The sequence below is a fragment of the Ochotona curzoniae genome, unplaced genomic scaffold (genome assembly GCF_017591425.1).
Source record: "Ochotona curzoniae isolate NIBS_2020 unplaced genomic scaffold, NIBS_Ocur_1.0 contig_430, whole genome shotgun sequence".
Classification (NCBI taxonomy): domain Eukaryota; kingdom Metazoa; phylum Chordata; class Mammalia; order Lagomorpha; family Ochotonidae; genus Ochotona; species Ochotona curzoniae.
Genome location: NW_024466219.1, coordinates 805,754 through 1,088,154, shown reverse-complemented (window position 1 = coordinate 1,088,154; position 282,401 = coordinate 805,754). Strand labels below are relative to the sequence as shown.

The following is a 282,401-nucleotide window of genomic DNA, read 5'->3' as shown; positions in this document are numbered from 1 at the left end:
CTCCCCACCTGTGGAGCGCAGGTGTGCAGCCTCCAGGGGCTGGTAGTCAGCGGGTGCTGCGCAGCCTTGGGAGCGCCCCCACGCAAGGGGTCCCCGGGGAGCAACTTCGGTCCCAGGGAGCTGTCCTTGAGCCGCTGGCGCCTGACCACAGCTGAGACAGGACAGCGCACAGGAGGGGATGCAGGCGCTGAAGGCGCCTGCCCAGCAGAGCTTAAATCAGGCGGAAGGGGCTCCTGCACACCTCCATGAGTGGTGGCCAGGTTAGCTTCGGAAGCTCTCGGTGTTTCCACTGAGAAGGCAGCGCCCAGCACAGACAGAGCTGCTAGCTGGCTGGTCAGGCATGAAAGGCCCGGGAAGTCCTTGTCTGGCGCAGGAGGCTCCGCGAATGGCTGTGAAGCCACAGGCCCCAGGTCACTCCCGATGGGGGAGGGGGCACTTGTGGCCCCGGGTGGGTTGGTGGGCTCTGCAGGCTTGGTGTTCTCAGTGGCACAGATGCCGAAGTGGCCTCCTGACTGCCCTTGGCTGAGGGCCAGGCTCCCGGGACCCCACCCCCATTCCTGCCTTCACCGTCAGGAGGTGGGGAAGTCTTGGCCTTGGGAGGAGCAGGCCGCCTGGGACACCTGCGTGGTTTCGCCGTCCGCCATGGTCTCTTCTAGTTCACACGGCACAGAACCGCGTCTGAGTCACTGGGGGTGGCGGTTCCTTATCCACTGGTTCCATAGATAGAAGTTGAGTGCAGATGCTTAATGCAGTGTTCCGCAGTCCCTGGTCTGGCTTAGTCCTGGTGATCATCCCGCCAGAGGTTAACCCTTCAGTGCTCGGGGAAGCCAAGTCAGACTGAGCACAGGTGCCCCAGGAGGCAGGCTCTGGCCAGGTCAGGGCTGAGGAAGTCAGAGCAAGGAAGTGGCTCCGACAAACGGCCTGAGTGGCTGTGAGGCGGTGGGGGAGGGGGCACAAGGAACTCTTGGCAGCAGGTACTGACTTTTAAAGGGGACATAGATATCACCCCAAACTGTGCGGGAGAGAAGTTTCCAGAAAGATGCTAGAGACACCTGACCAGAACTTGAGAGGCAGGGCCGGTGGCTGAGCGTTCCTGTGCTGTCCCCAGGGTCCGCTGACTTGTAGACGGCCCCCGAGTACAGGAGGTGACCACGGGAGGGGCTCTGCCTCCCTCTTGTTTCTCATTCCTGAGATCCATTCAGCGTCCATGATGCCACACTGCTGTCCACTCTGAGAGCCCGGCACTGCCCTGTCGGACCTGACCTCTGGGGAGACCTTTCCAGTGCCACCCTGCTGGGCCTCTCTTCTCCCTCACCTGTCTGCCTCTGCCAGGTGCTCGGGGATGTCTGGTGGGTCAGGGGTCACTGAGGCCCGGCCTGCTGACCGTGGACTTCTGGGCAGTGCTGTGTTGACACCCGCCTGGTAGGCGACATGTGAGGCAGCAGGAGTCGGGGCACTGTGGTCCCAGACTTTTGTGTGGTCCAGTCCAGGTTGTTCAGAGGGCCCACGGGGGAAACTTCTGCTTTAGAGACATCTGCTTGCATTGTAGCACGAAGGAAAACTGGGGCTAGAGATCCTCGTCTGATCGCTCAACCCACCCAGCAGATAGTCTGTCACCAAACTGTGTAAGACACCGGGAGGGCTACGCCTGCACTGCACGCGTAGCGCGAGCTCCGTCTGTGCTGGGCTGAGGGAGCTGTGAGGTGATATGGAGTGTGGCAATGTGTGTGCGACGGTGCTGTGGTGTGTGTGACTGTGTGAGATGGTGTTGTAGCATGTGGCAATGTGTGTGACGTGTGTGATGGTGCTGTGATGTGTGACTGCGTATACTGCTGTGTGTGTGATGTGTGTGATGGTGCTGTGGTGTGTGTGTATACTGCTGTGTGTATACTGACACGTGTGACGTGTGTGATGGTGCTGTGGTGTGTGACTGTGTGTGTGACGTGTGTGATGGTGCTGTGATGTGTGACTGTGTATACTGACACGTGTGACGTGTGTGATGGTGCTATGATGTGTGACTGCGTATACTGCTGTGTGTATACTGACATGTGTGACGTGTGTGATGGTGCTGTGATGTGTGGCAGTGTGTGTGATGGTGCTGTGTGTTACTGTGCTGTGGCATGTAATGGTGTGTGTGACAGTGCCGTGGCGTGTGACCGTGTTGTGTGGGACAGCACCGTGACATAGTACGATGCCGTGGCCTGTGACAGTGTGGTGTCCTGAGGTGCTCTACCTGTGACACCTGTGGCGGGGGCTGGTGTGTGTGGAGTGCCGAGTCCTGTCTGACAGTGCTGCGATGTGTCTCTTTAAGACAGTGGAGCCACAGACAGTGGCCTTAGCCACAGAAGGTCGGCTGGTATCACTCCCTTCCCAAACATGTGATTAGGGAAGCAGGGCCATGTCCATGGTGGTGAAGGTTGGAGCCTGCTCAGAGGAGCCTAGTGGTGCCCCAGAGGCCTTTGGTTGCTCATGTGGCGCCTGCTGCTGTCTGTGAGGGGCACGGGGTGGCACCGGCCATGTCATCCCCGAACTGCTTGGTAAGGGAGGTGCTGAACCCGGGGCCCTCTCTGGTGTCCTGTTAATGGGCCAGGAGGAGCTCTGCCTGGCCCTAGGGCTGCGGACCCCCTGTCTTGCGTGGACGTTGTCTCTGACTGGGTTGGGAACTGACCAGGGCCTGTTGACGAGTGTTTGGCCGTGGGTGCAATTTTGCATGGCACTGTGGATTGTTCCGACGCCGTCACTGGCCGTGGCAATCTGTTACTCGGTCCTGTGGTCCACGCTGTATGTCACTCTATAGGACAGAGGCAGCCAGCTGCTGTGCTCGGTTCCCGTCCATCCTGCCCTCCTGCCCTCCTGGCCCTCCTGGCCCTCCTGCCCCTCCCGCCCCTCCTGCCCTCCTTTTCCTGACAGTGCCAGCCTGCCCCTCCTGCCCTCCTTTTCCTGACAGTGCCAGCCTGCCCCCTGAGCACTCAGGGAGGACGTGTTGGGGAAGAGGGTCCTTCCTCCTCAGTCACAATGACTGAGACCAGGAGCCTCGGGGTGACTGAGCCCTCAAGTTCACGGGAAGTGAGCGGCAGTGCAGCCGAGCTGGGAGGCAGGGCCTGCGAGAGCTGACCAGTGCTTGAGCGTGGATCCACGCCGTGTACACCAGCAGTGACTGCTCCATTAACACCCTCCCTAGGCGCCAGTACCAACACCATAATTAACATTGTGTTAACTATGGCTCCTGAATGTGTTTTAAATCCATGTTTTAAGAGAAGGGAAAATTTGGCAGGCGTTGGATTTAAAGAATGTTTGGAAGGAGCCCTGTGCTGCAACACACGCATGGGCAGCTGGCGTTGCAGCCAGCACAGCTGGCCTGCCTGTCGAAGGCCAGTGGGTTCCGGGCTTAGCCTGCTGGTCGACGGAACGAGAGAGGGTCTGGTAAGCGTTCTTTCCACCGTTCCGGTCACTCACTCGAGGCTCTGGCGCTGTCTAGCGCCCGGACCCTGCCATATCGCAGCAGCTTTCCAAGAAACGGGCGAGCCGGGTGGGCAGCCGCTTGCTGGGGCTTCCACCACCTGGCCACAGGAGCGACTCGGGGGCATCAGCGGTGGTGTTTCCACATGCGTGGTGGCTGCGTTCAGGGTTCAGGGACCACAGAGCGCCAGTTTTTACACTTCTCAGTCAGTGGTCTTGGATGTTTTGTCTCTTAAACTCAACCATCTCTCTGATAATTAGAGAAAACCGTCAGTCATCGCCAAGCCATCCATTGCAAAACAGAGGTGCTGCTCAGAGTCGCTCGTTTCCTACAGGTCGAGACTAGAGTCAGACAGCCGTGGCACAGCAGCTAAGCACGGGTTTGAGTCCTGGCCCTGCCTCTGGCTCCAGCCTCCTGCTGAGGCACTCTTGGGAAGTGGCAGGTGGCGGCCGCAGCCTCAGGCTCCTGTCCCATGGAGTACTGGACTCCTGGCTTTGAGCCAGCACAGGCCCAGCTGCTGCACAGTTAGAGAGCAAACTAGTAGGTAGAAAAATCTGTCTTTCACACAAACAGTGAATAAACATTTTTAAAAGTTGAAGTAGCTAATGCCGCTACTGACTGACACACACCCGGAACGGTCCCTGCTTCATTCTCGATATGTGACAGGGGTGACTCACGTGCGCCCTGTGTAGCTGGTGTCTCAGAGGCTGTCGGTTCAGGCAAATTTCTTCGTGGGCTTTTTGTTTCTTCAGTTGAAAATGCTACCCTCATACCATAAAATGTCCAGCATGGTGGGTGGGAACATGAAATGCAAAGCCCGTTCCACTGCCCTCGCCTGCCCGGAGACGCTCCGGTTAACGGCTGCTTGTGTCTGTCTAGAAGCTACGCATCTGCTCCTATCTCCTGCTTAGCACACGTTCTGTGACACTCAGAAATCTCCACCTGCTGTGCACTTGGTCACTCAGCTGCTCACTTACCCATCCCACCAGCTGGGGCCACAGCAGCAGGAAGGTGGAGGTGGAACCAGCGTCGGTGAGAACCAAGGCACTTGGCTGTGGAACACCAGCCCCACATCCACGAAACACCTGCTGCCATCAGCTAATGATGCAGGAACATGTCTTGAAGTCCACACATAGTTTTAAATAACCCATATGTTCTGGGATCATTCTGAGGTGGCCTCATGTCTGGTATCAGCCATTCTTGTTAGCACACGTATGTGTTGGATTCGTAACACCATAGAGATAGCATCACGCTAAGTATGTTGCGTTCAAGAATCTTTAAAAAGAAAGTTTCTAATATTTTTTGTCTTTAAAAAATTTTTTTAAAAGATCCATCTCTGAATGCCAGGCTCTGTAAGTGCTGCTGGTCATCGACGCTGTGCCCAAGGGGCTCAGCGGAAGACAGCCACGCATGGCACCTGTCCCAAGTCACTGACAGGGGTCAGGCCTTAGCTCTCTGGCCTCTGGAGAATCTGGTCCATTAAAAACAAAACAGAGCGACTCCGACAAGGCAGGTCTCTAAGAGATCAGGCAAAGTGTGCTGCGATCACTTCCACAAGCAAGCTGTGCCTGGTTAGGCAGCCGCTGGCCAGGTCTGCGTCCTCGCACTGCCATGAGCTGCTGTCGCCCGGCTTTGTCTCCACCATGTCCCACTGTGCACCTGTCTGCTCGGGCTGCTCAGGCTGCTCAGGGCACCCCAGGACTCCAGGGCAAACCTCTTTTAGCCCAGTAGCCTGGTGGTGAGAGGCTGTGGACCACACTGGTTGCCAAGGTCGTCTTCCTTCGTAAACGGGGTGGGAAGCAGCCCCTTGCTGATGTGCTCCGTGAGCAGGCGTGTTAGGCCTGAGGGGAGCCTACATTTCGCTGGCAACGCCTGGGTCCTGTCTTGATGGCCCAGGGACTGTGTCCTCCCTCCTGCTCCTTGTGCGAGCCTGTCTCTGAGTCCCACCGTGGGGAGAGACCCCGGGGCATCCCCGTGTGAGTCCATGAGCGGAGCTGAACTGAGCTTTGGGGAGACAGCAGGACTTGCATTCCCAGGGCATCTGTGGAGACTGTGGTGTGGACACTGGGACCTGTGGCATTCCCGACTGCCAGACATCCCTGGCCGGACTAAGAAGCTGCCTTTGAGTTTTCTGGCAGCCAGCCAGCCCTCTAATCCCACCCACGCTGCATATACACGGTGGCGATTATGGCCGAGACCTGCCGGGATGCGGGGCCAGGGGCCAGGGAACCAGGCTCTCTTTTTTAGCAGTGGTTAGCAGAGTGGCAGGCCAAGTGCGCCCCATGCCTGGCCCCATTGCTGGCATAGCCCTCAGCTTGTCAGACTGGGCCTCACTCTGTGCATCTGGCACAGGAAGCTCCACACGCCAGGGCACCAAAATTTTCTAGAAAATTGCATATTTTCTCTCTGCTACCAATTCTGTGAGGCTTCAGATGCCCCAGAAACACAGGTAAAGCCTACTGGGTGCGTTCAGACTCGTAGCTGAGGTGGCCCTGGAGTGGTAGGGCTGGCAGGAGTGGATGGAACGTGCACACTGTCCTGCCCACCCCCGGAAGGCTGCTGGGCCCCCCTTAGGGCTCCACAGACGCGTGGGGCAGGTGTACTTGGGCACGCACAGGCCCGCCTCCTCCCTGATAATCTCGAGCAGCAGGGCTGGACTCCGCATCTGAGACGAGGACAGAACTGACGTGGGCCCCCTGGGCTTGGCGACTGCAGGCTGAGCCAGAAAGGGCAAGGCTCCTGGAATGACTTGTGCCCGCGCCAGCAGTTCTGGCTATGCCCCGTTCAGAGCACAGAGTTGACAAACCCTGGTCCCTGCATTCCAGATGAGCCCCCCATGCGGCCAGGGTTATTTTGCTGAGAGGAGCAGCAGGTGAAGGACGGTAACAATGAGGCTGCAGTGCATTCCTTGAGCCACCGCAGCCCCAGCCAGGGTATTTCATTTATTGGCCTTGATTGTCCTCAGCACGCTCTGTACGGCTTCTTCCTTGGTTTGCAGCAAATGTGAGAAGTCCCCTCGGATGTGTGTCGGGGGTGTGAGGGGGTCTGGGACTGCCTTGGATATGAATGGGGGGTCTGGGACCGCCTTGGATATGAATGGGGGGTCTGGGATCCCCTTGGATGTGAGTGGCTTGCTGCCCACAGTGACCATATGTGAGGGGCCGTCTGGTTTGTCCATGCCTCCAGGACCCTCAGCTCACACACCCCCCTGCCCTGCCTTTTAGATTCCACCTTGTAGGGAGTGGGCAAGGTTTGCTCTCACTGTAGGCTGTCCCCACAGGCATCCTGGTGCTCAGCGATGGCCCAGCTGCCCAGGGGCTGGCGCCATGAGGGCCATCTGGCAGATCAACGGGAGGCAGCATTTTGGGCAGGCGTGGGCGGCCAGTGGAGCAGTGGGTGCAATGGTTCCCGGGTGGCTGCAGTCCCACTTGTTGGCTGGGCCCCAGGTGCACATGCACTGGGCTATACCCAGTCAGCCTGCCAGGCTTGGGGTACCCGGGGACCAGTCCTGTGCCAAAGTTTCTTGTTTCACTCTGGTGCGGGGCCTCTCTCGTCACTGCGGGTGGAATTTCCAAGGCTGCTTTAATGGCCCCGCAGCCTCCCCTCCTCCATTCCTAGATGGGCACAAACAGAGCTGCCTTTGTGTCGCAGCTTCAGAGCTGTCTGTGGGCAGCATGCCAGCTGGGCAGTGGATGGATGGCAGCGATGCCAGCAGGTGACTGGTGTCCTGTTCTCTCAGCCCAGGAGCACTCCGGTGGCACTTGCCAAGTCCTCCTTAACAATGGGCTGAGTCTCATAGCCCCTCCAAGGCCTGTGGACTAAAATGACCCAGAGAGAGCTGGGGACATTTGTCCAAAGAGGAGAAAATGGTGACTGGGACGATTACTGAATGCCTCCCGCCCTGAGACCGGCAAGGATGCCCCATGGCTCCACCTGCCAGTCTCTAAGTCCCAGCGGTGTCCCCAGTAGTCATGTGTTTAACCAGCGGAACTCAGTCTTAAGCTAGTGAAAAGTCGAAAGGTTCCGGCCGCACTGCCCACAGGCTCCGTGGCCGCACTGCCCACAGGCTCCGTGGCCGCACTGCCCACAGGCTCTGTGGAATCTGGCTCCTCAGGTGCTCAAGGGAAAGGCTCGACCTGCGGAGGGGGGCCCTGACGTCCCAGAGGGCCAGCACTAGGTCTGAGCTGAGGTCTCAGCGCAGCGAGGCCCCCAAGCGGGACAGGAGGGATGGGATGGCGGCAGTCAGTCTCCTGTCTTGGGATTAATGGGGGTCTTCCACAGGCTCAGGGGAAACATGAATTTTTTAAACAAGATTTATTTATTTTGACTGCAAAGTCAGATATACAGAGAGCAGGAGAGACAGAGAGGAAGATCTTCTGTCTGATGATTCACTCCCCAAGTGACCACAACATTCAGAGCTGAGCTGAACCAAAGCCAGAAGCCAGGAGCTTCTTCTGGGTATCCCACCCAGGTGCAGGGCCCCAAGGCTTTGGGCCTTCCTCGACTGCTTTCCCGGGCCACAAGCAGGGAGCTGGATGGGAAGTGGGGCTGTCGGGATTAGAACTGGCGCTCAGATGGGATCCTGGTGCATTCAAGGTGAGGACTTTAGCTGCTAGGCCACCGTGCTGGGCCCTAAACATGAATTTTATAAAGTTTTGCATAAGGATCAACTTACTTCCTGATTCCCCTTCCGAGCTTTTTGAAGTGCAGTGAGCTTTGTTTTCCAGCCCCCAGGGTCAGTGCTTGGGATCAGGCTTGTCCCACTGAGCTGCCATGTGACAGAATGCAAAGCAGGTCCCGCTGTTGGCTTGGTCCTGTCTGCTGCTGGGCCCTGGCTGCCCCCTCTGACTGCTCCGACCTTGGTCACCCTCTGCCCCATGGGTCTGCTCTGACCTTGGCCATGCAGTGGACAGCCTCCAGCTGCTGGCCGCCTCCTGCCCAGATCCTGCCCATCGGGAGCTGTGCACTGCAGGCTGCCTTGGTGACATGGGGGCCCAGGCACGGTGGTAACACACACTGTCCTCAGTGTGACTGAGCTTAAGGCCCTGGCAAAACTGTGCACTTGCAGTGCCCAGGACCCTCTCCGCATTCCCTTGAAGCAATCAGCTTGAAGCACCGGCCCAGGGGGCAGGCTGAGGGGCAGCAGGGCCTCTGCTTCCCTCCCAGGGATCTCAGCCCAGGAACACCCCTGGGGCGACGCCCTTCTGCCCTCGTCTCTCCGGTCTGTGTTTCCGGGGTGGCACGTCCCAGGTAGGTCTGGGTGGGCTTGTTGCTGGATGGAGACGCCTGTTCTCCTTCGAGCTTCTCGGGAGACATGAGATTCCTTCCTGATGTTGTTGGCGAGTGCGGCTTTTGTTTCAGTTCTCAGCAGTGCACATGGCTCACCAGTTAGTGGAGTGAACCTGCTCGCGTTGTGCCAGCACAGCCCTCCCCACCGCCCCCCGATTCTCTAGGGCACATTCTTGGCAGGTGGGCCTGCGTTCACTACCGTCCACACAGGATGGCTGCTAGTGGGATCCAGGGACGCTCCCAGGAGGAATTAAAGTGCACTGTGGGAAGTCAGCCCGAGGATTCCAATGCCAAATAGAAGGTAGAAACATGGCCAGATATGTGCTGGCCGCTGGCCGCTGGCCGCGCTGACAGTGCCTGCATGTTGGTGGTTGCCTGCCATTCCCGAGTGGCCACAACAGTTGGAGCTAAACCAAGCCGAAGCCAGGAGCCAGGAGCTTCTTCCAGGTCTCTCATGTTGGTACAGGGTCCCAAGGCCTTGGGCCATCCTTGACTACTTGCCCAAGCCGCAAGCAGGGAGCTGGATGGGAAATGGAACCGCCAGAACAGGAACCAATACCCATATGGGATGCCAGCTGTTTTACCAGCTCCACAAAAGAAGACAGTAGGTGCAGGTGCAGGTGCAGGCTAAGGAGGCTGCTTCTGGTTCAGGGTAAAAAGCCCTGTCTGTGCTGGAGGTGTCCTTCTCACAGAAACCCTTCAGTCCAACCCTGGGGAGGAGTCGCATGAGCAGACCCTGCAGCTGGGAGAGCTCAGAGCTGTCACCTGGCAAAGCTTGGCTGCTCCCCATACCAGGAACAAGATAACCATGAGGATGGCATATCTCACAACTGAGCCCCCGGCACTGCGTCCCCCACATGGAGACTCAATCCTTTAAGCCCTGACACCTGCTCACCTCCCAGGTAGCGCTAAGCTGACTTTCATACGCCGGAGACCCGAGAGCAGTGTAGTTGGCAGAGTTTTAGAAGTGAGAGGCTCATTGGCAGAGCTGCTCAGTTCATGTTCAAATTCAAGCTGCTCCCAGGCCCGACGTCTGGATGAAACGTGTGCCATGTGGCTTGTGGGAGCTTGGTTTGGCACCTGTCTCCGCCCCGGGTTCGGCAGGAGCCGAAGTACTTGAAGCATCTCTTGCTGCTTTCCCAGGTGTATTAGCAGGGCGCTGGAGCAGCTGGCACTGGCACTGGTGCTCATATGGGATGCTGGGGCGGTGGTGGCATCTTCATGCGCTGCGTCACAGTGTCGGTCTGACCAGTTTGAAGTGGATGATGTAGTTAGCATGAGAGCTTGTCCCAGACCAGGCCCAGTGCAGGGATGTAACTGGACACAGTGACAGCTCCCTGGGGCCGCCTGAGCGCAAAGCCCCGCTGCCGAGGGCAGCCATGCCCACGTGCTGCCCAGCACGCCCACCACACCCTGGCTGTCCAGGCCCTGCGGAATGGCAGGGAGCTGCGATGTGAACGTTCTGTGAGCCATTCATGACCAAAAGTGCAACGCGCACTGGCTGGGGACAGATGACACGCCCGTGTGACGTGTGTGCGCCACGTGAGGGAACAGAGTAGACATGCCTGGGGCGGTAACTCGGGGAACGTTTCCTCCGGGTTTGGGTGCGAGCGGCGCGTCTCGGCTTCAAAATCGCATCATCGGTTATTTTTTGAAAATACTCATTTTATACGTCGTACTATAAATCTTTAAACTTTTAAAACATTTTAACTTAAAATTTATTACATTTTAGTACATTCCCACACCAACACCTCTACGTGGGTGTATATTTTGTGCTGGAATGGGGTCACTCAAGGCCTCCACCCAGCTCCTCGGCAGCCAGCCCGCTACAAGGTTAAGGTCAGAGCCAACCTTTTTGTGCTTCCCGCTGGAGCGGAAACCTGGCGTCCTCCTCGGGACACACGGCTTCTCCTTGGGACACACTGGGCTTCTCACAGGACGTTGGGCTTCTTCTCAGGATATACTGGGCTTCTCCTCGGCGGACACTGAATTTCCTCTCGGGGGACAGTGGGCTCCTTGAGGGATGCTGGGTTTTCCTGAGGGGGGCACCTCTGTCCAGTTAGCTCATTTGGCTCTGACACATTCTTTCTTGCTGTGGGGATGGCCTGGTGCCTGCTTGGTTTCCATACCTCACAGGATATGCCTGCTATGGGGACGTTGTGTGCCAGGAAAACAAAGCGTGCCATGCTGTGCCACAGATTCCACACGTTCATGATGGAAATGAGATGCAGGTGAGCTCCTTCCGCCACGCCGGAAACCAGCCCGCCGCCCAGCGTCCTGCAGGCTGAGAGGGACATTGTCCTGCCGGTGCCGTCCGTCTCCAGGCCGCCCGCCTCAGCCCTGGTGGCCGTTGAAACTCTGATGAAGGGGCTCTTTCCTCAGCCTGTGTTAGCAGCACGCCAGCTTTGCAGTGGTTTAAAACACAGACAGTGGCACAAGACCAGCTCTTCCTGCTCCTGCCTCGCACAGAGAATCTTGAGTACAACCGAGTCCTGACAGGAATGCGGAGGCAGGTCTGGGGCTCCCCCTAGCCCGGGGTGGCCAGCACCTGGCAGCGTCTAGACCAGGACACAGACGGGGTGTCTGCACACAGGGCCTCAGCCATGCTGGTGTGGGAGCACAGCCTGTGTGAGCTGCACGGGGACCCCCGCACAGGCCGCCACGAGCCTGGCCAGCCCCTTCCTGCCTGGCGGCAGTGAGCGCTCATTCCAGGACAGTGAACTAGAAAAACTCAGTCTTCGCTGTGGGATGGAGTGGATGAGATGGGCCAAGGCGCAGCCTGGCTGGTCACCGCTCATCTCGCGGAAGGCCATCCGTGGAAGCAGCTCAGAAGACGGGGCACGGAGAGGCTGGCCTGTGGGGTGCCCTGTGGACTGTGAGACCCAGACCTGGGGGAGCAGGTAGCCTGAGAGTTCCACAGGCCCACCTCACCGAGACTGAGTATTGCCACGTGACTAAGCCACAGTCCCAGTTACGGATCCCACATGCTGGCGTCGAGGACAGCTCCAAAAATTGTTTTGCAGGCCAAGTGCTGGGGATGCGTGTGGCGTATGCTCGGGAGCGGGGTGGGGTGGGGTGGGGTGGATGTGCTATTGCCTAGGAGCTGAAGGAATGCGATGGGCCCAGTAGTGCGGGAGCAGACTGACATGCTGGAGAGGGGTGTCAGAGAAGGGCCCAGAAGGACCCAGAGAGTTAGGGGATGGCAGGAAGACTGAACGGATGTGGAGGGGCCAGGTCAGTTTTAAGGAATGCCAGGTAGGGGACATATTTGGATGCATGTGGCCGAGGGTCTTCTAGATTGTTTGTTCCAGGGACTCTCAAGCAGGACAAATGTGAATCTGCAATTTTATATGTGATGGGTGAACGCAGGAGACTGCTCAGACCATGAGGAAGAGATGGGATGGAATGTGAGGAAAAACAGTGAGCTTGATGGATGCACCAAGAGCGCAGGCCAGAGCTGGGCCACGGGCACCTGCTCACCGCTGCTCACCGCTGGGCCACGGGTGCCCTGCTCACCGCTGCTCACTGCTGGGCCACGGGCGCCCTGCTCACCGCTGCTCACTGCTGGGCCACGGGTGCCTGCTCACCGCTGCTCACCGCTGGGCCACGGGCGCCCTGCTCACCACTGCTCATTGCTGGGCCCCGCCCGCCTGGCCCTGCTCACCGCTGCTCACTGCTGGACCACGGGCGCCCTGCTCACCGCTGCTGCCCCCGGCCTGGCCCTGCTCACCGCTGCTGCTCCCCCCCTCCCGCCTGGCCCTGCTCACCGCTGCTGCCCTCCGCCCCCGCCTGGCCCTGCTCACCGCTGCTCACTGCTGGACCACGGGCGCCCTGCTCACCGCTGCTGCCCCCCACCTGGCCCTGCTCACCGCTGCTGCCCTCCGCCCCCGCCTGGCCCTGCTCACTGCTGGGTCCCCTCTCCCCCCGCCTGGCCCTGCTCACTGCTGCTCACTGCTGGGCTCCCCCTCCCCCCCGCCTGGCCCTGCAGAGCACTCCCTGGGAAGTAACCAGAAACCAGAACTCCAAGTGTGCGTTCCAGGAAGTGTGTGCACTTTCATGCTGTTGCAAGGGCCATGATTTGGGACACGTCACAGGTGACTTTGGCAGATGGTTGGCGGATGTGCTCTGATTTGTAAGGGATGGAGGACCCCTGTCAGGGAGGTCCATGTGAGGGCAGGGTGCCAGACCAAGGCCTTTGCACAGCCTCTGCCAGCCCCTCACCAGGCGAAGAACAACACAGGAGTTGGCGTGAGTGAGCACGGCGGCTTGTATCCCAGCACCCTGAATGGGTGTCAAGGTCAGGAGGTCAGGGGAGCATGGGAACCTTGAGCCACACTCAAAGCACTGTCCTTGAGGAGGTGGAGGCTGTGTGTGATGCAGTGAGTGGGATAAGGGCTTAGAAATCGAGCCAGAACCAGGCACCAAGCAACGATCGTGGTTCGCCTGGGTGGCATGGCTGCAGACCTCGGGCTGGTGTGCCCACAGAGCACAACACCGCATCAAGTTTTCATGTCTCAGGTGAGACACACGCTGTGAATCCTGTGGTTATCTTGAAGAGCTGGAGAGGGAAACGCCATCTGGACGAGAAAGAGGAGCCGGAAGAGTAAATAAGGCGCCCCAGTCGCAGGGCGTCCGACATACCCGGAACCTCTGTGAAGTTCAAATGCAGATTGGCCCTAAACACAGGAAGCAAGAGTGGATGATGTCATGTCACGTCCTCAGAACGCCACCTTGGACAGAACTCAACGACTGCATGCAAGTCACACGCATAAGTAACTCTGAGTTTAATAAAACAGAAGCAGAAAAAGCAGCAAGGATTGAATGCTCCTTGGCAGGTGAAACGGAGGGCTCAAGATCTGGGGGAAAAAGAAAGCATGAGCCAAACGGGAGAACGGCAGCGTGACGAGCATGCGTGTGGTCCCTGCACGCACACGAGGCGCACACGAGCCATGGTCAAGTACTCAAGGCACACACACATGCTCACATACATAGGTGTGCACATGCAAGCACACACGGGCACATGCTGCGTCTGGGTGCAGCATGTTTGTGGTGGCCACGGCCCTGGCTGGCCTGGCCAGGCCCCTGGTCCGCCTGAGTCTTCATTCCCGAGTCCCCGCCCCCACCCTCTCCCTTCCTCACCCTGGCTGCTTCAGGCTTCCGTCCCCGCCCCAACGGGTGTGAAACTGACCATCAGGGATTTGGGATGCAAAGCGTGTTTTAACAGACTGATTAGAGTTTTAAATTCTTTGGCCATCTGGAAGATTGTTTTCTACTGCAATGAGGCTGAATGATTTTTAATTAATTATAGGATGTATTCATCTTATGAATGAAGTTACAGTTTCTTGTCACAGAGACTTAGAGATCTGCATATCTTTACAACAATTGTTATCGTATATGTTGCTTTTCTGGGTTTCAAATTCTGATAGATCTGCTCTAGCCATTTATTTCCTCGTCGTCTTTACGATACAGTGAGGAACTGGGGTGTGAAGCGATAACAAGTGGTTCCGCCTCAGAACCCTGGCTGCCAGCACCCCGCCCGCTGCCTAGTTGGGTGGATCACCGCGTCAGTCAATGGAGAGGCTCGCCACTCTGTTGACTGTGCCACTGCCACCCTCCAAGGAAGTCTGTCCATTACATCTGGGAGCTGATTGGCTCCCAGCTGCTGTCCACCCCTTACAGGTTGAAAACCCGTTGTCCCCAGCGCTTGTGCTCAACGTGTCCCGGGTGCGAGAGTCTCAGACTTGGGATCTCCGTGTAGGACTCACTGGCGCAGTCTCCTGCATGCCCAAGGCTGAATTCAGGGCTGGACCAGCACCTGCCGGTGGCTGCCTCCCACCCCCAGGGGCGGGGCACGCCCACTCCCACGCTGTGCTGAGCTAGCAGGGTGTGTGTCAGGGCTGTTTCCCAACACCCTGGAAATCCACATGGCCCAGAGGGCTCCTACATGTCTCCACTGGCAACCATCCCAGGAGGGCGTGGCTTCCTCTTGCTGTTGAGCTTGAGCCTGGCAATGCCACCCCCTCCCCAACACCAGCCTGGGGAGTGGAGATGAGGACCCCACAGCACCTGCTGCCAGCCAGGGCGCGAAGACCATGGTGGGGCTCATGACCGCGGCCTGGCTGGGCTGGGGCGTGCTGAGCGCTCTGCTCCGTGGCCTGGCTGGAGGCTGGACAGTGGCGGGCCCTCCCTTGCCCCGGCAGGAAGGCTGCTGCCTTCGCCTTGTTTGTGGTTAGCGATGCCAAGTCCATTTTCTGTGTGTGTCACTTGGCCTGAAGGACACACCCTGGTGAGGCTGGGAAAGGAGTGACTCACCTGCCCAGTCGCCTTGTCGGCAGCGACATCTGGGCCTTGGCTTCTTGTCTCCTGAGCACCCCTGAGGGGCAGGGAGCACCAGCCCCCACTTCTTCCTGGGCCCCCAAGGCCCTTCCGTAGCTTGAGAGTGAAGCGCAGGGACCCGAGAGGCACCGTCCCCAGCACATGCAGCCAGGCCGAGGACAAGGGCTCCAGAGGTGGTCGCCATCCTTGGCTGTGTTGTTGGTGACAGGTGACCAGCTCAGACACTCCACTTGGGGAAGTCACAGAAGGTTCCTGGGGGCCCGAGGGCCCAGAATCCTGAGTCTGGGGGAAATCAAGCAGGGGTGGAGGTCCTCCTTCCTGAACCCCGTCTCTGCGTCCCCAGCCGGGAAGCTGCAGCCTTCAGAGTTGGGTGAAGCGCAAGTCACTGACGGAGCCGCAGCTCCAGGACAGGTGCCCCATCCCTGGAGCAGGAAGCCGGATGGCGCCCAGGGGCTCTGGGGGGCGGGGGGGGGGGACTCTGTGACACAGCGCACAGCCGGCTCACCCGCGGCTCAATCACAAGCAGCCGGCTCTGTCTTGCAAGGTGTTCCCTCCCGCCTGGATCCCACTGCACGGTTCAAAACAGGACTCACTCTTCCTGACCTAACACGCGGGGTGGGAGATGGGGCCTGGGTCTCCCTGAGGCTGGCCGGCGGGGCCCTGGGAGCGAGCAGAGGGCGGCTGTGTGTGCGCAGGCCCCTCCCGGGAGCTGCAGGGGCACACAGCATTCCTCCCTTGGACAGCAAAGTTTTCCGTAACAGACAAGAGGGAAAAACCCCAAAACAACAACCAGCAGAACAGCCTCCTGCTTGTTTGACACCTGGCTAAGAATAGCCCAGCTTGAAACTGCGCGTGCGGCTGAGGGGCGGACTAGGAAAACAGCACCCCCCCGCCCCCCAAAACCATCCGGGCCCCAGACACCAGCAGCCCCAAAGTGCATAAGTTGGAGGCTGGCCCTGCCCCTGGCTGCCCCTGCCGGCTGGCAGAGTTGTCGCTGGCCCCGAGACAGCAGGTACTGGTCAGCAAGGGACTGAAGGCTTCTCCCAGCAGCTGAGCTGTCCGTCTGGGTAGCCGTGTGGGGCAACAGACCTGGGTTCAGCTGCCCAGAGGCTGCCGGCCCTCCCTCTGCTCCCGGGCCAGCTGTCCGCCGCTGGAGCAGCAGGTGGGGTGGCTCTTTTCAGAAGCCAGGTGCCCCGGGCAGTTTCCCTCCGCGGTGTCCACGTCCTGGGACACCAGTGGGTCCTTCATGAGTCTGTTGCCACGGCTTTGTTCTGTTGTCGATGCAATCCAACATTTGTTCACCAAGTCAGCAGACAGATGCTGTCGAGTGATTCTGTATCAGGCACAGTTTTTTAAACTTTAAAAGATCAGGTTGGTTTTTAGAAAAGATTTATTTGTTTTACTTGAAGATCAGAGTTACACAGAGAGAGAACTTCCAGCCACTGGTTCACTCCCCAAACGGCCGCAATGGCTGGCGTGGTGTGAAGGTGGAAGCAGGCGCTTCTTCCAGGTCTCCCTGTGTGAATGTGTGTGAGTTTGTGCTTATGTGTGTACACACGTGTGCACGCACACTTGCATGTATATATCACACGCACATGTGTTTACACATGTCTACACGTGTGCACACACCCAATATCCGTGTTTACACCTGTCTCAGGTGTATCATGAACACAGTGGTTGTCCATGCACAAGCATATGTGCAGTGTGTGTTTGTGCACACATACATGTGTATGTGTGTGGTGTGTGTGTGTGTGTGTGTGTGTGTGTGTGTGTGCGTGCGCAGGGCACAGCAGGGGAAAGCCTAGATCTGAATGTTCTGGAAGGTGGACGTGACTGCCACTGCACAGACTGGGAAGCAAGGCCAGGCTTCCGTGCCCATCAAGGCTGTGGAGCTGGCGGTGGGAGTGCGTGTGCCAACGCCAGCGCCTCGTTTGGCTGGGCTGTGGGGGCTACACAGGAATGCTGTGACTCGGGGTCCAGGGGGAGCCAAGGGGCGCACCATCGCTGAGCAGCACCTGTGTAAAGAGGGGACTGAACCGAGGCAAACCTCTGCTAGGGGCATGGAGGCCCCTGTTCGCTCCTGACGCCGCCCGGGGACTGTGGGCCTGGTACTTGCAGTCCACACAGGGCGTGCCTGGCGGGACAAGGTCACTTCCACAGCCACCCGGCCCTGGCCTGCAGCTTCCTCTGTGGTCACGGCTGGCCGGCTCTGCCATGACCTCATGTTTTCAGGGTCTGTGTTTTGCTGTCGTGTGGCCCTGCCAGACCTCCGGCGCCAGCTGGCTTTGGGGACCTTCGTCCAGCTTCCCCAGCAGGCCACGCATCACAGTTGTTCCAGCTGCTCCACCCAGCCCCCAGTCGAGGCCTGGTCATCCATCCCTGGCCCTTGCCTCCGTGCAGACCAGGCAGCCACGACTTAGGGTGGGGGGCCCTGCCCAGCGCCTGCACCCAGCGCCAGGGTTCAGGATGTGGTGTAAGCCGACAGAGCTTGCTCGGCTGTGGCCTGGGGCTAACACCCGCTGCGAGGACTCCGTGAGCTCAGGTTTGCGTGAAGTGCGTGCACGCGTGCCTCAGCAGCGGCTCTGGAGCAGCTGGCAGCAGCATAGCCATTCTGGTGGCAGGCCTCGGGGGAGCAAAGCTGTCCACACAGAACCCTGGGTGTGAAGCTTCCAGCAGTATTGGTCACCACAAGCAGAAGCCGGAAACGTCCAGGGGCCCTGACCCATGAATGTCCACGCTGCACAATATGACTCAGACATAGAAGTGCAGGTTCACGTCACCCTTGGAGAGACCATGGCAACATACAAAACGAGACACCCCGCACAGACGGCCACGGCTGCCCCGCATGGTGGAGACGGGGAAGGGAAATGGAGCAGTAATTCCAGGATACAGAGAGGGGCACACGGAACTGCCCCGGGGTTTGTGAGGTGCCAGGGTCTAGCGTCCAGGGGCAGGGAAGCCCAGCATGTGCCCTGGGGCCCAGCGCCCAGGGTTGGATGGAGAGCGTTGTCCTCCCACCTGCTGCCACTGTGCCAGCAGCCTCGTGCTGCCCGCATGAGCTCGGCCCAACAACTTGGAGGGACCTGGGGTGGCATAAATGAGTCAGTCTCGGGATTCCAAGCTGGCTGTGCGAGGCAGAGCTGGGGTCTAAAGTGGAAATGTCAGTGATGTGCGGCCTGCCCCTGCGGTCACTGCTCCAGCACCCTGGAGTGCTCGGTCCTCCGGCCTGCTCCTGCAGTCACTGCTCCAGCACCCTGGAGTGCTCGGTCCTCCGGCCTGCCCCTGCGGTCACTGCTCCAGCACCCTGGAGTGCTCAGTCCTCCGGCCTGCCCCTGCGGTCACTGCTCCAGCACCCTGGAGTGCTCGGTCCTCCGGCCTGCCCCTGCGGTCACTGCTCCAGCACCCTGGAGTGCTCGGTCCTCCGGCCTGCCCCTGCGGTCACTGCTCCAGCACCCTGGAGTGCTCCGTCCTCCGGCCTGCCCCTTCGGTCACTGCTCCAGCACCCTGGAGTGCTCAGTCCTCCGGCCTGCCCCTGTGGTCACTACTCCAGCACCCTGGAGTGCTCGGTCCTCCGGCCTGCCCCTGTGGTCACTGCTCCAGCACCCTGGAGTGCTTGGTCCTCTGGGGACCTTGTACCTTCGATGCAGGTGGCCAGTGTGGGGTGGACCAGTGTGACAGGTGTGGCTGCGGGGGGGAAGGCAGAGGCCAGCAGTGGGTGGCACCACGGTGGGAACATTTTGGACCCCTCGAATGCCAAGGCCGGCTGAGACTGGCTCTGCCTTCACTGCGTGTGTGGCACCCAAGAACACCCCTGGAAAGCAGGCGGAGAAAGTTGACAGAGAGGGGCCGGTATGGCCGTGTGGCGGGGCAGGGTCATGGCCCCCTGAGCAGGCAAGAGGGTGGATACTGAGGTTTCAGGCCTGCCCATGACGGAGGTTGTTGTCCCAGCCTGGCCTGAGGATGCTGAACCCCAGAGCCCACAGAGGAGCTGGGGAGGCCTCTGATGGGCCCTGCTTGAGCAGTCTGGGCCTGAATGGTGCCTGGCTGCCCTGTGGCCCCGGCATCATGGCTGGCTTGAGCCCTAGAGGGGAAATCTCACCTTCTGGGGCGCCCACAGGTCCTAGGGCTCCCCTTGCCCCCTTCCAGGAGGCTCTGGAAGAAGCTTCGGCTGCTGCCTCGGGGCCTGCCCAGCCCTTCTTGCTGGCACAAGCCTGTGGCAAACAGCAGGATGCCGTGCCCTCCATGGCGCTCCTGGCAGCCCCATGTTCCTTTGCTGAAGCTGAGCGTGAGTGTCGTGCGACCTGCCAGGCACGAGACTGCATGTTCCCCAGAGTTCCCGCGTGGGGCCTTGGGGCTAGTGCACCCGACATGCGCGTCCCGGGCCTCACGTCCGCCGTGCTGGCCGGCTCCTGCAGCATTGTCATTCCTGTTAGTGGTCGTTGTTTGGATGCTCGGTGGGTGTTTGCGGTCTGTCCACTAATTTGGGTTGCTGGTCCTTCTTTGTGGATGATACCTATATTGTTCATACCGTTTGCTCCTCAAGGGGTCACCGCAGACGGTGCCCCATGTCCTTGGTCAAACGGGGCAGGTCTGCTAAGCTTAGCCAGCCAGCCATTGCCAGGCTACCTGCCAGGCGGCGTTGCGGGCGCTTGGCTGGGTGGTTATTAGGCCCTGGGGAGCTCTCCAGTGACAGCTGTGACGGTGGTGGTGGCAGTGGAGTGCCTTTTGTCCTCCACCCCCCCGGCCTGTCCCTCCTGTCCTTGCTGGTGAGGCTCAGGTGGGCGTCCGTCCACGTGTCCCATCAGCCTTGGGCCCACTCTGCTCTCCATCCGCGTGCTTTCCAACAGGGATCTTTGAAGTTGAGGGCGTCTCGTTGGAGTGCTCTGTTTGTGTTTATTGTGTTTCCGTTCTAGAATATGGCTTTATAACCAGTCTTGTTGGTTTTCCTTTGTATTCAACTCTGCCCTAGTTGGGTTACATTTTTATCTTTTCAATATGTAAATTATTAGCACTCCCATTGGAGGCCAGGAAGAAGCTCCTGGCTTTAGCTCAAGTCCGCCTTGGCCGGTGCGGCCATTTGGGGAGTGAGCCAGCAGAGGGAAGATCTCTCTCTCTCTGTCTGTCTCTCCTTTATCTGCAACTCTGAAATAAACAAAGCTCTTTTTCTGCAGTTCAATCCTAGCAAGTCCCCTCTGCTTTCCCAGTCTGCCAGCCTCACACTGTTCTGCAGAGGGTGTGACTGCTGGCTCCTCCCGGTCAGCTTCCCGGCTGAGCTGGCCCAGTCCACCCTGGGGCGAACTGGAGGCTTCCTTAGGGGTGAAGGGTTAAGTTCCTGCCGTGCTGCTGGGTCATGGCTGATTCCCTCACCACAGCGGGTGAGGGCTTGTGTCAGCAGGGTGCAGATGCACTGTTCCTGTGGAGCCTGACCAAAAGGAGGCATCGCCAAGCTAGGGGATGGTAGGTGAAGGTCATTGCCATAGTAACAGGTGTGAGCACCTGTGTCGGGAGCCGTGTTCACTGTCTTCCCTGGGGAATTCCGGGCCCCTGACCTTGCCTGCTTTCCTAGGTGGTCTGCGGCCATTCGGGATTGTGTCTGAAGGCTTCCTCCACGTGGGTCACACCACTCTCCGTCCCGCTGGGGCCTTTCCCACAGTGTGTTCTGCCAGACGCTGGCACTTTCGGGATGTTCTATCTCACCCTTAGGAACCCCTCAGCTTCCCACACTATGCCCCCCCTTTTTTTTGGTAAAATTATATTTCTTTGTTGTTGATGAATTAATTTAATTTAAAAGGCAGAGACACACACACAGAGATTTTCCATTCTCTGGGTCACTGCTTGATGGGCATGATGGCTGGGGCAGGCTGAAGCCAGGAGCTTCTCCCGGGTCTGCCGAGTACAGAGCCCCAAGCACTTGGGCCGTCCCCCGCTGCTTTCCCAGGAACATCAACAAGGAGATGGATTGGAAGTGGAACAGTCAGGAATACGATCAACACCTATAGCAGATGTTGGCACGACAGGCCATGGCTTAACGTGCTACACCACAGTGCTAGTTCTGACCGATTTCTTATTTCCTGGGGATTTATTTTGAGCAGTGGTATGAGGTGTGCATCTATCTGCATTTTCTCCCCTAGCTGTCTTGCCAACATCTCACAATGAGAGAGCTTCCGTCTGCATCAGGGGCTCCCTATCTGGGTTGCTAGCCTCCACATTTTCTCCCTGCATTGTCATACAGTTTTAGCTGGGATAGCTTTAATACATGTTTTAATTTCATTCAGAAATAATTTCTGAATTTTACTGAAGACCTTTTAAGCATTTACAGACGTAGTCATGTGAGTTTCCTTTAAGTCTGTTCATTGTGAACCATTAATAGGATGCTTGGGTTCCATCTGTGAGAACTCTAGGGCTCCGGCTGTGTAGTCACTCAGGTACTGGCCTCCAGTCACAGCGAGGCTGCTGCAGCAGGTCAGAGCACGTTTGGGCAGCTGGATTTCCCCTCTACAGGACTGGCCACACAGCCGAGAGCGTGGGTGGGAGTCTCCAGCGGGCCTGTGGCTTGCTTGTTCCTTGCTCTTTCTTCCATGGGTTTTTCATCTGAGTTTTACATCCTTGCTGTCATTTTCTTTTCTGGGAAATCTTTCGTTTCATCTGGAGTCTACACTTGTGTGTTTTTCACTAGGTTGCACAACTGATAAGCAATGTGGGTGCTTGTGAGTCTAACAAATTTTTCAAATCAATCATTATTTCTTTTCAGGCTAGTCCACTTTTAATTTTGACATGTGCATGTTCTCTTGAGTAGGTTAGCCACTACTGAGCCTTCTGATGTTTCTCTAAAAAGCAGCAACTTAGTTTATAATTCAACACTTTTTCTATTTCAAGTCTCGTGATTTTCTACTCTTATTTTTCCTACTTTTCTGAGTTGAAATTTAGCCTCCATTTTCATTCGCTTTAGTTCATCAGTGACTTTTTATTGGATCACTACTGTAATGACACCCCCACGTTGGAAACGAACCTCTGCTATTGCACATTTCATCCCTTTTAGAATCTGTCTTCACTTATTTTTTCGCTCCGTCGTAGTTGTTAAAAAATAACATTCTAAGAAAGCTGCTAGAGATTTTGTTTTGTACTTTGCTATCAATCTTAGCTCTGTTGCCTCATGATCAAAAACTGATTTCAAACTTTTGGAGGCTTTGTCTGTACAGTAATTGTGGTTAACTGTGAGAATGGAGTATGTTCTTGCAGATACACCTTCCTGTCACCTGTTTTCTTTGTTCTTCTGAGGGCTGTGTGGTAACATGTCCTGGGTCCCAGCTGAGGGCTGTATGGTAACATGTCCTGGGTCCCAGGTGAGACGTGTGTTCACGTGTCCTGGGTCCCAGCTGAGGGCTGTGTGGTAACATGTCCTGGGTCCCAGCTGAGGGATGTGTGGTAACATGTCCTGGGTCCCAGCTGAGGGCTGTGTTATCGTGTCCTGGGTCATTTCTAGTGAGAATGTGTCAACCTTTCTTGTTTCACTGCCTGTGGTTACTTTAGTATACTTCATCTACTTCCTGTTAATTATCAACTTAGATCAGGTATCTGCAGCCTCCATCACATATTCTTTTCTTCATACAGTTTTTTTTCTTTTATTTTCAGACAGATGCAAAGATGTGTAGTGTACAGGCTGCAAAACTCAGTGTGTAGCCTTCAATGACAGTGTCTGCACACCCCAGCATCGTGTGAGGGTGTCACCCCAGTGTTGTGTGACGGTGTCACCCCAGCGCCGTGTGACGGTGTCACCCCAGCGTCGTGTGACAGTGTCACCCCAGCGTCGTGTGACAGTGTCACCCCAGCGTCGTGTGATGACGTCCACCCCAGTGCCGTGTGACGGTGTCACCTCAGCACCATGTGACAGTGTCACCCCAGTGCCGTGTGATGGTGTCACCCCAGTGCTGTGTGACGGTGTCACCCCAGTGCCGTGTGACGGTGTCACCCCAGTGTCGTGTGACGGTGTCACCCCAGCGCCGTATGATGGTGTCACCCCAGTGCTGTGTGACGGTGTCACCCCAGTGCCGTGTGACGGTGTCACCCCAGCGCCGTGTGACGGTGTCACCCCAGTGTCGTGTGAGGGCATCCACCCCAGTGCTGTGTGATGGTGTCACCCCAGCGTCGTGTGACGGTGTCACCCTGTTTGCTACTCTTGGAACAAGTTTTGCAGACAAGATTTCAAGCTTTCTGGAAGCACTCGGGTGTACGTGCTGGTGGTGAAGTTGTTTCCTGCAGAGTGGACGCGGACATATTCACACTGTGGAAATGCGACGACTGTTGTCCTGTTTCACACGTGATTAAATCCTCACCCACTCACTGGAAACTGACCTAAAATGAAGCTGTGGCATGACTGAGGGCAACTGTTGTGACGACAGAGGGGCAGTACACATGCTGGGTCACCAGAAGTTAAAGGCAAGAAGCCATTTCCCGGGAGGCTCGGGGTCCTTGGCTTCGTGCGTGTGTGGTGTGTTAGCGTCGAGTGTGCCGTGCACACACCTGGGTGAGCCCCTGGAGCACAGCACTGACAGTGTCTGGACCACAGAGGGTCACGCTCACACAGATGAGGCTGTGGAGGGTTGGCTGGGCGGTTGGCACAGCAGTGAAGGCACAGCTGGGGACGCCCACATGCCGCGTTGCAGTGCCTGAGCTGAGCTCCAGCTGCTCCACTGCACACCCTGGGGGCAGCGGTTGATGGCGCAGGGCTTGGCTCCCGCCGCCAAGTGGGGAGTTGTGATGGCGCGTCAAGATCCTGGGTTTCACCTGGCTCAGCCTCAAGCACTCGGTGTTTAGGGAGCGAACTAATAGATAAAAGATTTCTCTCTCTCTCTTTTTAAAAATTTATTTAGATTCTATTTGAAAGGCATAGAGATAGAAAGATAGGCAGCAAGATATTCCATCTACTGGTTCACTCCCCAGCTGCTCATAACAGCTGGAACCAGACAAATCCAAAGCCAAGGACCCAGAACTCAGTCCTGCTCCCCAGGCCATGGTGGTGGACACAAGGACGTGAACTGCCACCTGCCATGTCCCAGAGTGGATGGGGCTGGGCGGGAACTGGGGTACCAGAAGAGCTAGGACCAAATGCGGCCCTTTCTCTGGTGTGAGGTGCTGGTGTCCCATGCTGCGACTTAGCCACTGTGTCCCATGCTGAGACTTAGCCACTATGTCCCATGCTGCGACTTAGCCACCGCGTCCCATGCTGCGACTTAGCCACCGCGTCCCATGCTGCGACTTAGCCACCGCGTCCCATGCTGCGACTTAGCCACCGCGTCCCATGCTGCGACTTAGCCACCGCGTCCCATGCTGCGACTTAGCCACTGTGTCCCATGCTGCGACTTAGCCACCGCGTCCCATGCTGCGACTTAGCCACCGCGTCCCATGCTGCAACTTAGCCACCGCGTCCCATGCTGAGACTTAGCCACTGCGTCCCATGCTGCGACTTAGCCACTGCGTCCCATGCTGCGACTTAGCCACTGCGTCCCATGCTGCGACTTAGCCACTGCGTCCCATGCCTGCCTCTCTGTGTGATGTTCCAATGAATAACAACTCACAAGAACAGTTTATATAAAACTGAACTAAAAGGTGAATTTATTTAGGTATGAAATATCTAGAACATCTACATACAAGTGGTCTTCAAAAAGTGATACATGATATGAAAATATTATGCATGGATTTCTAATTTTTGTACCAAAATAAATTTACCTCTTAATTTGATTTTCCCTGAGCTTCCGGAAGTTTCTGTGCCGACAGCTTTGCCCTGAGCTGGCGTTCTGCTCCCTGCTGGCCTGGGGTCTGTGGCCTTCCTTTAGGAGCCGTCCCTGACCCACTCCGTCCTCCTCTCCCGCAGGGTGGCCACTGACCACAATGTGGACAACACCACGGAGATCCTCCGGGAGTGGCTGCGCAACGTGCGGGGCTTCTACCACTACATAGAGTGGCGGCCCATGGACGAACCTGAGTGAGTAACCCCCGCTGGCACTGCCGATCCTGCCCACCCAGCCAACCCCCGCTGGCACTGCCGATCCTGCCGACCCCCGCTGGCACTGTCGATCCTGCCGACCCCCGCTGGCTCTGCCGATCCTGCCGACCCAGCCAACCCCCGCTGGCACTGCCGATCCTGCCCACCCAGCCAACCCCCGCTGGCACTGCCGATCCTGCCCACCCCCGCTGGCCCCTGCTGGCTCTGCCGATCCTGCCCTCCCAGCCGACCCCCGCTGGCACTGCCGATCCTGCCCTCCCAGCTGACCCCGGCTGGCACTGCCGATCCTGTTCTCCCAGCTGACCCCGGCTGGCTCTGCCGATCCTGCCGACCCCTGCTGGCACTGCCGATCCTGCCGACCCCCGCTGGCTCTGCCGATCCTGCCCTCCCAGCCGACCCCGGCTGGCACTGCCGATCCTGCCCACCCAGCCAACCCCCGCTGGCACTGCCGATCCTGCCGACCCAGCCAACCCCCGCTGGCACTGACGATCCTGCCGACCCCCGCTGGCTCTGCCGATCCTGCCGACCCCTGCTGGCACTGCCGATCCTGCCCACCCAGCCAACCCCGACTGGCACTGCTTCCTGAGCGTTCTTCCAGCCGGGGCCTCAAACCTGGGGGCAGGCAGTGCATTGCAGGGTCTGTCTGGGATCTCCCCAGGGTCTCCCCAGGATTGGAAGGAGCCACAGAGCCTGCCTTTCCTCCCCTCACAGATTGCAAGCTGCCTCTCCGCTCCAGTCCGCGGCTGTCAGCTCCTCACTCAGGCAGCGCATGCTTATCAATATTATTACTTACCCGTGTCCTGAAAATGGGCCTTTGGTGTTTAGAATGGATGTTTTGTGCAGTTCTTAAGGCGCCCCACAGCACCCACATCCCAGAGTGGAGGGCGTGGGCTTGGGACCTGCCCGTTTCTGGTTCTAGCTTCTCGTTAAGGTTCTCCCTGGGAGGTGGCGTTGCCGCCTTGGGCCCCTGCCGCCCACGTGGCAGAGCACCCGAGCTCCTGCTGACTGTCTTCGGCCCGACCCAGCCCTGGCTGCCGCAGGAGTGTGAGCCTCCCGATGGTCTGTGTCTGCCCATCTCTGAATCTACCTTCCATGTAAGCGAGCGGGCCTGGGGCAGCTCCGGCCTCCGTGTGTCGGCGGGCAGCTCCGGCTTCTCAATCCCGTCAACTGCCCTTGCCTGTCCTGCGCGGGCTGTCAGACCGGAGCACTCACAAAGTTCTCAAGGCACTCGAGAAAAGACAAGCTTATCCGAGGGCAAAAACTGTGAAAGGCGAGCATGCAGCGTGTCTTCAGAACTGTCATGTGTGTCATGAAATGCCATGCTTAGATTTCGGTTTCTTTTTGCATTAAAACAAGCCTGCGTTGGCCTCTCTCGGCCCTTGTGTCAGTCCCCGGCACGGGTGCTGTAACCTCGGCAGTTTCTTGGTGACCCACAGGCTGTCGAGTCTGTCCACATCCCCAAGCAATGCGGTTCCATTCTCTTACATAAAAGCACCCGGTACCTCCAGGACCGAGGTACCTGAGGCTCGCGGTTACACTCCGTGCGTCCCCACCCGTGTTTCCTGCCAACTCCGCCGTGTCCAGAGGTTCCCAGGAAGGCCGACCCCGCGCTGTGGCAGGTGCTTTTCTGCTCAGCCGTCCTCCGCCGCGCCTTCGCCAGCCCAGGGTCCGGCCAGCTCTCCCTGCCGCTTTGTTATTGGTTTACCGCCTCATCTTTGGAAAACAGCAGACTTGACATATGGTCACACATTTTCCTAAACAAAGTGTAAGTTCTGGAGTTTGAGTTTGTGAAAAAGCACCACCTATTTCCCCTTAGTGCTATGATCTTGGCAGACACCACGCTGACACTTGTCAGATGAACAAATGGGACTGTGTATCTTAAATTTCCCACCGTAAATGCCCCCGAGCTACGCCAGTCCCACCTCAGGGAGGCAGCACGGCAGCACGGGCAGCACGAGGCCCCGGAAGTGATGGCTACAGGCGGACCTGCGTTCTAATCAGAAGTGCCAGACCCGGCTCCTGCTCTCAGTCTTCGCCAAACTTTGAATGCGCATGGACATCCGTGTGTGTTCCTCAAATCCACGCGGCTCAAGCGTGACTCAGCAATGAGGCTGGAAATTGTAACAGGTCTGAAGTGAGACTGCAGATCCTTGTACCTGAACTTGGACTAGTTTTTAAGTGTGCACAGAATGACTTTGTGTATGTATTTGCATACTGGAAATGTCCTCTGTAGCCAGATTTTTTAAAAAAGATTTGTTTATATTTATTGCAAGCTCAGATTTACAGAGGAAGAGAGACAGAGAGGAAGATCTTCTGCCTGATGATTCACTCCCCAAGTGAGCTCAATGGCTGGTGCTGAGCCAATCTGAGCCAGGAGCCAGGAGCTTCTTGTGGGTCTCCCACACAGGTGCAGGGTCCTAAGGCTTTGGGCCATCCTCGACTGCTTTCCCAGGACACAGTAGGGGGCTGGATGGGAAGCAGGGTCGCCAGGGTTAGAACTGGTGCCCATATAGGATCCTGGCGTGTTTAAGGTGAGGTTTTAGCCACTAGGCCACCGTGCCGGGCCCTCTAGCCAGATTTTGAGTCCATGTGTTACACGCCAAGGTCAGAGTGAAGGCTGAGACAGGGCGTCACTTGTTGGCAGTGGGTTCAGAAAACCAAGACTTGCACTGGTTTCTCGGGGCGAAGGCTGAGGGAGCTGCTTCAGAACATCCCCTGTTGTGTGCAAGGGACCACCCCCCAGGGCACGGTCACAGCCTCATCGCTCGGCTGCAGCTGCATGAGCTGGCCAGCACAGTGTCCACGCCAGCTGGGAGCTCTCGGGAGGGCTGCGGGGGTGGGCCCTGCTGCTGGCCGGCCCCGTGTGCCTGTGGACGGCGCGGCCAGTGAGCTCATCCCTGTGCCGGCTCTGTGGGAACGCTGACCGAGACGCCGCCCAGCAAAACTAGGATTTTCACTCATGACATTTCCAAATTTGTGAGATGGCAGAATGTATTAAAAAAAGTGTTCAAGACTGGGCCTGGCAAAGTAGCCTAGCGGCTAAAGTTCTCGCCTTACATGCGCCAGGATCCTATATGGGCGCCGGTTTCTGTCCCAGCAGCCCTGTTTCCCACTCAGCTCCCTGCCTGTGGCCTGGGAAAGCAGTCGAGGACGGCCCAAAGCCTTGTGACCCTGCACCTGTGTGGGAGACCTGGAAGAAGTTCCTGGCTCCTGGCTTCGGATCGGCACAGCTGCGGCTTTGTAGTCACATTGGAGAGTGAATCATCGGAGGGAAGATCTTCCTCTCTGTCTCCCCTCCTCTCTGTATAGCAGACTTTCCAATAAAAATAAAAAATAAATCTTTTTAAAAAATGATCAGGACCACGGGTTTTGGGGCTAAGCTTCTTGGATTTGAGTCCCGGTTGCGCTCCTGTCCCTCTGACGTGGCTGCCCCATAGCTCTGCCGTTCTCTGTAATGGACAGGACCTGCTGCCCGGGCCCCGCGGGCCCCTGGGAAGTGTCCCCGTGAAGACCCACGTGTTTGTAAGCAGCAGATTCTGTGTCGTGGCCCCTGGCGGTGCTGAGGGGGCGGCCGGGCGCTCCCCCCGGAGCTGAGGGGAGCTGAGCACGGCGCGCCCGGCCGCACTCAATGCTTACAGCCTTTCCTTGTCACCGTTGTTTTTCCAGGGCCTATCCTGATGAAATTGGACCAAAGCACTGGCCCAGCTCCCGGTTTGCCCATGTCATGAAGCTGCGACAGGCAGCCCTTCGGACCGCGAGGGAAAAATGGTCAGACTACATTCTGGTAAAAACAGATGTTTGATTTCTTGACAGCTGGTACCTAGGATGTGTCCAGATGCAGCACCCTGGGCGCCTGAGCCCATGCAGTGTGGCCACCATGCGTGTTGAGACGCCTGGCGGTCACCTCAGGCCCCCTCCTGACTTGATGGGACAGCTTTTGAGTGGCCCAGGAGGATGGTGGCTGAGTGGCCCCTTCCCTGGAACAGACCTAGGAAATCGTGAGCCTTTTCAGTGCCCAAGGAATGCTCGTGTGGCGCTGGGCGTGGCTCGTGTGGCACTGGGCGTGGCTCTGTGGCGCTGGGCGTGGCTCGTGTGGCACTGGGCGTGGCTCTGTGGCGCTGGGCGTGGCTCGTGTGGCGCTGGGCGTGGCTCGTGTGGCACTGGGCGTGGCTCGTGTGGCGCTGGGCGTGGCTCGTGTGGCGCTGGGTGTGGCTCTGTGGCGCTGGGCGTGGCTCGTGTGGCGCTGGGCGTGGTTCTGTGGCGCTGGGCGTGGCTCGTGTGGTGCTGGGCGTGGTTTGCGTGGCGCTGGGCTCAGTGGGTTCAGAGACCAGCAGGTGCCCATCTGCAAGTTTTGGTTAACGTGCAACCTCCTCACCGTGAGTGCTGCTGTTTATTTTGCAATTCTCTCTACTTCAGAGAGTCTGGAAGTGAAATTACAGAATGTTTATTTTGATGAAGGAAATTGAAATTTGTGTGTAGTTTCTCAATGCCTTTTTTCATGGAACTTCGGGAGATTGCTTGTTTGCATGGATTTTGAACAATTTTTTTTTACAATGAAAGGAACTCATGTTTGGATTCTATTTTCCATATGTTCACCTAATGTGATACCCCTCGCAGCCGTATTGAAACATACACTTTGGTGTGGCAATTCCTCTTTGATGCCCGCATCTGTTACCTGTGTGAGTGAGTCCGCGTGAACATGGTGCGCTGCTTTGCAAGGGCTGCAACCTGGGGTCATCTAGCCGTTGCTGCAGGAAGCCGTGGCCTCGAGCAGCCGTTCCTGGGAGGGCTGGAGGCAGCTGGGCAGGGGAGCTTGGGAGCCATGAGCATCTCGCTGAAACCACCAGCCAGGCTGTGGGTGGGTCCTGGCTGAGTCTGCCCACCATGCCTGTGCCTTAGGCCGAGCCACCGTGTGGCAGGCAGAGCGCATTAGCAGAATCTGACTGGCAAGGGCACCCAGCCACAACGGGCTCCCTGGGGCAGATGGATAATGGTCTCCACGCCCGTGAGCAGGTCCCGTGCCTCCACCTGCCCCTGGGCACTGCCTCCCACCTCACGTCCTCCTCTTGCTTTCCAGTTCATAGATGTTGACAATTTCCTGACTAACCCGCAGACCCTCAGTCTGATGATGGCAGAAAACCGAACCATTGTGGCCCCCATGCTGGAGTCCCGGGGCCTCTACTCCAACTTCTGGTGTGGGATGACACCACAGGCAAGTCTGGGTTCCGGAGCCAAGGCTGTGTGGCTGCTACGCCTTGGCCTCCCGTGGCGAGGTGACCAGGGCCAGCATTCCACAGAGCCAGCGGGGTCACAGCAGCACCCCGCCCCCACGGGCTGCTGTGGAACTCTCTCGAAGGGCTCAGGCCATGGGGCATGTGCTGCAATGCCGCCTCCTTCTCCCCTTCCTGGGATTGTTTGTCATTTTTTCCTCCAAAAGGATAACATAGAAAAACCCATTTTTCTATTACATATTTAAAAGTGAACAGAAGCAAAACAATGTTCCCTCCACTGCTCTGAGAAAACCATCCATAGGCACCTGTTTCCAAAAACCGGATTGCCATCAAGTGCCTACACTGCATGTTAGCCGAGCAGTGTGCAACTTCTGGCTGTCCTGATGACTCCTGGGGAACACAGACCTTCCTCCATGATTTTCTGAGACTTCCTTAGAATCTAAGTGTCTTGATAATCATTGATATCTGTGGCCAGTTCACCCCAAAGCTGGCCAGCCAGTGCCAGGGTGGTCACATAGGAGAGCACTGGGCTCACCCCAAGCGCTGGCAGCTGCCACCCAGGAGGAAGGCTCAGACGGCGAGAAGTCCAGAGTGGGCCAAGCAGCTCCGTGTCCCAGGCTGACAGGGGCGGGGATGATGGTGACACTGCCCTGAGAATGGGCTCCAAGGCCTCGTGCAGCTCTTCCCGGCGGTGCAGGCCGGACCCGTCTGACCAGGAAGCTCAGCCAGAGTGTCCTACCCAGGCAGGGCTGTGGATGTGCGCGCTGGCACCACCGCAGCAGCTGTGGCCACAGAGCAACCCCCGAGGACACACAGCTCGGCAGGTGCTGTGCCGCCAGACACTGGCCCGTGACTCCAGGGAGCCCACCATCACCCACGGTGTTTCTCATAATTTGTGCTCTTCTCTGGAGTGACCTGAGCTCTGGCTGTAGTCCTGGCCGGTGCCCTGGGGTGTGAGACCGGCAGGCTGATGGCTGCTAGAGCCAGGCCTGGGCCGTGTTCCTGAGGCCTCCTGGCTTAGACAGGTCTGAGCTCCTGTGAGTGCCCAGCAGATGTCTGTCGAGTGAATGCCTGAGTCTGGAAGGGACAACAGCTGGCTGATGCCCAGGTTGTTCAAAGCCAGTGGAGTTTTGGAGTTCAGGCCTCAACTATTGTGGTATTTGAGGAATGAGCCCAGAAATGAAGATTTCTGTGTCTTTCAAGTCAAAATTTCAAAACAACATCCAGGAGCAGCTTGTCCTGGCGCTTGCGTGGGTGGCAGTCTCTGCAGGCGAGCCCCAAGGGGCTAGGGTGGACACCTGTGCTGCAGGGGACCCCACGCGCTGGTGACGCACGAGCGAGTCTAGACTGGCCGTTGTGTCAGGTCATTCCTGGGAGCGGAGGCCGGTGCTTCCTCGGTGCAGGGCACAGTTCTGGGCACTCCCAGGATTTACCTCGCCTGCCTTGCAGATAGCCCCAAGGAGTGAACAGGTGTGGGAACTGGCCAGTAAGGAGTCAGCTGAGACCTGATGGTGCTGTGCGTGGCAGCTGCCACAGCCCCAGAACCACTGCCGCACCTGCTCAGGGCTCAGCCTCTGTGGCTACTCAGGCCAGCGCCAGGTGCCCCGCACGCCTTGAGCCCATGCGTGTCCGAATCCGCTTCATCCCAAGGCCTCGGAGAGTGTGGGTCGGGGTGAGTTGGCATCACTGGGGCTTGTGTTCAGCACCCCGCGGAGACCCAACCCCGTGTGCTGCCTCGCAGGGCTTCTACAAGCGGACGCCGGACTACGTGCAGATCCGCGAGTGGAAGCGCACGGGCTGCTTCCCCGTGCCCATGGTGCATTCCACCTTCCTCGTCGACCTGCGCAAGGAGGCGTCCAGCAAGCTGGCCTTCTACCCGCCACACCCCGACTACGCCTGGACCTTCGATGACATCATCGTCTTTGCCTTCTCCAGCAGGCAAGCAGGTACTGCTAGAGGTGCTACGCTGGGACAAAGACGTCAGCAGTTTAATCAAAGAAATCACCCCGTGTTAGGTGGCTTAGGGGCACCAGATTGTCTGCAGTGACCAGGCCAGCACCTTCTGCATGGCTCTCTGTGGACAGCAGAGCGAGGGCAGGCTCCTGCCAGTGAGCGGTTGTGGCGCTCTGGACGGTGGCAGTGCAGAGAGCCCACAGCGGGCAGCGGCTCCCTCCAGCACCACGTGGCTTCTCTTTGCTGTGGGAGTCCCTTTGTTAGCCAGGAAGCCTTGGCTGAGACTTGGACCACGCCGGCCAGGCCTCAGACTGTAGCAATGGACGCGTGCTTGTTCTTGGAAGTTCTAAGCTGCTGTGGCAGCTGCATGGCACCCAGCTCCCAGCCCCTTCCCAGGCTGCCTCTGCACCTAGGCTTCCTACAGCAGTAAGGGGTTCCAGGTGCCTGCCCATAGTACGTTCCAATCATGAGAGAGCAGGGGGCACATGCCCTTCACACGCAGGGGCACCCTGATGTTGACCAGTGTCCACATTCCATATCACAGTCACAGGACAGCACCAGGCTGAGGAGACCCAGAGCACCCAGGCTGAGGAGGCCCAGAGCACCCAGGCTGAGGAGGCCCAGAGCACCCAGGCTGAGGAGGCCCCAAGGCCTTCCCTGTAGGACAGCACCCAGCGTTGAGGCAGAGCAGCCATTGTCGCCAGAGTGAGCCCTGCTGCCCTACTCCAGGGGAGACCGTGGCACCCCAGAAAGGCCTGTGCAGGTCCTGCAAGGACGTCCTGACCCTTAGCTGTTGACACATGGCCCTGGGATCCTCAGTCCGCCGCAGCCGTGAGGGCCTCACCCCGGCGCTCAGCCCCGTCCGAGTTTTCCGTTGTCTACCCTGGCACCCGCCGCTCTTTGCGTTTGGTTTTGTGGTTTTCTGCTCCCGAGCTCCCTGGCTTCGCCTGGCTCCCACCCAGCAGGTTTGGACTCCTCCGTTTTCTCCTGCGCCGTGGTGGGGATGCTGCTGCAGGTCCTTCTGACCTGAGGGTGCCCCTGCCAACAGGTGGGAGCCGTTTCTCAGCCCTCAAGGCCCGCTTACAGGCCCCTCCTCTGCCTTCCGTGTGGTGTGCGGTGCAGGAGCAGTGAGGCATGACCCGCAGGACAGGCTGGCTGGATATCACAGCCCTTTCCGTGGACGGGGTGCCTGGACGAGGGGCAAGGATGCCTGGCTGACATAGCCTTCTCCTTCACTTGCTGAGTTGCTCGTGGCCCTGACAGACGGCCCCGTGGGCAGCCAGCCGAGCCGGAGGCTCCCTCGGTGCCGGCAGGAGTCACGGTGACTGCCAGGCCCGCTGCCGTCAGTAAAGGGCAGGGACAAAGGCTCTGTCCCTGCTGCCCTCCGCTGTCAGCACCCGAGTGGGCTGAGGTCCCAGCTGCACAGGAGGGGCAGTCCCAGGCAGGCACTGCTCGGGAAAACACCAGTGTGTTGGGAAGTCGTGGCTCAGACGCTTGGGCCCGGGACCGGAGCTTGGTGGGCGCACACTTCCGGCACGGTGATCCCTGGTGACTCAGGGCTGCTCTGACTGCTGTGTCCTAGCTCCGGGCGAACAGAGGGACCCGGCCTGAAGACCAGGCCTTAGCTTCTGCAGCGGGCTGCGAAGGGCTTTGGTGAACTCATTCTGGAAGGGGTGTGCATGCGTGTGCGTGTGTGTGTGTGTGTGTTGGCAGGCTCCCCATCCGGGCCTGCCGAGGGGAGAGCAGCCCAGAGCCTTGCATTTCCTTTGTTCGCGGCTGGCTCTGTGCGCCTGGCTGAGCATCTGCTGACCTCGCGGGCTTTTCCTGTTTGCGCTCACATCAAACGGACGCCGTTCCTCCCATCTGCTTATTTCCTGTGGGCAGGCTCCAGTTCCGTTCTGTTCCCAGGACAGATCCTCACTCCCATGTGTTTTAAGTTGTGTGTGTGCTTTGTCCGTAGGGAGAGAAACCCAATTTCCTCTGACCTGAGGAGCGGGCCGCCCGCCCCCCACGGCCCCCATTGGAACTGAGAGCTCCGAGGCTCCCAGGCTCCGGGGCAGTACCTTCCTGGCATACCCAGCAGGCATTCTCTGACTGTGGGCTTTGTCCCCAGGTGTGCAGATGTACCTCTGTAACCGCGAGCACTACGGCTACCTGCCCATCCCGCTCAAGCCCCACCAGACACTGCAGGAAGACGTCGACAACCTTGTCCACGTGCAGATAGAAGCCATGAGTGAGTGACTGCGCTCCCCAGGGGCCGGCCTCCGCCCTTTCCTATGGGACCAGACACGGCAGCACCGGGCCGCAGCAGCTGGGACGAGAGCCATGGTGTGGCCTCACTTGGCTGTGGGGGAGCAGCCTGCTTAGCGGTGGGGTGGAGGTGTTGGGGTCCCCAGGGCTCGGAGCAGAGTTGCCAGGAAGAACGGCAGAAGGTCCCGCACGCAGCTCGGGGCGTGGCCAGGCGCTGCCCTTGGCGGGCAGCCTTGACTCCCCGGGAGTGGTCAGCCCCGAGTGCACTGCATAGAGGAGTCCTCGGGGCACACAGAGGCGACCATGCTGTGTCTGGCCAGGGCACAGCCATCCGAGGAGCGGGCATTTGCCTGGTGGGTCAGATGTCCCCGTCAGAGCACCCGGGTTCAGTTCCTGCCCCAGCTGCCTAGAGACCCTGGAGTTTAATGAAAACCCCAAGTGGCCACAGGGTGGCCCTCATAATCGGGTGCCTGGAGCCCATGTGGGGGTCCTGGATGGAGTTCCTGGGTGCTGGCTTCCTCCCAGCTGCCACAGGCTTCTGGGGAGCAGCACAGCTGGGCGTGTGTTCTCTCTGCTTCTTCAAATCGTTTTTTTTTTTTTTTTTTTCCAAAACAAAGTCATTTGAGAGCAGCCTGGAGATTACTGAGCGGCGCACGGCCCTCTAAGGGGGGGCACCACTGCATTGAGCTCTCATTAAAATGTTGTTAAAATCCCACATTCCAGTTTTATTTTAGAAATTATTTTCCCTCAGATTTTGAGGACATTTTTTTTCAAAGATTTATTTTATTTATTTGAAAGGCAGAGTCAGAGAGAGAGCTATAAACAACCCTTGAACTTCAAGCTTCTGCTGCCATTCTCCAAACAGCTGCAACGGCGGGGACTGGGCCAGGCTGAAGCCAGGAGCCAGGAGCTGCATCCGGGTCTCCCGTGCAGGTGCAGGTGCAAGCACTTGGGTCACCCTCCCCTGCTCTCCCAGGTGGACAGCAAGGAGCTGGCTGGGAAGGGAGCAGCTGGGCGCCAGCTCCTCCCTGGGATGCAGGTGCTGCCGTGACAGCCTGACCTGCGGTGTCATAAGGCCAGCGCCTCTGGATCTCAGAAAGTAGAACGTAGTGGACTAAGAGTGTAAATAAAGCCCCGAGCTTAGCATGGAAACGGGGCCTGAAGGCTGCCCAGGCTTGGCCCAGGGCCGGCTGTGACCCAGGCAGGCCTGGTCAGGAGTTCCCCGAGGGAAGGGAGTGCCGTGGACACTGCGTCTGGAGCCCAGTGGGAGGGTGGCCACTGGCCATGCCACTGGTGCCCTGCTCTGGGAGCTGGCGTTCTGAGCCACACAGGCGACGTGCGGGGGGAGGATACAGTGTGAAGAGCCGAGGGTGAGCATTCCGCGTGGAAGGCAGGACTGAGGACCCATGGACACGCGGGGGTTTGGGGCAGGACTGGCCCAGGTCTGCAGGGCGGTGAAGTCCTGGGCCACGTGGAGTTTGGCTCGCACTCAGTGGAACCTGTGGGATCACTCGGTGACAACTGCGTGCTTCAGAAGGTGGCCCCCGCAGTGGCCACAGCTGCAGCGCGGAGGGCCGAGGGGCACGCGGGCTGAGGCCATGCTTGATAGCAAAGCTCCAGCACCTGCAGGGAGCGGGATGCTGTTCAGGCTCGGGGCGTGCCTCTGGGATTCGGCCGGTATCCCGCTTACTGAGATGGGAAAGGCTTTGTGGAGGGAAGTTTTGGGCGTGAAACTTGAGATGTTTATTTGCCATCTGCTGGGAAGGGCGGGAGACCATGGGGTGGGGAGTCTGAGGCAGACATCTGAGGGCCCGGGCGGCCCTGGGAAGCCAGCAGCATGAGCTCACACAGCTAAGGACAGCGAGGGAGGACGGTCCCTCGGGCCGCAGCCGGCCTGGCAGCGAGGAGGAGCAAGGCGGGAGGAGCATTCGCAAGAGCCAAGGATGAGAACAAAGAGTTGATTCTGTGGTGACCTCAACCAGGGCCACCTCCATGTAGCCACAGGACCCTGGTGGCTAAGTGGGCCAGGAGGGGCCAGTGGCGGGGCAGGAGTGGGGAGTGGCACCTTGACAGGCTGGGGCACGGGCACGGGCTGTGGTGAGGGGCCGTGTACCGGGCGGTCTGTGTGCTTGAAGTTTAAGGTGACTGTTGCAGCGTATTTATATACTGATAGGAGATGGGGGGGAGGCTGCCATCATCGGGGGTGGTGGTGGTGGGGGCACCTGGCACCCAGGACGGCCTGGGAGCCAATGGAGGGGACCAGGGGGATGGGCGCCTGGCACCCAGGACGGCCTGGAGCCAGTGGAGGAGGGACCTGGGGAGGCAGGTGTCCTGCGGGCTGCGCTTCAACTGCAGCCCAGGTATGACACAGGAGTGGGAGGGACAGTAACTGAAGCAGGTCACGCGTGGTGGAAGGGCTGCTTGCTGTGGAAGCTGTGCCCCGTTCAGCAGTGCTGGCCCGTCCGGTGTCCATGTCCTCACGCCCAGGTGTCCCGGCCAGCATGGTTGTTTTCCTGATGGACAGTGGGGCTCGGGTCGGGTGAGGCAGGACCCGTGAAGGGAAGGGAACCCCTTTACCAGCAGTCATCTTCGGGGGAGTGCGAACAGCAGGCATGAGTCAGAGCAGTACACACATGAGAGTGACGCTGGCAGGAAGCAGCCTGTCCACCCCCCAGAGGGCACCAGGGATGGACAGCTCCGTGTTTGAGGAGGATGGCTCTGACAGTGAAGAGGTTAGAACGGGTCGGACCAGCGCAGGCATTGGGCCCAGCGCTGCAGACACAACACCTTTGGCGCCCTGTGCTATGGTGGAGCTGCTCGGGGGCTGTCCGCTGCTCTGGGGACACCAGCTTTAAGGTGGCCTCCGCTGCAGCGGGTCAGGCATGGCCGTGGGCCGTCAACGGGTCGGCTCTGGGGGCCGGGGGGCTTGAGCCCCAAGGCTGGAGCAGCTGCCCCCACCCTGAGGTTTGGCTGTGGGGGAGGGGGCTCCTGCCCCAGGGCCTGTGACTGATGAGTTTCTTGGGTCTTCTAGTTGACCGTCCTCCAATGGAGCCCTCCCAGTTCGTGTCTGTCGCCCCTAGATATCCGGACAAGATGGGGTTTGACGAGGTAAGACGCCTCCGGTCAGGGTGTGAGCAGCGGGGAGGAGCATGCCGGACCCCACCTTGTTTATTCTCTGCGCTGTTTTTCACCCTCGAGGTTGGGCAGCAGGCCGCAGCACCAGGCCTGGGCAGACAGAAGCTGGTTCAAGCCCATGCGGTCCTGCCAGCAGCAGCGTCATGGCAGCTTCGGAGGGGGTAGAGAGGGAAGGCTGCCTGTCCTGGTCACACACACAGCGGGCACGCCGGGGCAGGTGCGGCCTGGTCTCTGCCTCCCCCAGGAACCGTGGCCAGGAGCCTGGAGCAGTGCCAGTGGCAGCAGGGCCTAAGCGAGAACACTCCCCGGGGCTTGGAGTGTCGGGGGGCGTGGATTGTCTCGGGGCGTGGAGTGTGGCATGGAGTGTGGCATGAGTGTCACGGGGTGTGGAGTGTCACGGGCGTGGAGTGTCACGGGGCGTGGAGTGTCACGGGCGTGGAGTGTCACGGGCGTGGAGTGTGGTGTGTTGTAATGTGGCCAGGCCCTCGCCCCATGCTCGGTGCTGCTGCTCCTCCCAGGACAACACCTTTAACGCCCGGCGCACCCAGGCGGTGGGAACCGGGGTTCCTTCTGTGAGGTGAACTGGGACCAGGTTTTGGGAAGAGCCAAGAGTCTTCAGGAAAATTCCGGGAGGAGCTCGTGGCTACTCAGATCCCTGGGTCACCGACCAGCTGCCTCCTCGGGACACGGCCCTCGCTCCCGCCCCTCCGCGTGGGGTCGCGGTGTCCATGGCAGATTTCCTTCTGCCTAAAGTCACAGACCTGGGGGGCCCAGCAAAGCCCACCCTGGCAGGACACGGCAGACTGGCCCCCTTGGCTTGGTGGGAAACGCCAGCTGTAGGCAGTGCGGCTGGCCCGGGGTCTCTGCGGCCCTGAGCCTGGGTGGCCACGCTCGCTGGCTGTCATGTCTGCTTACCCAGCAGGCTGTGCCAGCTGGCTGGGCCGGGCCTGCTGGCTGGGCCAGGCCTGCTGGCCCCGTCACGGCGTAGCACAGCGCTTGCAGATGCAGGCCTGGCTAACACGGATGTGTCTGTGTTTGTGTTCTGGGTTGGCTGGTCTCCCTGATGACCCCAGGTGGCCTGAGGCCACAGCATGGCGGGCAGGCAGGGGCCCGAGGTGAGGCTGGGAGGGAGTGGCCCCACACTGTGGCGCTCAGTCGCACACTCACTGTCTGAGGTAATGGCCAATGATGAGGCCGGGAGTCACCAAGTAATCACCCTTACAGAAACAGTTCTCCAGTTAGGAAATCGGCAGGTGTAGTATGACCACAGGACCCTCAGCACTGCCTGTTGGCCAGTCAGGGCACGGCTGTGAGGGACTGAGCGCCAGCACTGCCTGCGGCCCAGTCAGGGCACGGCTGTGAGGGACTGAGCGCCAGCACTGCCTGCGGCCCAGTCAGGGCACGGCTGTGAGGGACTGAGCACCAGCACTGCCTGTGGCCCAGTCAGGGCACGGCTGTGAGGGACTGAGCGCCAGCACTGCCTGCGGCCCAGTCAGGGCACGGCTGTGAGGGACTGAGCGCCAGCACTGCCTGCGGCCCAGTCAGGGCACAGCTGTGAGGGACTGAGAACCAGCACTGCCTGTTGGCCAGTCAGGGCACGGCTGTGAGGGACTGAGCGCCAGCACTGCCTGTTGGCCAGTCAGGGCACGGCTGTGAGGGACTGAGCGCCAGCACTGCCTGTTGCCCAGTCAGGGCACGGCTGTGAGGGACTGAGCGCCAGCACTGCCTGTTGCCCAGTCAGGGCATGGCTGTGAGGGACTGAGCGCCAGCACTGCCTGTTGGCCAGTCAGGGCACGGCTGTGAGGGACTGAGCGCCAGCACTGCCTGTGGCCCAGAGAACCTTGGCTGCCGCACTCCTGCTCCTGGAAGCTTTCCTCAGGGGTTGGAAATGTCTGGATGTGAGGCTATGACTCCATGAGGCATTTCAGTCTGCGAGCTGCCTCGGGTCCACAGGGGCACTGCTCCCGATTCCGCCCAGGGAGGTGTCACCCCGCGTGTAGCACCACGTGCTCTGAACGCTGGAGGGCACTGGGGGATGGCTCCTGGCTCCAGCCACCGCGCAGAGCACACGGGTGACACCCCTGCCGTGCAACATCCATCACACTGGCGCGGGAGAGGCACCTGTTCTGCCCCTTTTTGCACAAGAGGGAATGGGCTGTTGCCTCTTAGGCCAGGGTCTCTGCTGGACACTCCGGAGTCAGCGCCACCTGCCCCCTCTGGCTACATTGTGTGTCCCCATGCTTGGCTGCCAGCACCCCCCAACCTTGGAGGAGGGGCTCAGTCACAGCGAGTTGTCATGGCCGCAGGTGCAAGGCCTCTGGGGCCCAGCCGGTCTGCAGGTCTAGGAGTCGAGGTGCTCACTGGCAGTTCTTAGTCATGGCCTCACAGCTCGAGCAGCACATCCAGAGGGGCCGGGTGGGGCAAGACAGGCAGAGTGCACCTGCTGTGGTCCCTCACAGCCACACACAGGTGTCCTGTCCAGCATGTCCTGCAGCTAGGGGATGTGCGAACGGTGCCACTGGTCTACCCAAATTTCCTTGTCATGGGGCAGGGCCGTTTGTCCCTACCTCTCTCAGGAGCTAGGAGTGCCCACAGGGAACAGCTACAATGCCACCTCGGTGGCACCCGCAGTGCCTCAGCTCTCAACCTCTGGAAAAAAGCCCCGAGTCGGGACTTGTCACACCCCTCTCGTCCCGGCGTTATGAGCCTCTGGCCAAGTGGAGATGCCAGGACATGACTCGAGTGTGCTGATGAAGTCAGCCACCTGCCCGGCTGTCGCTTCCCCACTCTGCTGTGTGTTTGCGGTTAACTTACCTCTGGCCTCCCACGGAGTAACTCTGGGGACTCCTCAGGCAGGAATGACACGGGGGACACACGATGGGCGTGGGTGGGTCACGAGGTGGCCACATGGTGACAGCCTGGCTCCTCAGGCCTGTGCACACACCTGGCCAGCAGCGTGGGCAGGCCCCTCCTGGCCCTCGGTGGCTCCGGCTGCGACCCAGGGAGTTGCTAAACGCCTCCGACAGCCTGCGGCAGCTTCCGGTAACCACTCGCCCCTCTCCTCCCTGTGCTAGATCTTCATGATAAACCTCAAACGCAGGCAGGACAGGCGGGGCCGCATGCTGCGCACACTGCAGGAGCAGGACATCGCGGTCAAGGTCGTAGAGGCCGTGGACGGGAAGTGAGTGGGGGTCACCCCCAGCCGCTGAGGGCGTGTCTCCATCACTGTCACTCCGGGGCACCCGAAGACTCCTGGGCCATTTAAGGGGGGATGCTTTTTGGAAGATTTTATTTACTTGGAAGTCAGAGAAACAAGGAGAGCTCTTCTACCTGCGGGTTCACTCCAGGGCTGGCTCAGGCAAAGCTAGAACCAAGAACTCCAGCTGGGTCTCTCAAGTGGGTTCAGGGCTCCAAGCACTTGGGGCATCCTCCACTGCCCTTTCAGGCACATTAGCAGGGATGGGAAGTGGAGCCGTTGCGACTAGAACCTGCGTGCATGCAGGCTCCTGGTCACGGTCAGCAGCTTGCCTGTTGCACCATGTCAGCCCCTTAGACCACGTGTTGCAGGTGCAGTGTCCGGCCAGTTTCCTCGGCCGAGCAGATCTGAAGCCCGCTCCACAGCCTCCTCCCATTGGATGCAGTTGCCTGTTTCCGGCTCCTGCCATGTGTGGACGGCAAGGCCAGCACAGGAGGTACCTGTCCTGGTGGCAGGAAGTGCAAGGATGCCAGCCGGGTTCTGTCGGGGAACTACATGTTTTTTGATGGTAGCACAGCTGCTCCTTGTGCACACACACGCCATGGTGTGGAGAGCTGACCTGCCGGTCCCCGCCCATGGCCTCGTGGGCCATCTCTGCTCTGTGTGTCCAGGCTCTGTGTCCAGGTCAGAGGAGGGCCACAGGCACATGGTGTTCTGCCCCTCCCCCTCCCAGTGTCCGATGCTGCTGGGCGCTTGTCCCCGGGGGCAGGTACAGCATTAGTCTGTCGGAGGAGCTGCTGTGGGACCACCACTCAGTGCTGGCTGGGATGCTCACGCGGCCCGTGGAGTGGGCCTGACGCCTGGCCCTGTCCTCCTACACGCCCAGGAGGGCAGGCTCAGTCCCCGCTGCTGGGGCATTTGGGGAGTGAACCAGTGGTTGAAGCTCTGCCTTTCACATAAGTGCAATTTTTAAAAAGAAAGAAGCTGGGAGGCCCAAGAAACAGTTCCCTGTGCGTGGAGGCTCTCAGGACAAACGCACTTCCCTCCCTCGCACTAGGGGGATGCGCCCTGCTCACCCCCACCTCACCCCAATTCCACAGGGCACTCAACACGACCCAGCTGAAGGCCCTCCACATTGAGATGCTGCCCGGGTACCGCGACCCCTACTCGTCCAGGCCCCTGACCAGGGGCGAGATCGGCTGCTTCCTCAGCCACTACTCGGTGTGGAAAGAGGTGAGCATGGCTCGAGGTGAGCATGGCTCGGCAGACAGGGGAGCCCACAGGAGCCTCCCCTTGTGGCTGCTCAGGGAGGGTTGCCCGAGGGCAGCCACACAGGAGTACAGAGGGGTCTGGCACCACCCCAGGCCACTGTCCTTGAGCAGTCTCATCATTGCAGGATGCCCTGTTTGTACGGCACATGTCATTGTCACCATTGAATAACCTCATGCGAGAGTCAAAGGTCACACGGGAAGGGGAACTTTCACTCCAGCAGCCATGTGGTCAGGAGAGGCAGAGCTGGCACTCGGGCCCCCAATCATGGGCAGGACCCCTGGCCTCTGCTGGACTGAAAGATCGTGACCATGGCTATTCCCTCAGGGGTGGCCTGTGTCTGACACACAGCTGAGCACAGCTTGACATGTGGAGCTCTGCCCCAACACGGTCCCGCAGCTGTACCCTGCCCCAGCCAGCAGTGCAGCCTGGCATGCCCTGCCCTCTGCGAGGAGCCATGCCCCAACACCACACGGTCCTGCAGCTGCACCCTGCCCCGACCAGCAGTGCAGCCTGGCATGCCCTGCCCTCTGCGAGGAGCCATGCCCCAACACCACACGGTCCTGCAGCTGCACCCTGCCCCGCCCAGCAGTGCAGCCTGGCATGCCCTACCCTCTGCGAGGAGCCATGCCCCAACACCACACGGTCCTGCAGCTGCACCCTGCCCCGACCAGCAGTGCAGCCTGGCATGCCCTGCCCTCTGCGAGGAGCCTTGTGGTGCGTGGCTATTTTGGCGTGGTGTGCATGCACATGCGTACATCTGTGTGGTATGTATGTGTGTACATCTGTGGTGTGCAGACTTGTGTGTGGCATCGTAGGTAAGGGTGGGGGTACCCAGCATTGCCGTCCAGGGTTGGCTGTGACACTGACCCTGTGTGCTCGCTGCCATGACCTTGTGGAGCTGTGCTCTGGACAGGCCAGTGTTTGCGTTCTAGTGCCGAGCGGCCGTGCATGCCCAGGCACTGCTTGCCCGACGGAGCAGGTTGGTTTGCATGGTCTTCCCTCCGTGTCCACAGGTGATTGACCGAGCACTGGAAAAGGTGTTGGTCATCGAGGATGACGTGCGCTTTGAGCACCAGTTCAAGAGGCGGCTCGTGACGCTCATGGAGGGTGTCGAGCAGGCCCGGCTGGACTGGGAACTCATGTGAGTGCCCAAGCCCCCACGGGCCAGCTCCTGGGACCAGGCCTGGGGTCGGGGGCCATTGGAGCCACTTGGAGCTCAGAGGAACCCAGCAGCGGAGAGCCCCAGAGGCCAGTGCCATGGTTCCATCCCTTGGCATCAGAGCTGGGACTCGCACAAAACCCTGCCCTGGCCACTGTGACTTGCCACTTCCCTGGAGGTCTTCAGGCTTGGCCTGCACGCCTCTGCCTAAAACCAAGAGCCCCGGCTTCCAGCCTGTCCGTGGGGCTGGGCCAGGAGTTTCTCAGGCCAGAGACCCCTGATGCCAGCTGTCCGTGGCGGCATTCCTTTCAGCTACATCGGCAGGAAGAGAATGCAGGTGAAGGAGCCGGAGCGGGCAGTGCCCTCAGTGCGCAACCTGGTGGAGGCTGACTATTCCTACTGGACCTTGGGTTATGCCATCTCCCTGGAGGGGGCCCAGAAGCTGGTGCGGGCCGAGCCGTTTGGCAAGATGCTGCCTGTGGACGAGTTCCTGCCCATCATGTATGACAAGCACCCCGTGTAAGTGTCCCCTGCGGTCACTTCCCGCCCATCACGTATGACAAGCACCCCGTGTAAGTGTCCCCTGCGGTCACTTCCCGCCCATCACGTATGACAAGCACCCCGTGTAAGTGTCCCCTGCGGTCACTTCCCGCCCATCACGTATGACAAGCACCCCGTGTAAGTGTCCCCTGCGGTCACTTCCCGCCCATCACGTATGACAAGCACCCCGTGTAAGTGTCCCCTGCGGTCACTTCCCGCCCATCACGTATGACAAGCAGCCCGAGTAGGGAGCCCCTGGTCAGTCCCTGCCCGTCCCCGTGTGGGTGTCTCATGGACAAGTCCCTACAGGGTGTCCACCGTGTGCTATGGGAGGTGTGTGGCCTTCATGCTTGTTCACTCGTGCCCGCCTCCTGGAGGCACCCGGGGGACCTGGCTGTTGGGGGGCACCCTGCCAGCCCCCCCTCATGTGGGTCTGCCCTTGCAGGGCCGAGTACAAAGCACATTACCAGATCCGAGACTTGAAGGCCTTCTCTGCTGAGCCCCTGCTCATCCACCCCACGCACTACACCGGCCAGCCAGGCTACCTGAGTGACACGGAGACCTCGACCATCTGGGACAATGAGACGGTGGCCACCGACTGGGACAGGGCCCACCCTTGGAAGTCCCGGCAGCAAGGGCACAGCCATGACAGGGCCAAGAACACAGAGGCACAGCTGCCCCCCACCTCCCTGGACACTGCGTCCTCAAGGGACGAGCTCTGAGGGTCCCTGGGGGCCGTGTCTACTGCAGTCAGAGCCCCCTGTGCCAGCTGCACTGCCTCCGCCGTGCCTTCCCGTGTGAGTGTCCCCTCTGCTGGTGGGCCTTGGAGCAGCCACAGCAGCAGGACTGCACTCCCATGGCGTGCTCCGGGGGCTCGTGTAGATGACACGCGCTGTGGGGGAACCACACTGCCCGGGAGACCTCTGCCCATCAGGCAGGCCATGAGCCAGGCGGACGGGTCTGGGTCTGGCTGACGCTCCACCCTGAGCTGCGCCTGGGTGAGACTGCCCACCCAGGGCCTGGTGTGTGTGGGCAGGGGCATGTGGACAGCTGAGGCCAGCCTCCTCAGTTTGCTGTATTTATGAAGACAAATGTAATATATATGGGGAAGGGGCCAGGCTGCCAGGGAGGTGTGGTATGGCCGGCAGCTGGGTTTCCCTCGTACGCTGGATTATTTATTTTACATGACTGAAGGGTGAGGCAGGCAAGTAGACATTGCTGCCGCTGCTGCCAGAGGCCCTGCACAAGGGAGACCCCACTGCTGGGCAGCTGCTGTCCCTGTAAGGAGTGTGGCTAAGTTGGCCAACCACGGTGTGCCCTCAGAGCCTTTCCCTGGAGATGGGTCCCCACCCCCGAACTCAAGGTCACATCAAACCAGGACAACATGGCCATGCTAACTCTGCCATTCGCCGCCTGGGCCGCCTCACAGCAGCCAAGGGGGACAGACGGGCACCTGAGTGTCACAACTTGCATCTGGCTGGAGCGTGCACGTGTGCGGCTCGGGGATGCTCCTGCGGGGGCGGGAGCTGGGCCTGGCTGTGGAGCAGCACAGTTCTGGGCCATTGAACGAGAGTGTTGCCTCCTCCCATCAGCTGGTCTGATGGGCCTAAGAATTCTCCCTCTCAGAGGTGCTGACCTTCCGCCAGCGTCCCGCAGAGGCCTGTCCCTCACCAGCCGGGCCCAGGGGTGGCTCTGGCCCTGTGCCACCTGCAAGTCGCGGGCAGCCCACCTCCCAACCCCTCCGGCATCCTCAGGCCAAGGCTATAAGCTTTGGCGGTGCCCCAAGCCTCCCTTGCCAGCCTGGCCCTACTCTGTGCTCATGAGGCTGCAGTGTGTCGGTGTCGTGGTGGGCAGGCTGCTGGCATGCCGAGCCCACCGTGCCTTGCTGAGCTGTGCAACATGGGAAGTGAACACTGGCCTGAGGGGGCTCTGTGAAGAATTAAAAGAAACTGGCTCGAAGCTGACTGGCAGCCAGGCACGCTGGTTCAGAGGGCTTCGTGTGGCGTGGCAGTGGGAAGCGACCCAGGCCACGAGGCCGCATGCACTTCTCATGCAGGATGCAGACTGTGGTCTCAGGAATGCCAGGCTGCTCGCTCTCCCCGGGAAGTTTCCAGGAATATGTCAGGTCTAAGAAGGTCCGCTGACCTGGGTGGTGCATGGCTTTGCACTTGATGGTGGGACCAGAGTCCTGCAGGGGGAGCCCTGACCCTAACCCCAGGAACCCTCACTGGCTCTCACTGAAGTGATCCGGGCACCGTGGCTCCCCCCCGCGTCCGGGCCAGCAGCTCCAGCTGCGTTTCCCACATAGTGCCACAGACCAGGGGCAGTACCTGCTGCTTTCCAGGCTGCCTATCGGCAGGAAGCTGGTCAGGCAACGCAGAACGCAGGCCCCCAGCACCGAGCCAAATGCCCTCTGCCCCCTGCGTCTTCTGAGACACTCCAACACAGGCGCCATCACAGACAGGAAGTGGACTTGTGGCAGTTCTGTGACGGCGGCCACAAAGAGGCAAAGTCTGAGGGGTCATGGCCAGGTGTGGGGAAGGGGTGGCTGCACACACTGGCCCAGGAGCCGAGGCAGTCTGCGGGTCAGACACATTGGCCTCCCATGTAGGCTGATTCAGTACACACCATCTCCGAGGGCCCAGGCCAGTGGAGAGCGTGGAGGCTGGGCCCAGGCCCTGGTCACTGCCGGAGTGGCTGGTCCAGCCCTGTCGCGCCCACGTGTCTTACCGCCCAGCAGTAAGAGGCAGACGCGAGTGAAGCCTTCTGCAGTAAAGTTTATTGCGCGCACAAAGATGAGGAAGAGGAAGGGGGGGCGGACCCCGGCAGTCTTTCTGCTCTTATGTGCTGACTGGCCCCGCCTCCGCCGATGATAGGTCGGCGTCATGATCACGCAGGGTCCTGGGCGACTGGATTCGTCAGTCCCCAGTGTTCACGTGCCGGCCACGCCGCAGCTCACTGCGCATGCGCTAGGCTACGTGACACGCACGAAGGTGTGGCTTCTCCGGCCGGCGCCATTTTAGGCACAGCATGTGGCCAGTGCATACAGATGCGGCTTGCAACATCTCTCCCCTTCTTACACAATAGAAAAAATAAGCTGGTATGGGCCTGTCTTAGGTTGTAGACTCAAGGCGCACGATCCGTCATAGGGAGGCTGCGTAGCTTGACGTAGTCCCTGTCTTAGACCGATAATTGTCTGGGTCTATCTTACCCGTCATGGGCTACAACCGCGGTGGTTGTAAAGAGCAATGTCTCGACAAGGCAGTTATAAGAGTGACTACCCTCTCGCGTGCAATGGATAAGTCCTGCGAGGTGCAAGGGCTAGTCGGGTGCATCATGCTCGAACTCAGTGCAATGCCATAATGGCCTGAGGTGCAGGAGCCATGATGTCCATGCTCTTAACTAAACCCGTTGAAGCATGCTCAACCATACCATGGGGGAGTCACCATACTGCATGGCTAGTAGGGCTTGATGTATTGCCACACGATCTCGCTGAGCGCGGTGTCTCAGATGACACAGGCAAAAAAGGCATAAGGCACAGCCTGCACACAAGAGCAGAATCAGCACAACCACTCCCACCCATTCCTTAATATGGGAAGTGATGTTCCAAATCCAAGTGGCCAGGGTTTCAGCAACAACAGGATCCACCCGTGTAGAATTAATCTGGACAATGGCAATTCTCAACTCCGACTGTAAAATATCAAATTCTCTCGTCCAATTTCCTAAAAGATAAGAAGAAAGCTGGCAAGAAAGATTAGCAGCCGTTGAAACATTTTGAAAAGGAATGGAAGTAACACATAAACCTTGACACTAAAATTCTCAGGAAATGCTTGAAAACAAAGCGTGTCCTGTAGGGGGAATAAAAAATTACTCACATTCTCCTTAATATCATCATAAGGGAGAAAAGGCAAATCCAAAGAAGAAAAAATCAAGGAAACACTCGGGCTGAGTGGGCGGACCGGTAAGGGTCGTGGAAAAACACTCAAAACTCCTCATCGTGGCTCAGCAATCACGGTCCTCACAAGCGCCATACAGACCATTAGTTGCACCATCAGCTGTGTTTGCACTGGGCGGGGCACCATTGTCCTGTGGGATTGTAGGAGGAGTTTCTGATTGCGGGGTTGCATGAATCTTCCCCAAGTCAGATCCTCGTGCAAGCGCTCCAGCGGTTGCAGGAAACGTCAGAAGGCGGTGATGGACAGGAACGAGTCAATCGAGCTGGAACCCAAACCGGAACTGGGGCGTCCTGTGGAAACACACAAATGGCTCCTCGAGCCTGCCTAATAACTGGGTCTGGGCCCTTCCATTTGGACTCCAGAACATCCTTCCACTTGACCCAAGATTGCTCTTGCGCCGTGTTAAGGGAATGACGATCTGCAGCACTAAGGCCTTGCTCATCCAGCTGTAAAAAATTGATGGTGAAGAGAGCCAGGGCTAGGGTGGCCCGAGGGCTCTGACTGGCGAGGCCAAGCGATTCCCAGGTGGTTTTTTGTTTTTGTAACAATTCCTTAATAGAGCGATGAGCACGTTCGATTATCCCCTGACCTTGTGGATTATAAGGGATGCCAGTCACTAATTTGACACTCATTTTCTGCATTACACGTGCCACAAAATCAGCAAAGGGCTCATCCGGCTCCTGTTTAACCTGTGTGATGCCCAATTTCTCTTGCCCTTTAAGTGAAAGGGCCTTCCATGCCTTTATAGCTGCAGTAGAAATTTGGGTATATACTGGCCATGGATATCTATCCAAAAGCTCCTGCCATAATCCCTTCCAATTTAGATATGATCCCATATTAGGGAGAACAGCCTTCACCACAAATTGCCAATCAGAGGGAGTCATATTCATTCCCCCCATACGTTCTAACAGGGACAAAGTGTAATTGGCATGAAGACCATATTGCTTTACAGACATGGCCAATTCTCGCACTAATGCTGCATCTACCTGTCTGTAAACTCTTTCCCTTTCTTCTTCTAAGACGGGGAACATATTTTGAAGTTCCCGGCGTGTGGCTGGATCGATGAAGGAGGAGCCGGCACCACAACTCATGGGCGGGGCAGATGGCTTCACAGCAGGAGGAGCCATTAGTGTAATGGCTCCAGAGCCCTGAGGCCATGGGCCGAGCGTGGCCGGCGCAGTAGCACCGCCATTCTCTTTCTTCTCCTTTTCTGATCCTCCTCTGATCTCCTGCGGGTGTTTGCGTTCTAAGCGCCTATGCCGCCTATCCCGCTTGTACCCTTCCTCCGCGTCGGACGTCTCCGAACTTGATGAGGAAGATACTGCTTTCAATTTCACCTCTATTTTTTGCTTCAAACCGGTTCTCCTCTCCCGCTCTGTTTCTGAGAGACTATCCTGGGCAGACTGAAGGGCTTTGTCACTCTCTCTGACCGCTCCCTTACGGAGGGCATAAACCCTCTGCAAAAATTTCACCAGAGAGAACCGTGCGCCCATGTCTATAACCAGAAGCGGTGGTTCCTATACCTCCGATCCCTGCCCCGGGGGGCCGTGGCCTGCAGACCCTGCCGGGCGTCTGTGGTTCCCGGGACAACTGACCCCGCTGTCCCCTGCAACTATGCCCCTCAGCTTTGCCTGCTCTCAGGTTTGGCATGGAGACAAGTGAACGAACACCAGCCAGGCTCTCCAGGGCCGAGCCTGTGGGCGCCTGTCTGCAGCCTGTCAGCGGGCGCCACCACGTGACCGTGCCCGCGGATCGGTGTGCAGGCTGACCAGGGCCTCTGCTCAGGGCGGAATACACTGACCTGTCACAGCTCCTTCCTCGCGTCTCCCCTGCTCTCTGCAGCCCGTACGCCAGCCCCTACAGCCGTTTCTCGCCAGTTCTGCTGCCTGGGCACCTGGGGAAGAAGCCAACGCTTCCAGGACAGGGAATGTGGTGCCCTTCCCCTGTGCCCGCTGACTGGGGTGCCCACTGTACCCTCGCTGGGCCAGAAGGCATCACCCTGCCATACAACTGGAACCAAACACTTGGAAATACAGCCTGGAGATGCCTGTATCTCCTTAGAGTGCCCAGAGGGGGGATCCCTCACAGCCTCCGGCCACGGGGCACCCTGGGGAGACAGTGTAAGGAGCCGGGTGCCCGCCAGCCCCATGGCAGATCTGGGTTCAGCTCCAGGCTCCTGGCAGACCTGGGTTCCCGCCAGCCCCATGGCAGACCTGGGTTCAGCTCTAGGCTCTGGCTTTGACCCAGCCCGTGTGGACACGCAGAGGGGCCACTTTTTTGTTTTTTTAAGATTTATTAAGGCCTGGTACTATGGCTCATTCTTCCCTTAGAAATGCTGGGATCCCGTACGGGCGCTGGTTCGTGTCCCAGCTGCTCCACTGTCCATCCAGCTCCCTGCTTGTGGCCTGGGAAGGCAGCAGAGGACGGCCCAAGCCGGGCCCTGGCACCTGCGTGGGAGACCCGGAAGAAGCTCCTGCTTCAGATTGGCTGAGCTTTGGCTGTGAGTAGTGAACCAACAGGTGGAAGATCTTTCTCTCTCCCTCTCTCTGTAGATCTGCCTTTCCAAAAAAAAGAAAAAAAAAATTGAAGAAAATAAATCATAAAAAAAAATCAAAAGATGTATTTTTTTCTTTGTTGGAAAGGCAGATTTACAGAGAGAAGGAAAGACAGAGATAAAGGTATTCTACTCTCGGTTCACTCCCCAAGTGGCTACAATGGCTGGAGCTGAGCTGATCCGAAGCCAGGAGCCTCTTCCAGGTCTCCCACATGGGTGCAGGGTCCCAAGGCTTTGGGCCATCCTCGACTGCTTTCCCAGGCCACAGGCAGGGAGCTGGATGGGAAGTGGGGCCGCTGGGACATGAACTGTTGCCCGCAGGTGCACTGCTCCTCCCTAACCCCCCAAATGTTTTAAAGGAAGCTGTTAACTTACTGAGCTGGATGGGTGCTAAGGCAGGATGGCGGCCCAGCCTGAGCCTTGTGGCAGGTCGAGCACAGGAGCCAGGCCCATCCACTGAGTGTGAGCAGGAGCCCCAGGCCAGGCTCCCAGCAACAATGAGGGGAGGGCCTGCTCTTCCAGAATGCCCCTGACCAGCTGCCTACGACCCTCCTCCCACACACAAACACCTCCGCCCCCAGTGCTGTGTGCGCCCACTCCTGCTACGGGACGCCTGCTGGGCCTGCCTGGGATTCCTCCAAGTCAGGCGGTGGCTTGGGTTTGCTCAGCAGCCTGGGCAAACAGCAGAAACCAGACTCCTGAACGCTACACAGGAGCATGGGGCCAGTGGGAGAGCAGGGGGCCAGGCCAGGATGCAGCTCTCAGCCAGCCTGGGATGACCCCACAGCCCAGCAGGGTGTCACCCTCAGGATCTCCTGAAACCCCAAGCCCATGGCCCTGGGGCTCCTGCAGCGCATGCCCACGGCTGGTTTGTAGTTTACCCATTCAGGTGACGGGCGACACGGTTCGGGCCCCTCCGTACCCTGCCTTCGGCCAGGAAGGGGAGCGCAGGTGTGGGGCTGCTTGACGGACCTGGCTATCACCACCTTGACAGCCATCAGCAACATATGGATTTGCTCTCCATCCTGCGTCAGTCCAGCAACGGGGGCATGGCCGGAGGCCAGGGGAGACCAGGCCACACTGGCCCAAGCCGGCCCAAGCTGGCCCAAGCCGGCCCATGGGCAGATCCTTGCCCCCGTGACCTCCCAGGCCTGCAAGCTGCACAGTCCAGGCCGTGAGGAAAATGAGCTGTGTTACCACCTGTTTCACACACTCTAACCTCATGCCCTTTAATTTTTGGAATAAAAACTGGCTTCTGGGGAATTTTCCTGAAAAAGAACATTCCGAAAGTGCTTCTCCTGTACATCCAAGCCCGGCTCTGGCAGGGGCAGGACCACCCTGCAACAGTGCGGGGGCAGGGTCCTGGGGGTCACACACAGGCCAGGGGCAGCAGCTGGGCTGCCCGGTGGGCTGTCGTGGCCGCCAGGGTCCTGGCAGGGCAGCAGCATGAGGTGTGAACAGGTCCTTTGGGGCAAGGGTCTCCACAGGGGGTCTTAACTGCAGTGCTTGATCAACAAAGTCCCCCTGCCCCCAAAGCCGGGCCTGGTGTCCCCCAGCCCAGCACCCTGCACTCACAGGAGTCCTGAGGGGCCTTCGGCTGGGGCCTTGGTCCGTCCCTGTCATGCAGTGGCCCAGTGCGTGTACACACACAGTTGTTCACCTGGCCCATGTCCACGCGGGCTCCAGAGCGATGCTTGGGGTCCTGGTCTCCTATGACACTCGACGTGGGCCTCATGTGGACATGTCCGCCACGGGCCTCACAGGGTGACCTTGCTGTGTCTGCTGCCCCAGCAGCCCCGTTTGGCTGTCCTGGGCAGCGTGAGGCTGGGCCGGCTGCGCGGTGGCACCTGCTCATCCACGGTGTTCTTCTTGCGCAGCATGAAGTCGAAGTTCACTTGGGTGTTCATGGCGTAGAAGACGTTGGCAGAGTCAGGGATCACGAGCTCTGCAAGCCCAGGAGATGGGGCAGTGAGGGGCACGGGGTGTCGCTCATGCCTGGCTGTGCCCTCCGGGAGGCAGCTAGGCCTGGGCACCGCCCACACCTGGCCCATGACCTCCAGGAGGCAGCTAGGCCTGGGCACCGCCCACACCTGGCCTGTGCCCTCCGGGAGGCAGCCTGCACGGGGCAGCGCCCATGCCCGGCCTTGGCCTGTGCCCTCCAGGAGGCAGCCAGTGTGGGGCAGCGCCCGGCTTCCACCCAGAACCTCCAGGCAACCTAAGCCAGATGACAGCCCAGCCAGGTGCTCACGGGTCCCTTCTCTGCTCTGATAATCAAGCCCTGCCCACACACGTGTGACGACCTGGTCCACCTGCATGGGCTGCACCCCTGCCCACCTCTGTCCTCGGAGATAAGCTGCACGAGCTCGTAGTCCTCGGCCGGCTCCGAGCCCAGGTTGTGCTTCAGCATGGCTCTCTCGATCACCGTGGGTGTCTTATCCTGGCTCGTCAGCTGTGGAGACAGAGTGGCCCGTGAGAAGGCCGCTGGCCTCTCTGCCGCAGCCTGGCCCGGAAGGGCCTCCTCGCTCTGTCTTAAGCAGCCCGGCCAAGGAGCCGGGTGTGGGGCACAGCTGCTGCTTCCCACCCGGCCGACCATGTCGGGCCCAGTCCCCGGTGTCCACTTGCGGCCCAGCTCTCTGTACATCTGGCCCGAGCAGCAGGGAATGGGCCCAGAGCTCAGGCCCTGCTGCCCATGTGGGAACTCAGCTAGGGCCCTGGCCAGCCAGACTGATGTGGCATTTGGGGGTGAGGAAGGATGGTCCCTGAATGCCCAGAACTGCGCAGCCGCACCCTCTGGAGCAGCAGATAGAGTGCTGGCATGCCGCACGTGGATGCCATCGCGGTACAACTGTGCCCGTGCATGCTGGCTCTGTCCTCAGATACACTGACGTGCTACGGGTCTGACTCACAACATCCACGGCAAACCTTCAACCCAGGGCCGTGTTCAAAGCGAGGCTCTGTGCACAGAGACCCCAGGCCAGAGCCCACAGCCTGTCCTGGGACGTGGGCTCCAGCCACCCAGCACGGCCTCACACCATTCCAAGGCAGAGCCACACGACTAGGGCCCAGCAACTCACTTCAGTGGTGGGGCCCCAACCACACCCCCAGGAGTCCTCCAGCACAGCGGAATGAGTGTCTGGTGTGAGGGTAGGACTCAGCAGCTCTAAGAACATGAACACCTGTTGCCTTAATCCAGGGCCGAAAGCCCCGGAGCTCTCACACTAGCTCATTCCTCCAGTGCCCCAGTAACTGTGGCCACGTCGGGTCAGGGCCAGGACCTGCCACTCCATCCAGCACCCATGAAGGGGACCACAACCCAAGAACCTGAGCCAGTTTCTCCCCAACCCATCCCAGGGCCTGCACCAGCAAGAAGCAGGAGTCAGGGGCTGCAGCTGGGGGTGACCCACCCCAAGGTGGGCAACTCAACCAGGGGCCAAGGCCAGCTCCAGGCCGAGTGATCTGTAAGACCATGATAGGGCAGAGTTGATGCACACACACCCACGAGTAACACATCCAGGCCCTGCTGACACACATACACACACCCCAGTAGCACACACAGGCCCTGCTCTAACACACACACACACACACACACACACACACACACACACACACACACACACACACACAATCCAGGCCCTGCTCTCTCTCTCACACACAGACCCTGCTCTCTCTCTATCTCTCATACACACACAGGCCCTGCTGAAACACACACACACACACACACACACACACACACACACACACACACCCCTCCAGGCCCTGCTCTCTCTCTCACACACACATGTATACGCACACACACACCAGTAGCACACACAGGTCCTGCTCTCTCTCTCTCTCCCTCTCTCACACCCCAGGCCCTGCTCTCTCTCTCTCTCTCTCTCTCACACACACACACACACTCCAGGCCCTGCTCTCTCTCTCCCTCTCTCACTCCCCAGACCCAGTTCTCTCTCTCTCTCTCTCTCTCTCTCACACACACTCCCCAGGCCCTGCTCTCTCTCTCCCTCTCTCACACCCCAGGCCCTGCTCTTAACTGCAGTGCTTGATCAACAAAGTCCCCCTGCCCCCAAAGCCGGGCCTGGTGTCCCCCAGCCCAGCACCCTGCACTCACAGGAGTCCTGAGGGGCCTCTCTCACACACAGACAGGGTGTGGCCTACCATGATGCTCTTGTACATGTTGCCATTGCCATCCTCCACGCTGACACGAATGATACAGCTGTCCTCCTGCTGCTGGTTGTAAACAGGTGGCAGCCCCGTGCAGGTCATGGACGTGGCCGAGACGGAGCGCTGGTGGGCTCGAGGGTTGCTGCTGGAGGACGTAGGCGAGGACAGGGGGTTGGCTGAAGGAGAGATCCCTGAGGAGTTGGTGTCCATGAAGTGGACAGAGGAACATGAAGATGACTGGGACAGCTGCAAAAGGGACACGTGCAGGCGCGTCAGAGGGCAGAGGGCAGAGGGCCCCCGGGGCGGGCCGTGCCCAGCCACCCCCGCTACCGCCACAGCCCCATGCACTGTGGAGGCATGCGCCAGGGTGACCAGCAGAGGGCTGCTCTGGAGGTAGGCCGCCCAAGAGCAGCAGGGCCCTGGGACAGCCTTGGGACAGCCCTGGCGGCAGGTGCTCAGGGGCTGGCCTCACGCTCCGGCCTACGTCCTCAGGAGCGCTTGAGACAAGGGACACTGGTGCTGCAGAGTGCTGCAAAGTCTCCCTGTGCCACACAGCTCCAACCCCGGCGGCCAGGAGCTGTGCACTGGTGAGCATCCGCCTCTCCCACATTTGTGAAGGGGTAGTTTGGGGGGACAGGGACGGGAAGCACACCTCCCACGCCCCTACCCCACAGTGCTGCAAGCACGTCAGTTTCATCAGGGGAGCCAAGGCCTCCCCAGACCACCACCCTGATCACGGGAAATGTCCTGCAGGGACTTCCTGTTTCGCTCTCCTTCCCCATGGGATATGGCTCCGGGCTACACGGCTGCTGCCTCAAGGGCTTGGCCTCCAGAGGGCAGCAGCTCAGTGTGATGGCTGCCAGCACGTTGGTAGCACAACAGCCTGTATGGATGGCATCAGCCGAGACGACTCCTCTTCCTTCCTTGGCTAGACTCCACAATTCTGCCAACCTTCATACCCGGGTGTGCAGACTGCCTGGGAAAGGCAGCCCCGGATAAACCATGTGTGTCCCCCACTCTCAGAAACTGAGGCGGGATGGAGGCGGCTGTGTGGAGGCCACCATCGAGGGAAGGATCCCGGCGGGGCAGTATGCGGGGCAGCCCCCAGCACAAGACCCATGCAGTGCTGAGCCCCAGCTCCCCAGCTGGGACAAGCAAGCTCAGTGCTCACGCAGAAAGCAAGGGGCAGTGTGGTGAGGGACGGATGAGAGCTGAGCAGGCGATGGCGCACACAGGGCGGGTGACCCGGGGCCCTGCAGGCCGGGGACATGAAGCTTCACATGGCCCCCACTTCTGCACCATGCTTCCCACTGAGGCTGGGGTCGCCACAGCTCAGAACCATATGGCACACACTGCTCAATCCCCATGCTGCCAGTCCTCTGGCGTTGGCAGCACTCAGCCCAGCATGGACAGTGCCAGGGCAGCATCCCCCGAAGCCACAGCCCAGAGATGAGACGCGAAGGTGTAGCCCTCAGCACACCCCTGGGATGTGCAAGGCCATGTGGACACAAGGCCATGTGGGCAGCCACTTGGGACAGTCGCCAATGCTTCGATGCTGCCCCTCCTGCCATGAGACCACACGAAGGGATACACAGGCCCTGCACAGAGCAGCATGAAGCCACGGGACTGTCTCACCACTCAGCCTCACCAGCCCAGCCACAGTGAGGGGCTGGCAGTGACCACAGAGCCAGGCTGGCCGAGGGAGCACACAGCAAGACACAGCCAATCAGGAGCAGAAGGCTCTGGTCCAGGCAGAGCAAGGGCGGGCAGGACCCAGCTGACCAAGACAGGGCAGGAGCAGGGGTGGGCAGGACCCAGCAGACCAAGGCATGGCAGGGGCAGGACCCAGATGACCAAGACAGGGCAGGGGCAAGAGGAACACCCAGCTTGCCTGATGCTGGGAAGCAGCCATGCTATGTGGAGCCTTCTCTCTCCTCCCTCCTTCCCTTCTGCTCAGACATGGCTGACTGCCCCCACCCACCCCCATGGCCTCTGCCATGGGAGCCTTGTGATGGGCTGCAGGGCCCTTGTACACCTGAGTCCACCTCACAGCACTCTGCTGGCACACTAAGCCAGCCAGCACAGGCTCAGCCCAAGCAGCCAGCTCCCTGACACCCTAGAGACAACAGGGGCTGCCAGAAGCTCTAGTCACGCAGGCAGCTTGCGTGTGGGCAGCTCAGAGGGCTGGTGGGAGAGCGACCCGACCTCAGCTGGTGGGGAGCCTTCAGCAGAACTGAACCTCCAAGGCCACAGGCACAGGCTCCCTGCTGGGTCCCTGCTTCTCCAAGGAGGGCTCCCAGTCTGACCCCCAGACGGCAGTGATGTGCCAGCAGGCACGCCCCTCGGGGCTTGCAGAGGGCAGGCTGTGGCGTGCGTACCTTCTGAGGCTCACCAGGCGTGCCCACGGGAGTGAGGGGGCCCTCCTCAGCCTCTGAGGGGTTCGACTCGCATGAGGACACACTGCTGGAGTCCATGCTCTCTCCGGAGCTGCCGCTGGCTGCCGACTTGAGCTGCTCCTTGGTGGGAGAGCTTCCAGGGGCGACATCCAGCCCCAGAAAGAGCCTGTGGAGGACATGGGACCTGGCTGGCAAGCTGCGACACCCAGAGGACAGAGGGCGGACCCGGGGCTAAGGAGCCTGGCAGCTTAGGATAGATCCTTGTCGGGCCCTGCTCGGGGCCCACCATCGTCACTGCAGGAACACATCTGCTGAGAAAGCCCAACCAAGGAGCCAGCATCTGACCTGGCTGCCCCAGAACGCGTCTGCGGGCCTACCACCTCCGACCACAGCCCTGCTCCTCCCTGGGCACCAGCATGGATGGGACCAGGCCGAGGCAGACAGCCAGGGCCGCCTCAGACACCTGCTCCCAGGCCAGTCTGTCTCCCACCTGTGCACACCAGGGTGGTAGCAACAGGTGGGCCGGCGCTGAGAAGCAGGGAGCCTGCCACCCCCAGGGATGCAGAGCTGGGCTCCTGGCGGTGGTCTAGCCCAGCCTGGATCACTGTGGGCACTGGGACCTGAAGCAGATATGTAAGGTCTCTAGCTCCTCATAGTACAAATACACGGAAATAAATCCCGTGTTCATTATAACACACACACACACACACACACACACACACACGCACGCACACACACTTCTGCTCCCAATACTCTGCCAAAGCCTTGGGGACGGAGCCCTGTTGTGCAAAGTGAGCTGGCAAGATGGCCGGAAACCCCTCCCCCATGCTGACAGCCCCTCAGGCCCTCGCCCCTCCCCCATGCTGACAGCCCCTCAGGCCCACGCCCCTCCCCCATGCTGACAGCCCCCTCAGGCCCACGCCCCTCCCCCATGGTGACAGCCCCCTCAGGCCCACGCCCCTCCCCCATGCTGACAGCCCCCTCAGGCCCACGCCCCTCCCCCATGCTGACAGCCCCTCAGGCCCACGCCCCTCCCCCATGCTGACAGCCCCTTAGGCCCACGTCCTGACCTCACCCCCAGCCTGACACTCACAGACTCAGCCTCTTCACCATGCTCTTCCGTGGCTTGGGCGAGGTGGCGCTGGCCTCGGGGGCTGCTTCAACCTCACAGGAGAGCGCATAGCTGCAGACAGGAGGTGCTCATTGTGAGGAGTGATTTGAAAGTCATCACGGAGACTGATGCCCTGCACCTGCGCCATTTCTTCTTCCTCACAGCTCACGGAATTCGCGCCAATCCAGCCACCCACCAATCAGATGTAACCTGGCATTCCACCTGAGAACCCCACCCCCAATCTCCCAGCCCCTTCCCCAACCCTGCCCACTCACCAGTCATCCCCAGGCATTCACCTGCAGGCACCAATCCCCTGAGGCCTGCCCTCAAACCCCCACAATCCCCGCCCCCCCTTGCACCTTCCAGGCCTACCTGCATAAAAGGCCCCAGGTGTTTCCTTCTGCCCCTTTTTCTCCTCCTGACCTCCACTACCTCCACCTTGTTCCTGCCCCTCTGGAATAAACTTCCTAAGATACTTCGTTGCGTCTGGTGTTTTAAGAACCAGGTTTCGAGAATTAGCTGCGCGTAAAGTATCTTAATATATCTTAATATCGTATGACCTAAAACTAGAACTCTTACATTCTTTTAAATAACTAACACTCATGAGGCCCCAGCTCCACCCTGTGCCTGAAGGCCAACTCAGAAGTCCAAGGGCAGACTAAGCTGGCTCCACCTACTCCTGGTGTGGAGACCCATGCACAGGCCCTCAGGCCACAGGTGCCACCTGACTTGCCCTCAGAGGGGTTATAACGCTGTCCGCTGGCCTCACAGGCTGTGTCCAAACATGTCCTTTGTCCTCCCGTGTCCTCTGTTTTCTCTGTTCTGTGTCCTCCTGTGTCCTCCCCATGTCCTGTGTGTCCTCTCCATGTCCTGTGTGTCCTCCGTGTCCTGTGTGTCCTCCTGTGTCCTGTATGTCCTCTCCATGTCCTGTGTGTCCTCCCATGCCCTCTGTGTCCTCCTGTGTCCTGTGTATCTTCCCATGTTCTCCTGTGTCCTATGCCCTCCTGTGTCCAGTGTGTCCTCTTCATGTCCTCCCCATGTCCTGTGTGACCTGTGTGTCCTTTTCATGTTCTCCTGTGTCTTTTGTCTCCCCTGCCCCTCGACAGACAGATGCTCAGGTCCCTTGGTGCCCCGTGTCTCATCTGTCCTGGAGTCTCCCGGAGCCGCCCAGCCCCAGTGACACTGCATGGCTGTGGTGCTCCACTCTCCTTCCAGCCTCACTGACCACGGGGCAGCCAGTGCAGCTGTCAGCGGAAGGCCTCCTTCAGGAGCTGGGTACAGGAGCACCCCTAATGTTTTCTCGGAGCTCCCAGGTCTGGCAGCTGCTGGTAGGAGGTCCCACCCAGCACCCACTGCTCCTTGGCTCACCCTGTGGGTCCTGGCCACTCACCTCTCCTCCTCTGTGAGCAGCCGCTGCCCCTGGAACCAGCGGATGAAGCTGGGGTCTGGGCTCATGCCGTAGCTGTTGCAGGCAGACTGCAGCAGCTTGATCTGGGCAATCACTTCAAACTCCTGCAGCCACATGGGATAGCAGGTGTGTTGTGAGCACCCAAGCCACCACGGGCTCGTGAGGACAGCCCCTTGGAGGACCGAGGACCAGCCCTGAACCCCCAGCCCCAGGCATACGAACGCCACCTCAGCCGCTTTCATTTCACCCAGCACAGAGAAGCAGCTGTTACGTGACCATCACAAACACTACAGCTCCCAGGCATGCCTGGCCCCAGCGAGTGTGAGGCAGTGAGCTCGAGGGGGGCCTGAGGTCTACATAGCCGGGTCCTGAACCACGGGCTCAGAGCTCGCCACACTGCTCCGTGCATGGCAGGAATGCAGAGTTCAGGTCCCCAGCCCCCGAGGCGGCACCCAGGGGTCCTGGCCCAGCACCCTCCCCAGCCCAGCAGCACCCAGGGGTCCTGGCCCAGCACCCTCCCCAGCCCAGCAGCACCCAGGGGTCCTGGCCCAGCGCCCTCCCCAGCCCAGCAGCCCCCAGGGGTGCTCTCAGTTGGTGACGATGCAATCCACTTCCTGTCCCTGCAGGGTGACAGCATCCACCTGCCTCCCCAGCCCCGTGCAGAGGGGCAGGCTTACATCACCCAGGTGACGGGGAGGGGGCCCTCAGAACATGTGTGTCCCTTGGTTCCACTCCAGGGCCAACTCCTCCAGCCCACCCACTGCAGGTGACTGCTCCTGTCCCAGCCACTGAGATGCCCCTTGGCCCGAGCCCACCCAGGTGGTCCCATGATTGCCACCCCCATCCTGCCCCACCAGCCTGTAAATCTTTGAGGTTCGCACTCAAGGGTGAAAGCGTGTTGGGTCAAGTGCATTGAGCCCAGGCTTTGTGGCAATGTGCATAGCCCCATCCTCTCTCTAGCTAATTCAGAGTGTGCAGTGCAGACAGCCAAGCCTACGCAGGTGGATGGGAGTGACGCTTCCCCCATCCCCTGCCCCGCACAGCAGCCAGGCCATGTCCCGGCTCCCTCCCAAGGCTGCCGGCCTGGGTCTGTGCTACAGGGATTCCATGGCCCCTGACCACCCAGCTGTGGCGAGACACCTGAAATGCACCCTTTCAGGAGTTTCCATGGGTGCAACACATGGGCAATGGCTCCATGGGGAGCGCCCTGTCCTTGGGGGTGGGGGTGTTCCCAGCACTGCCACAGGTGCCCTGGGTAGCTCCTGGCCTCTGAACAGAGGCCGAGTGAGCCCCCTCCCTGGGTGAGTGCACAAGAATGCAAAGGCAGGGCGTAGCAGCACCTTTGCCAAGTCCTCACTCTCCCAACTGACACCCAGGTGGGTAACGAAAGCCAGAAAAGCAGAGCAAGATTCCACTGACCCTTCTCCTCTTCTCGAAGTTGATCAGGCCGCCCTGGAAGAGAGGACCTCCGTCAGAACAAGCGGTCAGCCGTGCTGCCTGGGAACAGCCCCAGACCCCCCGCCCCCTCCCCCGGGCTGCTCCTTTCAGCCATGTCCTTGTGTTCCCACACTGGGCAACAAGTGAGCTGCAGTCAGCTACCCCGGGCCCGGCCTCGCTCTGCGGGCTCACCTCGATGTAGTCCTGCAGGGCTGTGTCCAGCATGGTGAGGTCAGTCAGAAAGGTGCCCAGATAGGGGACAGTCCCCTGCATCATGCCCTGAGGAGGGAAGTGTCACTGCTCACTGCAGGAATGTCAGGATGTGCGAGTCCACAGGCGGCATGGGCCGAGCGCTGAGGACCGGACGGGCCCGTGGCTACAGCCTGCATTCCACAGCCAGAGACCACACGGGGGCGTGAACACCTCACAGAGGGGCTGCTCCTTTGGGCTCAGGCCATGGACTGCCTGCTCTTCCGGAGCACGGCCCTGGAACCAGCTGCACAGTGTGGGGAGGGCAGTGCTGAGCTGCCCCGTGGACTAGTGGCTGGGAGCGTGGAGGGCTGGTCACTTGCAGAGCTGAAGGTCAAGGTCACGTTCACACCACACACACATGCACGCTGCCACAGGGGGAGGACACCACCAGCAGTGACATCACCCTCATGGCCCACGTGAACAGGACGAGGCCACGTCTGCTGGTGCTGACACATGGCCACTGGTGCCAGTACTGGCACGGGCATCCTGGTGGCGGGAATGTAGACTGGGCTCCTGTTCCTCTGCCGGTTTTCTGTGAATCTCAAACTTTCTCAAATCACAAATTCACTGTGTAGAACTGTCCGCAAGGAAGGTGCCGTTTGCTGGGCTCTGCCCTCTGGAGGCTGCGCCATGGCTTTCCTGGCCACACATGGGTGCCCTCCCCACAGTCCCTCCCGTCCTCTGTAGAGGTTACCCTGTTTTGGTAACAGCTACTTTATAGCACAGCCTGTGGCTGTCAGGGGAGTCTTCGCAGTGAGCAGGCACTCTCACGGTCCCACATCACACACGGGGCGACAGGAAGGCATCGCTGAGAGAGAGCCCTCCTGGGAAACGCAGGCTCTGGTAGGCTGCCAGTCCCCTCCAACCCCCGGGGGAAGGAGGCACTACATCCCATATGGGCACAGGAAGCTGACACTAAGACTAGCAGAAGCAGGCTTAGGCACGGCACGGCCTCTCCCCAGGCCCGGGGCACGGAGGTGCAGGAAGACCACGAGGGCAGAGCATGCTGCTGTGCGGCCTTGATCCCACAGCACATGCTCCAGGGGCAGTGTGAGTGGTGGCTCCCACAACGGGCAGCCAGGAGGCACGGGTGCCCAGTGGGCGTCCAGCACTGCTGTGGCCCCGCAGGCCCTGGGTGCAAGGGACCCACCATGTCCTTATGGAGCCGCAGGCGCCGCTGGCTTCGCTTCTGGTTTTCCTTGACGCTGCTGTCCAGGTTGGCAAACTTGGAGGTTCCCTCCTGAAGAAAGAGCAGTGAGAGGACTTGGTGGCCGCTGAAATCTCTGGGGCACAACCTCACCAGGACCCGGACGGCATGGACAGTGCGTCGGGTACTGCATCTCACTGCTCGTGCCCCAGTCAGTAGGGTGGCTGTGGAGGCCTGCACTGGACACGCCTGGGAGCCAGACCCTCCTCAGAGATCAAGCCATCGACCCTGTCCCAAAATGCATGGCCGTGCATGGTTACCTCTCAGACCGAGCACCAGTCTTGCACGTGTGGGTGTAACTGCTAACAGTGGCTCCCTCCCAGGCAGATGCCAGCGCATACTTCTGATGTGGGCACACACGGGAACAGGAACACGCACACGGCACACACAGCCAACCGCAGGCTCTCATGTGGGCACACACAGGAACAGGAACACACACACGGCACACACAGCCAACCTCAGGCTCTCATTAGGAACATAAACAACCATCAAGCCTTGCGATGTGCTCAGCCTGTCTGTAGGATGCTACCAGCCAGCCCAGCTACAGGTTCTGTTCAGACGATTCTAACCGGTATGTTGTGACAGCCAGGACAAGGAAATGACTGTCTCCTGTGGAGACCCGGGACCTGAGCCACACTGAGTCATGGGAGTGACCAGCCTTGGGTAACATAGCAGCCACATGGCAGAAGTGACCGGCCCAGGGTCTGGGCAAGTCCTCTTAGCTGCCCCACCTCCTCTGACATTCATTCCTCTCTAAGTCCCAGCCTGGCCTCCCTGGTCCCCGTCTGCTGGGCACACCTGGTCTCCCTGGTCCCCGTCCGCTGGGCACACCTGGCCTCCCTGGTCCCCGTCCGCTGGGCACATCTGGCCCCCCTGGTCCCCGTCCGCTGGGCACACCTGGCCTCCCTGGTCCCCGTCCGCTGGGCACACCTGGCCTCCCTGGTCCCCGTCCGCTGGGCACACCTGGCCCCCCTGGTCCCCGTCCGCTGGGCACACCTGGCCCCCCTGGTCCCCGTCCGCTGGGCACACCTGGCCCCCCTGGTCCCCGTCCGCTGGGCACATCTGGCCCCCCTGGTCCCCGTCCGCTGGGCACATCTGGCCCCCCGGTCTCTGTCCGCTGGGCACACCTGGCCTCCCTGGTCTCCGTCTGCTGGGCACACCTGGCTTCCCTGGTCCCCGTCCGCTGGGCACACCTGGCCTCCCTGGTCTCCGTCTGCTGGGCACACCTGGCCCCCCTGGTCCCCGTCCGCTGGGCACACCTGGCTTCCCTGGTCTCCGTCCGCTGGGCACACCTGGCCCCCCTGGTCCCCGTCCGCTGGGCACACCTGGCCTTCCTGGTCTCCGTCCGCTGGGCACACCTGGCCCCCCTGGTCCCCGTCCGCTGGGCACACCTGGCCTCCCTGGTCTCCATCTGCTGGGCACACCTGGCCTCCCTGGTCCCCGTCCGCTGGGCACACCTGGCTTCCCTGGTCTCCGTCTGCTGGGCACACCTGGCCTCCCTGGTCCCCGTCTGCTGGGCACACCTGGCCTCCCTGGTCCCCGTCTGCTGGGCACACCTGGCCCCCCTGGTCCCCGTCTGCTGGGCACACCTGGCCTCCCTGGTCCCCGTCTGCTGGGCACACTTGGACTCCCTGGTCCCCGTCTGCTGGGCACACCTGGCCTCCCTGGTCCCCGTCTGCTGGGCACACCTGGCCTCCCTGGTCCCCGTCTGCTGGGCACACCTGGCCTTCCTGGTCCCCGTCTGCTGGGCACATCTGGCTTCCCTGGTCTCCGTCTGCTGGGCACACCTAGCCTCCCTGGTCTCGGCACACCTGATCGGGCATCTGGCCCCAATTACTCACACCTGCTCAGATTTGTGCTCAGTCTTCAGAATGATTCTGCCATGTCCCTGGTGCAGACTCGGGCACTGAGGTGAGGACCATGGCTGCAGGTGGTCCACATCCATGGGTCCAGATGTAGCACACGACAGCAGGGCTCTCCACCCCTCTGCCTCCCCCTGCCATGGAACACACCCAGGTACCCGCTTCTCTCCTGGTCTCTGAGAGCAGCACAGCCATCACGCCAGTGCTGGGCCAGCGGGAAGCCCGCACCTGGCGGAGTCCTCACTGTGCTCCCAGTTCACCCCTCGTGGGTCCCACTCCCACAGCTCCTAGGAAACACCTGTGCTGAGGTAACGAAGGTAGCTCTCCATGTCTCGGCAGGCAGGACTGCTGCTTTAGCCCTACCATCGACCACGGTCCTCAAGGCAGGAGACTTTGCCCTGCCACCCAGGATGCCAACACCCACTCGAGGGCTCCTTGGCTTCACTAGCTCCCTTGGCACGGTTGGTCCCAGGTTGCTGTCTGGTCACTTGTCCTTTCGCGGCCCCTGGCATGTTATATTCTAGAGGCAGCTTCTGTGCTGCATAGCGGCCCAGCTCCTGGCAGATGTGTCAGCCCTGAGGGCAGCTCTGGCCACAGGATGCCTGGACCCAGTAGAGGGCACGCATGGCAGGTGCAGCCTGTCCTTCTGGGAAATGCCCACTGAGGTCAGCACAAGGGGTCTGCTGAGCAGTCAGTGCGTTCGTTGCACACCTGACCTCCAGTGCCACGCCGTGTGCTGTTACAGGGAAGCTCAGGGGTGCAGCGTGGAGCTCCCTGGCCTTGGCACTTTCCCAGCTGCCCTCGGGCCTCAGACGTTGCAGCAGGAACAATGAGAGCTGGAGGCAGCGGCCGTGCCCTTGTGGGCTTGTGCTGGGCACCACCCCCACCTCACCTTCATCAGCAGCTCCCGGCTGGTCAGGTGGTTGTTATGGTCCGAGAAGATGTCCGCCAGCTCCTCAAGCATCAGCACACGGTCCCTGCAGCAGACACGAGGAGGACACTCGGCACACGGTGGGACCTGACCCCCACAGCCCACCGTCCTGGGCACAGGGCCTGCAGAGTGGTTCTAAAGGGCTCAGAGGACATGGGTGCCCATGTGCAGAGGCATTCTGGTTCCCTGTGCTCCTATAAAGGCTGGTTCTGTGGGGAAACAGGCCATGCTGTGAGATGAGGACCACGCCACACGCAGCACCCCATGGAGCTCCACAAGATTTCACACCCACACGGCCCAGCTCCAAGCTGTCAGGGCTAGTGGCCAAGGGCTGCAGCTCACCGCCCATGCTTCCACTCCAAGACTTGGGGTCCTGTCCTGAACATTCCAGCCAGGCTGGGGCAGACCCCAACTGTGCTGTTAGGTCCACAGTGATTGTGGCCAAGCCCTTCTGACCAGGTTCCTACAGAGGTGTGGTGGGAACAGCACGGCCTGGTCCTCAGCCCGCTGCCAAGAGCATGCTTTGGAAGTCGGAGCATCAGCAGCCTGGGCCTCTCCCCATGCCCTGTTGGGGGCTGAGTGAACCAACAATGAAGGGGTAGCATTTTCACTGAGCACTGAGGACAACTGGTCACCTCACCGGGAGACACACCAACATGGGCCCACTGGTTCCTACCAAAGTCAGCAGGTGTCCTCCATCTATCAGACAGACAAAGGACCCAGGGGTCAGAGATGGCTTAGCAGGGGCTGCACGGGGCTGAGCCGAGCTGAAGGACGCCCGGCAGCAGCCAGGAGGTGGGCCTGAGTCACACAGGCACACACAGAACACACGTGGCTTTCTTCCTAAGGGCAGTGTGGACCAAACAGGGCGCACGGGTCCGAGTGCGTCTTTAACCTGTGTTTTGGCCTCAGACTTGTTGGGGAAGAGGGCTGGGGCTAGGCAGGGGACTCTGGCCAGCAGGAGGGGCTGCATTTTACGAGTCCCACCCCTTAGGGCTGAGGGATGCTGAGGCCCGATGGCTTCACCAGGGCCTGTCACGTCTTCCCATGGTGTGGTGCAGGGAGAATCTACCAGCTCACCTCCTGTGCACATGGTCATGACCTTATAAAAAATAATTGCGAGGAGACTGACCACCCAGGACACAGCCCTGGAGCCTGCTACTCCTCTGCTACTGCACACAGTGTCACAAACAAGGAGGCTCTGCATAAGGTCCTCGGGGCAGCCTCATTCACTCCAGATGCTGGACCCATGACCTGGCTCCTCTCGGTCCTGCCCACAGGGACATGGGCGCCCCATCAGCCTGATCTGGGACACACTCTGCCAGCATCCATGTCCCAACCTCTGCTGGAGCGTGCTGCCTGTCTTGTGTGCTGCCCACTGAGCTCTGACAGGCTGCACAACAGCAAGAGAGAAATACTGAGTGAACTCACTCCTGGCCCTAAAGGTTAAACGAAGGGATATGGAGGGGACAGCTGAGGGTGTGGTGGGCACCTGGGATGGGCACTGGGGACCCAGAAGGCGGCCAGCAGGTGCACACCATGCCCTGTGCTTCTGAATGGCTGGAGCTTTGGGATGCAGCAGGGACACCCAGTCAAGGTGCTGGACATATCGCTGTACAGCCACGAGCCGTCACATCTGGGTGGCAGAGTGGTCCAGGCACTCACTTGGGGACTGTAGCCCACGTCTTTTTCAGCCGGTAGATGGAGTTGGATTGCAGAGCCGACACGATGGCCCGCAGGGAGGAGAAGTTCTTGAGGATGCGACATTCCTGTGTGGACAGGGATGGGCCCAGAGGTGCGTTAAGATGGTGGTACACAGACACTTGGCCCTGCTCCTTTCAGAGCAGCCCCCGCTGCCACGGGTCCCGCCCCTCAAGGGGCAGCTCTGCCAACATTCGCTGTTCCAGTCTAACCACACACGTCATGGACTCAGGCACGGCGTGATTCTGCCCGCTCCCGCCTTTAACATGTTCTGTGTGGTTGCTGGCTTCCAGCTGCCCCAGTGAACACAGATGCAGTGCAGTAAAGGCACTATTGATGACACAAAGTACTTTCTTCTGAAAGCATGGAGGCACGGGAAGGGGCTGCACACACACTGACACGGGGAGGAGAGGGACCTACATACCAGATGGATATGGGGAGGGGTCCTGCACAGACACGGACACGGGGAGGGGTCCTGCACAGACACGGACACGGGGAGGGGTCCTGCACAGACACGGACACGGGGAGAGGTCCTGCACACACACGGACACGGGGAGGGGTCCTGCACACACACGGACACGGGGAGAAGTCTTGCATGCTAGATGCACAGGGTAGTAACCACACTATTTCCTCGTGCTGGCTTCACTTGGTGACCCATCTGTCCTGGAGATGACAGTCACGCAGGGATAAACACTGACCACACACTCATATTGGCTTTTCAGCAAATACTATTATTCACATTTATCTGGCTTCAAATGGCCTTGTCCTGCAACCATGAACTTCCCAAACATTGTGGTTTTATCACTGCTTCCAGGTCAAAGAGTTTTACACAATTCAAGCTTTAGAACAAACAGAAAGAAGAGCAAGCATTTCAAATGTGCTTTTCTGGGAGGAAGAAACATCCCTTCTACAATAACAGCCCCAAAACTCCAGGCACCATAAATCAGAGGACCCACAGTAAGACTCCTCCAACCCCAACGAAATGTACAGAAGACATGGTGGTCCTGGCTGGACACATAGGTAAGTCAGGCCTCCTGCACACACCTGCTGGGTGACACACGGGGACAGGACCCTGACCCCAGGCCAGGCCTCCTGCACACACCTGCTGGGTGACACACGGGGACAGGACCCTGACCCCAGGCCAGGCCTCCTGCACACACCTGCTGGGTGACACACGGGGACAGGACCCTGACCCCAGGCCAGGCCTCCTGCACACACCTGCTGGGTGACACACGGGGACAGGACCCTGACCCCAGGCCAGGCCTCCTGCACACACCTGCTGGGTGACACACGGGGACAGGACCCTGACCCCAGGCCAGGCCTCCTGCACACACCTGCTGGGTGACACACGGGGACAGGACCCTGACCCCAGGCCAGGCCTCCTGCACACACCTGCTGGGTGACACACGGGGACAGGACCCTGACCCCAGGCCAGGCCTCCTGCACACACCTGCTGGGTGACACACGGGGACAGGACCCTGACCCCAGGCCAGGCCTCCTGCACACACCTGCTGGGTGACACACGGGGACAGGACCCTGACCCCAGGCCAGGCCTCCTGCACACACCTGCTGGGTGACACACGGGGACAGGACCCTGACCACAGGCCAGGCCTCCTGCACACACCTGCTGGGTGACACACGGGGACAGGACCCTGACCCCAGGCCAGGCCTCCTGCACACACCTGCTGGGTGACACACGGGGACAGGACCCTGACCCCAGGCCAGGCCTCCTGCACACACCTGCTGGGTGACACACGGGGACAGGACCCTGACCCCAGGCCAGGCCGCTGGCGCTCATACACCTGTTCAGTAATACAGACAGGCAGAGGGGCAGATGGCTACAGTAGCCATACATATGAGAGATCTCTCCAAGCTCACCATCCAAGATGCAGCTGCTGGAAGATGCTGAGGGCAAGCCCTCAGACAGGAGTGAATGCTGACTCACAAAGTGTCACCATGCTCAAAAGCCTCGGAGTACTGCGCTTACTTAAACAGATCAAAAGAAAAAGCTACATATGCACATTTCCAAGTCCCATGTATGAGATGCAGATTCCCCAAGTACAGCCTGGAGCCAGGAACTCGCCACAGATGCATGATAGGCCCTGCTGTGACAGGTGCCTCGTGACCAGGGTGGGCAACATGTGGCCAGAGAGCACTTGTCCAAAGACAGGTTCCAGGGAAGTGGTGCAGAGTGAGCAGGAAGCTAGGCCAGCCCAAAACACCAGGGCCTACCAGTCAGAGCATCTGGAAGGCTGATGTTTTATGTATTCATGATGTTTTAAGAATCTCCTCCAGAGACAGACTGTGACAAAGCCCAGAAAGTGTGAGGTCGACTCTTCTCTCTGACATGGCACACTCAGCACCATCAGGCTCCACCCAGAGTGCGCTGTGCCCCGTGCCAGTTACAAGGATCAGCATCCCGACGGCTCAGCCTGCTCTTCCTGTCTCCACTCAGTGTGCGGCAAAGTCACTGTCAGAGCCTCGCTGTGTCCCAACACACAGCCTCAGCACTGGACACTGTGCCGGAGGCGCTGCTGGACACTGTGCCGGAGGGGCCTCAGCACTGGACACTGTGCCAGAGGGGCTGCTGGACACTGTGCCGGAGGGGCTGCTGGACACTGTGCCAGAGGGGCTGCTGGACACTGTGCCGGAGGGGCCTCAGCACTGGACACTGTGCCGGAGGGGCTGCTGGACACTGTGCCGGAGGGGCCTCAGCGCTGGACACTGTGCCGGAGGGGCTGCTGGACACTGTGCCGGAGGGGCATCAGCACTGGACACTGTGCCGGAGGGGCTGCTGGACACTGTGCCGGAGGGGCATCAGCACTGGACACTGTGCCGGAGGGGCCTCAACACTGGACACTGTGCCGGAGGGGCTGCTGGACACTGTGCCAGAGGGGCTGCTGGACACTGTGCCAGAGGGGCCTCAGCGCTGGACACTGTGCCGGAGGGGCCTCAGCACTGGACACTGTGCCGGAGGGGCTGCTGGACACTGTGCCGGAGGGGCCTCAGCGCTGGACACTGTGCCGGAGGGGCCTCAGCGCTGGACACTGTGCTGGAGGGGCCTCAGCGCTGGACACTGTGCTGGAGGGGCCTCAGTGCTGGAGGGGCCTCAGCGCTGGACACTGTGCCGGAGGGGCCGGTGGAGGGCAGGGAAAATGTGGCAACTCTGTGTCCCTCTCACTGGAGAGACACCCACTCCTCACTCGAGCAGAGCTCTGTGGGGCGCAGGCCTTGCTCTGCCTGGCCCCTCGCCCTGGGACCAAGCTGCCTGCCACAGGAGACCACGTGGATTCTCTACACAGCGAGCTGCACTTCCTCCGTAGGCATGAGAGAGTGACCGGCTTTGGGCACTGCCTGCTCGCGGAACAGAAATGTGTTCAAACCAGCAGGAACTCATGCCACCATCATTCCCCAAAGCTTGCTGGCACAATTCTGCCTACAGAAACACTCTGTCATCTGCAAACACCCAAACTCCTATTTTGCAAAGCTCCCCTCCCTCCCGCTTCCTTTCCCCTCCTTCTACCCAGCCCCAAACAGGACCTGCAGCAGCGAGGGACTCACATGAGCGACCCCGATCCACTTGTCGATGGCCTTGGCCCTCTGCTGGCTCTTGAGCTCCCTGCCACCCAGCACGGTGCTGACCACACACCTGGTGAGGGCGTTGAACTGACAGATGGTGGCTCGGATCGTGGGTGCCAAGTGCTTGTTGCCCTTCCTGTCCCGGCGTGACCAGACGCAGCCCAGGCAGTGGTGGGGCACAACCTTCTTGAACAGTTGCTGGGGAAGGGAGGACAAAGTATGAGCAAGGCACAGACCGCTGGCCCACAGGCCCACCTCTGGGGTCAGGGCTGTGTGAGGGACCCATGGCCCACCTCCGGGGTCACACAGCCCACCTTTGGGGTCACAGTTGTGTGAGGGATCCCCAGCCCACCTCCCGGGCTCAAGGCTGTGTGAGAGACCTACAGCCCACCTCCGGGGTCACACAGCCCACCTCCGGGGTCATGGTTGTGTGAGGGATCCCCAGCCCACGACTGGGTTCATGGCCATGTGAGGGACCCACAGCTTATGCCCGGGCTGCTGGGTGGCCACTGCAACTGATCAATGCAGTGACTGCCATCTTGTTAGTCTGTTTGAGAACACAGACAATTCAACCAAACTTCAGGTACACTCCATATTACCAGTCCAAGAAACCCAGTGGTGTCCCCGTCGTTGCCAGGGCAGACGGGAGTGCAGCTCACGCCTTACTGCGGGCTGCAGTCTCTGAGACAAGCAAAGTGAGCGGCACGTGCCAGGAAAGGCAGCCGAGCACCACACGGTGGGAGGGAGAGGGACTGAGCCAGGGTTTCCACAAGGAGTAACCAGCCATGGCTTACATATTTCTTTCAGGCTATCAACTACAGAATCTGAAAGAAAGTGCTGAAAAAACTGCTTCTCACGGTGCCATGGCGGTCACCACCCTGTGACCCTTCTCACGCAGCTCCTGCAGAGGGCAGCCTGCCACTGATAGGCCAGCTTCTCACAGGCCAGGCCGCGAGGAGCTAGAATCACAGAGCCAAGGCCCACGGACCTGCCTGTCACCAGGATGTCCCAGCTGGCATGGGGCCATGAACTGTGACTGTCAACCAAGTGAGTACAGCTGACGACACATCCAGCCAGCACAGGACGCCATGTTCAGCCAGCTGTCGGTGTGTTCATATTCTCTAACTCAGGAGTTGACCACCACATTCTCCTGAAATATTTCTGAGCCTCTGTGGACAGCAACGCCAATGTGGCAGGCCTGGTTAGGCTCCACGGGACCACAGGGCTCCATGCCCACTGTCTTGGGCACCTTCACCCACAGCAGCATGGTGCTCAGCCTGAAGCTCTTAGATGGCCACATCCATGGGTTCCATGATCCACACGCTCACTGGAGACCAGAGGTCACATACCGCATCCATGTAGGTCAGCTGCTCGGCCACCAGGTCCTCCGGAAAGCGCATGAATTCTGCTGGCCCTCCAGCCTCAAGCCCCCCATCTTGCTCCAGGCTGAAAGGCGGGGTGGAGGGAGGCCCATCTGCTCACACAGAAAAGAAGAATCGCATTTGTACCACAGTGGACTACCCTCCAGGGCACACTGGACATCTTCACTAGACTGGAAAAACACAGAGTGGAACAGTCATGGACGATCAGAGCTGTGGACCCACCCACAGGTGCTCAGGGAAGCATGTACACGCAGCGCCTCCAATGTGCTCAGATCCCAGGGTGAGCTCAGATCCCAGTGTGATTAGGTCCCAATGTGAGCTCAGATACCAGGGTGAGCTCAGATCCCAATGTGAGCTCAGATCCCAGGGTGATTAGATCCCAGTGTGAGCTCAGATCCCAGGGTGAGCTCAGATCCCAGTGTGATTAGGTCCCAATGTGAGCTCAGATACCAGGGTGAGCTCAGATCCCAGGGTGATTAGATCCCAGTGTGAGCTCAGATACCAGGGTGAGCTCAGATCCCAGTGTGATTAGATCCCAATGTGAGCTCAGATCCCGATGTGAGCTCAGATCCCAGGGTGATTAGATCCCAGCGTGAGCTCATATCCCAGGGTGACCAGATCCCGGTGTGAGTTCAGATCAAGTGTGAGATCAGATCCCAGGGTGATCAGATCCCGGTGTGAGCTCAGATCCTGGTATGAGCCCAGATCCCAGGGTAATCAGATCCCGGTGTGAGCTCAGATCCTGGTATGAGCCCAGATCCCAGGATAATCAGATCCCGGTGTGAGCTCAGATCCCAGGGTGATCAGATCCCGGTGTGAGCTCAGATCAAGTGTGAGCTCAGATCAAGTGTGAGATCAGATCCGCGTGAACTCAGAACGCAGTGTGACCAGATCCCAGAGCGTGTCCTAGTATGCTTGGCAGAGGTGGAAACTCCCTTCCACAGATGCTCACAGCTTTCCTAGGCTGCCTCTCTCTTTCTAGAGTAAGAGAGTCCAGGAGCACCTTGGGCCAAGGCAGGGCGGCCAGGGCTGTCTTCAGGTGGCAGGAATGTGACTAGGGATCGACCCTTGAGCCTGCAGTGAAGAGCCTCCCGCAGCTGTGGGTCCCCTGGAGCTCAGACACACACTGAGGGATGCTGGCCCCGGGGCTCAGAGCTCGCTATGGTGCAGCTTCCATCATGTTCCTGCCATGCCCTGGTCCTCTTTCATTCTGGGAAGAGTCTGGGATCCCAAAGGTAAGCCTTTGGGTGGGTATCCTGTACCCCTTGCCAGGTACATGAACCATCTTGGGATATTCCAACACAAAGGATGAGAGGCCAACCCACACCAGCCAGAGTGTGGGAGCCTCAGCTGGACCTCACACATGCAGTCAACAAACGCCAGGAGTGGCCAGTGTGTGCAGAGTGCCCACCCCCGCTGCTTCAGCAGAGATGAGGGGTTACTGTTTCCCGGACACTGGCAGACTCTTGGGGCCCATCCCAGCGAGGACTCAGGAGCTTTGGTCCGGCTCAGGAGCCTCCCTCCAGGCCACAGCCCTGCAGAGGAGGGAGAGCCAGGCAGGCCCAGGAGAGGCTGCTGTGGAAGGGAGCAAGGGACTTGGTCACCAGGCACGCCCATGACGCCGGGGAGGCAGGCAGCCAAGAGGAAGCACTTGCAGCCCCTGTGTGGGCTGGTTAGGTGCCTAGGAACCCTTTCCTCTGCTGGGGAGATCCAGGACCAGGGCAGGGAAACGGGTAGGCTGCCCTGGCAACGGCTCTGCCCCCAGCCAGGGGAAATAACATGTGCTGAAGGAGGGCCTCATGGCACTCCGAGCCCCCGCGACTGCAGGGCAGCCCCTCCTGTGTCCCTGCAGATACTCATCCCTCACATTGAAGCAAACGGCCCAGAAACTTCTTCTGTTAAGGTGAGAGATGCCAAATGACGGTCGTTTGGCTGTGGGAAAAGAAACCCCTTTCCATGTCTTGGGGAGGTCAGGAGCAGAAGTGGACAAACTCCGACCAGCAGGGACAAGGTGTGGGGGTGGTACCTGGGCAGCCCATCCCACACAGCCTGCGCCATGGGGGAGCAGCTGGGTGGCAGTCAGGTGCAGGACCAGCATTGTGGGCAGCAGCTTCTGCAGCACCCTGGGCTCCCCGGTGCCCAGTGCCTCTGCACAGCTCCAAGTGCCAGGCTTCGCCTCTCGCACAGCGACCAGTACTCACTGTCAGCCTCCACTTCCTGCTTCTGAAACTGTTCCAGAAGACTGTGCGCTCTCCGCTCTGGGTCCGAGCCCGGCATGGTCTGCCGGAGATAGGACAGCAGCCTGTGCAGGCAGGGGAAGTGAGGGGGCTCCCAGAAGTCCTCGGCACACTGGTCAAGCCAGGCCCTCAGGATGGACGCGATGGCACTGTGGGGACAGAGGCAGTGTCACTGCACCAGCGGGGGGGGGGGACGCAGGGCCAGGACCCTGGAAAGCACTTGTAAAGCACCTGGGGCAGTGGGTGGCAGGACACAACAGCACACCAGGGGCAGAGACGGGTGAGCGTGGGCGAGCGCTGGCAGCCACCTTGAAGTGACCCACACACCACAGCTCTGCACGCTCAGACCGGAGGCTGCAGATGGACTGCATGGCCTAGGAGCCCAGTGACCCCTCAGGGAACACATCCCAGGACGTCACCAGTCTCAGTCTTAATGCCAAACAACTGCAGGAGGCCGGCGTGAGCTCCCTAGCCTCCTGTCTATTCAGGGCCAGGAGAGACCAAGGCATGAGGCTGGGGTGGCCTGGCAGACCTGCATTCCGGGGCCACCAGGGTGGGGGCGGCCTGGCAGACCTGCGTCCTGCAGCCACTAGGCTAGGGTCCCTCCCCAGGGAACAGACTGGAGCATGAGAGGCCTATCTGCTTCCAGAGTGACCACTGTGTGCCTCAGGAGCCAAGAGGACTTCAGTGGGGAAGACATCAGGCACCTGCAGAGCAGCCCCGGGCAGGCACTGTCCCTGCGAGCAGCCGGTCACATCACCCGCTCTTTAAGTTAGAGACCTCACTGACCAAAATGTGTCAGCCAAAAAACCACTTCTCAGCAAGCGCTAGAAGCGTCACTGGCTTCCTGCTGAGCTCTGGCCGCCCTGCCCAGTGGCTAGGGGCACAACCGGCCAGCCTCCTTCATCACTTGCCCTTGGAACTCAGCAGAAGGAAGCCAGTGGTGCCGCCCGCTGTCACTGTGGTCACCTAAGGGAAAGGACATCAAGTCCACTGCATTGGTAATAGCCCCCCACTCTCCAAGTCTTAGTACGAACTAAGCATCATCTTCCCAAAACAACCCACCGCCTTCCAGAAGCCAGGACAACTGGGGTGGGAGGTCTGTGGACTTGGACCTAGTACTTGTTCTGTCTCCTTTCGGCAGGAACACCATTTTAAAATCACAAAAATTTCCTATTTGTTGCAGAGAAGTACATCCTAACAAATGCAGGGACTATGAAGGCAAGCATGGGCTTCCCCTACATTCAGCTCCTGTCTGGCCTTTCGTTAGCTGCTGGTGTCCGTGCAGTAGGTGTTAATGACACAAAGGTGTGAAGAGAACAGCTCCCCTGCTTGGCAGGGCCCGGGGGAGCTTCCAGCTGTTTGGCAGGGCCCGGCGGATTTCTCTCTGACCACCTTGACGCAGTCTCACCCCCTGTTTGCATGGACACTCAACCACCCCACTAAGGATTCTGCAATCTATTAGGCATAGTTTGCCCCTGTGAGATGGCTTTACAACCAGCATGAGCTTAAAAGTTAATGTTACTGATAATGTCTCGGTGAGTGGGCCTTTAACCGTGCACAGGAGTACAATTAAGTCCATGCTGTTTCCAGACACCTTATTGTGTGCCTAACCATTGCTCTGAAATCTGGCCCAAACAGTTAGCATGCTTTCTGGGAAATGGCCTGATAAGAGTTTCACAAACTAATGGAAGTGATGGGAGTATGGGTTGAAATTGCTATGACAAAAAATATAGCTACTGGGACCCTAAAAGCTATCCTGTTACTGGGACCCTAAAGGTTATCCTGTTATAATTACTGTGACCCCAAAAGGCCATCCTGCTATGGCAAAAATATAGTTACTGTGACCCTAAAGGCTATCCTGCTATGGCAAAAATATAGTTACTGTGACCTTAAAGGTTAGCCTGTCGTTGCAACTCTCAACTCTTTAGAACATAGTAAATGTAGTTGCTTTAGTTGCCCTCATAATTTTTAACTAGAGGAAATAGGGTGACTTTACTAACATCATGTATACTTTTGATTATTGTTTGATCATTTATGAGGTTGTAGAGCCTGCAGTTGTAGAGGGATTTAATGTTTGAAACTTTTGTCTTAGATTTTTATGTTTTTTCTCTTTTGATGTATTTCTCTCATTAAGTGATGGATAAGTTATAGAATAAGAATTGTAGTAGGAATGCATTACTGAATAAGATGTGTCGTCTACTGAGAAAATGTTGGCTGCAACATCAGAATGGATAATGTCCTGTCTTAAGGTGAAACTATCTGTAGAGTTATCTTTGGAAACATTTACTTGCCCATTGTAGAGTGGAAACCTAAATGGAGTAAACATGGCTCATTGCTAATTGTAGTTCTTTCCTTCGTCGTAACTCTTGCTTAGTTAACAAACTGTGTGGGCCTGCAGACCTAATGACCTTTGGTGCCAATACCCCAATCCCCATAAACCAAGGTCTCAGACCTTTTCCCATGCGTAATTCAAGGTAGGGGTCTGGTTGTCACAGACAGCGCCAAGGATGGGACCCAGACTTGAGGGAAGTAAGTAGGGGCTGGCAAGCCGAGATAAGCAAAGAATGTGGGGTCCACCCTCACTCACCTCTCAAGCTGTTGTAAATTGTGCCCCCCTTGAAGCTACGTCAAAATGCCCTTAAAAAAGACTGTGTACTGCTTCTGTAAAAATAAAGTGGACAGCTTTCTCGAGTAGTCCACAATGATGTTGGAATTGTAGTGGTCCGTCTGCTATTTCTTCTTTCTACGCCTACTTCATGCACCCTTCTCGAGCTCCGAACTCAGCTGGAGCTGGACTCCGGCAGATAGCAGCCTGGAGCACCTCCTTCCAGATGCTTCCACCACTAGGCATACATGTTGAAGTGATGTGCACATCTACAGCACGGCCGGTTCAAATGCTTAGTTACTCCCTGGTAACTCCTGGGAGGCAGGCGTGCAGCCGCTTTCAGCTGCTCACAGCCCCATGTGGTCACGGAGTGCGTCTCTCTGTGTGTGCATGGGGGTAGGACAGGCTGAGGGCCGGCAATGCACAAAGGGACAGGCTCCCAAGAGAGACCTGCATCATGCCAGGGCTGTGTGTGTTCACTGAACAGCAGGGTCCCTGTGCACACACTCACTGTGTGTGTTCACTGCACAGCAGTGTCCCTGTGTGCACACTCACTGTGTTTACTGCACAGCAGTGTCCCTGTGCGCACACTCACTGTGTGTGTTCACTGCACAGCAGTGTCCCTGTGTGCACACTCACTGTGTGTGTTTAGTGCATAGCAGTGTCCCTGTGTGCAAACTCACTGTGTGTTTACTGCACAGCAGTGTCCCTGTGTGCACACTCACTATGAGTGTGTTTACTGCACAGCAGTGTCCCTGTGTGCACACTCACTATGAGTGTGTTTACTGCACAGCAGTGTCCCTGTGTGCACACTCACTGTGTGTGTTCACTGCACAGCAGTGTCCCTGTGCGCACACTCACTGTGTGTGTTTACTGCACAGCAGTGTCCCTGTGCGCACACTCACTGTGTGTGTTTACTGCACAGCAGTGTCCCTGTGCGCACACTCACTGTGTGTGTTTACTGCACAGCAGTGTCCCTGTGTGCACACTCACTGTGTGTGTGTTTACTGCACAGCAGTGTCCCTGTGCGCACACTCACTGTGTGTGTGTTTACTGCACAGCAGTGTCCCTGTGCGCACACTCACTGTGTGTGTGTTTACTGCACAGCAGTGTCCCTGTGTGCACACTCACTGTGTGTGTTCACTGCACAGCAGTGTCCCTGTGCGCACACTCTGTGTGTGTTTACTGCACAGCAGTGTCCCTGTGCGCACACTGTGTGTGTGTTTACTGCACAGCAGTGTCCCTGTGCGCACACTCACTGTGTGTGTTTACTGCACAGCAGTGTCCCTGTGCGCACACTCACTGTGTGTGTTTACTGCACAGCAGTGTCCCTGTGTGCACACTCACTATGAGTGTGTTTACTGCACAGCAGTGTCCCTGTGCGCACACTCACTGTGTGTGTTTACTGCACAGCAGTGTCCCTGTGCGCACACTCACTGTGTGTGTGTTTACTGCACAGCAGTGTCCCTGTGTGCACACTCACTATGAGTGTGTTTACTGCACAGCAGTGTCCCTGTGTGCACACTCACTGTGTGTTTACTGCACAGCAGTGTCCCTGTGTGCACACTCACTTGTGTGCACAGCAGTGTCCCTGTGTGCACACTCACTATGAGTGTGTTTACTGCACAGCAGTGTCCCTGTGTGCACACTCACTGTGTGTGTTCACTGCACAGCAGTGTCCCTGTGTGCACACTCACTGTGTGTGTTTACTGCACAGCAGTGTCCCTGTGCGCACACTCACTGTGTGTGTTTACTGCACAGCAGTGTCCCTGTGCGCACACTCACTGTGTGTGTTTACTGCACAGCAGTGTCCCTGTGCGCACACTCACTGTGTGTGTTTACTGCACAGCAGTGTCCCTGTGCGCACACTCACTGTGTGTGTGTTTACTGCACAGCAGTGTCCCTGTGCGCACACTCACTGTGTGTGTGTTTACTGCACAGCAGTGTCCCTGTGTGCACACTCACTGTGTGTTTACTGCACAGCAGTGTCCCTGTGCGCACACTGTGTGTGTTTACTGCACAGCAGTGTCCCTGTGCGCACACTCACTGTGTGTGTGTTTACTGCACAGCAGTGTCCCTGTGTGCACACTGTTTACTGCACAGCAGTGTCCCTGTGCGCACACTCACTGTGTGTGTTCACTGCACAGCAGTGTCCCTGTGTGCACACTCACTGTGTGTTTACTGCACAGCAGTGTCCCTGTGTGCACACTCACTGTGTGTGTGTTTACTGCACAGCAGTGTCCCTGTGTGCACACTCACTGTGTGTGTGTTTACTGCACAGCAGTGTCCCTGTGTGCACACTCACTGTGTGTTTACTGCACAGCAGTGTCCCTGTGTGCACACTCACTATGAGTGTGTTTACTGCACAGCAGTGTCCCTGTGTGCACACTCACTGTGTGTTTACTGCACAGCAGTGTCCCTGTGTGCACACTCACTGTGTGTTTACTGCACAGCAGTGTCCCTGTGCGCACACTCACTGTGTGTGTTTTTACTGCACAGCAGTGTCCCTGTGTGCACACTCACTGTGTGTGTGTTTACTGCACAGCAGTGTCCCTGTGCGCACACTCACTGTGTGTGTTCACTGCACAGCAGTGTCCCTGTGCGCACACTCACTGTGTGTGTTTACTGCACAGCAGTGTCCCTGTGCGCACACTCACTGTGTGTGTTTACTGCACAGCAGTGTCCCTGTGTGCACACTCACTGTGTGTGTTTACTGCACAGCAGTGTCCCTGTGCGCACACTCACTGTGTGTTTACTGCACAGCAGTGTCCCTGTGTGCACACTCACTGTGTGTGTTTACTGCACAGCAGTGTCCCTGTGTGCACACTCACTGTGTGTGTGTTTACTGCACAGCAGTGTCCCTGTGTGCACACTCACTGTGTGTTCACTGCACAGCAGTGTCCCTGTGCGCACACTCACTGTGTGTGTTTACTGCACAGCAGTGTCCCTGTGTGCACACTGACTGTGTGTGTTTACTGCACAGCAGTGTCCCTGTGTGCACACTCACTGTGTGTGTTCACTGCATAGCAGTGTCCCTGTGCGCACACTCACTGTGTGTGTTCACTGCACAGCAGTGTCCCTGTGTGCACACTCACTGTGTGTGTGTTTACTGCACAGCAGTGTCCCTGTGTGCACACTCACTGTGTGTGTTTACTGCACAGCAGTGTCCCTGTGCGCACACTCACTGTGTGTGTTTACTGCACAGCAGTGTCCCTGTGTGCACACTCACTGTGTGTGTTTACTGCACAGCAGTGTCCCTGTGTGCACACTCACTGTGTGTTTACTGCACAGCAGTGTCCCTGTGCGCACACTCACTGTGTGTGTGTTTACTGCACAGCAGTGTCCCTGTGCGCACACTCACTGTGTGTGTTTACTGCACAGCAGTGTCCCTGTGCGCACACTCACTGTGTGTGTGTTTACTGCACAGCAGTGTCCCTGTGCGCACACTCACTGTGTGTGTGTTTACTGCACAGCAGTGTCCCTGTGCGCACTCACTGTGTGTGCGTTTACTGCACAGCAGTGTCCCTGTGTGCACACTCACTGTGTGTGTTTACTGCACAGCAGTGTCCCTGTGCGCACTCACTGTGTGTGCGTTTACTGCACAGCAGTGTCCCTGTGTGCACACTCACTGTGTGTGTTTACTGCACAGCAGTGTCCCTTGCGCACACTCACTGTGTGTGTGTTTATGTATACATTCAGAGCCCAAGTGTATTCACTGAGTTGTGGACAGAGCTAACCTCCCACGTGCCCGTCCAGAGTCCCATATGTGTGCTAAGTTGTGTCTGGATGTTCCATTTCCCATCGAGGATTCTAATTTCTGGGAAAGCAGCGGAGGATGAGCTAAGGCCTTAGGATCCTACACTCACTTTGGAGAGCCCCAGTGGTCCTCTGGCTTTGGTTCAGCTCAGCTCCTGCCATCACAAACATTTGTGGAATAAAGCAACAGATGGAAGATCTTTTTCTTTCTCCTTCTCTAAATCTGCCATTCCAAGTAAATAATTTTTTTAAAAGAAGTGTCATTATATACGTAGTCACTATGCTCAGTATGAATTCATTACACGCACATATCGCCGTGTGTGCGTGTCTCTGTATGGATGTGGTCCGTGTACACATTTACTCATTTACACACGTACTTGTAACACACGTGCATTTATTGCACATACAGCTGTATTCACTCCACGACACTGGGCACATTCCGGTTCCTCCCATGCACAAGTGAAAGAATCATTCAGAGTCATTATGCAAACCAGTCTGCCCCAGGCAGGGTCTATGTGTCTTGTTCCACCAAAGGGCATTGTTTCACATGGACCCGCAGGAAGGATGGAATGAGTGTGGGCCGAGTTGCTCTCTTGTCAACGCACACTCGTCCCATTTCACAAACACTGGCCAGGTTAGGAACCCCAGAATCGGCACACACCACACCCCAAGCCTCAGTGTGCACCTGACACTGCAAGCGGATTCCTGCTTGCAGGCGGGCCCCTTCCCACTGCACGGGGCAGGCTCTGGGACCAGCGGCCTGCAGACAGGAGACGCTGCGACAGCCAGCACTTCCATTGTGCTAGGTTCCTTCATGTGCAACTGCATGTTCTCCTCGTGGATTCTTCAAACGGCTACAAGGTGTTCACGCAGGCGACTCATCCTTGGTACTTGGTGAAAGGGTCACTGCGGCTCCAATGAGGCATGTGTTAGCCTGAACTAAACCTGCCAGGACCCCTGCGTCTGCCTCCACACAGGCCTGCAGGTGCCGGGCAAGCGCCCTGGACAGGCTGATCACTTCCTAGACCCTGGGCAGTCCCTCTTCCATTAGTACCAGAGAGAGGTCACAGCTTGGAGAGCAGAGAGGGCACCTGCAGCTCTCAGCTCCGCGCGGAGGCCTCGTTCACCTCAGTGAGCCGCTGGGACCCGCGACCAATGGCAGCAGCAAACTGGAGCCTTTCCTCCCATTTCAGCAAAACGAGTATGGTCTCCCCAGCGGGGAGAAGCAGCCAAGGCGGCCGGCCTCGATAAAGCACCTCTTTGCCCATGGGGTTCTGCACACCAACATGGGCTGGTTGCCCTCGACACCCCTGAACCCGTGGGCTCTGCAGAAGGGACCAGGTGGGAGCCCCGTGGCTCCAGGCCAGGGCTGGCCTCTGCTGGGCTGCCTCAGCCTTGGACTCAGTCAACATCCAAACCATCATCCCTGCTCTTGTCACAAGCCCTACACATTCCAAAATAAAGTAAATTCTCACACGAGAATCTCACTGTCGGGTTGGTTGGTGGGGGTGCTGCGGACCTGTAGGGCCAGAACGGGGAGCAGAGTTCAGAAACAGGGTCAGGAGGAATGGTGCTGTGTGCTGAGAAACAGGACGAGGAGGAGCTAGGCAATGGCGAGAGCCAGACGGGCAGGGCAGCAGGGGCAACGAAGGCAGCACGCAGGCACAGAGCCTGCTCTGGGCAAGGGCCACGTCCCCGGGGACCTCAGGCCTGGGCTCTCAGGCCAGGATCTTTGACATGCCCTAACCCGTTCAGTTGCACTCACCCCTGCCCCCGTGTGTGCCCCTGCTGTGCACGGAGCCTGAATGGAATTCAGAACCATGAGCTTGCTTCCTCTGGCACCACATGACACCACAGCTGGCCCTGCTCTCCGCATGGCTCACTTCCACCTGTGTGACATGGCCCAGTGCCCACCCACAGTTCCAAGAACCTCTGGTCTTGTGCCTCACATACAAAGAGCTCCATCCAGAGGCTCTCAGGTAACACTCATGACTTTCAAAACCCCCATAAGCTGAGGAATCTCAGGCTAAGGGGCTCAGAACCCATGGGGCCCTGCCCACGTGCAGGCCAGGCAGCCCCCACAGCAGCCTGCACCCAACAGGACCCGTCTGATCACTCTGTCCTGTCCCTGAGCCAGACATCAAATCCCAAACACTGCAGGCCCAGCCCAACTTCATCCCCACACCTCACACCCATGCCGTCCTGACCCCCAATGCCCTCCCCACACCTCACACCCATGCCATTCTGCACCCCCAATGCCCTCCCCACCCCACACCCATGCCATCCTGCATCCCTAATGCCTTCCCCACACCTCACATCCATGCCATCCTGCACCCCAATGCCCTCCCCACCCCTCACATCCATGCCATCCTGCACCCCAATGCCCTCCCCACACCTCACACCCATGCCATGCTGCACCCCTAATGCCCTCCCCACCCCATACCCATGCCATGCTGCAACCCCTAATGCCCTCCCCACACCTCACACCCATGCCATCCTGCAACCCCAATGCCCTCCCCACACCTCACACCCATGCCATCCTGAACCCCTAATGCCCTCCCCACCCCACCCCACACCCATGCCATGCTGCACCCTCAATGCCCTCCCCACACCTCACACCCATGCCATCCTGCACCCCCAATGCCCTCCCCACACCTCACACCCATGCCATCCTGCAACCCCCAATGCCCTCCCCACACCTCACACCCATGCCATGCTGAACCCCTAATGCCCTCCCCCACTCACACCATGCCTGCTGCACCCCAATGCCCCCCACACCTCACACCCATGCCATGCTGCACCCCCAATGCCCTCCCCACCCCACACCCATGCCATCCTGCACCCCCAATGCCCTCCCCACACCTCACACCCATGCCATCCTGAACCCCCAATGCCCTCCCCACACCTCACACCCATGCCATCCTGCACCCCTAATGCCCTCCCCACACCTCACACCCATGCCATCCTGCAACCCCTAATGCCCTTCCCACACCTCACACCCATGCCATGCTGAACCCCCAATGCCCTTCCCAGACCTCACACCCATGCCATGCTGCACCCCCAATGCCCTCCTCACCCCACATCCATGCCATGCTGCACCCCCAATGCCCTCCCCATACCTCACACCCATGCCATCCTGCAACCCCAATGCCCTCCCCACACCTCACCCATGCCATCCTGCAACCCCTAATGCCCTTCCCACACCTCACACCCATGCCATGCTGAACCCCCAATGCCCTTCCCAGACCTCACACCCATGCCATGCTGAACCCCCAATGCCCTCCTCACACCTCACACCCATGCCATCCTGAACCCCCAATGCCCTTCCCAGACCTCCAACATTTTCCCCTGGTCACACACAAACACTGTGGCAGCATGTCTCAGAGGACACAGCTCCACAAGGCCTGACTCGGCTTAAGAATCCCTGATCCAGCAGTGAGGAGGCCTTCAGCTTCTGGCCCAACACCAGGACTGCGGGCAGGCCATGGCCCAGCAATGGAGACAATGCCAGTGATTTTGATGTGCCTGGGAAAGCAATAGGGGATGGCCCTTTGGTCCTGCGCCCACTGCGAGGGAGGCACAGGGTGCACTGTAGCCCACCCTGAAGGCAAGGGTGCAACCAACAAGAAGTGAGCCTCACCTGGGCTGCCAGCACACTTGCCCCTTCCTTCAGGAAAAGCTCTGACAGCCAGACAGCCTGTGCCAGCACTACCCAGGGCCTCTCTCCTGACCCACCTCCAAAGTGTGTTTGCCAAAAGGCTTGACATCAGGAAATGCTGACACAGAGGCTCAGGCAGCAGGAGCACAGCTTGCCACATGCTGTTCCCAGGGACAAGCTGCCCATGCCTGTCCCTAGCTGGATCCTTCTCCAACCTGACAACCTGGAAGCACCCAGGCTCCATCCCTGAACTTTGTTTTCCATCTGTGCTCAGATTCCAAGCTGAACAACAGTCCACAGCATCAAGTTCTGAGAGCCGTGCACACCCTCTCTGATGCCAGGGGCTGAGAGACACACACACACAACCTTCCCAGACTCTCCTCCCACAGCCCAGGCCTGAGCACAGAGCAGACACACTGTGTGCACACACCCTGCTGGGCCCTCCTTTGACCCACAGTCCAGGCCTGAGCACAGAGCAGACATACTATGTGCCCCTGCCAGGCTCTCCCCACAGCTCCTTAGACTCCTTGCCCCTAAGACACCCAGCTTCCCTTTTTTCTCCCCTTACCTAAAGGCCAGCAGCCCCATCGATGCCCTTAGCACCTCCCTGGATGGGAGCTTGGGGCAGGCTGCCCGCAAGCCTTCCCCACTCTAAATCCTCGCCTGTACCATTCTGCCATGTGATTAAGCCACTCAGAGTCAAGCTCCATGTTTCACCGTGTCCTCTGAGTGCTGCGCAGGCCCCACCTCCTGGCAGGCCGTGCAGCACCTGCCGCTCCTCCTCTGCCCCTCCTTTGCTTCCTTTGCCTCCACACAGTCTGTGCCTGCAACTTCCCTGCCTGGGGCCGCAGCACTGGGCCACAGCACTGGCCCGCAGCTCCAGATGAGCCCAGACTCTGAAGACCCCAGCCCTGGGACTCCTCTCCACCAGTCCTCCCCAGCCCCCATGGCCTGCAGAGCACACAGCTCCTGTGGCTGGGTTGTCTGTGTCACGTCCAGGGCTGTGCCTGCCTGCGTCAGGGATCAAACCCAAAGGCATGGGGCCAACACTGTTCCCGTCATGCTCTTTGGGACAGCACCTCGATGGACACGCGAGGCACACTCACTTCCTGATGATGGCCTTGGACTCCGGGGACGGACATCCATCCTCCTCCCAGCGGGGGTCTGTCAGGTCTCCATACCTGCATGGACCAAACACAGCAAGAGGCTGGTCAGCATGATAGGAAGCAGCTGCGCCCTGCAGGCACGTTTAACCCATCAGCATGGGGCACTGAGGTGCCTGGTGGGTGGACCCACGCATTCCTGTGGAGGAGTGGGCTGACATGGACACCTCTCAAAACTGCCCCCGCCCCCGTAGAGCTTCCAGCACTTACCCACTACCCAGAGAGCCAGATCCATGGCACACCAACCTCATGTGCCCACCCTGCTGGCGGGCATATCCTGCCAAAGGTGGGGGCAACTCTGGGTAAGAGAAGCACAGAGAGGAGGGCACTGAGGGCCCCCCCCCCAGACCCAGTGAGAGGGAGAGGGCAGCTGTTAGTGGGGCTTGCTTTTTTTTTTTGAAAAGAAACAAGTGCTTATATTTAATTTTTTTCTTGTTAAAAATTCAAAAGTGACCGAAGACTCCTGGCCAAGCCACCAGATGCTGCAGTTCATGCACCTGCAGGCAGGCCTGGCCATGGCCCAGGTCCCTAGGTCCAGTGTGCACCTGCAGGCAGGCCTGGCCATGGCCCAGCTCCCCAGATCCAGCTGTGCACCTGCAGGCAGGCCTGGCCATGGCCCAGCTCCCCAGGTCCAACTGTGCACAGGTCCAGCTGTGCACTGGCATTTACCCTCAGTTCTGCAGGAGCAGTGTCTCTGTGAACCCATAGCACCACAGCAGCCCTGTCCTGAGCTACCCGCACAGCCCTGCCCCAAGCTGCCCACACAGTCCTGTCCTGACCTGCCCATGTAGCACTGCACCAACTGCCCTCACAGCCCCGTCTCTAAGCAAAGGTTCTGGGACGCATCACGCTGGGAGGCCCAAGAGAGCCACTTCTGCTGCCAAGGCTTACCTGACAGCACCTGTCCCTGATGCAAAGGCAAGTCACGAGCAGAAAGCTCTGGGAGGTCTGCTCCGTGACAACGCCTACACACCACAGACTTTCCTGAAGAAAACCCCTTCGCTCCTAGCCCAGTCACAGTGGTCTTGCAGGAGAGCCAGGCTGACCATGCCGGCACTGCCAGCAGAGGGCAGGGCGCAGGAGAGCCAGGCTGACAGTGCCAGTACTGCCAGCAGAGGGCAGGGAGCAGGAGAGCCAGGCTGACGGTGCTGGCACTGCCAGCAGAGGGCACGGAGGAGATGGCACCCTTGGCTGTGCTGCTGCAGGAGTGCTCAGCCCTCGTTGCAGCATCCTCCATTGCCCTGGCCAGCCCATGGTCAGTGTCCCCATGTCCCTGTCCCCAGCACCCCCTACTACTTGTCTGCCTGTCACACGGCACTTCACGCACTATGACAGCACTGGCCCATGGACGATGACAGCAGGCGGGGCAGGAGCGTGGACAGGCCCCAGGCACACTGGCCCATGCATGGCAAGCCAGTGCCAGCCTATAGCTCCCGGTGCACTGCACGGGGAGAGCCTGGCGTGTCTCCCACACCCCCAGGCTGCCTCTGTGTGTACCAGGCTGCGTGCAGCTGGACTGCATACACACCAGTGCTCCCACACATTCAGAAGAGGATGATGGGGGGAAAAGTCACATTTTTCAGGCTAAGATCACAGATTAAAAAAACAAGATTAAATTAAAAAACAGCTAAGCCCTCTCCTTTCAAATTACATTATTTTAAACATGTATTTGAAAGGCAGAGACAGGGAAGGTCCCCTGGCTGTTGGTTTGATTCCTGGTAACCCTCAGCCACTTAAGACAGGAGCTCCCTCCTGCTGTCCCCTGGGCAGCCCTAGGGGCCGGGTCATGAAAGGAGGGCCCAGGTCATGAGGGGCCAGCCTCTGAGGGTGGCCCTGGGGTACTGGATGGTCACAGCCAGCATGGCCAGGAGCCAGGAGCTCCCTCCTGCTGTCCCGGGCAGCCCTCAGAGATGGGCCATGAAAGGAGACCTCCTGAGGGCAACCCTGGGGACCTGAAAGGCTCTCAGCCCCATCCCCACCGAGCTGCTGGGGCTGTGGCCACAAAGCTGCTCCACACCCTTCCCTCGCTCTGATTGGATGGACCCCTACAACAGCGCTGGTCACTCACAGGGGATGGTCCTGAGCAGGGTGCTGAGGCCGAACCCTCACGGCCCTATGAGGTCGTCTGTCCAGCCAGGCCCTGGGAGCTCTCCTGTGGAAATGTCACCCTGGACACAAGAGGGAAACGGCAATGACCTGTCTCGTGTGGCCTGGGGACCCAGCCCATCCCTCTAACAGCAGTGCCCAGTCAGATGCCACCGTATTATGTCACCACAAACTCGGTGTTTTAAATGCACTGTTTACCATCTCAGATCAGTGAGCTCAGAGGCACGGCTCTGACCTGGCCCCGAGGGCTGAAGTGCAGGCACGGGCAAGGCCATGAGTGGCTCTGGCCAGAGGCTGCCTAGGCACCCTTCTGAGGCCCCCTGCCTGCTCCCAGTACCAGCAGCGCAGCGTCACGCTGAGCCCACTCCCACCCCTTCTCCCTACCTCCGACCCTGTGCAGCCACCATCATTCCCATTTCAGGACCTGGATAATCATAGACTCTAACAGGCTGCCAACACCTGTTGGTGGCAGGCTTCTCGATGTCCTTGTGCCACTGCCCACAAATGTACAGTGTCCATGAGATGCCCTCCTCTCCCAGCAGCCATGCCAGGAGCCTTGGCATGCCAGGAGCCTTGGCACATCTGTGTCTTTGGCAGAGTGCAGACTCCCCTGGCTTGTTCCCAGCTGGCCTCGTGGGAACAGAGGGCAGCTGATGAAAACTAAAGGAATAAAGTGCAGCATTATTTTGCTGTTGTAAATATTTAAAAAAAAAATTTCAGTGAGAGGGAGAAGTTGAAACAGAGTCAGACAGAGCCCTCCATCGCTGGCTGTCCTTTCCCGCGCCCATTGGAACCAGGCAGAGTCCTCCATCGCTGGCTGTCCTTTCCCTCCATCGCTGGCTGTCCTTTCCCGCGCCCACTGGAGCCAGGCAGAGTCCTCCATCGCTGGCTGTCCTTTCCCTCCATCGCTGGCTGTCCTTTCCCTCCATCGCTGGCTGTCCTTTCCCCCCATCGCTGGCTGTCCTTTCCTGTGCCCATCGGAGCCAGGCAGAGTCCTCCACCGCTGGCTGTCCTTTCCCTCCATCGCTGGCTGTCCTTTCCTGTGCCCATCGGAGCCAGGCAGAGTCCTCCATCGCTGGCTGTCCTTTCCCTCCATCGCTGGCTGTCCTTTCCTGTGCCCATCGGAGCCAGGCAGAGTCCTCCATCGCTGGCTGTCCTTTCCCTCCATCGCTGGCTGTCCTTTCCCATGCCCATCGGAGCCAGGCAGAGTCCTCCATCACTGGCTGTCCTTTCCCTCCATCGCTGGCTATCCTTTCCTGTGCCCATCGGAGCCAGGCAGAGTCCTCCACCGCTGGCTGTCCTTTCCCGCGCCCTCAGCAGCTGCGCCTGGGCCAGGCTGAAGCCAGGAGCTCAGAACTCCAGCGCTGGGCTACGGTTGCTGCCTTCCACAGTGCACATTGGCAGGCATCAGGAACTGAAGTAGGCACTGTGTCCCACACAGCATGCTAACCACTTGGCATTATTTTGCTATGTAAGTGATGGAAATTTAACATTAATAAGTAACTCAGAACAAACAAAGCACAGACATTGCAATGGGACTGCAGGCTTTACGGGGACCCATCTAGAGCTGACTCTCGGCCCCATTTTCAACTCCACCCTCTTGCTCATGGGCACCTGGGGGACAGCAATGCGCTTCAGCTGCCTGACATCCTCCTGGCCCGGCCCCAGCTGTTACAGGCCTGGGAGAGTAAGTCAGCAAATATAAAATGTAGATCTCTGCCACTCTTTCACAAAACCAACAAACATGTACAAAATTAAGCCATTAAGCAAAGGCTGACTGCACAGAAGCCCTAAGCTAAACTTGCTCCGAAGTGTGCAGCGTGGAGGGCAGGGCTCGGGGACTCTGTCTCCAGCAGGCAATCCAGGGCCTGTGGGTCACTCAGAGCAGGAGACATGGTCAGCTACAACAGTGCTGGAGAGGAGTTCCTGATGTTTGCAACTGCTTCCTTGTGCTGCCTCCAAATAACAGATAGCAAAACGGGTCCCTGTAAATATGAAGCACAAGAAAGGAAATCCCTGCAAGTCTTCAGCTGCCACTCAAAGGCAGGAGTGATTAAATAAGAGAACAACTGAAACAGAACCAACTCAACAACCCCCAAGTTCCTCCCGCAGGCTGATGCTTGATCAAGTGTAGCAACTGAAAACACAGCTCTTTGTACCTGGTTGGTTTGCTTGTTTGTTTTTCTTGGAAAGGCAGATTTACAAATAGAGAAGGCAAGGCAGCGAGAAAGATCTTTCATCTGCTGGTTCACTCCCCAAGTGGCCACAATGGCCAGAGTTGAGCCAATTTGAAGCCAGCAGCCAGGAGCTGTTTCTAGGTCTCCCACATGGATGCAGGGGACCAAGGCTTTGGGCTAACCTCTACTGCTTTCCCAAGGCCACCAGCAGGGAACTGGATGGGAAGTGGAGCAAGCAAGACACAAACCCACACCTATATGGGATCCCAGCATATGCACAGTAAGGATTTAGCCAGCAGGTTATCTGTGTTGTCCACAGGATGTCAAAACCAGATCCATGGTTTTTTTTCTTCAGTACCCTCATCTTTATTGGGGGAGGGGGAGGGAGGCTGGGTCACCCATTCCCACCCTGGCTTCTCCCAGCTAAGCTCTGTCCCTCCCGCCCCCTTTCCCGGGAAGGGGACCCTCATGGAGGAGGTGAGTGGGCAGGGGGGTGGAGGGAGAGGAGGGCGTGGCGGGGAGGGGTGACTGGCCTTGTGTTGCATGCAGTACCAGGGTGGGAGGTTGGTGAGGGCCAGGTGGTCACCCGTGGGCAAGAAGCGGGCAATGTGTGGCTCCCACGGGCCTGGTCCCCACCTGCCCCCTCTGTGACTTAAGCAGGTGTCACCTCTTTGGGCTGCAAGGGGAAGAGGAGGAGGAGGAGGCTGGAACTGGGTGTATGGTGTGTGTGTGTGTGTGTGTGAGGGGGCAGGGACAGGAGCAAAGCCGGGGGACGGCACACAGGCAGGAAGGACCCCGAGTGGACGCTGGGGCCGGACGCACTGCCTGGGCTATCTCTGCACCCCAGCCTTGGCCACCTGCTAATCCGACTTCTCCCCATCATCGTCCACTTGGAAGCCAGCCACTTGGTGAACAAAAACTCATGAAAAACTGTGGGTTCCAAGCATTTCACTCTACATGCATAGATGAGGAAAAACCCACTCCTTTATCATTTTTAATGATGTTTACATAGTTGATCAGGGTGGGAAGGAACAAGGATTAGGGGGAAGTGGGTGAGGTCATTATTTCCAAATTTTCTACTTCCTCCTCCTGTTTCTAGGAGAAGGGAGGAGATAAGGGGGAGAGCCATGCCCAACCTCCCAACCATCACAGTACCCAGGCATGGGGAATGAACCACTCGATATCACCCTGATGTCCTGATGTGGCAATACTCCGAGGGCTCTGCCCAGGTGGTTTCAATAGTTCTGAGTGCTCTCATTCTCCCTGAACCAAGGATGAGAAATCCTCCCAATGTCCATTGGCTGACAGTCAACCTTAGAGTCTCCACTTGCCCCGACTGTTGCTGTCACCGCTTGGTTGCGGTTGTTGTCTAATTTGTTCTGCCCTCCTTCCTCTGCTGTGGTACCTGATGTCCTCTGCAGGCCCCAGTGGGCTGCCACATCCTCCATGGGCATCTGGGCCTGCTCTCTGTTGCTCTGTCTTTTCCACTGAGGCGGTCCAGTTCTGACACACACTCTGTGGTCAGACCACCAATCCTGGACATGAGCCCTCATCTCCCTGCACGCCCCAACCTGTGCCCCAGACTCCCTTCAAGCACACACACCAAGCCCTCACAAAGGTGCTGCCAGGCAGCCAGTGGACTTCACCCACTGGCAAATCAGATTATCCATCCCAGGCCCCACCAGACCCCACACCCTGGGGGCTCATGAACCCAACACCAACTGTGCAGGCCTAAGGCTCCGGACCAGCTAACCCCGGCCCTGCTGAACCCCACTTCCCGGCCCCCTGTCCCAGGGGTTCATGGACCTGGCACCCCCCCAACTCCCCCCCCACACACATATCTTCCGAAAACAAAACAAAACAAAACCAACAGGCGATAAGCTAGGTGACCATGCTGGCACACTGGTTAACACAGATTTAGCAGTAACCAGGTCCAGGATGCCCAGCAGCTCTTAGCTGCTTTTCTGCCAGCAGTATAACACATGCCTAGGTTCACTGCAAGCTAGGCCACTGCCCACAGACGGGGAAAACCCACTCTTAATAACCAACTTGCACTGGAATTATCAACTCTCTTAGGATTAAAATATGCCAATATCTAAAAAAGTTTTAACACTGTCACAAGCTATTATTAAATAACTTATAAAACCAATGGAGAAAATGCCAAACATAAAACAAGCAAAATCTGACTTCTTTAACAAACAGCTGATCAACGATCTGCTAAAAACAGCCCCAAACACAAGGCAGGAAATGGAGAAGGCACATCCGCCAGGAGCCTCACTCGGAAAAGCACAGCTCTGGAAGCTTCTGCGTACAGAGCCGGCCAAGGCGGCCTGCGGTGCGGTGACCTGCCTGGGACAAGCAGATGGGAGCGTGGTGGCACAGCCCCAGGGGCAATCCAACGCCATCAGTCAGTCGGGCGGGCCCAGCAGCCGGGATCCTCGGCGGCAGTTGCTTTCCCAGGGTGTGACAGGAGCGGGATTCAAAGGAGAGCCACCCTGATAAGGGATGCCAACCTGGCAAACCGTAGCTTAACACATTGCCCACAACAGTGGCCTCTTCGGAGTCTTTCCATTCCGGCATATATCTTTTTGACTTATTAGTCAATCCACTATGAAACTGTCCTATAGAATTCTCAAAAAAAGCACTCAGAAGATAAATAATCAAAAATATTCCTTGTAACACTTTCTTTATAAAGCTAAAAACCGGAGCGAGCTTCAGCGCCTGTTCATAGGGCCACCCATCTGATAAGCAGGGGTGCTTCAGGAAGCTCCTACAAAACTGAAATTGAAGAGTTAGTTTATTTCAGTGCAAAAAAATTTTAATCACCATGTGCTCAAATTCAAAGAGCCATTAAAAAGATTGTGGTGATCCATCTCTATATTATGACTTTGACATAATAACTGCCTATATCTCTCTAGCTTTCAGTATTTCCAGCTTTTTAAATAAGCTTTTACATATGTTAATTTACTTCAGCATAAAAACAAATGAAGGAAGACTGCGTGGCTGAGCAGGCTGGTCCTGTGCATCTCCCTGTTATGGAGGGACATCCACAAGGCCAACATGTAGGGGTGGTCCACATTGTTGGGTATGCTGCTAGGACACAGGACCTGCACCTGGTCATGACGTCTATGTCATCAACTAACACCCTTGGGTCCCTCTCGCTGTGTATACACCCTGTGGGTCCCTGTCACTGTGTATACACCCTGTGGGTCCCTCTCGCTGTGTATACACCCTTGGGTCCCTGTCACTGTGTATACACCCTTGGGTCCCTCTCGCTGTGTATACACCCTGTGGGTCCCTCTCACTGTGTATACACCCTGTGGGTCCCTGTCACTGTGTATACACCCTTGGGTCCCTCTCGCTGTGTATACACCCTTGGGTCCCTCTCACTGTGTATACACCCTTGGGTCCCTTTCACTGTGTATACACCCTTGGGTCCCTCTCACTGTGTATACACCCTTGGGTCCCTCTCGCTGTGTATACACCCTTGGGTCCCTCTCGCTGTGTATACACCCTTGGGTCCCTCTCGCTGTGTATTTACCCTTGGGTCCCTCTCACTGTGTATACACCCTGTGGGTCCCTGTCACTGTGTATACACCCTTGGGTCCCTCTCACTGTGTATACACCCTTGGGTCCCTCTCACTGTGTATACACCCTGTGGGTCCCTGTCACTGTGTATACACCCTTGGGTCCCTGTCACTGTGTATACACCCTTGGGTCCCTCTCACTGTGTATACACCCTTGGGTCCCTCTCGCTGTGTATTTACCCTTGGGTCCCTCTCACTGTGTATACACCCTTGGGTCCCTCTCACTGTGTATACACCCTTGGGTCCCTCTCGCTGTGTATACACCCTTGGGTCCCTCTCGCTGTGTATACACCCTGTGGGTCCCTCTCACTGTGTATACACCCTTGGGTCCCTCTCACTGTGTATACACCCTTGGGTCCCTTTCACTGTGTATACACCCTTGGGTCCCTCTCACTGTGTATACACCCTTGGGTCCCTCTCACTGTGTATACACCCTGTGGGTCCCTCTCACTGTGTATACACCCTTGGGTCCCTCTCGCTGTGTATTTACCCTTGGGTCCCTCTCACTGTGTATACACCCTTGGGTCCCTCTCGCTGTGTATACACCCTTGGGTCCCTCTCGCTGTGTATTTACCCTTGGGTCCCTCTCACTGTGTATACACCCTTGGGTCCCTCTCACTGTGTATACACCCTTGGGTCCCTCTCACTGTGTATACACCCTGTGGGTCCCTCTCACTGTGTATACACCCTGTGGGTCCCTGTCACTGTGTATACACCCTTGGGTCCCTCTCGCTGTGTATACACCCTTGGGTCCCTCTCGCTGTGTATACACCCTGTGGGTCCCTGTCACTGTGTATACACCCTTGGGTCCCTCTCACTGTGTATACACCCTTGGGTCCCTCTCACTGTGTATACACCCTGTGGGTCCCTGTCACTGTGTATACACCCTTGGGTCCCTCTCACTGTGTATACACCCTTGGGTCCCTCTCACTGTGTATACACCCTGTGGGTCCCTCTCACTGTGTATACACCCTGTGGGTCCCTGTCACTGTGTATACACCCTTGGGTCCCTCTCACTGTGTATACACCCTTGGGTTCCTCTCACTGTGTATACACCCTTGGGTCCCTCTCGCTGTGTATACACCCTGTGGGTCCCTGTCACTGTGTATACACCCTTGGGTCCCTCTCGCTGTGTATACACCCTTGGGTCCCTCTCGCTGTGTATATACCCTTGGGTCCCTCTCGCTGTGTATACACCCTTGGGTCCCTCTCACTGTGTATACACCCTTGGGTCCCTCTCACTGTGTATACACCCTTGGGTCCCTCTCGCTGTGTATACACCCTTGGGTCCCTCTCACTGTGTATACACCCTTGGGTCCCTCTCACTGTGTATTTACCCTTGGGTCCCTCTCACTGTGTATACACCCTTGGGTCCCTCTCACTGTGTATACACCCTTGGGTCCCTCTCACTGTGTATTTACCCTTGGGTCCCTCTCACTGTGTATACACCCTTGGGTCCCTCTCGCTGTGTATACACCCTTGGGTCCCTCTCACTGTGTATACACCCTGTGGGTCCCTGTCACTGTGTATACACCCTTGGGTCCCTCTCACTGTGTATACACCCTGTGGGTCCCTGTCACTGTGTATACACCCTTGGGTCCCTCTCACTGTGTATACACCCTTGGGTCCCTCTCACTGTGTATACACCCTGTGGGTCCCTCTCACTGTGTATACACCCTGTGGGTCCCTGTCACTGTGTATACACCCTTGGGTCCCTCTCACTGTGTATACACCCTTGGGTCCCTCTCGCTGTGTATTTACCCTTGGGTCCCTCTCACTATGCATACACCCTGTGGGTCCCTCTCACTGTGTATACACCCTTGGGTCCCTCTCGCTGTGTATTTACCCTTGGGTCCCTCTCGCTGTGTATACACCCTTGGGTCCCTCTCGCTGTGTATACACCCTGTGGGTCCCTCTCACTATGCATACACCCTGTGGGTCCCTGTCACTGTGCATACACCCTGTGGGTCTCAGTTCTGGCCAGTGCTGGTTACCATGGTAAGCAGTGGAGGGCGGAGCTAGCTTTGAGCCCAGTTCCAGACTGCTATCCCGAATGGATGGCAGAATCCTGGTGGGCACCAAGGCAGTGACGTCACCACTGCACCAAAGGGCCGAAGCAACCCTACTGCAGCTTCTGCGTTGGGGGAGTTTAAAGCCCCCTTGCATGGCTCTTCCTGGCTTTTCCTTCCTTCGTGGCTCGGGCTGCCTTTTTACTGCACTGGGAAGCGAAGTCGGTGACTGTGGTCCCCTGGATAAAGGCCATTCTGTATATTTGTATATGATGTATTCCTTCCCGGGTGGTCGGCGGCTCTAACGGCCAGCACTGACCAGAGACCAAACCAAGGAGCCGCCTTGGGCCTGTGACTGCCACAACTGAGAGTCAAGACATGCCTTTCAAGTTCGCGTCCCTCAGCCATAGTGACGAAAGCCACAATCGAGCACAGGTGCACATGAGAGATGATAACCTCCATGGCAAGTGTGTGTGTCCACATACACGTATTTACACATGCTCAGAAAAAACGTGAAAACAGAAAAGAATGGCTCACAGAGTGACTCCTAAGGAAGAACGGGACTGGAGGCTTGTGACAAAAGCTTATACTTTGCCACTTTTATAGTTTTCTGAATTATTTGAACTTCTGAATTTGTATCTGGATTACCTTTATTTTTTAATTTTTTCTAATTCACTTGAGAGATGACCACAGTTCCTAGGTTCACTCCTCAGATGGCCACAATGGCTCCCAAAGTCAGGAGCCATGAACGCAGGCAGGTCTGCATGGTGACAGAAGCCCTCAAGCCCTCGCCACCACCTCCCATGAAGCCCAGGACTGGGAAGATGGAGTCAGGAAGCCGAGCCAGGGCATCTGAGATGGCACACAAGGTCCTTCACTTCTAGCCAAAACACCTGCTCCTAGGGAATTCCAGTTTTCAAGCTGTTATGGAGTGTTGGCCTAAATAACTGGCCACCTGTAAATGTCCGTCTCCCACATTTTTAAAATTTAGTCTAACTTAGGGAAAATGAAGTAATACAAAGAAAACTTTCACATTTTTCATATACTCTTCAATTAGTATGAGAACTGGTAACATGAAAACTATTTTTTTTTGTATTTGAATGTTTTTAAAATCCAGGGAACAAAAGTCAACATTCAACAAGCCCACGACAGCATTTGCTGGAAGGGGAGGGCGCGGGTGGAAAGTCTAGACCCCGCACAGCTGTCTGAGCCCAGCCCCTCCCTTCCAACATCAAGTCGAGTCTCCTGGACGTGCGCTGCTCCAGCCACACGTGCAGGACGCGTCACCAGGCAGTGCGTGTCCTTCACCAGAACACGCATCCAATCCCCAGGACAGGACTCCGAGTATGCTAACGACCCACCAAAACTCCTTCAGCTACAAAAACATGTGAAAAGCCAGGGTGGCGAGCGGTCCCTAACAGCCCGCATGGTCCGAGTGGGCTGGTCCTCCACGGGCTCCCTCCCCGCGCCCCTCGGGCAGCACGGCACTCACCGCTCCAGCAGCAGGTCCAGCACTTCCTTGGCAGAGGCAAAGCCTCTGTACGTTGACAGGAAGATGCTGATGTAGGTGAAGTCATTGTTTCCAAATGCCGTCAGCAGGTTCTCCACCAGCTTCTCCAACGTGCCGGCCTTGATGCTCCTGACCTTGCAGGTCTCATACTGACTGACCGTGTGTCCCGGCGGCAGCTGGTCCCCTTCGACCTGAGCGAGAAATGACCTTGCATTAGCAAGGACTGGACTGTGTGCTACTGGGGTCTGTGGAAATGCAGCCCGCAGACCCAGGTAACACGGCACACTTCATGCTTAGGTTCCATGAACAGTGCCCAGCGGTGCAGAAACACGACTGGCCTACTGCCGGTGAACTGAGCAGTCTGCCAGGGTCTGTCCCACTCTCCTCGGAGTGGTATGGTCCTCCCTTGGTATGGTCCTGCTCCTTCTGGGCCAGGTGGGGCCTTCTGGAATAAAGGCCTGAGGCCCCCTCTTGGACAGCAGGTGAGGGTCATGTTTGGGGGACAGTGTGGGAAAAGAACGTGTGGTTTCTACTGCCTGCTTTGAGGGAGCAGTGGAACAGGGAAGCAGGGCAGCACCAGGCAACGGAGATCTAGGCTCAGAGTCTCTCCTCTCCCGTTCAAAGCACACAGCACGCCAACGCCCGGCACAAGGGCGTGCCCACACAAGCGCTGGCAGCACGGGCAGTAGGGGAAAGCAGAGCGGCCAGAGAGCCCCGTGACACAGGCAAGGCTCGGGGTCTGGGCAGAGGCAGTGGGCATCTGAGGCTGCAGACAGAGCTGCCGGCCAAGGAGCCGAGATGCGAGTCCCCCAGCCCGAGTGGAGGACAGACCAGCGGGGACGGCCTGGCTGTTGGGAGGCACCAGGGACCGAGAAGATCACGAGTGGGAAGGACACAATTCAGAGACAATCAGAAACAACTCTTAGTGAGTAGCTGGATCCAGAAGGATGGAGCATCGGATGCAGGCCTTAGAAAGCAATGCTGCCATCCCTATGAGAGGAAGCCGAGGACAGAAGTGGAAGCTCCAAGGCGGAAGCAGAGGTGTCGCTGGGAATGCACCCCAGTGGCGATATACAGAAATTACATCTATTAACAGTCGCTCCTCCAGCCAAAGCAGATTAAGCAGGATGGCAGGTTGGGGATGACCCTGCACGAACACCCGGCCAGCCTGAGAGAGGCCCACAGATGGCCAGGTGAGACACCGAGCCGGAGGCCTTGATTGGCAGATGTGTGACCACGCGAGTACGCAGACTCGACACGGCTCCAACAAGGGGACACAACATGCATGGACCTGGGGGCCACCCCTCCTGGGACACACTCAGCAGTATCACACGGGCAGAGTGATGCAGCCATGGAGATTAGCACCTACAGCTCACGGCACTGGGAAGAGCCCATTCGTCACACCCACTGCCAGGAGCTCCTCTCCGACTCAGGCCGTGTGAGGTCAGGGTCAGGGCCAGCATCTCTTCGGCTTTCTGCATCTATTCCCACGACCACACCTGTGTTATCACTATGACCTCTGACCTTACACAATGTGGAAAACCATGGTGCCAGTGGGGGGAACACAAGAGGGAGAGGCAGAGGACCATGGCATGTGACCCAGGGTGCTCTGACAGTCCCACGAGGGTCCCCAGAGCTGGCCTTGTGTGGGGCCACATGCCAGGTTGTCTGATGAGCACCCCAGCCCAGGAAAATGCCAGCATTCTGTCACATCAAAGCCCCAGCCCCGTGGGGCGTGCCCAGCAGGGTTTCCGAGTTGCCCACAGTGTCTAGGAGCTACCAGAGGAGACAGGAAGCTGTGTCAGGCTGCAGAGCCGAGCCAGGGCAGGGCTCCGGGGACCTGGCTCAGCGCTGGCACACGGCAGCCTCTGTGCCCACTGTTGACCATCTCATCGGCCTAAAAGGACTCCAGAGCTTCTGGGAGACAAAATAAAAAATGAAGTGGGTTTGGGGAAGTTTGCTGATCCACTTCTAAATAACAGTTTCATTTTCACTCAGTATTTCTCAGGCAGAGGTTCAGTGCTAACAGAAAAGGTGCTGTGAATTCATCCAGGCTCCATTTCCACATCTGAGGCCAATTTATGAGGGACCTACAGTGGACACGGGCTCTGTCAGAGGAACAACGTGCCATCTGAAGAAGCTGAATGATCCAGATCTACCCAAAGGAGAAGAGTGTCAACCAAAACAGTCCAACCCAGTGACATCACAGTCCAACCCAGTGACATCACAGCCCAACCCAGTGACATCACAGTCCAATCCAGTGACATCACAGCCCATCCCAGTGACAACACAGCCCAACCCAGTGACATCACAATCCAACCCAGTGACATCAAGTCCAACCCAGTGACATCACAGCCCATTCCAGTGACAACACAGCCCATTCCAGTGACAACACAGCCCAACCCAGTGACATCACAATCCAACCCAGTAACATCAAGTCCAACTCAGTGACATCACAGCCCAGCCCAGTGATATCACAGTCCAACTCAGTGACATCACAGTCCAACCCAGTGACATCACAGCCCAACCCAGTGACATCACAGTCCAACCCAGTGACATCACAGCCCAACCCAGTGACAACACAGCCCAACCCAGTGACATCACAGTCCAAACCAGTGACATCACAGCTGCAAACAGTATCCAGACCAAGCTTCCAAAAGTCCCCAATTCCTCCTTTTTCTGTCACTTAGAACTTCATGCTCTGAGGTCACAGACAAGCAGGTGGCTTCCCTGGCTTGTGGGCAGCAGTCAGCTGGGAGGTGGACTGCATGCAACCCCTGCTCCCCTACTCTGTGCAAGGGAAAGGACCTCCAGGCAGTCTACCCCAGGTGCCAGGAACCCTGCACACAGTCAGTAGCTTTCTTTGTCTGGGGGACTCCAGGTGCAGCTGTGTGCCAGCCTGGCAGCGCCCAGAGTTGGCTAGTGTTTCCAAACCTGAAACAGAGGCACTGGTTCCCTCCTGACTGCCCAGCACAAGGCGGGCTCTCTCTGACTTTCCCCCACAACCCGCCTCACAGGGTTAGTTCCACTTCAAGCAAACATTCCATCTCTGCTGTTAGCATCATCAAAGATGAGACAGCAGGAAAGTCAAGGTCCTACTTTAAATGCCAATAAACTCTTACTCCCCTGGATTACAGAATTTGAATGGTGATATCAGCCACTTTGATCCACTTCCCTCCAACAGTAAACCTTTCAAGTCTGTGGGCTTGGGGCCAATGCCCTGGCATAGCAGGCTAATCCTTCACCCTGTGGTGCCAGTGTCCCATACTGCACTGGTTCGTATCCCAGATGCTTCACTTCCGACCCAGCTCCCTGCTAATGCACCTTGGGAAAGCAGCAGAAGACGGCCCAAGTCCTTGGGACACTGAGCCCACATGGGAGACCAAGAAGAAGCTCCTGGCTCCCAGCTTTGGATCAGCTCAGCTCCACTGGCTGTGGCCACTTGGGGAGTGAGCCAGCAGATGGAAGACCTGTCTCTCCTGTCTGCAAAAACTGCCTTTCGAATAAAAATAAAGAAATCTTTAAAATAAAATCTGTGGACTTGTACATTCATGTGTAAACAGAAGCCTCATGGCATGCCCGGTGCCATGCAGCATCGTCCCTGACAAAGCCACACTCCGAGGGCACAGGCCACCCCAGGCAGCAGCCAGCAGAGCAACAGGTGTCCTTGCAGCTCCCAGGTGTCCAAAGGCAGGGCGAGCGAGGAGCAACGGGCACATCTGTGCACACCTCGGGCAGACGTGCCGAGGCAGTGGCTCTCCTCCCGGACTGAATGACTTCTAACAGAGCCAGCCTTGTGCTCTCAAGAAAGGGGAGGAAAACAAGGGTCAGAGCGCTCTGAGGAAGCACCGGGAAATCAGTGCCTGGGTATCGATTCAGCACTGCAGAAGCAGACCTTTTAAGAAGCTATCAGGACGCCGCACAGCTAGGCAAGGGTCACACGGCTGGGAGAAGAGCAGCCAGCAGCTGGTGGGCATGCTGGGCCTGGTTAATGCCAAAGCTGTGTTAACTATGCCAGTGTGCCAGCAGAGCTGCCTAGTCTGTTTTTTAAGATATGTGGGGACAGCCACCTGGTCCCCAGGCAGGAGTGTGATGAGAATGGGGCAGGGGCTGCAGACTGCCCAGGGAAGGGGCTTGGGGACATACTGGAGTGGGAGTGGCTGAGAGCTGTTTGACAGGGGAGGAATGACTTCTGGGTCTCTCGCAGACCAGGCCACTGCACTTGCAGATAGGCGAGGGAGCTGAGACAGAGTGGTTTAGAGGGGGTAAATGGGAGGGCATGTCTAGGTCAGGCCAAGGCACCCACCCATGTGGGAAACCTGGGCTGGGTAAACAACATCACCTGCTGTCATTTACAAAAGTTGGGGCTTGGGGGAATAGCTGGTTGAGCTTGGCTGCATTAACCAACCATGAGTGTTGGAGCAGGCATTGTGACTGTGTCAGGCTGGGCCACAGCATCCAACAGAATACGAGAGAACTGGATATGGGGACGATTCTGTGGGGGACTTTAGTACTGCAACACCTGCTGGTTTGCAAGGAGAGTTGGGGTGGGGACACGCTGAGCTAGGCTGGACCACAGAACTCCCCTGACATTGTGGGAGCCAGGGCTGGGAGTAGGCTGGGCTGGACCAGGCTGCAGGACCCGCCAACACACGCAAAGGCCAGGACTAAGGGGAGACCGCACCAAGCTGGCTGTGGCACCTGTCAGATAGGAGTAGACTTAGGGGAACTCGCTGGCTAGGCCAAAAGCTTCCGCTGGGAGGCACAACAGTCAGAATGGTTACATACCACAAGCTGGCCATTGCCAGGACTGGGTGTGAGTCATGTCAGGCTGGGCCGCAGTACCCTATGACAGGAGTGAGATCTGGGCTGGGAGTGGGCCTGGTAGAGGAACTGTGGGCACTCCCTCGCTGGGCGGCAGCTCTCATTGGTAAGCACGAGAGTCAGGGCTGAGGGCAGGCCAGACTGACGCAGCAGCACCGTTTGGCATACGTGTGGGCTAGGGTGGACTGCAGCATCCACCAGTCCATGTGAGATGCGGCTGGAGGTGGAACTGCCCAGGCAGCTGCACACACTGGAGAGAGCGGATCTGACACTGCACTCACTGGCTTGTGCACACGGGAATCAAGTCTGAGGTGATCCCAGGTGAAGTTTGTTGGGGGACTCCCCAGTTATAGACCGTCAGACTCAAATCACAGGGAAAAACCAGGGCCGATCACAGGACGTGTGGTCTTGAAGCACGTGGGAGTGAGCCTCCTCGGCTGCTGATGTCTGTGCCGTGGACGGCGTGTCTGGATGCACATCGTGTGTCCTGCCAGAGGAAGGAAGGCAGAGCAGGGTGGACGGCTCTCCTGGCCGAGTCTCCTGTCCAGCTTTGCCGCATGTTCCTGGGCCTGTGCATGCACGAAGATGGACTTGCTCAGCCAACAGCCCTCGGAAAGATTTTCTAACCCTGGTGCAGCAAAGCAGACAGCATCTCACAACTATTGACACCAGCCCAGGGAGCCCTCGGGACACTGCTCCCCACCCCGGGGTCTCTAAGCATCATCAAAGGCCCCACCCGCCCCGGTGCTGCTGCAGTGTGGCAGCAAGGAACAGCCCCCACTTCTCTGTGGGCACAAGTGAAAAAAATGAAAACACGTGGTCCACTCACCTTCCTCCACGCCTTGACCCTCCCTACCCTATCGGAGACCCCCACGGGCATGCATCTCGCTCACCTCTGCAAACAATATTAAAAATAAATTTTTTTAAAATTTAAAAAAGAATTACAGGAAAAAGGAAAAAAACAGGTTTTACAAAGTCTATCAGACTTGTTCTCATAATAAATTTGAATCAAAATAAAAAATACAAACCATTCCATTTGCGACAGACACGAATCTCCCACCTACTTGTTCCCCAGGAGCTCCATCCGGGCTCCCAGCAGAGGGGCCACTGTCTGCCGGCTCCCAGAGGCACACCACAGGAGGCCGGCCAGAAGCGGAGCCAGCTCGGACCCAGCTCTCCAGCACATTCTGTCCCCAAAGCCTATCCCTGTTGAGTTTTTATTTTCACCTTAAATTTCATGTTCCCACAGTGTTTGTCAAGCACACTTTCTGGTTCAGTTCTTACAACACCCTCCCTCGTGGTGACTGCCCCCAAATGACACGCAACCCTAACCCGTTCGGGCAGGCCAGGGTATAGTCGCACCCTGGCTTCCTGCCATGCAGGCTGCCATGTGGGTACTCCACTGCCTACCCGTGCCTGTCCGCACCTGGCTGTCCAGGGTGCTGCTGAGGGAGTAACAAACTCACACAGTGGCCGGAAGCTGTCTCAAAGGTGCTAAGCGAGTTTGCACTGTGCAAACACAAGAAAACATTGCTGGGAAAATGGAAGCCCCTACCCTTTCACCTCCTTGTTCCTCTCAACCCCTTTTACCAAAACCTGCACCTCAACAGGGCAAACGCTCCGGTGTTACCCCGTCCCCTCCCGGACACCAGCTGCAGCAACCCGATAAAAATAACCTTCGGGATGAAGAGCCTCTTGGGAGGGAAACTACCTCTCACTGTCAGCTTCTCACAGGAGTAAATCCAGCCTGGGAAGACCCATGACTTGCCCAGGGCTGCAGGAAGCCCTGAGGACTCACGGGGTCCCAAGCAGGCGCTTGGCCCCCTGTCCCCAGGGAGCCTCTGGTTCCTGCCTCTCAGGGTTCCACCAGCTCAACTCCAGCCCAGAGACAGTGTCCTCTTCCTAGAGAGTGAGTGAGTGCTAGGGGACACAGCCAAACTGACAGGCAGGTCCAGAAGCCATGACCCTCAAAAGGCTGGGGGCGGAGAGCCCAGAGCCACCCCTCCCAATTGGACAAGCAGCCACTAAAAGCCAAAGGTCTGCAAAAAGGAGCAGGCATCGCCCAGGCCGAGTCCTGCTTGCAGGGAGCTGGGGCCCTGACGTCACACGGTGAGAGCCCAGCCCTGGTCAGTGAATCGCAGACACAAGCCTCTCCTGCCTCTCCAACAGCCCTCCCGAGCCCGTGGAGGCGCGGGTGCCTACTAGCTACACTTCTTAGTCCTGCCCCTCCAGGCCATGTCACAGCCCGAAGCAGCTTTCTAAAGGTTTGCTTGCAGAACATGGTCCAGGAGCTGCCACGGGGGTCTGGCCTGGCGACCTCCCCAGGGAAAGCAGCGAGCAAGGCCGCCAACACACGGAGGCACTCCTTGCCCCTGCTCGCGGCTCCGTTTCCACCTTCACAGCTCGCATCAGTAACAAGCACCTCGTGGCACTGACAGATGCACCTTGTGACATCAGTACGCCCCCATGTGACTCCTGCTGGATGCTCTGCTCCTCAATCTAGCGGCCTAGGGGGCCTCACGCTTGCTGCACTTCTCGCAGCTCTGCATGCCACATCAAGTTGAGTCCACGCGGCGTGGTCTGCATACAGACTGAAGAGCGTGTGCTTGTGAGACCCCGGGTTAGCAAGCAGCTGCAAAACTGCATGAAAGATAAGGCAGAATTTATTGCAGGCCTTTTTAACTTCCCCTCTTTCCCAGGCCTGTTTCTAAACCTTGAACAAAAAGAACATTGTCTAAGGTCTCTTAACTTGAAAGTTACTACTGAAACAAACTAGCAGCACCTAGTTTTATGACATTACATTCTAGAATGCCACATCAGGGTCGTGTCTATATCCCAACAGGAGCCATTCAGCTCGCAAGGGAGACCCAGAGCACACTTCTCCAGCACCAACCTCACCTTCATCTACTCCTCGCCACATTCACTCCACGCCAGCATGCGAGCAGCAGGTGAGAGAGGACAGACGGCTCCTGAAGGACATGCTTGGGGCGTGAGCACTGCAGGACAGCAAGCAGCTGTAGCAGCAGGCGTGTGCACCGTGCCAGGAACAGAGCCCTGATGCGCGCTCTAACTCCAGGGGAAACCACGGAAGACGCTAGGCCTCAGCATGCACCGTGATCAAACACAAGTAGGAGTGTGACATCCTTAGGACCAACTCCAGGAACACAAGGACTCAGAAACCTACTGGCGAAGGCGAGAGATGAAAGGAACACAGTTTCCCAAGCACAGACCGGCTCACTTGCACGGCTGGCCAGGGTACACACCCTCAGCAAAGCCTCCTAGACCAAAGCCGCAGGATGGCTGAGTTCCCGTGGGGTTCCAGGTTTTAACAGTGCCGCAGGACCCTGCACGGACACAACGTGCCCTGTGCCAAGCGGCTCTGGCCGCTGTCCCTGCCCCTCTGTGGCCCCCTTTCCCTCCCTCTGCTCTTTCCAGCTCCATCCGGAGGACATGCACACTGAAGGAGCAGCGACTCTCAGCAGTGGATCCGGGAGTGAAGCCCTCAGTCAGTGCTGCTCCATGTGTCTCGCAAACTACAGCTTCAGGGTGCCAGGTGTCCATGTTGACACCTGCCTCCTAAAGGCAGACTCATCTAACCCAAGCATGGTCAGCACGCTGCCTATGGCTGACAGGTGGACAGGCAGGCCCAGAGCCCTCCTGCGCTGTCCTACATGTGCAGGCCCGCAGTGCGAGTCAGCCCCTCCCTGCACACATGGCCAGCACGGATGCTGTGACTCAGTTCCCAAGTGCTGGCCAGTCGTCCCTCCATGTGCTGCTGAGTGGGAAAAGCCCTCAGTAACAGAGCTGCTCCATGTCACCCCAACCACACGAAGGCAAATGTTCAGGTCCCATATCACCAGGCCCCAGGCTGTGGGACCACAGGAACCAGGGCCAAATGTGTCTAAGTCCAAGAGATATAGTGGTCACGTTGCCAATAGCAACTGTGCACTTTCAAAAACGCATTCTCCCAGGAGAAACTGCAGCATCTCCCCTTGCAGGAATGTGACTTAACTTCCTAGCTGAGCTTAGTCACTGGCTGCTTATCTGAGGCAGATGGACCAACAGGCCTGGACAGCAGCAGGGCTCTGGCGTCCACTGCAAGTCGCCACCACGTTCTGTACGGGAGGCACAGGGGCATGGACTGCAGAACGCTACGCCACGCTGCCCTTCTGAACAGAGAGAGAAGGGGACTGTGTGCGTGTGTGGTGGCGACTTCCCCTGGGTCACCTGCACAACCTCTAAGACATTTCCAAGGAACTGGGTTCATGGCTGCTGTGCTCAACATAAACAGCAAGGGGAGGAGTGTGGAAAAGTGATTCTCTGAGGACAGGCGGCAGCATGGCCAGGACACCGGACAGAGGGCCGGGCTGGTCCACGGAGCCAAGGGGCGCGCTCTATGGCTCTCCCTCACTTAGCTGGGAGAGCCCCAGCATGTCTCAACCCTCCCATGGGACCACCGGCACCCAGCTGCCGTCAAGCAGCACTTCCTGTGACACCCACACCCAGATGGGCAGCAGTCAGCGAGGAAGCGAGGCCACAGATTTCTAGGTTGGCACTTCCCCATTGGGAAGCCGTCATGCTCACTGCAGCACCAGCATCCAACCCATAACCTGGCCCAACGACCCTGAGACTGCGGAAGGATAACGTGAGGCTTGACATGCTTCCTTCCAGGGGATCGGGGCGTGGGTGGGTGGTGAACGCAGTCAGGGTAGAATCTAACTCAGCCCTCCCACAGGGCCCCCTGAGGGGTTCAGAGGGCCAGAGCTGTCCAGCTGAAGCAGCACATGGAGTTTGTGTCCACGGAGACGCTCCTCAAGCAGTAACAGCTTTTCTGCCTTTAAAAGCAGACCACTGTGGGCCAACTTTCACCCACGACTCAGCACGCTCTGGAATGCCAGCCCCAGACAGAAGCGCTCATTCCAGGGACTGCGTGACGGCACAGCAAGCTAATCCTCCACCTGTGGCTCCAGCATCCCATACGTTGCCAGACCAGGCTGCTCTGCCTGATCCAGCTCCCTGCTAAGAGTCAAGGAAGGCAGTGGAAGACCGCCTAGGTGCTCGGAACCCTGCACCCACGTGGAGACCTGGAGGAAGCTCCTGGCTTTGGATCGGCCCAATTCCGGCCACTGTGGCCATCTGGGGAGCAAATCAGCAAGATGGAAGAGCTTGCTCTCCTTTCTCTATGTAATTCTAATTTTTAAGTAAAATAAATAAACCTTTAAAAAGTAGTGCTCATTCCAAAAGCAAGCAGTCTCCCAGACCATGACCCCTCAGCGCCCAGAGGGAGGGTCCCAGGACCCCACAGACACTGAAGCCCCCACAGAACCATGTTGTGTTGCTTGTAACGCACGTGCAGCCTCTCCTGTGTGTGAGATCACTTGGAATTACAACGCCGAGTGGAAGAAACGCCCAATTGTTCTACACTGCACCACTGAGGGAGGGACAAGGACGCCGCCACACCAACGCCGCCTTGCTCTGCGATACTTCTGACTGCAAGTACATACGGGTGTGGAGGGCACCCCACTTCCCATGCCCATGGATGAACCATCTCAGACGCACTTACTAAGCTTGTTTATCCTGTCTTCGCCACGCTCTGGGCGAGACTCTGGGAACACAGCAAAGGAACAGCCAAACCCCTGCACTCCCGTGGGAGTCAGGGTCTACGCAGGGAAGAGGAAATCTCCACAGACAAATGGGGGACCAAACAAATGCACCAGGGAGTCCCAGGGCAAGGTGTGGACATGAGGATGAGGGCTTCAGGAAGGAGACACTCAGACCACCCACCCCCCCTGTGACTGCAGGTGCTGTCATGCTGCTGGGGCAGCCTGTGGAAGTCCAACTCCCGCCCAGGCTGCTGTGTCAGCAGCAACTCCACAGGCACCTGAGAGCCAGGGGTTAGGGCACCAGCCGGCATTCCTGTTAGCTAGCTGGCTGCCCAGCAGCCCTTTCTGTGACTGCTCGAGTGCTTCTATCTGCTCTGGGAAGCTGAGCTGACCAACAGTGACAGCTGTGACTCTTTTTCCCAAGTCCATAAAACAGAAAACAGCTTGAAACTGCCGCCCGGCACCATATGCCTATGTCCGTGCCCGCTGCCCACCTCTGCAGTATAGAAGAGTCCACAATGCCCACGTGCCCATGTCTGTGCCTGCCACCCAGCTCTACTGCCCGACAGAGTTCACAATGCCCCACGTGCCTGTGTCCGTGCCTGTTGCCCACCTCTGCCACCCGACAGAGTCCACAATGCCCCACGTGCCCATGTCCGTGCCTGCTGCCCACCTCTGCCTCGCCCGACATTCCAGTGGGCAGTGCCTGGGCTGACAGCTCTCCACCTTCTTACCCCTCCATGGGACGTTCCCCAAGGGGCCCTCAATGCTCTCCTATTTCCATCCTTTCTGTATCATCCGTTCATTTCCTTGGAAGCATAACCCATCAATGACACCACCTACATCTCTGCTACCCCAGACCCCACTCCAGCACCACCATCTCCTGCAGCACCCGCGCTCCGGCTGACAGCACACGCGTGTGAACACCACCGAGCAGGGCCACCCCTCCTGCAGCACCCGCGCTCCGGCTGACAGCACCACTGCCCTTTGCCCTTTGCCCCAGGCACAGAGGGACACAGCCCTCACTGTACATGTGCCACCAACAGCTACTGAGCACAGCTTCTCAGCTCTGTGATGGGAGAAAGACAAACACAGGCCTGGGTAGCTAACATCACCTGTGAGAAAGGCCCTGGCAGGGTTTAGGGACAGGAATGCTGTCCTATAGAGGCGTCAGGCATGTAGCATTAATGTCAGGAAAGCAATGTTCCCAAACAGGAAACGGGGGACAAACAGTTCAATTAGGAAGCGAAAAATGTATAGAAAGGAATTAAGGTGGTTGAATAGATTTCCAGAATTTCTTATTTTTTATATATTTACTTGAAAGGTACAGCTACAGAGAAGGACAGAGAAAGCAGAGAGATCTTCCATTTGCTGGTTCTCTCCCCAAACAGCTGTAACAGCCAAGGGAGACAAAGCTGGGAGCCAGCAGCCTGGGTCTCCCGTACAGGTGCAGGGGCCCAAGGCTTGGGGCCACCCTTCACTGTCCCCCCACATGCATTAGCAGGGAGGCAGCCAGAGGCGAGGCAGCCAGAACCAGAACCAGAACCCACAAGGGATGCCAGTGTTCCTGCAACCAGCTTAGACTACAACACCAGGGTACTCGCCCCAGATTTCTCAAATGTTAAAAGAACGGCTTTCCCATAATTGAGGGGCAGCACAGAGCTGGAAGCAGACAAGTTAGTAGTCACAGTGTTAAGATCAAGGAAACAGACTTTGGTTATGTCTTCTGGGAGCAAGGACAATATGGAGTGGCTGATGGGGCATGGGGGTCTGGGAGAAAGCAGGGCCAGGCCTCCCCACCAAGCAAAGCCACTGCAGCTAGACAGGTGATGCACGGCTTCACTCTTCAGGACCAAAAAAATAACCTGCAAGGCACACCGAGCACCAGCAGAGGGGGCTGAACACGGATGAACCGGGACACAGGCTGACTCCCACCAGGGGCGGGGTAACTGCCCAGCTAGGGTTGGAAGCCCTGGTCACCAGAAGCCTGCCTGGAATCACTGAGAAACAGGCCTCCTCTGAGCCTGTGCCTCCAACACAGCACAGACACGCAGCAACCTCCCCTCAGCCTCCTGGGCGGCGTGGTCCCGAGCTGTGGCCGAGCAGTGCTGGTTCGCTCGCAGTCAGCCCTGCTGGCCAAGGATCACAGATCATGCACGCACCAGGGCAGGCCTCCAGCAGCCGAGCCCAGAGCTGCACCTTGGTCCACGCAGAGAAAGCCCAGCTCAGCACCGACATGGCCAATCACAGACAATCCCCTTCAGCTGAACAGAAAGCTATGGCTGACACACACCTGAGTCAGAAGTTTAGATTATTTAAAAAACTGGACAAATAGCTAAGATTACAAAATTTAACTTAGAAAAAGTAGATATTTTTCTTTAATAAAATGTATTAATTTTTATTGGGAAAACATTTATAGAGAAAAAGAAATATCGAGAGGAAGATCTTCTGTCCACTGGTTCCCTCCCCAAGTGGCCGCACCAGCCAGAGCTGAGCTGATCTGGAGCCAGGAACTTCTTCCAGGTCTCCCACATGGGTACAGGGTCCAAGGCTTTGGGCTGTCCTTGACTGCTTTCCCAGGCCACAGGGATGGAGCTGGAAGGGAAGTGGAGCAACCAGGACACGAACCGGCACCCCTGTGGGCTCCTGGCGTGTGCAAGGTGAGGATGCAGCCACTGAGCCATCGTGCTGGGCCCTAGATAATGTTCATATTTAGATTTTTTTGTAAACCAACTCTTCAAGTTTAATAACATCGAAAACAATTTGTATCCTTTAAAAAGGACCATGTGGTCTTCCTGAATTTCAGTCTTGAAAGTAATTCTATGTGTAGACAGACCTGTGCGTAACTGCCGTGACCTGACCATTTTAACTGGCAAAAGTGACACCTTCCACAGTGGGGCCGTGGCCTTGACAGGAAGCACCTTCGCCACCTCAAGAGCAACAGAGAACTCACAGGATGGCTGCGACGGCACTGCTGGGAGGGCTCTGAGCAGGGCAGATGTGGGGAAGGAAAGTGCCCAGGCCTCACCCACAGTGGGGACAAGACCCTCGCACGGGGCCAGCCAGCTCCAATGTGGGGTGTACAGAGCGAGACAGCCCCCCACAGCAGCAGGCATGGTGCACACGGCTCCCAGCTCCATCTCACAGCAGCACAGGGTCACAGGGCCTCCATCCTTAAGGAGCAATGCCCCCTCACCCTCAGAAGTCCTGGGAGATCCCAACAGGACCAGACAGAGTCCCCGAGAGCAGAGGCCAGAGGCCGTGGGCCCCTGCGCCAGCACGCAGGCCCCTCTTGCTCATAGGGAACGTTCCAGTTCAGTGATTCCTGGCTGGCTGTTCTGCTTTGAGATGAACGCCATGCCAGTCGCAGGCAGACGGGTGGCGGCTCCGTGGCAGCTGTTTTTAAAACACCAAGCATGTCTAAGATGCAATTTGAGAGAATCTGGCTCCAGGAGCAAAGGCTGGGACACAGTCACTCCCTGCCTGCCAGATTTTTTTTTCTCATTAAGAAAGGAAAAATTGGTCAACCCAAAGGAATTTTTACAAATGTCAGAATAAATGCAAGGTCATGGGACCCCATCAAGTTCATTTTTGTCACTTTTCCCCTTCTCTCTGTGGCTCTAAGTGTCCTCTAACCCTGGCCAACAGTGAGGCTGAGCTGACCACGCCTCTGTCTTGCGCCAGCTAGGCAGGGAGAGGGCTGCTGTGGGGCTGCAGGGCTGTGGGCTGCAGGACTGCGGGGCTGCGGGGCTGTGGGGCTATGGAGCTATGGGGCAGGACCATGGGAGCTGCGGGGCTGTGGAGGGGCAGGGCTGTGGGGCTGCTGTGCTGTGGGGCTGTGGGGCTGTGGGGCTGTGGAGGGGCAGGGCTGTGGGGCTGTGGGGCTGTGGGGCTGCGGGGCTGTGGGGCTGTGGGGCTGCGGGGCTGTGGGGCAGGGCTGCAGGGGTGTGGAGCTGCGGGGCTGTGGGCCAGGGCTGTGGGGCTGCAGGGCTGTGGGGCTGCAGTGCTTTGGGGCAGCAGGGCTGTGGGGCTGCAGGGCTGTGGGGCTGCAGGGCTATGGGGCTGTGGGGCTGTAGGCAAGAGGCAGCCCCCACCTGCCTGCAGCATAACCAGGGAAAGGGGAGGTTCATGGAGCTCTCTCCACCCTGCTCCAGGCAGCCCAGGGTACTGCAGGCTCAGGAGGCAGGTAGGCCCCAGAAGGGACCACTGCAGCTAGCTATTGGAGCCTGCAGCCTTGGGTGAGCAGCAGTGACCGCACTCCCTGCCAGTGGGATGTGGTCAGCTGAGCAATTCTAGATCCAGAGTCTCCACTCTGGGCGGAGCAGACATGGCATCACAGCAGCCTGCAGGCGAAGCTGCTTGCCACTCGTGAGCTCACTCCCCCAATCTGATTCAAGGAAGGCCTGCGAGCAGCACCGCACACAAGCAACAGAAATGGATGGCAGCCACAGGCGGTGGGGAGCAGCAGCCCACAGTGCAGCGAGTGCGCCCCCTAGGCACATCCTCAGCACTGCAGGCCCTCAAGATGCTGTGTTCAACTGCATGCCATCACTGGGCCAGCATGGCTTGCACACACACGCAGCCCCTCAGCCTGCACAGGCCAAGGCTCCCACACTGCCTGGCAGCCGCCATCTGAAAGGCACAGGCCAGAGGGCACAGGGCAGTGCCTCTCGACCCCTCCCAGCTGCTTCCCTCTGCTGAGCCACAGGCTCTCCCTCCAGGGAGGACTGAAGGCTGCCCACCAAGACCCCCAGGGCTCAGAGCCCAGGGCACACTCTTATCTGGGGCAGCCAAAACTAGCACACAAACAAGTTCAACTACAAAGTAACTGCGAGAGAACTGGTTCTGAAAGCACTTCTTGTTGATGACAAACCTGCCCAGACAGCATGACTGCAACTATGTTACTGTGTCCAGCCACGCTCAGGACGCTCAGGACGGACTGAGGCAGGACAGGAGGGTTCCCACGGGACTGAGGCAGGACAAGAGGGTTCCCACGCACACCGACACCATGGTAAGACAAAGCCCTCTTTCTTTTGTGAACAAAGGGCAGGGACGGGGTGAAAGATGCATGCCCATGTGGCCCTCAGCCCCTCTGACACACGGGCCACTTGAACCTAGATGGAGGATGGGGTGGGCAGCAGAGCGGGTCAGCAAACCCCTTCCCACCGGGACTGCTGAGAGCACGCCCCGGAAGAGGCGGGTTGGCCAAGGGTGTGCAGACCTCAGAGGACCAGGGCGCACACGCAGTCACCTGGCCTAAGTACCTTGGGCCAACGAGTCCAGGCAGCAGGATGGAGCCGCGCCAGCGCACAGGGTAGGAGGCCTAGAGTGGGCCCTGCAATCATGGTAGACACGGCCAGGTCTCCTCCCTGGAAGAGATGTGTTGACTGGCAGAGCCAGCTCAGACTGGGCTCAGACTGCTTCCAAGGCGGAAACAGACTGTGGGCCTCGGATGCTAAGTCAGGATCAACCCTAAACACCGATTTGAAGCGCAGCATGAGTCTCAGGGGAACTAAGCCCTATGGCATCCCCTCTAAAAGCAACAGAGGGCTGACTCACGAGGTCAGAAGGTGAGGCACGAGCTTCCTGCTGCGTCACTGACACACGTGCCAAGCCCTCCGTGTCTCCTCCTGACTACAAAATAAGGGAACCACGTGAGCTCTAACTCAGCATCAAAGCCACATAGTGCAGAGCACAGGTCACCCTGACCAGGGGGACGGCAAGCCCCTCGGCTGTGGGCTGGGCTCTAAGTTCGTCCAGAGGCCAGTTGGAGCAGAGGAGGGCAAAGCGGCATCTGAGCACTGGCGGGAAGTCAACTAGCAAACCAGGGGTCACGATGACATCCTGGTGATGGGGACGGCGTGTGCAGGTCACTGTGCTGGCCACCGTGCTGAGGATTCCACCCTCAGAAGAGGACCACCAAGGAGCTGCGGGTCCTGGGTCCTGGGTCACAGGGAGGGGTGACCCAGGGAGAGCACTCAGTGCCAGGGCTGCAGTCAGGCCTCTGGACATGGCAGGGCAATGCCCCACCCCACACCTCATCCATGTCCCTCATCCCCAAGGCCCACCTCACACCTCTAACAGATCCGGGGGAATGATGCTCTACATCTTGGTGGATGAAGATGCCGAATCACGTCCATGCCGAATCAAGGCCTTGAGGCAGCTCATGGCCGCCTGCAGCAGCTGCCTCTGAGCTGACGGGGGGTGATCACGGTTTCTGGCTTTGCCGGGAGACAAGTGCCCCCATTTGAGCCCTCTGGCACCCTGGAGTGGGCAGACAGAGGGCAGTCCATGTGTGGTGGCTACACTGACTCTGCCAGCACGTGGCACTGGGGATGGAGTACTCAGTCGTCACTCATACTGTACAGGTCCAGCCCAGGGCCACGAGCACTGCGGGGCCCCCATGCACCCAGGATGTCCTGAGACAGCGAGAACTCAAAACAGGTGGGCCAGAAGAGAGGGTTCCCACGAGTGAGAGGGAGCTCAGACCCTGCTGACTATTTCCAATGCAAAGGAATGCCAGAGGGAAGAGGAACCAAAAAAAAAGGAACTCGCAGAAGAGAAATACAAAGCAGAAAGAAAGCAGCTGTGCCACACCCACGGAGCGGGACGGGCACAGACGCTGCAGGCCGTGCTCCCAGTGGGAGGGCAGAGTTTGAAGGCAGAGCTCACATCCTAGCAGGGCCAGCGCGGGCCTGAGGTTCAGGTCATGAGTTCAGGGCCCACGTCGCAGCCTGGCTTCCAACCAAGAACTGACAGCCCAGCACTTCTCTCCACAGCAAAGCAAAGGCACCACACAAAGAATGAAGGAGATGATTCAAAGAATGAATGATGGTTTTTATGCAAGACCCTCCCTGGGATTCAGGAAGTGACAGCAGGGGCACCATGGGACCGCTTCCTGCTCTCCACAGAAACATCACTGGGTAAGCAGCTATCGGGAAGCAAAGCAAAAAGGCAAGATTGTTCTGAGGCTGAGCAAGAGCAGCAGAACCTGTGCCCAGTGTGTGCCCAGCATGTGTCCATCATGTGCGCAGTGTGTACCCAACACATGCCCAGTGCATGCCCTGTGTGTGCGCAATGGGAGGAGATGGACAGGTCAGGCCTCAGGCTCAGAGACGGGAACCACAGACGGGTTTACATACACAAAGGCCCTCTGCACACAGAGACTCGGGGTTCTCACAGATGCCACCAGCAGAAAAACGCAGGGACCCCCACTTCACATCTCAGGAGCAGGTCAGCGCAGTCCTGGTCTGGGGCTCAGGTATCACATAAAGAAGCAGCAAACATCCTGCTGAGACATTTACCTTCCTCTTATCTCCCACAGTGTAAGTCAGACTTGACACTGATGGCGCAACTACAGTCTGTCAGCGTATGAAGCAACGCTCCACTCAGACCAGCGTAATGCTTAGCATGCAACTTGAAACAAACTGTGTCCCTCCCTCCCACTTTTCCACCAGAAACAGCAAATGTGTAAGATGGAATATGATCTCCTGCTAAGTGCTAGAGCCGGGGACACTGCCCCCACCCACGGCAGAGCCGGGGACACTGCCCCCACCCACGGCAGAGCTGGGGACACTGCCCCCATGCATGGCAGAGCTGGGGACACCGCCCCCATGCACGGCAGAGCCGGGGACACTGCCCCCACCCACGGCAGAGCCGGGGACACTGCCCCCACGCACGGCAGAGCCGGGGACACTGCCCCCACCCACGGCAGAGCCGGGGACACTGCCCCCACCCACGGCAGAGCCGGGGACACTGCCCCATGCACGGCAGAGCCGGGGACACTGCCCCCACCCACGGCAGAGCCGGGGACACTGCCCCCACCCACGGCAGAGCCGGGGACACCGCCCCCATGCACGGCAGAGCCGGGGACACTGCCCCCACGCACGGCAGAGCCGGGGACACTGCCCCCATGCACGGCAGAGCCGGGGACACTGCCCCCACCCATGGCAGAGCCGTGCCCTCTCAGAGCAGGTAAGGTGGCTGGCAGGAGCATGCAGTACAAGCTGCTGATTCTCTTAGGTGGAAAGTATGGGCTGCATATGCCCAAGCATCAGGGTGCAGTGGGGTACAGCTCAAGCCAGGACCTCACCCAGCAGCTCAAGTGCTCACGCTAACCACACCAGCCAGGCCTGACACATCCCGGTCAAGGGCAGGGCCTAGGCACAGTGCCCAGCAGGGCGGCAGAGATGAGCTCCGTGGTGGAGACTCTGGAGGTGCATCTTTTGCTGCCCCTCTGCCCAGGGGCTCCTGCTGGAAACACCCAGCTCCCATGGAGGCTGCAGTGGACAAGATCCAGTGGCTCTGGGCCTGGGTGGCTTCACGGAGCCGCTTGTGAAACACAAAAGCTCACATTATGGACCGAGAACATAGCTGTGCCCAGAGCGCCCCACACCTGCCACATACTCCAGGCCTGATAAATCCAATTCCGTCCTTCAGAGAAAACCAACCAATTCTAGCCTCACAGGCAGCAGCGACCAAAATCACAGCCATGTGTGGCTGGCACCCAACTATGGGCAGCGGCCAGCAAGAGGGCTGCGGAGGCCTTGCTGCCCTGCACAGTGCTGGGCTGGATGCCTTCTGCTCACAGGCAGCCAGAAATGAGCAGCCCAATAGAGCTGGGGACCTGAGAAGCCACAGGTACCTCCCGCCCCGGCCAGGACCCTGCAAGCCTGGCTCTTCTGCATGGTTGAGCAAGTGCAGGAGGCACACAGCACTGTACACGTCCCCGAAGCCGGAGGCTCCTACTAGGACACCCCCTCACCCACACCTGCCTGTCCAGCCTCTTGCCTCGGTTCCCAGTGTCCACCATGTCCACCCAGGACAAAGAACCTGACCAGGGACCCAAACTACCGCCTCCCCACAGCTCCAGTCCAACCCTAGAACAGCACAGCAGTGGGCATCTCAGACATGGGACTGGCTGGGCCCCCAAGCATCAGGGCCACACTTGCAGGCCACTCCACTCTCCTTCCCTGCTCCACAGGCACCAGCGCTTACTCTGCAAAATGAACGGTGGGAACGTCAGTGTTCAACTTCGTGTCTTTTGCCCGTTTTTACATGAAACCTGTCACTGTAAGGTAAGGCCTGCCAGGGCGTCATCTGGCTTTTCTTCTTCCTAAAGTTAGAACCTGCAGAGTTTTTCTTCCTTTTGGATTTCACAAAGAATGAAATCTATCCAGAACATCCATTTGCTCAGTGGAGGAAGTGAGTGCCCCCGTCCACGCCACGTGTGCTTGCTGGAAGACACACACTTCACACCCAACCAGGGGAGACGGCCATACCACACGTGCAGCAGGCTGGCATCCTGGCTGCTCTACTTCCCACCCAGCTCCCTGCTGAGGCACCTGGGAGGCAGCAGGAGAGACCCTGCGGCTTGGTTCATGCATGTGGAAGACCTGGGAGAAGCGCTTGACGTTGGCCTCGGCTGTGCTCAGCCTTTGGGAATGAGTGTGTAAATGGCAGCGTGTGCCCTCTAACTCTCGAGGCCTGCTGCACGCTGCAGACGCGGCCCCGGCAGAACTCTCAGCAGCGAAAGGGTCCAACAGAACTGCACCGCAGAGAACTGCAGCTACCGAGGGGCAGCCACTGCATTAGTGCATTAATTAGCTTAGAATCATGCTCCTAACACTGACGTGAAAATATACCTTGGCTTACTACAGATGCTTCCTAACTTTTGGGATGTACATCTAAAATCTGAATTAAACATTCCAACATAAATGCATACTACAACCCACGGTGCCTCCAGGGCCCAGCTCCTGGCAGCTGCAGCCTCGGGGCTTTTTAACTCGTGCAGTGCCGGTCCGCCCCCACGGGCAGTCAGGCAGGCACGCGGTGCCTCTCGGATCTCCAAGGTGCTGGAAGTGTTTCTGTCTGCCCCGCTCGGAGCTGCTGCGTCTCAGCGCACGGAGAGCCCTGTGAGCATTACCCGATTGTCACACCCACAGCCACACCCACCGCTCGACAAGCAGGTAGTCTCATGCCAACTTCACTCTAAATGAGACACAACTTCCTATTCACCAAGACAAGGGTAGTCTCTCAAAGAGGAAGGGATTTTGACCATTTCAGCAAAGCTCTACTAAGGTTGTGCCGTCAGGATGGCCACGTGTGCGTGTCCACAGTCTAGTGGGAGACACAAATCAGCAATCCCAACACTGTGGTAAGTGTGTACAGGGAGTCTCCAAGGGCGCGTGAACATGGTCAGAGGCTCTGCCCCCAGAGCTGGACAGCAGCGGTGCTTCTCTCAGTGAGGGCAGCCACGCCGCTGAGATGCCAGGTGGGGTCAGCCCCCGTGGTGCAGCCAGGGAGTGGCTGGCGGTCAACTTCTCAGACCAGTCAGGTCTTAGCGTCGCACTCGCCTAATTCCAGACCAGCTTCTCAAACAGATGTGCAGTTTCTTTAACTTCTAAACATCTGTTGTCTTCCACCCATCTCATTCTCCTCCCCGTCTCCCGCCCACGCAGCCGCTGCAGCGTCACCAGGAGCCAACCTGGCCGACAGTGTGATAACCCCGGAGGTGCAGGAGGGGGGCATGGCGGCCCCTGCACCAGGGCACACAGAGATGTCACCTGACTGCCTGCTCACCGTCCACTCCCTGCAGCCTCGCAGCGCTGACCCAGCCCGGCAACCTGGGACATGGACGCCCTCTCCTCCACTTATCTTATCTGAGCGCCAACACATTCCTTCTGCCGAGTCAGTGGATTCCGGAGCCAGCGGGCTCTGTGCAGGACAGTCTTCCTCTCTGACCCCTGAATTTGGCCCTAGAGTGCAGGCATGGGGTCCCACCCAACGCAACGTGTCCAGCTTCAGGGCACAGCCCCACGGCTGGCCAGCTTTGCTCACTGCTCCCAAACCCACTAGACACATCCTAGGAGCTGGGGACGAGGTAGCAGAAAGCATCTCACCGCCTGCCAAGACTAAGACTTCATGACTCTACACAACCAGGGTCCTTCTTCTTGAAAAACTACAATGAGGAAAAATTACTAAGCCTAAGATTAAAGAAAAAAGCCTGGTGCAGTAACCTAGTGGCTAAAGTCCTCACCTTGCATACCCTGGCATCCCATTACGATGCTGGTTTGTGTCCCAGCTGCTCTGCTTCCCATCCAGCTCCCTGCCTATAGCCTGGGAAAGCAGTCGAGGACGGCCCAAAGCCTTGGGACTCTGCACCTGCGTGGGAGACCCGGCAGAGCTCGTGGCTCTGGATCGGCTCAGATCTGGTTGTTGTGGTCATTTGGGGAGTGAAGCAGTGGATGGAACATCTTTCTCCCCAGTCTCTTCCCTGGAAATCTGCCTTTCCAATAAAAATAACTACATCTTTTTAAAAACAGATTAAAGAAAAAGGGTCAGAATTTCAGTAACAGAGACTGGCACTGTGGACGAGAGTGAGGCATCACTCACAATGCCAGCCTAGGGATCAGAGCAGCTGCTCCAGCTCTGACCCCCTGTCTGAGCACGCGCCTGGGGAAGCAACAGGAGATGGCCCACCTGCTTCAGCCCGGGGACCCACGCGGGAGACCCCGGTGGAGCTCCAGGCTCCTGGCTTTGGGGGTCATTTAAAGGAATCAGTCAGCAGAGAGAAAATGGCTCTCTCTCATTCTCTCCTCCCAACCCTGTCACTCAAACGACTAAATCATTTTTAAAAATTTTAATAATACTTGGTTTTCCCCAGTTATCAGTAACACCACAGTGCCAGTGGGCAAGACTGGTACTGCTTGTGTAAAGAGGCCAGCCCTGGGAGTTAGCTGGTAGAGTGTGTATACACACACACAAGTACATATAAAGATTGATTGATTGATTGATTGATTGATCGGACAGAAAGCAGAGCAGCCGGGACACAACTGGTACCCAGGGCATGCAAGGTGGGGACTTTAGCCACTAGGCTATCGCACCAGGCCCATTGGCATATTTTATAACCAAAGACACTGGCTTCATTTCAAAGATCAACTCAATATAAAATTGAAGGAATGAACAAAAATACCACCCAAGTGCTCTGGACTGCGTGACATTTCTGCACTTCCTCACTGGAAGCACTAGCAGGAAGAGGCAGCCACGGGACCCCCTGTGGGCATCCACTCCCCTACACGAGGGCTACGCCACGTGCCCGTGTGTGCCCTGGCCAGCAGCTTCATCTCTCTGGACAAAGACTTCCTCGGTGGAAAACAACGAACGGACATCTTCCTGCCATGCTCCTCTCGCCTCACCCCAGGACTGCTGTGGCAGAGCACTGTGGCGAGGGCACTGCAGCCCAGGAAGCTCAACGCAGAGGCCAGCAGGTCCCCAAACACAAAGGTCTACTGTCACCAGCGCTCAGGGGACACCAGTGAAGACAGGAGGAGCCATGGAGGCGAGCAGGGCCCCGAGGGCCAGGGGGCACTCACGCAGCACGCTCCGCCCATCAGAGAAGCCCTATCCTGGCAGCCTCGTCCTGGCACTGGAGAGCTACTGCGAGCAAACAGTGCTGAGAACTCGGGAACAGTCAGGCAGGAAGTGGCATGCCAGGCACAGAACTGTGACCCCCCCAAAGGCACAGGGGCCTGCAGAGCTAACCACTTCATCTCCCCAGGACCTACTCTCACTGCTGCGTCTCACTGACAAGCACGATCCTCTGGAAGGCAAGTGGCTCAGAACTCAGCACTCACCCTGCCCTAGGGAGCAGCCAAACCACATCCACACCGCGTCCCGACAAAACTCAAAGCGATGACTCGTCGGAACGCTACTTCTGCCTCCCTGCTTCCCCGGCAGGCCTGCGGCAATGGCCACGCAGATCAGGAGCCTGTCAGAGCCAGCACGCCCCTGCCCACCCCACAGCCATGGCCCGCCCTGCGGACCGCAGAGAGAAGCCAACAGGAAGCAGTGGAATGCTTCTGTCAGCAGACCCCTGACCCAGGACGGAACTCCCCGAGGCACACGTCGCCTCGGGCCGGGGCAGCTCTGTTTCCTGTCCACGCTCCTCCTCTGGACACTGACGCACACACTATATTTTCTGATCTTCCACAGCAGGGCCCATGGGGTGTGCGAGCATCACGCCCACTGGTCTCGGGACCGGGAGCACACTACCCCAACAGCTTTCCAAACCCCTCCCTGCCCTGACTGTGGTCTCTGGGCCAAGAACCCTGTCTCTCTGCTGCCCAGGCGGCGAGCCCGCTGCACAACTGCCTCCTGCTCTCTTGACTTGGGATGTGTTTAGGGTCCACCACACAATGGAAACTGACGAGATTTTCACATCTGCCCAGTGCTCAGAGTGCTGCAGGAGGAGGGGTGCTGGGCAGGGTGGCATGTGCTGCCACCAGGCACTGTTCCCAGCTAGGGCCTGCCACTCCCCCCATGTCCATTTTCCACACACCTTAGGCTGCTCCAGGAGGTTCTCAATGATTGACAGACCGAGGAAAGACACTCTGGAAAATATTTAACACAGAGACAGACCCCAGGGGCTCAGCAGACACTCCGGGAGACAAGAGGGAGAACGGAAAAGCCAAATGCCTGTGCCCAACACTGCAAACAGCCTGGAGCCCCAGCCCACAGTACTCACCCAGCCCACAGTACTCACCCTGCCCGCAGTACTCACCCAGCCTGCAGTACTCACCCAGCCCGCAGTACTCACCCTGCCCGCAGTACTCACCCGGCCCGCAGTACTCACCCAGCCTGCAGTACTCACCCAGCCTGCAGTACTCACCCAGCCCGCAGTACTCACCCAGCCCGCAGTACTCACCCAGCCCGCAGTACTCACCCCCAGCCACCGAGCCCCCTTATTGGCAGCCTGCTGAATCTGAACTCTCTTTAGGGTGACGTGGTAAACAGCTCCTTCTTCTACTTCTTCACCCCAGTCCTGGATGGAGCTCTGCCAGAAACAGGAAAAACAGAAAGAGTATTTTCCCTCTGGTAACTGCAGCCGGTCGACAGCTAAGTGCTAAAGCTCCCTCCCCGGGAGCCCCTGGTCCTGTGGGAAGACCTGCAGGTCCGCCTGCCCTACACTCAGTCCGAAGTCATACGGGTGTACTGCAAGGTCTGTTCTTCCCGGAGCAGCCACAGCTCCGTCCTGATTCACTTCCCCCCCTTAGTGGAGGAACACCAACTGATCTGCAGGAAAGTTTGTGCTTTTCCAAGTGCCTCCGCCAAGTGAGCCGGATCTTCCCGGGGACACAAACAGGCATTTCCCCGCCAGTCCTCCCTCTCCGGGCGGGGGCGGCGGGGGTGGGTGCATGGATGTTGAGTTCTCCCTTCTACAAGAGACCCCTGCGTGGCCCTAGTCCCGGGCCGCAGCTCCCTCGCTCCCACCCCAGGCCCGCGGACACCCAGGGGGCAACAGAGCCCAGGAAAGTTGGCTCCCATCCCAATCCAGCGCCCTGGGCTGCGGAGCCCAAGGACAGCAGGGGCAAGCCCTAATTACCATTTTATCCAGCCACGGCAGTCGCATTCTCAGGGATCACTCGGGGGCAAGCGTGCGGCATGATGTGCCCCGCGCTGCGGCCGCCGCGCGTGTGCCCCAGCGCCGCCCCGGTCCGGTCCCGCCCGCCGTGCGCTGCGGTCCGGCTGCGCACACATGCGCTGCCCGCGGCGGGCCGCCACAAAGGGCGCAGACTCCTCCCCGCCAGCTCCGTGATGTCAGCTCCCCTGCTAAGCCCCACGGAACAAGCACGCTGGAACGCCGGCGCTGGCGCCGGACAGGACCATGGTCTGAGGAAGAGCCCTCCCCAGGGCGCCTGAAGGGGCACACACGGGTGCCTCGCCCCCTTCGCTTCTCTGTGATCGCTGGTGAATTCAGCATAACTGAGCGGTGGCCCCAATGACAGCAGCGATCCTGGAACCAGAAAGTCCTCCATTAGGGTAAGAGTCCCTGAGTATCCCCCAGCTGAGGAGACAGCTACAGGGGCTGCACGTGGCTCAGCAGGTAAGCACTGCTTGGTCCACTTCCGCTCCTGCTAATGGACTGGCAGCAGTGGAAGATGGCCAAAGTGCTTGTGCCCTGCCTGCCTCGTGGAGAGTCAGGTAAGCTCCTGGCTCCTGGCTTCAGCTTGACTGGGCCCTGGCCATTGCTGCCACTTGGAGAGTGAACTAGCAGGAAGCTCTCTCTCCCTCCTATCCCCTCACTTCCCCTCCCTGTCTGTATCTCTTCCTCTCTTTGTAATTCTTTCAAATAGATAAATAAATCTTTACAGGGAGAAAAAGATAAGCAATGTCTTGTAAGCAGAACACAAGTCTGGTCTCTTGTTAAGTTTATTCTAAGGTATTTTGTTCTTTTTGATACTATTGCACATGGAATTGCCTTCTTAGCTGCATTTTATATTGTTTCTTGTTAACGTATAAGAAGTCTTAGAAAAGTTCATGAGAATGCATACTGCGGAACGTGCCTGCATGTCACAAATTTACCTTTGAATGTCGGTGTCCCACAGACTTTCCAAACAACCCTCATGCAGAAATGCCCTGCTTTTCATAAGCTAATGTAACAGTGAAGCTCTGCTACATGTATTGCTTACAACACGGCTTTCTCTTTATACGGATAAATATCTCATTTACGGGCTAGAGACAAGGTGCGGCAAGTGTCTGTAACACTCAAGACTTCCATGAATTCAACGCTGTCAAAATCCCAACCACATTTTCAAACAAATGGACCAACAATCACCCTGAGATGTCTAGACAGGCCAACAGCACTGAAAGCAGCAACGGCTGGAGGCCTCGCACTGCCAGGCTCCAGGCGTAACCCGGGCAGAGCGGGGCTGACATACAGCAGGCTGATCTTCAGCAAGCATGCCAACGATACACAACGGAGAAACGTGCTGGGCCAAAGAATGAGGCTGGACCCTCACTGCACCTCGGACAGGAAGAGGAATAGACCTGAGCAGCTGTAACCCTAAGACCCAACACTGAACCACACTGGGACAAGGGCAAAGTGCTCTGACACTGGCCTTGATCAAGACTTCTGTACACTAAAACAACAGGTAACAGAAACAAACAAGACTCCATCTGGCCAGACAGCTCATCTGCCCGGCTCAGGAAATGCAGACAGTGCAAAAGCACGCTATGCAGTGGGAGAAGTCCAGGCAGGGGTTAACACCAGATCCACAGGAACCTCCGCAGAAAGAGCAAGAATGACCACACAAACGACTCCATGTTAAACCACCAGGAAGAGGTCAGCAGCCAAGACACGTAGGAACTTCCACAGGAAGACCAAGAATAAAGACACAATGACTCCATTTTAAAACAGGCAAAGCAGGGGTGGCACTGTCTAACAAGTAAGGGCTCCGACTGGTGTCCTGGCAGCAGTTTCTGACCCCGTCCATGGTAATGCCTGGAAAAGGACAAGAGGAGTCCAAGGCCTGGGTTCCTGCCACCACTATGGACAGTGCAGATAAAACTCCTGCCTCCTGGCTTCAGCCTGGCTTAGGCCTGGCCATTGTGGCCATCCAGGGAGTGAACCAGCAGATGGAAGACCTTTCTGTGTCTTTCACACTTCCCCTCTCTCTACAGCTCCAGCATTAAACTTAATAAATAAATCTTTTTTTTTTAATGGGCAAAGGAACCATTTGCCAAAAATCATCAGGAGAGTGCTAGTGAACACCCCACCAAGAGGTCACCTGACACCGCATACTAAACAATAACAATGAAAGCAAATGTTGGTGGTGACGGAGAGAAAATGGAACCCTCTTGTGCCATGAACAGTGCACTCACTGTGGTTAGCAGGAGGGCAGTGGACAGATGGAAAGCAGAATTTTCATACAATCTAGTGAGTCCAGCCAAGGGTGTCAACCAACAGACATCTGCCCACGCATGGTCACTGCTGTGGAAACCACAAACCCAGTCCATGGGAGCGATCAGCGTGCCCACAAACCCAGTCCGTGGGAGCAATGTGAGTGCCCACAAACCCAGCACGTGGGGGCGATCGGAGTGCGCCCACAAACCCAGCACGTGGGAGCAATGTGAGTGCGACCACAAACCCAGCACGTGGGGGCGATCGGAGTACCCACAAACCCAGTCCGTGGGGGCGATCGGAGTACCCACAAACCCAGCACGTGGGAGCGATCGGAGTACCCACAAACCCAGTCCGTGGGGGCGATCGGAGTACCCACAAATCCAGCACGTGGGAGCAATGTGAGTACCCACAAACCCAGTCCGTGGGGGCGATCGGAGTACCCACAAACCCAGCACGTGGGAGCAATGTGAGTACCCACAAACCCAGCACGTGGGAGCAATGTGAGTGCACCCACAAACCCAGCACGTGGGGGCGATCGGAGTACCCACAAACCCAGTCCGTGGGAGCAATGTGAGTGTGCCCACAAACCCAGCACGTGGGAGCAATGTGAGTGCACCCACAAACCCAGTCCGTGGGAGCAATGTGAGTGCACCCACAAACCCAGCACGTGGGAGCAATGTGAGTGCACCCACAAACCCAGTCCGTGGGAGCAATGTGAGTGTGCCCACAAACCCAGCACGTGGGAGCAATGTGAGTGCACCCACAAACCCAGTCCGTGGGAGCAATGTGAGTGTGCCCACAAACCCAGCACGTGGGAGCAATGTGAGTGCGCCCACAAACCCAGCACGTGGGAGCAATGTGAGTGCGCCCACAAACCCAGCACGTGGGAGCGATCGGAGTGCCCAGGAACATGAAGGGATAAATGAAACATGCCTACACATACCATGGAATACTCCTCCAGCTTTAAAGTAAGTGAAACCCTGTCACTTGTGACCACATGGTGGACCTAGGGGACACTATGCTGAGCGACATGAACCAGCCCTGCATAGCCCTGCCCCACGGGCACCTCAGGAGCAGCAGGGGTGGCGAGTTGCTCTCAGGGTACACACAGCACACTGGACACTAGCGAGCTAGAGCTTGCACAACACTGCTCACCATCAACCAACAGCCCCCAGCGAGCAGGGAAAACGCGGCCCAAACGAGTGAGGAAGTTGCTGGGACCAGCCCTGGGTCACCACGCCTGCTGGCCCTGCACTAAGAACACAGCGTGACCAGAGAGAAAGTCTACAGGAACGTCCACCTGGAGGGACAGTCGCACCGCAATGAAAAGCAAACGTAAGAGATGAGTGTATACATTCTTCCAGATAATCTATCTAGAGGTGAAAAATCGGACCCCACTCCCTACTAATGCACCTGGGGAGGCAGAGAAGGATGGCCCAGGCGCCCTGCCACCCTCATGGGAAGCCCAGATGGAGCTCCAGGTTCTTGGTTTCAGCCTGGGCAGCATCAGCTGTTGTGGCTGATTTGCAGAGTGAATAAGTAGATGGAAAACTTAGCCTCTCCCTCTTTCCAATAAATACATAAATCTTTTTTAAAAAGTGTAGATCATATGGTTTGTATTGTCATTCTTTCATTCATTGGCCTGCATGATACTACATCTTCTGAAATTTAATCCAACCTCTGCGTGAACAGTGAAAAGTACCAAAACTATGGCCGAATGTGCATGGGTCTATGGGGCGACGTGGACCAACTCTGAAGTGCCTGGCTGAATGACACCACACTCACTAGCTGAGTTTCCTCTCACTTGTGGATGACTTGTTGCCTGCCAGCTGGACCCTCACTCTCCCCACCTTGGTCTCCCGTCTCCTTTCCACTCTTGGCTGACACAGCACCTGGTGGCGACTGTGCCGTGGATGGCAGAGGCACTGACTGGAGACGTAGCCCCATCTCCCTTCTGCCTCTTCCGTTGTTCCTGGATCTGTGGCTGCAGCTTGCTCCTTACACTTTGGTCTGGGTAATAAATAGACTGTTCTTCAGGACACAAAGTAAGGGCAATGTAATATAATGGATATTGGACTTGGGGAAAAGTACTTTAAAAAATGTGTTTCACAACATATATATCTGATAAGAGATAAATAAACTCTATTTCAGGAAATGGGCAAAGGGCCTAAGTAGATATTTTTCCAAAGAAAATGTACAAATACCCAAGAGACATGTGAAAAGATACGCAATTCTACTAAGTATTAGGGTGTTGGGGTCCGTGCAGTAGATGTGGGGGACACGAGGGGGTGAAGAGTGTTCCATTGCAGGCAGGGCCGCAAGGAACTTCCCGCAAGGAACTTCCCGCTGATCGGCAGGGCCCGCCCAGCGGATGTCTCTACAACCACCTGAATGCAACTCCACCTTCTTTTGCATGGACACTGGACCACCCTGCAGAAGAATTTTAATCCATCCTGGCATTTGCTACTGCGAGGTTAACTTTTTGCTCAGCCTGAGCTTGGAGGTCAATATCTTGCAAAAAGGGCCCTTTATCATTCCTATTGTCTTGGCTGTCCCCATTGAACCAATGCTAATCAAGGGACCTGTATTTAGGTTTTCATTCTTTCCTTGATCTTTAAGTTCTCCTTTTCTTTGTGATACAAGATTGAGTTGTAGGATAAGAATTGTAGCAGGAACTTCTAGGTACTGGCAGCAGGAACTTTTATTGTTTCTAGGTAAAACTAATGGCAGAATTATCCTTAGAAACACCCACTTGTTCATGACGTAAAAAGTCTGAGCCAGAATTTGACTGATTTTGTATAAATAAAGCGGACAGCTTTCCCGCATTGTCCATTATGATCATGAAATCCTAGTGGTCCGTCTCTTTCTTTCCTCTTGACGCCTCATCCACACACCCTTCGCGAGTTCTGAACTCAGCTGGAGCTGGACTCCAGCATTAGGGAAATACAGCCTGACTAGAGCACACCTCCCCACGGGGCTGTTAGCAAAATAAAACATCACCCGTGTTAGTGAGAGCACGGGGGGGGGGGGGGGAGACTTTGATGGTCACCCGTGTTAGTGAGAGCATGGGGGGGGACTTTGATGGTCACCCGTGTTAGTGAGAGCACAGGGGGGACTCAACGGTCACCCGTGTGTCGCGCCCACGTGTCTTATCGCCCCGCAATAAGAGGCAGACGCAAGTGAAGCCTTCTGCGGTAAAATTTATTACACGCACCAAGATGAAGAGGAAGGGGCTCCGACCCCGGCAGGCTGTCTGCTCTTATGTGCTGACTGGCCCCGCCTCTGCCGATGATAGGTCGGCGTCATGATTACGCAGGGTCCTGGGCGACCGGATTCGTCAGTCCCCAGTGTTCACATGCGGCACGCCGCAGCTCACTGCGCATGCACTAGGCGCCTGTGCAGTACTGCGAAGGCTACGTGACTCCACCAGGCACGAAGATGTGGCTTCTCCGGCCGGCGCCATTTTGGGTACGGCATGTGGCCAGTGCATACAGATGTGGCTTGCAACACCCGTGTTAGTGAGAGCATGGGGGGGAATCTGATGGTCACCCGTGTTAGTGAGAGCATAGGGGGGGACTTTGATGGTCACCCGTGTTAGTGAGAGCATGGGGGGACTTTGATGGTCACCCGTGTTAGTGAGAGCACGGGGAGTGGGAATGTCAACACATCGCTGCTCAGACACTCAGCAGAGCGGCCACTCTGGCACGCAGAAAGCAGAACGACCACATGACCGAGACATCCCACTCCCAGTGTACACTCTGAAGACTTCACATCAAGGTCTCACCACTGCCTGGATGCCATCCACCCCAAGTCCCTGCCGGCCGGAGGGCCCAAGGGCACACGCAGCCAGGAGGGAGTGCTTTCTAACCTTTTAAAAGGACAAATACCTCTAGTGACTGGACCTAGAGAACATTCGGCTAAGGCAAAAGCCCAGACCCAGAACACTCCGTACAGCCGCAGCGACCTGTGCGATCCACGACTGTGAGACCCGCAGAGGCAGGGAGAGGACGAGCACTGGCCAGGCGGAGGTGACAGTCGCAGGGCGCGGACTTTCCTGTTCTAGAAGGCGAATGCACTCCGCAGGCCTTCCGAATCGACCCGCAGCTCCCATACTGTGCCACACACCCCACGTCTCTCTCGTTCTGTGTCTCACAGAGTAATAACAACGTTCATGAGACTGGAAGGAACTCGGGAGACAGTGATATGCGGCCTTGTGATGGTGCTGGTGTCCTCACAGTAAAAACGCACATTTTACACCCCGAGCAAGAGCGTCTGGAAGAAGGCAACAAAAGCAGGGGCTGCTGGGAAGGTCAGGCCTCACCTCAAGGCCGATGTCCTCACAGGATGATGACCTGGGCTGGTCAGCAGCTGGGAGGGGCCCCTGTCCCAATGACTCCCAGGTAGAGAAGGCAGGGGCAAGGTCAGGACTGCTCTTCCACCGCCAGGCACCATCCAGCACCCCAGTCCCACCAGCCCGCAGCCATTCCCTAGGACACTGGCTGGAGAACACCACCCACTTCCAGGCAGTGGACTCTGAATGAAATGGGCTCACAAAGTGGGCCTTCAGCTACCTGCAGACCCCTTGAAAACATAGAGGGAAGGAAAGAAAAATACATCTGTTACTCTGATTCAACCAGCAGTATTAATTATTGTCAAGATGCAAGCCGTTGGTACTGGGACCTCACAATGGGCTGTCCTTGTCTTCACTCAGGGCAGCCTCTGTCATGGCCATTCCAGCCGTGGTGACCTGAGGCCAGCCAAGTCACCTCCTCCCGTGTGGACTTTCAACCCTGCCGCGCTGGATTAAAGATGAACAGCCCTCCAAACACCTCCTCAGCAGCAAACGAGCAAAATGATCTGCCCCCTTCTCAAGGAAGCACTCTAAGGAGGACCAAAGCAGCAGGTTCTGCACCTCGGCAAGCCAACGCCATTCCTCCTCCAAGGAAAGCGGCAGACTAAAGGGCCCTGCACCCAGCGTGCAGCCGGCGCAGGCGCAGGCACAGGAGCCCCTCCTTCACCAGCTCGCCACGCTTTTCTCAGTGGCAAGAGGCTGGGCACAGGGCGGCTATTTGCAGCCTCACCTAGTGAGCATTATTGCCTCAACTAATTAAAGAAAAAAGGACACACCGTCAGAAATTGTCGCCATGGCTAACAAGATCAAAACAGACAACAGTCAGCCCGGTCACCAGGCGTGCTTATGCTACGTAATAAAACAGCAGTAAAACGAGACCCAGGCGACTTGACGCCACAGAAAGCTTTGACAGAGGTTCTGGGCGGAGTCACTGGGCACCCAGCCACGCCAGGTGTTTTCAGGGCTGAGAAAACCTCCTCTGCCCCCTCATTTATAATAGAACATGGCTAAAATTCCAGACTCACCAAAACCAGTCTTCCACGGTGGCCAAGCTGAGCTGCAGGCCTCCAATGCCAGCGTGGCCAGCCCGTGGGACACAGGGACGCGACACTCCGCTCACTGGAGCAGCACGCATCAGGAGACGCCACGCCGAGCCTGCAACACAGCCCCCCGCACGATGGCTGCCACTGCGTGCTGCCTGCTGTGTCAGGGGCCTCAAGCACCAGCCCAGTGGCCACACCCTCACTTCGCATGCCCCGAATCCCACATGGTGGTTTGAGTCCCAGCTGCTTCATTTCCCATCCAGACCCCTCCCTGTTTGTGGCCTGGGAAAGCAGTCAAGGATGGCCCAAGTCCTTGGGACCCTGCACCCATGTGGGAGACCCCAACGAAGTTCGTGGCTCCTGGGTTTGGATCAGCTCAGCTGTGGCCATTGCAGCTTTTTGGGGAGCGAGAATGGAAGCTCTCCCTCTGTTTCTCTCCTCTCTGTATATATGTCTTCCCAATAAAAATAAATAAATCTTTTTTAAAAAAATAAAAGCTTCTGTATTAAAATCAAGATCCATATTTCGAGCAACTCAAGATTTTGTAGATTCAAGTCAAAACTTTATGATGCAGAGATCACAGCAGGAACCCTGAGCCCCAACACTGCTCAGGGAGCAATGCTGCTGAGGGCTGGAAAGCTGCCTCAACTCCCCTCCAGGCACGGAGTTCAGAGCCGCTGTCTCAAAGGAGCCTGCTCTCCCCTCATTCCCACCCCCCTATGTGCCTCTCAGCTGCTCAAGAGCAAAGGCCGAGTCCAGAGGCAGGCACCCGGATCCTGGTGGCCCCTTCACAGTACCTGGACTCCTGCAGCCACTGCACCTGGGGCCCGCTCCCTGCACCGGAGACCTGGGCTCCCAGTCCCTGCTTCCGGCTGTAGTGCAGCCTCGGCCACTACAAGCACATGGGTATTGAAGCAGAAGGTCGGGGAGTTCGTGTGTGTGTGTGTGTGTGTGTGTGTGTGTGTGTGTGTGTGTGTCTGCATCTACTCATCTACTTCCTTCTCAAAGAAAGACATACCTGAGAAGTCTACGTGCTGCCAAGGCATGGAACTGTGCTCAGGCAGCCTGCAATGACCTCAGCTTTTTTCATGTCCTCTACCTAGGCTCTGTTCAGTTTCCGAACCTGTCTGACTGCCTCAGTTAGAACCTCTGCAAGCTCACTCCCCTGTGTGGGCCCCCCATCCTGCCTCCCATCCCCCAGCAGGGACCCTAGCAGGCCCTCCCACACCAGGCTCCACTCTGCAGCTTTGGTACGGGCGTGATTTCATCCATAATTGCATGGCTGTTGGATAAACACCTGTGTCTCCTGTCAGGCTAAGGCGCTAGAGAGGCGGGGGTAATGTCTGCCTTTCTGCCTGAAAGGCCGGTGCAGGTGGCTCTCAGCACATCACAGACACGCAGGTAACAGGTGATAGATGACTAGGCACATCAATGATTGCTCGATAGATACATGTATGGACAGATACCACTCAAATTCAATGCTGTAGATGAACCTTAGATGCTTTCTCGGCCTTGAAGTTGCTCACAGTGTAAAGCAGAGGGACGGCATGGAGCAATGAGTGAGAAAGAGTTCACAAAGTAGAGAGGAGCAGGCGCAGAGGGACGGGGCTGTGCGAGCAGCAGAGAGGAGCAGGTGCAGAGGGACGGGGCTGTGCGAGCAGCAGAGAGGAGCAGGTGCAGAGGGACGGGGCTGTGCGAGCAGCAGAGAGGAGCAGGCGCAGAGGGACGGGGCTGTGCGAGCAGCAGAGAGGAGCAGGCGCAGAGGGACGGGGCTGTGCGAGCAGCACACAGAGAGGCTCCATAAAGCATTGTGAGGATGAGCTACTTCTAGGCAATTATGGTGCTTCCCACAGCCAGTCCACCTGTGTGGGGCTCCCATCCTGCCTCCCATCCCCCAGCAGGGCACCCGTAGCAGGCACCTTCACAGACTAAGAGAAGCCTGTTTCGGGAGGCAGACACAGCTCTTGTACCCGACAGGCCAGAACAGATGGTGCTGCTGGGTCAGCGGCCCACGAGTTGCAGGTGAATGAGCTGTGGTCAAGCTCGTAGGTTAGCACAGATGTTTTAGTTTTTTAAAAGCTGACTGAAATAACGCAATGGGTGAGCAAGGTGACCCTAACCCTTCTCCATGGGTTGGTCTGTGGCAGGGAGGGCAGAGGGGAGGCCATTACAGACTCATGCGGGGCAAATAATTACGCCTGGGACAAGTGGGACAAAGCAAGAATTTTCAAATAAGCCTTAGTGGTGTTTGGAAAATATTGAGGTCACAATGTGACCCCGGCATCATGCTGAAGGACACCGGGGTTGGTGGGAGAGATGAGCTCAGTGAGGCTGGCAGCCACAGGCACACGGACGAGTGACGAGAAGGCCAAACCTGGGTGTGAGTCAGGGCACACACCGACCTGATGCACTGTGCAGGAGGAGTTAAGAGCACAGCCTCCCACTGCAGCGACTGAACAAGCAGGACCAAAATCCCCAGGGAAAGAGGCCCAAGGAGCGCGGAGCCCCCGGAGCCCCGGAGCTCAGTACAGTCGGCCCTGGAACCCTGTCAATGCAAGGCTCTTGTCCAGCACAGCACACGGCCCGGATCTCATGGGGGCTGTCTCCATTTAAAAACATACAAAAGCTTTGAAAACATCTCTGCTTATTCTACTCCATGATACTATTCAATAAAATGTAACCAGAGTTAATTGAAAGTCTCAGCGTGGTCAGTTACATAACACCAGAATTGCTGAACAGCTGAAATGCAGTGTTTTCCCAGAAATATTTGTCTTCTGGATGAAACCAAGAATGGAAAGTTTCTGCCTCAAAGGAGAACTTTTGAGAAGGCGGAAAGAAAAGAGAAACACGCGTAACAGAAATTCAAGGTTGGCAAAAATTCATCCAAATGTTGCAAATACGGTAACCACTCCCAGAGGACACACAGAAGAACAAAAACAAGCCCTTCCCGCTCCGCTGTGGCCTGTGTCTCAACGAGGCCACGTCTCTCTAAGCACCAGAAAGCAGCCAAGCACTGCCCCTGCCAAGAACAAAGTCAGGCTTCTAGTTCTCCTTATTCTCCTGTAAAACTGGCAGGAAGCACTCAGAGGGGCCCAGACGGAAGCGCCTCTGTCTGGGACCTGAAGGGAGAGCTGCAGAATGAAAACAGGTTTGGTTTGGGCCGAGGGAGGAGGGAGCAGTGGCCCCAGCCCACCCAGTTTCCTCCCGAAAAGTAGAGAGGCATGACCGGGAAGGTACTGGGACATGCTGGGAGGTGCTGGGAGGAATTGGGACAGGAGGTAAAGGGCCCTTTATAGGCAGTGCCTGTGGCTATACAGCTTAGTTGGGGACCTGCCCTTACAGACAGAGTGAAAGGACTTCGCACGGGACCTGTCTTCCAAGCCCTAGCCTGGCCCCACCTGGTCACCTCATCTTGCTGGACTGAGCGAAGCTGTCCTCCGTGCACCCGCTCCAGGGCCTGGCTGGTCACCCTCACCAGTGCTGCTGTAAGCGCCACCCAGCATGGGTTCAGCACCCACTAATACAAGTTAAATAAGCTCCTCGCCTTAGCACTAGAGCAACACCTACTGACAACTAGAAGGCCAGGCATGCAGTGAGAGTGGGCCGAGAGCTGGGGAACCCTTGCGTCTGACTCATTCTGCTACTGACTGCAGAAGCAGCTGCCGCGGCGGGTCTCAGACCTGGAACCAGACCTGCAGCCTACAAAACAATTTCCTCTGGATGGAGTTTCCAAGAATTCCAGAAAAGAACTACAGCTCCCAGGACACTTGGTGACACTGAAATGCAAACACAAGGCTAAGCTAAGTTAGGGAAAGTGACATAGAAAGAACCTGGCATTGTCACCATGACACAGCACCCACGGCTCCCGTGACACAGCACCCACGGCTCTCCCTCTACAATGTCATCCCATGACACAGCACCCACGGCTCTCCCTCTAATGTCATCCGTGACACAGCACCCATGGCTGTCTATCACATCATACCAAGACACAGCACCCAGCACTGTCTCTGTCATGTCATCCCGTGACACAGCACCCAGCGCTGTCTCTGTCATGTCATCCCGTGACACAGCACCCAGAGCTATCTCTGTCATGTCATCCCATGACATAGCACCCAGAGCTATCTCTGTCATGTCATCCCGTGACATAGCACCCAGCGCTGTCTCTGTCATGTCATCCCGTGACACAGCACCCAGCGCTGTCTCTGTCATGTCATCCCGTGACACAGCACCCAGCGCTGTCTCTGTCATGTCATCCCGTGACACAGCACCCAGAGCTATCTCTGTCATGTCATCCCATGACATAGCACCCAGAGCTATCTCTGTCATGTCATCCCGTGACACAGCACCCAGAGCTGTCTCTGTCATGTCATCCCATGACACAGCACCCAGCGCTGTCTCTGTCATGTCATCCCGTGACACAGCACCCAGCGCTGTCTCTGTCATGTCATCCCGTGACACAGCACCCAGCGCTGTCTCTGTCATGTCATCCCGTGACATAGCACCCATGGCACCCTCTATGACATCATCCTGGGGCACATCACATCCCGTGACATCTCTGACTGTTCCACTACTTCCCAGCACTGTGCCAGCATCTCCCAAAACTCAGCTGACCCCTAACACACCCACGCTCCTGGGCACGGCCATCCCTCACACACCCACGCACCCGAGCACGGCCGTCCCTCACACACTGAGGTGCCTAAGCATGGTTGCCTCCTCACAGAGTAGGTTCTATGACCCCCACTGTAGGCCTGATGCCATGGACAGTACTGAGTACCTCACATGCTATGTTTTCCAATTAAACAGAATAATTATAAAAATTACTACCACTCTTTTCACACTGCACTTGCTGCTAAACACAGATGTGAAAACCGCCACTAAATCAATGCCTAAACAGGAAAGGAGACTCGCAGCAAGCTCGCCACCACTGGACCGCAGCGTTACCTCTCCCGGCCGTCTCAACTCCCGATAGCTTGGCTGCATGGAAGGACCTTCAGGACCGGAGGATTGCTAAGATGGGAGAGCACTCTTCAAGTGAGCCCGGTCCTACAGCAGCTGACAGCTGAGCTCAGGCTTGCAGTCACCCAGGCTTCTTTCCCTAGCACAGCTCAAGCACTGTCCACCCTGCTGCTAGGGGCCCCGAGGATGGGCTGGCCCCCAAGCACCAGGCATGAAACAAGATTCCATGGAGCCACCCAACAGCCAGCGTGACCCTGGGACATCTGCATGAAGAGAATCAGCTGCAGCCTGGTCACTAAGACACTTCTGCCCATTTCCGGTTGGAAAGGTGACACCACGCTAGAGCCAGTGCTAACACAGCTTAGCTTAAAGGAGGCAAAGTGGCCTGCAAAGCTGGCAACAGCTGTGGACTCACCCTGCTGGATGGTCCCCCGCTGCTTCCTCTCACCAACCTGCCCGGCTAACACGCCTGGTGTCCTCCCTACAGGACGTCCATCTCAAGTCACTGGGACAGGCCTGTCCTGTGAAGGCAGAGGGGCTGCAGGTCCCACACCTTGCGCGGTGCTCATCTTCACTCCAATCACTGTCAGAGGGACGCAGCCTGAAGCCTCAGCGAAGCTTTCCCTGGGTGTCTAAGATGTCTTCGTGGCAACCTTACCGGGACAGCAAGGATGACCCAAGGGAGGCAGCTGGCTCCACTGCTCAGGCAGCCATCCAGAGCCATCCTAGCCAACACAAAGCTCGTTCTGCCCTGGCAGGCACTGTGACATAGCTTGCAGTGCTGCAAGTCTGCTGAGCTGAAGGCAGAGAGAGATGGCCACCCTGGCAAGAGTCTGGAAGACAGCTCTGAGTTCTTGAGTCCGTGATGCGGGCATACTGGCGGTGGTACCCAGCAAGTCCCAGCAAGTATGGTACTCGGCAGGGTGCTGAGAGCGGCTCCAACCACTCTCCTCTGGCCCTCCGCTGCTTATGCTAGGACACAAACAACAGCTGCGGTGTTATCAGAGCAGTGGGCATGCGTGCTGCTGGGCTGCAAGGTCTCCAAGGCTGCCCAGAAAGCTCGGAGCCTAAATGAGCATCATCCCTATGTTTTACTTACTTTTTAAATTTTACGTTTAGTGCTGCTTGCACAGTCGAGAGGGACACAGGCCCAGGGAGGCGTTACATTAGGAAGGAGGAGGGAAAATGTCTCATTTCTTTTATTTGTGTTCTAGTCTGAGCGGGGAAACCTGTGCCCACAGAGAAGTGGGGGCTGTTCTTGCTGCCACACTGCAGCAGCACCGGGGCGGGTGGGGCCTTTGATGATGCCTTAGAGACCCCGGGGTGGGGAGCAGTGTCCCGAGGGCTCCCTGGGCTGGTGTCAATAGTTGTGAGATGCTGTCTGCTTTGCTGCACCAGGGTTAGAAAATCTTTCCGAGGGCTGTTGGCTGAGCAAGTCCATCTTCGTGCATGCACAGGCCCAGGAACATGCGGCAAAGCTGGACAGGAGACTCGGCCAGGAGAGCCGTCCACCCTGCTCTGCCTTCCTTCCTCTGGCAGGACACACGATGTGCATCCAGACACGCCATCCACGGCACAGACATCAGCAGCCGAGGAGGCTCCCGACACGTGCTTCAAGACCACACGTCCTGTGATCGGCCCTGGTTTTTCCCTGTGATTTGAGTCTGACGGTCTATAACTGGGGAGTCCCCCAACAAACTTCACCTAGAATGACTTCAGGCCTCACTCTTTTTTTAGAAAAAGATTTATTTATTTGTATCACAAAGTCTGTTATACAGAGAGGAGGAGAGACAGAGAGGAAGATCTTCCATCTGATGATTCACTCCCCAAGTGGCTGCAACGGCCGGAGCTGCACCAATCTGAAGCCAGGAGCCAGGACACTCTTCCAGGTCTCCTACATGGGTGCAGGGTCCCAATGTTTTGGGTCATCCTAGACTGCTTTCCCAGGCCACAAGCAGCGAGCTGGATGAGCAGCAGGGCTGCAAGGATCAGAATTGGCACCCATATGAGATCCTGGCATGTTCAAGGTGAGGACTTTAGCCACTAGGCCCCTGTGCCAGACCCTCAGACTTCACTCTTAGGAGCACCAGTCTGTGCAGAATCAAGCTTGGTTTGTCACATGCCAGGGGATGCAGCTGCCTGGTCAGCTGTACCCTCAGCCTCTTTCCTCATACAAACCAAGGATTGCCGCAACCTAGCCCAGCCCAACGTGCCAAAGGCTCGGTCTTCACACACACAGCAGTGCCCAGCCTAGTCAGGGTGACCTCCATAACCACCTGCTCACCCAGGTCAGCATCCAGCCCCAGGTTTTGCATATGCTGTGGCCTAGCCTGGACAAGCCTGCATCACACTCAGCTCTCATGCACATCGAAAGTGTGTTATGGCTTAGTTTAGCCCAGTCCATCCTCAGACCTGCTCCATACTTATGGAGACAGGTGCTACTGTGTTGTAGAGCCTGGCCAACCCCAGCCCTGGCTCTCAGACTCATCTGTGAACAGCAGCCTAGCAGGGGAGTGCCCACAGTTCCCCTAGCAGCCCTGCTTCCAGCCCTGGATCCTGCGCTTGTCAGTGGGAACTGTGGTCCAGCCTAACATGACTTGCACCCTGTCCTAGCTCTTGTTTTAAATACTGCAGTAAAGTCCAGCTGACCCATACTTACTCTGGCTCTTGCGTGGGCCAGCTGGTACAGCAGCCTAGCCCAGCCAGGCACTCCTCTAGACTCAGCCCATATGCAGGCCAATGATTATTGCAGCCTTGCCTGGCCTCCCCTGCCCCTAGCCTAACCTCTCACACTCCACCAGTGGAAGCAGCAGCGTAGCAGGGGAGTCCCTAAAGTTCCCCTACTGGGCCTGCTCCCAGCCCTGGTCTTACACATGCTAGTGGGTGTTGAGGACCACTATGGCATGGCCCATGCCACCTTGGCATTCACCAGTGGATGCTGTAACCTGGTTCTGCCTGGCCTGCCCCTAGGCACAGTCCACACAGTGGGTGAAGCAGCCACACCCAGCCTGGCCCACTCTCAGCCCCAGCCCACATGTAAACTGGCAGGTGTTGCAGTCCAACCCAGCCTGACCTCCATCCCATCCTGGCTCTTGCTTGTGCCAATATGTGCTGTGGATTACCCCAGCCTGGCCTGCCCCTAGACCTGGCTACTCATATGCACACAGGGCCTCCAGCCCAGCCTGGCCTAGACTGTCCCCAGCCCCAGCTCTTGTGCTCATCAGCAGGTGCTACAACCTTGCAGAGAATTCCCTAGGTTTCCCTATCAGACCTGCTCCCAGCCAAGGATCTCACACATGCTGGTTGATACTTGGTCTGACACGCGGTGTCAGGTACTATGTCCTTGGCCAACACCAGCACCCACAGCGCTAGCTTTCCCATGTGTTAACAGGTGGCAGGTGATGCTATTCAGTCCAGATCTCTCATGTGAGCAGTTGCCTTGGTCTGATCAGACATGCCCTCCCTTCCCCTCCACCAAATCATTCCATCTCACTGCCTTGTTTGGCTGCAAGTTTAGTGGCCTAGTTTATGAAGTCCCCCTCCCCCCCATCAGTCACTCCTCACCTGCAAGTACAGTGGCCCAGTCCTGCGGTCCCCTAGAAGTCATTCCACATTTGTCACACATCCTTAAAACCCCTTCCACAGGCAGTCTCAGATGGCTGCCATTAATGGGCCCCAGCGCAGTGGCTTCTGGCATCCAGGCAGTGTGAGACTTGGAAGGGGCTGTACAGCACTGATATCTAGGGCCCCGTCCCTAACTTCTGTGAATCAGCGGTGAAGAACAGTCTCAAGTGACCATTCCCAGTCAATGACACTACATCCAGTGAAGTAAAACAGAATTCATCACCACCAGAAGGGAGTGCTGTGTATCAGAAGTTACACCAACAGTACAAAATCCAGCACCAGGGCAGACACACGAGAGCCTCAAGGCACAGCCTGCCCCCCAGGACAGCTGTGTCCACGCCCACACAGCGCTCCGATTACAGCTCCCTGTGAAAGCTGTAGCCCCACCCCGTCTGGAGACATCAGTGGAGAGTTCAAGGGCATGGCCGCCTGCCTTCATCCATGAGGGAGACCCATGCAATTCCTCACTCAGTTTCAGTTTGGCCCAGCTCCAGCTGTGTGGGTTCTATGCATTGTGAACCATGGGGTGGGGCAGTATCTCTCCGCCTCTTCTTCCTCTTCTCTCTCTCTCAGTAGATAACTATTTTTTAAAAGAAATTACATGAAAAATGCTCCAATGGAGTAGGCCCAGTGTGGTCCTCCTGCTGTCAAGGAGAGGTGCCCAAGCCACAAGTCAGACAGGCGGAGGACTCGGCTTCCTGCTTGCAGTGTGTCCCTTCCTCAGGAGCTGAGTCAGCCCACAGACCTGGGCCATGGCTGGCAATCTACCCACTTAACACCACTTCCAATGACATGCCCTACCCCTAACTGCAACCACAATTGCCTGGGTGACCAGCTGTGACCAGCTGCCACCCTCTCCTGCCAACATGTGTTCTGAACTTCAGCTGTGGCCCCTGCTCCATCGCTGGGGCACATCCAACCCTCCCTGTGTGCGCTGAGCCATGTCATCTCTAGGAATGGCTTCAGCCATGCCAATGAACCTTCGGGGTCTCGTGAATACTGCCAGACGGTACTGTACCCCTCACTCCAGCCAAGATAACTGCCCCACCCCACAGACCTCCCTGATTTATCCTGGCCAAGCCACACGTCTCAAAGGGGCTTTCACTCTCATCCCACTTTACTTAGGACACCATCAATTCTCTCTCCACCCCCACTGTATGGACGTTACCCTCACAGGTCCTTCAGGTCGACTGAATCACTCCCTCCCTGAGACCAAGATCAATCTTCCTGTTCGACTGTAAAAAGTAGCTGCTGCCCGATCCTGGGCCATGAGGGCCGAGGTCATGGGCAGCAGCCCTGTGATTTCCAGACACATCACCCCTCAGTCAGCCCTTCCCTCCTCCCATCTTTCTCACGGACATCTCCGGCTCCTAAGAGAACAAGGTGGCTGACAGCCTCTCAAATCCCATGAGACTGGGTTGAGATGGGATGGTCAGACCCTGTCTTCTGAGACACCTGGTGTCCTCACGGGATGCGGCTGGAGACACAGGACAACTGATAGGCAGTTCTTATCAGGCCCACATCCTTTTTTCGCCCAAAATAGGTTAACAAGATTTGTTTGTCTGAAAGGCAGAACAGCAGGGAAAAGGGGAGGGAGAGAAGGAGAGAGGGAGGAAGAGAGAGAATGAATGAGATAATCTCGTATTTGCTGGGTCTCTCCCCAAATGCCTACAGCATCTGAGTCTGGGCTGAGCCAGGAGCCACAACTCCAGCTCCATCTCGGGCATCAGCTACCACCTTCCCACGTGCACTGACAGGAAACTGGATGGGAAGCAGAGCAGCTGAGACAGCCCAGTACTCCAAAATGGGATTGCAAGTAGCTACCTCGCCCACTGCACCACAGTGCCAGCCCCCTGGAAAAGACGCATCCGAACTGGACGGGCTCTTGGTGGGGGTGGGGTGAGGGTTGATTGGGAAGCCGCTTTACTCACAGACTAGGTGTCCAAAGTGAAAACCCAGACGGCACTCAGTCTGGAGAAGCAGTATTCCTCAATCCATTCAAAGTTAACTTCCACGTTCTTGAGGGCACACCTGGGTGTACCATTCAGAGCAGTTTGGCAGAATTCAGCAACATTAAAAACTCGTTACCTCTCACAAGGGATCTGCCACGTGGACTTGGCATGGAACATTCCAGCAGCACCACTACAGACTGACGGTCACTGGAGCATTATTTGTCAGGGCCTTACCAACACACGCAGGTTGGCATCATGGCACAGTAGCCTGAGCAGCAGCTGGCACCAACAGCTCCCACTTCCTGTGTCACCTCACTGCTCCTCCTCTGGTCTGGTTCCCATGTCTGGAGAGACAAAGCCGGCGGCCCACGTGTTTGGCCCCCGGTGACTCACACAGGAGACCGGGGCACAGTTGCTGCTTCCTGGCCCCTGACCAGCTGTTGCTGGGGAATGAGACAGTAGATACATCCTTTATCTCTCCACTTTTCAAATAAACAAATAACCATATTTTTAAAATACATAAAAATATCCTTTAGTCCACAGAGTGGCTAAATGAAACGGCACATTTGAAATCTGAGCAGTGGGCGGGCGTCTGGATCCCCCAGTTATGTGGTTGTGGCTTGGGGAACCTGTGCCAGGCCAGGCTTCTGGCTGGAGATCCTGGCTCCCCATTCACCACTGCTGGGCGGGGAGAGGGTCCTGGGCTTGTCCAAGCCCAAGGTCCAAGAAGTTCTCTGTCCACATGCTGGGGATGGATCTCAGATGGCTCTGGGCATGTCCGGAACCATGGCTCTGCCCACTGCCGCCATCTTGGTGGAGAGAGTCCAGGTAAGTCTGAGTGGCTGCACAAGTGTCTGGATCCCCCAGCCACATGGCCGTGGCTGTAGTTGGGCGAACCAGGCCAGGCTTCCTGCTGGGGATCATAGCTTCCCATGTACTGCTGCTAGGCGGCAGGAGGGTACTGGGCTTGTGGGTGACTAGAGCACCAACTGGGGCTGGGCTTTGCCTGCTGGCCACCCAGGGGCAAGCTCTGGGATCTAAAATTACTGTCTAGGGACATCCATGGATAAGGCCACTGTATGTGTAGGTGAGGAATGAATCCTGAGGGACATCCAACAACAGGTAAGCAAGGGGACTGAGACCTGGTGGTTTGGAGGGGACAGACTGGAAAATCTGTATGGGTTGGACTGATGCACCAGCCCATGTGGGAGTCCTGGGCTTGGCTCATTAGCATGGAACATGGCTGAGCACCACACCAGCCCACAAGCAAGCTATGGCTAGGGGCCTGTCTGGCAGTTCTAGATCCTAGCACCTGACAGTGAGTGTTAGATCAGAGGATGGGTTATATTAGACTGGGCCATGACACCATCCAGCACACAAGAGAACCAGGCCCAGGGGCGGATTCTGTGGGGGATATGTGGGACCAACCCTATGGAACTACCAGTCCCGCTGTTAGCTTGAGAGAAAAAAAAGAAATGGCACATCCATAGTATAAATTACTATGCAATGGTTAAAAGAATAAGAGGGTCCTCTAAGGGGGAGCACCAAACCTGAGCCCTGGACTGTGTGTACAACGTGCTCCCCCATGTGTCACACACTCGTGTGTGGTACAACGTGCTCCCCCATGTGTCACACACTCGTGTGTGGAGTACAACGTGCTCCCCCCATGTGTTACACACTTGTGTGTGTGGTACAATGTGCTCCCCCATGTGTCACACACTCGTGTGTGGAGTGCAACGTGCTCCCCCATGTGTCACACACTCGTGTGTGGAGTGCAACGTGCTCCCCCATGTGTCACACACTCGTGTGTGGAGTGCAACGTGCTCCCCCATGTGTCACACACTCGTGTGTGGAGTGCAACGTGCTCCCCCATGTGTCACACACTCGTGTGTGGAGTGCAACGTGCTCCCCCATGTGTCACACACACTCGTGTGTGGAGTGCAACGTGCTCCCCCATGTGTCACACTCACTCGTGTGTGGTACGTGCTCCCCCATGTGTCACACTCGTGTGTGGAGTACAACGTGCTCCCCCCATGTGTCACACACTCGTGTGTGGTACAATGTGCTCCCCCCATGTGTCACACACTCGTGTGTGGTACGTGCTCCCCCATGTGTCACACTCGTGTGTGGAGTACAACGTGCTCCCCCCATGTGTCACACACTCGTGTGTGGTACAATGTGCTCCCCCCATGTGTCACACACTCGTGTGTGGTACGTGCTCCCCCATGTGTCACACACACTCGTGTGTGGAGTGCAACGTGCTCCCCCATGTGTCACACACACTCGTGTGTGGTACGTGCTCCCCCATGTGTCACACTCGTGTGTGGAGTGCAACGTGCTCCCCCATGTGTCACACACTCGTGTGTGGAGTGCAACGTGCTCCCCCATGTGTCACACACTCGTGTGTGGAGTGCAACGTGCTCCCCCATGTGTCACACTCGTGTGTGGAGTGCAACGTGCTCCCCCATGTGTCACACACTCGTGTGTGGAGTGCAACGTGCTCCCCCATGTGTTACACACACTCGTGTGTGGTACAACGTGCTCCCCCATGTGTCACACACTCGTGTGTGGAGTACAATGTGCTCCCCCATGTGTCACACACACTTGTGTGTGGAGTGCAACGTGCTCCCCCATGTGTCACACACACTCGTGTGTGGTACGTGCTCCCCCATGTGTCACACTCGTGTGTGGAGTACAACGTGCTCCCCCCATGTGTCACACACTCGTGTGTGGAGTACAATGTGCTCCCCCATGTGTCACACACACTTGTGTGTGGAGAGCAGTGCATAGGCAGGCACGCACACACTTCTGTTTTCTGCAAGGATTCCAAGCAACGGGGAGCCGTGTCACTTGTGACCGAGGGCTGGGTGCAGAGCCACGCAGTGCAGGGTCAGGGCCCCGGGTTCTCGGTGCCAGTGAGCATTCTACGATGATTCTACAGAGCTGCCAGGGAGACCGTTCAATAGCAACCGGTCTGTGGCCTAAAGGGAAGAGCAGAAAACGGGTCCTTCCAGCCCACTGAGCTCAGGAGAGGCCAGTGGTGTGCGGGCAGGAAGGGGCAGGCTGCCGGCTGCCCAGCTAAGCGGGAGGGCGTGGACACAGGCTGACCCACTGCATGCAGGTACTCACTGACAACACTGTCTCCTCACCTGACTTTGGGGAAGAGGCCTTGATGGTGGCAACTGGCCCCAGGCTGGCCTGGGCACTGGATGCTGCCCTGGCCCCCACCCCTGCCTGCTGGCTAACAGGAAGGCCAGGAGAGCAGTACAGGGCAGCCCTGGGAACCCATCAAGCAACAGGCCGGGAGCTGGGGAGCATGTTGTTCTGGGGCCCTTTGGCCGCAGCATGCAGTCCTGAACTGCAGGCCCAGAGTCGGTGAGGTGTGCAGAACTCTTCCCGCCTGCAGGGAGAGGCAAGACAGATTTCAGGATGTGACGGAGCTGTGCTCGACAAGGCCAGTACAACCAGAACAAGGTGTTCCACCCGGCCGGGCTCCAGGCTGCCAGCGCCATGCGTCCCCTACGTCATGGGGGCAGCAAGGGACTCAGAAACCCTGCTACAGCGTTTCTAAGTCCTGGGGCTTCCCAGGGAAGTGAACTCGCCCGGGGCTGGACAGTGCAGCTGCTTACAGCATGGCACAAATGAGGCCAAGGTCAGGGGCTTGTCTAGCCTGTGGGCCAATTAGCTTTGATCTGCTTCATGACACATCCTGTATCCTTCATCCCAACAGCTGTTTCAAAAAGATGCTGTTGGTGATGAACGCAGATGTGCTCAAACTTGACAAGCTCTAAAAAACAATGACATGACACACACCAGAGACACTAAAATTCCATCCCCTGGAATCAGGCATCACAAGCTGGTGCATCTCAGGGACCCACACGCCTGCCCAGGGGGAGGCCGGCAGGAAGTGATCCTTGTCTTGGCAAGGCAGCACAGACTGACCAGGAAGCCACCTCTCTACCACCATGTTCACCAAGAGAATGATATCATCCAACACATCCAGAATGTTCTACCGTTTACAGGAACTCTGCGGGGAAAGTGGAGTCCAGGCCGACACGTCCAGGCATCTCACACCTGCCCCGCTTGCCTCCTTCACGAACTGACTGCTCTCTGGCTAACCTGACCATGCTCTTTATCCACACTCTATGCTGCTCAGTTCAACACCGACACTTCCTCATCACCATCAAATGGCACAACCTCGCACCCGGCTTTCCTCACACTTGTATCTATGTCCTTGCTTGTCTGTTTGTTTAAGGGTTTTTTTTTTTTTTGGTGCATTTCCTTCAAAATCCAGATAGTTGTTTCTGTAGAGATTTATTTATTTATACTGGAAAGGTAGATTTACAAAGAGAAGGAGAGATGGAGACAAAGATCTGTCCTCTGGTTCACTCCCCCAAGCAGTCACAATGGCCGGAGCTGAGCTGATCCGAGGCCAGGAGCCAGGAGCTTCTTTCAGGTCTCCCATGTGGGTGCAGGATCCCAAGGTTTTGGGCTGTCCTTGGCTGCTTTCCCAAGCCACAAGCAGGGAGTTGGATGGGAAGTGAAACAGCCAGAACACAAACCGGCACCCATATGCGATCCCACTACATGCAAGGTGAGGATTTAGCTGCTGAGCCATTGTGTTAGGCCCCTGTTCCCAGGCACAACCCACAGACATGCTCAAGGCCTGGGCCACAGCTGAGACCTATGAGGCCCTGACATGGACACACACCTTCTGGTTCACAGCTAGCTTTGGGGCCACCTCAGCGCCTGACACAGCATCACATGCTCACTTCCAAACCTGGCCACTGCTACCACTGGACCTTCAATCCCAAGATATGAGAAAACATCACTTTTCACTCAGATCCCAGAAAATGGGTCACCAGCTTGCTCCTTTAGGGATGAGTGTCTGTCCATGGGGGACCAAAGGATGTTGCCTGCTCTCTCCTCCAGCCACCTGCCACGTACTTCCTCAAAGACAAAAGTCAGGGGAGGCCCTGGGCTCTACAAGGCCAGAGGTGCAGCTCTATCAGGGGACCAGAACAGACCAGCACCTTCTGGAACGTGCTCCACCTGTCACTGAAGCCTGAATCTAGGCTTGCCGACAGACACAGCCCAGGCTTTGAGGCCTAGCCTGCCTTACCAACAACCAGGGAAAGAGATGATCTCTTCAGAGGCTGAACCAGCCGTGTGTCTTCACGCAAAGCCGGTGCCCTCCTCAGGCCAAGCACAGGAATCAGCACCGTGCCAAGCTGTTCCACTGAGACTGAACTTTCTTCCAATCCACATTCCATTGCGCTACCCCCAGTTGCTCTGTTTGCTTCCAAGAGGACAAAGGTACAACATAAAACAGAGTGTGCCAAAGGCCTCAGATGAGAGAACATGTGTGTGTCCACATCTCCACCCTTCTCCCGAACAGCCTGGCTTTCTTGCTGATTAGTAAATGAGGAAAGGGCCGCCCTCTTCTCCAGCCTGTGCTATGGAATGCCCCTTCCCAACACAAGCTCTGGATGCGCCAACAGTGCCTGGTGGAGTCCGCCCACACTGAGTGGCATCTGCTCAGACCAGCGCCGAGACAAGACTCCACGCACGCATCTAGAAGTCACAGCCAGTGCAGCAGAAACTAAGCCAAAACAAACGGACCCCACTTACCCCTACCGACCACACTAAACAAGGGGCAAAAGCAGTAACTGCAGGAAAGAGAAACCACTGAATCATAGCACAGTTTCCTAGGCCCATGGAGCACGCTGCATGGGAGTTGTGCCCTTCGAGCGCCACATTCAAGACTAAAAGGGACTGGGAGAGACGCAGGCAGGGCAGACAATAAAAGGGAAAGCTGCCCTCAAGAATCCGTGGCAGTGAGAAGTCTACTTTCAGATCGCAGGAAAGCAGCCAAGAAGCACACAGAGCAGCAAGAAGCACTGGCTGCACCTGCAGGCAAGCTCCCCCGCACCTCCCTCCCTCCAGCTGCCCCGCACCTCCCTCCCTCCAGCTCCCCCGCACCTCCCTCCCTCCAGCTCCCCCGCACCTCCCTCCCTCCAGCTGCCCCACACCTCCCTCCCTGAGGTCTTGAGATGGTCTGAGCAGCCTGAATTGCTGCTGGCATGCTGCTTTTCATTACTGAGCCCTTGGCAGGGTCCGGGTTGAATACTGACACCGCACTGAGTGCCCTTAGAGCGCATTCACTCTGTCTCGGCCCCACATGCCGCCTTCTACTTTCTTCAAACTCCATTCACTCCAGCTCAAACGGGCAGCTGTCATTGGTCTTGTTAACACAAAGACCTTGAAGATTGTAACTATTCATTTCTTCACGACCAACAACACAAACATGGCTCTTCAGATAAGAACAGCAGCAGTCGGGAAAGACACCCACAGGTTAACCTGTCACGCCAGAGCCCATCCCTATGCAAGTCCAGGGAAGTTCGCAACAGCTGCTCCTCAGCTCTTCTGCTAGAAGGGGCGGAAGTGGCACACCTGGGCCCAGCGACAGCTGTGACCCCTGCTATGAAAGCTTGAGTATTCCCTGTGCAGGAAATAGAACCTCTACTCTCATTCCATCCACTTCAAGTCAGGATTTCACCCCATCGAATCCACAGCACCAAGACCCCAGGGCCCATCACAAATGGACGGGGTTCTCTGCCTCCTGAGCACCTTAAGCAGAGCAGTGTCACTGCAGTGAGGCCTGGGTGACCCAGACTTCCCTCCAGCACCAGGCTCACCCGGCCTTTCATGACTGACCCCTGCCCTTCTTCTGGGCCTTACACCTCCCCCACCTCCCACCGTGCTCCAGCCTGAAGACACGCTGGGGCTCCCCTCCCTGTGGGATGCTCCCCTCCCTGTGGGGCTCCCCTCCCTGTGGGGTGCACCCCTGCCCGTGAGCTCCCCCCACACTCCCTCTGTGTGCAACAGCATGCATCCCCATCTCTAAAGTCAATCACTCTCAGCTGTTCTTCAGACAAAGCAGCCTTCATACGTGCCCTCACACAACCTTGCACTTCCTTCCCATCGCCTGACCACACACAGGATGCTCTCAAAACTCCTGGAAGTTCCACATGGCAGGGGCTGACAGCCGTGTCCACAAGAGCCACTGAGCCTGGGGAACTTACTTGCACTACACGAGTGCACTAAGCAACATTCACAAGGTGGGAAGCTGCTCATTCCGGAGGCCGTCTCTGTTTAATAACACCTGTCATTTCATTTAATCCTTTTGTTTTCATGCATTTACTTTTTAGAAGTGAAAAGACACAAAAAAGCATACACACATATGCACGTATTCACACCACCACCACCCGGACTGACAAGCACCAGCCACTCATTCCCTACACTTGCCTCTAGGTGAGCCCTGCTCCAACCTCGCCAAGGGAAGGGCCGGCCGCACACCTCTCACCGCCCAGCGACCAAGCTCAGAGCTAACTCCTGACCCAAGCCAGATTACCAGGAAACAGCCATGCCGCATTCAAATTGGTTCTGTTTAAATCCAAACCCACGGGATGTTCCTCGTCGCTGCGACCTTTGAGAGGAACCAGAGAGCGGGCTTTCACTCACAGTGACTCATCGAGCAAATGTGCAGAAAATCCAAGTTTCCCGAGGCTCTGCCTTCACAAGCCTGCGGTCAAGTCAGCTGGAGAGAAGGGGGAGGGAAGATAAAGCTGCCAGCTTCTGCTGTGCCAAAGCAATGGCGCAGGTGGGTAGAGGACACGACAGGGTGAGGGTGGCACGCTTGGCCCTGGCAGGGTGCCCTGCTTCCACAGTGACTGCAGGCTCGTGCACGGGTGTGAAAACACCTCCCAAGGAGCCTAGACCTTGGAAGCCAGCAGCCCCTCCTGAACTCTGCAGTGTCCCCCAAATGTCATTCTTCCTGGCTCTCAGCTCAAGGGCTTTTGTGCGCTGGACGGTAGGCAGCTGTTGACCGCCAGGGCCCAGGCTGCCAAGTGAAGCTTCATGCGCTCGCCCTGCAGTCCCGTCTCCCTCCGGAGGCACATCATACCCTACCCAGCAGGAGCTTCCTCATTTGCCCCCTCGGCATCAGGGACCGGCCACACCTCTGCTGTGAGTCCTGCATCCCTGGGTCCCAGTGCGGCCTTGGTAACTACACTATCAGCACTTTGACCTTCTCTTACTGAATCATAACATTCCTGGGCTCCCACTTGAAATGTGGATTTTCCAGTTCACATCACCTGCTGGCAAATTTGAGCACCAGAACAGAGTGTGGGTCTGGCCAGGTATGGTTGCAACACATACCAGTGCACATTACGGCTGGGATTTGACACCTGGTGGGCTGGGCTAGGCTATAACCCTCACCAAAGCCAGCTGGAATTGGGGGTGGGCTACAACACCCACTGGCAAATGCCAAGGTGAGATGGGTCGTACCAGACTGGGCAGCAGTGCCCAACCAGCACACGTGATAACCAGGAGGGAGGGGCAAAGCCAAAAGAGGGAATGTCCCCTGCTGGACAGCCACTCCCACTGCAGAGCACGAGCTGCGATGGGAGCGGACCAGACCAGGCAGAACTACAACACCTGTGTGCCTCATGTGAGCTAGATCAGGGAAAAGCCAGGCTGGGCTGACTGTTCCTACTGGTGTAAGCATAAATTAGAGTGGGCAAGGGTTGATTGGGCTTAGCTGCAGCATCAGCTGGTAGAGGCTGGCACTAGGGGCTAATTCTGCCAAGTTAAACTCCAGAACCACCTGGGGAGTGCATAATTCAGGGGTAGCCTAGGAGGGAAATAGTGGGTGCCTTCCTGTTGGGTTACCACCCCCACTGGAGAGCATGAAAACCAGGATGGGGCAGGGGTGGTTAGACAGAAAGGCACCCGCCAGTATGTGTGTGGGCTGGATAGTGGAGCTGATTGGGTGGCACTAGGCTTCAATGCCCACTGACATGTATGAGAGCTAAATGGGATGTGGGACAGACTGAACAAGTCTGCTGCACATAATGGCAAGCATGGGAACCAGGGTAGGGGGCAGGCCTGCTGGGGGTTAAGGGGAATCACCCCAACTAGGCTGCAGCTCCCACTGGTTTGCGGGAAGGCCGAGTATAAAGTGGGCAGGATCAGGCTGGACTGCAACACCCATTGATTCATGAGGAAGGCGAGACTGGAAACAGAACTGACCCAGCAATTACAACGACCAGCATGTGCATAAGCTGATTGGGGCAACAGGGTGCCGGACCCTGTACTGGCAAGCACACACAAGAATCAGGTCTGGGATCACCTCAGATGAAGTTTTTCTGGGGAGCCTTCCAACTGAACTGCTGATCTCAGAACCCAAACCATGAAGAGACTATGTTAGCCAGTGGATTCTGAAGAAATTTCATCGTGCTTGGAGCTGCGAGATTGGCAGCAATTCAGAACTGTTGAACTATTAAAACTGCTTGAGCAGGACCCTCGGAGCATGCCCCACGTCGGGGACACGATGGGTAGGGGGATGGGTGTGGCTTCTCCGTTTATTTCTTCCCTTACCCCAGAAATAGGGGAACAAATGATGATTTTAATGTGGAAATAATGGCCTTACCCACTTTTCTGTAGCCCTTGACCCTTTGTGCCCCAATCATCTAGGTAAAGATTACCAAAATAAAATAATTTTTTTAAAAAAGAAAGAAATGTGGGTTTTCTGTTCTCCAATGTCGCCCACCCCCAGTTACACCTTAAAAACGCAGCCCACGCCTGACAGAGCATGATTTGATCACGTGGCAGTCTGTGGCCAGTTTGAGTTTCCTTGGTCAACATGCCATCTTGGCCCCGCCCTCGTGGGGAGGCGGCCCTGTATTAGCATGAGTATCAGCCACGTGGTGAACACCTGAGCCAGACGGCAGAGGACAGGTCCACAGAGGGGCCACTCGAGGTCAAGGACATTTCCTAACGTCAACAATGATGTCTCATCATAGCAAGGTTCTGACACCCCTGTCTCTCCTCCCATGTGACAACCAGACCCAGGGACAGCAACGGGATGTCGAAGCAGCAGTGGGGCTATGGCAATGAGGGAGGACAGAGGTTGGGTGGATGGAGTCCCAGAAACAGCCCAGCACAGCCGCGTGAGGCAGCAGCTTCCTGCCAGCAAGACCTGTGAGAGACTGCCCCTTCCGCACAGCTGGCCCTCACAGGTCCCCAGAGCCAGAGCACGTTAGCACACAGTCTCTGCTCCTGGAGCTTCCTGCCCAAGAGCTCAGATTCCTCCACCTCAGCCCTGCTGGGCCAGGCACCCTACAGTCCGCAGCCCTCCCTGACTGGCCACGCGGGCCCATCTGCACTGCTTGCCCGCCCGCCTGCTGTCTGAAATAGCGCAGGAGAGCCAGTGGTCTCCACATGCCCCGACTGCCACACAGCCTGCCTGCCTCCCCACATGGCCTCCCCACGCAGCCTCCCCACACGGCCTGCCCACGCGGCCTGCCCGCCTCACACCCTGATCACCACACTGGCCTCCCACATGGCCTGCCGCCTCCTCTCACCTGACCACCACACGGCCTCCCCATACACCCATGGCTCCAGAACCTCAAGAGTACAGAGGTTTTTCCTGACCCCTCCTCTATTCCTCTACGACCAAACATGACTGACCATCTAACCCGCTGCACAAACCAGGGCCGAGGAAATGCATGCTGCGGGCATGGCCAAGCAGGTCCAGGTTCCAGACCGCCTGCCTCTCATGGCTGAAGGCCTGAGAACTGGGAAGAGCTCCAGCCCCAGACCGCGCAGGACACAGCCCAGTGCTCAAAGAAGGGATGGCTCTCCACGCCACCCTGGGCTGCTGTGTCCCCAAAGGTCCACGGGATGATGCTAGGCCCCAGGTGAGGACAGAGCCCTGGCCAGGACCTGACCACGCTGCCAGCCCCTCGGGGACTGCTGTTTGCAGGCAGCCATCACGGGCAGGCACCTTACAAGAGCTCTGAGGCGAAGGCTCAGCCACACCACGCAGGAGCGCTGAAGGAGCATGGGTGGGCTTCGACTCCATGGACGGGGGGCCTGTGCTCACAGGGCTGCAGGCTCAGCTCCAGGAGGCCATGGCACCACCAGCCCCGAGCTGAGGCTGCTGTTCTGGCAAACTAGGCAGGGTCTGCCTGTGGCTTGGAAAAGCAGTCAAGGACGTCCCAAAGCCTAGGCACCCTACTCCCACGCAGGAGACCCTGAAGAAGCTCCTGGCCCCTGGCTTTAGATCATCTCCGCTCCAGCTATTGCGGCCACCTGAGGAGTAAACCAGCAGTTGGAAGATCTTTCTTTCACTCTGTCTCTCCTTCTCTCTGTAAATCTGACTTTCCAATAAATATAAGTCTTAAAAACTAAGATTCAGCAGGGAAAAGCAAGCACAGCCCAGCCTGAAGGAAGGCAGGGGAGGTAATAGGATGGACAGACACCTGTAAACCTGACTCAGCCACTTGGCACTGAGCACGCCTCCAGCCTCCCAGAACCAACACGTCAGCAAACAGGAGGGTGTCAGGCCCACTTCCAGGCCAGTGGGCGTCGGGGACGGCCCCCCTCCATGTACCTGGCCAGTTTCCCCTCTATACCCCCACACCACACCATTCCTTCTCAGCCATTGTTCTCACCCTTGGTAGCACGGTCATATGTTAATAACATGTCAATGATACGCTAATGACCTCCCAGGCAGTCACACCTAACTCTGCCTTACGTCAGAATGTGAGGCAGGAAAAGAAAGAAATGGAAAAAGCAGGAAAGCCTGGCTACCATCTGACCTCTGTTCTGGAGAGAGGAGCGTGGCGTGCACCCCGAGCCACTCTGGAGCAGCATGCTCCTAGATGATTTCCCGCCTCCCTATGACACAGTGGGCTTGCAGCACGAGCACAGCCCTGGCTCCTCGCGCAGGAATGTGACAGGGTAACGGCCCTGCCTGCCGGCCACTGCACTGCTCACAGAGGGTTTGTTCCACAGCCCAGACAATACTGCCCATCTGGGCATCCTTCCCCCAAATGCACAACCAGCACCGCAGCCAAGGCCCGGGTGTAGTGGCTGATCTAGTGCCAAATGAACCAGCTCCACTCAAATCAACGAGTCCAGTGCCCTGCAAAGGACAATCACACAAGCCTCTGCAGCCCGAGGCGACGCCGTCGGGCGGATGCTGCATCTCAGAAGAAACAGAGCCGCCCAGTGATTGCTCAGTCACCAGGCACTTCTGTGTGTTGGGTTAAAAATGAACTGTAACTTAATAGACACAGGTCTCAAGGACAGCCAGCCTAGTGGGACAGAGCTGGCCTCGAGAGAAGTTTATAAAGCAGACCCATGCCGCCTCCAGCTGAGCACCCCCACCAGGCTGACAGAGGCCCCCTGCCCACCTCCAGCCGCAGCAGGCCTGCTGCGTCCAGACCACCCCCACCAGCGCACAGAGCCCTCCAGGGAGTGCCAGATTCTCACCCTTCCTCTGTACAAGCTCTGAGCTGTCTGCTGCCCCCACACCCCTCCCTCCAACACACACACCACACACACACGTCCTCCTCAGGGCGTGGCTCCTCAGCTGGCCTTCGACACCGCCAGGCCCTGCGCCCACGGCCATCTGCCTGTTAGGTGCTCTCCGAGAGGCCTGCCCCAGTGGACACAGCCCTCCACAGCAGGGCCTCCACACGCCGCACCCCCACGCTGCCTGGCAGCTCCTGCCTGCCACGCTAGCTCTGAGCCCACCCAGCCCGTCAACTGCAGAACTCACCTGACGAGTACAGGGAGTACCAATGCTTGCACCTGTGCAAACCATAGCAAAAACCTAAACATTGTCATCACAAAAAAACATGTTCCATCCTGCCAGTTCTCCATTGCTTATTTTTAAGAAAAAGGATATTGAACTTCATAATTTTTCATTCTTTTTTTTTAAAGATTTATTTTTATTATTTTTTCATTGGAAAGGCGGATATACAGAGAGGAGAGACAGAGAGGAAGATCTTCCATCTGATGATTCACTTCCCAAGTGAGCGCAACGGCTGATACCGTGCCAATCCGAAGCCAGGAGCCTCTTCTGGGTCTCCCACGCGGGTGCAGGTTCCCAAAGCCTTGGGCCATCCTCGACTGCTTTCCCAGGCCACAGGCAGGGAGCTGGAAGGGAAGCGGGGCTGCCGGGATTAGAACAGGCGCCCATATGGGATCCCAGGCGTGCAAGGCGAGGACCTTAACCACTGCGCCACCACGCCGGGCCCACAATTTTTCATTCTTGACCCTTCTATAAAGTTCTTACTTTATTATATACCGATAATAATGACTCACAAATTAAATATTTATCCCTAACTAATCACTACATGGAAAAAGAACATAGTAATTTTTAAATTTTTTTCATTTTATTTTAACTTGAAAAGCAGAGTTTCAAAAGAAGGAAAAACAGAGAAAGAAGGATCTTCTACCTGTTAGTTCATTCCCCAAATGTCTGTAACAGCTGGAGCAGAGCCTACCCAAAGCCAAGAGCTGGGAATTTCCTCCAGGTCTCCCATACAGGTGCAGGGGCCCAGTGACTACAGCCATCCTCCACTGCTTCCCCAGGCCACAAGCAGGGAGCTGGACAGGGAGTGGTGCAGCTGGGACACAAACCAGTGCTCTTATGGGATGCCGGCACCACAGCTAGAGGCTTAGCCTACTAGGCCACAGCCCTAGCCCCTATAATTTAACTTCAAATAAACCTGACAGCTTGCTTGTGTCAACATCAAACTTTAAAAAAATTAAAAGAAGTCAGTTGTGAATGTTCCTGTATAAGAATTCAACTATGGTTAAAAACCAATATGGGGCCAGCAGTGTAGACCTGCCTAAACGCTAGCATTCCATATGGGTGCTGGTTCACAACCTAACTACTCTGAGAAAATTTGTATGACTTTCTAAATTCCATTTTCCACAAACTTTTTGAAGTATCCTTATACAAAATCTATGGCAAGGCCAAGGGAATCTACAGGAATTCCTTGCTGTACAAAGCCAGGATCACACAGGGCTGGTGTCACAATGCCACAGGCTAAGCCTCTGCCCATGACACTGGAGCTCTAAAGAAAGGAGCACGGGTTCCAGTCCAGGCCACTCTGCCTCCAACTCAGCTCCCCGCTAGTCCTCCAGGCTGCTCCTCCTCCAACCCAGCTCCCTCCTAGTGCTCCAGGCACCTCCTCTTCCAACCCAGCTCCCTGCTAGTGCTCCAAGCCCCTCCTCCTCCAACCCAGCTCCCTCCTAGTCCTCCAGGCTGCTCCTCCTCCAACCCAGCTCCCTCCTAGTCCTCCAGGCTGCTCCTCCTCCAACCCAGCTCCCTCCTAGTGCTCCAGGCCCCTCCTCCTCCAACCCAGCTCCCTCCTAGTCCTCCAGGCTGCTCCTCCTCCAACCCAGCTCCCTCCTAGTGCTCCAGGTGCTCCTCCTCTTCCAACCCAGCTCCCTCCTAGTGCTCCAGGAAAGCCACAGAAGATGACACAGTCGTGGGCCCCACACCCATATGGAAGCCTGCAGAGTCCCAGGCTCTTTGTTGCAGGCGTTTGTGGGGTAAGCCAAATCGCAGAGAAGCCACCTGCTCCCTGCATCTCTATGATTGTCTTTCTAAATACAACTCAAACCTAAGGAAAAAACAAAAACCTGGGAACCCCGCCATGATCCTTCCCTGAGCACACAGGGAGAGCTGGCCATCTCAGGAGGTGACACTGAGCAAGATGGGTCAATCCTTGCCCTTCAAGACCCTCAGCAGCAAGCCTGGCCCCCCACCAGCTCAGCTGTGTGACACTGGGAGCTTCCAGAGGCAAATGCTAATTCTATCTGGAGAAAACTCCTTTCATTCCAACCAAAATGCACACTGTGCCTAAGAGCCAAGAGAAAGAGCAGACTGAAGGATGCAATCCAGCGTGGGGAATCATTGCCAGCCCATAGCAGCCCCAGCTAGGAAGCCCTCTCCTGTGAGTCTGCGTGGCAAACACGGCCCTGGCCCCTCTTAGCCACTACACTTTTCAGGAACAAGCCTGAGGGAGGGAAGAGTACGTACCTCCCACGTGGGCACGAGGATTCCTCCATGAGGGGCCATCTGTGACGCCACCCTGGGACACAGGACACCAAGACAAACATGGGAACACGACAGCTTCTACTGGGCTCTGACTAATTCAGTCTTTGCCTCTAGACCAAGAGTCTCGTGTCGTCTGTTATTCGACAGAGAGAGAATGAAAGAATGAGTTTCCTATTAGCAATTTACTTCCTAAATACCTCTTATAGCCAGGACTGGGCAAAGTCAAAGCCAGGGGCCCAGCACCCCATCAAGTCCAGCCCCAGGCCCCTGAGCTGCCCTCGCCTGCCAGCGCCCACAGCAGCAGGACTCACCAAGCACTGGCATGGGTGATACAGGCACCCGGGGTCAGCTTAGCTGCCCACACTGTGATCTTTGGTCCTCACAGAACTAGCAAGTCAACCCAGGGGAGAGCACGGGGCAGGAGCCGTGGTCCAGCACCACGCCGGACACCTGCATCCCCTCTTCGAGGGCCTGGGTTCAGATCCTCTCTTGACTTCTAAATCCAACTTCTTGCTAATATCCATCATGGGCAGCAGTGGACAACGACTCAAATTCTTGGGTCCCTGGCACCATATACAAGACCCAGATGGAGTTCCTGGAACCAGGAAACGAGCCAGCAGATAAAAGACACCCTCCTCTCCCTTCCCCGCCCCATCTCGTGTGTGTGTGTGTGTGTGTGTGTGTGTGTGTGTGTGTGTGCGTGTTACTCTTTCAAATAAAGTTGTTTTTAAAAAGCAATGAAATTTCAGAGCCTTCATGGGTCATGGACATCTACAAAAATAAACACAGGAATAGAAATCAAAGAGTAAACAAAATGACTAGGAGATTTTAAAAGAACTTCTAGAAATAAAACAGAACTTCCAGAAGTTTCTAAAAAAAAAAGCTGAAATGTTAAAGTTGATGACTGACTTAAGGGGCAGCAGACCCGCTACTGCACTCAGGCTGGCAGGACGCAGGTCCCACCGCAGGCAGAGGACAGCCTGGCCGCACACAGAGGCTGCTGCTGAAGAGCCGCAGGGACAGAGGTGGCTCAGCAGCCCGAGGAAAGAGACGCAGTGAGTCAGGTGCGACCTACGCCAGCACCGCTGACACACACACTACAAGCCTACCGCAATCTGCACTAATCACCCTCAGGCACACGGACAAAACGTCTTAGGCCGAGAGACAGAAAGTCTTTGGCTACTGCTCGACTTCCCAGAAAACAACACTAAAGGAGAATGAAGTCAGGCTGAGCCGAGACGCAAACAGAACTGACAAGCAGAGACCAAAATTCCATCTTATACCAACTAGACTAATCCAGCAAGCTCGCAATCCCAGGAGCTAGCAAAGAAGGAAAGTCTCTCAACACAATAATGGTCAGATACAACAAGACGACAAGTAACATCACAAAGGATGGAGAAGAGCAGACGGTGTTCTAACATCTGAGACAGGAGCAGGCTGCCTACTGCTGCCCACCGTGCTGGGTCCTGCCAGGGCACTCAGACCAGGCTACCCACTGCTGCCCACCGTGCTGGGCATCCTGCCCGGGCACTCAGACCAGACTATCCACGGCTGTCTATGGTGCTGGGTCCAGCGAGGGCACTCAGACCAGACTACCCACGGCTGTCCATGGTGCTGGGTTCAGCGAGGGCTATTAGACAAGAGGACTTGTGTTCCTCACGGGGCTGAATGCTGGTACGACACTCAGATGAGAGGACAAACAGGGCACCTGGCCTGGAGGCAAAGTGTCAAATCATGACTGCTTGCAGGTGACACGATCTTACATCGAGAAAACCCCAAAGATTCCACCTACAAACTTGTTACTCATGAACTCAGTGAAGGATCTAAGACCAACATCCAAACTCCAGTCATGACATTTCACATCAATAGAGAACTGTCCGTTAAAGAAGAAAGAAAACAGTCTCATTTACAATGACCACAAAAGCAAATACTCGGCAATAGATGTAACCAAAAAGGTGGAAGATACCTACAACCAAACTGATAACATTAAGGAGAGAAATCGAATACTCTGCATGCAAATGCCAGTACTCCATCTGGGCACCGGTTCATGTCCTAGCTGCTCCACTTCCTACCCAGCTTCCTGCTTGTGAGCTGGGGAAGCCATCGAGGATGGCTCAAAGTCTTGGGCCCCCGCACCTGTGTGGGAGACCCGGAAGAAGCTCCTGGCTCCTGGATTCATATCAGTTCAGCTATGGCAGTTGCTGCCACTTGGGGAGTGAGCAAGCAGATGGAAGATCTTTCTCTCTCTCCTCTCTGTAAATCTGCCTTTCCAATAAAAATAAACAAATATTTAAAAAGAAATTAAAGAGGATATTTAAAAATGAAAAAATATTCACATACATGGATTGAAAGAATCAATGTCATCACAATATCCACATTACTCAAAGGGATGTAGAAATTCAAAACAAATTCCATCAGAAATCTAATGAGAGAAACATGACTACAATGTGTGTAAACCACAAAAGACCCCCAACACCACAGCATTCATGAGCAAAAAGTGCAATAGTAGCAGGCACTACACCACCTGACAAAGCTACAACCAGCAAAACAGCATCACACGGATACAGATGCGGAGACACTGGCCAGCTCAATGGGACACACTGAAAAGGAGCGTCTACGTTTGCAGTGAATGGCGTTTCCAAAACTGAAGATTCGCAGAAATGCAGAAGGACGAAATCAGAGCCCCACATCTCACCATGTATAAAAATGAAGTTGAAAATAATCAAGGGCCTACACATACGACCTGAAATTCAACTACCAGGAGAAACACAGCCCACGTGCTGGAAGACACTGCAATGGGCTACGACCTTCTGGTTTAGATTCCAATGGCACAAGAAACAAAACCAGAAACAGGCAGATGGGATCTCACCAAAGGAAAGAGCTACACACCAACGGAAACAGTCAGTGTGAGGAACCAGCACACACTGCAGCATATTTGCCAGTTATAAAGCCAGTGAAGGCTTAACAACAAAATGGAACTCAACAGAAAAAAGTCCTCAAATATTCCAATAAAAATGGGCCAATTTACACAGGTATTTCTCAACGGAAGGCATACATATTGCCAGTAAACAGCACAGGAATTACAAGTATTGATAAAGTACTGCATATTTCTCTGTGGAAAGATAGGAGAAAGTGGTCTGTGTGTGTTCACCATACAGTAACATGAACTTTCTGAGGAGAAAGGGAGCTTGTCCACAGGGATATTAGGGAGTGTACAGACATACAGAAACATCACCTGGTACCCTATAAATTACAACTTCTTCGTATCCATCAGAAATATATTTAGGAACCGGCTCAGTAGCCTAGCGGCTAAAGTACTTGCAAGTTCTTGGAGAAGATTCTCATTCTTTTTACAGAATAACTCAAGAAAGACAGAGACAATGACACCACTTTCCTCTGAATTGCACCCTGAGCCGGGCCGGCAGGTGGCCGAGCCCTGAGGCAAGGCGGCAGGTGGACAGCAGTTTGGAATCTGTACCAGAGGTACCCCCTGAGCAATTGCCTTGGACATGGTTCCTGTTGTCTTTCCAACCCAGCTCCAAAGAGCTGTCCACCCCTGCGGCATCCCAACACCCTCCAGTCATTCCCACTCTGTTGAGCTCGGGCGGTGCCCTTCTGTTGCTTGCCATCACAAGGCCTTCATTGATGGGCAAGGCCTCATGCTGCCCGACAGAGGCTTCCAGAGCTCCACTTGCTGTGGTCCATCCCAGGAATCCACTTCCTCAGCACCCCCTCACTTCCTCTGCACGCTGGCCTGCCCAGAGGACACACGGTGGGCCTTGGAGGCCGACGGTTCCAGGAGCTGAGGCTCACCTACCTGTCGTGTCAGTTAAGGGATTGTTTTCTTTCTATACATCAGTCGTGTAAAACTAATCCATGTGAGTGCCCAGAAAGTCAGATTTGCTTCAGACCTCTGAGAACAGGTTTCTGGGCCTGCAGGATGAGGACCAGACCCGAGACCTCCGTCCAAGACAATGCCACCCAGGGCAACAAGGCGGAACACTAAATGCCATCTTGCCACCCACATCCGTGGGACCATGAGGCCAAGCCCCTCTCCCCCACGTCCCCTCTCCCGTTCCTTGTCCACTACATCCACAGCCAAATGAGTCTTCAGTGTTACCACGATGAATGTTCACATTTCCACTGAATAAATGGGCCTCTCTCTTGCACACACACTGGTACCTAGTGTGAGTTGGAAGTAATGCATGACAGTGGCAGGCTTGAAAGTCACGGGAAGGTGGCATGAGAAGCAACAGGAGAGCCGACTCCTCGGGCTGCACCACAGCACACACACACGTGCAGGTCTCCAACTTCTCACGAGGCCCTGGCCGGCGGTGCTGCTCCCACGGCATGCACCAATCTGCGTGGTTGCTGTGCAGCGCCACTCTCAACGGCGCCCACAGCGCCCGAGGATGCGGTGTCGTGGATCCTCCACAGTCCCGAGCTGCCATTCCCAGCTCTTACCTCCTCAGTCTTTGGACCTTCCCACAGCTGAACGAGGGCTTCCCCCAGCCAGCACGCTCCCCTTTCTGCCTTGGAGAGGAGTCTGCCCTTAGGCACCACCTGGGTGGGCTCTCCCACAGCTGTGCCAGCCATCTTGGAAGAGGTAGGCAGGAGGCATCACGGATCTGTGTGGACAAAAAGACAAGGTTGAAACATTCAGTGACACACACAGAGACAGGAGGGCACACAGCGGCACTCGCTTGTGGGTAACGAGAGTGAGCCATTGAGGACAGTTTCACAACAGGTGTCACCTCCATGGCCCCTTCTCACAGTCAAAGCACCTGCTGTTGGTATTTCAATGCAGCTCCAGAAGGGAGAGGATAAAGCAATACGAAATTTAAAGTAGAACAAATGTTGCCCTCAGATTGTTGGCTTTGCTCAGCACTGTGCCCCTCTGGAGGAGGGTAGGAGTGGTGACAGGGCAAAGCAGAGTGACTGTGCGGGCTTGCATAAGGAGCAACAGATGTGCATCAACTATGGGTGCTGCACACAGAGGATTCAGTCATCGGGCTCTTAACCTGGCTCAGCAGAGCATTCTGGGACAGAGTGGCACACACCAACAGCATGATGCATTCACAGGGCTGTGCCCCACAGAACGGGGCACAGAGGGACAGGCCCTCCACCTGCAGGGGGCGCTCACAGGGCTGTGCCCCTCAGAACAGGGCACACAGGGACAGGCCCTCCACCTGCAGGGGACGCTCCTTTCCCAGGCCTTGGCCCCAGGGGTTGCTGGGAGACAGGCTGTGATTCAGCACCCAGGCCTGCAGACTGCCTCCCTCCTCCACTTGCCAGCTGCTGCCATCTGCTCAAGCCCAGCCCCTCACCATGACTCTCAGGACCCCCCACCTTCCTCCCACGGCAGCTCTCACAGCTGCCCTTCTAGTGGGTGTTTCTGTTCAGACTGTCTCCCTCAGCTCAGGAGCCCAGGCTCACTAGACAAAGAGGGCAGAGGCCTAACCCACACCGGGTTGGGGCTGAGGTCGTCAGGAAGTGATCCTAGGGGGCCGGGCTGTGGGGGTAGAGGCGTCACAGACAGACCGATGGGTGTACCTCTGGCATGTGATGCCCTGTGCTACCTCAGGATTCTCCCGGCAAGAACACCAGCAGCAACAAAGGGGACCACCAGCCCTGCACTGTGAGCCCCCAGAGCCATGAGCGGAAACAGGCCCCGGCCGGCTGTCAGCCTGCCTGAGGTACTCAGCCGTGATGAAATGCAGACCAGCTCCGGCACCCAACATTGCTCGGATCAATGAAACCCAAACCCTCTGGCTGCTGCTTGCGCTCCCTGCACTGGCTTCTTCTCCCCCCATGGGCCCACAGTGCCCACCCTGCTCAGCCCTGTGAGTGTGCTAATGGGTCCTGGACACACGAGGCCCAGGCCCAGCATCTGCTTTCCCCAGTCCCTGGCCCAAGAGCATCGAGGCCGACGTGCCCCACAGCGTTTCCTCACTGGTTAACTTGCTGGTCTCACCAGCACGGAGGCTGCAGATGGCTAGTTGGGACAAACAGCCGAGGAGCCTGTCGGTTCAGCTGTCGTACACACTGTGGAAACAGGCAGATGTGCACTGAGACAGCAGCTGGCAAAGTCCAGCTTCCCTTGGCATTCAACTTAACTGGCTTAGCAGCTGTCCTACAGGCCAGGTCTGCACTCCAAGCATCAGATGGAATCACGCCTTAGTTACCCACTAACTGTTTTCCCTGGCTATGTCCTCAGAGCACTGAGCCTGTGCGCACAGAACCCATGGCCCACAGGCACGTCAACAGCCGCAGTCCCTCGCAGGGCCGGGAGGAAGGGCAGCAGCAGGGTAAGTGCCTGCAGGACGCCAAGGCTCGGCGCGAGGCAGAGGGCAGCAACGAGGAAGCCCTCGCTGCTCCTGCGGGGCACCAGGCCCAGGGCCACGCTGCGGGGCGCCAGGCCCAGGGCCACGCAGGACACCAATCCCCGCAACAAGGAAATAAACCAGGAGGGTCACGTGGGTCACAGAGAAGAAGTTAACACAGTCAACATGGAAACAGGTGGAAGCAGGGGAGGAAATGCCACTGCTGTTACTGGGAAGAAGGCTGTAAACAAACAAAGGTTAGAAAAACAAGCAGCCACGCACCCCGGGGTGGACAGGCCCCGCAGCGACTCCCTACTCTCTCCTGACTTCACAGCCGGGAAGGACACGGCGTCGGAGGCAGAGCTCCAGGTGGACTGCAAGACACGGGATTGGAGGCTCCGTCCAGCCCAGAGCCCTCGGGCAAGGAGGGCACCCCAAGGCAGTACACTGAGATCCTCATGCCAGCCACTGCATGCCAGCCCTCCCCACCGATGTACACGGCGGAAGAGCTGCACCACAAGCAGCCGCCGTGCGGGGCGTCTTCACCCACGCGGTAAGCACCCATCGCCCCGGCGGCAAGGAGTGCCAGTCAGTGAGGGGCACACTCGCCCTGGGCTGACCTGCACCAGACCTGCTCAGGCGCCTTCGGCTCCACCCCCTCTGCCAGCACTAAGGGTCCCCTTTGCGCTCAGGACACTCCCCACACGGACAGCTGAGCGCCCAGGGTAAGCAGCTCCTGAGCTGCCAAGTATCCAGAACAGCCCCCAGCTCATGGGCCAGGCAGGGGCAGGAGAGCAGTGCCCAGACGAGCACGCTGTCCCGGCTCACGGACCAGGGCCAGCTCTCAGCCGTGAGGCCTGCGTCGGCGCGGAGGGATCACAGCCATCATTCCAGAACAAAGGGCCCTGCGAGTGCGTTCCACACCGCGCCCCATAACCGCCCCAGGCCTGACGCTGCTTCCCATGCCTCTGTGAGCTCAGGTTCCATTCCAGACATCCTTTGAAAATGTCATGTACTGCACATTTGCTCTGAGTTCCCTACAAAGAATTTGAATCAAACAGTATGTGTAGCCACTCACTACTTCTCACGAGCCGCACAAAGGGACTGAAACACTGCTGGACATAAAAGCACCGTGGGGCCTTGCAATGAAGCCTCACGGGATACCACCCACACAGCTGTCATCGTCACCATGACAACAGCCCAAATGCTACACAGCAATCACCGTGCACACGGCAATGGGCGTCCACATGGCAATCACTGCCTCCTGTCAAGTCTCCCACCTACCCTGGAGTCACCTCCATGTTAACAGTCTCCCGTCTACACTGGAGTCACCTCCATGTTAACAGTCTCCCGTCTACACTGGAGTCACCTCCATGTTAACAGTCTCCCCCGTCTACACTGGAGTCACCTCCATGTTAACAGTCTACCCCCCCCCAATCTACACTGGAGTCACCTCCATGTTAACAGTCTCCCGTCTACACTGGAGTCACCTCCATGTTAACAGTCTCCCCCATATACCCTGGAGTCACCTCCATGTTAACAGTCTCCCGTCTACCCTGGAGTCACCTCCATGTTAACAGTCTCCCGTCTACACTGGAGTCACCTCCATGTTAACAGTCTACCCCCCCCCCCGGTCTACACTGGAGTCACCTCCATGTTAACAGTCTCCCCCGTCTACACTGGAGTCACCTCCATGTTAAGTCTACACTGGAATCAGCTCATTTGGTTCCATTTTCACCTGCTGCCGTATAATTAGTGTTAACCCAAAAGGCAGAGGTTTCTGTTCTAGTTAAGAACTCATCTAAAGTCTTATCGTTTCTTTCAAAGATTTATTTTGGAAAACTGTCACCCTGAAACTGCTGGTAGTCAGAAGTGCTTCAAGCACGGGTGGCAAGACCAGCTGAGCTGGCAAGGGAGCTGAATGCATATTAAGGCAAATTTCTCATGAGAGAGCACAGAAGTCAATTTTTTAATCAAAACTCAGGAAAATCACTCGCCCTTTATTTCTGTGTATGGTCATAAAATTTCTGGCTCTGACTGCACAACACCCTTGCGATACAAAAGCGGAGCAGACGCTGTTGGGGTGGAACCCCCTTCCCACTGAGAAACAGCACACACACGCCCGTCAGCATGTCTGCAGACAGCGCACCCCAAGCTGGGGTGACACGGTGCCGGGAGGCTGCTTGGAACCCACGGCTCCTGGAAGCATGAGCCCCCGCTTCCAGCTGCCTTACAGACGCCGACGGCACCAGCAGCGCTGACCTGTTGTATGGTTATCATGTAAAACCCTAACATGCCCATCTCCTTCCGTTTATTCACAGTTCGAGCTGTCAGCCTGCATCTGCTTTTCCACGTGTGGACCCAGGGGGCCTAAGAGAGGTGCAATGCAGAAGCACAGCAGCTGGCTCTCCCACTCCTCCACAGGACTCTGTACACCCCAGCCAGTCACGCTGCTCCTGAAAACAAAGGGTGAGGTGACAATGCAGGACCTCAAAGCAGCAGTCCTCCTGCCCACATTCACAAGTCCGAATCAGCACAAAAGCCCCCACTGCCTGGGGCTTGCCAGGGCCTGCGGGCTGCACTCACACTCACTGCCCCCAGAGCCTGCCTGGGCACAGAGGTCCCTAACCACGACTGGCTGCATCTACCAGCTAGGGGAGCCTTGGGGGTACACAGCGTGTCACCTGTAATCACCCCTGTGAAGGCAGGGAGGGCACAGTCAGACATGAGCTGCAGGACTGTGGGGCCCAGGGCACTGAGACACGACATCTCCCTGGAACACCAGCAAGAGTGACAGGAGGCAGACGGGGGCACATCCAGGGACCCGCATCCCGGGCCACTGGCTCACACAGTGCTTCTGCTTCCACGCTGGCAGCACAGCTCCAAGGCTGCATATAAACTTATAAACTTACTACACTGCTTTTAAAAAGCTCTTTCACAAAATAATTTTTAATTTAAAAAAGCCTTTGCCAGAATGAAGGCGTAAGCAGGTGTGTTACAGGCATCACCCGTTGAGCAGTCGTCTCAAAGGCACTTTCATTGTGCAGGCCGCAGCCGCACTGAAGCCCAGCAAGCGGGCACCGTGCCGGGCATGGCCAGTGAGCACAGACCTCGGGGCGTGCCAGGTGTTCCTCCACGGGCTGCTCTAGATGCACTTCGACTCTGGACCTTCCCTCTCGCCAGCAGAATCCACAGAACTGCTCACTATTGAGGAAAAAGCATGGCTAGAGCCTCCCTCAGCCCAGGGCCAGCCTGGGCCTCCGCGAGAGGGGCATATACAGCACAGGGACCCGAGGACAGGCAACCCCAGGAGACTGGCGCGTGCATGACACGGAGCGACCACCGGAGACAGGCCCTAGCTCCCAGGACCGGCCAGGTCCCATCACAGCTGTGTCCACTGGGGAGAAGGCGAAACAAAGCACCCCTAGGGGTGCACCTGCCACGCAGCTCCAAGGCACAGGCTTGCTGCTGTCCCAGGGGAAGGAAGCCGCGCCTGTTAGCTGGGCGCCACCCTTGAACTATCTGCCACATGGACACCTTGCCTCCCTGCCCTGTGCACTCCCACACCAGCTCAGCCTCAGCACAGCCCAGCAGAGATCCACACGGGCCCGAGGCTGCCCACTGTCCTCACGCCACTCCACGCTGTCCTGGCAGCACGGATTCAGAATGGGCCTTCTCATGGGAGAAATGTGAAAACCTGGCAGTGTCCGCTTCACAGAAGGCAAGCTGCACGGGATCAGCAGGACGCAGAGAGACTGAACCCCCACCTCCAGCCAAGAGCATTCGGCACCAGGCCTCTGACGCTACATCCAGGGCGCCCAATCCCAGCCGACAGCCCTGGGTCACAGCGGGCATCACGGGCAGGCTTCGTCAAGAGGGGTACATGGAGCCGGCCAAGGCTCACCTGTCAGTGTCCAAGCAGCAAGGACACCAGAGACGGCCAGCTGGGCCAAATGCTGTTTAGGCCATTCCAACCATCCTTAAAGCATGCCGATGGCACTCACACACAGGCGACCCTCACTCAGCAGTGGCCCACTGGGTGCCGCTGCCCGCCCTTCACCCGGCAGTAGCCCACTGGGTGCTGCCGCCCGCCCAGAGGACCTTCAGCCAGCAGTAACCACCTGGGTGCCGCTGCCTGCCCTTTGCCCAGCAGTGATGGCCCAAACCCCTGTGCTGGCTGCAGTGGCAGCAGGAAGTCTCACCTACAGAAAGCACTTAGATCCCCCTGCTCTGTCGTGACTCCCCACCTGCACCTCTGGAACAGGAATGACAGTGCCAGGTCAGTCAGCACGGTGGCACTGCCTAACCCTCTGCCTGTGAGCACCAGCATCCCACGAGCGCGCAGTTTGTGCACCAGTGGCCCTGCTTCCCCTCTCTCTGTCATGCCTGGGAAAGCAGAGGGGCACGGCACAAGCCCTTGGGCCCCTGCGCCCATCTGGGAGAGCCAGAGGAAGCTCCGGGCTTCAGATTGGCTCAGCTCTGGCTGTTGTGCTCATTTGGGGCATGAACCAGCAGATGGAAGATCTTTCTGTCTCTCCTTCTCTATAAATCTGCCTCTTCAAAAAATAAGTCTTCTTTTAAAAAATAGTGTAATTTCAACCTGTCATTTTAGGAATGGGTTGTTCATTGGTTTAGTCTTCTGTTGTCATTTTACTGGGATGTTCTTCACATTTGCCTTTGGTTTTGGTTGGTGCTATTCCTCTTCTCTGACAAGAGAACATCATGAAGTATCCTTTGTAGGGCAGGTCTGGAAGAGGCATATACTTTAACTTTTCTTTACTGTGGAAGAATTTTATTTCACTTTCAAAGACAAAAGAAAGCTTTGCAGGGTATGTTATCCTGGGCCGACAATTTTTTTCTTTTAGAATCTGGAATATGTCACTCCATTCTCTTCTTGCCTGTAGAGTTTCCTGTGAGAGATCTCCTGTGAGTTTAATTGGAATTCCTTTATATGTCAACCGATTCTTTTCATGTGCACATTTCAGGATCTTTTCCTTATGTTCGATTGAAAAGAGCTTGATGATCATGTGTCGTGGTGAAGATCTCTTTTGGTTCGTCCTGTTGGGAGTTCTGTGCCCCTCCTGGATGTTGCTTCCCAATTCTTTCTCTAGATTAGGGAAATTTTCCCTTATTATTGCATTAAATATCTCTGTAAAACCAGTTTCTCTTTCTGCACCTTCTGGGACTCCCATAACTCTTATATTTGGCCTCTAAATAGTGTCTTTCAATTCTTGAATACTTTTTTGGCCTGATCCAGCTCTGCTTCCAGCTTTTTGTTTGTTTCTCCCTGGTGACAGGAGATATCTGCCAATTCTGAGATTCTTTCTTCTGCTTGCTTCATTTTATTTTGGAGACTCTCCACTATACTTTTAATTTGCTCTACTGTGTGCTTAATTTCTGATATATCAGCTTTGATTTGCTTTACTGCTGTTATTCCTTGTGTAACATATTCCTTAAATTCTTTGAACTCATGTATGTGCTTTTCATTGTTGATCAGAAACTTGATAATGAGTTTTTTTAATTCTATGTCCACCATTTTCTTGATGGCTTTCTCAGTTAACTCTGAGGTTGGCGTAGGGTTTTGCTCCTTTGCAGGGGAGTCTTCAGTAATATCATTTTACCTTTGTGCTTTCTTCTGCTCTTGGTCATTGTACTTCTGGTTAGCAGAGTCTTCTCCTTGTGGCAGGTTTCTAAGCTCTGTCACCCACAGGTCTACAGTTCGATTTTACTTATTGCAGTTGGCACACGGCTCTTTGCAGTCACTTGTGCCACTCCCTCCAGCGAGGTCTGGGTTCTTATGTTAGATTTCCACCGTGGTCTCCACAGCCCCAGCTCCTGGCTCTCCACTCTTCACTTCCTGTGCTATTGTCTGAGGTTGCACTGTTGTCTCTGCAACCTTTCTCTCAGTTCTGGTTGGAGCAGATCCCAGGATTAGGGAGACACCAGGTGTCCTATATAGCTAGGTTATTGGTGGTGTTAATCTTGCCGGAACCTGTTGGACGTTAGGTCTAGGTGTCACACAGACCTATTTTCACCCATACGATGCCACAGTCAGTATTATTTTCCTGTGGGACCAGCGCAATCCACTGAACTCAGTGAGTTCTCTCGAGCTCAGCACATGCGCAGTTCACTGTTGTACCCTCCAGTCCTAAACTTTTGTCAGCCTGTACAAAATGGCACCTGACGTACCACCACTAGAGTTCTTGGTCTGCTGGTTGTCAGGTCTGAGGCCTACCCAGACCTGTCTTGGGTGGAACCTGTGGAATGCTGCTTTCACTGAGTCAAAAATGAATTCATTCCCAGCTCAGCGTATGCTCTGTCCTTTCCCTTGCCTTTGCCTCCTTAGACAAAATGGCACCTGATCTGGCTCTAGGGAGCTGACTGGGCTGTGAAATCCACCCTGTTCTTGCACTGCCCATCTGGGATCTTCTACTCTGTCTCTGCTCCTGGTCAAATCAAACAGACCAGCAGGATGGACAGTTCTTTGTCTGGGTTCACCTCCCAAGTTCCCAGTGAAAGTCCCTTCCCACCTGGTTGCTGGTGGAGTTCAGATCGCCATTAGCTGAATGCTGCTGAAGTATCAGTCACTGCAACACCACACCGTTGTGTCCACTGCTTTCCTGTGTCTGCCAGTCTCCAGGTACCCTTCTGCTGTCGTTCTGTCCTCTCCTATTTCCTGGAATGTGCCCTCTCTGCTTCATCCTGATCAATGTTTCTTTGTCCGTTTAAACGTGTCCTTACCCTATTCCGCCATCTTGATTCTCCTCATTCAGTAGCAACATTATTTAACTTCATGGTGTTGTTCATTTCTTTTTTTTTTCTTCCTGCTGTTTGTTTTGTGTCTTTTCATTTAAGGGATGTACAGTACCTGTGTAATGGAGACTATCATATCCAGATGTGAAGATACAATGCAGTATGCATTTTTGCTTCCAGATAAAGATGGACTTAGAATGAAACTGTTTACTATATCATGACAATAGGATGCTGGACTCTCTTCCATTGTCCATGCCCGCAAAGATGGACATGTGACTGTGTATGAAGAACTATGCGACAGTAATGATACAGGGGAACTCAGCGGGGGGCGTGCAATTGGGGAAGCGGTAAGGGAAATCCCAGGGCCTATAGAACTGTATCATAGAATGATAATAATAAAAAGAAGCAAAATGTTTAAATAATTTAAAAGAACAAAATCACCTAAAGGAATTATGGACAGGAAAAGTGCTCACCAATGCTTAGTGTAAGTGAAGTAAGCCAAACCTTTCCGGTGATGCCCTGTGCCCTGGTTCCCACCTGTGGGGAACTCTGCTGGCCACAGCTTAGCAGGCCTCTCCTGAGCTAACCTTTCCCCTCCCAGGGGCCAGGGAGCCCTCTACAACATTACCTCCCCAGAGCTACTTTCCACGTGAGTTACCACATCAACGCCCCTTCAAAAACCAGAAACCAGGTTGCCGAGCGACCTGAACTGCGGACAAGCTGCGCTGGGCGAGGCCTCGGGAGCCGTCTGCAATCGCTAGGAGACTGACTGGCACAAATGGATTCCTCCCAAGAGGGAGAAAGCTAATTCTGGACAAGAACAATTCTAGGACCAGCCAAAGAACAGGAGGGCCTGGTGTGATGACTGCCTGCAAGAGCCAACATCCCATGTGGGCACAGGTTCGTATCCTGGCTGCTCCACTTCCCATCCAGCTCCTGCTTCTAGCCTGGGAAAACAGTCGAGGACAGCCCAAAACCTCGGTCCCCTACACCCACATGGGAGACCCAGAAGAAGCTCCTGGCTCCTGACTTCAGATAGGCTAAGTCCTGGCCATTGCAACCATTTGGAGAGTAAACCAGCAGATGGAAGATCTTTCTATCTCTCTTCTCTGTAAATCTGCCTTTCCAATAAAAACAAATCTTTTTTAAAAAAATACTAACACATTATGAACTCAAAAAGTGTATTAGCTATAGTGCTTTCACATAACATACATTAAGTATATGATTTTTTTTTAAAGATTTATTTTTTATTATTTTTCATTGGAAAGGCGGATATACAGAGAGGAGAGACAGAGAGGAAGATCTTCTGTCCGATGATTCACTCCCCAAGTGAGCGCAACGGGCCGATGCTATGCCGATCCGAAGCCAGGAGCCTCTTCCAGGTCTCCCACGCGGGTGCAGGGTCCCAAAGCCTTGGGCCATCCTCGACTGCTTTCCCAGGCCACAGGCAGGGAGCTGGAAGGGAAGCGGGGCTGCTGGGATAGAACCGGCGCCCATATGGGATCCCGGGCGTGCAAGGCGAGGACCTTTAACCACTTGCGCCACCGCGCCGGGCCCAAGTATATGATTTTTACACACACAATTATCAGATTCAACAACAGGAATTAGATCATCACAGAAAAGATGAAAGATTGTGAATATCCGTGAGGTGGTCTTTTAGTTGAATCTTTAAGCAGTCTGTTTCTCATAAAATCATATGATTTGAGCATTTACATAATCTCCTTTTCCCAATAGTTGCCTTAGGGGCAGGTATTTGGCCTGCCAGTTAAGCAGGCAGCTGGTGAGAATGCCCAGTACCCAGACCGGAGTTCCTGGCTCCAGCTCCAGCTTCCCGACGCGGGGGACAGTAGTGACGGCTCCGGCAGCCAGCTCCCTGCCACCACTGTGACCTGCACTGTGTTCCAAACCCCAGTTACTCAAGGGACTGGGGGGTAAGCATCACGTGGGATCTTCTGTCTCCCTGCCCTCCCTCTCCATTCTCTCTCCACCACCCAGACTCTCACATGGCTTCCGACCTTCCAGGTCTCCTCACGTACAATACCGGAACTGTACTCTGCACTCAGCCTCCCTCTCAGATCACAGCAGCCTGTGAAACTCGAGGGCAGGTGGGCTGTGGCTTCCTGTCTCGCCAGCACTGGTGAATGACTAGGTGACCAGCCCCCATGTGCTCACCCAGAAGGCTGGGCCAGGAAGCTCATGTCTGGGCAGTGAGCAGGAGCCACAGCTTGCCTGGCTATCTCTTGCTCAGCACACACTCAGTGGGTGCTGCTGTGTGCCAGCCAAAGTGGTAGAGCTGTGGGTAGCAGAGGAGCAGGCAACAGTGTCACCAGAGACAGCAGGATGCATGCACTAGACAGCCCGGGGGAGTATACACCCCAGAGGGTGCCAGAAGCAAAGCACAAACATGCAGAAACCATCTGGGCGCCAGCTGCCCGCTTGGCCAGCTCAGCAAGGCCAACTCCCCTCTCCTGCAGGAACAGGCCTCAGCCCACTGTGGAGCTGGGGGGATACTGACCATGGGGTTCCCTAGTCGGGAAGAGTTGGAAAATTAGTTAGTATTCTGCACCGGAAAAGCCAATCTGAATCCAAACTATGGATTTGGAAAAAAACATGTATAATGAGTCAACATTCATTTTGTTGGGTTACATAATTTTAGAGACAGTTTTTAAATACCCTTTTGATTTTAATGGCAAGTCAGCCTTGAAGGGATAAGATGGCATCCAGACAAAGCGGCCAGGTGGGTCCCTGGTGATGTGCCCATCCCCCACTCTCCCAGCCAGCCTCAGCCTCCCATCTGGGGTTTTAGCAACAAGAACTCACTTTCGTGTGAAGTTCCGCATCCAGCTATGACTCACATAATGCACTGTCAATGCTTCTAAAATGAAGCAGCCTGCTCTGGACTGTGGAACAGTGCTTTCCTCCCCGACAGCTGACTCGCTCTGGGGTCTGGATTCCTGACCAGACACTGACACAAGCTCAAATTCTCCACCCCTGTCTTGGGTTTCCATCATTGCTGCACCAGTGTTGCCCAAGAAATGCTACTGGCACTGAACCCTCCAACAGGCTATGAGGGGGACTGTCCAGGTCAGTAGTGATACAGGTGTCGTTCTGGGCATGGCCACTTGGACAGCCCTCGCTGTGCTGCCCCCAGATGCAAAGTTGGCCTGACCTATCCCACAGGAGCACAGCCAGTTGCAGGTCCCATGCCACCAACAAGAGGTGTGGCTGCTACTGCCAGCCCTGATGAGACCCGCAAGAACGTCCCAGTGCGGCCATCTACAACTACCTGCACTTGTGAGTGAGTCCCTGAGTTTACACCTGGCCTCTTGGTACTCCTGGCACTCAGAGACACCAAGGCTGGGAACAGCCAGAAGAATGAAGGCCCAACACGGGTGCTCACCCTGAAGCGGTGGGTGCTGGCCAGCAGAGTGGGCCAGTAGACCTGCACCGTGCCTCACATATCCATCCCAAGGGTCACCCCAAACCTCCAACAGATCCCAAGGTCAGAGGGCCAGCTGGTCGGCAGACTGGAGACAACAGCCAGCCCCGCTGACACAAAGCTTTTGCAGGACACTAGCTACTGAGCCACCAATCAATCCCTGCCCTCTCTCCCTCCCTCTGTTTTCCATTTCTTAACAGTCATTGATTTTTTTTTTTTAATATCATTTTGCAAGATGTGCAGACCTTCATTTTAGGTTTCCAAATCTAACAATGCATTGGCCAGTTCAGGATCAATTTCCTCTTTGTCCAAAGTTAACGTCCCGGGACAAGGGCAGCCCAAAGCGAGAGCAGACACTGCGTGTGTCGTGGCCACTGACCCCGCTCAGCCAGCAGGCTTCTCCTCAGGCTCTGTGGGCTGGGCCTCTCCCAGCAGACACTCACTCAAACCTCTCTGGCCCATCGCGGGAATCCTAAGAGAGGCAGTGTGGCCCAAGTGCTGTCCTGTTCCAGGCTGCAAGACTCTACCACCACCATCAAGAACAACTGTTAAAGAACTTCTCATTCTTTCAACACTAAGCAAAACAGCCAAGGACAGGCCCAGCAGCGTGGCTTAGTGGCTTAAGTCCTCGCCTTGAACACACCAGGATCCCATATGGGTGCTGGTTCTAATCCTGGCAGCCCCACTTCCCATCCAGCTCCCTGCTTGTGGCCTGGGAAAGCAGTCGAGGACGGCCAAAGATTTGGGACCCTAATACCCATGTGGGATACCCGGAAGAGGTTCCTAGTTCCCGGCTTCGGATTGGCGCAGCACCGGCCATTGCGGTCACTTGTGGAGTGAATCATGTGACGGAAGATCTTCCTCTCTGTCTCTCCTCCTCTCTGTATATATGACTTTGTAATAAAAATAAATCTTAAAAAAAAAAACTCACACACAGCCAAGGGCTCATTTTTCCTGAATCCCTCACTGAAGGTTTTCTTCCTTCACTGAGCTTTTTCTTGGTACTTTTTATGCACTTGCTCTATGCGAAACCCCTGCCTGCCAACAGAGTTCAAGGCCTGGGGTGCTCAGAGGTGACCAATTCCAGCAGAATAGCAAAGAAAGAAAACAGAACAGAGCAAGCAGTAGACATGGGGGAACCAGCTGGGGAGCGGTCACGCCAGGCCAGGTAGGAGACGGAAGAGAATGAGCTGGAGACAGTCGCACCTGCTAACAAGAAGAGATGTTACCGTCTGCCTGACGCACCAACTGACATGGAGATCCCTCGGGTGTCACGTTCCAGATCCTGGGAGGCACACATGGAAAACAAAACAAGACATCAGGATGGACCCAGAGGTCTGCAGCTCCCAGAGGTCAGTGAAGCAGTCATGAGCAGCGGGCTCCGGCAGGAACGGACACCGTCAGCTGGGCTCTAAGGCAGACACGGTGCATGGCTGATGGACATGGGGCCTGCCTGACCGCAGAGACAGCACACGCCAAGTGTCGGTTTCCTAGGCGGGCTGCTGCTGGCTGAACCCCACACCTTAGTGGTATACCAGCAATGAGGTAAAACACACATCAATTTCATTTCTCTGGGAGCACCAAAATTTTACAATGTAATTATTCTAGGAAATTCAACAATCCCAACATTTGCTAACAAAGAGTGAAAAATGAATCAACAGGAAGACATTTTTTTCCAACCAGATCCATCAACACATGTTACCTGCCAGAAAGAATTTTTAATTTTATCTGAGAAGTAGATGCAGACCTACAGAGAAAGATCTCGCCTCCAATGGATCACTCTGCAAGTGCCTGCACAACAGGAATGAACCAGGCAGCAGCCAGGAGCCTGACCCTCAATCCCAGGAACTGTGGGCAGGAAGCTGGACTCTGGATCAGAGCCAGGCCTGTGTCCAGACAGAGGTCCTAACCACCGCACAAGCATCCACCCCCGGGGAGAATGCTCCAAGCGGCAGACATGTCATGCTACGGATAACGTCAGGTAAACAACACACATGGCCAGACTCCTGCTTGCTTCAGCTTCCAGCTCCTCATCACACTCACGCTTTACATTCACCTTGTTTAATTTGATTCAAAATGAGAGCCTCTGAGCCAGCACTGGGGCTCACAGGCTAATCCTCCTCCAGTCAGCCTGGGCATCCTTCTGTGGGTACCAGTTCATATCCCAGCTCCTCCACTTCCAACCTAGCTCCCTACATATGGCCTAGGGAAGCAGTAAAGGATGGCTCAAATCCTTGGGGGCCCTGTACCCGCATGGGAGACCCAGAAGAAGCTCGTGGCTTTGGATCGGCTCAGCTCCAGGCACTGCCACCATCTGGGCAGTGAACCAGCGGACAGAATATCTTTCTCTGTCTCCTCTTCTTTCTGTAAACCTACCTCTCCAATAAATACATCTTTAAGCAGACAGACACAGAGCTGCTGCCACAGAACAGATTCCACCCGATGTTTAGTTGTTTTGTGTTTCTAAAATTCAGTCCTGGGGGACCTTGGACAAGGCTTCTGGTTCTCCCATGTTTGTGAAATGAACCCCAAGTCCTAGGGTGCTGAGAGATGCTTCTCACGCTCTCCATAAGTCCCAGAGCTGGCCAGGGCCTCCGACTGCGCTCATGGGGTCCCCACTAGACAGCACTGCCACCACGGGGTGCTGCTCAGCCAGCTCCCGCCGTTTCCACACCCCAGTTAAGAATTCTTGAGTTGACAAACAGTTGTCACATTAAAACCTTTCAAATATTTTAAGCAGAAAAGCCCTTAAGCCATGGAGTGTTCTCCACTATGCACCTCACTCTTCCCCAACTGCAACTGCTTGAGTCAAGTACTGGAGACAAGGTTTTACATGACAACACGTTAAGAACAAACACAGGTAAGTCACAGTCAAATCACACACAAATAAACTCAGATGAGAACCACAACATCAGCAGAAAGCAAGCAGACCCTCCAGCAAAGGAGGCAGCCTCCGGCACTGCTACAGGAGCCTGCCCTCACAGCCAGGGGTTCCCCGAGAGCAGTACAGGTGCTATGGAGCCAGGCTCCATGGCACCCCTGCTTCCTGGGCTGCCACCTCGCAGCTGCATGTGCCCAAGCCCAGAAGCTGCTCAACTGCTCTGGGCTTGTGCAGGGGACAGGGAGCGACAGCGACACCAAGAGGTCCTCTCCACCTCCCTCCCCGTTAGGCATGCAGGCAATCAGCCAAAACTGGAACTCAGATTTTCAAAGCAAAAGGGAAGAAAAAACACCTCTCCAAAAGCAAAGGTCTTGGCAGCAAACTCGCCTTCCAAGCATCACAGCTCTTTCAAGGATCTTGCACAAAGTGGCTTCTCAACTTACCAAGGAAAGCTCTTAATGCTGGGGTGGCTGCTCCAGATACAGCCATGGCAACAGCCACCAAGGGGGAGCCTGCTGGCCAAGGCCTCCAACACACACTGCCAGTCTCCCTCTCTGCCCACCGCCTCCCCATGGTGACTGCCAGACAATGCCCTGCTGACACTGACTGACCCACAGGAGCTGCACGGGGGTCAGCCGGCCCCACAAGGCCCTGGACGCGGAACTCAGAATGGGATCAGACGGGGAGCTCTGAGAGCCTCATGGAAACACAGGCCCTGGCCAAACAGAGCCTTGACCATCCACCCAGAGACCCCTGGCAGGAGAGAGCCCCCTTCATGCTGCCCATCCCCAGCACTGGAACCGACAGGCCTATGCGGCTCCCTCAGGTCGGGCGGTGGGCGGTGAGTAGAGCTGTTTGCTGCAGGGAAGCCCCTTCCTTCCCTGACTGGGGCCGTGAAGAGCAGCCTGCACATCCGGTGAGCAGCCCACGGCTCTGGTTCCTGCAGCAGAAGAGCTGGGGACTTCCGTCCTAACAGAGCCTACTTCTTAATAACAGACCATGCTAGTACTGAATGAAAAACATCTGGATGTTGCTCATTAGCAGAAACTGGCATCACCTCCAACTTTTGATGAAGGAGGGGAGACTGGCAAAAACCACTGGAGATTCAGCCATGGCCATGGTGCTGCAGCGGGGAAGGGCACGCGAGCCTCTGCTCCTTGGAGCAGCAGTGCAGTCCACAGCAAGCAGACCGCAGCTCACTGCCCAGCCAGCCCACCTGCTCCACACGGCCACTCCATGCCCACGAGCAGAGGCAAAAGGACTGTGGAGTGCCCTGCAATATAACCAGCCAGCGCAGCTCTCCCACGTCCACACATCCTCCCCAGGCCTCATCCTCCTTTGCTCCGAAAGTTTCATTTTTCTGGCAGTAAAACAGAGACAACGCATGGTCACTGATGAAGTGCAGACACCTGTCGTATCAGGTCAGAAGGCTGTTGACCAAGAGACGCCTGCCGCTCTCCAGCTGAGCTGGACTCACATCCTGCTTCTACTCCTCATACCGCACAACCTGGCCCGACTCCGCTCAAGCTGGAGTCACCCTCACAGGTGCCGTGGGAACGGAGGTGCAGGTGCAAGATCTCACAGCTCTGCTCCGCCAGCTCAGGAAATCGCAAATGTGACAAGTCCCGACTGCAGTGAAGAACTGCACAGTCCACCCACAAGAGGTCAGTGAGGCACAAGTGAGGAGATCCAGGGCAGATCTTGTTCCGCTCACTTACCGTCTTCTGGACTAGGGGAAGACCCTGAGCAGCACCCCAGCCCAGAGCTGGAGGACAGCACAGTCCCAGGCCCTGCAAAGGACCAGGCAGCGAGACGGGAGCCAGCTGCCAAGACCCACGGCCCTCACAGAAGGCCCAGGGCCGCCGGTGGGGGAACTCCAGGGATGAGCCCACACAAACAGCCCCATTTTCTGCCTCAGGGAAGGTGGGCCTAGGTCACCTGCTGTGCCACAGATGCCCTCCAAGCCAGGAAGGCAATCCAAACTGGTGCTGACCCACACCTGGCATCCGTTAGAGACAGTGCTGACTCACACCTGGGACCAGTGAGAGACAGTGCTGACCCACACCTGGCATGTGTTAGAGACAGTGCTGACCCACACCTGGCATGTGTTAGAGACGGTGCTGACCCACACCAGGCATCCGTTAGAGACGGTGCTGACTCACACCTGGGACCAGTGAGAGACAGTGCTGACCCACACCTGGCATGCGTTAGAGACGGTGCTGACTCACACCTGGCATCCATTAGAGACAGTGCTGACCCACACCTGGCATCCGTTAGAGACGGTGCTGACCCACACCTGGCATCTTAGACAGTGCTGACCCACACCTGGCATGTGTTAGAGACGGTGTTGACCCACACCTGGGACCAGTTAGAGCCTCATCAAGGGCTCCACACTCTGAGTCCACAGCCCCAGAGCCAGTGATCCCCACGGCTTCACACAAACTGGCTCTCTTGGAGTAGAACACAAAACAGTCCCAAGGCAGGACAAAGGGCTATCCGTGCTCTGTCCCCAGCTCCTAGACCAAGGCATGGCAGGCTGTGGACGTTCCACTGGCACCTGTTGGTGGACTGAGAATCCAGAACACAGGGAAGCTGAGGGCAGCCAGGATCTGCAGCAGGAGAGCAGAAGCAAGGCACTCACGGCAGGAAATGGGACAGCTCAACACAGTGCATGGGCCCCGAGACCTCGCCATGCAGCTAGCCAGCGCCATCTGAGGTGGGTCTGTCTCCCAGGACCCAGGGAGAAAAAACTGACCAAGCTCGTAGGAAAGTTGGTGCCCTCTGACAGAAAGAGCAACTCGACACTTCTCGCTCCACAGCCTTCAGGGTTCTCACACTCAGCAAGTTCCGTGTCTTTCCATGGAGCTGGAGTTGGAAGCAAACTGTCCTGGAAATCTGAATCCAGACTGGACTCCTTCCCAAGACGCTATCCACTGTGCGACAGCCCTCACATCTGGGGCACAAGGTTCTCTGATGAAAGCCCAGGAAGTAAACAGAATCCAGGCCTGGGTCTGGCAAGCCTGAGCAGACAGACACATGAACACAGTCAAAACACACACAGGTTGGAAAATTTCCAGCATGTCAGAATCCAAAGCACGCTGGGATGTCGGCAGACACACAGACCAGCTGGGACCAGCTGAGCCAAGACCAGACCACGCACAGCCTAGAAGTGTATGCGGGCTCTGGGCCAGGCCTCTGCACCATGCCCATGGCTGGCTTCCTTTCTATTGAGTGTATTACATCCTGTGTTTCCACAAACGGTCCTCTCTATGATTGGGCCACCGTGGTCAGGCAGGCATCAGGAAGCAGGGACACCCACAGGCAGATGTGGCCAGGGCATCCAGATGGTCCTTAGGGTAAGACCCCGGCTCCCGTCAACTCTGTTACATGGACACACAGAGAAGGCAGGCACTGGGGGGCACCTGACCCCCAGGGAAGGAGGCCGGGGCACAGAAGCATCTCCTGGCCCTGGCCCACTGGTCCCAAGCAGCTGGAAGACCCACAGCGAGGAGAGCAGAGCTCAGCATTGCAGAAGGACCTGGCCTCCCTACCTCACCCCAGCGACAAGATGACAGGAAGGAGCCTCTCTCGGAGATGGGGTTCCAACTTCTATGACCGCAGAGTCCAGTCCGGCCTCCGAGGCCGAGGATCACCGCACGTATCACGCTCACTGTGCACGGGAGGCCGAGGTGCTGTCTCCCCAGAGCGGGGTCCTCAGTCAAGTCCAAGCCGACAAGAAGACAAACGCAGAAGAGGGGGCAATGCCTGCCAAAGCCACCTCATAGGAAGGCCTGGTAGCCAAAGCCCATGACGAAGTGTGCTGTTGTCTGTCCAGCCTTTCTCCCACTCCCAGTTTGAGCACTGCCCAGGATCAGGGCGACACTAGATGTCCTACATAACTGGACTGTCACCAATGCTGGTCTTGCCGCAATCTGCTGGCCATTAGTCTGAAGACCACCTAAACCCACTTTGGGTGGAACCTGCAGGATGCCCAGTCAGTTCTATTTTCCTTGTAAGAGCGATGCAATGCATTTAGCGAGGAGTGACTTCTCTCCCAGCTCAGGCCCTGTGCAGCTCACCAGCTTCTCCAGCCCCACAGCCTCTTCCTCCTCATATAAAATTGTGCCTGGGCCCGGCGTGGTGGCCTAGCAGCCTTGCAGGTGCCAGGAACCCATTTGGGCGCTGGTTCTAATCTTGGCAGCTCCACTTCCTATCCAGCTCCCTGCTTGTGGCCTGGGAAACCAGCCAAGGATGGCCCAACGCCTTGGGACCTGCACCTGCATGGGAGACCTGGAGGAGGTTCCTGGCTCCTGGCTTCGGATCAGCGCAGTACCGGTCCCTGCAGTCACTCAGGGAGTGAATCAGTGGATGAAAGATCTTTCTCTCTGTCTCTTCTCCTCTCTGGATACCTGCCTTTGCAACAAAAATAAAATAAATCTTAACAATAAATAAATAAATAAATGAACTGGAGTCTGATCTGAGCTGGCTTCCTGTAAGGTCTGGGTGCCACCTGGACCTTTTCTGAGCGGAACCCATAAGCTATTAAGTCGGTGCTGCTTTCCCTGGAGGACCAGAGAACTACATCGAACCAGAAATGAGCTCACTCCTGGCCTGTGCACACAGAGCTCGCTTTGCCCTTCCAACCCTACAGCCTTTTCCTTGGCACACAAAATGGCACCCCATGTGGCACCAGTGGGGGTCTGAGCCATGGACTATTCCCTCTGCCTGCACCTGCCTGCTTGGGTTCTGCCACTGTGCTTCTGTTCACGGGCAGATCAGGCAGATCAGCAGGACAGGCAGTTGGATGCCTGGGCTCACCTCCTGGGCTCACCTCCTGAGCTCCCCTCCTGAGCTCACCTCCTGGGCTCACCTCCTGGGCTCACCTCCTGAGCTCCCCTCCTGGGCTCACCTCCTGAGCTCCCCTCCTGAGCTCACCTCCTGAGCTCCCCTCCTGGGCTCACCTCCTGGGCTCACCTCCTGAGCTCACCTCCTGGGCTCACCTCCTGGGCTCACCTCCTGAGCTCCCCTCCTGGGCTCACCTCCTGAGCTCCCCTCCTGGGCTCCCCTCCTGGGCTCACCTCCTGGGCTCACCTCCTGAGCTCACCTCCTGAGCTCACCTCCTGGGCTCACCTCCTGGGCTCACCTCCTGAGCTCCTGGCCACTGGAGGAGCTCCGATCACCAGCCACTGCTGGGGCATCTGGTCACTGTGACACCACGCTCTTGTCTCTGCTGCTTCCCCAGGCCCACAAGTCTCTGGGTGTCCTGACAGCCTGTCTTCTCCTATTTCCCGGTATCGTGCCTTTCTGCTCCACCCTGAATAATAAATTTCCATCTGTTTAAATATGTCTTAGCCTATTCCACCATCTTGTTTCTCTTGTCTAACTTCTTAAACAAACATGCATTGCAGGGGCCAACAGCACAGTGAAGCCACCCCTATGGGTGCTAGCGTCCCACATGAGTCCGTGTCGCTCCGCCTCTGGCCTGGGAAAGCAGCAGAAGACAACCCAAGCGGTTGGGCCCTGCCACCTGTGAGGAGACCCTGGAAGGAGTCAGCGCCCAGAGCTGGTTGCTGCGGCCATTTGGAGCGTGACTGGGAGAGCTCCCTCCCCTACCCCCTCCCTATTTCTTCCCTCCGTCTCCCTCTTGCTCTCCCTCCCTCCCTTTCTGTCAACTCTGCCTTTCAAGTACACACGTACAGAAAGCTTTTTTAAGTTTGTGCTGGTGAGATTTGCTGCCACCTTGTGGCCATTCTGTTTATATGAGACCTAGTAAAAGATTCCCAGTTTCCCATCAACCCTGAGACACCTGGTCTAACCTATCTCTCCCAGCTAACTCCTTACTGAAAACCAAGATTGAACTTATTGGTCCTCATTTCATGCTTGCCTTTTCAATGTAACTCCCTTGCCCAGGGTTGTTCATGACTGATCTATCATCTTGGCATTATCACAGACCAGAGGCCAGCAGCATGGCATAATAGGCAAGGCTGCGTGGGGCCTACATGGTGCCAATATCCCCAGTGGGAATGGCTTGAGTCCCAGCTGCTCCACTTCCCATCCAGCTCCCTGCTAATGCTCCTGGGAGAGCAGCAGAAGCCGGCCCAAGCCCCTGGGCCCCTGCCACCGTGTGGGAGCCCCACAAGAAGTTCCTGGTTCCGAGGTTTGGCCTTGTCCCGCCCTGGCCATTGCAGCACTGGGCAGTGCAGTAGCAGACAATCTCTCTCTCACATCCTATAACTCTTTCAAACAAATGAACCTTTAAAAAAGGTGAAGTGCTACAAATGCCATGTATTAAATAATTGCACACAACGGGTGCAAATAAAAGGTAAAATTCAGCAATGGAATAGAAGCTGTCTCACTGTCTGCTGCCTTGGAGCAAGCTGCCTTTTATACACAGCTAGCAACACAGAGCCATCAAGCATACATCCCACTCGGAGACGAAGTGAAACTCAACAAAAATGTTTCCAAGATGGCAAAGACCCTCATTCACAGGGAACATGCCAGACTCACAGGAAGCCAGGAGCAAGGAGTCGCCCCGAGGCAGGTGGCCTCCTGTGAGCACCACGGCAGGGACAGCCTGCTGGCCCACCAAGCCCTCCTGCCTCGTGCCGGACGCAGTGGGAGAAGTCGCCTGGTCATGCTGACATGCGGGTGGCTTGGCCACTCCCTACTCTCCCGCATCCTACATCCCACCGCTCTGCTTCCAATCCAGCTCCTCACTAACAGGCTGGGAAGACCGGGACCGAAGGCCCAAGCGCTCATGCCCCTGCCCTCCGTGGAGTCCCAGACTCCTGTGCTCGACCCCTTCTGCCAGTGGCAGTCACTGCAGCCACGTGGAGAGTAGGCGACAGATGCAAGAGAAATCTCTCTCTCTCCCTGTCTTTAAAACTCTGCCTTTTCAATAAACAAAACAAATTGTTTAAAAAGTGTCAAATGCAGTAGCCTAGCAGCTAAAGCCCTCACCCTGAATGTGCTAGGATCCCATAAGGGGCACTAGTTCTAATCCCGGCAGTTCCACTTCCCATCCAGCTGCCTGCCTGTCGCCTGGGAAAACAGTCGAGGACGGCCCAAAGCCTTGGGACCTGGCACCCGCATGGGAGACCTGGAATAGGTTCCAGGCTCCTGGCTTTACATCAGCGTAGCTCCCTCCATTGCAGCCACTTGGGGAATGAATCAATGGACAGATCTTCCTCTTTGTCTCTCTTCCTCTTTGTATATCTGACTTTCCAATAAAAATAAACAAATCTTTAAAAAAGAAAAAAGAGCCCTGCTATGTGCACCTCAGATGCCTTGTCGGAGTCTCTGAGCTCACTCACAGGGCTCCATGGACGCCTGTCCCTAAAACCACCTCACACACAACAGGAAGAGCCAGGGCTGACCCTCAGCCACCGCCTGAGCACCTCCACCTCCACGGGGCTAGAGGGCCCAGCCCACCCGGGGCACAGCGTGCATGACCCAGCTGCTTCTGCTTCTCCCTCTGCCCTGGCACGTGCTGACACTCCTTTGGACTGCTCATAACAGTGTGACGACTCATGTTTGGAACCAGGTGTCATGTGCTCAGGACACACAAAGCTGGACGAAGGGCAACCTTGGATTTCACGCCGGGAAAGGAAGTGAGAACAGCCAGGGCACAACCATGACAGGCGTGCAGAGGCAGTGCTGTGGGGTGGGCGGGGGTGCCCCAAGGAAAGGGGCCTAGAAACAGGTAGGGAGCCAGAGTACAGCCACAACCCAGCAGTCAGGCCCACCCTGCAGGGACCTCTGCCCGGTGCAGGGGTGAGGAGAATGTAGGAGAGCACAGGACCAGCACAGCCCTGCAAGCGTGCAGAGGAGAACAGCTGGACCAGCACAGCCCTGCAAGCGTGCAGAGAGGAGCATCTGGCCCAGCACAGCCCTGCAAGCGTGCAGAGGAGAACAGCTGGACCAGCACAGCCCTGCAAGCGTGCAGAGCTTGGTGGGCCCACTCAGCCCACCAAGGCCAGGGGCCCAACACAGCCTCCTGGGGAGGTGAGCACAGAGATTAAATCAAAGAAGGCTGTACTCCCACACCAGCCACAGCGACCAGCAGGCTCGCCCCGGGGGCCTCCGGCTGCTACAGCCCAGCACTTGTCCCACAGGGCCCCGTGCATTTCCCAAGCACACACAGGGACGGGGTAGGGACACTGTCCACTGAGGAAATGGGACTCAACCAGCCTGGCCCGGGAGCCCATCAAGGCTGCTGCGTCTCCACCTGGCTAGGGGAGAGGGAAGGGCAGACACAGGGATGCCAACAGGAGACAGTGTGTGACCTGCTGAGTGACGGCAAACCCTGAGCTCTCCGAGCATTCTGGGGTGCAGGCTCACTGTGCCAAACCTTCAGATGACGCTAATCAACAAAGATCCATCAAAAACTATGGGCTTCCCCACCAGAAGGCCAGAGCTGGCAGCCCAGGTAAGCCACCAGGCAGGCCAGCTGCCAAGTCAGGGCCAAGGTGGCCTATGTCTCCTTGAGGGTACCCACAGGGGACAGCCTGGCAGAAAGCACTGTGGGGGAGCTCCAGCTCGCTGCCTTCCCCTTGAGAGACATCCAGACCTGCTACCTACAGGGTATCCAGCACACAGGAGAACCAGCCTCTGGCAGCTCCCACAGCACGTCATGAGCCATCAACTGTCCATGGGTGTGTTGTAGCAGTCAGCTGGGCAGCAACTTAAGTAGGACAGCAGGTGAGTCATCCAGAGCATGCACCCCTGCGGCCCATCCTGACCACGAACATGCACCCCTGCAGTCCATCCTGACCACAGAGCATGCACCCCTGCGGCCCATCCTGACCACAGAGCATGCACCCCTGCAGTCCATCCTGACCACAGAGCATGCACCCCTGCAGTCCATCCTGACTACGAACATGCACCCCTGCAGTCCATCCTGACCACAGAGCATGCACCCCTGCAGTCCATCCTGACCACAGAGCGTGCACCCCTGCGGCCCATCCTGACCACAGAGCATGCACCCCTGCAGCCCATCCTGACTACGAACATGCACCCCTGCAGTCCATCCTGACCACAGAGCATGCACCCCTGCGGCCCATCCTGACCACAGAGCATGCACCCCTGCAGTCCATCCTGACCACAGAGCATGCACCCCTGCAGTCCATCCTGACCACGAACATGCACCCCTGCAGTCCATCCTGACCACAGAGCATGCACCCCTGCAGCCCATCCTGACCACAGAGCATGCACCCCTGCGGCCCATCCTGACCACAGAGCGTGCACCCCTGCAGTCCATCCTGACCATGAACATGCACCCCTGCAGTCCATCCTGACCACAGAGCATGCACCCCTGCAGTCCATCCTGACCACGAACATGCACCCCTGCAGTCCATCCTGACCACAGAGCATGCACCCCTGTGGTTCAGGGCTGGTCCTGTGGCCCACGGATGACACTGCAGCCCAGGGATGGCCATGCAGCCCACCGGGTAGCTGCCATACCCACATGATGCCCACCCCACAGCGCAGGGCCAGTTCGGTCCAGCTCCCTGCTAATTCGCCTCCGAAGGTAACAGTGCAGCCAGGCACTTGGGCCCCTGGATGGAGCCCCAGCGTCCTGGCCCAGCCCTGGCCATCGTGGCCACCTGGAAAGTCAACCAGCCTTCAAAAGAGCTTGGTGCTTCCTTCACTCTCACTTCTCTCTCCCTCATCATGCTGCCTATGAAATAAATATTTTAAAAGAAAACAAGTATAAGCTGTCTGCCCAAATATGTCTTACCCTTTTGAATCAGGCTGTCACTGGCTTGGTTGCACAGCCTCCACTGAAAGATATGGCCTAAGAAACTCCATTTCCAGTTTTTCCTGCCTGGGTGTTATACAGAAATTGTTTTCTTCATTTAGGTTTGCTGCCAGAATACCATGACTCACCATGATCCCTTGTTGCGGAGCACGTGGCGGCCACAGGACGGCACCGAGGCCTCGCTCCTGGCGGCATCCCTTCCCCAGCACGCTCACTGTCACAGCCACACCCGATGGTGGGAGAGGCAGCATTCCCACCCAGAATGTCACCAGCCTTTCCATTCCCAAGCCAAACACCTCCCACTTTACTGACACAAACCTTCTGGCTCCTGGGGCACAAGGCCATGAGAGCAGGTGCCCAGGCCACGATCGCCACCCAGAGGAACACTGCTGGACACCAGCGGCTGCCTGGACTCAGCACCGGGCGGCAGTGACCGGCACGTCCTCCTCCTACACCGAGCAGCTCCCCTAGCCAGATGCTGACCACTGCCACTGTCACTCCCTGACCCCCCCACACACACTTCTCAGCTCTGCCACACCCAGCCGGGATGTCCTGCAGCGCCCTCTGGAGCCCGGCCAGTGTGCAGCCAGAGTCCCGTCAGTGCTGTCCTGTGGTCACCGGTCACCGCACGGAGGCCTGGCAGGCCGGCACAATGCCTGGGAAACACCATGATGGGAGGGAGGGCTCCTTCTGCATCCGGGGCGAAGGACCTTGGGGGACAAGGCGACAGATGGAACAAAGGAACACACAAACAAAAACTACATCCCCAAGACATGAAACGAAGCAGTCACCAGAGGACTTAAGACAGTCAACAGGCTCTGACGTGAGCGAGACTGACGTAATCCAACGTGCTGGCACTAAAACCCGCCCACTGCACCCGACGGAGCCACACTCCTGGGACTGGAACCCAGGTCGTTCCCGCGCGGAGGACGACAGCACTGATCCAGAGCTGCTGGCCTGCAGACACTCAGGACATCACTCACACCACCTCCCATCCAACAGCCCGCGCACTCAGCAGCTTCCGAAGCCGACTGTGACGGGGGCAGAGCCAGCAGACGGGCCAGGAGAGCGGTCATTTCCCGTGGACCACTAAGGCACACGCAGGACTGAAGCAGCCCACTCTCACTAACAGGGTGCGTGGGGAAAGGGCTTCCACAGGGAGTACCTGCCAACTGCCCCACGTCAGGGGTCCAGGGCCAGCACAGGCACAGCGGTGCGGCAGGAGAGGCCCGGGGCAGGCTCCCTGGGCACCCTCCTTGCTGGCCGTCATCAGTGCACAGGCGCACCTTCCCTTAAATTTTCCCCAGAACACACTGCCCCTGGGCACCACGTGAAAGCATCTGCCAGTACTTGTGCCACTCAGCTTCAGCTCACTTTCTCTTGGAGACACATACTACAATATCTACACTCACTTGTTCTTGACTTTTTCTTAATATACATGAGAAGTAATGCCGCACTAGTGAGACAGCTTGCATCACATGAACTATATTATCTCCCCAAAAAAGAAGGGGGAGAAAGAAGACAAGGGAAAGAAAAGCTGCCTTAGGGCCCGGAGTGGTGGCATAGCGAGCTGCTCCTCCTGCGCAGCACTGCAGTCCCATGTGGGCACAGGTTCAAGTTCTGGCCGTTCCACTTCCAATTCAGCCCCCTGCTAAGGGCTGGGACTGCAGCAGAAAACAGCCCAAAGCTTTGGGCCCTGCACCCACAGGCTGAAATTCAGACGAAGCTCCTGGCTCCTGGCTTTCATCGGGCTCAGTCCTGGCCACTGTGACCCGCTGCGAAGTAAACCAGTAGATGGAAGAGCTGTCCCTTCCTCCATCTCTATACCTTCAAGTTTTAAAAATAGAGAAGAAAAAAAAAAAAAAGAGGGAGAGATAGTGTAGGATAATCGTGCTGAGGCAAGTAACCCATTTCCTCAGGTGCTAAACAGGGAGAGCTGGGGCCAGCTCAGCCGTGAGCGGCTCCCAGCAGCACCTCTCCCAGGAAGGGTGGTGGCACAGCACGTGGAACAAGGCCTGCAGCACACGTCACAGCCAAGTGGACGATGCCCCTGCCAGGTGGGCCCGCCAGAGAACAGCAGCAACACACAGGTGCCCACCCACCTGCACAGGCACGGCAACGCCCGGAAAGACAGTGCCAAGTGTGGAACAATCAAGGGGTTCCCGCAGGCTGGGCGGAGGTCAGCTGGGAGGCCTGAGTGGGCATAAGCCGGGCAGAGAACAGCCAGGGGGCTCCCACAGGCCGGGCGGAGGACAGGTGGGAGGCCCCCAGGGGTGTAAGCTGGACGGAGAACAGCCAGGGCCCAGGGGCCCACGGGCAGGGACAGGCTCAGCCCTCTGCCAGGGCACTGCACCGTGCTGAACAGCCTGTGCACCGCACAGCAGACACCGAGCCCCAAGCCTCCTGGTGCTGTTAACTCCACGTGACAGCCCAGCCGGCATACACACCCAGCTCCCGTGTGCGTGTGCCTACGCATACCTCCTCCCAGGACTTCCTGCCCTGGAGACCGGCCATACAACCCGACATTCCTGGTGGTCAGGAGCTCATCTTTGGTCATGAGACCATCTTGCTTCTTGGGTGGCCGACCCAAGCCTACTTCGTTCTGCTTGAGCTCAAACTGCTGCCTGCGAACTTCCCTTGACATTCACGCGACGGGGCGCCGGGGCTGCTGCCTGGCCACAATCTTTCTTCAGGCTTTCTTTTTTTTTTTTTTTAAGAGGAGGAGAGACAGAGAGGAAGATCTTCCGTCCGATGATTCACTCCACAAGTGACCACGGCCGGTGCTGTGCCGATCCAAAGCCAGGAACCAGGAACCTCTTCCAGGTCTCCACACGGGTGCAGGGTCCCTAGGCTTTGGGCCGTCCTCGACTGCTTTCCCAGGCCACAAGCAGAGAGCTGGATGGGAAGTGGAGCTGCCAGGGTTAGAAGCGGCGCCCATATGGGATCCCGGCGTGTTCAAGGTGAGGACTTTAGCCGCTAGGCCATGGCACCGGGCCCTCTTTAGGCTTTCAACTCCAAGCTCCCATCAAGCTCCTCTCAGACTCGGTCCTCCATGAGGCCCTTTGGGGAGGTGGAGCAGTGGCACCTACGGCACCTCCACATCTCAGACTCCTACCCAGGCCCGAGCATTGCGGACCTTGCAGCACTCTCCAAACCTTCATTTACTTGTCCATAAAGTGGGAACACCAAGTCCTGTGCCCTAAAGGGCTTGTTTCTCAGGGCTGACACACACACAAGCACCCCGGAAGCGTGTCCATCATCAGTACGATGCCAACAGGACAAGGCAGCAGGCCAGCGCCAGGGGGCTTGGGGCTGTTCACCTGTCATCCAACTCGGCACCTGAGGCAGCTCATGCCTGGATCTGCTGTTGTTACAGGCACCTTATTAAACTTTTCAGCTGCCATGAACAAAGATACACTACTAGAATCTGTGATGAACAGACTGGGAGAGAAAAAAATTAGTATTTTACTTATTCAACAGCATCAATGAGAAAACCGCAAGTCCACAGTCACGGGGGAAAATAACGAGCAGGTGGACGCAGGCTGGGCGGCTGCGACTCTACGCCCGGGCGAGGGATGCCCACTTCCGGTTCCCAGGGGACCCAGGGCCCTGCTGCCTCAGCGGAGGCAGCCTGGGTTCCAGAGTCCTAGGCTACCCTAGACCAGCCCCAGCAGGTGCAGGATCTGAGCAGTGAACTCTGGCAAGTGGAAGAGTTCTCTCTCCCTTGAAAATCTGTCTCTCTGCCTAGCAAAAAAAAAAAAAAATCTTATAATAATTACCAAAAAATTTCATGCAATTTCTTAGCAACAAATTGGCAACTGGATCAAATACAAAACCACAAATTCTAACATTGACCCAAGACAAAGAAAACAAACCAAAACAAAAAAATCTAAGACTGCCGAAGGGAAAGATGAGCAAAGAACTATGAAAGAACTATAAAAGGACCAGCAAGCCACCGTGGTTTACAGGTGCACCCTGAAGTTCCACTCAAACTATCACACAGAGAAAAAACTGGGGACTGCCAAATTCACCTATAGAATCAGCCTAGGGCCCGGCGTGGTGGCCTAGTGGCTAAAGTCCTTGCCTTGAATGCACCAGGATCCCCTATGGGCACCGGTTCTAATCCCGGCAGCTCCATTTCCCATCCAGCTTCCTACTTATGGCTTGGGAAAGCAGTTGAGGACGGCCCAAAGCCTTGGGACCCCGCACCCACGTGGGAGACCTGGAGGGGGTTCCTGGCTCCTGGCTTTGGATCAGCACAGTACCGGTCCCTGCAGTCACTTGGGGAGTGAATCAGCGGATGGAAGATCTTCCTCTCTGTCTCGCCTCCTCTATGTATATGTGCCTTTGCAATAAAGAAAGAAAGAAATGTTTAAAAAAAAAAGAAAAAGAATCAGCCTAGCCTTAACACCAACAGAAAATCAGCAAAAACCAGCTATGGACCAACTTCACTTATAAATACAAATCTAAACTCATGTAAGCAAAACGTAATTCAATCCATCAAGGACTTACAATAATACTTCATAGGCAAAAAGAGCTTATTTTAGAAATGTGGGAATGTTTCAGGTCATCTTATATGAACACAAAATCCATGACACTCGTAAATTAAAAGGTGGGAAAGCATGGGGCTTTTATTATTCCATCCCACAAGAGCATGCGAGGACTTTTCAGCAGTAACGCCTGAGACACAAAGCAGCGACGCAGGGAGAAGACCAGCACCAATTCTGCAACATTCTGCCCGAAATCCTAGCTAATGCAGAGCAAACGACACAAACAGCAGAAAGAATTTACCATTATCTCAGATGCCATGACTATATCCTGTGATGAGATGCAATCTTTAAAAACACCATTAGCATCAGCACGGATCCTCACGACAGGAAATAACAGGATTTTTAAAACCATACCATCCTTTATGTCAACAAAAGCAATTAAAACACTAAATGACCTCGTTCACAAACACGTTTAACGTTCATTCTTCCATGCTGGCACTTTGTTTCCTAAGACACGAATATAGATTTAGGATCTCTTTTACAACAGTCATCTGTGTGTGTTCACTCAGCGAGAGAGTGACAGAGAACGGGGAAGGTGAGTGGTTCAGGCCCAGGTGCCCATGGCCAGCTCTGGAGAACGGAGCCATGGGTGGACGTGAGGCAGGCAGCTCCACTCAGGCCTCCCACGCGGGGCAGGGCCCCGGGCCCCGAGCCGACCCAGCGCCTTCCCAAGCACACCAGCGGCAAGCCACATGGCCAGAGGAGCAGCCAGCCTTAGCCAGCACCCCCATTCTGAAGGCTGGCGCTCTCAACCCAGAAGCAGCGCGGCTGGGCCTCCGTGGAACAGGCACAGCTGAAGCAGCTCTGCACTGGGGCCTGTGCGGCTAGCAAGCGAGCCTGTTAATGGTCAGGCCCAGAGCTGAAATTCACTTATTTTACCTTACAGCACACATCTGACATTCAGCATACCTTCCATTTTGACCAACAAAAACAAGAGTCTCCAGCTGGAGAACCCAAAGTTTTGGTTCGCTTTTTAAGTCTCCAGTGCCCAACCTGGGGGAAGAAGCATGAAGCAGGGACAGCATCTGCCTTAAGACTCTGAAAACAAAGAGCCGCTGTGGGGGAGGGCTCCTTCAGGGCCTCTGTGTGTGGGGGAGGGCTCCTTTATGTCCCTGCTACGGAACCAGCTGGGTGGGAGACTACAGGGCACTACAGGCCCAGAGCAGAACAAGGCCAGGTCAGGAGCACATCACAGCAGGTAGACGGCGCACAGAAGGTCTCAGGAGCTCGAGGCGGCTGTTAACTCAGAAGCAGGCATCCACGGAGAATCAAGATCAGACGCATAGGACTCCCCAAGATGACTGTGACTACTAACACTGAACCGCCACAAAGTGGAACCCCGTTGGCTTTCCAATAGCGAAGGGACTGGTCTCCTCTCTCTCTCTCTCTCTCTCTCTCTCTCTCTCTCTCTCACACACACACACACACACACACACTTCCTTTAAAGCTTTATCAAGATTTAAGTATCAGCTAATGAGGATAGAGAAGGAATTATAGGACCACCAAAAAATACTCAATCCCTAAAAATAACTCCTAACTTGACTCCTGAGCCCGGGAATTCACGAGCTGGAAATGACCGCCTGCTGCAGCGCAGGGACGGCGCTCGGGAAAACGCGTCAGAACTGCTCTTCCACATCTCAAACGCAACACGCATTACCTGGCTGAGAATTCAGAGCACGTAACACATTCAACACAAAGAAAAATCTGGGCCACCGATAGTAAACAATTTACAAACCAGACATTTTTAACTCCTCTCACTATTGTCTAGGCTGGTCTCTCACCCAACATTTCCCCAGATTTAAAACAGGAAAACAAAGATTACCTTGGTGAAAGGACAGGGAGAGGAGAGGCCAGCCCGGGGTTGGCTCTGTCTCCACCAGGCCGTGCTTCTAACTTCAATTTTCTCTGCAGAGAAAATCTCGACTCTAAAGAACAAAGTGCAATTAGTGTACAGGTCTAAGAAAGTACATTATTTAGCTTTCACTAAAGTTAAAAAAAGATCCTAAACAGAAAAAGATTGAAATAACTCTTTCTTGGGTTACATAATGCCAGTCACCACAGTAACACTGTGTCCTCTGAAGCCCTTCTTCAGATAATTACCAAAAGGCACCAAGTTTCCTGTGCTGCCTGACAGGGAGCCAGCTCAGCTCAGCACAAAGCCGCTGCTGACTTGAGCCCGGCCACCTGGGTCACCTGCTCGCACGGCTTCTGCACCAGGAATCCTGGGGCAAGCACCCGGCTTATCCTAAGAAACACGAGACCCACTCTATTCCTGAACCTTCTCACACACACACAGAGCAACTGTACAAAGTCCCCAGAAAATGAAAATCAAAGATACGTTCGCCCAAGGGAAAGAATTTTGAAATGGGTGCACAGCTTTTCTGTAACACACATCTCTGATGAATTTTTTGCAGACCCTTCCTGCACAGGAATTTCAACATATTTATGCCCCAACGATGGACTGTGCCGGGCCCTGTACTTGCTAGTACACACAAGAATCTGGTCTGGGAACACCTCAGATAAAGTCTCTTTGGAGACCTCCCCAATCAAACTGCCGGACTCAGATCCCTAACCATGAAAAGACAAAGGTCAGAACAAGTCAGTCAACTACCTCAGCCATATGTTGGCAGTGAAAAACTGGGCAAATGGAGACTCTAAGATGGACTATGTCAACCAGTGGACTCTTCAGCGACCTCATCGTGCTTGGAGTGGCGAGACTGGCAGCAATTCATAACCATTTAACTACCAAAACCACTTGAGCAAGACCCTCTGAGCATGCCCCCATCCGGGACCTGGGTGGGAGACTGGGTGGGACTTCTCTCTTCATATCCCCCTTGACCTCAGATACATGAAGGAAACAATGTGAAACTAATAGTCTTACCCATTTTCCTGTAGCCCTTGAAACTTTTTACCCTAATTAACTATGTAAAGATTGTCAAAATATAATAAAAAAGCATAAAAAGGATATTTGTGCCCCAGAACAAACTAACCATCTGTTCCATTTGCATCAGCTGTGCAAGGTCCCCTGTGTATACACACACCATGCCGAGAACACGCCTGCTCTGCCAGCCGGCCGTGTTCACCGCTGCTCTCTCTGGTGTAGCCCTCCACAACTCTCACCTGCCCGGGGAAAGAGCTGATGGGGACCGCCTCTGCGCTTCACACCTTACGGTGTCTGGGCGAGCAAAAGACCATGAAGCGAATGGCGCAGGTAACAGGCACCATCCCCGCGTGCAGCCGTCAACACCAGCACCTGTCGGGGAGGGTGAGGACCTGGCCTAGCACCTGTCCAGGCACACCCTCCACCCAACCCGGTCACAAGACGCAGGGTCAAGATGTAAGAGCCCAGCCTGGCACAGGTGAAGCACAACACGCTGCAGGACGGTACATAGGGCACACCGCACATGACAGGGCCGCACCCAGACAGGGCCGCACCCAGACAGGGCCGCACCCGGACAGGGCGGCACACGGACAGGGCGGCACCCGGACAGGGCCGCACACGGACAGGACGGCACACAGACAGGGCGGCACCCGGACAAGGCGGCACACGGACAGGGCCGCACCCAGACAGGGCCGTACACGGACAGGGGCACACGGACAGGGCGGCACACGGACAGGGGCACACGGACAGGGCGGCACACGGACAGGGCCGCACCCAGACAGGGCCGTACACGGACAGGGCCGCACACGGACAGGGCGGCACACGGACAGGGCCGTACCCAGACAGGGCGGCACACGGACAGGGCCGCACACGGACAGGGGCACACGGACAGGGCCGTACCCAGACAGGACGGCACCCGGACAGGGCCGCACACGGACAGGGCCGCACATGGACAGGGGCACACGGACAGGGCGGCACCCGGACAGGGCGGCACACGGACAGGGGCACACGGACAGGGGCACACGGACAGGGCCGTATCCGGACAGGGCAGCACACGGACAGGGGCACACGGACAGGGCCGTACCCGGACAGGGCGGGACACGGACAGGGGTACCCAGACAGGGCGGCACACGGACAGGGGCACACAGACAGGGCGGCACACGGACAGGGCCGTACCCGGACAGGGCGGCACACGGACAGGGCCGCACACGGACAGGGCGGCACACGGACAGGGGCACACGGACAGGGCGGCACCCGGACAGGGCGGCACCCGGACAGGGGCACACGGACAGGGCCGTACCCGGACAGGGCGGCACACGGACAGGGCGGCACCTGGACAGGGCGGCACCCGGACAGGGGCACCCGGACAGGGCGGCACACGGACAGGGGCACACGGACAGGGGCACACAGACAGGGCGGCACCCGGACAGGGGCACACGGACAGGGGCACACGGACAGGGCGGCACCCGGACAGGGCGGCACACGGACAGGGGCACACGGACAGGACGGCACACGGACAGGGCCGCACCCGGACAGGGCCGTACACGGACAGGGGCACACGGACAGGGCCGTACCCGGACAGGGCGGCACACGGACAGGGCGGCACCCGGACAGGGCAGCACCCGGACAGGGGCACACGGACAGGGCGGCACCCGGACAGGGCGGCACACGGACAGGGGCACACGGACAGGGCCGCACATGGACAGGGGCACACGGACAGGGCGGTACGTGGGGTGTAGGGAGGACATTGTACCCTAGAAGGTCAGCGCGCACAGGATTGCAGTTGATTGGACAATATCTGTGTGATAAACAACTGAATGGGCGCCTTTTGTGTGACTGACTGGATAATATTTGCATGAGAACAACCGAATGACTACCTTTTGTATACCTGATGGGATTCATTGGTATAAGAACAGTTGAGTGGACAGCATGTGGGTGAGAACACTTGGTGGAACATACAAGACAAAAGGACTTCCAAACAAAAGCATAGGAACAGTTGATGGGTTTGTTGATGAGCTCAATACCTCCACCCTAATCCTATACGACCCTCAGTGTATAAAGTCTGATCCCCTAATAAATTTCGGCTATTGATCATCAGTCAGTAGTCCAAGTGTGTTATTATCGGCTCCGTGCACCAAGTCCATCGCTGCAGGACAGCTATAATGTGGAATTCCACACGGGCAGAATTGCCTCACATACGGGATAGGCTGCACCCAGTCAGGGCCACACATGGGGAGGACTGTACATGGAGGACAGCCACAGACCGGGCCACACAGGGATGGGCCACCATGGGGAGGACCACACGTGGACAGGGCCACACCTGGCAGGCTGCCGCTCGCCCTGGCCTTTCCACCCCGCCACTCGAGTGGCACACACATGGTGCCAGCCCGAAGCCCCGCCCTCGTGCAGCGTTCCTGCCCCCGAACATTGATTGACTCGCCCAAGCTCCGCGCCCGGCCGCACGGCCAAACGTCGCCAAGTTCACGCCGCCGACAGATACCGAGGGGGGCACGGGCGACTCGCGCGGCTGCCTCCCGGCGCGCTCGGCCAGCGATGGCGCTTTTTCCTCCTCAGCCCGGGGCCCCCGCGGGCCGGGCGGCGTCCAGCGGCCGGGCGGCGTCCAGCGGCCGGGCGGCGTCCAGCGGCCGGGCGGCGTCCAGCGGCCGGGCGGCGTCCAGCGGCCGCGGCGCGCGCATCCCGGGGCCCTCAGCCCGCTCCTGCAACCTCCCGCGTTTCCAAGGGAACGCCGGGTCACGTGACGCGCGGCCCGCCCCTGCCCGCGCAGAGCCGCGCCTGCGCGCTGGGGGCGGGCGGCGGCCTCACGCGTGCGCAGAGCGGCGCAGGCCGGCCACGCCCCGGAGCGGAAGCGGGAAGCGAGTGGGCGCGGGGGGCGCGCGGAGGCCGCGGGGATGGCGAAGAACACGGTGTCGTCGGCGCGCTTCCGCAAGGTGGACGTGGATGAGTACGACGAGAACAAGTTCGTGGATGAGGAGGACGGCGGCGACGGCCAGGCGGGGCCCGACGAGGGCGAGGTGGACTCGTGCCTGCGGCAATATCCTTGGGGGCGGCTGGCCCCGGGCTCCCCGATCCTGGGCGCGCGTCGGCTGGGCTGGGGGCAGCGGGAGTGACCCCGGGGAAGGGCAGGGGTCACCGGGGAGGGCTGGGGGCAGCGGGAGGGACCCCGGGGAAGGGCAAGGGGCAGCGGGAGTGACCCCGGGGAAGGGCAGGGGGCCCCGGGGAGGGCTGGGGGCAGCGGAAGAGACCCCGGGGAAGGGCAGAGGTCCCCGGGGAGGGCTGGGGGCAGCGGGAGTGACCCCGGGGAAGGGCAGAGGGCCGAGGCCTCGGGGTTGGGCTGGGCTGGGGACAGCGGAAGTGACCCCCCAGGGAAGAGCTGTGAATCCCAAGAAAGCGGTGGAGACCGGGGACCAAGGGGCGACTCGGGGAAGGCAGCACCACGGAGTGGTGTTCCTGTTTCCTTTTCGCATATTTGAATATTCATAACTGAGTTGGCATTTGCACCGGCGGGGCTGGGTCGTGGGTGTGGGCGGGTAGACGGGCTGGTGAAGCTGCAGCTGCTCTTGGAGCACTGGCCTGCCCCTGTGCGCCCCCCACTCTGGGACCCCGCCCCGGGCAACCCCTCTGCGCCCCCCACACCCTGGGACCCCACCCCGGGCGACCCCTCTGTGCGCTCCCTTCTCAGCATGCCGCCTCCAGGCTGGGTGGTTCACGCAGGTCTGCAACCTTCACACGGGCTCACCGTGGGAGGCTGAGCTGGTGACAGGTTCAGGCCTCCCACAGCTCTTAGGGAAGCTGCGCTGCGCCTGGGGCTGCACAGACAGGTCGTGGGCGGCCCCTCATCCCTTTAGGGGCATGACTGGTGCTGCCGGCTCTGATTGGCTTCCTTGCCTGGGGCTGCAGCTCAGGCCTCATGCGCTGGGTGTGGCTTCCCACACTGAAGCACCAGGGGAGCAAAAATGCCACACAAGTGGGCTGCCCTCTGGGCAGAGCGGCTACAGTGAACCGCGTGGAGGAGGCTCAGTTTGTTTCAGTGGGCCACCTTTGGGCAGCCTGGTCCTCAGTGTCCTGTGCTGACCCAGTGCCAGGCCCCACAGCTGCCCTCACTGTTCCTTAACTTGCCGCACAGGGAACATGACAGCCGCCCTGCAGGCCGCGCTCAAGAACCCCCCCATCAACACCAAGAGTCAGGCTGTGAAGGTGAGTCGCACCCCGCTGCCCTGCACCGCACCTCACCACCCCACCCTGCTGGCCACTGCCTGCCCCGCACCACACGTTATAGCCCGGGACCCCCCTCACGGCCTGACCCCACTGCACACCTCACTAGCCCTCACACGGCCTGACCTGCACCTCAGCGCCCCACCCCGCCCCACCCTAGGCTGGGTGTGTGTCAGGAAGTGATTCAGCTCCCGGCGGGGTTGATGGGGGAAGCGCTGCGGTGCTGGCCACACGCTGAGTCCAGAGGTAGAGAGATCTTTCCTGTGTGTCTCGGGGAGACTATTCTGGCTGGGTTTAGGCGAAGGCTTCTGGAATAAAACTTGAGAAAGACCCCTGAATGGCTGTTGGTGCTGCCTGGGGTGGCCACAGCTCAGATCGACATGCCAGCCTCAGGCCCACGCGCCTGCTGGGCCCCGGGAGGCTGCCATGCGCGGCTGTCCCAGCCCAAGGCCGGGCATTCTGGGAGTAACAGCAGGTGGGATTTCTCTGTCACCTTCAAAACTGATCTGAATGTCGGATTTTGCTTTTTCTTTTAATTTTATGTAAAGATTCAACATAAAAACCACTCAGTACTCATAGTACTACTTTTTGGTGTTACCGTTTGTTACAGTTTTCATGTGACTGTTTCTGCAAAAATGAGACTTACTGGCTTTTGTCATGCTTGTGGCAGTGTGCACACCTCGTCCTGGTCACGTGGGGCGAGTGGGGCTTTTCTCCTCTTTCACGGCTCTGAGATTTTGGAAAGCCAGTTCCTTTAAACACACTACGAGGTGAATCACCACCTCGTACCTTGGGTACTGGTGCAGCTGCCCAGGCCTTCCCTGTGGCGCCACCCTGGACGCAGCTGCCGCGCAGGGACGCTGATTGGGTTTTTTTTCTTTATCCTTTTTTTTAAAGTTATGTTTTTGACAATCTTTACATAGTTAATTAGGGTAAAAAGTTTCAAGGGCTACAGGAAAATGGGTAAGACTATTAGTTTCACATTGTTTCCTTCATGTATCTGAGGTCAAGGGGGATATGAAGAGAGAAGTCCCACCCAGTCTCCCACCCAGGTCCCGGATGGGGGCATGCTCAGAGGGTCTTGCTCAAGTGGTTTTGGTAGTTAAATGGTTATGAATTGCTGCCAGTCTCGCCACTCCAAGCACGATGAGGTCGCTGAAGAGTCCACTGGTTGACATAGTCCATCTTAGAGTCTCCATTTGCCCAGTTTTTCACTGCCAACATATGGCTGAGGTAGTTGACTGACTTGTTCTGACCTTTGTCTTTTCATGGTTAGGGATCTGAGTCCGGCAGTTTGATTGGGGAGGTCTCCAAAGAGACTTTATCTGAGGTGTTCCCAGACCAGATTCTTGTGTGTACTAGCAAGTACAGGGCCCGGCACAGTCCATTGCCCCAATCAGCTTGTTGTTGCAATTACTGGGTTGGTTCTGTTTCCAGCCCTGTCTTCCACATGAACCAATGGGTGTTGCAGTCCAGTCTGGTTCTGCCCAGCACATACTCGGCCCTCACATAAACCAGTGGGAGCTGCAGCCTAGTCAGAGTCACCCACAATAACCCCCACCAGGCCTGCCCTCTACCCCAGTTTGCCAGTGTGTGCAGCAGACTAGTCAGGTCTGTCCCACATCCCGCTCAGCTCTCACACGTGGGATGCTGATTGTTTTTTTGTTTTTTTTTAAAGATTTATTTATTTATTGGAAAGTCAGATATACAGAGAGGAAGATCTTCCGTCCGATGATTCACTCCCCAAGTGAGCACAATGGCCGATGCTATGCCGATCTGAAGCCAGGATCCAGGAATTTCTTCTGGGTCTCCCACATGGGTGCAGGGTCCCAAGGCTTTGGGCCGTCCTGGACTGCTTTCCCAGGCCACAAGCAGGGAGCTGGATGGAAAGTGTGAGCTTCTGGGATTAGAACCGGAGCCCATATGGGATCCTGGCGCTTTCAAGCTAAGGACCTTAGCTGCTAGGCCATGCCGCCAGGCCCAGGATGCTGATTGTTAAAGGACGGGCCCAGTGGCCGGCAGTCATCGGCACCCGGTCTGTGCTCGGGAGGATCCTGTGGCTGGTGGCCAGCGGTTATCAGTGTCCCATCCAAGCTCAGGAGGCCCCGGTGATGCTGGCCTTCGGCACACCCTCCAAGCCTGGAAGGCTCCTGCAGCCAGTAGCCCTCTGAGCCCGGGAGGTCCCTCCGGTCAGCAGTATTTGATGATAGCAGGTGGCTACACTCCACCACCAAGAGGGCACATTGCCTTGGTTTCAGCACCGTGGGGACGTTGCTGAGATGGCGCTGTCCACTTTGTGCTTTGGGTGGGGTGCTTGCTGTCCTGCCTTGTGGGCAGGAGGCAGACATTTCTCTTAGTGGGAGATTGCACAGCCCTTCAGCGGAAGGTTGTGAAAGGTGGAGGCCACCCACAGGGCAACTCGGCGGGTGGACAGTCAAGAGGACAGTGACTAGGCGTCTCCTTCATATGGTGGCACGGATAAGACTGAATGGGGTGCCCTAAGGAACGCCCCTGCGTCTCGAGTGGCTCTAGACAAGTTTCCTTAACATTTCAAAATGAGGGGCTCGGCGCGGTGGCGCAGTGGTTAAGGTCCTCACCTTGCACCCCCGGGATCCCATATGGGTGCTGGTTCTATCCCGGCAGCCCAGCTTCCCTTCCAGCTCCCTGCCTGTGGCCCAGGAAAGCAGTCGAGGACGGCCCAAAGCCTTGGGACCCTGCACCCACGTGGGAGACCTGGAAGAGGCTCCTGGCTTTGGATCGGCATAGTATCGGCCATTGCGCTCACTTGGGGAGTGAATCATCGGATGGAAGATCTTCCTCTTTGTCTCTCCTCTCTGTATATCCGCCTTTCCAATAAAAAAAATAATAAAAATAAATCTTTAAAAAAAAATTTCAAAATGACGATGTGTTTAAGAAAAACCACTTCTGAAGATGGTTCGGGAGGAGTTACCGGTCAGCGTCCATGTTCTCCTGGGCCTTTTACATTGAGAAACAAGATACCGAGTGTGGTTTGACTCACTGTCGTGTTGCCCCGTGACTGCCCTGCTGCTGCCCTCTCGCTTCCCAGGGAGGGTCGGTGGCCCTCCAGCCCTGGCACCCCCTACCCGTCTGTCTGAAGTGCTTTGCAGAGACACCCCACGGTGTGCCCTGCAGAGTGGCCTCAGGGTGGCCTCTGTCCCCAGGACCGGGCAGGCAGCATCGTGCTCAAGGTGCTCATCTCCTTCAAGGCCAGCGACATCGAGAAGGCCGTGCAGTCCCTGGACAAGAGCGGCGTGGATCTCCTCATGAAGTACATTTACCGCGGCTTCGAGAGCCCCTCCGACAACAGCAGCGCCCTGCTGCTGCAGTGGCACGAGAAGGTACGCAGGGTGGGCCCTGGTGCCGCGGGCACAGGCCGGGCGCTCGGCAGGCGCGGTCTGCGCAGTGCTGCGCCATGACCAGAGGGTCCCAGCCGCAGCCTGTGGGCACCCCAAGAAGACAGGACTCTGCAGGAGCACACGCATGAGCCCCCAGCCCCGCAGGGCCCGGCGGGGGCCGTGGGGTCCCAGGCTCCGGTGCGCACGACGCTCGTGGCCAGCTTGCTCAGTGGGAGCCCTGTTACCGAGGTCTGTACTTACGTTATAGGGGCGTCAAGGTTGTTATTTCCATTGCTTCATCTAGGAGCTCGTTAAGTTCCCTGTTTCACAGTTTAGTGTTGAAAAAAGGAATCAGGGAAAAATCAAGAATTATTGAGTTCTTTTTCCGTTTACATGTATTTTTTAGTATCAGCAGATGCTGGCAGCACCATTCATCCACAGAAAAATATCTTTGTGAGAGTCTGAGCTTTGGGTTGAAAGTTGGTCGGTCTTTTCCACACATACAAGCCAGCCGTGTAGCAGAAGTGGCTGCAGGTAGAAAGTGTATTCCCCAGCAGTCACGTAGTTCCCCAAACTCAGTTTATTTGAAAAGGCCGAGAAGTGTGCAGGGAGACACACACGTTGGCCGGAGGTCAGCAGGGCAACTACGTCCCCTCCTGCATCGTCGGGGGAGCTGGGCTCGTGTGTGGATCCCACCCTCAGAGCCTCTCAGGTCCTGCCCGGCAGGGAGTGGTGCTGCCCGGGGCTCTGCAGACCCCAGCGTGGGGGCAGTTGGGGGCCATGCTGTTGGTAAGTCTTCATGTCTTCTAGCGTCACAGCCAGCTGCCAGTCCACCCATTCGGGCACACCTCCTGCTCCTGTGTGCCTGGTTGCCACCCCCCACATGTTTCCCACCTCGCCATGAGAAGGTTCTCTGAGATCCATGTCTGCCGTGTGCTCCGGCCCAGGGTGTGCAGTGCCCTCTCCCACCCGTGTCCTGTGTCCCGCAGGCTGAGTGTACACACCACTCAGGCTTGCTCAGGTCTGTCACTCCCCAGACCGCACGAGTGTCCCTCCCTCCCAGTGGTACCCTCAGTGCCCGGGGGTGCTCAGGCATTAGGGGCAGAGTATTCCAAGGTCCCTGCCTACTAAATAGCTAAGAGCCTTGGGCGGAGGCCTGCTCCTGAACGTGGAGGATCCATCCATGTGCTTTGGGGTCCCAGTGAGGTCAGCACGCCCACTGTGGTTGAGGAGCTCAGGCTTGAGGTGCTTCACAGCGTTCGGAAGCAAGACTGGCAGTGACCTGGCCGACAGTGTGAGTTGGCAAGGACAGGCCCCAGGTCCTGTTGTTACCAAGCAGAGGTGCAGGGAGGCCCCGCTGCATGCGGCCACCCTGGGTAGCACCATCAGCATCGTGTTGGGTTCTGTTTTCAGGCACTAGCCGCAGGAGGAGTGGGCTCCATCGTTCGTGTCCTGACCGCGAGGAAGACTGTGTAGGCCTGCGGGAACTGGCTGCCTGCCGGGGAGTGGGAGCTGCTGGTACAAAAACCAACCCATCAAATGCCATCTCTGCCCTGTGGGTAGCGTCCCTCCTCCACTTAGCTTGCTTCTTTTCATGTCTGTCAAGATTGCATATCGAGGTTCCTTCATGAGAACTGGGGTGATACGGCCCGAGCCATGCTTCCCGCATGGTTGCTTCATCTCAGCGCGTTGAGTGATGTGTGTCCGTCTGTCTGTGAGACTGCCTGCCTGCAGTGCCTGCCACCTGCAACGCACCATCGGCTAGGCTTTGTTGTAACGAGTTAGAGATCTGATCAGAATTGGAGGCCAGTTTCCTAATTCACTGCTAGTCAGGAAGTGATTCGTTACAAAAAAAAAAAAAAAAAGAGCCTTGCAGCTCTGACATTGCAAAATTGGGCTCTGCCTCCCCTGTGTAAGCACGGTGTGGTTCAGGGAGCACTTGCCAGGCCACGGCAAACTGGGCTGTGTGTGTCCTTGCACAGCTGCCCTTGCCAGCCACCCCCAAGTCACACCTGGTCTGTGGGCTGCACGTCTGCAGTGGGGCCGTGGGCCTCCCCTGGTGGGACTGTGTCCTCTGACGTCCTGGGTCCCCTGCCAGTGCTCACGGGAGCTGCTTGGCACACCATCCCCCAGGTTCTTCGGGGAGCTGGGCTCCCAGAAGGCTGCATCGCCGTCCAAACAGGTACCCATCCTGGGCTCCAGCTCAGTGCACTCTTTCACATGGCACACAACAGTAACAGCAGATTGCTTGCTTTGTTAGACTAACTGGTTCTCAGCAACTGACTGGTGCTTGTAAAGTTATGTAGTCTCTCGAAAGAGTGTCCAGCATAGCTGGCCAAGGGGGAGGTCAGTGCGCGTTGCGTGTTCAGATTCCACGCCAGTCTCCCCACTGACCTAGGCTCAGATGGCAGTGGAATTCTAGAGACTCGCTGTTTTTGATACCTGCTTTTTGTTTTGTAAAAACGATAAACTTAAGAAAATAAAATGTCAGTGTTGGGTAGTCCTTCCTCTCACTTTAATCTTAGGAGTGCGTCGTTCATTGAAACGCCCCTTGGTGAGGACCGACCCAGTGGGTTCCTGCAAGCAGAGCTGCACCAGATGGCAGAGGATGGAGCAAGGCAAGGCCTGCGCGCTGTCGCGGCCTTGGCAGCCTGGCCCCAGCCCCGGGCTGCAGGGTCCAGCAGCTGCCATCCACTCTTGAATTTGTCCATTTCTCCAATGTCTTGAGTCTCTGTTGGCCTGTGCTCACAGAGAGGCAGACTGCAGTGGGAATTGCAGCTTGCCCACCCGCTGGATGAGCGAGAGCCCTGGGTCCACAGGAAGCCCCCTCCTGGGCCTTGCAAGACCACAGCACAGCTGGGAGTGCCGTGTCCTGGGGCGGCGTCAGCTGGAGAAACAAATCTGAGGACAGGACCTGGGGACGCAGGCGGGCTTCCCTGAGTGCCCGTGGTTCTGTAGTCCAACAGGGAAAGCAGGGTGCAGGTCACGGTCAAGTGATGGCAGGCTGATACATTAAGGAAACCCCTTAACAGGTGAGATCAGTGCCACCCTTCACCCCAGGACCAGCGCTGTGGGCCGAATGCCCTTGCCTGCAGTCCCGGTGCTTGCTCGAGCAAATACCCCAATTACTGGCCTCCCTGCCAATCTTCTTTTTTTTTTTTTTTTTTTTTAATTCAAAGTTTTAGATGTCAGTTGCATGTCTACTGCCCATTGCATGGTCTAGGCTCCATTCCCCCTGCACCTGGCAGCTCTGGACCTCTGTCCAGCTCAGGTGCATGGCCCCTCTTCAGGGACACCTGGCATAGATCAGGGCCTTGCCATCAGCTAGAGAAGCTGCGGCCATGATCCGCACATGGCTCCTGGCGTGGTGTGCTTCACATTGGCCTGTAGGAGGATCTGGGTGTCTGGGGACCCGGCAGGTTTCCACTCCATGACCTTCAGCAGATGATGTAACTGTGTGATCCTGGGACAAGGCAAGTGCATAGACGGTGCTGCCTGAAATGAAGCCAAGATGTAAGATCGGGACTGTGGTGGTCACCTTTCACCACGGTGCACGGTGGCCCACGACGCAGCAGTGGCACCCAGCTGCTCCCAAGTCTCCTGCTGGCTCAGCTGAGGGTGCAGACCAACCTCCAGGGGGCTGAGGCATGGCCTCAGGAGGCAAACCTGGGGAGCTGACACCACATGTATCCCTATGGGCCAGACAGACCTTGGCCACTGGCAGGGTTAAGGTGTGGACCCACAGGCAGCCAGATGAGCTGCAATCCTCACCATCTCCAGGCACCTCTGCTTGTCTGCAAAGAACAAAGCAAAATGCAACAGCTGTTGTCACCCCTGTTGGGTCATCAAGGCCAGCGCACTCGAGCCTTCACAGGGGTCACTGGGAGCCCCCAGGGCTGTCTGCACATGTGCCCGCATCACTAGTGTAACAGACTGCTCTAAGTCTTGGCTTGGTTTGGACCTGCACCACGGAATTCTGCCGGGAAAGAGTTCATGCGATCATCTCCCTCCCAAGAGTCCCATGGATCAATACTGACGCACCAGAAGGGCAATAGCAATAGATGGATGGAGAAGTTCACACACCGGCATGTTCCAGACAGGCGACTGGCTGCGAGCACGTTGCCAGCCTGTGACAAGTCCCTGTCTCCAAGGGAAGGCCCTGTGAGCCGTAGACACGCGCAAAGCGTTACAGGAGAAATTTCCCTGGTCCTCACCAGCAGTGAGGCTGTGTGGGTCTCAACACCAGCCCAGCCCAGCAGCCTGCTCAGGGGCAGAGCCTTGGGGCCCTGGCTGTGGCCAGTTCTTGGAGGTTGAGCTCAGGTGGGCAGAGCTGAAGGGCCATCACAGTGTCCCTGTCATAACCACTTGTGATCAGTCCTGTGAAGGGACGGCTGTGGGGGTCATTGCCTCTCACCTAAACAATGGAGCCCCACCGTGCAGCATGGGAGGTCCTGGCATGGAGGGATCAATTCTCAGCATTGGAGCAAATGCAGGGCAGGCAGTTGGCTCAAGGACTGTCTCCCCCGTTCACCTGCATATCCTGTCTGCCCTAGACTGCAGACCCACCCTGAGTGGCTGTGGCACATGGTACAAGAGGTGGGGTGGCAGGCAGATGGCACTGGACCGTACATGGCGACTTGTGCCTGACCCCTTCTCACTTCGCAGTCATGACCACTCCCTTGCACCTGGGAGGAAGCAGGGATTCAGCAGTTCAGACGCAGCTCTGAGGCCTGCCCCATGGTTCAATAGACTAATCCGCCACCTGCAAACGCTGGCATCCCAAGTGGGCGCCAGTTCATGTCCCAACTGCTCCACTTCCCATCCACTCCCTGCTCACGGCCTGAGAAAGCAGTAGAAGACAGCCCAAACCCTTGGGACCCTGCACATGCATGGGAGACCCAGAAGAAGCTCCTGGCTCCTGACTTTGGATCAGCTCAGCTCCAGTCTTTGAGGCCACTTTGGGAGTGATCTTTCTCCCTTTCCGCATCTCTGTAAATCTGCATTTCCAATAAAAATACACTCTTGTGCCCTTGGGATGCCCACAGCATAGAGAGCCCAGGAACCGACAGTGCAGATCATGGCGGCTCAGCCACTGAGCTGCTGCACCCGCCATGGATGGCATCTGGCTGCCCCTTGGTGGACAGGGCACTGAGCCTGGCAGCTGCATCTGCCTGGACCAAGCCTGGAGGACACCCTGAAAGCTGTCCTGTCCCTGAGCCGATCTGGCCCAGGGCACCAGGAACTGGAGATGTGGCTGTGCCTGCTGCCTGCACAGGCCCGGGAGAAAGCGCATCTATGTCACTGGGCATTTCGGTGCCGCCCTTGTCTCAGTCCGCAGTTCCAAGCTTAGAGCTGAGCTGTACAGCAGGAGTGGTCAGGAGCTGGCCAAGCCACCATCTGCCATGCCTGCAGCCCCTATGGCTGCAGCTTCAAGTCCCGGCTGCTCCACCTCCCATCCAGCTCCCTGCTATTGGCCTGGGAAAAACAGTGGAAGATGGCCCAAGTGCTAGGGCCTCTGCACCCACGGGAAAGACCCAGAAGAAACTCCTGACTCCTGGCTTTGTCCCAGCACTAGCTGTTGCAGCCATCTGAGGAATAAACCAGAAGGAAGAAGATATCTCTTTCAAATAAATAAAACGTTTTTTTAGGAAAAGCTTGGACACCTGTGTCTGACTCCAGCCCCTGAGGCTTTCCTCATTGGCATTCTTGAACACAGGGCTCCTGATCCCCTCCCCTGTTTGCATGTTACAGCCCATCTCACTTCTGTACCCCTAAATGCGACTCAGGACACACAGAGTGGGGCCGGGCATCCCTCACTCGCCCTTCCGACACCTACCAACCATCTGCCAAAAAAGGAAGCGTAAGAACTTCTCCAGCCCACCTCTCACCATGCTCAGAAACAGGGTCTCTGCCTGGCCTGAGCATGGGATCAGTCTGAGGGCCCAACTGACCATCCCTGGGCCTTGGTACCAGAACTGGCAACAGCAAAGGAAGCTGATCAGGCTCTGGTTCCTCCTCCCCGCTGGGTGCAGAGGCTGGGAGCTAGGAGCTGGGGGCTAGGGCTGGGAGCTAGGAGCTGGGGGCTAGGGCTGGGAGCTGGAGCTGGGGCTAGGGCTGGGAGCTGGGGCTGGGATCTGGAGCTGGGGGCTAGGGCTAGGGCTGGGAGCTGGGGCTAGGGCTGGAATCTGGAGCTGGGGCTAGGGCTAGGAGCTGGGGGCTAGGGCTGGGATCTGGAGCTGGGGCTAGGGCTGGGAGCTGGGGCTAGGGCTGGGATCTGGAGCTGGGGCTAGGGCTAGGAGCTGGGGGCTAGGGCTGGGAGCTGGGGCTGGGAGCTGGGGCTAGGGCTAGGAGCTGGGGGCTGAGAGTGGGTGTCAGAAGTGTGGAGCAATCAGCTGAGGTGTAGCAGCTAGCTAGGCACTGGGATCCAGGGAAGCTTTCTTTCAGAGCAAGTATAGTGGAAACTACTGCTAGAGGGGCCTCTGGGTGGTCTCATGGTGTCACTCATAGCAACGGGCACAGCAGTCTACCAAGAGCCTGCAGGTGGCACTGTGGCTGGGGTGTACCACGACTCATCTGAGGGCACCTCACTTGACCTCTGGCTTCCTGCTGATGTGCCTGGAGAGTGGGAGTCGATGTCTAAGGACGTGAGTTGGGAGGCCCCAGTGGGGCTGCTGGCTCCTGGCCGTTACGGGCAGTCGGGTATAGGTTGAACCAGCAAATGGAGGGGCTGTCTACCTCTCTATGTCACGCTGGCTCACGGCTGAGGAACGGCTCAGCCCAGCCTCCCGTGTGAGCGCTCTGCTGACAGAGGCCAGAGCCAATGTGAATGTATTTGCTCCAGGAGACATGACTTCACAGCATGTGGCTCGAATGGTACCAGAGGGAACTGCTGCACATCGAACCTCTCTCCCCCTCAAATCAACAACTCTCAAACCACTCGGTTTAAAGTGTGAACATGTGACATGAAAACATGAGCCGGAACCAGGACTGAGCAGTGTGTGGGACCAGAAGCTAAGCCCATCCCTTCCACTGACTTGTGGCTTCAGGGGGCCCTCACTGTATTAGGGTATCCAGGGGTCCTGGGCTCAGGGTACGGGGACTAAGAGCAGGACAGGCGAGCATCATCTGAGAACAGTCACCCCAGGTGGCCTTGACTGAGCATCCGGGCGGGTGCTCCCCCCACACTGCCACCAACCCCGTCCCTTGAACGCTTCACCCCCTTTAGGGTCACAGTTTGGAAGGATCCTGGGAGCCCTGGGGGGCTGCACAGGGAGCGCCCTGCCCCCGCCCACAGACTGTAGGATCCGCTAGTGTCGTCCCTGTGCGTGGGTTTCTCCAGACAGGCTGGTTGGAGGGACGTGAGGGGTTTCCCTGGGAGTAACAAAGCATGGATTCCTCACATAGTGCCTGTCCCCAGGAGTCAGTGCCGATGACGGGGCTCATGAACGTCCCTGGCCTCACGGCCCCCCGAGACTCGTGTCCCTTCCCATTTCACCAGGGTCTGCACTGGGACCCACACTGCAGATGCTGAGCGCCCACACCAGCAGCCACGAGCCCCACTGCAGCCAGCAAGAGACAGTGCCTGGGGGGTGGCCAGGCGTGGCAAGGTGGCCTCTAAGGCCAGGAGTTTGTAGAGTGAGGTGGGGTGGGAAGCTGTAGGGAGTGGGTGTTGATGTGGCCTCAAAATGAAACTAACCGGATGAGGCTGTCCACACAACCAGGGTCAAGAGAGCCCGGGGCTGCAGGAGGAGCCACTTCCCAACCCCAGGTGCCAGCCAGGCCAGGGAAGCCCCATGCTCTGCCAAGGCTGCCTGAGCCCCAGCAGAGGCTGTGGCCCGAGCAGGGAGAGGAGGAGGGGGAGGAAGCACTGCGTGTTTTTGGGGAACTGACCCATGGCAACGGCACCTGCTGTACTTCCCCTCCGGCCTCACCCCGCTGGCCTCTCTCGCCTGTTCCTTCTCTCTCGCAGCTCCTACGTCAGTTGCTGAAAGGTGGGGACACTTCCTGGTGCCCTTGCGACACAGGGACAGCTACTTAAGGGCCGCCGCCTTGTGCCCGTGGCCCGGAGACACCCACTGCCTGCCCCCTCCCCGACAACCCTGAGCATGTCCCTGGCAGAAGCTATCAGCCTCTGGAATGAGGGGGTGCTAGCTGCTGACAGAAAGGACTGGGAGGGGGCCCTGGCCGCCTTCAGCTCCGTCCAGGACCCCCACTCCCGGATCTGCTTCAACGTGGGCTGCATGCACAGCCTGCTGGGGGACCTGCAGGCAGCAGAGAAGGTGAGTGAGCCATGCGCTGCCCCATGCGGCTCCCAGGGCAGCACGGCCTCCACCACGCTTAGCAGGAAGGCCCCTTTCATGGCCGCAGAGGGGCAGAGGTGGGGGTGGAGCTGGGCGGAGGGTGCTGGCGGCTTGCGCTTCCCGCCATGGCCCTTGGCCACCCCTGGCCAAAAGCCCTGCTGCTGGGCCCGGGAGGCGCTCATACAGTAACACCCCCACTTCCCAGAGGAGACCAGAGTCTCCCCAGGAGATAAGGGAACTTGCCAGGGCCACACAACCAGGAAGTGACAGCCAGGGCGCACTGATCCTGCCCCAAGCCACACCTTCCTCTGCTCCTCTCCCTCCACAGGCCTTCACCAACAGCATCCACAGGGACAGGCACCTGGCGGTGGCCTACTTCCAACGGGGCATGCTCTACTACCATCTGGAAAGGTGCGGCTCCCACAGGTGTCCCCACACTGCAGGGAGCCGGGGGCACGGAGGGCGGTGACACAGCGATCCACAGCTGAGGCTGTGCTGCACCCACATGCGTGGGCCTCACCCTGGAAAAGTCCAGAAAAGTCCAAAACTACCATTCTGGGAGTTGGGGGAGTGCCCTGGGAGGCAGAGGGGGTGGCTCGAGGGGTTGGAATGGGCCCCTGCAGCCAGCCCTAGACCGTGTTCCTGGCTCCTGGCTTCAGCCTGAGCCTGGCCTGATCTGTGGGAAATAAAATTGGCAGGACAGGAGCTCTGTGTCGCTCCAGCACAGGAGCACAGAGCAGCCAGAAGCAGGTGTCTACTAAGATAGAAAAGCTCGTGGGAGATACTGACCCTGCAACACCGAGTTCAGGCTAGTGTGGGCAGCACAGCCCGTTTCCATCTGATAAGTCTAGACAAGTGTGCCCCGAGTGTGTCAGCATCTCTGAGGGATTGGAGTTACGGAGAAGCCATTGCGATGTCACATTTAACATCATCCCAACGTGCACATTCCTTGATGTGGCCCGCTGGCTTTACCGATGGTATTTCTTCTGGGTGCACCGGGGCAGGGAAGGGGCTTGGCTCAAGCCAACCAAGAACTCCCAGCAGGGGGAACAGGGCATGTGAGGGTGCCCAGGGCGCAGCCGGAGGTCCAGTGGGGCTGTTCCTTGAGGATCAGGCTGTGCACACTGCTGGGCTTCCACGTGCCCTTCCTGTTGGCTGCAGCACACGGGACCTTCACAGGGCAGGGGCTCAGCCTGCAGCCACACTGGGTCCACGTGCGTAGCACAGGTTGCACAGCTCTGGGCTCTCAGACACATCTGCAGGACCCGGGGCTGGCGAGCAAGCAGCAGCATTGCGGAGTCGGGTGGGTGCGGGGGTTTCTGGACCCTGGGAGATGGGACAGGTGATAGGTGGCAGCTCTTCCTGGGCTCAGGGCTCTGCCGTGCCTGTGTCCTGCAGGTATGACTCAGCCATTAAGGACCTCAAAGAGGCCTTGACCCAGCTCCGGGGAAACCAGCTAATCGACTACAAGATCCTGGGGCTGCAGTTCAAGCTGTTTGCCTGCGAGGTGAGGGGGACCCCAACAGCTCAGCTTAAGACACTGGCCACCTGGAGTGCTGGCACTGCCTCTGAAGCACTGCTAGAGTTTTCCTTGTGTGTGAAGAAGCTGACTGCTTAGCATTCTGTGGACCAGTCAGTCCATGGTCAGCCCTCTATCCCCAGCCCTCCGTCCCCAGCCCTGTCTCCTCCCAGCCCTCTATGCCCAGCCTTCCATTCCCCAGCCCTCCATCTTTGCTCAGCTCTCCATCCCCAGCCCTCCGTCCTCAGCCCTCTGTCCCCTCCCCTGTCCCTTTATTGCAGATATGACTGGTCCTTATCCTGTGCGCTTCACTGATACGCTAGAGGCGTGAGGATAATTGGGGACAACCTGCCCCCTCTTGCTCAAAGCACAGACAGTTGGAAGAGTCCCCAGAAAGAAGGGGGGGTGCTCCTGAGAGACCATAGATGCACGTGGCTCGAGCTGGTAGCTTCACCTTCCTCCGCACACCCATGCCCACCCCCAGCTGCCCCCGCTGCTTGGCAGTGCTGTAGATGCCCCAGACTTCACCTAGCGGCATCACTGGGTAAAGACCCCTTGCTTGATTCTCTCAGCCCAGCAAGAGGCTTTCCCAGGGTCACCGGGCTGAAAGTGGAGCCCACAGCTGCACGGAGTTCCATTCCCCAGCCCTGGGCAGAGGAGCCAGGATTCCCTCTAACATGGTGGCAGGGGTTGCCCCACTGTGGCCTGGTCTCCAGCCCTGCCTGCCTGCCTGCCCAGCCACAGCCCGAGATCATCCTGGCAGCTCTGGCTCAGAGACAGATCTATGGATCTGGGCCCCTGGCTTAGGCACCCCAGTGCAGCAGCATGGGGGCCGAGGCTGGCCCCTGCTCCAGGCGGCCCTGGCCACAGCCCCACACATGACCCTGGCTGCCGGGAGTCATGCAAGTCCTTGTGAGGTGCTTTTTGGGGCTTCTCTGAGCCGAGGCTTGGCAGTGGGCCTTGTCTCCTGAGGGCAGCGGCTGAGGACCAAGCCAGAAGGGCAGGCGTAGGCCCAGGGACGTCTAGATGGCCACAGCCCCACCTGGCCCCATTTGGCCTGTCCCATGGGTCCCTGTGCTTGGGGTGACAGGCCCTGCTCTTTAGGGGGGCGTCTCTCCAGAACATGCAACTGAGAGCCCCTGTTGGTCCACCGCGATACTATGCCGGTCCGAAGCCAGGAGCCTCTTCCGGGTCTCCCACGCGGGTGCAGGGTCCCAAAGCTTTGGGCCATCCTCGACTGCTTTCCCGGGCCACAGGCAGGGAGCTGGAAGGGAAGCGGGGCTGCCGGGATTAGAACCGGCGTCCATATGGGATCCCAGGCGTGCAAGGCGAGGACTTAACCACTTGCGCCACCGCGCCGGGCCCATATGTGATACAGTTTTATAGGCACTGGGGATTTCCCCCACCCCTCCCATACCCCTCCCCCCGTCCTTTATTTCTTAGTCACGTGGTTTCTCTCCTTCCCCTGCTGTTCTTTCATCCTGCCGGTGCGTGCTAAAGGGTGTCCTCACTCAGCCCATTTGGAATGTGCATAATGACCAGAAGGCAAGTGTGAGCTGCCCTCCCCTCATCCCACCCCATCACCTAGCCCGAGGCCTGGACACCGGGACAAGCAGGGAGGGGCCCACCTCCCTGGCCCCACTGTGTCTGCTACTCTGCTGGCGGATGCAGGGCAGTGCAGGCGAGTTGCCCTGAACATGCCCCAACCACGAGCACTGTACAGTGAGAGCCGGCGGGAGGCTCCGCCTCTGGCAGCAGCCTGCTGTTTCCAGCGTGGGGGTGAGGTACAGCCTGTAGCAGCCCCCACTGATACTGTGCATGCGCCCTGCCAGGTGCTGTATAACATCGCTTTGATGTACGCAAAGAAGGAGGAGTGGAAACAGGCTGAAGAGCAGCTGGCGCTGGCCCTGAACCTGAAGTCTGAGCCCAGGCACTCCAGGGTGGACAAGGCCATGGAGTGTGTGTGGGTGAGTCTGCGTGGGTGCCCAGGTGACCCCAGGTGAGACATCGCACACAGGGGCAGGGAGGGCCTGGGCTCAAGACCCAGCTGTATCCTGGTCCCAGCTTCCCGCTAACGTGCCCCGGGAACGGGTGGCAGGTATGGCCCTGTAGCTGGGTCCCTGCCAGCCGCAGATGAGACCAGGTTGAGTTCTCAGCCCAGCCCTGGCTTCTGGGGAACTCTCTCTGGCTCTCAAGCAAATAGTAAGCCTCCCCCTGCCTGCCCCCCGAGGGGTGCTACCCCTCTGAACTGAGCCTGGGCAGCATGGGGAACCATCTCAGGCCCCAACAGGAGCTGAGGACTTAGGGCCCAAAGCCTGGGCTTTGCCAAAATGACTCAGTCTGAACACACCCTGTGTGTGGCACAGAGTAGCCCCTTGAGGCATAGCTCTCCGTGGTGGGTCATGAACAACCCTGGACCAGAGGCCTGCCTCGGGCTGCAGCCACCACAGAGGGTGGGATTCCTGTTGCAGAAACAGAAGCTCTATGAGCCGGTGCTGATCCCCACGGGCAGGCTGTTCCGGCCCAATGAACGGCAGGTGGCTCAGTTGGCCAAGAAGGACTACCTGGGCAAGGCCACGGTAAGTGCGCCTAGGCGTCCCTGGCAGCCAGCTGGGCAGGCCTGAGGCAAGGCCCCTGTGGGGTGGTGCCAACAGTCGAGGCTCCAAGTGGGGCTGCCCACAGGCGCCAAGGCCACGGCAGACAGGGAGAGGGAATGGTTGAGAGCCCCTGGGAGGGAGGAGCTGTTGCCCTCACCAACTGCCCTGGTGCCGGCTCCTCTCTCATCCTGGACTCCCCTGTGCAACCAGGACGTGACACTCATGGCCTGTGACCCTGTGGCCAGCCAGGACCCGACACCCTCACGGCCTGTGACCGTGTGGCCAGCTGGGTGTGCCCTCACAGGCTGTGACCGTGTGGCCAGCTAGGTGTGCCCTCATGGCCTGTGACCGTGTGGCCAGCTGGGTGTGCCCTCACAGGCTGTGACCGTGTGGCCAACCAGGACCTGACACCCTTATGGCCTGTGACCGTGTGGCCAGCTGGGTCTGGCACCCAGCAGAGTGGAGGGAGTGGGGGACAGGTCCACAGGGACAGTCAATGTCCAACAAGGCACACAGGTGAAACGGGTGGCCTCTGCCAAAGTGGGGTGTACTTGGTCACAAGAGAGGGTGCAGCCAGGACAAGGGCAGGGTGCCAGTGGGTAGATCCTTGGGCAAAAGTGGAAAAGGTGCTTCCGCTGCTGGAGGCTGTGCTCCGTGCGGACACACTGTGTGCACTGCAACACACCGAATTTGGTTTTCCACAGGCGGCACTCCAGTGCGACAGGGTTTAAGGAGAGAGTATGGACCAGGCCAGCAGTGGGGGTGTGCTGGGACTGGAGCAGGTCCAGGGCAGGGTGCAGGGCCGGGGAGGAGGGCGGGTATGCAGGCTCTTAGCCCACTGCCTGCCACTGCAGGTTGTGGCCTCGGTGGTGGACCAGGACAGTTTCTCTGGCTTTGCTCCTCTCCAGCCTCAGGTGAGTCTGGAGGGTGGGGTTGGGGGAGGACGCCTTCAGCCAGGGCAGGGGGTGTGGCAGAATGGTGCCCTTCAACTCTGCTGCAGCCTGGGTCTGTGGCCGGTGGGGAAGCAAGGCTGCATGGGCTTGAACTGCAGCACGGGTCTGTGCTGTGTGCAGGAATGCAGGTGCTGCCTGGGCTGATAGAGCTACCTAGGAGTGGAGCAGGCTGGGGAGGACATGAAGGGGCCCAGGGTGCTGGCCACAAATGGCAACACCCCCAGGACAGCCGTGACTGCCAGGGTGGGCCAGGATCATGGGGGGGCAGCCTGCAGACCCCTGGGTCTTTGTCATAACATGAGGGAGTGTCTAGCTGAGCAGACAGGAACCGGGTGAGCCCTTGGTAGGCAGTGTGGACAAGGACTAGCAGCACGCCTTCAGGCACCCAGAACATCACACGGTAGCCGCAGCTGGCAGGACAGGGCTACTGGCCTGCGGCACCCATGGCGGTGCCCTGTGTGGCCGCGGAGCAGGGATTTCTGCAGCCAGAGTGACCTGCTCTGGTTTGGGAGACCTTTGAGGGACCACTCATGCACCATTTTCCCTCCCTGCCCTTCACCCACAGGCAGCAGAACCTCCACCGAGACCCAAAACCCCAGAGATCTTCCGGTGAGTTGCCACACACACCACGAGGGCTGCGGTGTGTGGCAGGGAGCCCCGAGGCAGAGGCTGAGCCCAGGGTCTTGGTGGGTCCTGTGCTGGCCAGTGGTCACTGCCTGTCCCCAGCAGGCCAGAGGCCCAGGGCTTGGGTGGCTGCTGGGCACAGGGCAGCAGAAGAGGAAGGCCACAGGACAGAAGACATTTGAAGGTGTCAAGCAAGCCTGGCTGCTGCCCAGGGAATGTCAGACAAAGCAGAAAAGTTGGCTCACAGGGGATGGGCAGCGAACTGTCAGGGACTGCTGAGCCACTCAGCCCACCCCCCAGCTTGAGGAAGCAGTGAGGGCAGTGACAGGTGCACCTGGCCAGGTGGCCTCTGAGCATGGCCCTCCCCTGCAATCCGCCCCATCCCTGACCCAGGCCGACATGCCCTAACCCAGCCTGGCCAGGGACCTCAGGAGGGAGGGAAGGGACACAGGCCAAGTGGTCACGGAGCAGCTGCCGGGGGCCCACATGGCATCGTCACAGAGCAGCTGCCAGGGAGTCTGCACAGCGTGGCCGCCTCCCCTGCGTCCGTGGTCACGGAGCAGCTGCCGGGGGGTTCTGCACGGCGTGGTCATGGAGCAGCTGCCGGGGGGGTCTGCACGGTGTGGCCGCCTCCCCTGCGTCCGTGGTCATGGAGCAGCTGCTGGGTGCCCGTCTGGCATGTGTTGCCAGCCTCAGTAGCTGCCCGTGCTCTGCAGGGCTCTGGAGGGGGAGGCCCACCGCGTGTTGTTTGGCTTTGTGCCCGAGACGCCGGAGGAGCTCCGGGTCATGCCAGGAAACATCGTCTTTGTTCTGAAGAAGGGCAGTGACAACTGGGCCACGGTCATGTTCAATGGCCAGGTATGCCGGAGCTGTGGTCGGGGCTTTACCGTGCACTGCCCTCCCGCACGTGCTCACTGAACCCTTCCTGTGCAGAAAGGTCTGGTTCCCTGCAACTACCTGGAACCCGTGGAGCTGCGGATCCACACACAGCAGCAGCCCCAGGTACGGTGAGAGGGCTGAGTAGCCGTGGCGCAGCAGCCCAAGCTGGCCCTGCACTGTCCTCACCCCAGGCCCTGTGGCTCCCCTGGTCAGGGCGGCTCAGGCCAAGTATGGACGAGAGTGGGAGCCAGAAGGAGGCATGGCCGGCCACCACAGAGGCCCACAGTGCCCGTGGGAGGTGCCAGCCGGCTGATGCTTTCTCATTGCCCTCTGCAGCCTGGGTGCAGGCTCAGGGCCTGCCCTTTGCTGGGGTCCCCCCTGGATGGGGCATTGGGAGGGGAAGGACAGGTTGGAGACCAGCACTGCTGCCTCTTTAACTTCTGCTCCCATCCTGGAAGTCTGAAGGGCTGCCCACTGTCCAAGAGCAGAGGAAGCTTCTTACCCTGCCTCCCTGTCACCTTCAGGAGGACCCCACCCCAGAGCTTCACATCCCGGCTCCCCCCAGGGCCAGTGCCCCTGGGAGGCCTCCCCGCTCACCAGGTGAGTAACCCTGGGGTGACACCCCAGGCCTGGAGGCAAGTGTTCCTCACAGCCCTCTCCCCTGGCATGTCCTGGATCCTCCTGCCAGCACAGCTCATTGCTCAGGATCCTAGCGACTACCGCGGAGGGGTGGCAGCAGAGCCCGCCTGCATCCAGCTGCAGATGGGCCAGCGACTCTGTGGGCTGGACCTCGCCTGAGGTCCCGGAGAGCCGCGCTGGGCAGGCAGGTCCAGGCCAGCTGAGCAGCACGTATGTCCTCCTTACCCCCATGCTGGCTTAGGTTTCAGTGTGGAGCCGGGTCAGCTGTCCTGGAAAAGCACACCTTGTTGGCATCCCCCACTATGTTGCTCTTTCAAAGATTTATGTACTTGAAAGTCAGTGCTAGAGAAAGGAAGAGGGCAGTTAGGGCTCTTCCACCACTGGTTCACTCCCTGTGGCCACAACAGCTGGAGCTGGGGCAGCTGGGACAGGGAGCCCTACTCCGAGGGGGTCTCGCGGGGCATGGGCTCAGCATCTTGTTCCCTTATAGGTCAGAGACACAAGGATGAGCCTCAGGTAATGTCCTCCCCTCTTCAGGTGATGGGGACAGGAGCAGGGGGCGGTCGGCTGGGTGCTCGTTCAGGACTACAGGGTATTGGGAGGTGCCGCAGCTTCACACTCAGGGCTGCAGAAAGTCCCCGGGTGCTCCACAAGTGCAGGCCTGTCTCCTGGGAGCCCATGGCTGCTGGACACTGAGCTGGACTGGCCTAGCAGGAGGCTGCCACTCCCTGCCCCCAGGAGACCAGGCTCAGTGGCCCCCAGCCCTACACGGTGAAGGTGCACTACAAGTTCACGGTGGCCATGGAGACCCAAGCCCAGCTGCGCTACAGCCAGCTGCTGGACCTTGTGGCCAAGAAGCTCGAGTTGTTGCCAGAACACACAAAGCTCAGGTGAGTCTCCTGCCTGGTGGCTGTGTGCTGGGGGTGGAGTGCCCAGACGGCAGGTTCTGCATGGACGGGCCCTGGCTCTCCGACCACAGCTACCGACCACGGGCTGACCAGCAGCTGGTACCCCTCTCGGAAGACAGCATGCCAGACGCCTGGAGGCACACCACCTGCAGCTGCCTGACTCTGTGGTGTGAGAACACGGTGGTGAGTGCCCCGGGCCTGGCAGCCCGCACCCGCTGTGTGTGCCTGGGGAGGGACAGGGGAGGCTTCATGACCTCAGCTGTGACCTAGCTGGTGGCCTCCTGCCAAGAGCAGGTGTCTGTGGAGTGTCCCTACTGCACTGTGCGCTGGGCGCTGTCAGGACACATGGCAGAGAGGCCAAGCCACTGGACCAAGGTGACACAGTTGGCCAGGCATTTGGCCTGGGCACCAACAGCAGAAGGGTGGCCAACATCATGAGACCCAGGTCTAGACAGCCTGACCCCACCAAGTAAGGGGATGAACAAGAGGCTAGGAATGCTTGCTACTCAGGGGCCCCTGGGCAGCCACAGGGAGCACTCACACCCCCCAAGGAGCACTCTCACCCCCCGGGGAGCACTCTCACCCCCCGGGGAGCACTCACACCCCCCGGGGGAGCACTCACACCCCCGGGGGAGCACTCTCACCCCCCGAGGAGCACTCACACCCCCGGGGGAGCACTCACACCCCCGGGGGAGCACTCTCACCCCCTGAGGAGCACTCACACCCCCGAGGAGCACTCTCACCCCCCGAGGAGCACTCACACCCTCGGGGGAGCACTCTCACCCCCGGGGGAGCATCAACTGTCCATTGGCCTGCAGAGTCCAGGATGCCATCTCCTTTCATCGTATGTGTGTCTTCAGAATTATTTTTACTTGAAAGGCGGATTTACAGAGCGGAGACAGAAAGAGAATCTTCCATCTATTGGTTCACTCTTCAAGTGGCTGCAATGGCTGGAGTCGAGCTGATTTGAAGCCAGGAGCCAGGAGCCTCCTCCAGGTCTCCCACAAGGGTGCAGGTTCCCAAGGTCTTGGGCCGTCCTCTGCTGCCTTCCCAGGCCACAAGCAGGAAGCAGCCAGGACCCATTCTGGCGACCATATGGGATGACAACGCTGCGGGCGGAGGCTTAGCTCTGCCACGGCACTGGCCGCTCCCCTCTCGGCCTCAGGACCCCTGCTCTGGTTTCTGCCAGTGTCCTGCTGCCAAGGGCTTTCCTGTGAGTGGACAGCAGTATGCAGTCTCATGTGCCCATGAACTTCTAGGGCTGTGGTGGCCGCGGCACAGGCATGGTGGCTACTGTACCCCTGTGGGCAGACGTGGCTCTACCGAGTGCCAGCTGTTCCACTTCCAGAGTTGGGTCCTTCTCCCACAGGGTACTGGCACGCTAGGGGTCTCAGCAGGTGACACCTAAGGGGTGGCCTTTTCCCTCCTGGGAGTCTGACTCAGGAGGTCCAGCCAGGCACCCTGGAGGTGTGCTCAAGACCACCCAGACGGATGCCTGCCGAGGGGCGGGCTCAGTGGTATGACCCCCTGCTTCCCCAAGGCCAGACAAAGCCCTGCCTGCTCTCTGCAGGGGGTTTTGAGATGCCACAGGGTCCACTACCAAGCCAACAGCACGTGGCAAGGCCATGTGGGCACTGACGGTGCGACGGCCCTTTAGTGGCCTGTCTCCAATGCTGCCTAGCAGGGGCTGTGCTGTTTTCAGGGTGACCAAGGCATTCTGGAGGGTCCCAAGGAGCGTGAGCCCACGGAAGCCGGCGAGCAGGCGGCCGGTGCTCAGCTGGGAGAAGGGAGCCGCGTGGTGGCGCTCTTCAGCTATGAGGCCAGCCAGCCCGAGGACCTGGCACTGTCAGAAGGGGATGTCGTCTTGGTGTTGGCCCAGGGTAAGTGTGCGCGGTTAGGGCGGCCCACCCCTGGCCAGCGGTTCTATCCCCCCCGGCTCACACCAGCAGTCAGCACCATGTCCTGAAACCCTGTTGCTCCTCCCTCAGCTTCCCACCTCCCACCAACCAGTCCTTCAAAAGAACATGCCCTCCCCCCACCCAAGTGCGCGCACCTGCCCAACAGCCGGTGGGAGTGTGAACTCAAAGACACTTCTCAAACTTGGGGACCACACCCCTCAGCTTCCCGGAGACAGACCCTTCAGGCAGTACCCAGCGAGGCTGGACACCCGGCCGCTCTGAAGGCAGGGGAGCGCGATCTTGCTCCACAGCTCCCCTGTGATGGTGGGCGTCTCCTGCCTTTCCCAGGCCACTGGCAGCCGATGGCATTCTCTGCTCTATCAGTACCAACCCCGCGGCTGCACTGCTGAGTGGCAGGTTGGCGATGACAGAACTGGGTGCGGCCCTAAGCCCTGGGGTAGAGGTGGGCATGTGTGTGGCGATGTCCTCAAACCCCAAAGTGGCTGTCTTCCCAAACAGGGACAGGTGGCTGTCCAGGCTGTGACACAGTGCAGTGTCATTCTCTTTCGCCATGTGGGGACAGAGCGCAGCCCTGTGGTGTAGGGAGTCCCAGTGAATGCATTTATGTGTGCACCCTGGTAGTCTGAGCCACTGAGGCCATGACGTTCACAAACACCAGGTGGACACACTAGTCCAGACTTGTCCCTTGTCCGATGTGGCCTTTTCCAGAGTCCAGGGCCGAGGGAACTCACGTGACCCTTCCTTAGGAACCATGGAATTACTCCTTCAATTCCTTTCACTTCTCTAATCCTAACTTCCTGAGAAATAGAACTGCATTTCACCCCATCATCTCTGAGACACAGGCCGCTCTACACGCTCACATCCTCGACTCGCCGGCCACAGCACGGAGGCCACGGTGCCTGGCTGCACTGACGTGTCCCTTCCTCCCTGCAGTCAACGACGAGTGGCTGGAAGGCGAGTGCAGGGGGCAGGTGGGCATCTTTCCCAGAGCCTTCGTGGAAGAGCTGGCAACACCAGGGCAGGCGGCCACGCCCGGCGCGGTTTAGGCTGAAGCCCCCAACACGGGACCTCCCTCCACTACACAACCTGCATGCCGAGACTGTCATCACTGTGGCTGTGAGACTCGGTGACCTGCGGGGTCACCTAATAAAACCCCGCAGAGTTCTGGTGCTCAGCTTTGCTCCCTGTGCGTTCCCCACGCCGCTTGCCGGTGCGGAGGGTGGCACATGCGCTTGACCTGAATCGTCCCGCAGGGGCTGGCCGTGCTCTCCTGGTGCAGCCTGGAGCAGCTGGTGCTCCCCACCCCCACCCCAAGGATTGCAAACAGCGCACACACAGATGTGGTTGGAGAGAACACGGTTTAATTAAAGGCAAAGCTGATTTCAGCAGCTGCGAGTCTTGCACAGACAAGAAAAAAAACCAACAAACCCAAAAAACCCCCAAACCAACCAAAGCCCCCCAAAACAAGGTTCACTACACAAGAGCAGTTTCCGAGGACGAGCCTCCTCCCTGTCCTCCTCCCCCACAGCCACGACGCAAGGCAGGCCGTCCGAGCAGGGCTGTGTGTCTGGCTCGGACCCTCCTGCACAGGACAGCACCCCTGCCGGCGCACCCCGGGGCATGGCAGCAGCTCCGGCCCTGGCTCGCTGCAGCTCCTCATGCAGAGCTCACGCGTGGGCGAGAAGCTGGGGAGAAGTACAGAGGGTCTCTGGCTGCCGCTGTGTGGGGGGAGGGGAGGAAGGGGGTAACAGAACCAAAACAAATCAAAAACCCCCAAACAGCATTGCAAACTAAAAGCAGTCCTGCAAGCACCGGCACTCTGCCACCCTGAGCCTGGCACGTGGGCGCCCAGGGCTCCCGTGGGTGCTGGGCCCTGCAGCTGCTCCAGCACACACCAACAGGGTCAGCCCCCCGGGAGGGCACGGAACACTCACACACACAGGAGGGACTGCCAGGACACAACCCCATTATGAGACGGCAAGTGGACAGACCGTTTCCGTAACCCCCCTTAAAGATCCCTCTTCAGGCAACGACCAACAGCTGCCCTCGTGTGTCCACACGGCACATCTTCAACCCTCTCTCCTAATAAATAGCATACAAAGTCTGTTTTCCTTTTTTCCCCCCGCCTTGTCCAAATGAACTCAGTTGCATTTTCATCGTGTGCGCTGGGCACGTGTCCATGTTGCCTGGAGTTCCACCCTGCAGGCGGAGGCCCCATGGCTGTGCGGATGGCCCCACGCCTCCGGCCGCCTCACCCACCATGGCCCCCATGCTGTGCTCCTTGGCAACGCGTACGCACATGGGGACAGAGACAACGAGCAGCGACAGCACAGGGCGGGGAAGGGACACCAACCACAAGACGAGCACACTGAAGCTCCTCCCTGCTGGAGCACGGCGGGCCACGGGCAGACAGGCAGCCTCCTGCGGACGGACAGCAGCGCCCGCCCAGCACCACCAGCCACCCTGTGTCATCACAGGGGCCTGAGCCTCTCCAGGACACTTCTGCTGGGTCTCCAGGCCAGCCCTGGCCCTCTCCCTCCCGGCCACTGACTGGCCACCCTGCAGTCACCTGCCTCACAAGGGCAGGGACAGCTGGGCCTCCCCTGCCATCCATCTGAGTGTGGAAGAATTCAGTGGTACCTTCCTACTGAGAGCATCAGCAATAATCCAACGTGTTCACTACATTCTCAGTCAGCAATCATCAGTGGATTCCTACTTTATTCCCCTAAGAGGAAAACAGGACTGAGAAGTCCCCACTGGCTTCTTCATCTGCCTTCCCTCCTCGGCCTCCACTGCCCTCGTGGCTGGGGACATGCATGATGGAGAAGGGGAGAGGTGGTGACATCAGGTGAGACAAACAGCAGTTCCTCTCTCCCTCCGGAAGGCCCCCGGGGGACGGAGAGTTCCCGACGGTTTTCTCGTGGTTGCACTGCGGGCATTCCGTGCACACTCAGCAGGATGCTGGGACGCTGACACCCTCTGGCCGGTTAGCAACAGAGGTGAGGGCGGCCCCCGCAGGGGCTGTGCGGGCCAGGTCTCCGGAGCCTCGGCTCCCAGGGCTGCGCTGGCCTCAGTGTGGAGGGTTCATGGCGCCTTGTCCCCGTTGCTGCTTCTGCTTCTGCTGCATCAGGAGCTGCTCCAGCGCCGAGGGTCCCGGGCGCGTCATGGAGCTGGACCAGATGGACTGCAAACAACCCGGGCTTGTCAGCAGGGCGGGTGCCCGGGGTCAGGACACCCAGGTCCCTGGCCCTCCCCTGCCCAGAAGACTCTTCCAGGACGGAAGTGATGAATGCCTAGGGCACTTCCTGGGTGCCCTGCTCTGCCTGGATCTGCAAAGGCTCACAAAAGGCCTCTTGCTTCAGCACAACCCTCAGGGCCCCCAGCAGACAGCCGAGGAGCCCGCGGCAGCAGCCCTGGGGCACTGGCTCCGGAACCCCTTACCTTCAGGCTCTCCATGAGTACAGCAGATGAGTCTTCCACGGAGGGCCCAGGCCCGGGCCAGGGGCCACCCGGAGTGCTGGCCTGATGCCAACTGCTCTCAGAGGAGGACGGGCCAGAGAGATAATCGATGCCAAACCCACCCATGGCTGTGGGACACAAGAGGACAATCAGCTGAGGTGGCGTCCCAGGGTCAGGACTGGACTCGCCGCTGAGCCCCACCGCTGGACCTCACCTGGCTTGTCCGTCTTCCACCGGTCTCCGGTCCTCCTCTCCCTGTTATCTGGAGTCCCAATGGGTCCAAAATTGGAGAAGGGAATGGAGCTGTGGCTGTGTGTTGGAGGAGAGCTGGGCAGGCTGCTGGGGTTGGAGGAATGAGGAGACTGGCTCGCTGGTGTCGACTGATCTGGTAAGCGACAGCAACACAGGTCGTGAGCACGGTGACATTGCCCGCTGCCCACAGGGCTAAGGAAGATGCCCTCCATGCCAGGCAGGCACAGCACAGCCAGCTCTGCCCAGGGGCAGTATGCGTCAGCCTGCTCTGTTGGAAGTCCTTAACTGCAGGAATTACTGTGAGAGCAAACTTCTTCTGAAAATGAGATTAGAAATCCCTATTTTATGGCATCCCATATGGATACTGGTTCTAATCCCAGCAGCCCCACTTCCCGTCCAGCTCCCTGCCTGAGGCCTGGGAGAGCAGTGGGGGACAGCCCAGAGCCTGGGGACCCTGGCTTCAACAGGCTGAACCAGCAGACGGGAGATCTTTCTTTGTGTCTCCCATCTGTGTAACTCTGCTTTTCACGAAAGAATAAATCCTTCCTTAGAAACCAATGTCGTATATTAACACACGCGACTTCCCTGCCCAGGATGGACATTACTACGAAGGAGGCCAAGGCCAGTGGGGCACGGAGCCCGCACTGCGCTCCCCCAGCTGCTGCTGGCTCGTCGTAGGTGATCCCACCCAACGCGCCAGTGCACCGTGAGGAGGAGCGAATACCTGAACTGGCAGGCAGGGACGGAGACCACGGCGTTCCTTCAAACAGGGAGTAGAGGGAGGTCTCCTGGGGGCCCAGGGAGGGGCTCAGCTCTGCTTTGGAGCTGCCCGTCAGGTTTTTGCCATACACCTCGTTGAAGACACTGCTACTTGGGTATCGTTCCTGAAAGAGATGACCTCTAGTTCAACTCCCTGCGGCTCTTCCGGGCGGGAGAACTTCAAAGGTTTTCGTTTTTGTTCAGCTGTTCCCTGTGCTTCTCTGTATTTGGCTCCACGCAAAGCACCCAGGTTATCAGGTCAGAAACTGTAAACAGTACGCTCGGCTGAACAGCACAGCCCCAAGGATTTCAACGTGAACGACTCACACATCGGACATGGACATGCACACACACCCTAGAACAGGCAGTGTCCGGGGCCCTACCTGATTGAGAGAGAAGCCGGTGAGGGACAGGAAGGAGGAGGAGTGGGACATGAGCTCCGAGGGCTTCTCCAACAAGGATTTCTTCAGTCCCGGGGGGAAGAAAGCATCCAGTTAGGCCTCTGAGTCGTCTCAGGGCTGGGCCTGAGACCTCGCCGAGCCAGCAGCCGGTCCCCCCATGTCAGTGGGCACCCTGGGAGCACCTGGCAGCAGGCTGCACTCCGAACCATCTGAGAACCAGGGGTGGACCCTCCCTGCTGACAGTGACCAAGCCTGTCATCTGCCAACGTGCCTCCTGTGCAGCTCTACTCACGAGACATATAGACCAGCGGCCAAGGTCAGGCCCACACTCACCAGGGGGCCATGCTGGCTCCGCCCATGCTGTCCCTAGCACTGTTTCTAATGGGAGGGATGGGCAGCAGGCAGCAGTGCCCAGGCTAAAGGACCATGCCTCAGCAAGGCCAGCAGCAAGACCGGCTGCACGCTGCGCCCCGACCTGGGGAGAAGGGCTCCCCGAGGCTCAGCTGGGCAAATCCGGAGGGGAACCTCAGGGCTCGGGGTCTCATCCCCACTACATTTCAACGTTTCCTTGTTCTGTGCTTGTGGCAAAGCGCACAAACACAAACTCCAAATCTCTGATTCCATCACAGGGCACTGAAGGAGGCACTTGGCTCCTTTGTACACTCATCTCCCTCGTCCAGCTTCCCTAAGCACACAGGAACAACGAGGGGCGGTGACAACACCCACTAAATGCATGGTGCATTCTAGAACATTCTTTTATCAGTTCCATTCATCAGTTCCTAGTTCTCCCCAAGCCTGATCTTCAGGATTGTCATTTATGGACATCCAGTAATTCTTACGAACAGAAACCCCTCCATCTGTGCCTATTCTCTATGAATCCAACTGGATTGACAAGGTTAGGACTGTGAGCCCCATTAGCCAGCCAGGAGGAGAGAGGGGAGGTGGGTGCTGTGTGGTGGCAGGGTCAGCCACCACCTGCAGTGACAGCATCACCCGGGGACCAGCGGTAACCCAGCTGCTCCCTGCGAGCGTGCCTGGGAGAGCAGCCCAGCACAGCCAGGCGACTGGCCAGCCGCGTGAGAGGCTCCTGGCTGCAGCCGGCCGCCCCGCTGGGGAGTGAACCAGCGGCTAGCTTTCCTTCCTAATAGTCCAAAAATCAACCACCATCTCTAAGGATAAATGCCATGGGCCAACCCTGGGCCCAGAAGCCAAGGCCCCTGAGAGGCCCGGTGTTCTGCAGCATGCAGCCCTGGAGGCTTCCTGGCACCACAAAGAAGCCAGCTTGCCTCGGGGCCGGCCTTCGCTGGACTAGAGCACAAGCGTGTTAAGTGGGATACATACAAAGAGGCTTCGTCCAGGGAGAGAGGCGAGAGGCCCCAGGAGGGCTGGGTAAAGCTCGGGAGGGTTAGCAAAGAGCAGCTCTTCCTCGTCCTCCAAGGCAGCCAGGCTCTCTAACAGGTCCGGGGGGAGCAGAGGGGAGCTCGGGGGGCCCTAGTGACAGAAAGGGCACAGTGAGCTGTGAGGGGCGATGGGCACACACGGGGGGGGGCGGGAGGCGCACATGGTTAATGAGGTAGGCGAGAGAAGGGTGTAATGAGGACAGCGGCCAGAGGACAGGGCGAGGAAGAGCAGGGCCACCACGCGCGGCTTCTGGGCCGAGAGAGAAGCGATCTGCGGAGACCACCCTCAGACTCGGGGGACTCCACTAAGACCCTGGCTTTGTTCCTGACCCCCACCACCCGACAGGCCGGGGAGGGAACTGCGGCCACCAGCCCTGCAGCGCAGCCAGCGGGGGCAGACCACACACCTCAAACGGCACCCTGGGCATGGGCTCCTGCTCGAGACGGAAGCCTGCTGGGGCCCGCTTGCCCCTGCGGTCCACGACGGCGCGGCTGTCGGCCATGCTGTAGGCAGAGTCCCAGTAGAAGTCGGGGAGCGAGGCGTCGGAGGGGCTGTGGTGGCACGGCTCCAGGGGGAAAGGCTTCCTTTTCTTCTCCAGAGGCTGCTGCAGGGCCGCAGGCTGCAGGCCCGGCTCCAAGAGCGCCCCGGGGTCCTGGGGCTGAAGGTAGTAGGGCGGCTTTGCAGGCAGGATTTTCCCAAGGGGGCCTTGCACCTGAGGGGGATTCCACAGCTGTTTGGAGGTATCTGTCTGTTGGTACTGCAGAGACAAGGACAAGGAGTCGTTACCGACAGCCAGCACACAGTGACCACGGGATTACTGTCAATCAGTGTCGCCTCCACTGGGCAACGGCTCCTGCCACTTTGTCGGTTTCATTTCAGAGTTTGCAGGAGCAGAGGACAGGCGCTGCCTGCGTTCATTCTCCCTTCACGACTGTGCTGTGTCCAGAGCCCTCCCGCTGCCCCGCAGTGCTGTGGCTGAGGTCAGGTCATAGCCGCCAGCAGCACGCCGGGCTGACGGCCCTGCTCTCCTCCTGCAGTATCTTACTTCCCACATCTTTTTCTTCAGTGCTAAGCAACAATACGTAGCAAACCCTGGCGGTTAAGACCTAGTACAACGAAAGCAACAAGGTCCATGATGAGCCTTTCCAAACAGTGCACTTGCACAGCCTCCCAAGTCCCCACAGCTCACTAGTACTTTGTGACCCAACACAGGCTGAGCTCGCTCACACTCACCTGTTGGAATCCAGAGTGGGGAGGCGAGCTTCTCCCCAGAGCTGGCCCAGCCTTTGTGGGGGACTGCTGCTGGGCTCGAGCTGGGCCCGGCCCCTGGCTCGTGGACTGTGCTGTGGGCTGAGCTGGTAAAGAGGCAAGGGGCTGCTGGGAAGGCGGCTGTAGCGGCTGAGGCCCCTGGCTCACAGGCCCTGGTCCGGAGGGCCGCTGCTGGCTGTAAGGAATGTGGGACTGCTTCCCAGCCTGCACCTGGTTTCCTGCGGGAGCGTGGGCTGTAGGCTGCAGGAAGGGTCCTGGGACGGAGACCCCGGCTGGGAAGGTGTAGCCTGAGCCCGCAGAGAACGCCACAGGAGGGGGGATGACGTACGTCGGGGGCGGGAACCCTTCAAAACAGAAGGACAGGCGTCAGTTCTCCAGAGCAGCCCATCTCACATCATATAAACAACAGCTCGTACCGCGGACACGAGCAATGCGTTCTAAAGGCAGGGCCGGATCTCAGCACAGAACACATGTGCTTGTAGACAACAGAGAAACGACTCCGTTTCAGAAGCGGAAGGCAAGCACAGCTTTCTCTAATTCTAAGGCTTGGTAATCTCTAAGGAAGTGCGAGTTACCGTGTGAGAGAGGAACCCCTGCACAGGCACACAGCAGCACGGCGCCGACTCACCTGGCCGGCTGGGGAGCGGCGGGAAGGCCGCCGGGTGATGGATCGGGATGAACGGGGAGCCAGCCTGGCTCGGGGTCTGTGTTACGGGGGTCTTCCTGGCTTCCGACACAGGAGTCTTTCTCAGCTCTGTCTGCGATTTCACCTGTGACCAACAGCAGCAAAACCAGCCATAAAAACCCGAGGTTCAAACTGCCAAAAAGACGCAGGTCAACCCAGGAAAAGTCACGATGTTAAAAATCCAGGCTGAAGAAATGTAAACTCACCAGAGAAAAAAATGGGAAAGCCAAGGGGGGCGGGCTTTGGTTAGTCAACTGTCCTGCCAGATGTCACAAGTCACCAAACACAGCCACCTCCCTTTACTCTCTGCAGACAGGCGAGGCACCAGACTGACCACCTGCCTGAGGCCGTGCTGCTCCGTCAGGGGGCCCGGGCTTTTGGCTGGGTCACCAACGGCACCATGGGTGGGGACGAGGCCTCTCCCCTGGCTGCGCAAGGACTGCTCCGAACACTCGCGGGCAGACCCGAGAGGGAGCGCAGAGAGCAGAGCAGCAGGACCCGCTGAGCTCTAACGTGTCCAGGGACCCTAGCTGCCTTGTTCCTCTGACCTTTCCCTGCCGGCCCCGTCTCCCCGAGCCTTCTCTTGACACCTGTGCCCGCCTCTCCCTCCTGCGAACCTTGAGCTCCCATGTTCTCTCTCTGAAGGAAATGCAGTGCTGCCTTAAGCCACGTCAGGCTCCTTGTGCTCGCCTGCCGGTGAGCGTTCCAAGGTTTCACAGCCACGTGGCATCTCGCCCACGTCTAGCCAGGTCACAGAGCACCGGGCACTGCTGACACCTCCTCAGCTGGACCTAGCCACCGCATGGCCCATTTCTGTGAGCCAGGAAGACAGCAGTCACACACGGCCACTGGCTCAGACAGGAAATGACAGGGGCTCTTTCAAAGCTCCATTTTATTCTCCATCATTCACAAGGGGACAGCACATGGTGACACCTGCCGTGCTGGAGCCTAAAGCACTCTGTTTCACTGGCTCTGCATGAATGACACCACTTGACAGGTGCTCCCTGCCAGCCTGCTAGAAGGGAGAGCCAGCCCAGGAGCCGGGGCAGTACCCCTCAGGGAGCCGGGGCAGTACCCCTCAGGGAGCCGGGGCAGTACCCCTCAGGGAGCCAGCACTCACACGTGTTTTCAGGACACACAGCCCAAAGAAGGGCTCAACACGGAGAGTCAAGGTGAAGCGCCTCACTAACTCTGCTGCCATTCCCCAGCCACAGCCCCACTCACCTCTTTGGAAGGAAAACTTCTTCCCTGGTCTCTGCTCCCTTCTCGTGGCTTCCCGTTCTCTTTGAAGGTGACCACCGGCTTCTCCCCGGGGTCCCCGCCGCTGCCGAGCCCGCGGCCCGACGATAGCACTGACTTGAGCCCTGTGCCCCCGTCGCTGGCTGGCGCCTCACTCACACTTGCTTCTTGCAGAATGAGGTTCTCTTTGGTTTCACTGGGGTCCTCCAGTATTAACTCTGGAATTTCTGTGATAAACAACAATTTCCCTACCTCATTTTCACACTGAATCAGCCTAAGAAAGTAAGAAAGAATCCATATGTGAAAGCCATAATACATGGCCTATGACACAAGCATGTTTCACTCCCGTCTGAGCTCACAGTGCACCGAAGCCCGTGTGCTCTGGCCGGCTCCCCCTGCTGCGACCTGGCCCTTCTCCCACCACACAGCCCTCCGCTGAGCTCACCCGACCTCACACGCAGCCTGAGGGAGCACAGCTCCGGGGGCAGGCTGCTCAGCTCACAAGTGCCAGCCTCGCTTCTCCTGCTACTGGATCACCACACTCGGCCTCCATCCCACCTGGCCATGGTCAAGTCTCCACCTGACCAAAGGGCCCCCCGACTCAGGACTGTGAAGCCCCCACCCTCGAGCTGCAGCAAACAGTCAAAGGAACAAGACGCTGACTGCCAAAAAATGCTCCTGTACCCCGGCAGCTTGTGGGAGCCGAGGCAGCCACACTTAAGTCCCAGACAAGCAGTGCCGTGGGGAGAGGGTGAGGATGCAGCACGACATGCATACATTCATTTAGATGTAAAAACTTCTGACTCCAGTCACAGCTTTCCCATAACATGCATTTTCTACAAACTTGCAAAGATGGATTTGAAAAATTTTTTTACACTGAAATAAACTTGCCTCTAAACTCCCCCCCCCCCCACTTTCCATTGGGAAGGCAGGAGAGAGAGAGAGAGAGAGAGAGAGAGAGAGAGACACGCGCGCAGAGCAGGATCTTGCAGCCCCTGGTTCCCCTGGTGCCTGGCCAGGCCGGTGGGCCAAGTACCTGAGTCGCCATCTGCTGCCCCCAGGAGGCTGGAACAGGCAGTGCAGCTGAGAGTTGATCCCAGGCACTTTTTTAAAGATTTGAAACAGGAAACAGAAGGAGGGATGGAGGGGCACACCATCCATCGGCTGGTCAACTCCCCAAATGGCCACAGCTGCCAGAGCGGGGCCAGGCAGGAATCCAGCGTCTTCAACTCTGCCCAGGTCTCTGGGTGAGGTGGTAAGGGCCCAGAGTGCTGGGCTCCCAGGCACATGAGCAGGGAGCTGGGACTTAAACAAACCACTGTGTGCACACAGAATGCTGGCGCTCTAAGTGGCAACCCAGCTCACTGCACCACCATGCTGAGCTTTCGTCAGGCATGCTTTAGCTTATGCTCAAGTCTTACTATTATTATTTTAACTTGAAAGGCAGATTTAGAGAGACAAAATCAGAGAGATATCTTCCATCTGCTGGCTCACTCCCAAAATGACTGCAACCACCAGCCAGAGCTGGGCGTTTAAAGCCAGGAATCAGGAGCTTCCTCCGGGTTTCCCATCTGAGCGTTGGCACCCAAGTACTTTGGCCATTTTGTGCTGTGTTCCATGTGCAACAGCAGGGAGCGGGACAGGAAGCAGAGCAGCTGGACTCAAACCAGCATCCCATGAGATGCCCTTAGGCACCTGGAGACTGGAGCTGTGATCCCCTCAGGTCTCCACCAGACCCTTAGCTGGAGGCTTAACCTACTATGCTGCCCAAGTGGCACTGTCACTGCTGCGCTGGCGCCCGCCCTCCCGTCAGCCACACAGACAGACCTTGGCTGATTGTCGGCGATCCATTTGCCTATGGAGATCAGGCGCTGCTGTCGCAGCCGGCGCTGCTGGCCCTCTTTGTCGCCTGTAATACCCTGGTGGCCTTTAGAAAAATCCAAGTTCCTAAAATTGGGATAAGCAAATTATTTTCCAGGCAACCAAGTTCACACAGAGCACACTAACCGCTAACTTGACACAACAGCCCGTGCGCTTGATGGATCGCATAGGAAAACAGCACGCTCTATCCACAATACAGAAAACCTGAGCTGCGGTAAAACCAGACATGCCTGGGCTCCACAACTGGCTTTGCATCAAAATAGCTACTCACTGACCCGTTCTAAAGCAGAAAAATGCAGAAAAGCAACGTGAAAAAGGATTTTTCAAGTTTCTCTTCACTGAATTAAAAACATAAATGCTTCAGAACTGCCAGGCAGGCCTCTGCCCTCCACCTAGGCCAGGTGCCCAGCCTCTGCTGAAATGGAGAACCCTCACGGCCGCAGGCCGGGCACGGGGTCCTCGGCGAGATGGGCTCTCTCGGGCACTCCTTGCGGGCCACCCCCTTTCCCTTCCTGTGGTGTGAGGAACTGCACTTCCAAAGGAGGCGGCACCCAAGAGTCAGCGGGTGGGCTTTCTGAAGACAACGTGTGTGCTATCCGTGTCAGATGTCTACCAACTGTGCTGAGACAGCCAGCTGGCACACAAACACGCTTAAGAATCCACTAGGGTGGGAAACATTGTCTCTTTTTTTAAAAGATCTTATTTTACTGGAAAGGCAAATATACATATAGAAGGAGATACAGTCAGAGCTGAGTCAAGCAGAAGCCAGGAACTTCTTCCAGATCTCCCACACAAGTGCACGGTTCAAGGCCCTGGGCCAGCCTCTACTGCTTTCCAGGCCACAAGCAGGGAGCTGGATGGGAAGTGGAACAGCCAGGACACAAACCGGTAGTCGCAGGGGACCCCGGTGGAAGCAAGGTGAGGATTTCGTCACTAGGCTGTCATGCCAGGCCCCACATTTTCCCCTCTTCTTCCCAGCGCAGGTCAGAAATCAGGTACTGGGGAATTCCCTACTTTTATTTGTGTTTTTTTTTTTCACTCCCCGAGGCACTGCAGTACCCAGGCTGACGGGAGTGGACAGAGGAAGTTCCGATTCCAACTCCAGGTTTCAAAAATCCCATTTAATACATTGTCCTTGGCTAGAGGACGTTTCAGATATTAAGAACAGATAAGACAATTGCTCTTAGCCAAAAGGCCAAGAAGTCATTGTGTGTGGGTTTTACTATAAATACAGGGATGTAAAGCACTCTTACAACTCAAAATGTTTCAGCTGTTCAACTTTATAAACTGACCAAACTTTCCTGGACAATGCCAGCAATTGGATCTTCTAGAACAAGTAAACTCACTGATGGCAAGTAAATGATGCACGTAGCGTTTTATCACACTCCATCCATTGACGACTCTTCCCTGAATTTCCTGTCTTTAATGTGTCTGCCTGCTGTGTTGTATATGCTGGCCATGAAGACAGGCAGAGAGCTCAAATGGCAAGGACCCAGAGCTGTGTGAAGAACCAGTCCCTGGATTTAAGAAACAGAATCTACAGTTCATCTGTGAGTGCAAGGATACGAGCCGCGCCAAGAACAAAAGCAGCACAGACGATGAGAGGGATATGAGCGGAAGTGACGCCTGGGCGGCACAGCTCAGACACCAGGCACTGTGGTAGACGGGTGGCAAGGCCAGGTTGTCAGATTAACTGTAAAAATCCCAAGTTCTCTGTCTCTCAGAGACAGGCAGATCTTCTCTCCCCAAAGGCTGCCACAGCAAGGGCTGGACAGCTCCAAGCTGAGGGTCAGCCAGGTCTCCCATGGTCTCAGTGATCACAGCTGAGCTCAAGTGTACCAATGTGACAGGAACTCCAAACAGCATCTCAGAATGAAAGGTAACATGACAGAAAAACGGAGTGACGAAGAGGAGAGACGATGGACATGCACTGATCTGCTGACTGGTTCCCCCAGATGTCTGCTCTGACAGGCTGGGCCGGGCTTATGCCAGGAGCCCCATCAACAGCCCCAGTACTTGCCAAGGAGCATCTTTCTTCCCCTCTATGCCAAACACCTGTCCCCCTCCCCCAGGAGACCAAGATGGAGCTTCAGCCTGGGCCAGCCCTGGTGCCACTGCAGCCACCTGGTGAGGGAGCCAGTGGAGGGAGCTCTCAGGCCACCTTTAAAATACATAAATACTTGTAAGTATACTTACGTAGACTCATGCTAGCTACAGAGCTGAACTAGAGAGAGATGAACCTGAATGAGGGAGGGTCTTCCACCCCCAGCACACAAGCCTGGATGCTGACGGCTAATGGTAATGAGGGCTTCCCATGGGCAGACGACACCACGTGGCAAGTCGGAAATGTACAGATGGCAAACAGGACAATGCGGGCTCCATCCAGGTGACCATCGAGCCCGAACACACAGAACTGAACACCTGCAACCTCCTATCGCAGACGGGAGCTCCGACACAGGGGCGGACTGCTGCGAGGGGGCAAGCCTACCCAGCGACAAGAGCATCTGGGACAGGACAGCGACTGCACAGGGCAGACAGCAGTGCCACAGGCCCGGGCCCTGAAAGAAGCCAGCAGAGACGAAGGCCAGGCCGACAGCCTGTTCCGTCCCCAGCACTGATGACATACATGCCAAGGGACAGCTCCTGGCTTCTATTTGGTTCCTTCCCTGACATGTCCCCTCTAGCCAAGGTAGAATGCAGTGCAGTGTCGTCACCGGGGAGAGGCGGCTCCTCTCGCTTCACTCCTGTCACCCAGGACGACAAGCAGAGGCACATACACGCATGCCTCACAGCTCTGGACGCCGTGGGCTGGCGACGCCCGCCACCTTCCCGGCACCTACCTGAAGGAAGGTCTCAAGGCCAGGAATCCTTGCAACTCGAACTCCTCTGGAAGTGGAGTAGCTACAGCGGGAGGAAATCAGAGGCTGTTACATCTGAGCTGGCACTGTGCTGTGAGCAGAACACTGACGAGCAGACACAAAGGGCCCTTGGTTTCGCCCACTCCTGTAACGTACTCCGCACGACAGGGACGGCGCACTTCCCTGCCTGCAGCCTCAGATCCAACGATCCCTTTGTCCACCTGACATTCCCAGCAGCACACCATACACACACACACTTCAGGCACAACACTGAACCTGCCCACCTGATGGGGGTGGTTCATTTGCAAAGAGCCCAGAAAAAAAAATCAGAAAGCAATCTAGATGCAGGCTGCCCGCATGGAGCTTCATCCAGCCCTGGAGTGTTAAAGCAGCGAAAGCAGTGATCAGAATATGGCATTCTCAGAGGCTGGAGCACTGTGCGGCCAGGAAAGCTCAAATTTTCAAATGTCGGATGAGAAAATCAAGTGTCCACCATGTAATGGTGATTTTTAAAAAAGCAGATACAAGCGTGTATAACACTGATCACCTCTTATCACCTGCATATGGAAGGTGGTGCGTGGTGTGCGAGCAGCACAGCGTGCCCTGTGCCTTCTGCACTGGCCATGCTGTGTTGATCAGACATCATATTAATCCCGATTTAAAAAAACAGTAAGAATGGGGTGGAAGGGAAGAAGCTGGAATGAACATGAAGGTATAGTACTTGCTATACTTGTACTGAGATGCAGCTCAAACAGAAGGTTGCCAACACACTGTTACCCCACCCCTTAATCAGGACAGAGCTCACACGCGTGGGGCGGCCCTTACCGTTAGTGCTGCAGAGGTCCTCCTCATGCGGGTGGAAGCTGTTCAGAAGTGAGATCAGCCAGGGCCAAACGCTGCAAATCAAAGGGACACCTCAGCCCACGTGAATGAGAGAAATGAGAACACCAATAAGCCATGCCAATGCCGCCTAGAACCAGTGCTCTGCTCCGCTGCCAAGGACCACTCGGAGCCCCCAGTGGACGCACCTGCCAGTCACACTCTGTAGGCCAGATGGGCCGACCTTTGCATGTGTACCAACCAACACAAACGAAAAATAGTCACCTCTCGGAAAACTGGAAGCTAACAACTATTCTCAATGACTGTGCACTTTGAAATATGAGAGATGCTAGTTAGAGAATCAACAGACACATACAGAGAAAATACATAAAGAATCAGAAATATCATAGCAAATACTGCAGAGTAAATGCCACACACATGGAGATACGGTGAATGACAGTTAGTAACCTAGACAGGAATCCTAACCTGAGCAGCTACCCTCCTGAAGCCAGTGCGCTGCTGAGAAAACAGGCAGAGGGCACACGCAAGTGGCTGCATGAGAGAGAGGCCACACGTGAGTGGCTGCGTGAGAGAGAGGGCACACGTGAGTGGCTGTGTGAGAGAGGGGGCACACATGAGTGGCTGTGTGAGAGAGGGCACACGTGAGTGGCTGTGAGAGAGAGGGCACACACAAGTGGCTGCGTGAGAGGGGGCACACGCGAGTGGCTCTGCGTGAGAGAGAGGGCACACACGAGTGGCTCTGTGAGAGGGGGCACACGTGAGTGGCTGTGAGAGAGAGGGCACACACAAGTGGCTGCGTGAGAGGGGGCACACGTGAGTGGCTGCGTGAGAGGGGGCACACGCGAGTGGCTGTGTGAGAGGGGGCACACGAGGGGGCACACATGAGTGCCTCTGTGACACAATCAAGAGCACACGTCGGGGTGCTCTGTGACACACTTGCTCTTGGCTCCAGAGAAGAGGGGACACAACAGGACATGCTTACAAGCATTAAGGCAGTGTATTCTCAAAAGTACACTGGGAAAAAAAGTTCTACAAAGTCAAAAAGCCCCAGGACTAGAAACCAAAGATACTCGAATCTGTATGAAATTGAGTTCACAAAAGCGGCTGAGACTGAGCTACCATATCAGACACATGAGGAGAACCTTGAGACGAACTGCTCCCCACGAGCCTGTACAGTGCGAGAGAATGAAAGCCGCCAAGGCGCCCTGGGAAGGCCCTGGCGCACCCAGCGGGAGAGCAGAATGAGCCAGAGGTGCGGAGTGGCTGTGAGAGAGAGGGCACACACAAGTGGCTGCGTGAGAGGGGGCACACGCGAGTGGCTCTGCGCCACCATCACCAACAGCCCCAAGCATCGCTCACCAGGAACCAGATGGAGGAAGGAAAGCAAAACCACAGTTACAGGGGCTGGCACTCGGCTCAAATGGCTAACCTTCACCTCTAAACACCAACAACTCGTACGGGCACTGGTTTGTATGTGAGCTGCTTCACTTCCCGTCCAGTTCCCTGCTTGGTGCCCAGAAAAATGGCAGAGGACAGCCCAAAGCCTTAGGACTCTGTACCCACGTGGGAGACCCAGAGGAGGCTCCTGGCTCCTGGCTTTGGAACGGCTCAGCTCTGGCCCTGGTGACCATTTGGGCAATGAATCAGCAGATGGAAGGCATTTCTGTTTCTCCCCTCTTCAAATATGTTTCTAATAAAAATAAATCTTAAAAAAAAAAAAGCTGCATGCCTCCTTGGTATGAACCTCAATTTAAAAACAAGCAAAAAAACCCAGAAATGACACTCCTTGTTCATTAATGCATACACGGGAAAACAGAATTATTGACACAATTGGCTGAGCCCCAAATCCAGCCTGGGTTCTAAAGCAGACAAGAGGACAAAGACAATACGGTGTGGGGGAAGAGAGGCTGGGGCCGAGGCAGTGTGGGCAGACGCACGTCCCAGCCCAGAGAAAGCTGGGTGATCCCTGGACTGCCAGGACAGCTGCGAGTCAGCTCAGCATAGGGCCCGCCCGCAGCAGCCCCTCTCCACAGGCCGCTGGTCACTGGGGGCAACGGCTCTGGCAACTATCTGAACGACTTCTAGATTAAAGAAGAAAGTGATGAGAGCCAGGACAATGTGTGCTCAGAGTAACCCTAACTCAACCCAGTTAACTCAACTCACACAGCAGTTCCGGTACAGGACACAGAGGAACTCCCAGGGGAAGTCACAGCAGCCCCTGGGAGCAGTGTGCTGGACAAGGTCCACAAGGATTCTGTGCAAGTTCACCGTAAAATGTGAAAAACGCCTCTTCCCCAGGACAGCAGTGGCAGAGCACAGGGCGCCCGGCCGTCCTGCCTAGAATCCCACGAGCCAACCCACAGCAGCTCACCGCACAGCTTTCCAGTCCACAGGGTGTGCTCCCGAAGGCAGGCTCACAAGTCTGATATTGCACGAACCAGCCCTGAGCCCCCCGGAACCCCAACACTTGCTACAGTGCTCGCCCAGCCCAGCAACCCCAACACTTACTACTGCCACTCGCCCACCCCCAGCAACCCCAACACTTACTACTGCCGCTCGCCCACCACTGCCTCCTGGAAGACACGGGGTCTGAGGCGCAGCCAATCCATGGAGACCTTGACCGCAGGGAGGGGGAAGGTGCTGCAGGCGTCCCCCTGCGGCTCGCCCTGGAGAGGACACTTGCAGAGGACGCCAAGGAAGGACACTGTGGAGAGAAGAGTGCTGGGGAGCCTGTGGGGCCCAGGCCGGGGGCGGGGCCTGCCTTTGCCCAGCAAGGACCTTAAAGCTTTGCTTGCTACAATGGCAGCTACTCCATTCACAAGGGCCAGCAATGGAAGAAGGGAGGTTTTGTCCAGGTGGAAAGAACCTGGGCTTATGCAACTTTCTGATTTACTAAAAAGCACGTCCCTATTTTATGCGTCCTGGTGCTTTACACACAAACATGCTGGCTACTGTGCTTTTTCAGAGATGACAGCACTTGCCCAAGCCGTCCAACGAAACACTCACTAAAGAGCGCCAACAACTGCGTCCAGCACAACTGCTCGTCCTGGCTGTAGGCGTGCTGCTCCGTCTCGCTGCTGAAGTCCCGCAGGTGGTGCAGCTGGAAGAGGTTGATGACGGTCACATGCACCAGCTGCTGGGAGTTGAAAGCCTTCTGGAACAGCAGCCTCTGAAAGCACAGAGCAGGGAGACGGACAGGCAGCGGGGTCAGCTGCGTCAGGACAGTCCTGTTCTACAGGACAGGCCCCAGGTTGTCTCGGCCTGGAAGGCAGCCTACCTCTACCCAGACAACTCCCAAAACACAGCGGCAGTGTCTCAACTATTTGCCTGACAAACTTCTTTTCCCTAACAAATTAATTTTTAAAATGATCTGAGAAAAAAAAATACTTAGGGTTCCAATTGCAAATGTCTACATCTTCATCTACCTGAAGTTACTTAGACGCACACAGATTAAAACATTAAACTGGGATTGCTGCCTAGAAAGCAAATGTAACTGAAACATTTTCAAACAAAAGGACTACAATTTACCTTTTTGTGCTCTTGATACAAAAAACGTATCTTCCCAGATTCATCATAAAATTTTGTTTTTCACAGACTCGACATAATTTGTGAGTAAGGCTCAGCAAACACAGGGTAAGAACGCACTGGAACCTGCACGGACGGGGATGCCTTGCAGGTATCTCGGCTCCTCCCGGAAGTCAAAGGGGAGGCTCGCCCATCTTACCACGAGCTCTGGATCCCAGCACAGGGAGGAAGCCGCCTGGCTGCTCTCAGCTTGGGCTCCCCTTATTCTGCCTCCGCTCAAGGAGCCCATTTTCAAATACAAATCCTTACCACCCTAACAGGTACAAGGACAGATCCTGTTCCCGTGCCTCCCCAGGGAGAAGCTCTGGCAACGGCAGGGTGCACTGCTGGGTCAGCTTCTGAACTGGAGACGCACAGTTGCTTCTGACTCAACTGCTTGGGGAGCTGACCTGAGACATCCAGGTGAGCACTGGACCTCCACTGATGACCGCTGCCTGACCCTCGGTGTCCCCCAGGAGCCCAGCCCCCGCTGCCTGACCGACCCTTGGTGTCCCCCAGGAGCCCAGCCCCTGCTGCCTGACCGACCCTTGGTGTCCCCCAGGAGCCCAGCCCCTGCTGCCTGACCCTCGGTGTCCCCCAGGAGCCCAGCCCCCGCTGCCTGACCCTCGGTGTCCCCCAGGAGCCCAGCCCCCGCTGCCTGACCCTCGGTGTCCCCCAGGAGCCCAGCCCCCGCTGCCTGACCCTCGGTGTCCCCCAGGAGCCCAGCCCCCGCTGCCTGACCCTCGGTGTCCCCCAGGAGCCCAGCCCCCGCTGCCTGACCCTCGGTGTCCCCCAGGAGCCCAGCCCCCGCTGCCTGACCGACCCTCGGTGTCCCCCAGGAGCCCAGCCCCCGCTGCCTGACCCTCGGTGTCCCCCAGGAGCCCAGCCCCCGCTGCCTGACCGACCCTCGGTGTCCCCCAGGAGCCCAGCCCCGCTGCCTGACCCTCGGTGTCCCCCAGGAGCCCAGCCCCCGCTGCCTGACCACCATGCTGTATGCACCCAGTCTTCCTTAATCCCGGCCACAACGACAGAGCTCTTTTCTTTCTTTCCCTCAAATTTCCCAAATCTTCTCTCCCACAAAATGTTTCCTTCAGTGTCTGTACCAACCCATGAGTGTGCACTGCCCCCTCCTGAGCAGCACCTTCCCTCATGACCACCTGTCCTGGTGAGCACTGCCCACCTACTGATTCAGACAGACCGCAGCGCTTCCAGTCTAAAACAACTTGGCACGCTCTGCTGGCCAGGAAGCAGAGCTTTGATCCCACGTCTATGCCAAACATGCTGAAAATTACCACTCCACCTGGGTCTCAGCATACTTTATACAAAGTTTTGCTTCCTTACACAAATCTGCTGAACATATTTCACGTTTGTCAATAACAGTTCAGCAATGACATCCAAACCGGGCACCAGTGTCCCCCAAGCTTCCATGATCTGATTCCGACGAGACAACAGTCTGCTCTGCGGGACCTCACCTTGAACTGCTCCTCCAGCTTCTCTCGCAGAGGGCTCAGCTTCTCCAAGCTCTTACTCAGGTACACGTGCCCGTGGAACTTAATGAACGCCTTGATGAAGTCAGTGACACCCCACTTGCTTTTCACCTCATCCCGGCTGGAAGAGAAGGATGCGCCCCTGAGGCACAGACAGGCAGCCGAGGGCAGTGCCAGGACGGGCCGACAGCTGCTGGCGTGCCACCCTTGGCACCGCAAGAGCAGAGCCTCACCTCTCCAGTGCTTTAGAAAGCGCTTTCTGTAGGTTCGTGGAGGCAGCCGGGAAGGGGAACTTGACAGCAATGCTTCTGCAGTAGTAGAAAATGGTGCTCAGGTGGTCTCCTTTGGAAGACGCCAGGATGGCCAACTGGTTGTAAGGCTGACCTACGGGGAGAGCCAGGTGCTAAGGGACCCAAGCCACACAGCCGTGCCCTCAAACACGCAAAGGAGCCTCCAGGATGTGGCACGTGTGTCGCCCTCAGTACAACTGGGCGCTGCATGCCAGGACACACGTGGCACAAGCCAGCAGTGAGCGGGTCATCCCAGGGACGTCCTGGTGTCCTGCTTACTGCTAACACACAGAGCAGCAAGGATTCAAGTAACTGGTTCCCTGCCCCCACGTGGGAGACGTGGACCCAAGTGCCAGTTGTCAGCTTTGGCCCAGCACAGAGAGACAGGAAAGGGCCAGACAGGCAAACACTGCTGGCTCTGAGGAGCACGTGTGAGCGTACCCACAGCCCACACTGCCATCCCTGCCTCGGCTCACTGTGCCCTCTCGAGAGCACGGCCCACCACACCAACAGATGACTCCGCTCAGTCTATGAGTGAAAAGGAAGCCAGAGTCGTAGAAACAATGGCAGATCACATTAACTCTACTTGTATTGTTTTATAAAAGAATAAATTCACGTCAGGCTCTAGGAAGAACGCAGTGGGGCCTAAAGTGCCCGGCCGCCGGGCACAGCTGCTCTCACCGTTGGAGGGCACGAGCTGGGCTGCGTGTCTGTAGTAGGACTCTGCCTGGCTGGTCTGGTTTCTGTACCGAGCTGAAAAGGAAGAAAATTAAAAACACAAAAACCATCAGCTGTAAACTGAAGATAGTGTAACTGTAGGATTTTGTGTGAGGCTCTGTATCCAGCCTGCCCTACTTGGGGCAGTCAGCACTGAGCCACGGCACACGTCACTGTGCCCGACCCCAGGGCCTCATGGCTGGGCATCCCAGCAATCTCTACGGACTATGCCGGGCACTTTGAAACAAAATACACATGATCTGAAATGATGTATTTCTTTGATATTTTATTTTTTTGAAAAAAATAAATTACTCCAATGGATGAATCTGAAGCTAGCTGTCCCTGACACTCCTGGCAGAACTCGCCGCTGACTCGATCCGTCCCCAAGGAAGCACCAACTGAAGGCATTAAGAAACCTGACACCTTCCCACTTAAAAGCAGAAATGCTCTCCAATCCTTGTGACTTGAGGACAAGCAAAACCCAATCGCAGTGTTAATTTATTTCCAACCTTCACAGGCCACCCTGAAGGGACAGGCAGAGACGATCGGGTAACTCGGACAGACCACTTCTCCTGAGAACGCAGGCTCGCTGGGGTGCAGCGGCTGGAGCGGTCGGCTAGCTCCAGGAAACGCTCCCACCGTACAGCCCTGGCCTTTGGAAGCACACCCCACGTGGCAGGTGCACCTCACACTTCATGCTACGCACTACTTGCCTACACCTGCATCCTACTTAAATACAACTTAAATCTTATCACGGAAGCTGTTTCCTTCAAGATGCTCTGCCAGTCCCACAATGCTGACAACTTTACAGTTCCCAAGAGCACATCCCACAGCCGTGTAAGTCTGGCTCCACTCAGGGAGACATTTCCTTGTGACTACTGCAAAGACAGGCCCTGCCCACTGAGGCTCACCAATGTCTCCAAGGTGGACCAGGCAGTGCTGGCAGATGTAGGAACAGGAGCTGGACTGCGGCTTCACGATGGTGCTCGTATGTGTCTGCTTATTGCTGATAATTCCCAACTGGGAGGACTTCACACGACATGGCAAATCTACATTGAACACTGTACACAGTTCTTGCAATAACTGAAAGAAAAACAGAACCAAGATTGAGTGGTCGGACAAAGCACCCTCATAGTAAAGCGAGTCCCTTCTCAGGTTACGGACTGCATGCGACGTTCTGCTGAGGTCTGCACAAGAACTTTACCAAGTTTATGTCAATCTTTCATAAGATAAAACTAGTTTCATTTATCATTAGTCATATCCTTTTAACTGCTGTGAATTAGAGCAAGCGTGAATGTGCATTTAAAACGAATAGCAGGGCTGGTGCGCTGACTCAACCAGCTGATCCTCTACCTCCAAGCATTGGTTTGTACCCTGGCAGCTCTGCTTCCCATCCAGCTCCCTGCCTGAGGCCCTGGAAAGCAGTCGAGGATGGCCCAAAGCCTTGGGACTCTGCACCTGCGTGGGAGACCCGGCAGAGCTCGTGGCTCTGGATCGGCTCAGATCTGGTTGTTGTGGTCATTTGGGGAGTGAAGCAGTGGATGGAACATCTTTCTCCCCAGTCTCTTCCCTGAAAATCTGCCTTTCCAATAAAAATAACTACATCTTAAAAACAAAAAACAATGAACAGCAGCATTTTTAAGATATTGACCTGCAGAGGATCTTCAGGCATGTCTGTCAAGTGAAGCAAGCCATCGCCCCCTTCTCTTGGAGCACACACGACACTCCCCGTTGGCCTCAACCTAAGGCAGACTTCCTACGAGCTGTGGTCTCTTCTTGCAGGGTGGGCGGGGAGGGGGCTCTGCTTCCCACCACAGCCAAACCCTCTGCACACGCCTATCACCCCGTGCCACGGCTCTCACCTCTCACGCTTCTCTTCCATGGCTAAACAGAGCAGGGTCTTTCAACAAAAGCAGACTGCAGCCGTTCTCTCCAGGCTCCTCAACTCCTCTCCGGGAGCTCCCCAAAATCACCACTTTTCTCCACGCTTCCCTGACTCCTGTCTGCTCCTCACTTGGCCGCGGCCAGCTTCCAGGGAGCCCCTTCTCCCCGGCTGCACTGGCGCTGCGGCCTTCCCTGGCACAGCCGACAGCTCTCTGCCATCACTGGCCCGGGCCTCGCCCGCTTCCTCGTCAGTCTCCACTCAAAGGCACTTGCCACCTTCTTGACCGAAAGCTTCATTCTTGCCCCACACCCCACCCCTATTCTTTCACATTCTATTCTCATTCACTCAATTTTTTGCTTACAAATAAATTCATCCAAATAGCTGATTATGGATCAAATACAATGATCAATAAAGACACATAGATAATTATGAAAATCTGCGCCCTTAAAGGATTCATAGCCAAATGGGCAAATCAGGCACAAAATGAGAAACAGCAGAAAGGGAAGAAAGGGGAGGAGCAAAAATAAAACAAAATATGCGAACAAGTTAAGAGAACACTCTGAGTGTACACTAACCTCCCTCCCCAGGCCACTGGCTGCACTTGTTCCCCTTATCTGTGATAAACCAACGATGCCCTGTCTCTAAGCACAGAGCCTCCCCTTCTAGAGAAGGAGTGAGAAGGAGTGAGGGGCTTGACTAAGCTTCCAGGCTAGAAACACCGACTTCATCGTTACTGTCTAAAGCGCAGGACTCACACTACAAAATAAGATACTCAAAATGACCTGCTACCATTCAGAACTGCTGAACTATCTAAACTGCTTGAGCAGGACCCTCGAGCATGCCCCACGTTGGGAACCTGGGATGGGTGGGAGGCTGGGTGGGCCTTCTCCCTTTGTTTCTCACCTGACCCCAGGTACAGGAACAAAAATGATATTAGTGTGGAAACAATGGTGTTACCCACTTTCCTGTGGGGGAAAAAAAAAAGGACGGAAAGAACCACAGAGCCTGCTGGGAAGCCTGGGAAGCTGGCAGAGAGAAGCCGAGGCTCTCGGAGGGCGAGGCGTGTCATGCAGATAATGCATGTGAGCGCCAGCTTCTCACTGCAGTCACTCACATGGCCTCTGCTGCTGCTTTCCAGTGCATGGGGAACAAGTGTGTTTCCCTTTAAAGGGGTGTGCTAAAATCCAGAACAAAACAGAGGCATCAACAGAGGACCCCACAATGCAGGAGAACCACCACCAACAGAGGTTTTCCATCACTGGATGCTGTCCTTCTTCAGATACTTACACATTGAGACTACAGGCTTTTTTGTTTGTTTTTAATCTAGTGCAAAAATATCTTTACCCCCCCCCCCCAAAAGACCTGTTGCTGCTTTCCTAAGTTTAAAACCACCTCTAAGGATGGCCCAGCTCCTAGGGCCCTGCAGCCGTGTGGGAGCTTGGGAAGAGCTCCAGGCTCCGGGTTTCAGGTCAGTCCGCCTCTGGCCACTGTGGCCACTGGGCAGTGAGTGAACAGATGAAGAGCTCTGTGTCTCTAACTCTTCCTGTCAAACCAACCAACCCCTGCAAGTCGAAGGATGAGTCCTACAGGAGCCGCGTCTCCCTCAGCTGCACCTGCAGACGTGCCACAGGCAAGGGAGAGGCTGACAAGAGCCCGCAGGAAGTTGAGCAACCCCAAGGCGGGGGTGGGGCATCGGAAGGACAAGAGGACAGACAAGGCTGAGAACGCTCACCGAAACGAACCCTAACACGGTCACAGCACAGCGGGGCGTCCTCAGCAAGATCTCTGCGGGAAGCGGGAGCTTTCTGGGGACAGAGCAGCACGGCTGGCCAGGGGGCAGTACCAGTGCACCGGCAGACAGGGACACACACCTCAAACCACCAGGCCTGCACACGGCAACCATTCTGTGACACGGTCTCCATACAGGGGCCCCGCACGTACTCTCCTGGTCGCAGCCTCTCTTGATGGGGTGCTGACTAGGGGGTGACTGACTTGATAACATACAAGCGTCGACCACAGGACAGGACATTCCTAACGTGGTCACCTCAAACTGACAAAGCACCCCGCGAGCGTGTGTCCATTCTGCTCACCAGAGGAGGCAGCCAGGAGCCACAGGCGTGGCCCCACCTGTCACCGGGACCTCCAGCAACACTGACCAGGACGGCAGAGAAGGGCCTCGCGCTCACACGGCACTGAAGGACAACGCCCGCTGACGTGCGGCTGCGCAGAACCAGCACCGCTGTTCTCCACTGCCGACAAGGGCCTGCAGCACAGCGCAAGGCCACACCTTCACTTCAGCCAGGAGTCTGGTTCTGCTCGAGGAACAAAGTCGGACTGTTTACACTGGTGTTTGGAAAGGCTACTATAAAGCTATCCATTTCAGAGACGTTAAAGTAAAGATGGAAAAAGCTTTAGAAATGAAGAAATTCAATCCTCTCCATTCACAAGTGACTTTCAGGTTTCAAAATCATTCCTGACTTCTCGGCTGGCCTGTCACCACATGGACTCGCTGTGACAGCACTTCCGAGCGCCTAGCTGCGGCCCTGGCTCCTCTCTGTGGCCCCTACTCTGTCCCTGTCGTCACACGGCAGAGTCTGGCCTGACCTCTGACAGGGCTCCCAGTGTGTTTGCCTTGGGCGTTCCCACCGAAACGTCAGTCACAGGGACAGAACTGCTGTCTTCTTGGACACCACAAATCAGTTCAATTTGAGCGAGTTTCATGCCTATATTGCCCAGATCTACTCACTTCTTCATCCTCGCACAGGAGTGTCCTAACTAGCTCCCAATCCTCAGTCCATCTCTACAGGCTTACGAATGCACACCCCGCATGCTGCTCCCTTATTCTCCAATGCTGTGCAACCACACTTCACCTCAAACCCGCATGCGGCACGCAGGCCTGGTCTACTTCCTCGGTCCGCTGGCTGCATCTGCAATCCATGTAACCATTATCTGCTTCTCTATCATCACAAACAAGCAAGAAAAAGGTCCTGCCAACTGTGATAACGAAGTGTAAGACACGCGCACAGCTGTGCAGATGGGAGAACCAACATAGGCCAACAACACCCAAAGCAAGCTGCCAGAACCTCCCCCGAGGAAACCATTCCTGAGACTTATTTCATCTTCTTATACTTTCACTTACAAATATTACATCCCCTCCCAGAAAAAACAAAACACACCAAAAATACCTCCTTATAAAAAATGACGCTTCCTGCTTTATTCTGCGGGATCTGTTTCACATTCCCAGCGACTAAACTCGAGAGCACATGTCATGTGTAATCACATCACCAAGAGGCCGGCCCTGTGGCACACAGAACCTGGCGTCCCAGCCACTCCATTCCCAACCCAAGTCCCTCTTAGTACTCCTGGGAAGGCAGCAGCAGATGTCCCAAATGCTTGGGCCCCTGCCATGCACATGGGAGACCCAGGTGGAGTTTCAAGTCGCTGTTTTCAAACTGCTCCAGCCACTGTGACTCTTGGGGGAGTGAACCAGCAGATGCAGGATTTCTCTTCATTTCTCCAAAACTCTGACTTTAACTTTCAACAATGACCAGCTAATCTGGCCAATGGCCAGTGGCTGTCCCTCCTGCCCCCGCCCCCGGCAACAGCTGCACCATCTCCCGTACTCCCTTCCCGCCTGCATAGGCACGTTCCAATCCTGTCGTACAAATCAGACAGAAGACCGAAGCTTTAAAGTCCACTATGCTTCAAAAGCTGCAAGCAACAAACACGTTTTAGAATCAGTTCAAGTGATGATGGGAAACTGGGATCCGGTAGAACCCAGCTGAACGCAGCCACTTGCAAGGGAGGAGGAGAGGACCTGGGTTACCAGGCCACGACTCGAGACTACTGCCTGGTGCCTTTGCTCAGAAGCCACCCTTAGGGTAGCTGCTGCTGGTGTAGGAGCTGTCGGCACCTCCACCTACTGCACAGGGACCTGCTCCTACACACCCCACGTGCGACCCACGGAGTGCTCCATGACTGGCTTGGGCCTAGCTGTGTCCCAGTCACCGGTGGAGTGGACTGGCAGCCGGAAGACACCTGTGTCTGTTGCTCTGCCTTCTAGTAGATAAACACGACAACCAGTGTAAACGTCGTGGAGCTGCTACCTGCCGAGCTGGCACTGCCTGTAGGTGCCAGGCTGTGTCCCAGTGGCACTATCCAATCCAGATCCCCGCTAACAGCGCAAGAAAAGCAGAGGACGACGGCCCAAGTGTTTGAGCCCCTGTACCCACCCCTGCGAGAGATTCCCGCCTTCAGCCTCCTCGAGCCCTGGGACTATAGCCACCTTGGGAGTAAAGCAGCAGATGGAAGATCTCGCCTTTCCTTCTCTCTCTGCAGCTGACTCTCAGATAAATAAACCTATACATCTTTTTTAAAATTATCATGCCATTTACAATAGTCTCTCATGCCCATTTTACAACTTGTTCTCAAATGTTAAACTGGAACTGTATTATTCCTTTGCTCCTTCAGACACGATTATTTTTAAACAGGCCCCCTGATCTAGGGACAAACTGCAAAGGAGGACAGCCAGTTCTACCTTCATGTCTGTGCTCCACGAGGCTTTCCGTAAAGCAAAGGACAAGAGAAGACACTGCTGGGAAATGTGACAATGTGACACGCTACGATCCTCTGGGAGACAACAAAACTGTATGAATAGTTTTTTTTTTTATTGGAAAGGCGGATATACAGAAAGGAGAGACAGAGAGAAAGATCTTTCACTCCCCAAGTGAGCGCAATGGCCGATGCTATGCCAATCCGAAGCCAGGAGCCTCTTCCGGGTCTCCCACACGGGTGCAGGGTCCCAAAGCTTTGGGCCGTCCTCGACTGCTTTCCTGGGCCATAGGCAGGGAGCTGGAAGGGAAGCGGGGCTGCCGGGATTAGAACCGGCGACCATATGGGATCCTGGGCGTGCAAGGCGAGGACCTTAACCACTTGCGCCACCGCGCCAGGGCCTGAACAGTTTTTCAACTTCTACTCATTTTTTCCAATTTGAAGCCCTGGTCTACAGAAAATAACCCAATTTTAGGGAAAAAAACCCCTTCATGTTATGCTTAAAGATGCTCATCCTTAGGGGCTCGTACCGTGGCATATGGGTTAAGCTGCTGTCTGAAGTGCTGGCATCACGTATGGGAGCTAGTTAAGAGTCCTGGCGGCTCCACTTCAGATCTAACTCCCTTCTAATGCACTGGGACAGCAATGGATCATGGCCCAAGACCCATGTGGCAGACCCAGATAGCTAACGCTCCTGGCCTCAGCCTGGTCCAGTTCCAGCCGTGTGGCCATTTGAAAACTCAATCAGCCAAGAAAAGGCCTCTCCCTAGCTCTCGTTTTTCTCTAATTCTTCCTTTCGAACAAATAAAATTTAAAAATCTTAAAATAAAGAGAGAAAACACCAAGAGACAGATATGTAAAAGTGATAATTTATCCCAAATGGGGGTACTAATAAAACTTTCTAAGATACCGTACAGGTTGTGTGAGAGCTAGGAGCTGTAATGGACCAAGCCAGGCTGGAACGTGGTACTCAGCTGACCAGGCTGGGAGGAACAGGATGTGGCACCTGCTGGCACATGCCAATTCTGGGCCTGGAAGAAGTTGGGGAGAGCCCGGGCTAAGAGCAGGCCAGGCCAGGCAAGCCTGCAGCACTGATTAGCATTCGTACGAGCAGGGTCTAGGGACAGGCAGGACTGGGCTGGGCTAGGCAGAAGCACCCACCAGCACGCACAAGAACACAAGAAGAGGCCTGGAATATGCCTGGCTAGGCTGAAGCTCTCACTGCTCTGCCCAAGAGCTGGGGCTGCTGGTGTACTGGGCTGGGCAAGGCTGCAGTACTCATTGGCACCGCATCTGCGCTGGGTCTGGGAGTGGGCTAGACTGGGTGTAGGACAGGTTGGGTGACGCCAAGGTACCCACCAGGACACTCAAGAGCCAGAATGGGTGTATGCCAGTCAGGCTGGGCCACAGTACCTCCCAGCACTCATAAAGATTTGGGGGTTAGGGACAGGCCTGGCAGGGGAACCTACAGAACTCCCCTGCTAGGTTGCAGCTTCCGCTGGTAAGCAGGAGAGCCAGAACCGGAGGAAGGCCAGGTCAGGCTGCAGCACCTGTAAGGATACACACTGGTCTGGGGGCAGGTTAGGCTGGGCCAGTTCACACTACACGTTGACACAAGAGTCAGGCTGGGGTAACACATAAGGTCAGGTTAGACCGCAACACCCAACAGTCCACATGAGCGCTGGAGCTGGAAGTGAGCCAGGACCATTGTAGGCCCGCTGAACCAGGCTGCAGCACCGGCTGGCACACATAAGACCCAGGGCTGGGAGTGGACCTGCAGGGGAACCTTGAGTACTCTCCTGCTGGGCTGCTGCTCCCACTGGAGAAAATGAGAGCTGCAACTTGGGGCAGATTTGTCTAGGATAGGCTGCTGCATCCACTGGCAAGAGAAGAGGGTGTGAGCAAGCCAGACTAGGCCACAGCAATAGCTGCTAAGTGCTGGGACTAGATGCAAGTTATGTCGTGCTATGCCACAGTACACTCTGACAGGCACAAGATCTGGTGCTGGAAACGGACTTGGCAGGGGAACTGTGGATACTACCCTGTTGGATTGTAGTAACACTAGGGAGTATGGTGGGGGTTGTTGGGGGTCATTCAGATTAGGCTGAGGCACCTGCTGGTGTGTGTGACAAACAGACCTATGGAAGGCTGAACTGGGCTAAGCCGCAGGACCTGTCAGTTCACTTGAGAGATGGGGCTGGGGGCAGGTATGTGCATTGGCTGTTAAAAGTAACAGACTGAGCCTGATCCTGCCCGGGCCGGCTCACACAAGAGTCAAGTCTGAGGTCACATTCCCAGGTAAGGTTTCTTGGGGGACTCCCCAACTAGACTGCTGGACTCAAACTACAGTCACAGGAGGAAATCACAAGACATGTGGTTTGACCATGTACCAGGACCAGGCCTCCTCAACGGCTGATGCCTATGCAGTGGCCAGCATGCCCAGATGTACGGGGGACATGGCAGCCAGCTTATTTAGGCCAGCAGAGGACATCCAGTGCCACGTCGGAGGATGAAAAGTGGAGCAGGTTGGACAATTTTCCTGGTCAAGCTTTGCAGTAAGTAGGGTCTATGAATACACTAAGGTGGACTTGGTCAACCAGCACACCTTTGAAAATGTGTTCAATTAACACCTCAGGACATTCTTCCCTCAATCGGGGTCTCTAAAGTGGCAGCAAATGCTTGTTCCTCATCCCCAGGTGCTGATGTAGTTTGACAGCAAGGGGCGGTCCCCTCCCCTTCCTTCCCTACAAACACTGTAGAATGATCTTCAGAATCTTTGCTACTGGGGAGCCGCAGCCAGTTGAATCTCCCCTGAAGGCACCGGGAGCAAATGATATAGAGATGAATAAGCAGGAGGCCTCCAGGTTCACAGGTTTAGATGAAGTACCTGCCAGAGCACTGGGAGACTGTCGCTTGCTGTTGAGATGCAAATGGCCCAAGCCCCGCCTCCCTACATGTCTAGTACATAACCATTTTCTTTGTTTAAAAAGACTTATTTATTTTTATTGGAAAGTCAGATATACAGAGAGGAAGATCTTCCGTCCGATGATTCACTCCCCAAGTGACCACAACAGCCAGTGCTGCGCCAATTTGAAGTCAAGAGTCAAGAACCTCCTCCAGATCTTCCGCAAGGGTGCAGGGTCCCAAGGCTTTGGGCTGTTTTCCACCGCTTTCCCAGGCCACAAGCAGGGAGCTGGATGGGAAGTGGAGCTGCCAGGTTTAGAACCGGCGCCCATATGGGATCCTGGTGTGTTCAGGGAGAGGACTTTAGCTGCTAGGCCATGCCGCCGGGCCCAACACCTTTTTTTTTTTTTAAATGTTTCCAGTTTTAATTGGGAAAACAAAAATCTCAAAACATACATACATTTAGAGGGAAAAGGAGGAGGAATTGCCAATATCGATCTACAATTGTTAATGACCGATTCTACATTTTTCTACTTAAATTCCAAGTTTGAAAGTTTACTCTACTTTTTTTTCTATACATTTACCCGTTTGCACATCAACATTAAATGACTCAATGACACGGTGTAGAAACTCATTCAGCTTTCTGGCTCAACCATTTCACTTCTAAAACTGAAACTGCGTTATGTTCAGACTCCTTCTCTGCACTGTATTGGACTGTGTACCTCTTATCATTACAATTCATATATGTGGATCACAAACATTAAAAAAAAACTATTGCTTTTTATACCAAAATCCAGGTTTACAAGAGAATATAATTGTCTTCCAGAGATGAAAAAAAAAAAAAAAACCCTAACATTAATAATGTTTAAAAGGCATGTGTTTTATTCTTCCTGTACATATTTTAGACAAAACATTTATCAGCTAACTATGCTCTCTCACACGCTGTATTCACTGAGTTTACTAACCACAGTTTTAGTGCAGCAAAATATCTCTGCAAAGCAACTCTACAATAATTACAGCAAGGCTCATTAAAATGCAGAGGTAAGTATTTCATTTGTGTAGAAGCTTAGAAAATGTTTGAAAATGTTTGATCACACTGAATATTCGCTGTATGCTAAAAATATTTAGAAACATATCTTGAATTAACCTTACAATCAATTTTGGTGCATCATGACATAGTGGGAATAAACTTTGAGAGGTATATATTTAACAAACATCACTGAGAGTATAGTTTCAGGTAAACATTTAATACACAATGCCAAGGTAGTTTTCTTTTTTTTTTAATTTTTGTACCAAAAAGTCTTACATTTAACATTGACATTTTCTCTTACTGTGTGCCTCAGATTAATAAAGTACTCTGCATTAAAATTTAAATCTTGAGATAGTAGTACAGCACTGAAAAAAACGGTAAAGCAGCTCGGAAACACTGAATCTAGATTTTACATCTTCATTTGTCAGAATAGAATATAAAAAGTAAGCTTGAAAATCAACTTGAAAAAGCTTATTCTTCCTCAAGAAAAAGTATGAACAATCTGAAAATGATCAACAAGCATGAATGAAACATTGTACGTAGTTAAATCACCACCAGTGTCCACGTGTTATTATAGGCTGCGCACCAAGTCCATCGCTGCAGAACAGTGACAGACACCGAATAAGAAACAAAACTGAGAGCCCAGCACATATTCCAGTGGCTACACCCTCGCCTTGCATGCACCGAGCTCACATGCGGACGCTGGTTAGAGTCCCGCCTGCTCTGCTCCCACCCAGCTCTCTGTGGCCTGGGACCCTGCACCCGTGCGCAGGCCGGGAAGAAGCTCCAGGCTCCTGCCTTTGGATCAGCACAGCCCTTGCTGCTGTGGGCACTTGGGGAGTGAACCAGTGGACAGAAGTTCTCTCTGTAAATCTGCTGTTGCAATAAGAATAAATCTTGGAAGTCTTTTTCACAGACCAATGCATCAGAATGTCTCAGACCACCAAAGTTTAAACACACACACACAAAACCACAAAAAAACCTGAAACACTTTGTCTCAGCCACCTTCCTCCCCGCCCTAAAGGAGACCCACACGGATGCCCAGCCCTCTCAACCACACAAATAATGCTGAAATAAAACTTAAAAACTCTATCCAGAAGGGATACAGAAAATTAAAGTGAAGACCATTCCTCAAACTGAGAAAAATCTGCTTCATTTCACACCTGGTTTAAATACACTTTGAAGTCTATACAAATTCCACCATGTAAAAAACAGTGTTTTGAAAAGTGACCTGACAGTTCACTCTAACTGCTTCTCACCTGGCACCTGCAGCTGCTCTCCCAACAACTCAGACTCACACTCTCCGCCCACTTGTGTGACTGGCACTGCTGGGGCACGAAGGCCTTGTTCCCATTTGCTCTCCCTTAGCCCAAAAGATCTTTTGCTGAGTCTTACAGTAAAAAATTTGAAAATGAGTGTTTCTGCGCAATTGCAGGTGAGCAGCTGTGGAAAGTCACACAGCGCAGCCCAGCTCGGAGCACGCGTGTCTGCAGAACTCACCTGCGTGTAGAAGCCACTAGCTGCCTCGAGGAACAGGGAGAGGTTCGCCTGCACTTCACTCCGGTTCGGGTTTGCACGATTCTTTGCCTGGCCTTGCAGCGTTGTGATCTGATTCTTAAAGGCGTGATTCCAGCTGAAAACAAAACACGATTCCATTTGGTCAGCAGACAAGAGTCTCCCTGGTAACGAGCATGGCGTGTTCGGTGTAGTTACGCCAAACTAGCAGAAAGCCTGCGTTAAAGCTACGACTCCGATAACTACGCTCCCCTGTGAACAGACTGGACGTGCAGAACACAGCCAACCTCAGCAAGCCCTTACCGCATGCTCAGTAATCGCACTATGCCTTCAGCGACTGCAGCCTCAAGCTGAGGGATCCCACCGCATAATCACGGCCACAGTGATAAAAGCTGTTGGCAAATTTCCAGACAGCGTGCCCAAAGCGACTGCTCCCTGTCCAGTGATGACGCGTTTGTAAAACCCTATCTCCAAAAGCTATCCCTATGGTTTTCAGTTCTATTTCATAGCTGTATTTCTCTCAAGATTAACATTTTCTTTAGCGTCTAAAATACAAGCCACGTTTCAATTTTGGCTCTTTAAAATAAACATGAGGTTGACACATAGCACACTTAATGGTGTTATAAAATGCCTTAACAATTAATTTATATTTAAAAATCGGCTTAAATTTAGTTATGGTGAAATACAGTCACTGACTTGAAAGCCGCCACCAGCAAACAGACGAGTCCCCACTGTACCTGCAATCACACCCCACACATCGACCCGAGGCTCTGTGCAGCAGGCACCAGGTCTCTGGTCTGCCGAGGGCCATCTGTGTATCACAGAGTGATCCACCGGGCATCTAGATGGCCGCAGATGGACACTCGCTGGCTTTCTGGCCGCTCCGGCAGGGCCCCACCACAGGTGTGAGGTGTGATTAGTCACTTACCCTGAGGTGGCATGTTGGGTTGGTTTCCTCGGGGACAGCTCGCCCTTGACCCCAGCTCCACGGCCATGGGGCTGTGACCTACTGTGACTGAAAGCCACTGCAAGATTCCCAAAACCACTACGTACCCCAGAAAGCTGCCCAAGATGGGGAGAACCAACCCTTCCCACCACTTAAGGTTAGGGTGTTGGCAGGCAGAACACTTGAACTGACTCGAACTTGCCCGCAGGTGACTGTTCCTGCTGCCTTACAGCAGAGGGCAAGCGGCCTGGTTTTCTGTCGTTCCATTCCTTACAGAGAACACAGCAAATAGTTCAACTACACAAAATGCTTCTTTGGTCTTATATGGAAAAAAAGAAAATACTGATAAATATTGAAGAGTTTTCTATACAAGGCAAATGCATTGTCCTCCTGGAGGAATAGACAGATCACTTAGAGAGCCCAGAGTTTCCCAAACTCTCTTGAATGTTTTCCTTTAGACCTGCTTTCCGCGTGGGGCGAGGCGCACAGAATGAAGCCCCAGGACTGTCAGCAATCAGAACAAGCCTTTGGCAGTTACTCTTTCCGAGCTACGAGGGGCTTCCTGAGGCTCCCTGCAAGAGCCGTCCACAACAGGTGAACACCACGCATTCTCCTTCTCCGCTCCAGACTGTCTGAACTAATACGCGCTCTTCAGAAAAGCTCACTACGACGCACTTCTGAAAACAAACAAGCCACCTTCCTCAAGTCTTGACGCGTTTCTTGCTCAAACAAGGATGCTCAGGTGACAATACTTACAGATCCTGCTCGACTTTCTTGTCTAAAGCGTACTCCAGGTCAGTGACCAGCATCTTCTGGTACAGGTCTTGCAAAGCCTGTCTGGACGTCCAGACCTCCGCAGGCCCCAGCTTAGAATCTGAGTGATAAACAAAGACACAACACACAGGTCAACACACAGACACCATCGCCTTCACAAGGACGCCCCCCTGTGGCTAGTGACTCTGCTGTAAAATGCCTCTGCTTCTATCTTTCAGCTTTGAAAAACCATCATGAAACAGAAATAGCTAAAATCAGCAAGTGACACCCTATCTTATGCATATCCTAACAAGCCAGCGGCCTGCCAGACACCCTGCTGGATGGCACAGGTGGCTAAAGTTGGTCTGATGAGGACAGGGACAGCTGCTAGCAGAGGCCAAAGGGGATGCTGGGTGTGGCAGAAAGGAGGACACTGCAGCTTGTCCGCATGAAAGCAGGCCACCCTGTCTGTCAGCGCCCTGGACAGCGCAGGGCCCTCTCAGGTCCAGAGGTGCCCACTGGGCACACGCTCACCAGGCTCCTAGGGAGACTGCCCCAGGTGCCCACAGCTGCCTCCGGGCAGGACCTTAGCTCCCCTCAGGTCTGCGGGATAGCAAGTTCTTCACCAGCCTTGCTAAACAGACTGATTTATCATCTACTGAATGAGGAAATCTGACACCTTGGCTCAAGTTTCTGAGCAGCCCACGCCCACTATAAAAAGCCAACCCAGAGTGACTTACTGAGGGAAGAATAACACCACTTCCAGAGGCAATTCCAGGGGATGCCCGTGCACAGCATAGAGAAATAAGCCTGCTTACAGGAGAGGAACCAGGCTTTTCTCTGGGTGAAACTAAGATCGCCAAGGCCTCCTGGCACAGCAGCCTGTGGCCTACCACGTTGGGAATGAAATCTCTCACTGTGGAGCTCTCCTCCTGGGCCTTCCTGCCGAGGTGTCCCTCACACTGCGACAGAGGGCAGGCTGTTCACACACACTTCCAAGTGTGGAGCTACAACCTGTCCCTGACTGGTTAAGTTTACTCATTGTCCCCAAAGTCTTCAGCCATCACTCAGAATAGAAAAGAAAGCCGGTGAGGTAACTCAGTCAACTTCAAGGCCTTCCAGTATTGTTCTCCTGCAAACATTTTTTTGCAGCATTATCTACTGCTCAAGTTCGGGACGTACGTTTCTGCAGGAAGGCGTTAATGCAACACCGTAAGACGTCTGCTTCATGCGGGTATGCGTTATTGTTTTCCTTATTTCCTCAACCGTTTAAAACTAAGTGGGTACATACACTAAATTAGGGAATATTCAACTCAGTGTAGCATATATTAAAGTTCTTGACAGGTTAAAATAAGAATTGGAATCATTAAAAGCAATACTGAAGTCCAACAGCACGCTGTCATTCCTCTGGCGCTCAGCGAAGACACAGCAGCCGTACCTGTCATGTCAGCCTTCAGGACTTCTGCCTGCCTGCGGGGGGAAACAAACAGGCGTCAGCGTGCGCACAGCGGGCACGGCCACGGCGGGCACGGCCACAGCGGGCACAGCCACAGTGGCCGCACGGGGCTGCTGCCAGCAGTGTCCTCTTGTTTGCCTCCAAATCTCATCACTGAAGAAAACAAAGTGTCTTATTAATTAAATTAAATGCTGAAAATATTGTGGTCATTTCAAAAAAAGTGCATCATTTTAAAAATATAAGCTTATGTTTAATGTTCACACTATTTTTTGGAAGTTTTGTTTATTTGAAAGGCAAGAGAGAGATATTCTCCACCTCCTGGCTCACCGCCCACATGGTTGTTAAGAGCCAGGACCTGAACCAGTCCCACGGGAAGGGGCTTCGCCACAGCGCCAAGCCTGCCCCTGCCACGACCCTGAAGCCTACCTCTCAGCCGGACCCTTGCTACTCCTAGCACTTAAACACGTCTAACTTGCTCATACTTTCTGATCCTGTTCCTTCTGCCTCTCTTTTGAAAAAAGTGTCTGTATTTGATGCCTGTCTGTACAGTGGCTGTTCTATTTCCCACCTAACTCCCTGCTCGGGGATGGCCCAAAGCCTTAGGACCTGGCACCCACGTGGGAGACCCGGAAGAAGCTCCTGGCTCCAGGCTTTGCATAAGTTCAGCTCTGCCCACTGTGGCCATGTGGGGAGTGAATCAGCAGATGGAAGTTTTCTCTCTCTGCATCTCCTTCTCTCTGTAAACGTGCTTTCAAAAAAACAAACAAACAAAAAACCCCCAAAACCAAACCTGACGGCATCGAGGTCCAGGCTTGAACTCACAACTTGTGATATGCAGTCTCAGTTCTCCCTCATGTGGACCACACAAGGCTGGGAAGGCCCCTTCCTCCTACATACATAGCATGCATCACTAAAGGATGTCTCTTGTCCACTTCCCTCCTTTCCTTGCCTGCCGCGCTCCCACCAGTGCAGTCGCCCTGGCTGGCTGACCACTAAGGCCCTGTCCGCCAACTGCTGCCAGCGGGGTTTTGGAGAAGCAAACCTGACCCATCAAGAGTCCACCTAAAACCTTGCAGGGAGCAGAGGACAGTGTCCTGACTGTAGTGTCCACCACAAAACCGCCGTGCACTCTGCAACAGTCTCCGCGCATCTCCTCACTGCTCCTCACCCTGCCAGCCACCGACCACCAAGGCCTGCTGTGCCTGCTGGCTTCTCCACCCTCGTGGGGCCTCCCCACCTGCCTGCCTGGGGACGGCCACTTATTCTCCTCCTCCAGAAAGCCCACCAAGATCGCACGGGCGCCAGCTTCCCTCTCACAGCACACTCCTACCACAACCCGCCAGGCAGTACAGGGCACAGGCGGACGCAGGGACACTGACATCCAAGAGCTGGACCACAAGTGGGCGGCCAGGCCTGAACCAGCCACTCGGGACACTAGAGCTGCAGTGGCCACAACACTGACCTCAAGATTTCCATTGTTAAAATACATGTCTGACATGAAAGTTACAGAATATTAAGGCTCTAGACTTTCTACAGTAGGTATTACTTCAGACTTAGGTTCTTTAATATTCATTGTGAATTTTAATTTCCTACCAGTGTGATTAGAATCCTTCCATGCTTTGGACCACAGCAGGGTGCAAGGAAGGACACGAGGCCAACATGGGGTCAAGGTAAGATGGCTGGTCCCACACCCAACGCCCCATGCACACAGCATGGCCTCCCCGAGACAAGCCTGGGAGGTTATGGCCACCAGGGCACACAGCATGAGAAGGCACGCCCCACCAGCCACCACAACACAACCACAGCCTGCCTCCCTTCTTCTGACTCCCGCAAAAGTGCAATTATGCATCCAGCTAGGGCCAGCCAAGCCCTGGATTCACTCCGCCCTTAAGCTGCAAAGCTAAAGGATCAATTTCCTCTGCACCCTCATGTTAGCAAAAATTCTTAGAATCATGCATCTGGGCCTGGCACAGTAGCCTAGCAGCTAAGTCCTCACCTTGCACACACTGGGACCCCATGTAGGAGCCAGTTTATGTCCTGGCAGCCCCGCTTCCCATTCAGTTCCCTGTTTGTAGCCTGGGAAAGCAGTCGAGGATGGCCCAACGCCTTGGGATCCTGCACCCATGCGGGAGACCTGGAGGAAGTTCCTGGCTCCTGGCTTCAGATCAGCTGAGCTCCGGCCACTGTGGTCACTTGGGGAGTGGGTCACTGGACGGAAGATCTATCTTCCTCTCTGTCTCTCCTCTTCTCTGTATATCTGACTTTGCAATAAAAATAAATTTTAAAAAATCATGCTTTTGAAGGTTTTCTCATTCCAAACAATATTTATATAGACAAATATCAACAAAGAGCCAACATACTAAAATCATAATCTGTCCAAAAAATTTTTTAAAACAAGAAGTTCAAGTGCGAACAGAAGCACGGAATAAAGCCCGTGCGACTGTCAGCACGACAACACAGCAGGAGTCCGGCTCGCTCTCAAAGTTTTGTTCTTTTTGATTCCAAAGGCCAAGTTATTTCCATTTCTTTCAAAGTAAAATAAAAAAATTCTATGGCAAAAAACTAACAGGCTTGTCTGTTTTCTGCTGTCAATTAAACAACTAATTTTTAAAAACATTTTTTCTAAAAGAAATTAAATTCAAAGTTTCCCAGCAAGCTGATAAGAAATTCAACTCCCTGTGAGTGAAAGCCCTTCCCTGGGGACATATGTGACTGTCCCGCCGGAGCAAGGCCACAGCCCGAACTGACTGTCCCTGGGGGCCTGACTCTCTGACTGGTCTTGGTGTAGCAAGGCCTGCACTGACCCATGGCCTCACATCACCTTAAGCACTTACTGTCTGGGATCTCAACAGAAAAAGTTCATTATTTTCTGCTCCAGGGAACACATGAACAAAGGGCTGAGTGCAAAGACCGCAAGTCCCTAAGTCAAGTGGCTTTCTCCCAGGAGCAGTTTTCCACAATAGAGGGGAAGGCAGTTTCTCTTAGTATCTCCAACTTGTCACAAACAGGACTAAGGAACAAAGTGCTGCACACCAGGGGAAGCAGTGAGCTCACGGAGGCCATGCAGGAGTTTATTTTTATTGCAAAGTCAAATATACAGAAGAGAGGAAGAAACAGAGAGGAAAATCCTCCATCCGATGATTCACTCCCCAAGCGGCCGCAACAGCCAGAGCTGTGCCAATCCGAAGCCAGGAGCCAGGAACGTCCTCCAGGTCACCCACGAGGATGCAGGGTCCCGAGGCTTTGGGCCGTCCTTGACTGCTTTCCCAGGCCACAAGCAGGGAACTGGATGGGAAGCAGAGCCGCTGGGGTACAAATCAGTGCCAATATGGGATCTTGGTGCATTCAAGGTGAGGACTTTAGCCACTAGGCCACCGTGCAGGAGTTTTGACTGAACTGGTTGGCAAACTTTGAAGCAAGACGTGGTCTCTATTATTCACTAACTTTTCCCCCATGTCCCCCAAACAGTTATTTAGACAGGTGGGAGAAATAAGAGTTCTTACAAAGAGGAGGGACCTTATTTTCCTATTCCTAAATAACTGCTATCTTTCTATTTCTTCTTCTCTTTTGCAATATAATTACCAAGAAAAACAATGGAGCTGTGCTCTGACACAAATGCTTTACTAAGTGTTAGCAAGCACCTGTTCTGTTATTTGATATGTAAAGACAGTAACAGCACGCTGTACTGTGCAGCAGGTCACGGCCACGCCCCGACCTGGGCCAATGCGAGGCTGCCAGCCCAGGCCTGCGCACCGCTCAGAGCTTTCAATGTCTTCCCTCAACATTCTTCATTCAAGCTGAAGAGATGAACTAAAAGAATGGATAAACCAAACATCTAAGAACTGCAACGTTCATATCTTTAATATCCGGCACCATGGCCTAGTGGCTTAAGTCCTTGCCTTGAACACACCGGGATCCCACATGGGCACCGGTTCTAATCCTAGCAGCTCCACTTCCCATCCAGCTCCCTGCCTGTGGCCTGGGAAAGCAGAAGAGAACGGCCCAAAGCCTTAGGACCCTGTACCCGCGTGGGAGACCTGGGAGCAGCTCCTGGCTCCCGCCTCATCTCCGGCCATTATGGCCACTTGGGGAGTAAATCAGCAGAGAGACCATCTTCTCTGTCTCTCCTCCTCTCTGTATCTTTCCAAGAAAAATAAATCTTCCCACAACACAGCGCTTCCTGCTGCTGAGGGTCTCGGTCCTCGCTGCACAGCTGAGGGTCTCGGTCCTCGCTGCACAGCTGAGGAGCCCACAGAGGCCAGGGCCAGGCAGAAGTGCCCACCACCCCCGTCAGAACACATTCACAGAAGACTCTGATAGCCCATACACTGGGCACTGAACAATCACTTCACAATAAAATGTTTAAATGCATCACTAGGAGAAAAAACTAAAATCTGGGTTACCTTCTTGATTATACCTGGATTATACAAAGTATTTAAACAATGCAAGGTAAGAAATAAAGGGTGCTCTTTCTTTCTTTTTTTTTTAATTAGCTCTTCTTCATTCTTTTTTTTCCCCAAGATTTATTTATTTATTGGAAAGTCAGATATACAGAGAGGAGGAGAGACAAGGAGGAAGATCTTCCATCCGATGATTCACTCCCCAAGTGACCACAACGGCCAGTGCTGCACCAATCCAAAGTCAAGAGCCAAGAACCTCCTCCAGATCTCCCGCATGGGTGCAGGGTCCCAAGGCTTTGGGCCGACCTCGACTGCTTTCCCAGGCCACAAGCAGGGAGCTGGATGGGAAGTGGAGCTGCCAGGATTAGAACCGGCGCCCATATAGAATCCTGGCACATTCAAGGCGAGGATTTAAGCAGCTAGGCCACGCAACCAGGCCCAGGGTGCTCTTTCTTAAGAATGAATGCACATGGTAAGACTCACGGTCCGAAAATTCCCAATCAAGGGTAATGCAGGAAGACATTCCCTCTGCCAACGCCCAGCTCCCCTCTCCATCAGCAGGATTCCAGGGAAGTAGTGGGAGCCAGCACGGAGCGAGCACGGAGCCAGCATGGAGCCAGCACGGAGCGAGCACGGAGCGAGCACGCCAGCACACAGCCCTGCTGGCTTTGGGAGGGTGTGTTTCTAAGACTATCAGGATTAGTATCTAAGCAAAAGCTAAAGTAGGCTCTAAGTTGTCACTCTGTTCACTTTTTCCTAGTTATTTCCATGGAATCTTTAGCCATCTGGATAATAACATTCATCAACTGTAGTAATAAACATGAAACCCTAATCACAATTATTTGTGCCAACAAACAGCAGACGGGACAGGCTAACCCCAGCACGCATGCACAGTCTCAGGGTGTCAGAGACCGCCAGCCACAGCGCTATGCTGCTGACTACATGAGAAAAGACCCCACCGAGCGGTGGCTCGGTCAGCTCAGCACTCAGCCCAGCCGAGACACTGAGGAAGCCACAGTGGTGCGGGAAGCCAGGGACAACCACAGAGCACTGTCACAGAGGCCCGTTCCCAACATCACAAGATGTCCAGAAGTTCAAGACTGAAGCGAGGAGGTGACAATACGGAAGGGTGAGGAGAATATGGCCAGGAAATGGGAAGAGACCTTCAAAACTTCAAGAGAAATGAAATCAAAGTTTCATCTCTTGACCCGAGCTGCACCAGGCTCAGGGCAGCCCTGTGAACAGTGAGCCGACAGCTAGGCCATCCCTGAGGACCGAGGCCCTGGGAATGGGACTGTGCACCACTCGTACCTAAAGAAAAATGGATGCCCTTCAAAGATTTTTCAAGGTTAGGAAGCAAAACAGTGGAAACAGAAGTTTAAACCAGGTGGATGTCAAAGAATCTCCCAGTGAGACTCATGTAATGAGGAATGAGTGCGCAGCCCTTGGAGCAAGGGGCATCCCGGTGTGGGACGGGAGCAGGGTGACTACATGGCAGTCCCCACTCGGGGATTTCTCTTCTGATTGCACCATTACAGCCACAAGTCAGCTCCTGTCAGGACTTCTCCATGTTTCAGCATGTTAATCCCTTTGAAAGCAGTGGGCAGCACAGGCAGAGGCTGGACCAGCAGAGGGTCCACAGTGACCACTGCTGTTAGCCCGTGCCCCCTCCCCGCCGGGAGGGCACCTTAAGAGTAACGTCTCCCTGTGGACTGGTGTGGATGCTCTGCCGCCATGTGCTTCCACTGCAGCACCGCCATCTCCCGGCTCAAAATGAGCAGGTGTCTGTAACTGGTGATGGCTCTGGGGAACAACCCGCATACAGCAGGAGTGGGGAACGTCCAGCCCACAGGCTGTACAAGCTCTGCCAGCACCCAGGCAACCACAGGTGGGGGCTGAAATCCAACGAATCTGCAGCAGGCCAGTGGTTTAAGTGGGTCACTTTATAAGGTGTGCAAATGCTGTCAACAACCACATCAGAAAAAAGGCACCGCACCACACTCATAACGCATCATTCTTCACCTGAGGGCCCACGTCCAGGACTGGTGGTCTGACTGTGGAATGCATGTGTCAGTACGGGGCCTCCTCTGTGGATGGCAGACCCAGACACACACGGAGGATGTGGCAGCCCGTGGGGCCTGCAGAGAACATGTGGTACCATAAAAGGGGAGCAGGGCAGATGGGACCGCTATCCCACACAAGCAACGTCGCCAAATACCCAGTAAATTGAGACTCTGGGGTTGACTATGTCAGCAAAGACACTGGAAGGATTTCCTCATCCTTGGACTAGCGAAATCAACAGCATTTCAGAGCTGTCCAACTGCCTGAACAGAACCCTCAGAGCGTGCTCCACATCGGGGACCCTGCATTGATGTTGGGTGGCCGTTCCCCATCCCTGGATGCTGGGACGGTTGGAAGGCTGGGTGCAGCTTCTCCCCTAGTCTCAGCTCTATCCCCAGGTAAAGGAAGAAAAAAATTTTGGAAACAATGGTCTTACCCTAATCCTTTCCCCGATCCTCAATCCTTCCCACCCAGATCAACTGTGTAAACAGCACCAAAAACAAAAACTGCGAAGAATGAAGGGCCAATGTTCAGTGCCCACCAGGTCCTGCGGGCACGCCTTCCCAAGGCCGAGGCCCTCACTCCCACAACTCTCGGGTAAGGAACTAACAATGTCCTCCTTCTGCTCAGGAGGAAATGGAGGCACAAGGTCACACAGCTGAGGGCCTGCCGAAGAACCAGAGCTCCAGCGCCTTCCACCGGAGATGCCTGCCACCCCGGGCTGGCCAGCCGCACCCACGCGGACACAACCCGTTGGCACTCCCTGCACTCCAGCCTATCTGATCATGTGCAGGACTAAAGCCACAGGATATCCAACAACATGGACCAAATGTCCCCAGGCCGATCCCAACTACGCAAGGGCTTCATGCACAAACATAAAAACCTTTTAAATGCACTTCAGTTAAAAAAAGAAAAATCGCTTTGACCACAAGACGCAAACCCTCACGACCAAGTCAACGCAAGCTCAAGGTCTCGTGAAGTCAGGTTAGAGAGCCCGTAGCATGCCCGTCCCCATGCTGGCCAAGTGGGGGCCCCCGGTTCTCCAGCGAGTGTCCACACAATACAGGCACTTGTAACACACATCCCTGGAACGAAAAAAGGACAAAGCCCTTGTCATTTGTGTCCTACCTAATAGCATTCGATCTCAGATGCTCCTCTGATTTCAAGTTCTCGGTCCTCATCTGGGACTGAAATGAAACGTTTGCTCCCACAGTGACTATCTGCCAGAACATCCAATCTTTCATAAGGCAGAAAGCTTTAAGTCTCTCTAGACAGGGGAGAGGGAAACAGGAGTTAACACACACACAACGACAACGTGACAGAAAGGCAAAGGCAAAATACCAAACCCCCTTTCCTTTTGCATTTACTTTCTTAGGACAGGCAACTTAAAAATGCTTCAAATATTTCTAACACATTCTTGTTCTGGGGCTGAAGCAAACGCACATCTTGCTTCTGAAAGCCAAGAGGTGTGAACAAGACAGAGGCTGTTCTCCAGGAGTGCCATGACAGGTGGCACACCTTCCTTCCTGACCCTCTCTGGTCCCCTGCAGGTGCTCAGTGGTGTCAGGGGCTGTGCACACAGGGAGCACGAGCAGGCACGGCCCTGGTCACAGACAGACAGCTCAGCAAGAAGAGAAGCAACGAAGGGTAGGCTTAGAAAGAGGGACTTAGGAGTGACACTGTCCACACTTGGGGGTGTGCAAGGCAGCACGTCCAGCCACAGGAAAACGGCACGCTTTCTTGGAGACATCTACTCGGCTCAAGATCTGGACAAAATAAGCAGTTTTTACTGGCTGCTCATCATTTTATCCATTATAATTATGCTGAATACTCTCATGTGCCGGAGCCTGCTCTCAGCTCAAGCCAAGCTCCGCCCCTTGCTGGGAGCCTAGAATGACTCCGTGGCAGGCCCACTGTGACAGACAAGATGACACCATACCTACCTCCTTGAGACGTCTGAGGAGTGCAGGAAGCAACACGCCAGCCACCTGGTCAGGATCAACAGTGACCGCCACTATGCCTCCTCCCAACAACTGGGCACAATTACCCTGAGGACGTCAATCCGAAAGGGGAAGCTAAGAACCCACACCAATCCGTTCCACAGCAGTTTTTCGTAACTGTCAAACACATCTGAAGAGGAACTTGCAGGCTCCCAGTGGTCAGGCCTCCAGCTTGACTTCAGTGGAAAATGAGAAAACACCTCAGAAAAACTCCTTAGTGTAACGCATTAAGACCCCCCACACTGAAACAGCTGCTTCTCGCTCTTCTGCCCTCCACCTGCAGAAGCAGCGGCTGCGCCTGGGGGTCTGGCCTCAGCCTGGCCCAGCCCTGGACATGCAGCCACTCGGGAGGAGAATGGGTAGGTAACATGTGTTTCCACCTCTGCGCCTTTCAAACAGATGAAAATGAACATTTTTCTTTAAATGCTGAGAAAACATCTCTACTCAGTCTCACTGCAGAGATAAGCCACATGTTTAAAAAAGTGGAGGCCATCACAAAATTCAGAACTGTTCAGTCCCAAGTAAGGCCCTCCAGGCCGCCCAGGCCGCCCGTGCAGGAAGCATTCAGGACCACGAGGAGGCCGCTGTGCCAAGGCAGCTGCTTCCTATCAAAGTCGTGGCAGAAGCAGCCGGGTCATGTATATACCAGTTAAGGAGTGGAAGGGAAAACCACACACACACCTTCTCAGGAACACTAACAAAGATGGAGGCGAGTCTGAAGGGCAATCAGAATTTATGAATACTTACACCAATCTCATGAGATCAACGACCCGTGTAACACACAGACACTGCTATCCCTCCACAGAAACAGGAACTGGGAGTGAGCCACAGCCAACACTTGTGAGAACACCACTGGGACACAGAGCGGACAGGGCTGGCATGGAAACGGCAGGAGAGGGGCACGTGCTGCAGACCCCCTGCGGGCACACCAGGAAAGCAGCAGAGGATGGCCCAAGGGGTGGGCCCCTGCACCCATGGGAGACCTGGAAGCAGCTCCAGGCTCCCAGCTTCCCGCCCCGCTCTGGCCATCACAGCCTTTGGGAAGTCAATCAGTGCATGGAGTGTCTCTCCCTGCAGCTGTCTTTCCAATAAAAATAAAATGAAATACACACAAAACTTTAAAAAGAGTGAGAACAGGAAGGCAGTATTTCCAAAAAGGTGTTAAAGGGAAAAGTTGGTGAAGAAACCAGATCTCAGACAGGGAGATCAGACAGGGGAAACCAGGAACCCTAAGCCACAGGGGAGAGCTCACTCCTCAGCGAACAGGAATGCCCAGAAGGCGCAAGTGCATTTGTTCCCATCGGGCAGGGCCAAAGGTCGCAGTGCACGCCAGCCACCCTCAGGACTGCACGTGAGCTTCCCGAGATCTTGGGAACTCCATGGGACAGGGCCAAATACGACCCAGCTGGCAGGACTCCCCTCCGCAGCGCTCGGCTCGACTTCACCTCTGTGACCTGCTTACACTTTCCTGCAAGGCAAGCTACACCCATCTATCAGGCCAGGATCCAGCACCGTGTTAACACTGAGCAGCCGCCCGACAGATCTTCAACAGTCATGTCGTGGTGACAGCAAAGTGCATGTGTACAAAAGATCTGAGAGAAGAAAGAAAAACAGAAACAGGGACCTGCCTTGCTTTCTGTCCCTAGTGGGACGAGCTGGGCCACGAGAAGGGACAGGCTCACAGCAGGGCTGGCAGGACCGGTGTGGCATGCAGGCACTGAGGGCAGGTGGGAGGCCAGGAAAAGCACGACCCGGGACACACTCCACCTGCCCAAGGACCCAGCATGTGCGTGCTGCCAGTCAAAGATGGCTAGCAGGGAGACGCAGCTCAGCCTCACTCAGCCTGGCCACTGTGGGCATCTGAGGAACGAACCACTGTAAGGACATGTCTTTATCTCTGCCTTTTAAATAAAGTAAAAAAATAATTAATAGACTAAAAGCAGGACAAGGGAAATCACCTTTCCCCTCCCACTCCCTCTGCTGGAATAAGCGCCCCCCGTCTCCCCCACACTACCCACTACCCGAGCACTGAACCATCTTCCTCCGGACACTGGAGGCCGCACAGGCCAAGTCCCTCTCGACTGGGCCCTGCACCCAGTCCGCAGGCAGCAGCTGCCAACGCACCGACGAAGGCATGAAGCCTGACCACAGTAACTGGTGTAGGGCTACAGGGAACAGGAAAACGACCAGAGGCCATCTTCCGACTTCATGCATCAGCGGCTCTGCCCCACCTCCAGGGACACCTGACCGTGTGCGAGGGTCACCGGCCATCCCCAGCAAGGGAGGCAGCCAGCAGGAACGCACACAGCACACAATGTCCTGGCCTCAAGTGCCAGAACGTGACGGGGCTGAGAAACTTGGTGTCAATGAGGCAGATGCAGAAAAGCAAAACCCAAAGCTGAGCGGCTACTTCGCACAGCAGGGATCCCTCAAGCTCCCTCCACCTCTTCGGGCTCACTACACGGTGGGCCTGCCTTCCTCAGCTCACCACCTTGCCAACCACAGGCACCAGCCCTCGCCAGGTGACAGGTCTGCCAGAACTCCACGCGCCCGCCTCCTGTAACTGCTGCTGCGTCCCTCCCAGCTACATTCCCTAGGACCACAGAACACAGCAATACATGAAACTGCAGTTCACCTTCAAACCAGCAACACGTGATGCACCTGCCCCACACCTGTAACAGATGGACAATCACATCCCAAGACACCCACTAAGTAGTTCAGCCCTGACCAAGGGCTCGCAGGCGGCCAGCCCCTCCCAGGCAGACCTCGCAGGCTCGGGGCGAGGGACGCAGCAGGGACGCCAACTCCGTGTGTGACTCGCCACCCTCAAGCCGCCCTGCCGGAAGCCTGCTGCACTAGCGGGTCCAGACGCAGGCCTCACAGCCAGGAAACACCAACAGAAAGCTCGGCAGCAGCCGACACACCAGGTAACTCGCACACCGACACACGACATTTGCATTCTGAATCCAACTGAAACCACGATGGAAGTAAAAGCTAAGGTGCAACAGCGCAGCAGGTCACACACCATGACAGCCTGGAAGCCTCAAGGGACGAACAGTCTTTCTGAAGGGCTGTCCCAGGTTTGTGACAGTGTCATGTCTGCATCCTGCCAAGGACGCACGTGGGGAGGGGACAGCCAGGACCTGGCCCAGCAGACTGCAGTCTCACATGGAAGTGCCTGCTCCTTGCCCCCTCTCCCAGCTCGCCACCAGCCCCAGCAGCCTCGCGCTCTGCCCACCCCAAGCCCGACGGTCCTGCATACCTCCCCAGAAAGCCGGTATTTAGGACTCCTATCTGAATGAGCCCATCTTTCTGTGGAGAAGACAAGCCTGTGGACATGGTCCCACCAGAACCAAGGTTCCGACAAAGGAGAGGACACTCAGTCCGTCTCCTGGCAGCCAGAGCGCTGCTGCATGGGCCCGTGGCACCCGGCCTCGGCTCCTCATGCCCTCACAGTGCCTGGCACTGTGACACGCCCTCTGCTTCCCTGGATCCATGACATCATTTTCCACATTTCTGGTCTTTCCAAACACCATCCTAATTAAGGTGTGACTTTTCACTTCACCTACTATCTCTTCTATAGTCCAACCCCCATCAAATGAACTCATTTTATTGAATGAGGCATCCATTTTTAAAAAGTTTATTTTGTTGAAAAGCTTTCAGTTTGAAAAGTTCTCAATGTTAGCCCAGAATCACTGTAGTGAAAGCTATTTCTAATTTTTTAAGACTTATTTCACTTTTATTGAAAGGCATATATACAGAGAGAAGGAGAGACAGAGAGGAAGATCTGTCCACTGATTCTCTCACCAAGTGACCACAACGACTAAAGCTGCAACAAAGCCAGGAGGTTCTCCCAGGTCTCCCACGCAGGTGCAGGGCCCCAAGGCTTTGGGCCATCCTCGACTGCTTTCCCAGGCGACAAGCAGGGAGCTGGATGGGAAGTGGGGCATCCAAGATTAGAACCAGCGCCCATATGGGATTCTGAAGCACGCAAGATGAAGATTTAGCCACTAAGCCATCGCACTGGGCCCAAAATCTAATTTTTGTAAAACTTTCAACTTACTTGATGTCTAGTTAGTCTATTACTAAAGAAAACAAACAGAAAGCCTTTTTCTTTCTAACAACAACGAAAAAACCCTTCTCTTGCCCGGACACACCTCCTCTGGCAGCCGCACCTCCAGGCCTCAGCCCCTCTGCACCCTCACTTTCGGCTCTTCTGAAACGGCCCGCTGGCTTCCCAGCTCCCTGGCACACGCTCGCTCATTTACTCTAACAAATTAAAATTCAGCTGAGGCAAAACTAATTTTAATCTACACGAGGGAGGCTTTGTAGCTATGCAGGTTGAAAAGCTGCCCAGTCATGGTCTTCCATCCCATCAAGGTAGGCTCAAGGTCACAGGGACTAGAGGATGCACACGGCCCACACTCCCTCTGCAACACCCAGCAGCCTGTCCGGGTGTCCGTGGAGACAGCCCGCAGGCGTCGCTGGCCACCTGCACTGGAAAGCCGCCCTAGAGCAGACGCGAGCTCGGGCCTTCTCCCCAGCCTCCCAACGCAGCTGCACACTTCCACCAAGGCCCCCTTCCCCGACCCATCAGTTCAGGGTTGGCTCGATTCACCTGGACAGTGGGCCCAGGTCCAGCCGGAGGCAGACCGTGGCAGTCCTGGCCAGGCCGCCCCAGATGCCTTTCCACAGGGCTGGAAATGTGGCACCTTTACATGTTGCATTCCTTTTCTCTCTTCTCCAAAGCATCACATTTATCTGCACTCATCTCTCTACCACGAATTCCACAACTCCAGCCTAAGTTTCCTCCTCAGCACAGCACACTGTCAGCACCCACACAGCACCGGTTCGAGTCCCCGCCGCTCCACTGCTGATCCAGCGCCCTACTAAAGCAGTTCAGGAAGGCACGAATGCTTGGGCCAGGTGCGCATGTGGGAGACCCGGACGGAGTTCCAGGCTCCTGGCTTCAGCCTGGCTCAGCCCTGGCCATCTGGGAAGTAAACCAGTGGTTGGAAAATGTCTTTCCGCAACTCTGCTTTCCAAAAAAAAGGAATCTTAAAAAAAAAAGAGCAAAAAACAAACCCACCACCTTCCCATTCAGGTTTGTCTCTTTTTAGCTTCATCATAACCTTATTTTACTTCATACAAATAGTCATTTTTCTAACACATGTTTAAAAACATGTTAATTCTGGGGCTGGCATGTTGGTTCAATGGCTAACCCTCTACCTCCAACTCTAGGATCCCATATGGGCACCAGTCCATGTCCCGGCAGCTCCACTTCCCATCCAGCTCCCTGCCTGTGGCCTGGGAAAGCAGTCGAGGATTGGCCAAAGCCTTGGGACCCTGCACCAGCGTGGGAGACCCAGAAGAAGCTCCGGGCTCCTGGCTTCGGATCAGCTCAGCTACGGCTGTTGTGGCCTTTTGGGGGGGTAGACCGGCGTATGAAAGATTTTTGTGTCTCTCCACTCTGTAAACTCAAGCCCAAATCTTCCTGACCCTCCAGGGGTCTCTCACGTGGATAAGTTGGTGTGGCCAGTGGCCGAGGGCAACACACAGCCTCGCGGGGACCCACTCCCCCACGCACACTCTCCTCCTGCCGTGCCTCCCATGGTCACGCTGGCAGTGCCCCCAGCATGCCTGCCGGCCCTCCGTCTCCACCCCCTGCTCACCACCCACCGTGCGGCCTTCCATCTGGTGCCCACCATGCGGCCCTCCACCCTCACTGGTGCCCACCCCACCGGCCCTCCACCCTGTGCTCGCTACCCACCGTGTGGCACTCCACCCTCCACCTGGTGCTCACCGTGCGGCCCTCCACCCGACGCTCGCTGCCCACCCTACCGGCCCTCCACCCGGTGCCCACCGTGTGGCCTTCCGCCTGGTGCCCACCCTACCGGCCCTCCACCCGGCGCCCACCGTGTGGCCTTCCACCTGGTGTCCAACCTATTGGCCCTCCACCCTCCACCTGGTGCCCACCCTAACGGCCCCCCACCCGCTGCTCGCTTGGGCCCGCTCCCGCCGTGCTCACCGGAGATACTGCGCGCTCTGCACGCTCATCCTCCGCCGCCGCGTCGCCCCGCCGAGCCGCCCGCGTCCCTCAGGCCCCTCGCAGCGGCCGCGCGGCCCCGCGGGCGCTGCCGGCCGCCGCCATCTTCGCGTCTCCGGCTCCGGGTGGTGCGGCGCGGCCGCGGCTCCGGCCCGGCGCGGGCTCGGGCGGCTGGGCCCGGGGCGCGGCTGGGCCCGGAGGCGAGGGTCGCTCCGGCCCGGGAGCCGGCTGGGGGGCGCGGAACGGGGCGCCGCCGAGCAGGAAGCGCGACTCCTCGCGAGATTTCAGCGGCGCCGGCGCCTCGGGGCGACTTCCGCCGCGGCGGGGCGATCCCGCGTGGGCTGCGCGGCGCGCGCGCGGCCGGCGGGCGGGCTGTGGCGGGCGCACGGCGAGCTGCTGCGGGGCCTGGCCGCTCCTCTCGCGCGGGACGGCGGCCTCCCCACCGACATGGAGGCGCGCGCAGCCCCGAGTCCCACGCACCGTCGTCCTCCCTTCCTGGTCCCCTGCCGCACGCCTCCCCGCCGGAAACGCGGCCCGGGCCTGCTACAGTTCCGCCCGCGGCGGCCTCGCCGAGAGGCCCTCCCTCGCCGGGCGGGGGGCGGGGAGCCAGCCAATGGGACTGCAGGGCGGCTGCCATGGCGACGCCGCGGCTGTGTTGTCATAGGAACCGGCGTGCGCGGGCCGGGCCCCTCTGCTGCTGGCGGGTGCCGCCCGGTGCCGCCGGGTGCTGCGGGCTGCGCGCAGAGGCCGGCGCGGTGAGTCCAGGGTGTGCTGGCCGCTCGGGCGGCCGGTGTTTGGGCTCTGTGCGCCCCCGTCTCAGGGTGGCCCGTGGCCTTTACGTGTCGGAGGACAAGGGGCTCCCCATTAGCCTCAAGGCGGATGGGCTGCCTCCCCGTTAGGGCCGCGCCTGCCATAGATAGAAAAGCCGGCACCGAGCCGTAAATAAGCCACTTAGTCAAGTTTTAAGTAATGATGCCGTTGAGTTATGCACAGAATTGAGAACTTGGGACTTTCTGTTTTAATATGTTTCCTGAAAAGGCAGATTTGTACAGAGCAGACACACATCCTCCATCTGCTGGTTCACGTCCCACAGGGCTGCAATGGCCGGAACTGAGTGGGTCCCCAGCCAGGAGCCTCAGGTCTGCACGTGGGTGCAGGGGAAGGACAGGGCACCTCTGCTTTCCCAGAAGAGTCGGCTGGGAGCTGGGGCAGCAAGTGCCCCATGGGATGCCGGGCTGCAGGTGCAGGCCCCACCCACCCTGCCTGGCCAGCCCAGCCGGGGTCACCTGTCAGGTTGTAGCAGCCCTCAGTCACTGCGCAGCCCAAGGACTCTCCCATGTTCATGCAAACACAATAGAAAATGAAACCAGTAGAATTTTAGTTTTGTTTTCTGTGAATTTTGCAGTATCCTGATGTTACATTCAAACAATGAGCTTCGCTTCATTTGCTCTAATCTTTAGAAAAGATATTTATGGGCCCAGCACTGTGGCCTAGTGGCCAAAGTCTTCACCGTGAACGTGCCAGGATCCCATATGGGCACTGGTGCTAATCCCGGCAGCTCCACTTCCCATCCAGCTCCCTGTTTGTGGCCTGGGAAAGCAGTCAAGGATTATATAATTTATTTATTTGTATATATATTTTATATATATAATTTACATGTATATATGTAACTTAAGAAAAAGAAAAGGTGTTTATTTGAAAGGCAGTGTGGCAGAGCTGGGTTTTACACACGAGCTAGGGGACAACAACCAGGTGTGGGCCAGCAGGGAGTCAGAACTGGAGCAGCCCAGACTTGAACCAGCACTCCAGTGCAGGAGGTGGCTTTGCCAGTAGTGGTTAGCACGCTGTGCCGCGGTGCCTGTTCCCCGCCAGCACCCCGTGCTGCGGTGGCCGTTTCCTTGTTGATACTGGCTCCTTGGTTTCAGGGAGAGCAAAGACCCCAGCCATGGGAGACCCTGCTGGGCATCGATGTGAACTCTGGCTGCTGCTTTGCTGAAAGCCACTGGGAGATTCGGTGAGGTTTGGGACCGGTGTGTGAGTACCTACGGCTAAATGAGCGTCTGTTCTCGCCCTACATAAAGCTAAAACTAGGAATCAGAGCTGCTGAGGCGGAGGCGACGTGCAGGCTGTCAGACTGGCACAACTAGTCCTTGTCTGCCTGCTTTGAGCCCAGACCCACGTCTGTGGGCACTCAGGGCTGGAAAAAAGTTCTGTTATTACCTGAGAGTCTGATTATAGGAAGTGACATGGTCTCAGGACACTGTGAAACAAATTCCAGAGGTTTAGCTTTTTTTTTTTAATATTTATTTATTTTTTGTTGCAAAGTCAGATATACAGAGAGAAAGAGAGACAGAGAGGAAGATCTTCCTTCCGCCACGCCAGGCCCATTCCAGAGGTTTAAAATTTTCCAAAAACCTGACAGCAAACAGCCAAATATAACCAGTTCTCTGTCCAAATATAAATGATCACCCTTAAAAAATAGGTTGATTTGAAAGACAGAATCACAAGAAACAGAGGCTGCCTATCTGCTGCTTCTCTCCAAGAATGGCCCCATGGCTGGGTCTGGGCCAAGCTGAAGCCAGGAGCCTGAAGTCCCTGCCAGTCTCCTGCACAGGCCCGAGGCTTTGGCATGTGCTCTGCTGCTTTCCCAGGCATGTTAGCAGGAAGCTGGATGGGGAGTGGGGTGGTTAGGGTTTTAACCAGTGCCCAGATGTGATGTCAGCAGCCATGAACATGCTGCTGCAGTGGGGACTTGACCTTGCCGAGGAGATCCTGTTATCCGAGCACCTGCCGGAGTGCTCGCCTGCTCCCTCTGCAGAGCCGTGACCTCACACCTGTCTCCAGAACCTGAAGGAGCATGCCTTTATTTTCATATTTAACCTATACACTCTGGTTGTTTCCAAATCGTGTCCACAATTAGGCACTTAGTAAATGTGTTTCTATTTTTTTTAAAGATTTATTTTTATTATTTTTTCATTGGAAAGACGGATATACAGAGAGGAGAGACAGAGAGGAAGATCTTCCCTCCGATGATTCACTCCCCAAGTGAGCGCAACGGGCCGATACTATGCCGATCCGAAGCCAGGAGCCTCTTCCGGGTCTCCCACGCGGGTGCAGGTTCCCAAAGCTTTGGGCTGTCCTCGACTGCTTTCCCGGGGCCACAGGCAGGGAGCTGGAAGGGAAGCGGGGCTGCCGGGATTAGAACCGGCGCCCATATGGGATCCTGGGCGTGCAAGGCGAGGACCTTTAACCACTGTGCCACCGCGCCGGGCCCAGTGTGTTTCTATTTTGATGAGAACTGGTTATCAAGTGTGTGTTAAGTATACACGCCTGTGAGGCTGGCTCTGGGCACCACACCTTGGGCGGTTGAGCCAAGTGCTGAGTCAGACACAAATGGGCATTGCTCAAGATCCTTAGATCCGGGGTCAGCGGTCTTCCTCGGTCTGTGAGGTGGGTGTTTGCCAATTCCTCTGGAGAGAGAATCATGTACCCCAAGAGAGTCTGAAAGGACCGAAGCTCGAGGTCCAGGAAGGAAGCCACGAGGGGCTGGGGGAACTGGACAGCCGATCTCACACTGACAGTTACTGTGGGGACTCCATCGGTCCTCAGGGATGGCCCCCAACTCCCAGTGAGCACTGAACACACCCAAGTCTAAGCACAGACAGTGTTGGGATGCAGGCGAGATGGAGAAAGAGTAACACCCAGGAGCCACGGCGATGGCGGCCTGGCTGCACTCTGCACAGCTCTGTCACCTGAGTGCGTGCTGCTTTGCTCGTGCAACTGCCTCTTGACAGAGAACTGTCTCCCAGAAACTGGACCCCCGTACTCCCTCTTTGGAGCTACACTTCCTGTCCCTATGGAGCACATTCCAGAGCAAGCAGCAAATGAATGTGCACACACACCCCGCAGCTGAGCCTCCTGGGCACTCACCGACACGTTTGCCATCCAGGTCCCACTTGGGCTGTCTTCCTGTTTCCCCAGGGCATGAGTGAGGAGCTGGACAGAAAGTGAAGCATCTGGGGCTGGAGTGGGAGGCAGGTGGCACCTTAACTCACTAGGCCACAAAGCTGGCCTCTTCCTTCTTTTTAGAAAGTTACTCATTTGAGGAGTAGAGGGGAAGCTCCCATCTGTGGGCACACTCCCCAATACCCACGGCGCTCAGGGCTGGGCCGGGGTGAAGCTGGGGTGAGTATGAGTCTCATGTGCATGGCAGGGACCCAAGCATGCGAGCCCACACCTGCTGCCCCTCTCGGTGCACACAGCCAGGAGCTGGAGGGAGCACAGTCTCCAGGCTCCCAGCATGGACTTGGGCCTCTTCGTGGGGGCCTTAGCCATCGGCCAGATGCCTTCTGTTCTCCCTGGTGCTTAAAGCTAAACATTTTCAGAAAAGCCTTCCTTGTGCGCCCCCACCTCTGTCCGTTATCAGGCTGGGGTGACCGCAGCCAGGGCTGTGTTCGCACACAGAATGTTAAGGCTATGGCTCCTGAACATGGTAAAGAGGACTGAGTGGGGGAAGCATGCCGCTGGGTTCCACCCTCAGGAGAGACCAGCGCAGCTCCCAGCACACCCTGTCAGTTCCCAGGAGAGCGAGTTGTGTAAAGATGGAACGTGCGGGCCCGGCACGGTGGCGCAAGTGGTTAAGGTCCTCGCCTTGCACGCCTGGGATCCCATATGGGCGCCGGTTCTATCCCGGCAGCCCCGCTTCCCTTCCAGCTCCCTGCCTGTGGCCCGGGAAAGCAGTCGAGGACGGCCCAAAGCTTTGAGACCCTGCACCCACGTGGGAGACCCGGAAGAGGCTCCTGGCTTCGGATCGGCATAGTATCGGCCGTTGTGCTCACTTGGGGAGTGAATCATCGGATGGAAGATCTTCCTCTCTGTCTCTCCTCTCTGCATATCCGCCTTTCCAATAAAAAAAATAATAATAATAAAAATAAATCTTTTAAAAAAAAATGGAACGTGCACTGGTCACTCTTGCCTCCTGTGTGCCCCGGGAGTGACCCCCTGCTGCCTGCCTTCCCACCCACATGTCACTCCCCTCCCCCCCGCAAGGCTGTGTGAGCAGGTGCTGGCACCATGCCCTGGGGCCTGCAGACTGAGCTAGCTAAGCTGCTTGTGTCTGGTGTTGCCTTTCTGGGACACAAAGAGGCAAGTGCTGTGCTGCGTGCTCCCCAGCAGTCTGCCCTTCCCCAGGCGTCCCTGGACTTGTAGCTCTCCGCCTGCATTCTTGGTGAAGGCGCTTGCTAACTGTGCTGCTAACTGCTGTGTGCTCACACCTCTGCGGAGTCTCTGATGTGAGCCGTGCTTGATAAATGTTTGCAAAATCAATGAACAAATTGGTAGGCACGTAGGCTGTGCCTTTGACATAGTTGATGAACTCCTGGCCCCATTGCCAAGCACTGCTGTCCAGATCTGGTTCTTCAGCAACAAGGCGAGAACTTGGGGCCAGCGGTGTGGCACCCCGTATGGGCACTGCTCTGCTTCTGCCCCGGCCCCCTGCTAATGCCTCTGGGAGAGCAGTGACTGGGCCCTGCACCCACGTGGGAGACCCGGTGGCTCCTGGCTGCAGCCCGCCCCAGCCACTTGGGATGAACCAGAAGCAGACACGACGTGAACGTTTCTCAGGAGTGAGTGGAGAGTCACTCGTGAGGTAAAGGAAGACTCCCCACCAAGTCCCAGCCTGCAGTGGCCAAGTTATTTCTGTTCAATGTCATGTTTTGTACTTGGGGGTGGAGGGTGAAGCCCTGCGCTGTGTGACAGTGGGCTGATGGGGTCAGGGAAACACGAAAGAAGAGAGAACATTGGTGGAGGACTTGGAGTGGAAAGCTCAGTGGTCTGTTTCTCACCAGGAAGTGCGTGTAAATTCTAGCATGATTATCTTCCCTCCTGAAATGAGCCGGGCCCAAGAAGAAAGGGCCCCATCTGGTTTCAGAATAAAGGACAGGAGTGTTCCGTTTTGTCGTGCCAGCCCTCTGGGCCCTGTGGCACGTGGCTCTGCTGTGTGCGGCTCCAACCGAGAAACACGCAGAGCACTCGGCTGCTGAGTCTGCAGCGGCACGTGCCCCCGCCCCCGCCGCGTGACCAGGTATGTGACAAGCAGCTTTGTGACGATGCCTCAGCCCCTCGTGACCCGCATTGGAGGTTCAGGTGACTGCAGGTCCAGCTCACAGCAGCTTCCAGGCTTTGTGGCTATGTCCCAGGTCGGCAGGGTGTCCAGGCCACAGTGTGCGGGGCTGGTGATGTCCCGGGCCAGCAGTGTGTCCAGTTCACAATTTCTCTGGCTGGTGGTATGCTAGGCCTGCGTTATCCCAGCTGGTGGTATCTCTGGCACGCAGTGTCCCTTGTTGGTGGTGTCCTGGGCCAGCGGTGTCCCAGGCTGGCAGTGTCCCTTGCTGGTGGTATCTCAGAAGGCCTGGGACACCGTGAGCTGGAGATACCGCCAGCCAGGGACACCACAGGCCCAGGACACCACCAGTTTCTTTCTCTGCTATCACAAGACTGTCTCTGGTCCAAGGCAAATTTTCCTATTGATGTTTATTCCTCAAACACATTGAGGATATCCTTGTGTTGGATTGTAGTTCCTTGGGTGCAGGTGGTAAATGAGGTCTTGCCGTCAGAGATGGAAGCTTCCAAAAGGTTATGCACAGGGACAGTTATGCTACAGAGCCTGACTCTGCAGCCCCCAGTGCAGGTGCACATGGAAAGAGGGCTGCAGGCGATGGAATGTGTCTGCTTTAGCCTGCTGGGAAGTGCGGGGGGCACCTAACTGGTTAGGGACTGCCCATGGGCAGGGTCTTCTACAGGTTCCCACCCAGACAAGGAGGAGGCGAGGGCTCTTCTGAAACCCACAGGGTCTCTTGTCTCCTCTCAAAAGACGCCCATCTTCCTAGAGTGCTTCCTGCTTTCTTCTCACATCCACCTGTCCACTTGGCAAAGAAAACTTCTCTGCAGCTCTTCTATACTGAGCGGAGGAGAGAGGCACCCAACTTTGCTGGGAACATTTCTGTGGCAGGAGTGAGGCAGGCATGTCCATGTTGTGAGCGAGGTGGGAGGAACTGGCGTTTGTGCATGGAAGCACAAACCTGAGAGCGGACCTGAGAGCGGAGCAGTGGCCATGTTCTCCAGCCAGGCTAGACGGGCTCAGGGGAGCTCCTGCCCTGTGCCGAGGGCCTTGGGGGTACTTTTGGCGACTCTACAATTTCCAGCAGATGGGGGAGGAAAAAGGAATGGGGGACCCACACTCAGTTGAGCTGCTGTCTGCAGTGCTAGCATCCCATATGGGTAGCGGTTCAGTCCCAGATGCCGAGCTCTGATCCAGCTCCTTGCTGATGTGCTGGGAGAGCAGTGGAAAGTTCCTGGTTGTCAGCTTCAGCTCTCTGGGGAGGAAACCAGTGCGTGGGAGCTCTGGTTTTCAAATAAATCTGTAAAACACAACAAGCTCCAGCCTGAAACACACTGCACACTGACCCTGCCTGGGCTGTGGTGTGCTCTCCCCGGTCTCCCTTCTTCAAACATTGCCACCTCGCTCACCACTCCTCTTCATGTCACATCGAAACTCTCGCATGAAGACGAGAACCTCTGAGCGGCCGACTCCCCATCTCATTGTGACGTGGGAGACTCGGGGTGGCTTTTCTGGAGTTTGCTGGAATCTGCCGCCAAGGTGGTCATTGCCTGACTCGCCTGTTGGGCCACAGGAGCCTGCATGTACCGTGCGGTAGCCAGGCTGCCCGAGTGTGCTGCTGGGCAGCAGATCTCGGGCCCTGGTGCCATACTTGGCATGCAGGAATTCATGTGGGTGTCAATGGTAGTGCTGTGGCCCGTGAGGACCCAGATGGAAGGCACTGGAGGGTCCTGGGCTGCGCAGTCCAGAGGTGACCCTGGCTGCTCTGTGCCCGCTCTGCTCCCCCTGCACGGCGCAGCCCCGGATGAAGCAACCTGGGCTTCCCAGTCAGGAGCCTCTGGGGTTGCTTTTCCCCTATTTATGGTTGAGAAAGTGAAAAAGAAGCAGGAACTGAACTGACAAGGAAGGGGCAGGTGAGGAAGAGACACAGAAAACAAAGCAGAATGCGTGGAGGGCGTTGTGCTGGCCGGCTCCTCTCCTGCAGGGAGGTGCACGGAGGCCCTGGTGTGACAGGAAAAAACAAATAGCAGCCTCCAGCTCCTGGGGTGCCCGGTGCTGGTGAAGGCCTCCGCCGGGGAGCTGGTTGTCTGCCCTGAGAGACTGTGCTGCCTCCAGACATTGTGCTGGACACGAGTTGTCATGTGCGTCGGGCTCGCACGTGCAGCATGGGCTGTCGCTGTGTTGGTGAGGACACTGCCGGTCTCAGTGGCCGTGAGCCGTGCCATCCGCCAGCCCTGGGCCTGCAGCCGGCCCTGCGGAGAGGCCTCCATGGCATCGTGAGATGGCTAGAAACTTGGAACCTGTGCAGTAGTCTCCTGCACATTTTTAAAGACGTACACAATTCTTTATTTGAAAGACTTAGAGAGAGGAGAGGTCGATCTTCTATCCACTGGTTCACTCTCCAAATGGCACAACAGCTGGAGCTGAGTCAATCTGAAACTGGGAGCCAGGAGCTTCTTCCCGGTCTCCCACACGGGTGCAGGGGCCCACGGATTTGGGCCGTCCTCCACTGCCTTCCCAGGCCACAGGCAGGGAGCAGGGTCGAATTAGAGCTGCCGCCCATGCAGGATGCTGATGCCACAGAGGGTTAGCTTGTTGGACTGCTGTACATTTTTAGTCCTGGAAAGCTTTAGCTGCTTTTGGCAGTGATGGTAGTCGTGTTTTGCTTTTCCTGAGCCTCCTGACATCTTGGGTTTTATTCACTATACCACCTGTGCCACATCCGTCATCATTTGTTACATTGCTGTGGTCAAGTGTCCAAAATGCCAGGCATCAGAACTATTTCAGATTCCAGGCAGTTTTTGTGTGTGTGTCTGTGATTGGAATTGTTGCATCTATATATCAAGGTATCCTGCAGAGGGACTCAGGCCCTACGTGCATCTTGTGCATACGTCAGACATACACAGCATTTCTGGCTCACGTGTAGTGTGACTGCAACATGTCAGATGAAGTCCAGTGTGAACTTCTCCTCCATGGAGTCATGTCAGTGTTCACAGAGCTTTGCACTTTGCAACATTCCAAACTTAGATTTTTTAAAAATGACTGATGCTCAGTTTGTACCATTACGATAAAATTACAACGTGTGTACCGTTCTCAGCTGGCTTCTGCTGAGGGCAGGAGAATCAGGCAGCCGTGCGAAGTGGCACCTGGGATGAGGGAGCCCTTCCAGGCGCAGGCAGGGAGAGGTATAGCAAGGGAAAGTGAGCTGACAATTTACAGATCTCTCAAACATGCAACAAGGCAGTTCAGATGCTTTATTGGAGCAGCCAAGGGCCACGTGAGGGCGAGGCTGGCAGAGGCACCGAGAATGTGGAGATGAGGTGTCATTTGGCCGTGATGACCTGACGTGCTGGGTTGAGGGAGCTGCTGTGGCTGCAGAACTCGCCCTGGAACTGTTGTCTGGGAGCCAGCAGCAGGTGCATGGTCCCTCAAGATCCTGCAAGGTTGCCTCACACATGTGAGATGGTGTCGCGCCCACGTGTCTTACCGCCCAGCAGTAAGAGGCAGACGCGATTGAAGCCTTCTGCGGTAAAGTTTATTGCGCGCACAAAGATGAGGAAGAGGAAGGGGGCGGACCCCGGCAGTCTTTCTGCTCTTATGTGCTGACTGGCCCCGCCTCCGCCGATGATAGGTCGGCGTCATGATCACGCAGGGTCCTGGGCGACTGGATTCGTCAGTCCCCAGTGTTCACGTGCCGGCCACGCCGCAGCTCACTGCGCATGCGCTAGGCTACGTGACACGCACGAAGGTGTGGCTTCTCCGGCCGGCGCCATTTTAGGCACAGCATGTGGCCAGTGCATACAGATGCGGCTTGCAACATCTCTCCCCTTCTTACATAATAGAAAAAATAAGCTGGTATGGGCCTGTCTTAGGTTGTAGACTCAAGGTGCACGATCCGTCATAGGGAGGCTGCGTAGCTTGACGTAGTCCCTGTCTTAGACCGATAATTGTCTGGGTCTATCTTACCCGTCATGGGCTACAACCGCGGTGGTTGTAAAGAGCAATGTCTCGACAAGGCAGTTATAAGAGTGACTACCCTCTCGCGTGCAATGGATAAGTCCTGCGAGGTGCAAGGGCTAGTCAGGTGCATCATGCTCGAACTCAGTGCAATGCCATAATGGCCTGAGGTGCAGGAGCCATGATGTCCATGCTCTTAACTAAACCCGTTGAAGCATGCTCAACCATACCATGGGGGAGTCACCATACTGCATGGCTAGTAGGGCTTGATGTATTGCCACACGATCTCGCTGAGCGCGGTGTCTCAGATGACACAGGCAAAAAAGGCATAAGGCACAGCCTGCACACAAGAGCAGAATCAGCACAACCACTCCCACCCATTCCTTAATATGGGAAGTGATGTTCCAAATCCAAGTGGCCAGGGTTTCAGCAACAACAGGATCCACCCGTGTAAAATTAATCTGGACGATGGCAATTCTCAACTCCGACTGTAAAGTATCAAATTCTCTCGTCCAATTTCCTAAAAGATAAGAAGAAAGCTGGCAAGAAAGATTAGCAGCCGTTGAAACATTCTGAAAAGGAATGGAAGTAACACATAAACCTTGACACTAAAATTCTCAGGAAATGCTTGAAAACAAGGCGCGTCCTGTAGGGGGAATAAAAAATTACTCACATTCTCCTTAATATCATCATAAGGGAGAAAAGGCAAATCCAAAGAAGAAAAAATCAAGGAAACACTCGGGCTGAGTGGGCGACCGGTAAGGGTCGTGGAAAAACACTCAAAACTCCTCATCGTGGCTCAGCAATCACGGTCCTCACAAGCGCCATACAGACCATTAGTTGCACCATCAGCTGTGTTTGCACTGGGCGGGGCACCATTGTCCTGTGGGATTGTAGGAGGAGTTTCTGATTGCGGGGTTGCATGAATCTTCCCCAAGTCAGATCCTCGTGCAAGCGCTCCAGCGGTTGCAGAAACGTCAGAAGGCGGTGATGGACAGGAACGAGTCAATCGAGCTGGAACCCAAACCGGAACTGGGGCGTCCTGTGGAAACACACAAATGGCTCCTCGAGCCTGCCTAATAACTGGGTCTGGGCCCTTCCATTTGGACTCCAGAACATCCTTCCACTTGACCCAAGATTGCTCTTGTGCCGTGTTAAGGGAATGACGATCTGCAGCACTAAGGCCTTGCTCATCCAGCTGTAAAAAATTGATGGTGAAGAGAGCCAGGGCTAGAGTGGCCCGAGGGCTCTGACTGGCGAGACCAAGTGATTCCCAGGTGGTTTTTTGTTTTTGTAACAATTCCTTAATAGAGCTATGAGCACGTTCGATTATCCCCTGACCTTGTGGATTATAAGGGATGCCAGTCACTAATTTGACGCCCATCTTCATGCAAAAATCACGAAATTTGGCTGAAGTATAGGCGGGACCATTATCAGTCTTAATACATTCAGGTTTACCCCACTCGGCCCATGCCTCCAAGCAGTGTTGGATTACCTGCGGGGCAGATGGCATCACAGCAGGAGGAGCCATTAGTGTAATGGCTCCAGAGCCCTGAGGCCATGGGCCGAGCGTGGCCTGCGCAGTAGCACCGCCATTCTCTTTCTTCTCCTTTTCTGATCCTCCTCTGATTCCTGCGGGTTGTTTGCGTTCTAAGCGCCTATGCCGCCTATCCCGCTTGTACCCTTCCTCCGCGTCGGACGTCTCCGAACTTGATGAGGAAGATACTGCTTTCAATTTCACCTCTATTTTTTGCTTCAAACCGGTTCTCCTCTCCCGCTCTGTTTCTGAGAGACTATCCTGGGCAGACTGAAGGGCTTTGTCACTCTCTCTGACCGCTCCCTTATGGGGGGCATAAACCGTCTGCAAAAATTTTACCAGAGAGATCTGTGCGCCCATGTCTATAACCAGAAGCGGTGGTTCCTATACCTCCGATTTATGCTCCTAGTCACCCGAAAGTTCTCCCTCTCAGAGCTCCTTACCTGTCTTTTGGCCGCAGTTCTGACTTCCACCCGTTCGAAACGGGAGGCCCCCTCCAGGTCCCGGGTTCCCGGCACCAGTTGTCGCGCCCACGTGTCTTACCGCCCAGCAGTAAGAGGCAGACGCGATTGAAGCCTTCTGCGGTAAAGTTTATTGCGCGCACAAAGATGAGGAAGAGGAAGGGGGCGGACCCCGGCAGTCTTTCTGCTCTTATGTGCTGACTGGCCCCGCCTCCGCCGATGATAGGTCGGCGTCATGATCACGCAGGGTCCTGGGCGACTGGATTCGTCAGTCCCCAGTGTTCACGTGCCGGCCACGCCGCAGCTCACTGCGCATGCGCTAGGCTACGTGACACGCACGAAGGTGTGGCTTCTCCGGCCGGCGCCATTTTAGGCACAGCATGTGGCCAGTGCATACAGATGCGGCTTGCAACAAGATGGGAAGGGTTTGTCTTAGAGAGGAGCAGGACCCCAGCAGCAGTCCGGTATGGAAATGAGAGAGGTGGACTGGAGGTAGGAGAAGACAGGTGCAGAGAGGGACTCCTCTGACGAAGCAACCACAGGGCCTGACCCCTGCGGCTTTTTTGAGTTCGGCTCTTCTGGAGTTCAACCGTAGGAATGCAACAGTAGCAGGCATTGAGGAAACGTAGGCCTAAATGGCAGCTTAGGAGCTAGCCTCCCCTAGCTGCACGGGTGGTGTGCACGGAGCCGGCGAAGGGGAGAGCCAGCAAGGGGCCCGGCTGGACTCCACCCAAGTCTGTGTCCCAAGGAGTGGCTCCCTGAGGTCACGCTCCTGCTCAGCGGAAGGGGAGCTCTCAGGGGCTGCTCTAACACCAGGCTGTTGAGCTATCGCCTATCCTCAAGGAACTGGGATGTGAGTGGTGACAGGAGGCTGGGGAGGAGGGCCCCATGGCATTTTCATATCCTAACCTGAACTGACACCCACAGAAAGACGCCAGTAAAAGTTGCGGGGAGTGTCCTGTGGCAAGGTGGTCAAGCCACGCTTGGGCTGCTTGCATGCCATGTCAGACTGCAGGTGCATCTCAGATATTTGTCCAGATATTCACTGACTACGATCAAACGCACACTCACTGAGTCAGCTCAAACTTAGAAACACCTCCATAAAGAAATCAGGACCTAACCCGGACCGGCCCCTTACAAGCTGGCGTTTGGCTCTTGGGTCCAGTCAGGACAAGAGCGTTTGGCTCTTGGGTCCAGCCAGGACAAGAGCGTTTGGCTCTTGGGCACCAGCTCTCTGTTGATGGCCTGGGAAACAGCAAGTGCTGGCCCAAGTGTGCAGCCACTGTCATCTGTGTGGGAGACCCGGATGAAACTGCTGTCTCCTTGCTTGTGCCTGGCCCAGCTCCAGCCATTGCAGCCATCTGGGGAGTGAACCAGCAGATGGAAGATCTCTGTGTCTCTCCTTCTCCTTCTGTAACTCTTTCAAATTAACATTTGTTTTAAAAGGTTGTAAACTCTATAGAGAACCATAACAAAGACAATAGTAAAAGGATCTATGTGGGTAAGACCATTATTAAAGAAGACCTATGGCATTAACTGTATTTGTTAAAAATTACTGCAAGTGAATGTGCCAGCATTCTAAGCAGTACCAAGAAGCTGGAAAACGAAAAATATCCCTCTGAAAGAGAGAAAACTGAGCGATGAATTCCAGATTAGTTCTCTGAAGAGACCAATACAATCAGTGAATGTGTGCAAGGCACATGGACAGGAAGACAGAAGTACAGGAAGGGCTTGGCACTCACCAGGCCCAGCCCAAGGCCCAGGCAAGCAAGACAGAATACAAAACGTGGTTTGTGCTAGGACACTGAAGGGTGCAGTGAAATGAACAATTGACTGGAAAAATCTAAATCGCAAAGTGGGCTCCAGTGGGAGGCGAGCACACCGTGTCCTGCAGCCACGGGCTTGGTGCACGGAGCCAGAAACCCAGCAGTGGACGGCAGGCTGCTGGCCACTAGCTGGACGTGATCAGCAGCCAGAGACTGCGGGTCAGGGACACTTCAGGCAGGGTGTGGTTTCCCGCAAGGCCAGGGAGGGCGTCGGTCAGTAAACCACGTGCTCTGCTAGCAGGCTCCGCCCCTTGAGCTGTGACCTGAGCCTGAGGCTCTGGGAGTTCCTGTGCCCCGGATTTCCATAGCAGCTGCTTCAGGACCTTTGCCCTGAATTCCCAGCGCTTTCTCACAGGTTACACGTGGTTATGCTTTTATACCAGCCATTTCCTCCCAATTCCTGCTTTTCCACTCTACTCCACAGCTCAGCGGGCTAATCCTCTGCCTGCTACTATTGGCATCTTATATGTACTTCTAGTTCATGTCCCAGCTGTTCCACTTCCCTTGCAGCTCCCTGCTTGTGGCCTGGGAAGGCAGTCAAGAACTACTCGAAGCCTTGGGACCCTGCACCCACATGGGAGACCCAGAGGAAGTTATGCCAGGGGGTGCAGTCAGTGACAGCCAGCACCCTTGACAGTGGGCAAATGGAATGTGGCTGTGTCCCCTGCCCTCTGTCCTGGAGGTGGAGCCCAACAGCAATGGAACATTAATTCCACCCTCAGGGAAGAGCCCTCAGCCACGACCCGCCCCCCCCCCCCCCCCGGGTGTTCCCTCCTGCCCACCTGTGACTCACTGATCACCTGA

The 282,401-nt window shown here is 56.6% G+C and overlaps 5 protein-coding genes and 1 pseudogene across 14 annotated transcripts in view; 3 read left to right on the top strand and 3 right to left on the bottom strand.

Moving 5' to 3' along the window:
- Window positions 1-44,546, top strand: part of COLGALT2 (collagen beta(1-O)galactosyltransferase 2) — a 45,180-nt gene extending 634 nt beyond the window's left edge. The window contains exons 2-12 of the mRNA XM_040985185.1: window positions 24,957-25,067; window positions 28,755-28,872; window positions 30,166-30,300; window positions 32,061-32,265; window positions 34,386-34,505; window positions 37,554-37,630; window positions 40,732-40,838; window positions 41,954-42,086; window positions 43,139-43,266; window positions 43,597-43,803; window positions 44,270-44,546. Of these exons, the coding sequence (XP_040841119.1) occupies window positions 24,957-25,067; window positions 28,755-28,872; window positions 30,166-30,300; window positions 32,061-32,265; window positions 34,386-34,505; window positions 37,554-37,630; window positions 40,732-40,838; window positions 41,954-42,086; window positions 43,139-43,266; window positions 43,597-43,803; window positions 44,270-44,546 (1,618 nt within the window). The remainder of the gene's footprint in view (window positions 1-24,956; window positions 25,068-28,754; window positions 28,873-30,165; window positions 30,301-32,060; window positions 32,266-34,385; window positions 34,506-37,553; window positions 37,631-40,731; window positions 40,839-41,953; window positions 42,087-43,138; window positions 43,267-43,596; window positions 43,804-44,269) is intronic.
- A 7,215-nt stretch (window positions 44,547-51,761) lies between these two features.
- On the bottom strand, window positions 51,762-190,160 carry RGL1 (ral guanine nucleotide dissociation stimulator like 1). The gene is made up of 20 exons (XM_040985360.1): window positions 190,064-190,160; window positions 172,257-172,335; window positions 159,000-159,163; window positions 120,723-120,833; window positions 96,555-96,763; window positions 85,127-85,201; window positions 73,963-74,147; window positions 71,729-71,853; window positions 70,362-70,577; window positions 66,765-66,868; window positions 65,061-65,145; window positions 62,250-62,339; window positions 61,040-61,126; window positions 60,830-60,862; window positions 59,393-59,514; window positions 57,985-58,074; window positions 56,874-57,057; window positions 54,490-54,741; window positions 52,669-52,783; window positions 51,762-52,279 (listed from the first exon to the last, which is right to left on the bottom strand). The coding sequence occupies exons 3-20, from the start codon at window positions 159,129-159,131 to the stop codon at window positions 52,092-52,094; spliced, it is 2,403 nt and encodes an 800-aa protein (XP_040841294.1). The 5' UTR covers window positions 159,132-159,163; window positions 172,257-172,335; window positions 190,064-190,160; the 3' UTR covers window positions 51,762-52,091.
- A 3,814-nt stretch (window positions 190,161-193,974) lies between these two features.
- Window positions 193,975-201,196, top strand: ARPC5 (actin related protein 2/3 complex subunit 5). Of its 2 annotated transcripts, none has more exons than XM_040985359.1 (4): window positions 193,975-194,174; window positions 195,256-195,337; window positions 198,538-198,714; window positions 200,125-201,196. In XM_040985359.1, the coding sequence occupies exons 1-4, from the start codon at window positions 194,032-194,034 to the stop codon at window positions 200,185-200,187; spliced, it is 465 nt and encodes a 154-aa protein (XP_040841293.1). In that variant the 5' UTR covers window positions 193,975-194,031; the 3' UTR covers window positions 200,188-201,196. The 2 variants fall into 2 exon arrangements, with proteins under 2 accessions (XP_040841293.1, XP_040841292.1); XM_040985358.1 differs by having other exon boundaries at window positions 193,978-194,174; window positions 195,265-195,337.
- A 5,466-nt stretch (window positions 201,197-206,662) lies between these two features.
- Window positions 206,663-218,213, top strand: NCF2 (neutrophil cytosolic factor 2). 6 transcript variants are annotated; one of them, XM_040985354.1, is made up of 15 exons: window positions 206,680-206,990; window positions 207,340-207,422; window positions 208,410-208,518; window positions 210,363-210,497; window positions 211,002-211,109; window positions 211,982-212,041; window positions 212,646-212,689; window positions 213,421-213,562; window positions 213,638-213,706; window positions 214,108-214,187; window positions 214,720-214,738; window positions 214,961-215,112; window positions 215,202-215,313; window positions 216,833-217,010; window positions 217,983-218,213. In XM_040985354.1, exons 1-15 carry the CDS (start codon window positions 206,817-206,819, stop codon window positions 218,093-218,095), a joined length of 1,578 nt encoding a protein of 525 aa, XP_040841288.1. In that variant the 5' UTR covers window positions 206,680-206,816; the 3' UTR covers window positions 218,096-218,213. The 6 variants fall into 6 exon arrangements, with proteins under 6 accessions (XP_040841291.1, XP_040841290.1, XP_040841289.1 ...); XM_040985353.1 differs by having other exon boundaries at window positions 206,683-206,990; window positions 214,111-214,183; window positions 214,713-214,738; XM_040985352.1 differs by having other exon boundaries at window positions 206,683-206,990; window positions 214,108-214,183; window positions 214,713-214,738.
- A 180-nt stretch (window positions 218,214-218,393) lies between these two features.
- On the bottom strand, window positions 218,394-267,834 carry SMG7 (SMG7 nonsense mediated mRNA decay factor). Of its 4 annotated transcripts, XM_040985347.1 has the most exons (24): window positions 261,596-262,595; window positions 260,781-260,919; window positions 253,174-253,205; window positions 251,739-251,856; window positions 250,022-250,154; window positions 239,063-239,234; window positions 238,116-238,187; window positions 237,378-237,528; window positions 237,130-237,265; window positions 235,100-235,262; window positions 234,641-234,797; window positions 232,079-232,149; window positions 231,236-231,296; window positions 228,342-228,461; window positions 226,500-226,788; window positions 225,219-225,360; window positions 224,555-224,934; window positions 223,728-224,078; window positions 223,262-223,411; window positions 221,903-221,983; window positions 221,485-221,644; window positions 220,723-220,893; window positions 220,491-220,636; window positions 218,394-220,233 (listed from the first exon to the last, which is right to left on the bottom strand). In XM_040985347.1, the coding sequence occupies exons 2-24, from the start codon at window positions 260,894-260,896 to the stop codon at window positions 220,120-220,122; spliced, it is 3,486 nt and encodes a 1,161-aa protein (XP_040841281.1). In that variant the 5' UTR covers window positions 260,897-260,919; window positions 261,596-262,595; the 3' UTR covers window positions 218,394-220,119. The 4 variants fall into 4 exon arrangements, with proteins under 4 accessions (XP_040841281.1, XP_040841282.1, XP_040841283.1 ...); XM_040985348.1 differs by lacking the exons at window positions 260,781-260,919; window positions 261,596-262,595 and adding an exon at window positions 267,681-267,834; XM_040985349.1 differs by lacking the exons at window positions 223,262-223,411; window positions 261,596-262,595 and having other exon boundaries at window positions 260,781-261,551.
- LOC121160121 lies at window positions 229,424-229,602 on the bottom strand (annotated as a pseudogene).
- Window positions 267,835-282,401: the final 14,567 nt, after the last annotated feature.

Coding starts and splice junctions, on each gene's coding strand:
- NCF2 (XM_040985352.1), top strand. CDS start 206,817: ATGTCCCTGGCAGAAGCTATCAGCCTCTGGAATGAGGGGGTGCTAGCT. Junction 207,423..208,409: donor CTCTACTACCATCTGGAAAG/GTGCGGCTCCCA, acceptor TGTGTCCTGCAG/GTATGACTCAGCCATTAAGG. Junction 210,498..211,001: donor AGGCCATGGAGTGTGTGTGG/GTGAGTCTGCGT, acceptor TTCCTGTTGCAG/AAACAGAAGCTCTATGAGCC.
- RGL1 (XM_040985360.1), bottom strand. CDS start 159,131: ATGGCTGGCACAGCTGTGGGAGAGCCCACCCAGGTGGTGCCTAAGGGC. Junction 96,764..120,722: donor AGGGGGCTCGGTGGCTGGGG/GTGAGTACTGCG, acceptor TTTCTCGCTCAG/GTCGAAGGGGACCAGCTGCC. Junction 52,784..54,489: donor ACATGTACAAGAGCATCATG/GTAGGCCACACC, acceptor CTGTCTCCACAG/CTGACGAGCCAGGATAAGAC.
- SMG7 (XM_040985347.1), bottom strand. CDS start 260,896: ATGAAAGATTGGATGTTCTGGCAGATAGTCACTGTGGGAGCAAACGTT. Junction 251,857..253,173: donor CCTGAAGGCTGACATGACAG/GTACGGCTGCTG, acceptor TTTATCACTCAG/ATTCTAAGCTGGGGCCTGCG. Junction 232,150..234,640: donor GTGGTGGGCGAGCGGCAGTA/GTAAGTGTTGGG, acceptor TTTGATTTGCAG/CGTTTGGCCCTGGCTGATCT.
- ARPC5 (XM_040985359.1), top strand. CDS start 194,032: ATGGCGAAGAACACGGTGTCGTCGGCGCGCTTCCGCAAGGTGGACGTG. Junction 194,175..195,255: donor GTGGACTCGTGCCTGCGGCA/ATATCCTTGGGG, acceptor CTGTTCCTTAAC/TTGCCGCACAGGGAACATGA. Junction 198,715..200,124: donor TGCTGCAGTGGCACGAGAAG/GTACGCAGGGTG, acceptor TTCTGTTTTCAG/GCACTAGCCGCAGGAGGAGT.